Raw genomic sequence first — 288,358 nt, 5'->3', positions numbered from 1 at the left:
CAATAAGTCCTACGGCATGCGGGGCTGGGCACGGTTCACGGATCGAATTCTTGACAACGCCTGATTTAATGTAATCAAGAACCTCATCCCCGAACTATTTTGCTTACAGGAAATATGTGTCAATCTCTTTAACAGAGATAAAAGTAAAAATATTCCTGCATTCCCAATTCAGTAGGACACACAGTGGCTACAATCGTGAATGCGGCGGTGCGGCTTACGTGCACCTTTCAGTTCTTCAGTTGGCCTCGAACACAAACTACGCACGCGCTGTTACTTTACGACAACAAGTGTTATCAGTATGGGATGTTGCCTGCCAAATTCGCGTACACCACAGCGATGCAACCGTGAAACAAAGTAACTAAAGACCTGTTTCGCAGTGTACGTCTGTGTCAACAACACCAGCTGATGTTGCCACATACAAATTATAGCTCCTACGTATCGCGAGGTGTATGCAACATACCTGTGCTCTGTGGTTTTGGAAGGTAATTTTAGGGCCGTGCAGGACCAGGACAGATTCCTCCACTTACTATCCAGTCTACAGTGAGGTTTTTCGTTTCTAGCGACGATAATGCACGACTACAACCACGCCCACCTCGTGAACACCTCATTCAAGAGACAGGATTCAGTTCATTACGGTGACGTGGAAATTCTCCCTGAGAAAAACAGTGTAGGTATCCTGGACAGTTTTAACGTAAAATTATTTGTCTTTAAATGGGCATTACATTACAGATCAATCAGTTCCATACGCACGTGCACTTAATTTTAGTTCCTACAGTCTTTTTCCTTCATAAATGTAACAATACTGGGCTTTAAATCGAAAAATCGTTCCAAGCATGCCCCTTGAGTTAACCAACGTATTTCACAGTAATATATAAAGTAACTATACTCTCCGTTCAGTCCCATCGAAAACAGTTGCAACAGACAGCGGAAGAATGAATGCGACTTCAGAAATTCTTCACTTTCTTTATGTGCTCCATTCCTGCAAATTTAGCATAAAGTGCTTCCTTATGTACAGGACAGTGAGTCCCATCTGTCAATCATTGTAACTTTTTACTCTTTTATTGTCAGATAACTCTTTTTGTTATTTCTGCATAGTGTTGTAGTGCCGTTTCATGGCAAATTTGCACTACATGTCAATTACCCAACTGGAAAATAGATATTGAGAATTCTCATCGCTCTCTTCCGTCATTCACATTGATTTTAATGGTTTATGACGAGAGATCGCTAGACTGCGTGTTTTTGCGCAAACAACCATTGGACCTGTGAACATCTGACATAACAATAAGTTAATAGTGAAGGGTAAACAGCGTTGACACCACGATTTGCCGAACGGAAGAGAGTCGTGCCGGCCGGAGAATGCCACGCTGCAATACTCAATGAAATGTCGCGTTGTACCAAGTACTTCCGAGAAGGACCGAGCAAATCCGAGACAGGCCGAACCTTGTCCCACACACGGTTCGCATTCTAGGCCAGCGTGCCGTTTGGCACGCCATAGCCGGCCCTGCATTCAATATTCCAAAGGCTAATGGCTTGCCGATGTAACCACTCACTTCCGTCATTGGCTGTTGGCTCCAGTTTCATGTAAAGTGTCGCATCCTATCCTTTTCTCGATGACTTCCAAATACTTCATCGTAGACCGGCCTCTTCCTTTCTTTCCCAGTACTTCCTTTAAGGAATATTAATGATAAATAAGTTGTCTGATGACATGTCCAATAAGTTTTGTTTTCATCTTTTTCATTTCGTTTAACAGTCTTCTCTTTTCGTTGACTTCCCTGAAGACTTCCAAGTTGGTTTTTCTTTCGGTCCATCTCTTTCCTGTCACTTTCCACCACATCCATATTTTAGCAACCTTTTTCTTATGTTTTATTTATTTACAGCATGCCCAATTACAGTATTTGTAATACTACATGTACGTATAGTTCCTGCACGTAGCCTACTCCTCGCGGGCCGAGCGGTTCTGGGCGCTACAGTCTTGAGCCGCGCGACCGCTACGGTCCCTGGTTCGAATCCTGCCTCGGGCATGGATGTGTGTGATTTCCTTAGGTTGGTTAGGTTTAAGTAGTTCTAAGTTCTAGGGGACTGATGACCTCAGCAGTTAAGTCCCATAGTGCTCAGAGCCATTTGAACCATTTACGTAAGCACCGGTCGTAAAGACAGCTGTTGCACGAAGCACTTGTTTTCTACTCGCTCCTTGGCCAGCTGCACAGCGTGTTAGGCGGGTGCTCAGGTACGAGCGCGGGCGGCCTCGTCGGGAGCGGGCAGCGCCGGCGCGCCGCGGCAGCCGCTATTTCCGACGGCCTGTTATCGCCGCTAGCTCCCCGCCGCCGCCGCAGTCGCCCGATTATTCTTAACCTGGCGACAGAGGAGTCGCTGCATTAGGGGCTTGAGCGGCGCACCGCTCTCCAACAGGCGCCACTCACGGCTCTGACGTTGTAGCGAGCACGCCGCTACTGCCACGACGGTCTCGTTACGGAAAACCCTTAACGCACGCGATCTCTGGCCGCGGGAGTTTGAAGAGCGCACATACGTTAACCGTACACGCTGCTACTTTACCTACGCAATTACAAATTCTGCAAACTCTGTATAGTGCGTGGCAGACGATAGTTAGTATCTACTTTGCTGGGCATCACATTTGAAATGCCAGTAAGGATAGCAAATAACGATATTTTATTTATTGTACGTGTACGGCATAGCAGAAAGATGGTGTGGTCAAACTTTTAGGCGATTTGGGGGTATCCAGGGTGAGAAATTTATTACGCAGAGCTGACACGTCTGCCAGCAACAGTGACTCCAACTTGTCTGGGCACCACGTCGAACGGAGCTTGGATGACAGATGCGGGTTCGTCATTTCGTGCTGCTTTAACACTGTGCCAGATGTCATCGACGTGGTGGCTGGGCAGTGTACGGCTGTGCGGCTGGCCAGTGCAACAGGCGAACACCCTCTAAGTCGAGGTACATCACGACTGCGCGGCTAGCATGCGGTCTTATCCAGCTGAAAGACAACGTCGCAGGCACCGCTGGCCGTAACGAGTCAGAAGTGTAATGCCTGCTTTACAAATTATCGGCACTGAGAGCCAGAGATGATCGTGTTGTGTATGCAGTGGAGTTCCCACACCATCACACCAGCTGCTGGGTTCGCGTAACGATAAAGAATGTAATCTGGCAACGTTTGTACTTCCTCTGAGCCTCCATACAAGATTACGTCCATAGCGATGCTGTGCGCACAACCAAAAATCGTCTGGAAAGAAGACGATGCCCTGCACCTGAGTCCAGTGTTGTGTCTGGGAGCACGTTACTAATAACCTTTGAATTCAAATGTTAAATACCGGTTCAGATGTGTAGATGCTGTGCTGTATATGTCGAGAGGCAGTAAAAGACAGCTCAGCACATTTTTTCATAACTTAAACCGTCAACGTAATAACCAGTTCACGGTGGAGATTGGCAATGTATCCATCACCGTCCTATATCTAAACATTGGCATCAGTACACAAACACATTGGATCGAAACGCTTCAGACACAGCAATGCCTTCTTGCTCACAACCCCAGTAAAACACAAAAATGCAGGTTTCCAGTCAATGGTGCATCGTTTCATATCTGTCCCCGTGCCCAAGGAAGATTCCAAAGCAGATTTAGACATAATAAAATTTACTACCTCAACCAATGGCTACAAACCTGTACTGACTAACCACATCTTGCTTAGGAAACAAAAACTGAAAATTACACCCCTCTTTAATGTTCGCTCCGCTGCTCCTTCCACTGTCTGCAGAAGTGGTGTATAAACCCATTCCTAGAACAGGTATCACAGAATGTAACAAAAACACTGAACTCCTGCAACTATGGGACTGCTTTATCAGCAACACTATAGCCCAGGATATTTTCAATAGCGAAGGTAAGACCCAGTTATTAGTCAACAGCGGGCCATACAAAATTGCGTATCCCAGCTGTCATACCTTTTATATTGGACAGTCAGGCAAAGACACAGCAACTAAGCAGGCTGAACATGAGCGCAGCCGGAGGTTGCAGAGCTATGACTCCACATTACCTGAGCATGTACAGAGTGAGGCCAGCAGCTACCAGCCACAGCCCCGTGTCCTCCACGTAGCTGACAGACGCCCAAACCTCAGCCTGCTCGAAGCCCTGGAAATCAGCTAACATCTGGCCCACAGTCCAGATTCAATATCAAGTGACCAAATACAGCTCAATATTTCCCTTCTTCCAAACTACACTTAAACCCTCACACTTTCGCAATGCTTCCCATAATGTCTGTTCCTTTCTATTCCTCCACTGTCCTGTATTTATTTATTTAATTGTGACTGCTTATGTATTCCATATATTCTGTTCTTATAATTGTCGTTTATATCTTTTCTCAGTTTGTGTGTAACTTACCATGTGTAAAAACTCTTAAGGCTATTATTTAGTATTCTTGTTAAGTACTGGGATTGTTAACTTAATTCAAATTGTTTTGTGTTAATATGTTCGTGTCTCACGCTACGTGACTAATATCTTTTCCAATGTTGTTTACAAATATTGTAATTTCTTTGACGACGATAATCAGTTAAGGTCTCATGATGGCCTTGTAAGTCGAAAACCAGTTAACTAAATAAATTAGCATCATATAAAGCACACCGTATTGTTGTTGTCTTCAGTCCGAAGACTGGTTTGATGCAGCTCTCCATAATATTCTATCCTGTGCGAGCCTCTTCATCTACCAGTACCTACTACAACCTACATCCTTCTGAATCTGCTTAGTGTATTCATCTCTTGGTCTCCCTCTACGATTTTACCCTTAACACTTCCCCCCAATACTAAATTCATAATCACTCTATCAATATCTCAGAATGTGTCCTAACAACCAATCCCTTCTTCTAGTCAAGTTGCACAACAGATTTCTTTTCTCCCCAGTTCCATATAATTACGTGATCCACCCATCTAATCGTTGGCATTGTTCTATAGCAGCATATCTGAAAAGCTTCTATTCTCTTTTTGTCTAAACTGTTTATCGTCCACGTTTCACTTCCATACGTGGCTACACTACAGACAAGCACCTTCAGAAAAGCCTTCCTAACACTTATTACACATTATTATGTTTTTCGTTTATACGTATCCTGTTCTACCAAAAAGCGATGGAAGAATCAGTTGATGTGCTAACACGATTAGCGAATAAGGTTTCACAAGAAACATGCCATATTTCTTCCAACAATTAAGCGTTTCGATTTCACCTTCGTATCAACATATCGGCCTTGCTCTGATACAAGCATCGCGTCTCAGAATCCCTCCACGTCTTCTTCCAGCGCTTGATTTACGTCCCAAGTTGTGGAACATTCGCAGTAGAGTGTATGCACTGTCAAAAGTTGCAATGCACTTTGCCACAGTTCGCTCAATGAATCTAACAGATTGTGATGAAGTAGGAAATAAATGTTAAAATGGAGAATCTCTGATTGCAATAAATAAATAAATAAATATATTATTATTATTATTATTATTATTATTATTATTATTAACCGACAAGCATCACAAGATAGTCACACACAGTGACTGGTTTCAACTACCCTCTGCGTCGGTCTCCAGTTGAAACACATAGTCCTAACGATGTCTTGATACTAAGGACGTGCGTTGTCAGGCCTCAGTATGATGAGTTCCTTGTGCTGTGCATTGTATCTTCTTCTTCTTCTTTTATGTGGGCAGAGGATGATTCTGTTACGGTAAGATTCGTCATTGAGGATCCAAATAATATGTAATCATTCAATCAGATTTCGTTGCGGACTGTAACTACATGTTTGATACGAGATAAACTATACAAGACATTAATCGGCAGAAATATAGATTACCATTGTTGTCACACAGATTGCCCAAGAGTGAGACCCACCATGATGTTGCCAATTAGGCATCAGATTATTTCATATGGAGATTTTCATTTTGTTACCCATAAAGTGATTTTCGAATGTAAGAACTCTGTCAAACGTTGGCTTTAGCTATTTTAGCGTGTCGCAGTACTATAGTTCTGCAATACCATTCTATGAGTAATTCAACTCCTGTTTTATATGGATGAAAGCACACAGTTGTGGATATTTGATGTGTTCAGTCCTACTTTGTCCTAATTACAACTTCACAGGTTACTAAGGTTGTTGGCCTGGTCCCTACCCATACATTCGAAACTTGTGTTTAATTTAGAAAGGGCTTCATCACGTGCGTATTTTTTTCTTTTTTTCCATCTAAATGTATGATGTAACGTTTCTTCAACCTGCTATAGACGGTCATAGTAATACTAAAGAATTATGTACAGTTGTGATACAATGTGTTTATACAGCACACAAGAGTAATGACAAAATTACACCGTCAGTATCAGGGCAACCTGCACGTCACCCCATTCTGCATTGTTGCCAAATTTATTCAAGATGGCGGATCCAAGATGGCAGCAATAGATGTGGCAATGTCTCAATGGCATCATGGCGGACATTCAAATTTTGGCTGGAAGATAGGTCAATTGGGCTACCTACACTAACCTAAACCCCTCCCTCTGGACCGATGTCCATGTAGTTTGGTTCCTTTAAACTTCAAACAAACCAACCAACCAACACCCCTCCCCCCTCCCCTCGCCCAGAAAATGGCGGGAAGTTCAAAGTTTGGTGGGGAAAAAAGGGCACTTGGGCTACCTCCACTAACCTAATAAAATGGCGGCAAAAAAAGTTCACTTGGGCTACCTCCACTAACCTAAGTCATCCGACCGCCACCTCTTCCTTGGAATTGGCGGGAAAAGGAATCAGTCTGTGCTGGGCTGCTAGATACCATGGACGTAAGTCTTTATTTTGCAGGCAGTCTTTATTTAAACAATTTGAGGCAGTAGGTCCATCCAGTGTGTTCACCATGAGGTCCGGAGTCCAACTGACCTAGTACGCAGTACTGCCGTCAGAGGACGCTATCGTCCCATGGTGGTCTGGGGGGAAAATGGCGGGAAAAGGACTCAGCCTGTTCTGGGCTGCTGGTTAGGAAGGACTGTACTTAATTTATTTTGGGACATTTTATTTAGCGAGGGATTTCATGTAGTGCATTTATTACACTGATCTCTAGTAGCTGTAGATGTAGAAAGTATGCAGCAGACCTCAGTAGTTACTGTGCCTAGAACAGTTGCAAAGTCGAAGAGGAAGAAGAAGGTTCTGCTGTTAGGTAGTTCTCATGGCAGAGGTGTAGGCCAGCAGTTGCAGGAAGTGCTGGGGAGTGAGTACCAGGTCACCAGCATTGTGAAGCCTAATGCAGGGTTGGCTCAAGTGACTGTTAACATAGGGGGGTTATGTAGGGATTTTACTAAAGAGGATCAGGTAGTGATTGTGGGTGGGGCTGGTAATAGTATTGATAGGGATGGGGAGTATAACATAGATGGTGACCTGGAAAAGATAGCCACACAGACTGACAACACGAATGTGCATTTCGTGGAACTGTTTCAGCGTCACGATCGGCCTCATCTTGATACAGCCGTCAGGCGTAATAACATGAGACTTGGGGGTGCGCTGGTGACAGAAAGCATGGGTCACATTTCAGTGGTGTCGGTGGAGTCTATTAGCAGGACGGGTTTCACTAGACACGGCCTGCACCTCAACAGGTATGGGAAGGGGAGGTTGGCAAAGCTTATAGGTGACAGCATAGGTGGGGTTGGTGGGATCACTCATGGGAAAATTTGTGCAGTAATGGGTGTTAGAGCTGCACCTTTTTTTAGATTGAAGTCAGCTGATAGGTATTCCTGCTTAAGGGAAGTCTCTCTAACATGGGAATCACTTTTGACAAAGCTTAGGTATCCGAGTAATGAGGGAATTAGTATATTTCATCAAAATATACAAGGTACTAGAGATAAAGTTAGTCAACTGCTTATAGATGTTGACTCTGAAATTATTGGTATATCTGTACACTTCTTAAATAAGGAGATAATTCAGAGGCTTCCTTTACCAGGATACAGGTTGGCTGGCTGCTTTTCGAGGAGCTCTTTGGGGTGTGGGGGAGTAGCCATGTATGTGAAAAACGGCATCGCATTTGAGTCAATTGATGTTTCAAAGTACTGCACTGAAAAGGTGTTTGAATGTTGTGCAGGTGTGGTTAAATTTAACGGAGCTAAACTTGTAACTGTTGTTATTTATAGATCCCCAGACTCCGATTTCACAACATTTTTGCTAAAGCTAGAGGAGGTTCTTGGTTCACTTTATAGGAAATACAAAAAGTTAGTTTTATGTGGTGACTTCAATAACAATTGTATAAGTGATTGTGCAAGGAAGAGGATGCTGGTAGACCTCTTTAATTCATATAATCTTATGCAAACCGTATTCTTTCCAACGAGAGTGCAAGGGAACAGTAGAACAACCATAGACAACATTTTTCTTCATTCCTCATTACTAGAAGGGCATTCTGTTAGCAAAAAGGTGAATGGCCTTTCATATCATGATGCGCAAATTTTAACTTTAAAAGATTTTTATGCTGCAACACGTGTTAAATATAATCATCAGCTGTTCAGGAAAGCTGATCCAGTTGCTGTGTAATCAGAATAATAGCTGGAGTCCACCCAAGACCATCCTGCAGACATTTATTTAAGGGTCTAGGGATATTCACAGTAGCTTCTCAGTATATATACTCTCTTATGAAATTTGTTATTAACAACCAAACCCAATTCATAAGTAATAGCAGTGTGCATAACTACAATACCAGGAGAAAGGACGATCTTCACTATTCAAGATTAAATCTAACTTTGGCACAGAAAGGGGTGAATTATACTGGCACTAAAGTCTTTGGTCACTTACCAAATAGTATCAAAAGTCTGACAGATAACCAACAAGTATTTAAGAAGAAATTAAAAGAATTTCTGAATGACAACTCCTTCTACTCCATAGAGGAATTTTTAGATATAAATTAAGAAAAAAAATATTAAAAAAAATAAAAAAATAAATAAAAATAAAAGGTAAAGAAAAACAAAAAACACAAAAAATAAAGTTGTTATATTAACTTAAGTATGTTGTTAAATTAACCTAATTATGTCATGTATTGGAAAATTGGACTCGTTCCACATCATTACGAAATATCGTATTCATGATCCATGGAACTAGTATTAATCTAATCTAATCTAATCTAATCTATCAAAACGTTAGAAACAGTCAAAATCTAAATGCAGCAGCCCATTACAAACAGTATTGTAAGGTGCTTAAAAATGTTATTAGGAAGGCAAAAAGTATGTGGTATGCAGATAGAATAGCTAAGTCTCAGGATAAAATTAAAACCATATGGTCAGTCGTAAAGGAAGTTGCTGGTCTGCAGAGACAGGTCGAGGATATAGAATCAGTGCGTAATGGGAATGTCCGTGTTACTGATAAGTCGAATATATGTACAGTATGTAATAATCACTTTCTGAATATAGCAGGTGAACTAAATAAAAACCTAGTCCCAACAGGGAATCATATAGCGCTCTTAGAAAAAAGTGTTCCGTGACTGTTACCTGAAATGCTCCTCCATGATACTGACAAGAGGGAGATTGAGTTAATAATTAAATCACTAAAGACCAAGAACTCTCATGGATATGACGGGGTATCTAGCAGAATACTGAAGTATTGTTCTATGTATGTTAGCCCAGTTCTCAGCCATATCTGTAACTTTTCTTTTAGGAGTGGTCGGTTTCCTGACCGATTAAAGTACTCGGTAGTGAAGCCACTTTATAAAAAGGGAGACATTGATAATGTTGACAATTTTAGACTTATTTCTATGCCATCGGTGTTTGCTAAAGTTATCGAGAAGGTTGTATATACAAGGTTACTGGAGCATTTAAATTCACATAATTTGCTGTCAAATGTTCAGTTTGGTTTTAGAAATGGTTTAACAACTGAAAATGCTATATTCTCTTTTCTCTGTGAGGTTTTGGACGGATTAAATAAAAGGTTGCGAACGCTAGGTGTTTTCTTTGATTTAACGAAGGCTTTTGACTGTGTTGACCACAAAATATTACTACAGAAGTTGGACCATTATGGAGTAAGGGGAGTAGCTTACAGTTGGTTCGCCTCTTACTTTAAGAACAGAAAGCAGAGGGTAATTCTCCGCAATATTGAGAGAGGTAGTGATGTTCAGTCCCAATGGGGCACTGTTAAGTGGGGCGTTCCCCAAGGGTCGGTGCTGGGGCCACTGCTGTTTCTTATTTATATAAATGATATGCCTTCTAGTATTACAGGTGATTCAAAAATATTTCTGTTTGCTGATGACACCAGCTTGATAGTGAAGGATCTTGTGTGTAATATTGAAACAGTAACAAATAATGTAGTTCATGAAATAAGTTCGTGGCTTGTGGAAAATAATTTGATGCTAAATCACAGTAAGACTCAGTTTTTACAGTTTCTAACTCACAATTCAACAAGAACCGATATTTTGATCATACAGAATAGGCATATTATAAGCGAGACGGAACAGTTCAAATTCCTAAGCGTTCGGATAGATAGTAAGCTGTTGTGAAAAGCCCATGTCCAGGATCTTGTTCAGAAGCTAAATGCTGCTTTATTTACCATTAGAACAGTATCTGAAATAAGTGACACTTCAACACCAAAAGTAGTCTACTTCGCATATTTTCATACGCTTATGTCGTATGGTATTATTTTTTGGGGTAATTCTTCTGATTCAAAAAGGGTATTTTTGGCTCAAAAACGGGCTGTTCGAGCTATATGTGGTGTAAGTTCGAGAACCTCTTGTTGACCGCTATTCAAAAATCTGGGAATTCTGACATTGCCCTCACAGTATATATTTTCTTTAATGTCGTTTGTTGTTAGCAATATTAGCCTATTCCCAAGAGTTAGCAGCTTTCACTCAGTTAATACTAGGCAGAAATCAAATCTGCATGTAGAATGCACTTCCTTGACTCTTCTGCAGAAAGGAGTGCAGTATTCTGCTGCATCCATTTTCAATAAGCTACCACAAGAACTCAAAAATCTTAGCAGTAGCCCAAACACTTTTAAGTCTAAACTGAAGAGTTTCCTCATGGCTCACTCCTTCTATTCTGTCGAGGAGCTCCTGGAAGAGCTAAAAAATTAAGCAAATTCCAGTGTTACATTGTTGATTTTCTTCATTTAAACTTACGACTTGTCACCTGAATATGTTTTTTTTTATATTTCATTTTATCTGTTTCTAATATCGCGTTATAATTTCATGTATTGACTCGTTCCATGACCATGGAGACTTAAATAAATAAATAAATAAATAAATAAATAAACACTCGCTCTGAAGTGCTTGGGGTCACACTACATAGTCTGCAGACCTGTAAACTACTCGTAAATCACCGAAATAATGCAGTACACTCATGTGCAGACACCAAAACAACTCGTAAATTGTCAAAATAATGCATGTATAACGCTCTGCAGACACGCTCACTAATTGTAAACTGTCGAAATAATGCAGTATACAGCATACAGACCTGCAAACCACTCGTAAATTACCGAAATAATGCTGTACACAGATATACAGACACGCAAACAACTCGTAAATTGTCAAAATAATTGATGTAAAAGGCTCTGCAAACATGCTCACTGTCAAAATAATGCATTGCACATCCTACAGACCCGTTCACAAGATAATGCAACAAACACGCCCAACACTCGTGAAATTGTCAAAAAATAATGTATATTTAATGCTCTGCCAACGCACTTACAACGCTTAACAGCCGAAAACACTGCACTGCACAAACACTCATTGCACATAAGAAACACTTTCGAACTATCGTTATGAAATTCGACCGCAACGAATCAGCGAATTATTTTCTGCAGAGCTCCAAGGTACGCACACCCAGCGTTGCGCTCACGCCGGTCCCATACACGAGACGCCTATGGGCCGCAGGCATGTGTTTACTGTTGCTGGTGCGATGCCTATCTACTTGTGGTCCAGCGAAGACCTAATTGCCGAGTGACTCACCATCATAGGCACAGATAAAAGGTTGTCAGTGTTATACTGACATCACAGTTCTATGTAAATAAGAGCCAAGCCCCCTTTGGATGCGCTATAGAAATGTTTTGCAATACTTCCCAGAATAGTACAGGATGCATTGATCCTACCAGTCGTAATGGGACAAGGGAGATGTCTCTAGCCACGCAAGTGTTTACTGTGGCTGACGTATACAGTTTCAGAGCTGCAAGTCCAGCCAGAGACGTTTGCATCTTGGCTCACCCGCACAGGCACAGCTAAAAGGTTGTCAGTGTTATACTGCTGTCACATAACTATGTAAATAAGAGCCAAGTTTTCCTCTTGGAAATCATAAAGTGCCACAGAAATAGTTAATGGTTACATTTGTAGAAGATTTCGTGATGTCTCAGCTTGTCTGCATGGAAATTCTTTTCCTAACAGGACCTGTTTACGAAAATAGCCCAAAATAACGCCGAATGCATTCCTCCTAATGGTCCTAACATGGCACCCCATCCATCACGTGTTACCCTTCCTGGAAATCGTTAAGTCCCACTTTCAACAAACATCTCCAAAACTGCAAACGCTCTCACCGCCATGTAGAGGCTGCTATGTCCCAGCATAAAGGATGTCTATTGTTCGCACTATCAACTGTGATGTTTATTATTACAGTACATCGATGGTGGCTTTTCCATCTCATCCATCCTCTGGTATGCTATTGGTTACCACATAATGATTGACTGACATTTGTTTGAGATGGAGAAAGTGTTTAGTGGAGGGGCAACACCTTCTGTGGATGGCTGGCACTGAAACAGTGATCGCGAATGTGACTGCAATATGGCGAATCAGTCTAAACTGAATGCAAAGCCATCAGCTATTCCGTCACTGTGACAGATGAGTTTAAATGTGAAGGTCGTCAATGACCTTCGGACAGCAGTTTGGAAATGCTCCACAACGATGCCAAACTCTTCCAGTTTCCTTATGTTGTAACTGTCTTTAATTTAAAGTCGTACAGTGTGTGTGTGGTGTGTTATGGTAGAAGCAGTAACAACATGATTTACACTGTGCAATGTCTAGTATTCTGTGAGAGGCAGTGGATCAGAACATGTTAATGTCAGTTTAGAACCTGACACAGACCTCGAAGTCGTGGCGGAAAAAACAATATGTCTGGCAGTGCACAAAGTATGTTACAGCTGAAAAAAAAACAATGTTTCGAACAACAACACAGGATCACAGGGAGCGTCTCTTGCAACTTATGGTATAGTTTGTGGGATACGGTCATTTTCATACAGTACAGGCGATGCAACTTTACACTGATCTGTGCAATGGATAAATACCTGTTTATTTAATAGGATCGTCATATGTGCTCGATTCTGGCACGCAGATGATACTTGTTTTCGATATATAGGAGGAGAGAGGTGCGGTAAATATCTTATTGGGTTCTCTTTCAGATGAAGTTATCGCAGCTTTTATAGTTCGTAATTCTTCTGTGTTGGATGGTACAGAATAACAATGATTGCATCCTGGGGTAATAGACGTGAATGGGCTCTAAGGGATGCGTATCTGCTTCAGACTGCAGTACCTGTATGTAGTTTGGGGACACACCACATCGCAGTAGCAAAATCCTCGTCCTTCTCCCAGTTTCCGTACTGTCTTTTATACTACCTCGTGTTGCAGGAGCAGGCTTCGTTTGCTGCTGATCTTACACATCGTACACAATTGGTGGAGCTACAACAACATGTTCCTATCTCTACCGAATGGTCAAAACAAGATCCTGTCCCACTAACTCAGGTCACACTGTTTCTACAAAGGTTGCAGGAGGTGGTGCATACAGTTCTCTCTGACTTCTGCTCAGTTCCAACTTGAACTCGAATGATCACATGCGCAAAGCTGCAGGAATGGCAGCAGTTGCAAGAGGCATAGGGACTGCCTAAAAAAACATGTTGGAATTTTACTGTAACAGACAGATTCGAAAAAGGTGACTCGTTTCGAGATATGAGAGTGTCAGAAATATAATTCACTAGTGGCTGTAATCATTAAAGGACTTCTCCATAGGATACAACGCAGGTATGTGGTTGAGTGGCAAGGCTTGATTCCAAATCATAGACATCATTTCTACTGGAAAGTGGAGTTGCAAATACCGGTTTCGTACCGCGTTCTGTAGCCGAATCACTTTCTAAATTCGGTAAATTTATTACGTGATTGCACCGTCGGCAATATGTAACTGCACTGTTGGTCTAATTTTATACACTCCAACGATCACTGTCTATATTCAGTGCCGTTGTATTTCTCTGGAAAAACCACTTCATTTGGAGGTAACGCCATACCTTGATTTATAAAGCCAGTATAGCTTTTAACGTGGATACTTGTGTGCACCTCTTGTGGTAGTAACATACAGTAGTTGTTGCGATCGTTTTTTTAAACATCTGGCAGTTTGTAAGACGATTACGCCTCTCTTTTTAAGACACAGTGGTACCAATCGCAACCATCACTGATTTTCGGTCGGTATTATTTCGTATCGCCAGCAATCAGTTATTGGTGAAGTATTATAATTAGTAGTAGGGGATGCGTGATAGGTTTGCCTTGAGCATCAGGCTTATAAAGTATGTGTATGTGTTCCGACATGTGCAAAGGAAATGACTATGTCCAGTCGTAAGGAAGGTTTGGATTTGACATGGAGTACTGTGATAGCAAAAGGAAAAGTATGCCAAGTCATAAGAATGGTAAAGATATTTCTATTTCCAGGGCCGCAGCCGTCAGCAGGGTGTATTTCCGATACTTCACTCATTGTCGAATGTCATCCAATTGAGACAGCGATTGTAATATTTAATTGTAAATATGGAGATCAAATACGTATGTGGCCGGTTTCCTAGGACGATTCTGTCTAGGGGTGTGTGGCGCACAGCGGTGATGGCATGTGGCGGGAATGATTCATGTTTCCCGCTAACAGCAGGAGCTGTCCGAATGGAAAGGCCTATTGGGATGCAGGAATGTAGTTGACTCAACCATGTCGTCCTCTACACGGCCGAATAGCGAACTAATTTAGAAGACTCAATGTGGACGATTGTTTGCGCTGGACCATTATTCCCTCCCATGTAAATTGTCAAGTTGACTGCTTCTGCTCATTTCCCGTCTTTATTTGGTTGCGAGAACGTTGATTCGGGTGTGCGCATCTTGTAGATGAAAGACAGGTGGAAGACACATTTACTGGTTCTGTAGAGATGAGCTGGCCAAGGTGGCCGAGCGGTTCTAGGCGCTACAGTCTGGATCCGCGCCACCACTACGGTCGCAGGTTTGAATCCTGCCTCGGGCATGGATGTCTGTGATGTCCTTAGGTTAGTTAGGTTTAAGTAGTTCTAAGTTCTAGGGCACTGATGACCTCAGAAGTTAAGTCCCATAGTGCTCAGAGCCATTTTTTTTGTAGAGATGAGAAACACCGTAGTTGACTTTGTAAATTATAAGGATGATTTGGAATTTATTATATCACTGACATTGGTATTCGCAAGTGGAAATATCAGTTTCCTCTATTTTTTTCGAGGTTTCACGTAAAGGTCTTCACAGATAAATAGTTCAAATGGCTCTGAGCACTATGGGACTTAACTTCTGAAGTCATCAGTTCCCTAGAACTTAGAACTACTTAAACCTAACTACCCTAAGGACATCACACACATCCATGCCCGAGGCAGGATTCGAACCTGCGACCGTAGCGGTCGCGCGGTTCCAGATTGTAGCGCCGAGAACCGCTCGGCCACCCCGTCGGCTCTTCACAGACATGTCAGTTTCTAGTTACCCAGTGGTTTACAGCACGCTCCACCTCTCTAAAGTTTCGAGTTTTTAGAGAAATAGTTTTTGATCTGTATCTTCGAAATTATACTGTGTAAGCGATACTGCTAAGCAAGCGATATTGCTATGTGCTTGATACCGAGAAGTATCGCGAAAGTAGTTTGATATTCTGGTAAAACACGTGAAATTATGTATGTTCTCGTAATCCTAGAGTCCGGAGATGGGTGTAGAAAGCAAGGAAGCAAGCAGGTCGGGCCCAGAAACGGTAATGCCTTTGTGCTAAAGGGAACCGACCCTGACTTTGTACAACAGTTTGGAGATTGACTTTGGTCCACTGAGGGCTCTCCGGTCACGCGCCAGGGGCGGATGACTTGTAACTGTCGGCTGCGGTGGATGAACGCCCGACCTCGCGGGAAATATCTAGTGCTGCGAGGAGTACATCTACAGTGCATGTGCTTATGCTCTCTGTCTTTGTGGTATATGTACGAGTGTCTGGCGGTCGATAACTGTATGCATGATCCAAAATGGGCGATTTTGTATGGCGTAGGGTACGAATTGTATGTTTACTAAATCGACACGGTACGCTGTAATATGTTGCCGGGTTGGAGATCGATTTTCACGCTGTAATATTCAAGCTTCGGTCCTCAGTGGCAGAGCAGTGTAATTGAGCAAGAGGCTTTCCGTATTTGACGATCTGTAGGCCACTTTTGCATGGTTTAACTGTCAGTGCAATATGGCGATCTGTACAAAATAGTTTTGCCGCTGAAAGTCTCAACTGCAGAAAGAAAAAGGCAGACAGTGCATCCACACCAGCAGCATCAGAAATTTGGCGGGTAAATTCAGTAAGAGCCAATCAGAATGCTCCATTCATTCGCAAGACATCCTTTGTGCTGGGACATAGTAGCCTCTACATAGCATTGAGAACGTTTGCGGTTTTGGTGATTTTTGTTGAAAGTGGGACTTACCGATTTCCAGGAAGAGTAGTACATGATGGACGAGGGTGCCACGTTAGGACCATCAGGAGGAATGCACTCGGCATTATTCTGGGCTATTTTCGTAAACAGGTCCTGTTAGAACAAGCTGAGACATCGCGAAAGCTCCTACAAAAGCGACCATTAACTATTTCTGTGGCACTTTACGATTTCCGAGAGGTAGCCTTTTCTCTTATTTACGTAGACATGTGGTGGCAATATAACACTGACAACCTTTTAACTGCACCTGCATGGGTGAGCCGCTATGTAAACATCTCTTACTGAACTCGCAGCTCTGAAAGGTATACGTCGGCCACAGTACACATGTGCACAGCTAATCGCATCTCACATATCCTGTTAGGATCAGTAGGAACAATGCATCCTGTACTATTCTGGGAAGCATTGCAAAACATTTCTATAGCGCGTCCAGAGGGTTCAAATGGCTCTGAGCACTATGGGACTTAACTGCTGTGGTCATCAGTCCCCTAGAACTTAGAACTACTTAAACCTAGCTAACCTGAGGACATCACACACATCCATGCCCGAGGCAGGATTCGAACCTGCGACCGTAGTGGTCGCTAGGTTCCAGACTCTAGCGCCTAGAACCGCTCGGCCACTCTGGCCAGCGCATCCAGAGGGGACTTGGCTCTTATTTACATAGAACTGTGACGTCAGTATAACACTGACAACCTTTTATCTGTACCTTTAATAGTGAGTCATTCAGCAATTAGGTCTTCGCTGGACCGCAGATAGAGGCATCAGGCATCGCGCCAGGAACAGTAAACACGTGCGCGCGGCCCAGAGACGTTTCGTGGATGGGACCGGCGTGAAGGTGCCAATCGGCGTACATACCTCGGAGCTCTGTAGGGAATAATTCGCTGATACATCGCGGTCGAATTTCTTAACGATAGTTCCAAAGTGATTCTTATGTGCAATGAGTGTGTGTGCAGTACATTATTTTCGGCTGTTTAAGCGTTGTGAGCGTGTTGGCAGAGTGTTAAATATACATTATTTTTTGACAATTTCACATGTAGTAGACATGTCTGTTGCATTATTTTGTGAATGGGTCAGTAGGCTATCCAATGCATTATTTTGACAGTGAGCATGTTTGCAGAGCCTTTTACATCCATTATTTTGACAATTTACGAGTTGCTTGCATGTCTGTACATCTGTGAAGTGCATTATTTCGGTAATTTACTAGCAGTTTGCAGGTCTGTATGCTGTCTACTGCATTATTTCGACAGTTTACAATTAGTGAGCGTGTCTGCAGAGCGTTTTACAAGCGTTATTTTGACACTTTATGAGTTGCTTTGGTGTCTGCACATCAATGTATTGCATTATTTCGGTGATTTACGAGTACTTTACAGGTCTGTAGGCTATGTAGTGTGACCCAAAGCATGTCAGAGCGAGTGTTTTGTATCACTGTAATAAATGAACTACATGAAATCCATCGCGAAATAAATTGTTCTGAAATAAATAAAATACAATCCTTCCTATCCAGCAGCCCAGAACAGGCTGAGTCCTTTTCCCGCCATTTTCCCCCCAGACCACCATGAGATGATGGCACAATCTGGTGACAGCACTGTCAATTGGACTCCAGACCTCATGGTGAACACACTGGATGGAGCTACTGCCTCACATCGTTTAAATAAAAACTGCCTTCAAAATAAAGACTTAACATCCATCCTATCCAGCAGCCCAGCACAGACTGACTCCTTTTCCCACCAGTTCTAAGGAAGAGGGTGCAGTCAGATGACTTAGGTTAGTGAAGGTAGCCCAAGTGTCCTTTTTTCCCCATGAAAATTTGAATTTCCCGCCATTTTCTTGGGGTGGGGACAGAGGTTACATTAGTGGAGGTAGCCGAATTGATCTATCTTCCCGCCATATTTGAACTTCCGCCATGATGTCATTGTGACATTGCCACATTTATCGCCGCCATCTTGGACCCGCCATCTTGAATAAATCTGGCAACAATGCAGAATGGTGTGGTGTGCACTTTGCCCCACTACTACCGTCATTTAATTCTACTGCTCGTCACTAACGGCGAGTGTCCATCCCTGCCACCGCTATCACTGCTATATATTTACCTTAATCTTTACCATAATTATTGACAAACAAAGCTATTTTTCGCACAGTAACACATGTGTTAAAAATATATAATGCCGTACTTCTGCCGTTAAGTTCTAACGTATTTTTACTGTGCATTACTTCATATTTAGTTAGACTAATGGCTTGACCTGGGCGTCTATTCAGTTGACTTTTATTCCTGTTGCTCAGCAGCTGTGTCTCATCGGAGGAAACCTGTGAACAGGTTGAATATTTAAATAACATGTATTAAGGCGTCCACTCTATGGCTCCGCCGCCATGTCCAGCTTTTGGCCACGTACCTAAATGGTGCAAATACAGCGGGCAGGGTCCGTACCCAGTGGGAAAATGCACCACGCGCCGTGTTGGAGTCATCCTAGGTCAGTTCTTGACATCACAGGCTATCTGCCCCATCTCGATCCCTAGTAACACTCTGAGAAACTTGTCCCCCAATTTCTTTGATATTATCAAGTCTCTGCTTTTTAATTCACTAAGTACCTGCTATCTGTCTTATTGCGAGGTCAAACGGACGCAGGTCCCCCTGCGAAGCCCAGAGATAGGTGTGATAGCCGTTGAGAGTTGGAAACAGCCTCTTTTCAGCGTGAACGCCTTGGTGAGAGGTAGGGACACAATAAATATTCCTATAAGTTTGTGAAGGATTGTTGGAGAATCTGTCGCTAGGAGACTGCAGAAAAAAGGACTTTTGGATCAGAATCCTAGTTTGGCACCCGATTTTAACTTGTCTTTGATATTTAGGAATGCAACTGTTTTATTCATTTCCTATTGATATAATCACAAGTTGCACTGCGATCCAACCAATAATAAGAAACTCCTACTGGGTTCGAAAATTTGAGTCGAGTACGAATGCGTACCAACCACTTACTGCAAAACGTTGTGCCACTGCATGTGTCCCAAAAAAATGGTTCAAATGGCTGTGAGCACTATGGGACTTAACATCTCAGGTCATCAGTCCCCTAGAACTTAGAACTACCTAAACCTAACTAACCTAAGGACATCACACACATCCATGCCAGAGGCAGGATTCGAACCTGCGACTGTAGCGGTCGCGCGGTTCGAGACTGTAGCGCCTAGAACCGCTCGGCCACTTCGGCCGGCAGTGTGTCCCAAGTGCTCACGTTTTGTTGTGTCATGAAGGGATTCTAATGTCCAAAGTCCTCCTTTTATTTTATACGACATACACTGAAGGAAAAAATCGTAAACCAGGTAGGAGTTGTGCGATATAAACGAAAGCTGCTGGTAGGCGTGTTTCTACATCTGAAAGATCGCGTCTATTCAGATTTCCCGCAAGTCGCATAAGAGCAGCGCTAGTAGCGCCACCACTATGAGGATGCAAATCAGGTTTGCTTCAAATACACGCCGCAACGGTCGTGAGCCTTAGTTACCTTTGACATTGGACGTGGTGAGCTGATGACTTTAAGGCGACAAAGACGCCATTATCCATTATCAGCATCTCACTGAGCTTGAACGAGGTCGTATTCCTTCTGCGATGTTGCGGAAAGAGTTGGCGGTAATGTAGCCACTGTACGTTGTTGCCGGCAGCGGTGGTCACGGAATGTACAACAGCAACAAGAGCGGGCCGCGGACGGCCACGTGGCACAGCCGAGAGGGAAAACAACCGTGTTCGCCATGTGGCTCTGTCGCGTTGTACTGCATCTGCAGCAGCAACGTGAGCGGCAGCGGACACCATAGTGACGCAACGAACTGTTACAGATCGATTACTCCAGGGACAACTCTGTGCCAGAAGCCCTGTAGCATGAATTCCACTCACCCCAAACCACCACCATTTGCGACACCAGTGGTGTCAAGCGAAAAGTCATTGGATGGCAGGTTGGAGGTCTGTTGTGGTTTCCGATAAAAGCCGGCTCTGCCTCAGTGTCAGTGATGGCCGAGTGTTGGTTAGGAGGAGGTCAGTTGAGGACCTGCAGCCAGCCTGTCTGCGTGCTAGACACACTGGACCTGCACCAGGAGTTATGCTCTGGGGTACGATTCCGTATGACAGCAGGAGAACTTTCGTGGCTGTCCCACGCACTCTGACTGCAAAATTGTACATCAATCTCGCGATTCGACCAGTTGTGCTCCCATTGTTGAACAGCATTCCAGTGTGTGTTCTCCAGAGGATAACACTCGCCAACATACTGCTGTTGTAACCCAACATGTTCTAGAGAGTGTCGACATGTTGCCTGCTCGATCAACAAATCTATCTCCAAACGAGCACGTGTGAGACATCATCGGAGGACAACTTCAGCGTCATCCACAACCAACGTTAACGGTCCCTGTTTTGACTGACCAAGTGCAACAGGCATGGAACTCCATCCTACAAACTGACATCCGGCACGTTTGCAAGCTTGCATTGAACATTCTGGCGGTTACACCAGTTATTAATGTACCAGCTATTTCACATTTGCAATCGCTAATCACTTAAATATGTTACCTAGGCAAGTTTATTCCTGAAATTTTATTACTCTACATTAATTATTGTTTGGTGTTGCGATTTTTTTTCTGTCAGTGCACTTACCTGTGTATATGGAATCTGGTGTTGTATCTGTAGCTGCATAAACACTCCGATCTGCAAATATATGTTCCTAAGCGTCTGTTGAGTTGTTTTTTATATTGTATTTTGTCTGTGGTTCATAGCATGTCAAAACCCTGTAGCTGTCAGCAGGCTCGGTCCGTTTTCACACAAGCGACGTATCATTTGGCGCCACCCTCGCTCATTGTCCCTCGTACACTTTCACACGCCTCAGTTTCCGCTACTAATTGTGGTTCGCACTGTATACACTTCTTGTACTAGGGCCCTTCTGGCGCCCCTTCAGCTTGGCTCCCACGCGGCGCCTTGTGTATTACACTATCAAGTTTCTTTGTCAAATATCTTTGTCAAAGATATTTGATGGTGTAATAGGAACTGTCGTCCAATATTTGATCAAATCTAGGGCCTCGCTGTAGATTTGATCAAAGAAATCGCTTGTCTTCTGTTCACTGCAGTGTGACATGTTACCACATGGAGCGCTAGCATCGCTGCAGCGTTCTGCCGTCTGTAGTGTTTTTATAAACATTGCCGGTAAATACATAATTGGTGTGTGCCGACAACTACAAAATTAATAGAGATGTATGAAGCTGATGAGGCGCTTCACAACGTGAGGCACGCTGAGTACAAAAATAGATTACGAAGGTTGGAGACCTGACCTGACCTAACCAAACCTAACCTAACATAACCCTCTCCTGTAGCAAGAAATCGGGGTGTTACAGTGAGCCTGTCTTCTGAAGATGTAGCAGTTCTTAAGTGACTATTGTGCTTTGTGATATGAGGATACACCTCACTGAGCACATACAGAAACGTATGCTCATCCATTCTTCAGTAATTGATGTACGACTTGACGTCTTCCACTGTAAGCTCACGTAACAAGTTTTGTTGAATGCTTTTATCGTGTCGTCGTAAAACCCACGTCTTCCCCCAGATTAGATTAGTTTTTCGTTCCATAGATCCGTGCTGAGGATGTGGATGTGGAACATGTCAGTTTTTTTAAGCTGAAATACCAATACTAATAGTATCAATCAATACAATACATCATTTGTTTCTATTAAAAATTTCGTCAATGGAGTAGAAGGAGTTGGCCATTAGTAAGTCTTTCAGGCTCCTTTTAAACTGATCTTTATTTGTAACTAAATTTTTTATGTTTGCTGGGAAATTATTGAAGATGAGTGTTCCTGAGTAGTGGACCCCTTTTTGAACTAAAGTAAGTGCTTTTAAGTCCTTGTGTAGATCATTTTTGTTCCTGGTATTGTATGTATGAACTGCGTTGTTTGTTGGAAAAAGAGACATATTATTTAGGACAAATTTCATTAAGGAGTAAATATACTGAGAGGAAGTAGTTAGTATACCCAGTTCTTTGAAGAAGTTTCTGCAGGATGTCCATGTATCTACTCCACAAATAATTCGTATTACACGCTTTTGGACTTGGATGTAGACAGGAATCTGAATCCGTAACATTAATTTGAAACGCTTTTGGACTCTGCAAACTTTTGTTTGACTTGAAGTGTTACCCCAAAATATTATACCATATGACATTATGGAATGACAGTAGGCAAAGTATGCAAGCTTTTTCATTTTTATGTTGTCAATGTCTGCTAACACTCTAATTGCAAACACAGATTTGTTAAGGCGTTTCTGCAGTTCTGTGGTGTGCTCCTCCCAACTGAATTTATTATCAAGTTGTAATCTCAGGGATCTGAGACTGTCAACCTCGTATGTACGGTTCCTTTTTTTCCCCCATTTCTTTTCCGCATGTGCACACAATGCAATTGCGGTACGTGCAACTGTTTTTATTTAGTAAGTCTATGGGTGCAACTGCTGCGGTTAATAACAAGTTGTCAGCCATCTTGAACTTTGGCGAAAAATTTGATGACAGTGTAATACCCCTTCTAGCGCTACGTCAAAGATCTTTGTCAAATATATTTGACGGAATATTTGATCACATCTTTGATCAAATCTTTGACAAAGAAATTTGATAGTGTAATACCGGCCTTGGGCCTTAAACCAGCCCTGGCTGTCAGTGTTGTGCCTATGTGTGGCTTAAACCAACGTTCAAACTGTTTATTTATGATTTTTCGGTATACATGCTTTTAGTTTTGTATCAAGCTGTTGGAGGTATCATTCGGTAAATCCAAGCCAAATACAAAAATAAAGAAACACTCGTTTCGCTTGTTATGAAATCAATAATATGTTTTCGACTTACAATAATGCAGTGCTTCTACTCTTTACTTCGTATTTCTATTCTTTTGGATGTCGCGGGTAAGGCGTCCTGGCATTATTGTCCTATATGCGTGAAGTGTGGTGATAAAGGCTCAATTAAATGAAGCTCTTCCTTATCCCATTGCATTTGTATCGCCGTGAGTTTCATAACTGCACCAGTCAGGAGTGACGCTAAACTAAAAAATGTAGATTTTTGCATGTTTAGAAATTTTTTTAAGAATGCATAAAATTTTAGCTATGCTACAGTCCTCTTTACAAAAGTAACTATAGTTTCTTATTAAGTCGTGGAATAATTATTGCCACTGGGTACTGTACGTCACCGACACAGACCGACCCACAGAAACTAATAATAGTATTTATTTTCTAATAGCGTTGCTGGCAAAAAGCTTGATTGATAGCTAATTGTAGTGACAGCATTTTGTGGTTCAAAACTAAATTTTGATTATGCCACAGAGAGTACTTCAGACGCAGCGTTTGTTTACTGTTCAGGTAAATAGTTCGTTCCAATTCACTAATGAAATTGACTCTTCTATCATGGTGGCATTACCTGTGGTCTAGTTTTTTCAATCGGTTGTATCACAACCACATATGCGGTATTTTCGATTGTGTTGGTTTAATCACCATTTGAGGAAGCAAGTGAGGGTAGGTTCCACTAAACAAAACAGCTGGGCACTTTTTCCTGTTTGTCTCTCTGTGCAAATTTGTGAGATGCTACAATTGAAGTTATGCTGAAAAACAGCGTCGAAAGTTAGGTAGTGAGGTGGAAAATGAGGGATGCGTGTGTTAACATGAAATGGAAAGCGTATCGTCGCTTTTAAGCGGCGTTTGGCCGTTTGCACGTGGTGAGTGGCGCACTGCACGGCAGCGGGAACATCGGCTGTGATTTATCACCGTGTTGCGGTAGTCCATGAACGCGCGTGCTTTGTGTGTGTATAATCAGTCTGGCGCGAGCAGTTGTATCTGTCTGTCGGAGTGAATGAGCTGGTAGCGGCGCGCCGCTACAACTGCACACAGTTGTAAACTCGGCCGCCTGCCCCCGCCCGCCCCCGCCCCTCTGACGCCTGTAATTCACTTCTGTCGGGAGTTGGCTCTCGGTGTCGCGCGCTCCTCCTGCCCTGTCGACAGACCTTCCCTTTTTGGATGAATGGCTCGACGTCCGGCGTCGTACAAGTAACGTCTTTTCGTCTTTTTTGCAACTCCGTAACAGGCTGGTTACATCGACCTGTTGAATCGATCAGACTAACCGGCTCCGCGCACTCGTAATATGTACCCTGACCTACGGGACGAGAATTTCGCTTTGTGATCTCTTGATTCCCGTCCTATTGTCTTTCATGTTTCGTTCAGAACTTGTCTAAAAGAATATCAAACCCTTCGAATATTGATAAAGTGCGTAAACATCAGTGGGTCGGCCTTATTCGTAACCTGAAGATTCGCACCACTAGACAAATGACGTCGACACTGTGCTGAATGGAATCAAACGTCGGATCAATAGCGAAAGCTAGCCATTCATTAGCCACGAACTGCGACTAATTTATTGGTTTAAAAATTAATAGGAGAAATATAGTAAAATTTTCTTGATGTCTGTATAGTTTCAGCAGATATTCCCATAAGTAATTTCAGCAACAATAGCCGCCCGGTGTGGCCGTGCGGTTCTAGGCGCTTCAGTCTGGAAGCGCGTGACCGCTACGGTCGCAGGTTCGAATCCTGCCTCGGGCATGGACGTGTGTGATGTCCGTAGGTTAGTTAGGCTTAAGTAGTTCTAAGTTCTAGGGGACTGATGACCACAGATGTTAAGTCCCATAGTGCTCAGAGCCATTTTTGAGCAATAGTATCTGTCGAGGTGTTTAACCAAGTTCGTAATCTATCAGATTTGATGACTATGTACAGGAATTGGTACAGAAACAAAATGTGGTCGCAGCCCTTAATGACTGAATGGTAAGTCAAGGACGACAGGAGTCCCCAAGAGTGTCGCGTAAACAGCTGTAGCAACTATTCCACGAAAGCACTGTATGTAACGTATTCCCCTTTTACACATTCAGATTTAGGTCTAATCCTGTTGCTTTTCCCCTGTCTATCATGACTTATTCTCATTTTAGGCTTATACACTGAAGAGCCAAAGAAACCGCTACACCTGACTAATATTGTGTAGGGTCTCCACGAGCGTGTAGAAGTGGCATGAAGTCGATTAATGTCTGAAGTAGTGCTGGAGGGAATTGACACCATGAATGCTGCAGGGCTGACCATAAATCCCTAAGAGTACGAGAGCGTGGAGATCTCTTATGAACAGCACGTTGCAAGGTATCCCAGATATGCTCTATTATGTTCATGTCTCGGAAATATGTTTGGTGGGCAGTGGAAGTCCTTAAACTCAGAAAAGTGTTCCTTGAGCCACCATGTAGCAATTCTGGACGTGTGGGGTGTCGCATTGTGCTGCTGGAATTGCCCAAGTCCGTCATAATGCACAATGGACATGAATAATGCAGGTGACTAGACAGGATGCTTACGTACGTGTCGCCTGTCAGAGTCGTATCTAACCGTATCAGGGGTCCCATATCACTCCAACTGCACACGCCCACACCATTACAGAGCCTCCACCAGCTTGAACAGTTCCCTGCTGACATCCAGGGTCCGTGGGTTCATGAGGTTGTCTCCATACCCGTTCACGTCCATCCGCTCGATACAATTAGAAACGACACTCGTCCACGTTTCCAGTCAGTCCAATTTCGGTGCTGAAGGGCCCAGGCGAGGCGTAAAGCTTTGTGCCGTGCAGTCATCAAGGGTACATGAGTGGGTTTTCCGCTCGGAAAGCCAATATCGACGATGCTTCGTTGAATGGCTCGCCCAGCATTGAAATCGGCAGCAGTTTGTGGAAGGGTTGCACTTCTGCCACATTGAACGATTCTCTTCAGTCGACGTTGGTCCCGTTCTTGCAGGATCTTTTTGCTACCGCCGCGATGTCGGAGATTTGATGTTTTATCGGATTCTTGTTATTCACGATACACTCGTGAAATGGTCGTACGGGAAAATACCCACTTCATCGCTACCTCGGAGATGCCGTGTCCCGTCGTTGGTGCGCCGACTATAACACCACGCTCAAACTCACTGAAATCTTGATAACCTGCCATTGTAGCAGCAGCAACCGATGTAACAACTGCGCCAGACACTTGTTGTCTTTTATATGCGTTGCCGACCACAGCGCCGTATTCTGCCTGTTTACATATCTCTGTATTTGAATAGGCATGCCTATACCAGTTTCTTTAGTGCTTCAGTGTATCTTGTAATTTTGAAAGGTAAGTATTGGCTGCTCATCCTGTTAATGAATTCGTTCGGTTTTCAGGGATTTTACTTCCTGATTTGTGGATGTCCGATACATTTCTAATGCGATCACTATTAGTTCTGTCTAATCTACTGCATCCCTTTATAGATCTGAGAAATCTCATTTCCGCTGCCTGAATTCCGCTCTCTTACTTAAATTTCACCCATGACTCACTTCTAAACAATAATAAAGTAGGGACAATTAAACCATGATCTTACAAAATATCAGTCATATCTCTTTCCGTGTTTTGTTGTTCAGAGAGAGAGAGAGAGAGAGAGAGAGAGAGAGAGAGAGAGAGAGATAGAGAGAGAGAGACTGTTACTAGTCTCTTCTCTGTATCTGTACCATACTGATATGTAATGTTACGTAATGTCACATCCTACATAGTTAAAATATTTAACTTGTTCTCGCTTTCAAGCCATAGTTTTTCATTTTGCTATTCGTAAGGTTATATTCTTTACTTCGTCTCCATTTAAGGGCTTGGATAAAATATTTTCTCTGTCTATAGGAATATCTTTATATGACTATGGATGCAAAATTAACTGGATGTTCAACCGACCCATTTTCATTTTCTGCTTCTTCAACAAACTAGACATTTGGACAAAATGGTTCAAATGGCTCTGAGCACTATGGGACTTAGCATCTGGGGTCATTAGTGCCCTAGAACTTAGAACTACTTAAACCTAACTCACCTAAGAATATCACACACATCCATGCCCGAGGCAGGATTCGAACCTGCGACCGTTTCAGCAGCGCGGTTCCGGACTGAAGCGCCTAGAACCGCTCGACCACAACGGCCGGCACATTTGGACATCTCATTGAATCTTCTCTAGGAGTTTTCTGTTGTCTACACGTGCCTCAACTGTTTTCAAAGTTGTTGTTGTTCTTGGTCTTCAGTCCTGAGACTGGTTTGATGCAGCTCTCCGTGCTACTCTATCCTGTGCAAGCTTCTTCATCTCCCAGTACCTACTGCAGCCTACATCCTTCTGAATCTGCTTAGTGTATTTATCTCTTGGTCTCCCTCTACGATTTTTACCCTCCACGCTGCCCTCCAGTACTAAATTTTCAACGATGGAAACATGAAAATTATTGAAGAACTGGATGACAGTGACTATGAAAGCGTGCAGACTAATAATTTCTATACATAGTAACAGATAAGTATAAGTTGCACTTTTTTTTATCAAAGTTGATTAGCGTGATCATGGTTTGTATTAACTAATGAATGTGCCATACATAAACCAAGATTGATGCGTTTTTAAGAATTGTTGTTAACTACCGAATTAATTGAAAAGTATTTGCATAAAAGATACAGGAAAATTCAATTGCAAAAGACTATAAATTTTTGTATCTACAACTTAAACGGTATTCAGTGATTTTGATAATATAGATGTGTTAGTTTTGAATGACGACCACCAACAGCTACAATGCATCGATATAATAAGAGCAGCAGACAAAAAATTAGTGAACCCCATAAACGAATATATTGGTCGTTGCTATTCGCTGTAGATAGTTTACAACTGGTACCAAGCAGTCAAGTGATTCTCTATCGCTGACGCAAGTTATGAAAGTGAAGAGGTGAGACCAAGTGTTGCCCTTTCCTTCTACATCAAATTGTCAGCCACCCTAGCACCCCAACTGTCGTGCTAAATCGCCTTACCTTAATCTCATAGTAAATGCTGGGGGTATTTGGAACAGTGGGTGTAACGTGGCAATCAACATACCAAGCATGTCGTACCTCTATGGGATCTTATCTCCAATCAGTGGCTTCAGCGGGATATGATATCGTGAATAATCTTGTGGACTCAAGGCATGAGGTGATCAACCCCTGTTCCAAATCGTAATTACGGCGATCAATGACTACTGTACCGTTTCAAGGAGCAGGTAGTGTTAAAGTCAATGCTGGCGTTTGCTGAGAAATGTTGTATTCAGTGGTCCTATGAAATTACGCAGCGACCCAATTACCTTTTCCATGCTATCCTGCATATAATTTATCCAAAATGTGTGGATCATGCTGATTCACTTAATTTACATCAGTACGTAAACTCTGAGACACAGTTTCTTCAAGGTGATGGCCACATAGCAGATAGAAACTTTCAGTTAAATAAAGGTATTTACACTATGTAATCAGAAGTATCCGGACACCTAGCAGAAAATGACTTACAAGTTCGCAGTGTCCTCCATCGGTAATGCTGGAATTCAATATGGTGTTAGCCCACCCTTAGCCTTGATGACAGCTTACACTCTCGCAGGCATACGTTCAATCAGTGCTGGAAGGTTTTTTGGGGAAGGGCAGCCCATTCTTCACGGAGTGTTGCACTGAGGAGAGGTATCGATGTCGGTCGGTGAGGCCTGGCACGAAGTCGGCGTTCCAAAACATCCCCAAGGTGTTCTGTAGGATTCAGATCAGGACCCTGTGCAGGCCAGTCCATTACAGGGATGTTATCGTCGTGTAACCACTCCGCCACAGGCCGTGCATTACGAGCAGGTGCTCGATCGTGTTGAAAGATGCAGTCGCCATCCCTGAATTGCTCTTCAACAGGGTGAAGCAAGAAGGTGCTTAAAACATCAATGTAGGCCTGTGGTGTGATAGTGCCACGCAAAACAACAAGGGGTGGAAGCCCCCTCCATGGAAAACACGACCACACCATAACACCACCACCTGCGAATTTTACTGTTGGCACTACACTCGCTGGCAGATAACGTTCACCGGGCATTCGCCATACTCACAGCCTGCCATCGGATCGCCACATTGTGTACTGTGATTCGTCACTTCACACAACGTTTTTCCACTGTTCAATCGTCCAATGTTTACGCTCCTTACACCAAGGGATGCGTCGTTTGCCTTTTACCGGCGTGGTGTGCGGCTTATGAGCAGCTGCTCGACCATGAAATCCAAGTTTTCTCTCCTCCCGCCTAACTGTCATAGTACTTGCAGTGGATCCTGAAGCATTTGGAATGCCCGTGTGACGGTCTGGATAGATGTCTGCCTCTTACAAATTGCGACTCTCTTCAACTGTCAGCGGTCTCTGTCAGTCAACAGTCGAGGTCGGCCTGTACGCTTTTGTGCTGTACGTGTCCCTTCACGTTTCCACTTCACTATCACATCGGAAACAGTGGCCATAGGGATGTTTAGGAGTGTCGAAATCTCGCGTACAGACGTATGACACAAGTGACGCACAGTGTCCTGACCACGTTCGAAGTCCGTGAGTTCCGCGGAGCGCCCCATTCTGCTCTTTCGCGATGTCTAATGATTACTGAGGTCGCTGATATGGAGTACCTGTCAGTAGGTGGCGACACAATGCACCTAATATGAAAAACGTATGTTTTTGGGGTGTCCGGATACGTTTGATCACATAGTGTACATTCTTTCGCACCGATGGGTAGATTTTTTTAATGTAAAACATCATAGTGCATAATGAAAAACGTGACAGGCGTTGTTTCGTTATGTAATAAAATGGCATTGTGCTAAGTTGGGTTGGGTTGTTTTGGGGAAGGAGACCAGACAGCGAGGTCATCGGTCTCATCGGATTAGGGAAGGATGGGGAAGGAAGTCGGCCGTGCCCTTAGAAGGGAACCATCCCGGCATTTGCCTGGAGCGATTTAGGGAAATCACGGAAAACCTAAATCAGGATGGCCGGACGCGGGATTGAACCGTCGTCCTCCCGAATGCGAGTTGTGCTAAGTATTGTATGCCACATCTGGGTTACAAAAATAATGGGTGCATACAAAATTTACTTTGGCAGACTGGAAATAGGTAAGCACTGAGTCGGATTTGGGATGAGAACTTATCTCACTGCGGGACTGCTACGGTCGCAGGTTCGAATCCTGCCTCGGGCATGGATGTGTGTGATGTCCTTAGGTTAGTTAGGTTTAAGTAGTTCTAAGTTCTAGGGGACTGATGACCTAAGATGTTAAGTCCCATAGTGCTCAGAGCCATTTGAACTTATCTCACTCGTACAAGTTAATGCCTCTAGATTTCCCTCGGAATGAGGTTTCTGTACATCTTTGCACACGTAATAAAACAATATGAACAGGTATTGTAAACTGTCGGTAAATGTATTTACTTAATCAATACACACATATTGTATTTCATTTGGATTTCTCGCCAAGCAGCTAATGTCTCTTTGATGCCTGATTAAATAATATTGAAAATTTGTTGTCAGACAAAAATTGTCCTTGGCTGTATGTTCTGAACATGAACCTACATTATTGATTGTGTCTATCTTGTAACATAGTTTTTCCTGCTGAAACAGATGAGAGCAGTATATTTTAACAGTTTATAGAAGGGTGTATAACTCTACAATAATAAATCGGAATTACGCATTACTTTGTAAGGTGTGTTCCCTTTCAATGCATCAGTTGATGTTACGAATATGTCCTCTTCTCCTCCTGCTCGTGTTCGTGCGAGCGAAGGGAGCGCTATGTATGTCCTGTCCTTTGTTATTAGAAGTTGGAATTAAGACTAATAAATGCAAAGAATACTAGAGAAGTTAATCATATAACATTCCAGGCAGACACGTCACAACTACGTGTTTAGGTATTACCATTTATAATTTATTGACAAGAAGTCGAGATAATATTCAGTTTAGACGAAACTATTGATTAGCTAAAGTCAAGACATAGCGCAACGAAAGAGGTATGAGGAATCATCAGTTTTATGGTACAGTTTTCCTCGGAAGCTATCGTAGTGTAACCCAGTTCCCGTCAACCTTCTTCATCGATCGTTAAAGACAGTACTGTTACATTACCCAAATTATTTGAGAAAGACTAGTGTGACTTGTAGCGTCAGACCGTGGAATTCTTTAAGCCAGGCTGCTCTCCAGTTGACATCGTTCTGCAGACGACATTAAACTCAGAGTGATTTGACGTACTGCAGGTGTTAATAGAGACGCAAGGTATCATGCCGCGTGATGCAAAGAATTGCGCAAAAATATTCAAAAGCTACGCTTCTCCGTACGACAATTTGTAAGTGATGAACCCGTGTGCTAAAAGAGTTGTTTTCAGTTTCGATGTAAATTCGAGCAGTTTGTTTTTATTTATTTTCGTTTCTGTAGGACACCCTGAACAAATGTACCCTGCTGGATAATGCCCGTCAATAGAGGCGTTTACTTAGTACAGTCGAACTACAGACCTCTGGTCTTCCGCGTGTTAGGCTGCGGTCACAGCAGCCCCGATGTCGGTGGCTTCCGCCGACAACCGATCTTTTGAAATCAGTTCGCCACCAGGTGTGCGCTCACACTGTAGCCGGTCTACGGACGTACGGTCCGAACGGACGTACGTATCTTACGCTTATAGTTACTGCAACGGATCCTCTTTGGGTTCTAGTATGCTCGTATTAGCTGTCTACATATTATTATTTCTGCTTAGTGCCATGTTTGTACCAATAGTGTGGTAGTTCTGCTATAAGAAGTGGTTTGCAAATGTAGTGTATGTGCTTCCACTTTTCAGTGCTTTAGGTGTTCGGAATATCTTATTCTATGCTTGTCTTTCACACGTATACTAAATGACAGTAATTGAAGATTAACTGCCGCGCGGGACTAGCCGAGCGGTCTTAGGCGCTGCAGTCATGGACTGTGCGGCTGGTCCCGGCGGAGGTTCGAGTCCTCCCTCGGGCGTGGGTGTGTGTGTTTGTCCTTAGGATAATTTAGGTTAAGTAGTGTGTAAGCTTAGGGACTGATGACCTTAGCAATTATGTCCCATAAGATTTCACACACATTTGAACTTTTTTTTTTTGAAGATTAACTGACGTACGCCTGCTCGACTTCAAATAAGTACAGCAAAACTGTGTTTGTAATTTTGCTTGCCAAGGTCACTACGAATCGTCTCGAGTAAGTAACTGAAAGTTCCTTCCTTCATCTCAGATCATTCGCATACTTGTTTGGTTATTCCGATAACTGAGGGAACAGTGTCCAGTTCTCGCCACGTTCTTTTGGAGGTAGGTACAGCTCACTCACATGCATTCGGCGTCATTTTAATAGCAATGCTATCGATCACACCCTAGGTTAAAATCTAACCCACTTCATACATAGAATAAATTTTGACCTAACTTCCTTCACCCTGCCAAAAAGTGATGAAGGGGACCGGACGTACTGTGACCGAGATGTTGGCCGACCTCTGGCGACGGCCTGTGGCGACTGTTGTCGGTGCCGCTGTCAACGCAGCCTTAAGTGACAGGTGGCATCCGGAGATCACGCTCAGAGGCGCTGTACCTGTCCGCAGGAATCGCCACACCCTGCAGCAGAAAGCGAGCAGCAAATGCAGTCTCAGTTTTTGCAACGCGGGGTTTTCAAAGAAACCCTCACAGTCTTTGGTTTTAGTTCTTTACAGAAGCCACGATAAATTTAAATCTGGGCGGTCGGAGTGGCAAGTCTGCAATCTCCGCAAGCCACCATACGGAGCATGGCAGAGGGTACCTTGTCCAACTGCTGGTCATTCCCTTACCTGTTCTCTTCAGAGGTGGAGGGAAAAATGACCATCTATATCATTCAGTACGAGCCCTGATTTCCTTATTTTGTCTTTGCGCGAGAAGTACGTTGGTGGTAGTAGAATCCTTCTGCAGTCTGTCGAAAAAAATGTTCAAATGTGTGTGAAATCTTATGGGACATAACTGCTAAGGTCATCAGTCCCTAAGCTTACACACTACTTAACCTAAATTATCCTAAGGACAAACACACACACCCATGCCCGAGGGAGGACTCGAACCTCCGCCGGGATCGCCGTCTGTCGGTTTTCCATACTTTCTAAATGGTGTTTCGCGAAAAGAACGTCTTCTTGTCTCCAGGGAATATAGTTCACTTCAAGGAGCATTTCCATTATCCTCGCGTATTGATCAAACCTATCAGCAACAAGTCTAGCAACGTGCCTCTGAATAGCTTCGATGTCTTTCTTTGATCCGACTTGGTAGGGATCCAAACACTCGAGTAATACTGAACAGTGGATAACACAACTGTTCCACACGCTGTCTCCTTTATAGGCGAGCTACGCTTTCCTAGAATTCTTCAAATAAACCGAAGCGTATCATTCGACTTTCCTACTATCGCCCTTACGTGTTCGTTCCGTTTCATGTCGCTTTGCAATGCTACATCTAGATATGCAATGGATGTGACAGTGTCAAAGACTGCACCATTAATACTGTATTCGAACGTTACGTGATTGGTTTTGCTACTCATCTGCATTAACTTATATTTTTCTATATTTACAGGAAGTTGACACTTATCACATCAAAGAAATTCGTCCGCTCGTTACATAATCGGTTACACCGTGTCATCTCACTTTGTCATGCTCACAGTTTGTAAGCAAAACATAGAGGTGCCGTGACGGATAGTGGTGCTGGTGTGGAGTCCTTCAGATGGATAAGGAGGGGTAGACAATCACGATAAAGTACAGTTTGCTTAATATTGAACACAGGTACAGCATAACCAGTATTCAACCTCAAGCGCTTAAGCACATAAGTTTTCATTATTTATTCATTATGTCGCTTCTTCCAATTCTTTCATTTCTCAGTTTCGTAATGGGAAGGAGTGTACAGAAAGTGACACGCGATGCTCATGAAAGCGAAATTAATTCTTAAATGACGTCATCGACTCTATTTATTATAATGTTCGCGATTGCAAATTCGAACTTAAGTCATTTTTAAGTGGTGCGCTCCAGTGTATGTATTAAAGTCAGACATTCTACTAAAAAGAAGCGCAGATGTTCACATTACATTCACGGAAAATCTGAATTGAGCATTAACAAATATAACCACGTTCCGAAAAAAAGTAGTTGCCAATATTAATAAAAATGAGTAAAATGATGTATGTCAGCATTTTTCGCCTACTCCATCTGCATAAAGGATAAAATACACCATCTCGTTACGAGCGCGTTTGAAACAAACAGGTAAAAAGAAAGGAGTCTTTAACTGTCCGCATTGGTAGGTAAGAGACGGAATGAAATGTCTCGAACTAGATTCGTGATCTGTATACTTATCAGTGACGTACACCGTATCGGTCAAAAAGAGGCAGCAATCAATTTCAGGGTATTTACAGCAATTCCCAATGAATTTATTGCCTACGTAGATCCATCTGAAACAAGATACGGAAATGGCGATGATGACACGCTGATTTCAGTTGTTTGTCGCGTTGCTCCGGCGGTGTCGTTCGGACAACTCCTCCTCGGTATTATTGTTTGCCGCACAAACCGTGGTACGGTGTAGGAGATAAGTTAATTAATTTTTTGACGCCGTATTCGCGGAAAGCAGCCGGCCGGAATTATTCTCGTCGCAGTTGCGACTGCGCTCCCCGGACGGCGCGTTCGATTTTTTGGGCGAATAATCCCTGGCCGGCTGCGGGGTTTTCCGGCAGCTGGTGGGCGGCTGTCCGCCGGGCGGCGTTCTTTACGCGGGGCGGCCTCGCCCCGGCCCCGGCGCCGCCGCCGCCGCCGCCTCCGCCGGCGCTCGCCGTCGTTACCCGTTACCCGGCGGCGGCGGCGGCGGCGGCGGCCGGCGCTCTCGCATTCCTCTCGCCTCCTCCTCCTCCTCCTCCTCCTCATCGCCGTCCTCTGCCTCCGGCCGTTCGCAGCGGCGCCCGGCTCGGCGCGGCGCCCGCTCGCCCGCCCCTCTCTCCTCCCGCGTGTCCCTCGGCCGCGCGCCGCTATCAGCTCGCGGCGCGGCGCGGCGCGGCTGGGCGCGGAGCGGCGGCCGCCGCCAGCCGCGCGCGAGGCAGGCAGGCGTCGGGCAGTCGCGTCCCCAGCCCGCCGGTAAGCTCGCTCCCAACCCACAACTGACCTCCGCCACGCCGCGGCCGCGCGCCGGCCGCAGTATCGCCACTGACTGTGCTTCCGCCACTCTCACCACGTAAACACTCTGATTCGATCGCTCCGTACACTAAGTCTTTCATATTGCCGATGCGACGTGGAAAAAAAAAAAAAATTCTCTCACCGCTGTTTGAAGTTCCTTGTTACAGAATGCAGCATTACTAGCGTATTGCTTGACACAGTCACGACCGTTAAATATCTACGCGTAACGTTTGCAACGCGATACGAAACTAGACGAGCACGTGAGGACTGCAGTCGAGAAGACTAGTGCTCGACGTTGGTTTGTTCAAAATGGCTCTGAGCAGTATGGGACTTAACATCTATGGTCATCAGTCCCCTAGAACTTAGAACTACTTAAACCTAACTAACCTAAGGACATTACACAACACTCAGTCATCACGAGGCAGAGAAAATCCCTGACCCCGACGTTGGTTTATTGGAAGAATGTTGGGAAAGTGATACCAGCTATAAAGCATATCAAGTACAGAACACTAGTGCGACCCATTCTTGAATACTGCTCGAGTGTTTGCGATTCGCATCTGGTCGGATGGAAGGAATACATCGAAGCAATTCAGAGTCGGGCTGCTAGATATGTTAACGGTAGATTCGACCAACACGCAGGTATTACGAAGATGCTTTGGGAACTCAAATGGGAATCCCCCGAGGGAAGACGACGTTTCTTTCGCGAAATACTATTGACAAAATTTAGACCATCCGCATTTGCAGCTGACTGCAGAATGATTGTACTTCAACCAACGTACATTTCGCACAAGGACCACGAAGATAAAATTACAGATACTAGGGCTCGTACGGAGACATAAAGATACCCATTTTTCCCTCACTTCATTTCCGAATGGAACAGGAAAAGAAATCACTAGCAGTGATACAAGGCACCCTCTGCAATGCACCATACGGTCGCTTGAGAAGTGCGTACATAGATCTAGATGTCAGTATAGCAATGCCAATTTCAGATGTTATGAATCCTTTGATCAACATAGCACAGGAATAACTCACACTCACATCCAGAAGTACTACAATGGTGACATAGCGTCGTTACTCGAATCTCCCTTACACTACATATTACTCCCTCGTAATATGCAGTAAACTAGAACAGGCCAGACTAGCGCGGACGCTATCATCAAACCAGTCTGCGGACTGAAGGTCGCAACAACAATACCACTACCACTGATGTCTACGTCACAGATTATTGTCTCCAGCCAAATGTTCCATCTGCTGCCGATCTTACGAATGTAATCGGTATGCAAGCGACAGCACGCGTACCTAATATGTTCCAAAACGTCACCCATAAAAACGGTATTTTCCGAGGCTCATACCGCTGGTTCTATTGGCGCTAGAAGGATAGCGTCAAGTGTGTGGATAGCCCTTAGGCTAGAGACCATTTGTATGCCCAACGAAGCATCATCTTACTGTCACTATTCTGCAGAGCCGGATCAAAGTATGACTACTACACACTTCCTCCCGCTTAGGCAAATGGACCAATTCGGTTGCTTCCTTTCGCATTGGGTGTGGTCTGCGGTGGCCTCGGTGGGACTTAGTGAGGCACCATTATCTCACGGGCGGTTCCTTGGAAAAAAAACCACAAAAAGCATTTTTTACAACATTCTCGCCCGCACCAGCAGACCAAAACCCAGCCGAGGATTGGAAGATGCCTGAAATTTTTACGATATATTCCTAAGATACCGATCTGGAATAAGCGAGAAAGTTTTCTTCATATATTAATCCATTTGCGAGATACAGAGATACTGAATTACCCTACTTGTACACGTAAAATACGCACGTAAAATTCGGTGTGAGGCGAAAACGTTGTTTATAAACTGGCGAAGCACGTAGAAATATCCTTTAAAGAGCCTCTGTTATCATCTCGGATCCCCATGTTGTAGTACTGAAGCACATGAAAAGTGTTTTTGAGTGTAAAATCTGTTCTGAGGTGTAAAAGTAGATTTTTTTTCATTTTCACGTAAGTAAACCATCTAAATTTCACTGACCAATACAGTTTTTTTCATATGAGTTACATGCCTGTAGCAGCAACGAAAGAAAGGGCACCAGCGGAAAAATGCTCCTATCGGAGCAAAAAATTCTAATATGTTCCTGTTTATTTTAAAATACTCTGACTGAAAAGTGGAGTACCATGTGCCCCATTCTACTTTTCTCAGGACCATTAAAAATTTCCCGAAAATTTTGGCATGTGAACATATTTGTTCTTTTTTATGCTGAGAGAGAAGACAGTGGCAGTGGCAAAGAGACGGAAAAGTAATAAATACTGGAAAGTAGCGGGCAGTGCTTCTCGTATTAAAAGAGCGAGAGTGAGAGAAAGACAGGGACACAGGACACGGTAGCAGTGGAACGTAGTCGACAGTGACAGAACAGTGCTAGGAAAAGAGTGAAGGAGACAGTGCTGAGGTGGGGGAGGGGAGGGAATAAAGAGAAAGAACCAGTGATAATGAGAGACAGAGTACATGACAATCACAACGAGGAAGAAAGAGATAGTGACAGAGAGAAGATACAACAGTAGTAAGAAAGAAAGAACGAGATATTACCAGTAAGAGAGAGTAAGAGAAGACAGCAGTAGTAGCTGTGACGCAGCAATGACAGAAAGGCACAAAGCGACCATGACAATGAGTTGGTTTGAATGAGTGAGTGAGAAAGGGCAGCTGGCAGTCGATGGGTATGAGCGACTTAAGCGACGGGCTAGTGGATGTGAGTGAGTTACAGTTTGGAAAACTTTTGGAATTTTGAGATCAGTTGCATATTAAGAAAAGCGAAAATAAGTTTGCGTGCCAAAATTTTTGGGAAAATTTTTAAAGGTGCTGAGGAAGATAGGATGAGGCATTAGTAGTCCACCTTTTAGTAAGAGTCTTTTAAATACACAGGAACATATTCGCATTTTTTGAGCCCCGATAGGAGCATTTTTCCGCTGCTTTTATTGTTGCTCGACATAAAAACTTCATAGCCTCGAGAACGGAGCTGTCTGTTCTCATAATCCCCTTTTACGCGATCGATTTTCTTGTCTTTATTGGCTGCTTGAGACAAGTGAGTCTGCTGCAGCGCCCCTGATGTTTTATTCCTGTACTGAGAATCGCCTGTCACGAGTGATCGCTTCTGTTTACAAGTCTGCCACTCTTATGTATGGGATTGAATCAACGCATTAGTCGGAACATGTAGTACAGCGCTGTACTTGAGCGCGTTTTTGAACAGCGCAGTATTCACGGAGTAGAGTATGGGGATGTACCTGAACGCGCTTTCGGACGGGGTGGTACAGCGCAGTAGAGTGTAGCGTTGTACTCGGACGCGGTCTCGGCCGGAGTGGTACAGCATCATAGCTGGACGGAATAGTGTAGCATTGTTTCAGAGCATGATAGCGGGATGGGGTCATACTCACGAGCGGCAATCTCCCTCCCACGGACACCTTGCGCACAATTCAGCTGGGAGGTTACAATTGGATTGCAAGTACTACCAAATTTAGAGTTTATGATCGAAAAATCACTTGACCAGAAGTACCGCCATCTTGGATCTTTAGAGTATCAAAGAAGGCCTGACGGCCCCAACCGATCAGTCTTCTGTACTAATTGAAAGTGTCGACATGGATTCCTCCAAAGGTCTTAACATGTCTCAGCTATTAGTGAGGAGGACGAGACCAACCAACGAACGCTCGTTTTATGGCAACTCCCGCAGGACTTGGTTAATCGTGTGTCTGACATTGGCAACATAAATTACATCGACAATGGTACGCTCCTTAGCAAGAAAAATGCAAATGTGCCTGCTCCTATAACAGAACCAGTTTGCCATAACATTATGTTAGCTAATATCTGTGATGAAATGCACTGTCAGAATCAGTTAGAGAAGGGACGATCTGTAATGTTAAAAGAAGGAGATGTGAGGCTCATTTAACTATTATCTACGTAATAAAATCTCCAAGTTCGTCACTGCAAGACATGGTGTCAAGGCGAAGCTACCATTTCTCCTACACGGGAGCGACAGTGTGTCAGCAAGAGGAGTACTGAATAAAATCGACAAGGAAGCACTGGAAACCATTTCGAAGAAATATAAAAATCCTGTGGCTATAGCATATAAAGTGGAATTAGCTGACATTAAAACGCATGTTCTAGTAGAAGAGCTGCCTGGAATATTGCAGTAGCCAAGTGTAGACGACTATTACCTTTTGGATATGGACATAACACAAGATCTCACCGCGACTTTTAATAAAATCGTGATGCGCGACTACCTAGTATCAAACCACGCCTTCTATTTGGAAGGAGCCCGCCAGGGAAGTATCAATGTGACTGTGGACAACCATTAGACCATTGGAATAGACTTTTAACGTAGATGATCTCCAGCTGTAGAGTAAAGATATATAACAAATTTATGTGTCAGATCACAAACTCAGGTGTGAACAAAGTTATCGGTAAACACCTTATAGATTTTATAAAGTGCCAGCCATGCGACTATGAGAAACTTTTACGCGCTCCTTGGTTAAACAACATGGTACTACCAGACTAGAGGCTACAATAAATGGATACTGTGTTTGATCCCGTGCAAAACTATTTAAGTGTTTTAAACTGTAACGAATAGTGCTTACAATGTGCTCCACTGACTTTGTGCCAATCTCATCCATGTGATGTGAGCTAACTAATAACTTACAGAACAGTTGTTGTGTGGTGTCAACAGCGTTCTGTAGTTTCTCTACTGGGGTAATAAGAATATCTGAAAATTGACTGGTGTGTAAGTAAGTGTGCCAGACCCTCAAGACCGAGAAAAGCTTATTTATACGTTATGCTCTGTGTGCATGTAGTTGCAATTATCTACCTGTAAATTACATGGAGATTCTTAAGACTGTCTGCAACAAAGACAGTATAGGTATTGCACAGAAGTGCTATTTAAAGCAGGATAAACATATTTCTCTCAAAGCAGGACATTGTTTCAACAGCAGTGTCAGATCTAGATATCGACGAGTTGGGATTGGTACAATGTTATTCCGCAAGTCTTAAGGAAAAGAAACAATACGTCGAACAGACTTAGGCCATTCCACAGTAAAGAAATTACGCCGATAAGTGCAGTTAATGCGGTGTGTGTAAGAAGAAGGAAAACTTGAAATGGAAGAGATTGATGCCAAAAAACGTGAACTGGAATATATGGTGAAGGTGATTGCTATAAGGAAGATACTTACAGCAATTGGAAAAGGAAGAAGCTATTGCAAATGTACAGGCAAGGCTTGCATATTGCTTCAAACGTAGTGTGTGGCGAAATATAAAATATCTGCATTTAGTGTTAACAGCAATGGTAAGTGGGCTTATGTTGGAGTCCTGGCCGAAAAGGATCGTTTGGAGCACGTTAACTACATTAAAGAACACACGTAAAAAGCTATATTCCCACCTGGATCTGCTTAAACAGGATTGTTACATTGTATTTGTGTGTGCTGGACTTGATATTGTGCATTTAGCAACACAACTACCGTTTGCAAGCTTAAAATCGACGGCATAACGACATAAATGACCACTCATTTGCAAAAGTTGTAAACATGAAGTTCTATACAGAAATTCCACAAGAATATGCGGCAGAAGAGCTAGTAACATACGTCCAGTAACATGTGGAGTGTTATAAGCAGGACTCGGTTTTTAGGTAAAAACCTATTTTGTTCCTCATTAAGTAAAGGCAATAAAAGTTGTACATACACGAGTTACGCCAATTTGTAATCGAAAACGCTAGTTTTATGGCACCAAAAAATACCTAATTTCGGGTTAGTACCTGATTGTACCTAAATTTTAAAAATCCAATTCAATAAAAAAATTTATGACTAACATTCTCTCCTGGTCTTCCCAGCTAAGAATAACGCAAATATTTTATCGAAAATTGTAATATTATAGTACCTAAAATACCTAATTTCATGTTAGAAACTGATTGTACCTCATGTTTAAGAATCCTAAAAGTAGCTAATTTCATATTGGAACCTGACTGTATCTGATTTTTAAAAATCCAGTCAAATAAAATTTGTACGACCAAAACTATACTCTTCTAGTCTTCCCGGCTACTTAGAAAGTAGTAATTGAATGATAACTGGTTGTTTGCATGAGTGAACGCTAATCGTGCGTCAGACGTCGACAACGTGCGCCAGGCTGTTCCTGTCAGCCCTGCTCCGCGGAGCTTTGTCGCTCGCTGTGAACTGTCAAATGGGCCGGCAAGGCACGGAGGAGCCTTGTGATCCGCCTCTGGCGCCTTCCTGCCCTGTCGTAACAGCCTGTTTAAAACACTGCACTGTCTTCATTCAGTCGGTCAGCGTGCACCTTGGATGTGGTGAAATATTTCACAGAGACAGTGTATTTATGGAAAGTCGAGCTTGCGGAAAGTAGACAGCTCCAAATCATCTCTGATTCTTAGTGGTCACAAGAATTTCCTGATTTCTCTGCAGACGGAAGAGTTATTTACTGCAAAGTGTGCAACAAAGACGTAAGTAAAATGTTAACCTTTTATCTGCTACACCCACTCAGAGAACAGTGTGCCACTGTTTTTTCCGAGTTAACTTGGACCAGACACATTGCGAATGCAAAAATATTGTCTCAAAACCCTTAATGTACGAGGGCAGTTCAATAAGTAATGCAACACATTTTTTTTCTGAAACAGGGGTTGTTTTATTCAGTATTGAAATACACCAGGTTATTCCCCAATCTTTTAGCTACACAACACTATTTTTCAACGTAATCTCCATTCAATGCTACGGCCTTACGCCACCTTGAAATGAGGGCCTGTATGCCTGCACGGTACCATTCCACTGGTCGATGTCGGAGCCAACGTCGTACTGCATCAATAACTTCTTCATCATCCGCGTAGTGCCTCCCACGGATTGCGTCCTTCATTGGGCCAAACATATGGAAATCCGACGGTGCGAGATCGGGGCTGTAGGGTGCATGAGGAGGAACAGTCCACTGAAGTTTTGTGAGCTCCTCTCGGGTGCGAAGACTTGTGTGAGGTCTTGCGTTGTCATGAAGAAGGAGAAGTTCGTTCAGATTTCTGTGCCTACGGACACGCTGAAGTCGTTTCTTCAATTTCTGAAGAGTAGCACAATACACTTCAGAGTTGATCGTTTGACCATGGGGAAGGACATCGAACAGAATAACCCCTTCAGCGTCCCAGAAGACTGTAACCATGACTTTACCGGCTGAGGGTATGGCTTTAAACTTTTTCTTGGTAGGGGAGTGGGTGTGGCGCCACTCCATTGATTGCCGTTTTGTTTCAGGTTCGAAGTGATGAACCCATGTTTCATCGCCTGTAACAATCTTTGACAAGAAATTGTCACCCTCAGCCACATGACGAGCAAGCAATTCCGCACAGATGGTTCTCCTTTGCTCTTTATGGTGTTCGGTTAGACAACGAGGGACGCAGCGGGAACAAACCTTTGAATATCCCAACTGGTGAACAATTGTGACAGCACTACCAACAGAGATGTCAAGTTGAGCACTGAGTTGTTTGATGGTGATCCGTCGATCATCTCGAACGAGTGTGTTCGCACGCTCCGCCATTGCAGGAGTCACAGCTGTGCACGGCCGGCTCGCACGCGGGAGATCAGACAGTCTTGCTTGACCTTGCGGCGATGATGACACACGCTTTGCCCAACGACTCACCGTGCTTTTGTCCACTGCCAGATCACCGTAGACATTCTGCAAGCGCCTATGAATATCTGAGATGCCCTGGTTTTCCGCCAAAAGAAACTCGATCACTGCCCGTTGTTTGCAACGCACATCCGTTACAGACGCCATTTTAACAGCTCCGTACAGCGCTGCCACCTGTCGGAAGTCAATGAAACTATACGAGACGAAGCGGGAATGTTTGAAAATATTCCACATGAAATTTCCGGTTTTTTCAACCAAAATTGGCCGAGAAAAAAAATGTGTTGCATTACTTATTGAACTGTCCTCGTAGGTTATTTCTGCTAAGTAATCCCGCTTGTCAATTCTTCCACAAAGTATTTCTCATTTCTTTTTGTTTTTAGGTATGTTCTGAAGAACAGAGGTCGCATTTAAGTCAGTATGTTGCAGGAATTAAACACCAGGCAAATTTAAAAAATAAATCAAACTTGAAACAAACGTTTGTAACTAAACCAACTGCAATAAACAAAAACGAATTTCATCTTGACATGAGTCGAGTCAGCAAACATACCATTCAGTGCAGTTGTAAATAGCCAGTTCAAAAGTTTTCTAGAGAAATACTGCCACCGCAGCATTCCATCCGAATCCACACTGGGAATGAACTATTTAGACACTTTATATGAAAATTCGTTGAGCAGGATAAGGGAAGACAGGCGATTCATACATGTGGATCTCTGTCGATGAGGCAACTGACAGACAAGGTCCATATGTGGCTAATTTGATTGTTGGAAAGTTAGATCCTGACACTCGCTCTGTACCTCATCTGATCTGCAGCATGGAGCTAAAAAAGACTAACCCGGAAACAATTGCTCATTTTGTTAATAAAGCCCTCAAATTACTTTATCCCAACAGTCTAGATAAAATAAAGTACTTGTAATCTACACTGAAGCAGCCGCGTACGTGATTGCTGCTGTTAAATCGTTGAAAGTATTTTACCCAAACTTGCTCCTCATCACATATATCTTGCCCATGCTATGAATCGAGTAGCTGAGACGATACATCTCGAATTTCCACATATAATTAAGCTAGTTTCAGCCATCAAAAAGACTTTTATTAAAGCATCTACAAGAATCCAGTTATTTTGAGAGGGACTTCCCAACGTACTATCTCCATCAGAACCAATACTTACTCTCTGGGGAATGTGGATAGAGGCCGTGGAATATTACAGCGAGCATTTGGATAACATTAAGAACATTGTTCTTAGGTTACGGGGGGAGGCAGTGAGCAATTACTTCCACTAAAGATCTTCTAAAGGACCCAAAAATATCCAACGACATTGTATACATGAAATCTCATTATGCATTTTTGGTCCCTATTATTAAAGCTCTAGGGTGTTCAGGGAAACCAGTCTACGCGCGATTGATAGAAGAGGTGACAGCAAAAATCAACTCGGTCCCAGGTTCTATTGGTATGAAAGTTTGTGAGTAACTAAAGACAATGCTACAAAAAAGCCCATGACTCACCACCCTCTGCACAGCGGCTGACAACTTATCAGGTAAATCAACAGAACATGCGTGTGCGATCCCATTACGCTTAATACCGTCATTTAAACATGCTCCGGTGACATCTGGTGACGTGGAACGCTCATTCTCGGCATATAAGATGCTTTTAACAGACAAGAGATGCAGTTTCTCAACGGAAAATCTGGAGAAAGTGTTAGTTATGTACTGTGACTGTAATTATAATTATGGACATGGATAATATTATAATGTGGATTTTTGTCAATCTATTTATCTTCCTAGACAATAAAATATCAGATTTTGGTCACATATTTCCTGATTTTTATAACCTATTTTTGTAAGTGATAGAGCCTATTTTAGGTACCTAATTTAAGGTCTTTAGAACCTAAAAGTCCGAGGTCTAGTTATAACAGTAGTATTATGCAAGAAATAAGAGGCAAGATTATAATCGCCGAATGCTGTCGTCTAGAAGAACTGCTGGAAGGAACAGAACTAATAGTTAAAGCCATACAAAACGAGGTTTATGGGAAAAAATGAGATATGTTTTGGGATTAGAGAGCATTCCCTCTTTGTACCTGTCAAATATTATCTGTGCTATATGGGTATATGTGCTGCACAATACCCTTTGTGCCACATGTATTTATGGATTGAAAGTCACAAAAATGAAAGACGCAGTGTCCAAAGATTTGGGGGTCAGGATGACTACCACTTAGGACACCGAAACAGCAATCATACACCTGGGTGCAATATGCACCACCAGTATGGGGAGTTAATGCTCTGGGTCTCTTTGAAAATGGAACACCAAGACATCTGCTACCCCATCACTGTGGAAGGTTAAATACAGACAGCTGTTTGGAAACGCTCCAATGTGCTGAAAACTCTTTCAGTTTCCATAATTGCAACGTCTTCCGCCTCTGTCTTCTATTTCAACCATCCTGCTAGTTGTGGGAGCAGCATAGTTTACACCATGCAATGTCCAGCTTTCTGTGAGAGTCAATGGATCGAAATGTGTTAATGTCAGTTTAGCACCTGACACAGACCCTGATGTCACAGTAGAAAAACGAAATGTATGGCTCCGTTCACAGCTGTAGTCATACACTGCTTCAACATGTTACAGCATAAAACAATGTATCAAACAGCTTGTGAAAAACAACACAAGAACCGTCTCCTTGTGATTGATAGTTTGTGGGATATGGTGTTCCACCAGTACATGTGTCAAAACGTTACAATTCTTGGGGTTGAAGCTCTTTTTTCCCGTGTTTGCTTTAACAATACGTATGTTTTTGGAAAGGGTCCGCTTTTATCAAAACACAATTTTGTTTTTTAACCCAAACATGTTTCACTGCAATTGCAGCATCTTCAGTGGGCTTTTATTTTATGGCTGTTAAAGATAAAGAATGTTCTTTACTGTTTGTATACATGTACTATTAGTTTTTAAATCGTAATTACAGATATTTGAAAAAACACATACAATTATGAATTCATACCTTTTTTACCACATGGTGTGGTTTTTCTGATGTGTTGTGTTTCTACAGTGACTGTTTTGTTCCACAGTTTGTCATCTGCAACCACTTATATCTTAAAGTAGATAAGTTGTTTAAGCCAAAATTACGATTTGAAAATAGTTATTTCTATGCCTGAAATTAATTAATTCTGTGTGTGTGTGTGTGTGTGTGTGTGTGTGTGTAAGTGTAAGTGTGTATTTACATTATGTTTCACTTACGTTTTCATTTTCCTCATCTTCATCACTGTAAAACGCAATATATTGAGTTGCCACTGTCACTGTGACAGTCGCAAAAGTGATATGAAATTCTTTCAAATCATGTGAAATGACCTGAAATTCTCGAAATTTTCATGTGCTACTCGAAGGATTCAGCATAAAAGTGGATCAAATATCGTCTTTTTTTGCGTGTATATTCGAATATTGCGGCTGATAGCGTTAAATTAATTCGCGATTGACAACGCTTTTCTCATCTGCAGAGCTCAGAAAGTAAATATTCTTTTAATCCCAGAGTTTGCGGATAGTCGCAACTCGTGCAGATACCATGACAGCAAGCAGGCCCGGACGGAAAAGTACTGTTAGCGGACGCCTTTGTGTCGGAGGAAGCTGCCCAACCTTTGTACACCAGTTCAGAGTGGTCGCTGTCTCCGGAGGGCGGTCTGATCACGCATCAGGCCAGCACGTACAGGGGCAGATGGCCGCGCAGGGGATACCTCGCACTGTGACTACATGTGGTGCTTGTTTCGTGTGCTGTGCTTCTGTTTTTGGGATTTGTGTGTCTTCTTAGTGTATGTATGAGTGCCTGGCGGTCGATAGCTATACGCAGGATGCGGAAGTGATAACTTTGTATGGCGCAGGATAGTAATTATGTTTAGTACAGTAAGATAGTGATATGTATTTATTTATTTACACGTCAAGTTTCGTAGGACCAAATTGAGGAGCAAATTTCCAGGGTCATGGAACGTGTCAGTACACGAAATTACAACATAAAAGTAATAACAGATAAAAATAAATGTTTATGAACCCGAAAAAAGGCAGTCCATAAATTTAAATAAAGGCAATCGACAATACAGCAAGATTCAGCTTAATTTTTCAAGGAACTCCTCGACAGAATAGAAGGAAACTCTTCAGTTTCGATTTGAAAGCGCGTGGATTACTGCTAAGGTTTTTGAATTCGAGGGGTAGCTTATTGAAAATGGATATGGCAGCAGTATACTGCACACCTTTCTGCACGAGAGTTAAGGAAGTCCGATCCAAATGCAAGTTTGATTTCTGCGGAGTATTAACTGAGAGAAAGCTGCTTATTCCTGAGAATAAGCTAATATTGTTAACAAGAAATGACAGTAAGGAATATGTATATTGAGAGGACAATGTAGAAATACCCAGGCTCGTGAACAGGGGTCGACAAGAGGTTCGTGAACTTACACCACACCGCCAGTTTCTGAGCCAAAAATATCCTTTTATAATGGGAAGAGTTACCCCTAAATATAATACCATACGACATAAGCGAATGAAAATAAGCTAAGCAGACTAATTTTCGTGTCCAACGATCACTCGCTTCGGATACCGTTCGATAGTAAAAAATGGCATTAAGTCTTTGAACAAGATCCTGAACGTGGGCTTTCCACAACAGCTTACTATCTGTCTGAACACCTAGAACTGTTCAGTTTCACTAATCATATGTCCATTCTTTGAAATTAAAACGTCAGGTTTTGTTGAATTGTGTGTTAGAAACTGTAAAAACTGAGTCTAACTGTGATTTAGCTTTAGTTTATTTTCTACAAGCCATTAACTTAGATCATGAACTGCACTATTTGAAACCGAGCCAATGTTGCACACAACATCCTTTACTACCAAGCTAGTGTCATCAGCAAAGGAACAGGAATGGCTCCAACACTGATCCCCGGGGCACCCCCCCCCACCCCCCCACTTGACCATTCCCCACTCACACCCCACATCACAGCCATCCTCAACATTGTGAATAATGACCTTTTGCTGCTTGTTGCTAAAGTAAGAGGTGAACCAATTGTGAGCTACTCCCCGTATTCCGTAATGGTCCAACTTCTGGAGCAATATTTTGTGATCAACACAATCAAATACCTTAGTTAAATTAAAAAATATGCCAAGCGTTCGAAACCTTTTGTTTAACCCATCCAGTACCTCACAGAGAAAAGAAAAGAGAATGTAGCATTTTCAGTTGTTAAACGACTACTAAATCCGAACTGTACATTTGATAGCAAATCGTGTGATATAAAATGATCAATTATCCTTACATACACAGTCTTTTCAATAATATTTGCAAACACTGATGGCATAGAAATAGGTCTAAATTATCTACACAATCCCTTTCTCCCTTTTTATACTACTTTTTATACTACTGAGTACTTTAATCGTTCAGGAAACTGACCATTCCTAAACGAAAAATTACAAATATGGATAAATACAGAGCTAACATGTGCAGCACAATACTTTAATATTCTGCTAGACGCTCCATCATAACCATGATAGTCAGTCTTCAGTGATTTAATTAGTGACTCAACCTCCCTCTTGTCTGTATCACAAAGGACTGTTTCAGACATCAATCTCGGAAAGGCATTTGCCAAGAAAGTTATATGATTCCGTGTAGAAACTTAATTTTTATTTAATTCACCAGCAATGCTCAGAAAATGATTGTTAAACACTGTACATATATCTGATTTATAAGTAACAGAAATATTTTTACTACAAACTGACTTTATTTCGTCGACCTTGTGCTGCTGACCGGACACTTCCTTCACAACTGACCATATGGTTTTAATTTTATCCTGTGAATTAGCTATTCTATTTGCCTTCCTAATAATCTTTTAAGGACCTTACAATACTGTTAGTAATGGGCTACTGTAGCCTGATTGTGACTGCTACTAACATTTTGATATAATTCCCACTTTGTTCTACAAGATATCATTATCCCACTAGTCAGTCACCAGGGCTGCCTATTACTGTTAGTACCCCATTTAGAACGTTCTAATGGAAAGCAACTCTCTTGCCGTTGGATTAACTTCCCTACATAGTTTGTAATTATATGTGATATTTGTTTGAGTACTAAAGCCTTTTAGTGTTAAGATTTGTGCATCATGGTCTGAAAGACCATTCACCCTTTTACTAACAGAATGCCCATCTAGTAATGAAGAACGAATAAAAATATTGTCTGTGGCTGTGCTACTGTTCCCCTGCACCCTAGTTGGAAAAAACAGTCTGCATCAGATCATATGAATTAAGGAGATCTACCAACATCCTTTTTCTTGCACTATCGTATACAAAATTGACATTGAAGTCACAACATATAACTAATTTCTGGTACTTCCTACAAAGTGAATCAAGCACTCTCTCTAGTCTAAGCAGAAATGCTCTGAAGTCAGAGTTAGGGGACCTATAAACAACAACAATTAGAAGTTTAGTTTCACTAAATTCAACTGCCCCTGCACAACATTCAAATGTACGTTCAGTGCAGTGCCGTGGTAAGTCAATGGACTCAAATGGAATACTGTTTTTTACGTACATGGCCATTCCGTCACTCTGCAAGGAACTCCTTGGAAAACAGCAAGCTAATCTGTATCCTGGTAAAGGAAGCCTCTGAATTGTCAAATTATTTAAGTGGTGCTCTGATATAGCAGTAACTTCAGCGTCAACATCTGTAAGCAGTTCACTAACTTTGTCTCTAATACCTCTTATATGTCATGGTGGTATGACTGTTTGTGGTGATAGAGCCTCGTTGGAGATCGGTTTCACGCCAAGAAATTTAAGCTGTGCTCTACAGTAGCAGAGGAGTATAATTTTCTGTATTTCATGATCCGTCGACCATTTTTGAATGTTTAACTGTTAGTGCAATATGATTGGTGTATACTTTTTTCGATCTGTTCAAAAACAGTTTTCCTCCTAAATTCATATAATTTGACCGCCTGTAGAAAGTGTCGGACAGTGCTCCCATGCCAGTAGTAGCTTTTTGGCGGGTAAATTTAGCACGAACCAATCAAGGTGCTCCATTCACAGGACGTTCCATGACGTCAGATAGTCACAAGACGTCGCTTGTGGGGGGCATAGTAGTCTCTACAGATTGGCTTGAACAATACAAGCCGACCAATGTGGCCGAACGGTTCTAGGCGCTTCAGTGTCGAACCACGCGACCGCTACGGTGGCAGGTTCGAATCCTGCCTGGGCCATGGATGTGTGTGATGTCCTTAGGTTAGTTAGGTTTAACCCTAGGACGCCCAAGCCTGGTTTATGTATTTTAACTAAGGCATCGGTTTATAAATGTTGTTAATTGTTATAAATATTGAATTGAGTGAATAAAAAATCGACATATTACAATACAAAATACAGATGTGTTCATATGCAACAGACTACTCTGAGTCCTCAACTTCAAGGCAAGAGGCACACTTCACAATTTTTTCTGAATGTGTGTTACACACATGTTTGTGACACTGTCCACAATACTGTTTTGGTTTACTTAGGTTGTTGTACCCCTGCTTCTTTGTTTTAGCTTCTCTTACACAAATATGGCACCGACCTTTCCCTGCAGGAGGCTGCCGTGCTTCTGTTGTCACTTCTTTGATTTTCTTTTGTAGAGTAGTCTCCATTAATAGAACAATTTGGTTAGATAACCCTCTGGCATTGGCACTTCTTTCTTCTACCTGCAATTTCACTAGTTCCATACCAGCTTGCAGAAGATACAGTTTTCGTTTGTTGTGTTTCTTTTCATTCCATCTTGGATGTTGCTGGATGGTGGTTGCATTGATAGCACAAATGTCGATGAGAGAGTAAAATAAAGATAGAGGCCATCTCTTTGTTCCCCTCTTGCAGGTGTACATACGCGCCATTTGATCAATGGTATCAGTTCCACCTTTAATGGACTTATAATATGCATTTGTCTCGGTTTTGTTCTTCTCTCCTCCAACAGTGCCTTTATCTTGGTGCATTATTGACAACATCAGTAAGTTTTTACTTGGTTTCGTTTTTGCTGTGTAGGACACCAACGTTACTGGAGGCCTACTTGTTGATGGGTCTGTGAACAAGAACATTGATGAATATAGCTCTCGATTTGACGTGTTCTTCATTATGTCTGGAATATGCTTCCTGTTTGACTGGAGAGTTCCTACTGTAGTAACTTTGTAGTCTTGGTATAACTCTTCCGCCAAAGCCACCGATGTGTTGTATCGGTCTGTAGTAATACTTCATCCAGAATTTTTCACAGGTCCTACCAGACGTTTGACGACAGCTGCTGAACCCCGTCCTTCTTTCGACAAATTCTGAACATTACCTGCATAGGGTCCCATATTCAAGACGTATCCGTCAACTGTATCGGACATCATGCGTATAAGGATGCCATACTTGCCAGATTTATCCTTCATAAATACTTTGAAGGAGCAGCGTCCTCTAAACAAGCTGAGCATCTCATCAATGGTGAGGTGGACCCCTGGTTTATAGCCGGCCGGGGTGGCCGAACGGTTCTAAGTGCTACAGTCTCGAACCGCGCGACCACTACGGTCGCAGGTTCGAATCCTGCCTCGGGCATGGATGTGTGTGATGTCCTTAGGTTAGTTAGGTTTAAGTAGGTCTAAGTCCCATAGTGCTCAGAGCCATTTGAACCATATATTACCATTTCAGGAGACTTCCATTTGGCCTAAACGTATCTTCTGCTGCATTTATTTGTGGACTGAGTTTGATCCTCCCAGATGAATTGAGGAATGGAGTCACAGTATATGTACACGGCTTTTGATTGTGGAGAAGTCTTGGGCAGATTATAATCATGTAATGAATTAGTTACTAGATATTTTTGAACAAGCAGACATGAAGGTGAGTCTACAGAAACCACTCTCTGGGAGACGCTGTTCTGGGTCACATTATCTTGGCAAATTTGACTCACCACGATCCAGGCAAGATACTAGTGGTTAAAGAAAATCCGGTTTCCAAAACCAAAGGGCAGCTTAGGGCTTCTCTGCGCGTAATAATTTTTTTAATGTTTTATTAGTTACAATACATTCTCTACATACTGATTGTGCTGCTTGACTGGGAATAGTGCGGCTTGGAATTGGGGCGTGCAGGCACAGAAAGAGTTCGATGATGTTAAAGATTCCTTGCTGACACAGTGATTTTGACAAACGCAGGTTTGGGTTAGCTGATCCGTTTGATGACAAATAGTTTGGGAATTGAGGTTGGTGCATTCTGTTCCAAAAACCCGAAAGTGGAGACCCATCATCATGAAGCACCAAAACATTCGCAAATCACATTCTCCTTGACATGAAAGAAATAATTTGGTGACCAAATTAGAGGCATTTGTCATTTTGTGGGCAATTTTCTTTGTTTGGAGGAACCACTGAAGTTTATGCAGACCACCATGCCTTGCAGTTCTTGATGTCTGTGAAACTGACTCTTGTCAGGTTCTGTCATTCAGAGGAATCAGGGTACTGTACTCACAAGCATACTGGTAAGTCAATAATCACAAGATATGATTGAACATATTCCAGAAAGCAAAAATATGATACCTGACACATTGTCTTGTACTTTGGACAGTTTGGCTAGCAATTCATCAGAAAATCAAAGGAAGCATGATTGTACCTTATTACATTTAAGGAATACTCCTCCATGAACCATAGATCTTGCTATCAGTGGCGTAGCTTGCGTGACTCAGGTGGTGTAGGTTCAACCACAACAGAGGGATATTTGTTGAGAGGCTAGACAAACGAGTGGTTCCTGAAGAGGGGCAGCAGCCTTTTCAGTAGTTGCAGCAGCAACAATCTGGATGATTGACCGATCTGGCCTTGTAACAGCAACCAGAAGGGCCTTGCTGTGCTGGTACTGCGAACGGATGAAAACAGGGGAAAGCTACAGCCGTAGTTTTTCCCCGAGGGCATGCAGCTGTACTGTATAGTTAAATGATGATGGCATCCTCTTTTGTAAAATGTTCCAGAGGTAAAATAGTTCCCCATTCGCATCTCCTGGTGGAGACTAGTCAGGAGGATGTCTTCATCAGGAGAAACAAAACTGGGACCAGAGTTTGGAATGCTAGATCCCTCAGTCAGGCAGGTAGGCTAGAAAATTTAGAAAGGGAATAGTTGGCTTTAAGAGATGGAATAGCGAAGGCAGCAGAGGACCAAATAGGTAAAAAGACAAGGCCTAGTATAAATCCGTGGATAACAGAAGAGGTACTGAATTTAACTGATGAAAGGAGAAAATTTAAAAATGCAGCAAATGAAGCAGGCAAAAGGGAACACAAAAGTTTAAAAAATGAGATTGACCGGAAGTGCAAAATGGCAAAGCAGAAATGGCTAGAGGATAAATTTAAGGATTTAGAAGCATATTTCACTAAGGTAAAGATAGATACTGCCTACAGGAAATTAAAGAGGAAAAGAGAAGCAGCTGTATGCATAACAAGAGCTCAGATGGAAAACCAGTCTTAAACAAAGAAGGAAAAGGTGGAAGGAGTGTATAGAGCGTCTATACAAGAGAGATGAACTTGAGGGCAATATTGCGGAAAGGAAAGTGAGCTTAGATGAAGATAAGATGAGCGATATGATAGTGTGAGAAGGATTTGACAGAGCTCTGAAAGATCTAAGTCGAATAAAAGCCTAGGAGTAGACGGTATTCTGTCAGAACTACTGATGGCATCGGGAGAACCAGCCACAACAAAGCTATATGAGATAGGCGATGTACCCTCAGACTTCTAGAAGCATGTAGCGATTCCAATTTCAAAGAAAGCAGTTGCTGGCAGGTGTGGAAATTACCGAAGTATCAGTTTTATAAGTCATGGTTGCAAAATACTACCACAAATTCTTTGTAGAATAATAGAGAAACCGGTAGAAGCCGACCTCTGTGAACATCAGTTTGAATACCAGAGTAATGTAGGAACACGGGAGGCAATACTGGCCCTATGCCTTATCTTAGAAGATAGATTAAGGAAAGGCAAACCTGCATTTACAGCATCTGTCGATTTAGAGAAAGCCTTTGAGAATGTTGACTGGAATACTCTCTTTCACATTCTGAAGTTTGTAAGGGCAAAATACTTTAAGGTTTGCCGATGACATTGTAATTCTGTCAGAGGCAGCAAAGAAGTTGGAAGAGTAGTTGAACGGAATGGACAGTGTCTAGAAAGGAGGATATAAGATGAACATCAACAAAAGCGGGAACAAGGATAATGGAATGCAGTTGAATTAAATCATGTGATGCTAAAGGAATTAGGTTAGGAAACGAAACACTTAAAGCAATAGATGAGTTTTATTATTTGAGCAGCAAAATAACTGATGATGGCCGAAGTAGAGGGGATATAAAATAAATGTAGACCGGAATTCCAAGAAAAGCACTTCTGAAGGAAGAGAAATTTGCTACCATCGAATATAGATTTAAGTTGATGGTGTTAGGACAGTAACCAGCCACAAACTTACTTTCAGTTCCTTTATTCAAAGGGTACCGTTACCGATTTCGAATCGTTGTGATTCATCCTCAGACGGTTCACACGCTTTCTTTATGACTTGTGGTGTGTTTTTTTACAGATTAATTGTCCTAAAATATAAATAATTCTTAATTATAAACACGCCACACACAGATAGTTGCCTTACAGATTTTCGTTGCATGTAACTTACGTGAATCGTCGGTTTGGAGTGTTTGTTTTCATAACATTGGTCCAACAGATGTGAATATATTCCCACTGCATTCTTATTGTTGCACACGTAAATTGCTCTCACTGAACACTTTAGATATGTCACTGAGAATATTTCTACCACGCGCCACATGTTTTGATACGTACAAAGAGCTTACAAACATGTATCAAAGATGCTATGATATATCGTAACATTTGACAATGCTGTCCTATGTTTGGAAAGGCTCATATATTCATTTACGCAACTGTAATGCCTTTTACACTAGTACACAGACATCGAATTTTTGAGTTGATATTGCTAAATTAATTATCAAGTTTTTAAATATATATATATATATATAAAAAATCAACATTTGTCTCCAACAGCCACGGTCTCCATCATGTCATCATATGACAAAATTGCGTAGATATAAGTGTTCGGAAGCCTTTTCTAAAGATAATTGTCTGGAGTGTAGCCATGTATGGAAGTGAAACGTGGAGGATAACAGAATATAAGCTTTTGAAATGTGATATTACAGAATAATGCTAAAGATGAGGTGTGTAGGTCACGTTACTAATGAGAAGGTGCTGAATACAATTGGGGAGACAAGAAATTTGTGGCGCAACTTGAGCTATAGTAGGTATCGGTTGATAGGACACATTCTGAGACATCAAGGAATCGCCAGTTTAGTACAGGGGCGTAAAAATCGTAGAGGGAGACTAAGAGATGAATACTGGAGAACGTAGGTTGCAGTAGTTCTTTAGAGATGAAGAAGCTCGCACAGGCTAGAGTAGCAGCATGGAGAGCTGGACAAAACCTGTCGTTGGACTAAAGACCACACCAACAAAAATAACATAAGAAATATAAGATTTGAGAACTATGTAACGTTCTCATTGAAGCGTGTCGCTTGTGAGCATAATAGGAGAAATGGTGTGCCAAAGGAAATGTGGCCTGACAACGATACTGTTTAATCACAGATGATATCTTGTTTAAATGGTGAGATCTGAGCAGTTCCCAGTGGCTATTGGTGATTACTCATGAGTTGATAAATAAAACTGAATTGGAGTATTCACTCAGATATGGTTACTCTGGTGCATGTAAGTGTTCCAACAAATTGAGGGCTATTTCAGTAATATGCTGAAGAGAACCAGAAAGTGAAGTCACCTGTAGTATCCCACACTGCACCTGTCAATCCTATTATTTCAACGACATTATGGGAAACTGATGTGACCAATTTATTTGGACCTATTTCCCAACCGAGATCAGGTTATTCTTATACTTTGTGAACGTCAAGCTTACTTGTCATTTTCACGCCATTACGGTAGGCCACAGGCAAAACGGTGTCTGCTGCTTTCGAGAATCATTTCTTGCATGAAGTCTGGTCAGTTAAATGTGTCATCACTAATAATGGACTGCAGTACTGATCGTGGCACTGATTATGTATGGTGAGGAGACACAGAATTAATCCCATTTTTATTACATGGTATCAAATTTCATCCGTTCTGGTGAAGACAGTAATGTGAGGATTCGGGAAACCTTGCAGGATCTGCTATTTCAAGAAATACAGAACACATTATATGCACCTTCGGGCATTTCAGATCATTATGAATAAACTACCAAAAGAATTAATGATGCTTCCCCGCTGTTGGTGTTAAAGAATCCAGAGCCTCCCAACTGAACAACGGATATTCTTCAGTGGCCAAAGGAGCTCCTGTTCTGTCAGTCACTGATCATAGTGACAGCTACGAAAAATCTGAGACAAGCAGCGGAACAAAGGGGAGAGTATAATAATAAATTGGTAATACAGATTACTTTCCACATAGACCAGAAAGTGCTTGTATGGTTTCCCCAAATATCTAGTAAGAGTAGCTCCCTGTGCGAGAAATTCCTCAGAATTTTTTATGGACCATAATGATCTGGTGCAGTCCTCGCCTCAACGCGACTGAAATAAACATATCAGGCACAAAAATCTCAAAGAATGCTACGATTCTCCCACGTTAAGCGGTGGGTGGAATAAAATGACAATGAGAAAATGGGTTAGAGGAGTAAGTATTCTTACGCAGTGATCATGAATACATAAGTGCGTAGTGAATATAAACAGTCTTAATCTGAATTGCTTGATGATGTGTTAGGTTCATATTTATCTTGTATGTGTGATGGTGATAGCTTAAGTAATGTTGAATAAGAAGCTTTCCTTGACTAGTGATTATGGATTTTACAGCTAGTCATTTATGTGGATATGCTAATGAATTGCTCTAAGTTGCAGAAATGAATCTAGCAAATTGAATGTCAAAATGTTATGTTACACTCATTTAAAGGTAAATTTGTGTGAGGAAGGAACAGAGCTATGAGTAATGTTGAAGTGAAGAATATAAAATTAGAATGTACTGAGAAAGGAATAGTAAGGATACCATATGTTATCTACAGAGAGAATGAAACACGAGAACTACAGCAAAATTATGTATGATGATTCTATTTTATTTGTTTACTAGTCTTTTCCTCGTAGCTTTGCCTTTGTATGCATTTGACACTTGTATTGAACACACTTCCTTCTCTCATCTCTGTGTCCACCTCTTCATCCCTCTCTCTGTCTGTCTCATCATCCCACATTCATCTGTCTATCTCCTCCTTCCCACTCTCTACGCCCCTTCATCTTCTTCTCTGCCTGTCTTTGTCTATTTCCTCCATAACCCCTCTCTGACCATATCTTCCTCCTCCTCCCTCAGACCATATCCTTCCTTCTCTCTCTCTCCTTTTGTCTCTGCCCCTCTCTCTTTCTTTTCCACATGCCCACTACTCCTTCACACCTTCCACCTGCCTCACGCATCTCCCTCTCCTCCTCCACGTCTGTCCGACTCCTCCTCAACCTCACTACATCCATCCCCTCTTCTGTCCATCTCAACCTGTCCCCAGAATTACTCATTGGCACCAGTAGCCCCTGCAGTACATTGTAATAAAGCAGGCTGATGCTACTCCTGCAACATGTCTGTCTGGCAGGACTTGAAAATCATTTGTCCAGAAGGATCTCCCTGACATCTCCTATGCTGAGAAAATTTATATTGAAATCCAATTTTAGTTCCATGTCCTCGATCATCAAGTCTTCTGCTACTGACAATTCACATTGTTGTTGAGGAGATCATTTTTCTGGTGGAGTGCTCCTTGGATCTGCAGAGCATATTTCAACGCCTGATGTAGTTGTAGTTGATGATAATTACTTCTTATTCCATTCCCATATTAACTACCATAGCCGTAATTCGGCCAATTCCAATTGCCTCAGTTCGATCCTTTCGCGGATGACTCCTTTCTCACCCATAAATATTATTCTTGCTCCGATTGCACCTATTCTGATCGTAGTGTTGGTGTTGCGTATGAGATATATCACTTTCCCACATCCTTTCGCGTTTGTTGCACCTGCCTCTACTGCTACTTCTGTTAGACGATGGCTCATAATAATAATAATTAGGGTCTTTGAGGTCTTCTCGTACCACTTTATGCCCCACATCATATTCTGGTTCCTGTAATAACACTTTAAAGGCATCGAAATCTTCCCTGCATCTCCCACCGAGGCTGATGTGCCTACGATGTGCGGGCAGCTTCGTGACATAAATCCTCATTAATTCTGTCGATCTATATGGGCTGTACAAATACTTTTTCTTATGTACCAGCTAAATTTTCCCAAAATTAGGCGTACAAAACACTCCATGCTCGGCTCTTGACTCACGGAACCATTAGGTTCCTGTTCAGCTTTATACTGCTGGACGCAAGTACCCTGATTGCCAGTACGCAGGCAAGAATGCCTAGCAGAACTCCCTATGTGTAGTACACTCCGGTGCAATTGATCGTACTCTAAGGACCGGTTGGATCTCTAAATAACCTTAAATAAATTCTATTTGACAACCACAAGGCCATGTGGGTGGTAATGAATAGTGAAACTGCTCCAGGTACATCTTGGTGTGGATGCTTTTGGAAGGGTTGCGAAAGACGTCGAATTTTTGCACCGACAAGAAGTGCTTGCAGTCGAAACCTTCCATCGTTCGTCATGGCGAAAATCCTCGAACATTTCTATTACTATTCTTTCCTCGTGCGGTTCCATAGTCTTCCGATTCACTGTCGCATTGATCCTCGTTCTGGAGTCGCACTGGTCTACCCTGTAACGCCTGTCCTTAATAGAGTTCCTAGTACTGCCACTGCTTCGAGCTAATATTTCCTCTACTCTTGCCGCACTCTCATGTAATTTCCGTGTGATTCCTTAGTGACACCAGCTACTTTCACACTGACCTCTAAATCTTAACAGAGACTTAAACTCGTCAGATTTAGCCGCCCCAATATGCACAGTACTATCACTTTCTACCTGTACTTGTGAGTTCCTTCAGACTTTCAGCTAGCTGATGCACCTCGCCTATCAGATTTAATTTTTATTCCTCGGTATTTAACCTTAAGATTCTAATCTATCTTTCATTTTCTATATTGACTCGTGTGGACCATAATCTGGTCCCTGTCTTTTGTCTATTGCGTCTATACTGCCTCGAGAACCCACTTGCGCTTCTCGACATCTTCATGTAGTCTGATCTGCCCTGTTTCCACAGTCTAAATTTCGTTCTCTACCCTTGTAAATTTGTCCTTTGTTTTGTCCTTGTAACTGAATACTTAGGGATGAGAATCTTTCGTCTAGACTATTAACATTTCTTCACTGTTATTGGAAAGTTTTTCATTTACCTCGTCGGTTTTTCCCAAAACTAGGCGTACAAAGCAATGTGTGCTCGACTCTTAACTTACGGAAGCATTAGTCTTCTGTTCATCTTTATGCAATTGCGCATGATCAGAGGGAGTATTTGGAGACACAGGATATCATTTAATCGGCGCTACAATCTCGTGATTCATCTTGTAGACTGCCGGGATCCACCGTCGCACACGTAGTAGAGGTATTTACGTCCACAGCACCTTGCTCACTGTGCAGTGGAAGTGCCCCTTGTTCGGTGTTCCGATTATCATACTCGATGGATCCCTCTCACTGTCACCATGACGAACAGAGGAGGCAATGATAAGTACTGATCTATATCTACACAGCTACTCCGCAATTCAAACTTAAACTTGCCTGTGAACGTCTGAAAAATACTAACAATTTTCATGAAATGTACATGTCTCTAACTAAAAAATGTGAACCTCTTAGCAGGATGAAAATTGTAGCATAATAGGAGTGTTTCTTTTACTGAACCTTTTGGTATACATTTAAACACATTAATTCTCACAAGTACTTTGCTACAATTTCTACGAAGTTCAGTAAATTACATTTTTTTATATAGTGGTCCGTACTTCGAATCTATACACTGACAATCTTACTTAGATGCTTCAAACTTTAGGTACACGTTAACAACATCTCTGTCTAAAAGTTAAACTACAATCATGTCATTTCAGCTACAAGTTTTTGTTCTAGAAATATTTACATCCGATAATCAAAATTAAGGTTCTTGTTTATAATTAATTGTGTGTATTGTCCTTCTTTTTAGTAGTACGTCAGTGTCTGTAGTCTACTTTCCTCCAAATAGTACCCTGAAACATCCTAACAAATTTCAAACCTCAAGCTAAAACAGATTTTTCCTCATAAAATAAACATGTAAAAATATTTATTCTCAGGAAATTCAGTTCAGAGTTATATTTGATCAGTGACTCACCTGTGTTGTTGTTAATATACTCAGTTGCATAACCTTCTTGGTTTACGTGTCCCTCGTCTTCTCTCTTCCTTTTCTTGTTTTGTTTAGTTGCCCCAAGAACCCAGTTTTCAGCTTCAGCCACACATCGAATGAATTGCCAACAGTTATTGTCCCATATTAATCACAGAATATATTCTTAGGGACTATAGAACTTCACACATGCTAATTTCCTCAGATTGAAAGAAATTACAGGCATAATAGTTCTCGAGAACGACAAAATAGTAGCAACTCAAACTACAGAAAAATTTGTTATGAAAACAATGTTCGAAAATCAGACACATACAGGGGCAACATAAGAGCATCGCAACTAACGGGGCCGCCAGCTTTGTCGAACAGGAGTCTACTGATAACACTGATGCGTGAAAGCAGCTGAAACATGGGTGTGGACGCACAGCGAGAGATCTTTAAGTTGATTTTTAAACAACTTCCTGATACCCATTTCAGTTCTTTTCACCACCATTTTGTTCAAAAAAACTCTAAACATCGATTAAGATGAAAAACAAAATATCGATTTTATTTTTCAAACGGATTCGCAGGTAAGTCACCTTAAGTACTTGACAGAGGGTTCATAGATTCATAGAACCGCTTTCTCGACTGTATCACTCTCGAACAGCACGTGGGAAAAATGAACACCGAAATCTTTCTGTGCAGTATCCGATTTCTCTTTTTTTTATTATGATGGTTATTCCTCCCTATTTAGGTGGTAATCAACCAAATATGTTCGCATTAGGAGGAGAAACTTGGTAACTGAAATTTCGTGAAAACGTCTCGCCACAATGAAAACGTCTTTTATAAAAAGACTTTACAAATACCGCTGCCACTCACAAAATTCATTCTTCTGCTTCTGCTGACCAGGGTTTTCCCTGTTTGTCCGATCTCTTGGGTGGTCGTCCGAGTAGTCGTTTCGCTTGCTTACAAATTTTAGCTGGTCTTGTGGCGTCCATCCTTTCCACATGCTCCTTCCAGTTTCTTTTCCTTGCCTTCATCTATTTATTTATATCTTGTATTCCCCATTTTCTCTTATCGATACGTTTATTCTTTTGACCCACATGCTTACTCCTTGGAACTGTCGCAGTAAATTCATTAACTGCTTTATTAAATTGTTGAAGTAACATTTGTAAACTACCCTCATTATCTGACAGTGCAGCATCATCAGCATAAAATATCTATTCGTCATTTTATAGCCTGGTTTTCTTCTTACTTCATGTGCGATGTGGTCCATTATTACGTTAAACAGTGGGCTTAACGAGTCTCCTTGTCTAATTCCTTTAGGCCTATCTGTTATAATTTTATCTGTGTATTTTTCGTGTGTTTTAATTCTCGTTTTATTAGTTGCGTATACAAAGTGGTTAGAAACAGTCTGAAAGGATTGTAAGGGTGTTGTGCTGAGAAGTAACTGTTAGGCAAAAAATTGGATACGTTGCACCGTTTCCGAGTTATTTAGCATTGAAGCTAGCCAATTAGGACGTCGCGCACGAAAATTCAAGCAGACTGATGGAGACAATGTCGTCAAACTTGCTCTTCGTTTGGTTTTCTCAGACCGAACAAACGTAGCTTTTACTCACCTAGCTTAAATGTATTACTTCCTAAAAAGGCACATTTTATTTGTTAATGAGAATCTGAACAAGTGGTAACTCACGGACCCACAGGTGCCTGTGTATTACCGCATTTTAGCGCGTGCAAGTGCTTGAATTTGTGCGCGCAACGACCTAATTAGGTAACTTTAATGCTAAATAACTCAGAAGCGGTGCAACATTTCGAATTTTTTCTTAACAATTATTTCTCAGCACAATCTCTCCGGCAACACCGTTACAAGCTTCTCATACTGTTTCTGACCACCATGTATGTCTTCTATGATTTGTTGCCTACTTAAATGCAAAAGCATTTAATTCAAGCACACATATGTATTAAACCTTTTTATATAGTCTCGGTATGTACTGTGGTCGTCTTTGTTCTTTTGGCGCGTTTTTGTACTGCCACTGTAGCCTTATGATGATGTGTAACCTCGAAACATGTTGCTAATTAAATAATTCAAGTACTCACCAAATTTTGTAACAGTCACGGTCGATTAACAATTGAAAACTCCTTTGTTTTAATGATTGCCACCCCAATTCGCATATCATGTCCATGACACTCTCTCCCCTATTTCGCGATAATACGAGGGGCGTTTGAAAAGTCCGTGCAAAGTCCCACTGACGCGTATTGAGGTCATGTTTAGTTAGTAGCATCTTTGGAAACAACGCACATCATGTTTCAGCTATACTGGTCAATTTCGTTGTGTTTGGGATTCGTGTGAATCAAGGAAGTCGAGTGATTGTCAAAAAATGGACGAAAAAGAATTTCGTGTGGTGAATGAACATTATTTTATGAAAGACAAAACGCCTCAGGAGACTAAACAGAAGCTTGATAAACATTACAGTGACTCTGCACCTTCGATTAGAACAGTTTATAAGTGATTTCAAAATTTTCGAAGTGGCCGTATGGGCACAAGTGATGCTGAGCGTTCTGGACGCCCTGTGGAGGTTACGATTCCAGAAATCATTGATAAAATCCATGATATGGTGATGGGTGACAGAAGGGTTAAGGTGCGTGAGATTGCTAGTGCTGTGGGCATCTCGAATGAACAGGTGCATAATATTTTGCATAAACATTTGGACATGAGAAAGCTATCCGCAAGATGGGTTCCGCGATTGCTCACGCTTGACCAAAAACGTAATAGTGTGAAGTGTTGCAAGTGTTCAGGAACAATCCGCAGGACTTTAAGCGTCGTTTCATCACTGTGAATGAAACATGGATACATTACTATACTCCTGAGACCTAACAACAATCTAAACAATGGATTACCAAGGGAGGATCTGCACCAAAAGAGGCGAAAAGGTTATGGCGACTGTCTTTATGGCTTTGCAAGGGATAATCCTCATCGACTATCTGGAAAAGGGTAAAAATATTACAGGTGCATATTATTCATCGTAATTGGACCGTTTGAAAACCGAGCTGCAAGAAAAATGCCGGCGATTGGATCGCAAAAATGTCCTTTTCCATCACGACAGTGGACCAGCACACACCTCAGCAGCTGTGGTCGCAAAAGTAATTGAAATAGGTTTCCAACTCGTTTCACATCCGCCCTGTTCTCCAGACTTGGCTCCCTCGGACAACTATTTGTTCCCCAATTTGAAAAAATGGCTGTCAGGACGAAGATTTTATTCAAACGAGGAGGTGATTGCAGCAACTAATAGCCATTTTGCTGACTTGGACAATTCCTATTATTCGGAGGGGATCAACAAATTATAACAGCTTTGGACAAAGTGTGTAAGTCTAAAAGGAGACTATGTCGAAAAATAAAAAAGGTTTACCCCAAACACGTAAGTAGTTTTTATTTTTGCACGGACTTTTCAAACGCCCCTCGTACAAAACGAGTTTCTCTTCTCTGAACTTTTTCGATGGGCCCCTCTGGCAAGGATCCCACACTGTGCAGCAGTACCCCAGGAAAGAACGGACAAGCGTGGTACAGGGAGTCTTTAGTACATTTGTTGCATCTTCTACGTGTTCCGACAGCAAAATACAGTCTTCGCTTCGTCTTCCCTACAACGTTTTCTATCTTAATGTTCGTGTTTAAGTTTGTTCCTCATTGTAAGCGGTAAGTATTTAGTTCAATCAACACCTTTTTAAGTTCTATGATTTATCGTGCAATAGAAGTTCTATGGGCTTTTTGGAGACCTCGCCCTTTTTATTGTTTAGAGTAAATTGGATAAAAACCGCATTATCTGCAAACAATATAAGAGAGCGGCACAAATTATTTCCTAAATCGTTCATATAGCGTAGGAAATTCAGATATAATTTCTGTTTCACTAGATGACTTACCGCCAATAACTATGTACTGTGATTTTAGCAGAGGAAGTCAGGAATCCAGTCGCACAACTGAGAGAGTACTACATAGGGACGTAACTTGATTATAAGCTGCCTTAGAGAATCTGTGCGCCTGCTGTTAGTCCAATTTTATGATTGTAAAAGAGACATGTGGAACTGAAGCATATGAGTACATTCCACTCTAAAAACTGGTTGTTGTATGTTTCTTCTCAGAAAATTAGAAGCCGTTTAGATTATCTTGCAAATCAGTGTGTTAACATCTAATATATAGAAATAAAAATGTAAATGGTCGTTTGTTCAAAATCGCGTATCTCTGAAAATCCTTATCCAATTGCTTTGAAATTTTGACACAACGTTACAGTCTAATATAGGCGTGTTTTTAGGCGCCTGTTTCTTTAATATGTAGGATTATGCAAAGTAACTATACACACTTAGTAGGTATATTGTATACATCAAAATAAGAGTAAAATGTTAAATGAAGTTTTGTCTTAAATTACTTTATTTCCAAAATATGCAGTAGAGTAGAGCTCACAAGTGCACCACAAACAACACAAAATTAATTCTTCGTGATTTAAAAGTAACTGTACACACCTCTTGGGTGTAATGTATGCATAAAAATAAGCGTAAAATGGTAAGTAATATTTTGTCTGAAATTGCTGTATTTCAGAGTTATACAGTAGAGTGGGGATCACAAGTGCAACACAAACAATAAAAAATTAATTCTTTTCGGAAAGCAACGACACGAAGATAGCCGAAATTCAACACGGCAACGTACTGCACATTAACTCAGAACATGATCAAAATGATGTCAATGTAGACGAAGACAGTGACGTGTTCGACGTCTTACCGCTCTCGGAACGTTGCAGGCTCCGTTCATCTCATTCTGCACAGTTGCACAGCCATTTTCAGGTCGCTACTGCAGTAGTTGCGACACCGTACACGAGCTCCTTGAGACGGCACCAAAGGTAGAAGTCCATGGGCTTAAGATCCGTAGATTTGGCAGGCCAAGCAACTGGTCCTGCACGATCTATCCACTTACCGTGATAAACAACATCGAAATACTCTATCGCCTCCCGATTGCAATGTGCAGGCGCAGCAACGTGCATAAACGTTAACTTGGTTCGTGTAGCGAATGGGACATCATGAAGCAGACCACCCAGTTCATGTTTTAAAACCTGCCAATACACTCTACCAATCAGATCCTGTGGAATAACATGCGGTCCAAATAACTGATTGTCCACTATACCACAACAAATGTTCACTGCAAAACGATCTCGATATCCTCTTACTTTAATCACGCGAGGATTCTCATACATCCACACGTGTTTGTTATGAGCGTTCACGATATCCGCGCGGATAAGGACCCTCTCATCCGTTAACAGCACCCGACAACCAAACAGTGGCGCTCGAGTCAACATTGGCAGAAATTCTGATGTCTAGGGTGGGCTATACGTGTCAGCTCCTGTTGCTTCTGCGGGTGAAATGGGTGGAATTGCTATCTCCAAAGTAAGCGCCGTGCAGTTCATTGAGGAACCCCTACAGTGGCACTTATATGGTGGGTACTTATAGTCGAATCTTCATCTAACCATTTCCAGGATGTTCTCAACACCCACTCCATGCAGTAGAAGCCGACCTAACTGTGGCGCATCACGAATGCCATATTCTCCTAAACGCCTTCCTGTAGCTGTGAAAGTCTGATGGTTTGGTGTCCTTCTGTTTGGAAACATTTCCATATACCGTCATCTTGCTGCTCGTGCACTGCCATCTTATGCGCCGTAAAGAGGTGCACATCAGCGTATTCTCCGTTTGAGCATGTCACCGCACCGCACACAACGACTGCAGTCTATGAACTACCGACAGAATGAATGTACGTAGAACCTCTGGTGCCGCTACACCTCAACAGTGCCATAGGGTACAACGGACCACGCTCAAGTTGAGCAAACGAAGGCATTTCACGCCAGAATCAATAGAATAGTGTAGGGGGTAGTACAAAGCAACATCATTTCATATGCAGGCGAACAGGAGGGGCCAAAAGCCTGTACGATGTAATGCCTACCACAAATGTCATCGCTGATAACCTCGGCGTTGAGAGCCCGTAAGCTCCACATTATCCATCATAACTCGGAAATAAAGCAATTTCAGACAGAACTGTATGTAACATTTTTCTCTTATTTTGATGCATACATTACACCCACGAAATGTGTACAGTTACCTTTGAATATACACTCCTGGAAATTGAAATAAGAACACCGTGAATTCATTGTCCCAGGAAGGGGAAACTTTATTGACACATTCCTGGGGTCAGATACATCACATGATCACACTGACAGAACCACAGGCACATAGACACAGGCAACAGAGCATGCACAACGTCGGCACTAGTACAGTGTATATCCACCTTTCGCAGCAATGCAGGGTGCTATTCTCCCATGGAGACGATCGTAGAGATGCTGGTGTAGTCCTGTGGAACGGCTTGCCATGCCATTTCCACCTGGCGCCTCAGTTGGACCAGCGTTCGTGCTGGACGTGCAGACCGCGTGAGACGACGCTTCATCCAGTCCCAAACATGCTCAATGGGGGACAGATCCGGAGATCTTGCTGGCCAGGGTAGTTGACTTACACCTTCTAGAGCACGTTGGGTGGCACGGGATACATGCGGACGTGCATTGTCCTGTTGGAACAGCAAGTTCCCTTGCCGGTCTAGGAATGGTAGAACGATGGGTTCGATGACGGTTTGGATGTACCGTGCACTATTCAGTGTCCCCTCGACGATCACCAGTGGTGTACGGCCAGTGTAGGAGATCGCTCCCCACACCATGATGCCGGGTGTTGGCCCTGTGTGCCTCGGTCGTATGCAGTCCTGATTGTGGCGCTCACCTGCACGGCGCCAAACACGCATACGACCATCATTGGCACCAAGGCAGAAGCGACTCTCATCGCTGAAGACGACACGTCTCCATTCGTCCCTCCATTCACGCCTGTCGCGACACCACTGGAGGCGGGCTGCACGATGTTGGGGCGTGAGCGGAAGACGGCCTAACGGCGTGCGGGACCGTAGCCCAGCTTCATGGAGACGGTTGCGAATGGTCCTCGCCGATACCCCAGGAGCAAAAGTGTCCCTAATTTGCTGGGAAGTGGCGGTGCGGTTCCCTACGGCACTGCGTAGGATCCTACGGTCTTGGCGTGCATCCGTGCGTCGCTGCGGTCCGGTCCCAGGTCGACGGGCACGTGCACCTTCCGCCGACCACTGGCGACAACATCGATGTACTGTGGAGACCTCACCCCCCACGTGTTGAGCAATTCGGCGGTACGTCCACCCGGCCTCCCGCATGCCCACTATACGCCCTCGCTCAAAATCCGTCAACTGCACATACGGTTCACGTCCACGCTGTCGCGGCATGCTACCAGTGTTAAAGACTGCGATGGAGCTCCGTATGCCACGGCAAACTGGCTGACACTGACGGCGGCGGTGCACAAATGCTGCGCAGCTAGCGCCATTCGACGGCCAACACCGCGGTTCCTGGTGTGTCCGCTGTGCCGTGCGTGTGATCATTGCTTGTACAGCCCTCTCGCAGTGTCCGGAGCAAGTATGGTGGGTCTGACACACCGGTGTCAATGTGTTCTTTTTTCCATTTCCAGGAGTGTATATATATGATCCTCTGAGGACCTTTGTCTCCTCAACCGCAGATTTCCAACCGTCTCGGTCTTCAGCACGCCTATATATGCAACTTTTTGGGTTTTTTTGTAACAACGTTTCCCTGCTATTAAATGTATAACAAATTATATAATGCGCATATTTAACACAGGTATATAAAAACACACGCTTATTCCAGTGCAAAGTTGTGTCAAAATTTCAAAGCATTCGGTCAGAAACTTGCGGAGATTTGCGATTAGGAACATTTACAGTTTCTGTGTAAGTGCAAACGTAGAAGTTGGTTTCTTCAAATTCTCAAATCTCCGAAAATGCTTCAGGGGTTGCTTTGAAATTTTGACTCGACTTTGCATTCGAATACTCGCGTGTTTTTGTGTACCTACTGGAACGCCATCTGGTATATATGTAATACATACGTAATAAAAAGGGGAAACATTATAAAATGTAAATGTTGGTTTGTTCAAAATTGTTAATCTCCGAAAGTTCTTGACCGATTGCTTCGAAATTTCGATACAACGTTGAATATTCGTGTGTTTTGCGAACATATTTCTTTAATATATGATGTATAATATATGTATATGTAACTCTTTGACAGATTTTGTAACAACGTTTCCCTATTATTAAATTCATATAAATTTATGTGTTACATAAATTGAAAAACTTAAGTCAGTGAAAACGCGCGCGTGTAGCAATGCAGTTTCAAAGTAATCGATCAAAAACTTTCAGACATTTGCGATTAGAAACGTCTACATTTTCTGCATAAGAACAACCGTAAGATACATGTTCGTTTCTTCAACATCTCAAATCTCCGAAAGTTCTTCATGGAGTGCTTTGTAATTTTGACACAACGTTACATTCGAATGATCAAATGTTTTCATACACTTACTGAAACACCATGTGGTATATATGTAATAAATATGTAATGAAAGGGGAAACATTATGAAAATATAAAGGTTGGTTTAATCAAAACCGTCGATTTCCGAAACTTCTTGACCGATTACTTTGAAATTTTGACGCAAAGTTGAATCCTAATAAGGTCATATTTTTAGGTCTGTAAACATGTTATTTGCTTTACCTACAACTAAGTTCACGTGATAGTTCATTGTGACATCCCCCTCCCCTCATTATCACTCAGAGATATTTGCAGGAAATGAGAGATTGTGTAGTCAAAATCTACTTGCATTCCGTAAAGTGCATAACTTTACATTTCTGTAGATCAATACCTGTTGCCACTGTATGCTCCAGGCTGATATTTTGTCAGACCTGGAAGGCTTGTCACATTTGCTGGTGATTCGTCTGTCGGTTGGGGACGTCAAGCTCGTCGGCCTTGTTGGTGCTACATGAGGGGAGCAGGCTATGTGTCTGCTCAGGATTTCACCCTCCCCTTTCTCACATTATAATACAATGCAAACATGACTCCACACTAGCCACACATCCATTATACCATTATAGTCACGTACACTTAACAGATAGACGCGAGGACAGGGGACAGTGTGCGCGGAGGGAGAGAAACCTTTCCGAACAGGTGGCTGAACCTACCCCTCCACAACCCACTGTTTGTTCTTTTGCGCAACGTGATTGACAAACAACGTTCATTGCATAACATTTATTCTAATTTCGCTGTAAGAATGGCCGGGAGAATCTAAACTCGGATAATCTATGGAACACCATACCATAAATAACTGAGCATTATTCTAAAATGCTGATGTTCTTAGCAGGACTCCTCTTATACTATTGAATAATGTAGTGTTACGCTTAGATCATCTAGTGAAGAGCTGTTAGCCAAGAGGTAACGTGAAAGCAACTGCGAGTGTTCTTGCCGACGTCAGAAAGCACACTATTGGCAGGTGCGTGACCTCGAACAAGATAGAATGATTGATCTACGGGCTGTCGTACGTAGCGACAAGAGAGTGCTGAACTGTGAATGTGATCAGTGATCACATAATGTCCGCATGTTAGCAGCGCAACAAAATTAAAGTATCGCATTTTGAAAGCCCCGTAATTATCTCCTTTTGCGACGCATAAGTTTGAAATGTGGTTCAAAAATGCCTACCACCTTACCCTGTATTGGTGCAAAAGTTTGATGCCGTTCGACGTAACATTTGGGCTCGATAACACTTCAAACAGCAACGTGTCGACACGTGCGAAAAGGGCCAGAACTCAGAAGTTCACATGCCGTGTAAAGTGGGTTAATGATGTCACATGGACACCAAATTTCATAACAATTCAGCTCAACGCTACCGTCGACATGTCACATGATGGGACCATCGTCACAGCCTCTCTTACCCACATTTCACCACTTATTTTGACGCCTCTGCGATGAAAGTCAGAATCGCGATGTCCAGCGTTGAAATCACGCGGTTTTCTTACGAGTCGTCGGGGAAAACATTTCAGACATACCGCCGCAGAGAGTAGACAAGAAAAGACCTCATGGGTTGGTATAACGGGCGTCAATGAAACCACCTCGAACCGGCCGCGGTGGCCGAGCGGTTCTAGGCGCTTCAGTCCGGAACCGCACGACCACCACGGTCGCAGGTTCGAATCCTGCCTCGGGCATGGATGTGTGTTATGTCCTTAAGTTAGTTAGGTTTAAGTAGTTCTAAGTTCTAGGGGACTGTTGACCTCAGATGTTAAGTCCCATAGTGCTCAGAGCCATTTGAACCATTTGAAACCACCTCTTTCCTTGAGGCGTTGATACCCATACATTGGGAACCATTCGACGAAATTCGATCATCATCCAAAGCAGCAAAGTATGAATAAAACGCCAAGGGTCCCTGTAAAATGTCCAATTCGGTAAAACTCTCGGTGGCACCCGCCCACGTTTATTGAGAATTTTAGAACTGTGTCTTTAAGGAGAAAACCTGCGAAGTAGTCTTAGGCGCCTGCAGGTAGGCAAACACTTGACCCTCCCAGCACTACTTGCCTTTCTGCAGGCACGTAAGACTACTTCGCGTGTTTTCTCTGTAAAGGCACATTTTAAAAATTCTCAATAAATGTGGGCAGGTTCCACAGGGGTACTGCCGAAGAGGGACCCTTTGCTGTTTTATTCACGCATGTAACAATGTCACACCTCTCCATCAGCATGCCACAGGAGGGCCTGAAACAGGAGCACCGTAAAAGCATAATGACCCTATGCTGGTTCGGATCACGTTGAAATTTGGTCGAATAGTTTTGAACGGTCCCTAGTGGTTTTACCCTGTACACCAGAAATTGCGGTCGCACGTCATTCCAAATAGATGAGAGCACACTCAAGGGGTTTTTAGGCCACAATGTCTTTAGAGAAGGGCTGAAGCGTCAAGGTGAAAGGGGGGGGGGGGGTCTGCAGCATCAAAGATTGTCAAGAACGTCTTCCTGTTCCTCATCGCACTGCGAACTGTCTTTTTCAATCGCGAAATGTTTGGAAATCAACGTCCCAAGGAAGCAGTCCTTTCATCGACACCCTTTAGCCACCTCCTGAGGCCTTTTCGCGTCGATTTGAGCGACGGTTTGTCTGAAACGTTTTCCTCGGCCATTCATAAGAAAATCGAGCGATGTCAACGCTGGGCGTCGCGATTCTGACCTCCATTGCAGAGGCGCCAACAGAATGGGTGAAATGTGGGTAACAATGGGTGTCACGACCTTCCCATCGTGTGATGGGCTGATTTGTTGTGAAACTTGGTGTCAATGTGACATCATTTTTCCGCTTTACACGTCACATGAACTTCTTAGCTCCAGTCTTTCTTTCTCCTGTGTCGCCGCCTTACTCTTTGAAGCGTCGTCGAGCCCGAAGGTGACGTCACACGGAGCCAAGCTTTTGCAATACTGCAGAGGAAGGTTGTAGGCACTTCTGAACCAAACTTCAAACTTATGCTTCGCAATGGGAGAAAATTACGGTGTTTGGAAAAAGTGATCGTTTAATTCTGTTGCGCGGTGTACGTAAAAACGTCATTGCATCTAGCGGTCGATTCGAAAATCTAAGGTTAAAGTCGAGTCATCCTCGAGATGGATGAATTACGTAATGCATTAGTACAATAAGAGGGAAAATAACGTTGTCTGGGTTGAAAACCTTCTCAGGTCATTGTTGGAAATGAGTAATGGCAAGGTGATAAAAATGATCTTAACAAATCTCTAAGTTTAAAGCTATGATATTCATTTCACCAAAAACTACTTGAAGGTTTCATCTTCGGCGGTGTAACAAAATAAGAAAGAATGGCTAGGATACTTTTGAACAGAAAATCAAAGAGTAAATAGTATCTGAAGATGAAACCAAGATATAGCTACGAACGGGAGACGTATGAATCGTTGACATCAAAGAAATGAAGGGATAAGAAAGGTTCACACATATGCAAGGAGACGATGGTATGATTGGAAACAAGTAAACGACGTCTATTGTAAAGCTTTTGCGTCGCATTAGATTTTGTAGTTTGACATGATATGTCGTACTAAGCAGGCATTTCTCGTATTAACTATGTCCACTCCAGATATTTGCGTCGACATCAGTTTTAAAAGTAAGAAATATGGTTAGATAGTTTTAGTACGTACCATATTCTTCAACGAGCAGTCAGTCAGTTTACCTCAGATACCTTAAAAACATCTCGTAAATGTCAAACTGCCCTTTCTTGCGCAACATACAGTGCGTTAGACTAGTATGCTTCAATTGCTAAATGATTTCAACTTTCTGTAATGGTGCACGTGCTTGATCAAAATCTGTAACGCAACTGCAACACATTCAAACGTGTATCATAGACGTGGATTTCTGGAAGTCTGTCTCAGAAACGATGCAAAGGTTTAAAAGTCCGCTAACATAACTTCATTCTTCAGCAGTGCTCCACAATTTTGTAGATTATAGAGACCTTATCATCAATTCCTGCGTGTTTGCTCCGTCGAGCAACGAAAGAAGGAAGTGTTTCTGTTGAAAGGCTCCCGAAACACGGGAATAAACAAAATTTGTAAATATGTGGCGTGTTGGGAGGATTGTGTGAAAAGTGTGAGGGCTGGAGGGAGGTAAGAGGCGAAACTGCCAGAAGTTGCTGCTAATACCTCATGGAATCATCGCCGAGCACGTGTTCTCTTCGTCTTCAGTTTTAGAGTCTGGAACTGCAGCGACACTCGAACAGCGTTCGTGTCCTGCGGTGTACTTACGGAGAAACTGAGCGAACAAACAAGCACGGAGGGAGTTAATACACTCGCTAAATTACGCCGCGTTCGTTGAACTCCCTCGCCCCCCTCCACCCCACCCCTCCTCACACTCTAACCCTCATAAACTCATCCGCTCCACACCCTCTCTACTCCACTTATTCCTGTCACACCCTAGTTGTCGGCAACCTGTACAGCGCTGCACACACACACGTACATATACGCATACTTCTTTGTCACCCATTCATATTCAGTTTCAAACAAAAAGAATCACCCATGAAAGCTCTTCAGTAATGTTGTAGGGTCTATCGTAAAAACATCTTTATTGCTCCTGTAACAATGCAAAAATGACAACAAATGTCAGTCACTTTACAGAAGTGCAGTTGTTTGTAATAACGAGGAAAAAATGTCCATGATTTGTGGCTATCAAAATTACTCCGTATGTTGTTTCTCAGTGTCTTTCCTTAATAGAAACAGACACTGTTGCTGCTCGGATTACAAAACACGTGGAAAAAAAGCTTACGAGTTAGGAAGATTATGTTCGAATTTTAGTATAGATTAGCTCCTACTTGTATTGTTAGCTCTGCGAATTAAGCAGTCTGATCTGGGCAGTTCCTCGAGAATTTTATACAAAGAAGCAATTATAGATCCAATCGAGGAAGATATTGCAGTATGGATATTTTTAAGAAAGACAGCCATATGGGCAGTAGGCCACAGCTGGAATGAGCCGTAGATGATCTTCTTTTAGAAAAATGTTCTTGGTACTAAAATGATTACAGTTAGTTTCCACTGAGAGTGTCAGATGTTTTTTGAGTCCAGATCTGCATGAAAAATAACGGTTATTTCTCCATGAATGCAGCTATTGACATGTATTGAAAAGTTCCTGAAGCCGACGGAAAGATGGTATTGAAATGCCCGTTTAGTATGGTGATAATGAACAGCAAATAATATGTGAAGTCAGAGAGAGAGAAGAAAAGACATCGCCCTGATATTTGGAAATTTCGTCTAATTAACATTAAGAAAACTAAAATTGAGAGAAAATTCAGAAACTGAAACTACCACTGGAAGAAATTATCTAAGGACGGCTCGTTTACAATATCGGCTTTCAGAATTATTAACTTTCCGTTTTCGATTTTTAGTCTCGATATTGTCAACGAGGTGGCGGTATGTATCTGTAGTGTCGTATCATTCAAACAACTTGAAAGAAACACGACTGCATTGGTACACGCCGCCAATTTTCGATCCAGTAAAAAATAAATAAAAAAGAACAGTAAGCGCTAAACTACAGAAGACAGGAATGAACAGCATTTCGTGACATTCTATAGCGATTGACATAATAAGAAGTGAGTGTAGTTTTCCTCTTAGCTTGTCTGAAGTCATCAGAGAGACTATTCTCATGAAGTCCGACGAAAATGGGGAGCTGTAACACCAGGAAAATAGCGAAGTGTCTTCCACTTCTTTATATTTAAAAATAAAATGTAATTAGGAAGTTTTTGGACGTCGTTTACTTCTTTCCAATCATACCATCGTCTCCTTGCATATGTGTGAACCTTTCTAATCCCTTCATTTCTTTGACGTCAACGATTCATACATCTCCCGTTCGTTGCTATATATTGGTTTCATCTTCAGATACTATTTACTCTTTGATTTTCTGTTCAAAAGTATCCTAGCCATTCTTTCTTATTTTGTTATACCGCTGAAGATGAAACCTTCAAGTAGTTTTTGGTGAAATGAATATCGTAGATTTAAACTTAGAGATTTGTTAAGATCATTTTTGTCACCTTGCCATTACTCATTTCCAACAATGACCTGAGAAGGTTTTCAACCCAGACAACGTTATTTTCCCTCTTATTGTACTAATGCACTACGTAATTCATCCATATTCCTTTCCTTTACGGGCTACATGTTCTTTTCCGAATTCCTCAATTGACCTATCCAGGTACCGCCATTGAAATCTCATGTCACAAGCTCCACGTTCATTATGCCTACTACAAACTTCTTGCAGCGTGACATCTGTCTAATAATGCCCCATTGATAATGTTGTCTTATTACCTTTTTTGTGTGCAGCCACCTTTCACTCTTCTATGGATTCATAAGTTCAACCCTTTCAGTGACACATTTTAACAACATATATCTGATACTGTGGGTCTTCTTAAACGGGACTTGCTTTTCCAACAGCATGTCTGGTAATAAAGGAGTATTCTAAGGCATAACTGATAACCACAATGCCTAGTCCTCCGTTTTTATTTGAAATTTCTTGGAGAAATTGTATCCCACTTCGTAGGTGAGGTCGGTAATAGGCACAAGCGGGGTAGCTGTTCGAATTCTTATTGTTCGGCAAGAGGAAGGGATGTGGTGGCGTAAAGTTCCTAACCGTCGCACGTTGCGTCACCGTCTTCTATCTAATGCCTAACATCTTCGCACTGTTCCGTGGAATGGAGGAAAGACACTGCTGAAGATCCGTCCGTCGCAAGAAATCATTAATTACGTTAGTGCTTTCGGTGGTTTTGGAGAAATGTAGGCTGCGTTCTGGCACAGGTTTCAACTGTTTTCCCTCTTTCTGTCGCCGTCATTAACATTACAAACACGGCGACAGAGTGAAGTTACTGATTGTAGCCTACCTTAAACTGTTATATGCATTGAAACATATTAACTAATCGGAAAACAGAGGTGATTCTAGTCCTGTTGTTTCGCTCAATGTATTCTACCATGGCTCACCATTCTCTCGAATCAAAGGCCTCCATAAAGTCCACGTTAAGTTATAAACCGGCTTTACTTCCTTACGCTCCCTCGTCGCCTTTTGGTTAGGGGCGCGCTAAAGGCAGGATCGCCCCGTTTGGAAACCACCCTGATCTGCACATCTCCGCTGCACGACTTGTGGCGAGCGGTACTTCTTTGCTGTCGCTATCAGTTGTGCCCCTTTCTTGCTCCAATGGCGAATGGTGCATCGGAAGGACGGTTGTTAGTAAGCCTTTGTACGATTCCTTATTCCTCTGATTTTCCGGCCACGGTCGTTTCTCGAGATTTCTGTGACAGGAAGTAATGTGTTGTTTCGCTCCTCTTGAAACGATCGCTTTCAGAATTTTAACAGCAAATGTGTCCGGATGCACAATCCTCGCCTTCACTGTCCGCCACTGGAGTTTCACGAGCACGTCCAAAACGCTCTCGCGCGTAATAGACGAAACTGCGATGAAACGAGCCGCTCTTCTGTAGATCTTCTCCATTAATCTCCACACTATTGATCAAATTGTGACTAAGGTTTGACCGCGAGCACTTCGGATGTACTAGCGTCGACTGTTGAGCATAGTGAAGCTGGGGAGCCAAGTACTGACGGTAAAAGGAGTACGAAACCTTCACAGTGACACGGAGAGCCACTGAGGAACGCGTCGCGAGTTTTCGAAGCTGACGGTGCTGGCGTATTAATGCGTGCACCGGTGGCGCAGCGGCCCCGCTTTTGGATAGCCCTTCGCGTTCGACAGCTGCGACTGCGGCGGCGGGCGTGGGCGCGGCGAGGCGCAGCGAGCGGTAGCTGGCGGCCGGCGGCGGCGGCGGCGGCGGCGGCGCTATTCGTGTCACCCCTAGCTTCCTGCGAGCGGCTTGGGCAGCGGCTCGTGACGCAGACCGGCTTCATTATCTCGCTCGGCGGCCCGGCCAGGCCAGGCAGGGCCGGGAGAGCTGGCCGCCCCCCGCCCCCGCCCCCGCCGCGGCCGGGCTCCGCCGCCTTCCCCCGCCCCCCGCCCCCGCCCCCCCGCGCGCCGCACCCGGTTAGCCCCCCCCCCTCCCCCCGCCCCACTCGCGGCGCCTGGCGCAACCCCCGCGCGCGGACGCCGCGACTCGCGGGCGCCAGCCGCGACGCCGCGCCGCCGACCGGGCCGCGCCGGCTCGATAGCCGGCCGCCTGGCCTAGCACACGTGCGGCGCTGCCGGCTCGCCCTTTGTTCGCCTGGCCTTCCCTCGGCCCGAGGCGGCCCCTCGGCCTGCTCGCCGACCTTCCCAAATTATCGGCCGCATATTTACAGCGGGCTACCTCTCGTCATTTCGCAAGAAGCCCGCGCCTCGCTAATAATTTTTATCCTCTCCCCGCACTGCGATGCATTAAGTTACTTGCCTTTAGATTCGTTCGATACCGAGGAACATCCTACAATGTTGTCCCAGCAATCCCTTGCATATCTTAACGGTGCTAAAGCGATGTTCGACAGATGCATCGTCGATCTGCAACTTTATTTGCACTCCGTAATCCACAGGACGGTGTTTGGCGGAGGCTACATAAAATTACCAGTTTCTCATCCCCTCCTCGACCACGCATGTAACAATAGAGAGAAAAAAAAATAGAACTGCCGAATCGGCCCCTGGCTATTTTCTCAAATTTTAGCGTCACGGTCATCAAAACGATGCATGTTGGAGGAAGTCACGTTATTTGTACCGTGTTTGGAGATATATTTTCGGATTCTAGCAGTTTGATTTCATGTGATGCGCTTCTCTTCAGTGAAGATTGTTGAACATTTATGTGACGCTGTCGCACCCTCTAAACGAACCGTTAACTCATCCTACTGCTTTTTTACTGAATTTACACCGTCCTCTTCGTTAATCCACTTTCACGGCGGTCCCATGGCGGCGAATAATTTTCGAGAATTGGTCGCGCAACAGTTTTGTATCTCATTTCCATCATCGATAAAGTACAGTTCCTTAAGATTATTCCAATGAATTACAGTCCATTTCCTATGTTCTCTCAACTACTTGCTAGTTTGAATGAACTGGTGTATAATTATTTCATTACTTCGCAAATGGTTTCACTGCTAATGAGAAGGAGCTATGTTTCAAGGGAAAAATCATAAGACTCTTTGATATGAATTTACTTTATGTGAATTAACTTTTTTGTAATATCATTAGTCTGATGACTGGTTTAAATGCCGTCCTACATCTCTTCTGCTAGTCTTTTTATCTCTTGGACACCTACGACATCCGACCTTCTCGATAAGCTATTTACATATTCACATATTCTCACTCTTGCTGTTCCTAAAACAGTTTCCTTCTACTATCCCTTCGTGTTCCGAATTAACTAACCCTAGATGTGTTACCAGATATCTCACGAACTTAATTATTGATATCTTTTCGTACCACCACATGTACTTTTCTATGGCCTCGCGACTGTCCACATTTCACATCGATACTGTACTGTACCCCAGACGCAGACGTTCAGGAAATTTATTTTCGATCCTGTAACATACGGCCAGAAAATCGTTCTATATCGAGAAAAAACATTCTTCGCCTGCACCAATCTACTTGCGCTGTCTTTCTTGCGTAGTCTTTCTTGTTTCCTGGATAGGACGTTTCTTCCATAACCTGTAGTGCTGTTGTTCAAAATGCATTGAGCATGTTGTTCTCTTTTCTGCTTCATTTCGCCGGCTTCGTCTCATCTTTCTTTGTGCTGAAGCCATATTCTGTGGTAGTTGTGTCGTCTGTTCAAAAAATGGTTCAAATGGCTCTGAGCACTATGGCACTCAACTGCTGTGGTCATTAGTCCCCTAGAGCTTAGAACTACTTAAACCTAACTAACCTAAGGACATCACACACATCCATGCCCGAGGCAGGATTCGAACCTGCGACCGTAGCAGTCGCACGGTTCCGGACTGCGCGCCTAGAACCGCGAGACCACCGTGGCCGGCTGTCGTCTGTTGCATTCAACACTTCTTGTAAATCTTCGTTGCTTTCGGACGGAAGGGATGCATCATACGTGAAACTTAATGTTGTTCTGTGGTCTCCTTGCATTGTCAGTCCTATCGTAATTTTTTTCTTTCCTTATCCTCTTTGCTTCTGCAGCGCGAAGTGGAAACAACAGTTAAGATGAACTACAACCCTCCTCACACTCTGTAACGAGCTCCGCCAGGTCAAAAACTAGAGAAGCCGGACTCGCCGTCATATTTAGTCGGTACATATTGCGCTGAAAGCCAGACTACATATTTCAAATAGAAATAGACTCATTTGAGTATTTTTATTGGTTTCTTAATAATTACTTGTAATCAGTTTTTTTCGAGATTAACCTTAAACGTGCTTAAAGCAGCAAAACACTCAGTGAATAGCCTTCTTATTTGGCAATTGTGATAGCAACTAAGTGCTGAGTGTTCTTAATCGCTCAGTCTTCTTTCTAAGACACTTTTATGTCGAAATAAAAATTCTTAGTTAAAGGAACTAACGTTCGTTCGCACTTGCTCCTCTCAAGACGATTGAGTAGGAGCGACGCGCGAGCAGATTGGTATCGGCTTTGCCTCATTCGCTCCGCTTGTAGCATTGTTTTACCGTTGGCTCTTGGGCTCAGAACATACGATATAGAAATGAGAACGGCATAGGCTGGTATATCTTCGTAGTCTTCGTTATATTCATTTCTCGCGATTACGTCGTTAACGTAGAACAGGCCCTAGTTGTGCGTCGTCTACCTCATCGCTTAAAAGCTTAACAAAAGCCGGGGCTTATGCGTACCACCATCTAACCTCGCTTCATTTTCTACAACTCCCACTCGGTTTTTTTACGTGTTGCAGGTTACTCATCTGTCACTGTATTTCAGTGTCAGTCACCTCGCGATTGCGAGTATATTATTCCGAATTATGTCTTCGAAGGCTTTGTTCTGGTCGACAGAGGCGAAAGTATCGTGTTCTTTCTTTATTCTTCCTTCCATTAGTTAAGTGCAAAGACGGTTATATATGTGAGGAACCCTTTCTGAAACAACCTCGCACAGATGTGACATTGGGATGTTGAGTTTTAGCGTTGTGAGGAAGTGGGACGCGGACAGACTGCGGGAGGCGCGGGCTGGCCTGCGTGGTGCGCAGCAGACGGTGCGCTGCGCGGCCGGCAGGCAGCTGACGCAGAGCGGTCACTCGGCGGCGGCTATTGTTCCGGCGGGCGCGGCGTCACCATTTGTCACGTAGGCGCAGATAGCGGCGCAGCCTTGGCGCGGCCCGCGCGCCGCCGCCTCCAGAAGCGCAGCGCGGCGGCGGCGCCCGATAGCCGGCAGAGTGCCGCGCCGTGCCGTGCCGTGCCGCGCCGCGCTGTGCACACTTCCCGATTTCCGCGCCATCTCACACCACTCCAGTAGCTGTCAATATGATGCATTCCACGATTGCTGCGTAGGTCACTTCATTCACTGCGTTTATATGCGATACAGCTTGCGGGAGACCAAATTCGAATTTCGCAAATCGATATTCGCTATCTACGTCACGTGTCAGGCCTAAATCGGATTTGCTAGCCTGTGGTGTGCGTACTGTAAGACCTTCGGTACACATACCATCAGATTATTTGACTTGTCGCTCTAACGAAGTAGGCGAGTGTCAGCAATATGTCTCGTGGTCTTATCGTGGCGTGTTTATCTTCTGCCGTTAGGTCAGACGATAGAAATGCCACTTGCACGCTTAGAGTAGCAGATTGACGGTGACCAACTTTAAACAGAACTTGATGAATTTTCACACACATTTATTAAAATAATAAAAAGCATAGAAATAACTTAACTTGGTTCTGGATGCTATTTACAATTGACAATCTGAAGTTCATTTGGTCTTGGTACGTTAATCTTATTCTCACATATCTCTGATACTTGACAAAGTGTCTATACATTTATTTTCATCGCTATGTACAGGAATATGATAATCTTATTAGGCACAGATTGAAACTTTGCTATAGACTGGTACAGACTACTCGGAGGTCTGTACACTTGCTATAATACCTCGCGCGTTCAGGTATCACTGCGCGAGTGTGATCCGCAGGGAGAAAAGGTTCTACGTTAGCAGCAATCTCATTGGCTACGTTACATATTAATACGCGGATCGGCGGAAGCAAAATTTGGTCCGTCTCTAAGACAGCGCCTTCTCGTAGTGCGGAGACGGACGAGCGCTGCGCCTGCGCTTAGCGGGGCGCGCTCTAGTGGGAAAGTTGTGTACGCGCTGACTACGCGGAACTATGTACACAACATAGCCCAAATACTGCTTTTCAGAGGATCAGTGATTTTCTGCGAACGATGTCTGTGAATCACCTGCTTCATATCGTCAGCACATTGAAGCCTGCTTATATTACCCAAACATGGAAAAACTCTTGCATAAAACGAGAGTAAAACCCTGAATTCACTCTTAGATCTAGCTGTTCTTACTGCAGTAGGCTACCGCTATCATTTATTCCTCCATTATAATCTTGTCGTAGCCAGATGACTTGATTCACTGCAATGCGAGGAGCACAACACGAAAACTGAATTTCGAAAATTGATATTCGCTATCGCGTTTACTTCTTGGGCGTGAATCGAGTTTGCTACGCCAATGTTTTCCCATCATCTGTGGTTTTCTGCGAATGGTGTTCGGTAATGGCATACCTGAATTTACACTCCAGTAGGCCTCCGGTGTAATTCACTCCTCGATTACTGCCTTGTCGCAGCTGTGTAATTCCATTCAACGCGACGCAAGATGCGGAACACGAAAATCGAATTAAGGAAATCTATATTCGCTCCCATGGTTACGTATTAGCTATGAACAGAATTTGATAGCTCACTCAAAACATCGGTTTTACGGGACTCAGTTCGTTTCTGTGAGTAGTGTCTGTAAATCAGCTGTATCGATTTTATCAGCACGCTGAAGTCAGGTTACCACCACCTTTTGTAATTGTGAGTAAAGAGAGCGTGACTTCACTATGAACGTCAGCAAGCTCGTAAGAAGAGAGGAGCAGATATCTAAGGAGAAGTGTTTAAAAATCTTATTTATATGAATTAATGCGTAAGAAACTATTGTAGAGTTCTGTCTAGGACACAGAATTGGAGGATTTTCTGCCACCAATCATTGACTTTTGCCACTAAAAGAGTGAGTTGCCATAGCATTTTACAAACTAACTAGGTAACCAGGCACTGCCAAGCACGCTAGTTGTCCCCATTCAGCAAATATATCTGCATTTATCTACCCCATTCCGCCGAGAAGCTTTAAAAATGGCCTTTCCATCAGTAAAACGAAACGAAATGAACAACTCGCTATGTAGTTCAATACTACATTTGGATTGAATCTCCATGCTTTGTAGTATGTGCTGAGAATTTCTCTCTAGATAATATTGCTTCTCCTTCCTCAAGTGTGCTGGTTTGTACGGCTATGGCAAGGTCGCCGGCATAGCAAAACTTTGCGCTAGCAGTGCTTGGCACGTCACTGGTGTACCGATTGAAAAGTAGGGGTGCTAGGACGGACCCTTGAGGGAGCCCATTTTCCAAGTTAAATGACTTTCTCTGTTTGTGTCTAATGCTAACCTTGAAGTAGCGGTTGGTTAACATATTTCCCACAAGTGTCGTCAGTTTCTTACTTGGTACATGCTTTTTTAACTTCAACAGGAGTCCATCTAGCCACACAGTGTCATATGCTGCTGACAGATCAAGAAGGGCCACTGATGTCTTTAGTTTCTTTAGGAATCCTTGCTTCTGAACCCAGCCTGATGTGTTGGGGTTATGTTGTGTAATATGGCTTTAATATTACTCTCATATATTTGATCTTTTCTGAAAGTGGAACTTTAAAATGATAATTAAAGCGTAGGTTTGAGCCGTTTCTTAGCTATGACATCGTTTAAATACTGTTTTAATGCAGTATTAAAATATAGTTATTCACTTGAATGTATATTTACACGTTTATTTTAAATGTATTATAAAATATTATATTTTTTATTTGGTAAATTGTCAGCTTTATCCAAGTGGACGTAGTACTATACGAAGAAAATAAAGACCTCGAATACAACAAGCTGACAAAGGTACACAACTGTTTTCTTTCAGAGACAGAGTTATACGCCTATGCACGTGTATATTACCGAAAAGAGCTCTGGCTGACACCTGGCTGCAACGGCTTAAATGAAAAACACATGCGTTGTTTTTGAGACAGTGACCAATATTGTCTGGTGCAGTTGTTCCAATCGCCGACTAAATTTTTGATGTGTAGAATACCGTCTGTAGCACTGAAAATGGCCGAGTGAGCAAGTATCACACTATGAATCCAAAGACGACCACTCTTCAGTCGGCTCTAGGATATTTTCTCACTTCTCGCGTCTTCTACCTCTCGCAAAGATTTTATAATGCGGAGAGCACCAAATTGCAGCGTTGTTCGGATACCATATTAAACAATATGTCCTGCTATAACCGATTGGGTAGTTCGACTCAAATGTCGGAGGAAGGCGAGGACAAGCCACCCCGTAATAGGATAATGTCTAGTATAGCACTGACGTGTTCAAACTAACCTTCGGTGAGTACATCCTTATCTTTTTTGTCAATATTTAAACGACGATAAAATACTTCTGTTCTAGGCTTTTGGACGTAGATACGTACTAAACGACGAAATCGGCAATACAAGTGTCCTAGCGATGTGAAAGTCGTTACAAATCTTATGATAACTACACAGTTAAAACTGCCAATTAAGTGCCACCGATTTGTGTAAACGGAAGAATGTGATTGACTTCAACTGCATAAAAACAAGTTGGATTTTTACAACTTTTTCTTGATCTAAACACCGAAATCCATTAATTATTTCACAGCGAAGGGCACGTTGTACTAAAGTCATTGATTTTCTTTGATGTTGTGCTTGCGGAGTGTGCACGAGGAGAAGCAAATTCGGAAACATTCTAGTTCTGTCCCTACAACCACAATAACACTTCTATGAGGGAGAAGGTCGTTTCTCAACATTTCATCAGAAGATGCCAAGAGTGGATTCTCATGGAAAGTACTGGTTCACTTTACACGCTTACAGCTACGTGTGTACTCGTACTCCTCAAACCACCTCGTAGTGTGTGGCAGAGGGTACTTTGTGTACCAGTGTCGCCTCCCCCTCCCACGTGTTCGTGTCTTATACACGTTAGAGGAGGTAATTATTATTTTGGCTGACTCTTCTGGGAACGTACACTCTCGAAATTTTAACAGTGAACCGCATGGATAGGTGTCGGTTTGTGGATCGGTCCAAAATGCCCGTTCAGTGTCTGATGTGAGTGAGACCCGAAAAACGTCTCGCACACGGACGTAACTAAAGGTGCCCCTTCCCACCGGCTGATCGGTTCTAGGGACGGCCGCTGCGGAGATCGCCACGGCTCTTCCGACTGTTTTAGGCCACCGCCGACCAGTCTACGGGCACTGCCACAGAGATAAACACTTAGGCCGACACTGTGCTATCTTTAAATAGGCTCGTTCGAGATACAGTAGCAACCGTTGGAACAACGCGAATGCGTTCTATGCAGGCATTATCTCAGTTTCCGTAGTTTGTGATTGGATGAATGCTGTTCGAGGGATGGCCAATGGACGGTTGCGACTAGTGTCGACTGATCAATGGACATTCTTCTGACTGCATCCAAAGCGTTTAATAACACTTTTCCAAAGAGATCAGCGCCTGCAAGCGCTTAGCCTTTTGTGTTCAGTCTCGTATCGTTCTGTGTTCCAGCTAGCCTTTTAAAGGAAAGGTGCACCTCAACCTTGTGAAAATTTAATACATCCTAGTGTACTTTTATTCGCTTCGTGGATTTTTTTCTGCAGAAATGTGGTGCATATATAAGACTGGCGTGACGAAAGCAAAAGGATCTCACTACCGTCTGTTGACTCGCTATCAAAATGAATAAATTTTCTCTCTTCCATACAAGGATCCGATCACAAGACCCGATGAAAAAAATTGAAATGATCGTATGGCATTCATTGGCCGGGATATCCCCTTTGGGGTTCGGCCGCCGTATTGCAAGTCTTTTTAGCTGACGCCACTTCGGCGACTAGCGTGTCAATGATGATGGACACACAACACGCAGTCCCCTGCCAGGAATCAAACCCGGGCGCCCCTGCGTAGTAGGCGGTAACGCTACCGCTGCGCTACGGAAGCGGACCAAGACCCGATAATTGGGGATCATATATTATATTCGTTGCTATAAATGACATGCACACATTAACTTGGACTGCACTTTAAAGGGGAGGTCTCATACGTACTTTAAAGGGGCGGTCTCATAGGTAGAAATAAGCATGCTATGCTGTTACACATATATTAATGAAATTAAGCTGCATACCACATTCATAACCAGTGGACACATTGCAGCCACTCCCTATCAACTAAACCAACCATAATTTTTCTTCAAATCAGATGATTTCCAACATTTGTCATGTTTGGGCATTTAATACATTGTAGTTTATTAACATTGGTACTAATTATCTGCAATGTATTGTCAATCAGCAACAAAATTTGTGTTACCGAAATCAATGAGCTAAGCTTATCAAATTTGTCTCATATGCATTTAATCAAAATATACAAAAGAAAACGGGATGTTAATGAGGAAAGATAAGTCAGGAATAATTAAGAACTTCTTCAGTTAACATTTTGTATCACTGTTTCTCCTAGAAGTGCCGATCACTTATGTGAACCAAAACGCTTGACTTACGTATTTTTTCATATTTAGTACGATGCGTTTCGAGAATTTCTCGTTGTCATAATCAAATATTTACATTAGTATTTTGTGAATTTTAACCATAGTGGATGCTGTCGAACTCCGTGACTGTTCCTTTATAGGGTGTAGAAAATTGTCTGCTACCAGTCACGATAAAAGGTTATTTATTTTCACACGACCGGTTTCGGGCTTGCGCCAATCTTCGGGTGTTTATACATTCATGTACATGTTTGTACTTTTGGAGGTCAATAAAGAAGAAGTACCATTATTACAGTTATGCTGTGGTGATAGTTTTGCCACTTAGTTACACACTCATAGTCATTTTCACGTCCATATTTCAGTTTTACCAAGTATAGCTTCATATTACACTATTATGATGTGCACTCGTGAAATACACTATGTTTACATACAAACTTAGTATTTTGTGTGTTGTGCTGCCTGTCTTGCACTGTAGTCGTCTTTTTGAGCTTATAAACTGCCGTCTCTCCTCCATTATGCAGAAAACCACACATACGCAAAACATCAGTCATACTGCATATGAAATTTCACACTGTGTATGTATGCGTGTTTGTGTGTGTGTGTGTGTGGCTTTCTGCGTAATGTGCGTAGTGCTAAGGATGAAAAAATACGTACTCAGTACACTGTTTCATTATTTGGATGAGAAACATTTGAGCAGCGCAAAGAGAGCAAAGATGCAACTAGCGTTAATGTGGTCAAATAACGAAATACGCGAAATATGCGTTCCAGTAAACCCAAAGGATTCCGACGGTCGAAACTGTCACGAAGCTGATCATGCGCAGAAGAGACAGTTTCAAAACGGTTTCACTCGGCTGTGGTACCTTTACTCAAACAAACTTATGTCTAAAGGTAGAAAAGACCCTCGATGGGAAACCCAACCGCAGACCACCTCCACACACCGGTAGGCAGGCCTGACTGACCAGTCGCACTGACCACTTTCTTTCAGAGAGGAGTCGTCATGTGGAAATGGCAGCCACGCATTTCAACCAATGGGAGCACAACTTTTAGCACAGAAATCGCAGCTGATTCTAAATCAACAGCGACATTTTTAGGATTCCACTCTGATACACGATCGATAGAGCTGCATCAAACCAGTCTCAGGACTGAAGACCACAACAACAACAACACGATCGATGACATTGCTGAAAAGGCAGGTATATTTGTCTTTTCTTTTGTTTGGTAAGAATGCAAATGCCACGGTATAAACATTTGTTTCACACAAAGTCTTCATGACTAGAGTATATTTAAGGAAACTGCCTGCTACAGCATTTCGAGGTCCAATCCATAAAAATAGTCTTGTTTACTCTTTAGGGCCGCTCTTCCTGTTTTACCACTAAAAAACAATTCTCCTGTTTCCAAAATTTGGTCACTTAAGAGGATTCTGTTACCGTCATTCATAGCACCCTGTACCCCTGCTTGAAGATAAATTTCTTGTCGTGATTCTGGTTCTTTCTGATTTCCTTGTGATTTTTCCCGTCGGTTGCATAACGTCCTCTTTATTGTTTGCTGCTCTACGATTTCAGTAGCAAAATCATACCGCGATTGTGAGTTACACTGAAGAGTTCAGGATAGATTTTAGGAGTCGAAGTCTCTTCCTCTCGTGATCTCTTCTTCGCCTGACTCGTCTTTTGTGCTTCTAAGCGAGCGTCATCCGGTGCTTCACACTGATGCTCGTTTGAACTAACCATCTTACAGTCTCTGGTTTTAACCATTACTCGGACATGTTTTGAGAGCGCCAACTCACAATCCCATCTGCTTTGGTTCTCTTTATAATGCACAACTTTTATTTTATTTTATTTATTTTATTAACAGTACAGACTAACCCACCGCCTTGAAATGTAAGGTGGGTCGGATGCTTCTGAATAATGATCATGTAACCCTAGTAGTGGTCACATGGCCTACCGTGGATGGTCGTTGACACTTCCATATCGAAACTACAAGCACAGAAATGCATATGGCGTACAAACCGAACCCTACGAAAGCTAAAGTCGTACAGACAGTGGCTGCACAGGCAGTCAGCCACGGGTGGACGAGGACCGTGCCTCACAGGGAGCGTCTGGGGATGCAGGTACATCGCGTCCTTCAGCAGGTAGCTTACAGGAACATTGGGTGCACGTTTCACAGATTTTTGTTTGCGTGCAAATTTCACTGGGTGCACTTCGCATATGTTGTTGTTGTTGTTGTTGTTGTGGTCTTCAGTCCTGAGACTGGTTTGAAGCAGCTCTCCATGCTACTCTAACCTGTGCAAGCTTCTTCATCTCCCAGTACCTACTGCAGCCTACATCCTTCTGAATCTGCTTAGTGTATTCATCTCTTGGTCTACCTCTACGATTTTTACCCTCCACGCTGCCCTCCAATACTAAATTGGTGATCCCTCGATGTCTCAGAACATGTTCTACCAACCGATGCCTTCTTCTAGTCAAGTTGTGCCACAAGCTCCTCTTCTCCCCAATTCTATTCAATACTTCCTCATTTGTTATGTGATCTACCCATCTAATCTTCAGCATTCTTCTGTAGCACCACATTTCGAAAGCTTCTATTCTCTTCTTGTCTAAACTATTTATCGTCCACGTTTCACTTCCATACATGGCTACACTCCATACAAATACTTTCAGAAACGACTTCCTGACATTTAAATCTATACTCGATGTTAACAAATTTTTCATCTTTAGAAACGCTTTCCTTGCCACTGCCAGTCTACATTTTATATCCTCTCTACTTCGACCATCGTCAGTAATTTTGCTCCCCAAATAGCACAACTCCTTTACTACTTTAAGTGCCTCATTTCCTAATCTAATTCCCTCAGCATCACCCGACTTCATTCGACTACATTCCATTATCCTCGTTTTGCTTTTGTTGATGTTCATCTTATACCCTCCTTTCAAGACACTGTCCATTCCGTTCAGCTGCTCTTCCAAGTCCTTTGCTGTCTCTGACAGAATTACAATGTCATCGGCGAACGTCAAAGTCTTTATTTCGTCTCCATGGATTTTAATACCTACTCCATCTAAAACATGTAACAACAAATACGGCAAGAAAAGCAGTAATGAGAATCTCTTCTGATGCAATAGGCAACGACAGTATCGGTATAACCATGATTAAGAATGTTGCCGATATCTTAGTACCTGTCTTAACTGACATATTTAATTTTTCCCTCGTGAACGGAATATATCTCACTGCATGGAAAAGAAGCCTAATTCGACCCATCCCTAAGATCGAAAACCCGCAACTGCCTAGTGATTACCGACCAATTAGCATACTGCCTGCTGTTTCAAAAGCACTTGAATAGATTGTTCATGACCAAATCACTGAACACTTGCATGAATTCAGCCTATATGACAAATTTCAATCCGATTTCCGTAAACATCACAGCACAAACACTGCTCTAATTAAAGTAACTGATGACCTGAAATATGCCATCGACAATCGAAAGGCAACAATATTGACGCTACTGGACTTCAGCAAAGCTTTTGACACTGTTAACTTTGACATATTGCTCAGAAAAATGCAACAGCTTAATTTCTCTGATAGTGCAATGAGATGGTTTGAAAGCTACTTAAAAGACAGACAGCAATGTGTTGTCTGCGTAAATGAAAAATCTTCCTGGAAACATGTTTCCTCGGGAGTGCCACAAGGATCAGTCTTAGGATCACTTTTGTTTTCTTTATATGTCAACGATATTTCGTCGGTTCTGTCCTTCTGTAAATATCATTTCTATGCCGACGACCTCCAGCTCTACCTAAGCGCCAGACCTGAAGATGTAAACACTGCAATCGCTCAGATGAATGATGCTCTGTCTTCAGTAGTGACATGGGCGAAAAACCTGGGGCTTAAACTAAATGCAAAAAAGACGCAAGTAATCTTAATAGCCCATCAGAAATTAATAAGTTCAGATTTCCGCGAACGGCTACCTCCTATTCTGCTCGACGGTACTCCAATACCATATCAGAAAACAGTGAAGAACTTGGGTGTAACTTTGGATGAGCATCTAAACTGGGCGGAGAATACAGTCGCAGTGTGCCGAAAGACGTCTGCTTGTCTCTATGCTCTCAATAAGTTTCGGAACATATTTCCACAGGACTTGAAACGCCAGCTCGTGCAAGCACTCGTTCTACCGAACCTCCGCTATTGTGATGTGATTCAACAAGGCATGAGTAGTGAAAACAAAAGACGGCTAGAGCTAACCATGAACGCCTGTGTGCGTTACACCTGCAACGTTCGCCGATATGATCATGTTAGTGCTTCATACTCCGAGCTAGGGTGGCTGCGGACGGACAAATTGCGTGACTACCACACTCTATGTCTACTCCACCGACTCCTCGTCGCGCAAGCACCCCACTACCTTGCTTCAGAGATTAAAAACCTGTCATGTCATCATAATCGAAACACGAGGTCACTCTTATTTGGTATCCTAACTGTGCCCACTCACAAAACAAAAACTTTTGCAAACTCCTTCTCAGTTGCCGCTGTCCGCCTCTGGAACAAACTGCCTCTTACCTTGCGCAAAATTCGATCTCCTGCTGCTTTTAAGAAGAAGTTGAAGCATTTCCTACTATCATCCTCATAAAGTTCTCCACAAAATTAATGTACAAGGACAATCCCCTCATCTGTCAAATAGCAAAGCTAGCGTCTCCTATCTTGCTCCTGAGATGCCTTCCTCTTCATCTATCTCTATTAGCCACGCAATCTACTTTTCCTTTATATTTCCTTAATTATGTTTCATCATGTATCTATTCTTCTCCTCCCTTCACCATGAGTCTCCCTCATACTCCCTGCTGCCAGCACTCCTATCTAAAATCTGTCTCTGCAATAATGTCTAATTATAACAGTACTTGTGACCTAAGAATATAAACTCTATATGTATGTATTTTTCCAGGTGTACCGTTCAAATTGTTTATTTCACTTTTTGTACTAGATGTAGTTTAACATGCCTACTAAAACATATGAATGTAAAATAAGTAGAACGCATGGTTATATGTAAGAGAGGGCCTGATGGCTTTTCGCTCCCTGTATTTTACCCCTGCCACCTTCAGAATTTGAAAGAGAGTATTCCAGTCAACATTGTCAAAAGCTTTCTCTAAGTCTACAAATGCTAGAAACGTAGGTTTGCCTTTCCTTAATCTTTCTTCTAAGATAAGTCGTAAGGTCAGTATTGCCTCACGTGTTCCAACATTTCTACGGAATCCAAACATATCTTCCCCGATGTCGGCTTCTATCAGTTTTTCCATTCGTCTGTAAAGAATTCGCGTTAGTATTTTGCAGCTGTGACTTATTAAACTGATAGTTCGGTAATTTTCACATCTGTCAACACCTGCTTTGGTTCAAATGGCTCTGAGCACTATGCGACTTAACTTCTGAGGTCATCAGTCACCTAGAACTTAGAACTAATTAAACCTAACTAACCTAAGGACATTACACACATCCATGCCCGAGGCCAACACCTGCTTTCTTTGGGATTGGAATTATTATATTCTTCTTGAAGTCTGAGCGTATTTCGCCTGTCTCATACATCTTGCTCACCAGATGGTAGAGTTTTGTCAGGACTGGCTCTCTCAAGGCTGTCAGTAGTTCTAATGGAATGTTGTCTACTCCTGGGGCCTTGTTTCGACTCAGGTCTTTCAGTGCTCTGTCTAACTCTTTACGCAGTATCACATCTCCCATTTCATCTTCATCTAAATCCTCTTCCATTTCCATAATATTGTCCTCAAGTACGTCGCCCTTGTGTAGACCCTCTATATACTCCTTCCACCTTTCTGCTTTCCCTTCTTTGCTTAGAACTGGGTTTCCATCAAAGCTCTTAACATTCATACAAGTGGTTTTTTTTCTCCAAAGGTCTCTTTAATTTTCCTGTAAGCAGTATCTATTTTACCCCTAGTGAGATAAGATCCTTACATTTGTCCTCTAGCCATCCCTGCTTAGCCATTTTGCACTTCCTGTCGATCTCATTTTTGAGACGTTTGTATTCCTTTTTGCTTGCTTCATTTACTGCATTTTTTTATTTTCTCCTTTCATCAATTAAATTCAATATTTCTTCTGTTACCCAAGGGTTTCTACTAGCCCTCGTCTTTTTACCTATTTGATCCTCTGCTGCCTTCACTATTTCATTCCTCAAAGTTACCCATTCTTCTTCTACTGTATTTCTTTCCCCCATTCCTGTCAATTGTTCCCTTATGCTCTCCCTGAAACTCTGTACAACCTCTGGTTCTTTCAGTTTATCCAGGTCCCATCTCCTTAAATTCCCACCTTTTTGCAGTTTCTTCAGTTTTAATCTACAGTTCATAACCAGTAGATTGTGGTCAGAGCCCACATCTGCCCCTGGAAATGTCTTACAATTTAAAACCTGGTTCCTAAATCTCTGTCTTACCATTATATAATCTAACTGATACCTTTTAGTATCTCCAGGGTTCTTCCATGTATACAACCTTCTTTCATGATTCTTGAACCAAGTGTTAGCTATGATTAAGTTATGCTCTGCGCCAAATTCTACCAGACGGCTTCCTCTTTCATTTCTTAGCCCCAATCCATATTCACCTACTATGTTTCCTTCTCTCCCTTTTCCTACTGACGAATTCCAGTCACCCATGGCTATTAAATTTTCGTCTCCCTTCACTGCCTGAATAATTTCTTTTATCTCATCATACATTTCATCAATTTCTTCATCATCTGCAGAGCTAGTTGGCATATAAACTTGTACTACTGTAGTAGGCGTGGGCTTTGTGTCTATCTTGGCCACAATAATACGTTCACTATGCTGTTTGTTGTAGCTTACCCGTACTCCTATTTTTTTATTCATTATTAAACCTACACCTGCATTACCCCTATTTGCTTTTGTATTTATAACCCTGTATTCACCTGACCAAAAGTATTGTTCCTCCTGCCACCGAACTTCACTAATTCCCACTATATCTAACTTTAACCTATCTATTTCCCTTTTTAAATTTTCTAACCTACCTGCCCGATTAAGGGATCTGACATTCCACGCTCCGATCCGTAGAATGCCAGTTTTCTTTCTCCTGATAACGACGTCCTCTTGAGTAGTCCCCCCCCCCCCGGAGATCCGAATGGGGGACTATTTTACCTCCGGAATATTTCACCCAAGAGGACGCCATCATCATTTAATCATACAGTAAAGCTGCATGCCCTCGGGAAAAATTACGGCTGTAGTTTCCCCTTGCTTTCAGCCGCTCGCAGTACCAGAACAGCAAGGCCATTTTGATTAGTGTTACAGGGCCAGATCAGTCAATCATCCAGACCGTTGCCCATGCAACTACTGAAAAGCCTCTCTTCTGGAACCACACGTTTGTCTGAACTCTCAACAGATACCCCTCCGTTGTGGTTGCACCTACGGTACAGCTATCTGTATTGTTGAGGCACGCAAGCCTCCCCACCAACGGCAAGGTCCATGGTTCATGGTTCATATATCTGTGTAAATTTCATGGTTCATATATCTGTGTAAATTTTTTCCCCAAATTCTGTAGGACGCAGAGGCAAGAGGAAATCTTCCTGCATATGGTGACAGTATTTTTCACCCAGCTGTGGTGCTCATCTAAAGTTCGAGCTAAGTTCTGAACCGTTTGTAGGAGTGACTATCAACAGTTGTTGTTTACCGTACATGGCTACTCTCCAGACAAACACGTGTTAAAAGGTGTAGACCAAAATGCAAGACCTTGCTGTCACTCAAATGTTAATACGCATTCCTCTAAATTGTGTAGACGATTAATATGTCATGTCTGTGACGTCTTCACCTCCATTATCATCATAAATGATTGAAAATAATTAAATAGATTTAAATTACCACAAGGAGGACCGGATATTGTGAATTTTTAGGTTACATCTACTGCTTCCTCACGACGAGGGAAGATTCTCCCTCTTCATACCATTCTGAATTTCAGAATCCGACAGACAGATAACTGCTATTCATATTCAAAGACTCAACACCAACAGTCCAAAGTACATCTTTTTTATATTATTAACATGAATATAAATGCCACCTTTTTTGTTCAGCGATCTGAGATCATATTCTTACATTATTAAGTAGAGGGTATCCAACGAGCTATGGAATATAGCTACAAAATTTTGACAAGAACTTTTTTCATATTCCAGTAATGTTAGTTTAACACTGAAAATTAACAGTCAGAACTCTTGAGAAAAAATCCTGTTGAATATCAACAAAAATAAACAACAAAAATGACGTTAGTGATCCTCGAAATGGAGAAACGGTGAATAAAAACTTGTTAAGACTTTCGTAGCCACTTGTTGACAAACTGCCTGTTGGCTTCTGTCTCGGGTTCTTCGGCCGACGTTCATCTAATGATTTTTCTGACGTTTCGGCAGCACGAGTGGCCGGCACTGTCGAAGCTTCACCCTCCATTGGTGGTGATGGCCTGGAATCGAGCTCGCGGTCGCAGATTGTATGTACCTGGATGCCAACGTCCAAGGGCTTTCCCGAAGCCATTTCCGGTGCGGTTCTCCTCTCGCTACCTGCAACGGTCACTCGCTGCAGCTCGAGAATCCAGAACCGCACCTGAAATGTCCACGGAAAAGCCTTTGGACGTTGGCATCCAGGTACATACAATCTGCGACCGCGAGCTCGATTCCAGGCCATCACCACCAATGGAGGGTGAAGCTTCGACAGTGCCGGCCACTCGTGCTGCCGAAACGTCAGAAAAATCATCAATCAAACGTCGGCCGAAAAAGCCGAGACTGAAGCCAACAGGCAGTTTGTCACAGTGAATACACTTCAAAAACGCTGCTTCAACTCTGGTGACGCTTTATTTGCTTACAGAACTTCACAGCTGATCATGTTAATGTCTTTAATGCATAGTTTCACGGTTTCTATTTTAATATAGACTGACATGACTGAAGTTGAACAGTGAGTTTTGTAACCTACTTCCTTGAGTTGATTGTGAAAAGTGTAACTCAGGGTCAGTATACGACTACGTGAAAGTTGGCGATTCCCCCAAAACCACCCTCAACTTGGCCTGTCCTGATCTGTCCAGTTTGTCACATTGTCGTGCACCCACACCACCTGAACTGCAGCATTCATAATTCTGTGACTGCATACGGCGCTGTGTTGCATCTCATGGAATATGAGAAGGTCGTAATTCATAGAGCGGACGTCTTTTCGACCTTGAAATTTCACACTTTTTTCTTTTTCTCCTAATGAATAAAAAGGTATTTGGTTTTCTTCGACTGATGTATTTGGCGCCATAGAATAAGTATAGATGTACACACCTAGATTCTTCAGAGTCTGCTACAATAGCTCTGTCGAGTAAAACTGAATGTAGAATCAGCAATCCACCAGGTGTCTTCTTTGTCCACAGACAAAGACTAAACTATTGTTGTGACTTCGCTGTGCATCAAAGGGAGCCAGCCGTACGGAAATTGTGAAAGGATTACGTGCACGTATACTGGTGACATTTTCCTTGGAATTGGCATCAGAATCGGCGCGCCAGGATGTTTAACCAATACCTTTCCTACAGCTTCATAAGGGGCGAAGAAGCGACATACAAAAGGCTGAGGACTCTATTTCAGCATTGTTCTGTAAACGTTGAAATCCCCCTTGACTGCAGAGCACCGCCGAAACCGCGGCTGGATCAAGCAGTTGATATAATTTTTCTTGAACTGCGTGACAACCATAAAAACTGAAGATGTATAGTGATTGTTGAAGTCACAATACTACCCTTCGGGCTTTCCTATGTTAAATCTGCCGTTTAACGGTCGCAAACAATCACATTTACTAACGTCTCACAGGATGTTTTGTCACACCCGCACTACTAACAAAACAGCAACTGGGCCAATTGATTGTTAGATATTTAAAGTCTCTTCCAGTGATTGCAGTACGACCGGGGCACTACGTGCGAGCGAACTGACGTTTCCTCTAAAGTTTTCAGTTGTGCCAGGAGGAGAGTCTGGTGGGCGATGGAGGGATCTAGTTGCAATTTTAAGCCCGCCCTTGATAGTGAGCCTTGCCCAACCAATCCCACATGCAACTTCATTTGGTATCTCGGTGGACTTAAGTTTCCTGTGTGCTGCGACAAATACACCACTCCCATCACCCATTAGTCTATCCCTTCGATATACACTTAAATTTCCCCCAAAAATCTCACTGCTGTCAACTTCAGGTTTTAACTAGCTTTCTGTATCTGTGATATTTAGTGCTTTTTAAGAGCGCTTCAACCTCTGGCACTTTATTGCTAATGCTACTGCAGTAAACCACTAGGATTTTAATACTCTCCCTGTGCGTGGCATTTCTTTCGATCTTACGCTGACGTTTCCAGGTCTCTTGCAGCTATCATTATTTGGATTATATGGAGAATCGCTAATCTAAAAGATCCTTGTGTGCATATCACACACAGTCAGCTACGTGGGTAGCAGCCTCTGATGTGTAGTGCACACCTGACCCATTCTCGGCGACCTTACAGTTCTCAAGCCAGCGGCGCAGGTCTAGGAAGTCACTGCCTAGCTTGTCACAGAGCCTTTGCAGTCTCTGGTTCAAGGTTTCCACTCGACTCAGACCAAGAAGGCCATGATGTGTGCTGGCGATAATGTTGCAGATTGTGAGCTGCGTCGAAACTCCGTGAGCAGGGCTGATATTCTGAGCCTTCTGTGTTACTCGCCGAAGTGATGCCTGGGCAACAGAGAACTTCTGGCATCGTTGGTCCCAACGTGTACTACAAACTGCCGTTAATCACAGCCTTTTACCTCAGTGGTTGCCTGAATAGCCTATTCAGAATGTTGAATGAGGCCCCGCAGTATACACCATGAGCGCTATTGGTGTTCCTTCCCTTCCCTTGGGCCACTTCCCTAAGGGGTACCATTATTCGCTGTACGTTCAAACTACAGGCGGTTAACAGACCTCCACCAATTTTCATTCGCCTTCTCTTGACATGGGACACAACAGGTTCCCCAACATGTGAAGTTAGTCTCAATGGCTCAGTTTTAGGTTCAGTGGAAGACAGCACCTCGAACTTGCTGGTTAGGTGGATGGGTGCGACAGTCTGAGTTCTCCCTGGTCCCTCTCTGCTCTGTACAAGAAGGCTATACACTCTACTGACATACCACTCGCAGTCAAATGGACAATTGGCGACAGCTCCAGCCATTTGCTGCAGAAGAGACGGTATCCACAGGAGGGGATATTGCTTGAGGTGCCTTTGGTATCTCTGGTACACGGCTCTCAGTACCCCACAAACACACACTTTTGCAGCAGCTTCCACTCATTTGACGGTAGTCAGGGTAGGTCCTGGCTGCTTACGAACAGCAACCCTCTCATCCGTGCCCGAGAACAGCACATACAGTAGGGTGTATTGAGCCTCAACTTCCCAGTTATCGTTTACATCCTGTATAGGCAAAGAGAAGTTTTCTTGCTAGGAACGACGGTATTTTCTGTCCAGTTGGGCTGCTTGTCGAGAATTACACACAATTTCTTCACCTTTTTCTGATATGGTATTGGAACATTGTCGAGAAGAATAGGATGCAATTGTTCACCGAATTCGGCCCTAATTAATTTCTGATGGGATACTAAAATTAGTTGGAACTTTTTAGCATTTCGTTTAAGTTGCAGGTTTTGCATCCATCTGATCTTTGAAAGCAGATCGACATTCGTCTGGACGAGAGCAGTAAAGATAACATCATTCCGTAACTGCAATACCAGATGGATATGTCCAGCATCTTGGCATCTCCTTCCTTATTTCAGCCATATGACTTTGAGACAAATTACCCTGTAACCTGTGTCTTATCCAAATCCACTCTGCATTCAAGAGGACATTAAATTTTTAACTGTTGCCATCACTGTAGCTTTCCTCTCAGCGTTTGTCAGATTTCCTGTAACCATTCAGCTTCTTCTCTACATTGATTCCTTCTGTACCGCTGCCAGACGTTTCCGTTAGATGTCATTACATACATCTGACAAAAACTTAATGGGGAACTTGCTTAACTTAATGTTAATACGGCTAACGTTTCTTAAATTCCGTATATTCGTTACTACATATTGTTATTACTGTCACATATTGCCGCCACGTATGTACAGTACAGATTGCAATGGTGACTCAATAAGATTGTCTAGTTAGATGGAAGAACGGACTTGAAGACCTTAATCTTGTTAGTCGAAAAAGATGCATAAATAAATGAGGCTGTAGGCTGTCGGCGTAGACATAGTTACACGAGGGTAGAATCGATGAGATGTCATTGACGTATATGGAGGACAATAGTGGGCCTAGAACTGAGCCTTATGGCAGTTCTGAGAGAACATGCTTCCAGAACGGCTTTTGATTCCCACAGACAATTTTAGATGTCGCATTTTTTTGTGGAGCATGTCAATGTTAACGCCATCAAAAGATTTGCTAAAGCTGGTGGTGCGACTATTATGACCTCGCGGATGTGTACAGCATATTTCAGGCCATCAGTTATCTTAATTAGTACAGTATGAATGTCCTTGTATTCTCTTCTTGATCGCGTACAGCTGATATTTAAATCGATCTAAATTTGAATTCAAACTACTCACTTTGATGAAAGTTGGCAGTAGCCACGGTGGGCCATTTATTCGAGCGTCCGCATCTGCTCTTATCTGCTGTGATACAACACAACAGTGGGCGCACACACACACACACACACCCTAGCGCGAGAGAGAAAGACAGGGAGCAAATGTTTGTGTTGCGCGTGTTGCCTTGAACTTGAAAAGCCAGATGTACTTGTGAGATAAGTTGGCAACTCCCATTATGGTAATAAAACGGCGAGCGCGGGCGAGTTTACAAGTTGGGCGTCGCAGCGGCCGGCCGGCGCCTGCGCCCCAGCGCCACCCGGCTCCCTCAATCAATTGCAAAGCCCCTGCGCGGCGCGGCGCGGCGCGGCGCGGAACAAAGGTGCGAGGAGCGAGCGAGTCGCTGCCCGGGCACCGCGGCGGCGCCGGCCTAATTAATAGCCGCGTTCATTTCCACGAGCGCGAGCAACGATACGTTACTCTCATGAAAACTACTTCTGCGCTGTAGCCGATTCGTAGTATCCCAGCGTTCTACATTAGGAACCAATCGAAACAATAAGAAACCCACCAGATGTAGTTTACAGGCACATACTGCATCGTAAAGACTCCGAGTCCTCATGTACATCCAGGTATATATATATATCACTCATCAGTGTCCAGTTTCATTCACTACAGAATCTTAAAAAATTATTTTCTTTCGAGCTTGAAAACAAACTCGTAAAATGACTTATCACTCTTCATCTCAATTATAATGCTCCGATTCTCCAAGGTCATTCGTACGAAAACTCGCGACAGCTAGAACTGGCGCTGATTGCTTCTTTGGGATAAATTAATGACGTTTGCTATTTTGACCACATCACTTCTGCCTACGAACGAGCATCATATGGCTACCAATAAGTGTATGTCATACTCCGTGTTTGCTCCATTGTCTTCTCCATCACTGCAGTCCCTCTTATTTCTCTTCAGCCCTATGCTCTACTATCTGAACAGCACAGCGGTACTACTCGTTCCTAACAACGTAAAATGCTTTATATACACACAGCTAGCTATCTTCTCAAATTTATTTTTTGAATGAGGTACCCGTCTTAGGAACGATCTTCCTCAAACAACAGAGAAATTACATTCCTTTTAAACTTCAAATGACAGCTAATGGTCCTCTTCCTTCACAATAGATATTTCTTCCATATACATGTCAGCAGCTCATTCATGTAAACACCCTCTCCCCCAAGTCACATACTCCTCTACTGAAATGCTATTCTCTCTTAACAGCTATTGGCACGGCCATTTCAGAATTTTCTTTCATTGTCACTTCTGTTTTGAGGATACTACACGAGGCTTCAAATATGGATAAACTAATCAATATTATTGTAATTCTTAATGCACTTTATTGTTATTATTATTATTGTTATTCTTATTAATAATACTCAGTTATTAATGTTATTTACTGGTTTTATTTGTGTTCGTAATTACAAATGTTCTCGTAATCATTTTTAAAATCTACGATGGTGGTGTGGTAAGTCTTGAAAAAAAGTTTGTTTCATAAACAGCTCACCTTTCTTCTCGACATTGTCGTCTCTGAGGGGTATACACTTGGTCCAGCGACCCTCTAGTTTTTTCACCTCATAGGAAAAATAGGTTCTGTCAAACTCAGCAAACTACTCGTTGACTGCAACTATAATTTCCTCAGTCGACGAAAATTTCTTCCCAGCAAGCCAAAGTTTCAAGTCAGGGAACAGGAAGAAGTCACTTGGGGTAAGTATGGTGAATAGGGTTGAAGAGAAACCAATTCAAAGTCCAGTTCATACACTTTCGCCATTGTCATCGCTGATGTGGAGATTATGTATTACTTTGGTGAAAGAGCGCTTTTTGCGTGCCAACCTTCGTCTTTTCGCAGTCAACACAAGTTTCAGACGATCCGACAATGAAGCATAATAAGGTCCAATTATGGTTCTTCCCTTTTCCAAGTAATCCATGACGATTAACCCCTGGGAATCGAAAAAAAGTGGCCATTACCTTACCAGCTCGCAAAGTGGTCTTTGTCTTCTTCGGTGCACTTTCAGCAGCCCTTGTCCATTGTTTTGACTACCGTTTTGACTCTGTTATGAAATGATGGAGGCAGGTTTCATCAACGGTTAGAAATCGGCGGAGAAAGTCATGCGGTTTGCGATTAAACATCACCGGATATTGTGTTGAAATGTTGTACTGTATGCTCCTTCGATCGACTGTGACCAATCGCTGCACCCACTTCACACACAGTTTCTTTATAGTCAATTTTTCGTGCAGGATGTTATGCACTCGCTCATTTGAGACGCCTACAATGTCGACAGTCTCACGAATTTTTAATCGCCTGACTTGCACTACCATATCGTAGATTTTGTCAATGGCTTCCTTTGTGGTGACCTCAATTACACGGTCGGAACATGCTTAGTCTTCGGTGTTTGTCCAACCACGTTTACATTTATTAATCCAAAAGTAAATGGTCTTCAATGAAGGTGCAGAGACCGCGTGAACTTCATCCAATTCTGTTCTGATTTGTGCGGCACTCCAACCAATCCTTCAAACGAAAATGTTTAGTAACAGTACGAAACCCGGGTTTCTCCATTTTCAGTCACAGTTAACACACTGATCAATTCAGATGGCAACCAACAATAAAATGTACGCTGTACGTTGTTGATATTCTTTACACACCGCTTGGAACATCAAAGTTACCAACCATGAAGGTGCAACAAAAATGTTCCATTCTTTCATGAAAATTAACTAGGCTTATCAAACCATCCTTGTACATAATTCAACTAAACGTATGCATAGAAACTGAGAATGTTTTTGTAACATTTTTTGATAAACATTGTTCCTGATCCGATGTTAGAGAGAGTCTTAAAACCGTAAACTGGTCTGGCTACATAAACAATAAATAAATAATATAGCATACCTTAGAATGAAGCTCTTCCAATACCTTGAGAGTTCCCGAAGAAGAATAAAGGGGTCTTATTTTTTTCCAAAATGAGGTACTCAATATTATTCAAAATTACAGATTGGTTTGTCATTTCATCGAATCTCTGAATTTCGCGAACAGCTGCCACCTAATGCTCTCAACTGTGCCCCAATACCAAATCAGAGAACGTCGAAGAAGTTGGGTGTAACTTTGCATAAACATTTCAGTTGTCAGAAAATGCTGTGTGTCTCTCTACCATCCAGAAGTACCGCAACATATCTACACAAGTGTGGAACTTTATGCAATCACTCGTTCTGTCGAACCTCCACCTTTGCGACGTAACCCAACACGTCACAAGTCGTGAAATTCTTTATGGTTAGAGATAGCCATGAATACCTTTATGCAGTACAGCTGCGATTTCCGTCTGTTTGAGTATTGCATGGCTTCATGCAGCCAGTTGGTATGGTTGAGGCCAGGAAAATTGTGTGATTACCATACGCTACATCTACTTCGTCAACTCCTCAGTGTGCACACAGCCAGGATAGCCGTGCATATGATGATGAAATATGATCAGAGTGTCGAACATCACAGATATACCGAACACAGGCATTCATAACCACTTTCCCATTACCGTTCCACAAACATGTGTCACAGTTGATAAATGATACTCTAACCTGTGTGTACCACTGTTTTTCTCTATACATAAGCAAGTGCAGCGATAGGACACAGTGCAAAAGTGGACATAATGGAAAACATTAAATGTTTTGCTGCGAACATTTCAGTTATTATTTGTCACTACTTCCGCTTGAAATATGCGAGTAATATATCGAAATGATCAACTCAAATAACAAAAACAGTTCACTAATTCTGTGGCACGAAATTTCATATGTAGCTCTACTACACAAACTCGTTCCCTTACTGTCGATTGATAAACCAATCAATATTACTTCAGCAGCAGCGCGCCTGGTAATTTGTTGAAAACAACCGTGACTCCATAGTGGGCCGCATATCCAACATGTTGTTCTACTCGCTGGAGTAGATAATGAATAGTACAGAAAAGAAGTCAAACGTATTATGTAAAATGAATCTACCTTAAGTGAGTAATGTAATCAACCTGTAGCTGTACATAAAGACTGTAAAAACATGTCACTGGAGCAACGATGTGTACACACAATTCTTTAAATTCAATAAGAAAAGGAGGAATTCAATTGGTTTTACCATGCATTTCTTGTTACTTCGTCCAACTCATGTATTCTGGTTCTTAAACAACATATATTTTAGTATGCTTTTAGTACAGTCAGATATTTCCTGCGGGGATGCAGAGCGTGACAATATTGAGTATGTATCATGGTCTTTTTTTGGTGCAATTCTCACTCTTGACGCTAAGTGTAACTAATACCTCAGAAGCAGACCTGTTTGCAGGCATTAAAAGAGTAATTAAGATTAGGTTCAAGAACTGTATAATACGGGAAACAACAAAACAAATCAAAATGAACAGTTATTTTAATCTCACATTTTAATATATTCTCTCCATCTCTCTCTCTCTCTCTCTCTCTCTCTCTCTCTCTATATCTATCTCACACACATACACACACACACACACACACACACACACACACACACACTTTTCCGAAATAGGAGCGCTCATTGTAGACATAAAGCAAGATTACATGCAATCTGAATAAATGCATGCATGTGCAGATTCCTTTCAGACACTCTTCATAAATAGTTTTCGCAGCTTGTTAAATGCGAAAGACGAAGGATGATCTTGGCAGGCGATGTGTAACTCGTATTTACATCGTTTAAGTTGGTTATTACGTTCTTTGGTAAATTTCGTTTAGCAATAAGATCGAACTTCAACATGCTGACCTGTATTATTAAGAATTGGTCTGCTCCCCTTATAAGGCGGAAAATCAGTTGGAGGATGTAGATAACAGCCTGAACAATGTGCAATGAATACTTTTTGTTTAAGTCGGGAGTCACGCCAGAATCTTATCTCATAAGCAACAAATCAGTGAAACTTAGAAATATGTTAACTTACTGACTTCTATATCCCCAATGTTGACAGTTATTCTTATGGCAAAAGTAACCACACCAAAAAGTTTAAGAAGGTCTACTATATGATATTTACAGCTTAAATTCCAATCTATATGCACATCTAAAGACTTACAATTCTCTTCTCTGTCTATTAATTCTTGTTCGTAGAGTAGGTTAACTGGAGGTCGGATCTTTTTAACTGTAAAAAAGTGGATGAACTGCGTTTGTTAAGTTTAAAACTAGCTCATTTAATCAAAAATGTTCAATAACTTTCACAAAAGATCGTTTACTATTTTCTCTGTTGATGCTTCTTTGCTCAGCTTTACGACAATGCTTGTATCGTCTGCAAACAGGATTAATTCTTCTTCTTGATTCGGATAAAATGATAGATCATTTACATAAAGCAAGAACAGTAATGTACCAATGGTTGAATTCTGTGGGACTGCCATTGTAATTTCTCCCCATCCAGATGATTTGGCGTCCCTTTTTGTGTGGCTCGCACAGCCTGGGGTGACTTTCTTAAATAAGAACCAAATTATCGATTTTCTGAAGTACCCTTCGATGTTGTTTGTTGTTGTGGTCTTCAGTGCTGAGACTGGTTTGATGCAGCTCTCCATGCTACTCTATCCTGTGCAAGTTTCTTCATCTCCCAGTACCTACCGCAACCTACATCCTTCTGAATCTGCTTAGTGTATTCATCTCTTGGTCTCCCTCTACAATTTTTGCCCTCCACGCTGCCCTACAATACTAAATTGGTGATCCCTTGATGTCTCAGAACATGTCCTACCTACCGATCCCTTCTTCTTGTCAAGTTGTGCCACAAATTCCTCTTCTCCCCAATTCTATTCAATACCTCCTCATTAGTTATGTGATCTACCCATCTAATCTTCAGCATTCTTCTGTAGCACCACATTCCGAAAGCTTCTATTCTCTTCTTGTCCAAACTATTTATCGTCCATGTTTCATTTCCATACATGGCTACGCTCCATGCAAATACTTTCAGAAACGATTTCCTGACACTTAAATCTATACTCGATGTTAACAAATTTCTCTTCTTCAGAAACGCTTTCCTTGCCATAGCTAGTCTACATTTTATATCATCTCTACTTCGACCATCATCAGTTATTTTGCTCCCCAAATAGCAAAACTCCTTTACCACTTTAAGTGTCTCATTTCCTTATCTAATACCCTTAGCATCACCCGACTTAATTCTACTACATTCCATTATCCTCGTTTTGTTTTTGTTGATGTTCACCTTATATCCTCCTTTCAAGACACTGTCCATTCCGTTCAACTGCTCTTCCAAGTCCTTTGCTGTCTCTGACAGAATTACAATGTCATCAGCGAACCTCAAAGTTTTTATTTCTTCTCCATGGATTTTAATACCTACTCCGAATTTTTCTTTTTTTTTCCTTTTCTGCTTGCTCAATATACAGATTGAATAACACCGGAGAGAGGCTACAACCCTGTCTCACTCCCTTCCCAACCATTGCTTCCCTTTCATGTCCCTCGACTCTTACAACTGCCATCTGGTTTCTGTACAAATTGTAAATAGCCTTTCGCTCCCTGTATTTTGCCCCTGCCACCTTCTGAATTTGAAAGAGAGTATTCCAGTCAACATTGTCAAAAGCTTTGTCTAAGTCTACAAATGCTAGAAACGTAAATTTGCCTTTCCTTAATCTTTCTTCTAAGATAAGTCGCAGGGTCAGTATTGCCTCACATGGTCCTGTATTTCTACGGAATCCAAACTGATCTTCCCCGATGTCGGCTTCTACCAGTTTTTCTATTCGTCTGTAAAGAATTGGCGTTAGTATTTTGCACCTGTGACTTAAACTGATAGTTCGGTAATTTTCACCTCTGTCAACACCTGCTTTCTTTGGGATTGGAGTTATTATATTCTTCTTGAAGTCTGAGGGTATTTCGCCTGTCTCATACATCTTGCTCACCAGATGGTAGAGTTTTGTCAGGACTGGCTCTCCCAAGGCTGTCATTAATTCTAATGGTATGTTGTCTACTCCCTAGGCTTTGTTTATATTTATGTCTTGCAGTGCTCTGTTAAACTCTGCCGGCCAGTGTGGCAGAGCGGTTCTAGGCGCTACAGACTGGAACCGCGCGACCGCTACGGTCGCCGGTTCGATTCCTGCCTCGGGCATGGATGTGTGTGATGTCCTTAGGTTAGTTAGGTTTAAGTAGTTCTAAGTTCTAGGGGACTGATGACCTCAGTGTCAAGTCCCATAGTGCTCAGAGCCAGTTGAACCAGCTGTCAAACTCTTCACACAGTATCATATCTCCCATTTCATCTTCATGTACATCCTCTTCCATTTCCATAATATTGTCCTCAAGTACATCGCCCTTGTATAGTCCCTCTGTATACTCCTTCCACCTTTCTGCTTTTCCTTCTTTGCTTAGAACTGGGTTTCCATCTGAGTTCTTGATATTCATACAAGTGGTTCTCTTTTCTCCAAAGGTCTCTTTAATTTTCCCGTAGGCAATATCTATCTTACTCCTAGTGAGATAAGCCTCTACATCCTTAGATTTGTCCTCTAGCCATGCCTGCTTAGCCATTTTGCACTTCCTGTCAATCTCATTTTTGAGACGTTTGTATTCCTGACCCTTCGATAAGTCACAGAATATCCTAGTTTGTGATATTTTATTTAAAGATTTTATTTTGTACTCAGTAAATGTATAAATAAGTGACCCAGTAGAATAGCGCTTTTCAAATCGAAACTGTGTATGACTAAGTATCCCGTTACTTCTCAGGTAGGTGACAGCCCTAGGGTGTATTACCTTCTCAAAAATTTTAGAAAACGGTGTTAGGGCTGACACTATGTCGTAGTTATTGATATCCTTGGAGTCATACTTTTTATAGAGAGGCACAACGATGGCATATTTCATTCTTTCTGGGGAAACATTATAGAAGTGAATAAGAACATTACATATGTAATGGGAAAATAAAGAAACAACATGTTAATGGAATGTAACTGATAACTAAACCACCTTTGTTTTGCTGATGGCATTGTATTATTTTCTTCAACAATAAATGGAAGAATTTAATAGAGTACATTTGAAACTCGCCTTGAAATTCGTTTACTATAAAGCTAAAGAAGTGTGTAACCAACATTCCAAAGCATCTGGATAGTTTACAAGAGATTTTTATTATAAGTTTGAGTAATGAGAATGAAATATGGAGTTTATATACGAAAACTATCCAAAAACTGAGGGTCGCTTAGCGAGAAGTGAAGAAAACAAACAAATTGAACAGGGAACAGATGGGAGTTCAAAAGATTCAAATGGCTCTGAGCACTATGGGACTTAACATCTGTGGTCATCAGTCCCCTAGAACTTAGAACTACTTAAACCTAACTAACCTAAGGACATCACAAACATCCATGTCCGAGGCAGGATTCGAACCTGCGACCGTAGCGGTCACGCCGTTCCAGACTGAAGCGCCTAGAACCGCACGGCCTCACCGGTCGGCTCGGATGGGAGTGGGAGAGGTGATGATAACTATTGAAAATGAAATGGATGTGAGCTGAATACCATGCGAGGGAGATGGATGGTTGCTTGACCAAAGAATTTCTTTGCTGAATTCTAAAAGAAGAAGAAAACCGAGACGATGGTGCAATAGAAAATGTATGGATGACATTAATGAGCAGGCTGGGGCAACATGAAAGAGCTGACATATTCCAGAGGTGACCTATAGCCAGCAGCAGATGTCAAGTGGCTGATGATGACGATGATGATGTTGGCTACAAAATACATGGAGAATGAGAAGATCTGTAGTTCACTGGATGCTATGGAATATGATAAACATAAATGTTCGTAACTTTCACGTCGCCTGTATACAGTAAATTGATCTCATGACACACCATTACCTATTTTAGCACATCTATAACAATTAATTAGGTTTTCCAAAAAGCAGAGACACCTGGGATCAAAAGCTGATAAACCAAGTCGTAAAGGTGTCCATGACATATATCAGTCGATATTTAACTTGCACAATGAGACCATCTAGCGACCATTTCCTTGATTTACAGACTACAGTCATAGATCATATTCAGTACAAAACCATCCCACCTGATTCGAAAGGTAATGGGTTTGGAAGTAAGTCAGTTTTAATTCAATTAGAGCAATGTGTAAGTTCGTAAAAGAGCATTTTATTGCTGCATGATATCATTGAGTAACCCCTATGCAAGTTCAGAATGAAGGGCAAAGCGATCAAAAGCTTGGTGGAGGAGCATGACACACACACACACACACACACACACACACACACACACACACAGAGAGAGAGAGAGAGAGAGAGAGAGAGAGAGAGAGAGAAGGCTAAGAGCTACTGGAGGAATAAACGTGACATTTACTTCAGAGATAGTCTTTTCTTTTTGTGGTCATATAGTTAAATATAATATTATAATCATTAAATGGTACATAACTATACATTTTACATGGAACATACCTATATATTTCTTCATGTATTAGCATTACTTAAAACACTTGTTAAGAATTATGTGGATGACTCCTGGAAACAAATGAAGTACTGTCGTTGTTTCACTTTGGTTGTAAAAAAGGCCAAAGAATAGCAGATAAATAAAATACGTTTAAGTACTGATTTCAATGCCACAGCGACAAGAAAATAAAATGTTGCAGTTGTCTTTTTTTGACATTATCTCAGGATATGATAATGTTCACATACCTATGTAGCTAGATATATTTGTAATAATGTCTCAACTAACAGTTCCTATCATACAAAATGTGCTCTGTGGAAGTCAGTGTACGTACAGGTACTGGATAAGTAATTAATTTCTAGCGAATTACAAGTTCGTCCAGGGAAGTACAGAGTGGTTCCTTTCAAAAAGCAAACACACCAGCTTTTCTGAAGCATGCAATTCTTTCTGTTCATGAAATACTAATAAAATCACAGGCTAGGTATGAAGTGTTTGATTCACGGTTGAAGAGGGAACCTCACAAAGCAGGCTCATTAGAACCTCAGAAAAAGCAATTTTGCTAGGTCATATCATGTTAAAATTTTATCATTATGCTTTTAAAAAGAGGACCTATTACGGAATAGAAGCCTTCACATCTACCTTAGAACTACGTGTCTTCCCTCACCGATGCCAATCTTTTGCAAATACCAGAAATACCTCTGCAAACTTGCAGAGCTGTGTTAAGCTTTTGGTTTTCATCTTCGAGAATGGTAGATCTAAATATTCATCTTGAGGTTTAAGCTCTTGTGTTTGCTTACAAATAAATTGGTTTTTGGATGAGATCAACCATGAGCAAACACAATTTTTCTGCTTTTACCTAGTCGTGTTTCTCTGAAGTTATCATCAGTGCTTTGTTTTCGCTACCATACAATGCTGTGCTTCAAACGTTCATTCTCAGAAATTTCTTCCTCAAATTAATTTGATACTAGTAGCCTTCTCTTGTCCAGGAATGCCCTTTTTGCCATCGCTAGTCTGCTTTTAGTGTTCTCCTTGCTCCGTCCGTCATTGGTTATTTTGCTGCCTAGGTAGTAGGATCCCTTAACTTCATCCACTTCGTGACCATCAATCCTGATGTTAAGTTTCTTGCTGTTCTCATTTCTGCTTCTTCTCATTACTTTCGTCTTTCTTCGATTTACTCTCAGTCCATATTCTGTACTCACTAGAATGTTCATTCCATTTAGCAGGTCATGTAATTCTTCTTCACATTCGCTCAGGATAGCAATGTCATCAGCAAACCGTATCATTTCTATCCTTTCACATTGAATTTTAATTCCACTCTTGAACCTTTCTTTTATTTCCAGCATTGCGTCTTCGATGTACAGTTGAACAATAGAGGGCGAAAGACTACATCCCGGTCATTACACCCTTTGTAATTCGAGCACTTCGTTCTTGGTCGTCCAGTCTTATTATTCCCTAGTGGCTCTTGTACATATTGTTTATTACCTGTCTCCCCTTACAGCTTACTCGTAATTTTTTTTCTGAATTTCGAACATCTTCGACCATTTTATATTGTTGAATGCTTTTTCCAAGCCGACAAATCCTACGAACATGCCTTGATTTTTCTTGAGCTTGCTTCCATTATCAGCCGCCTATCTGGTGTCTTTACCTTTCCTAAAGCCAAATTGATCGTCATCTAACACATCCTCAGTTTTCTTTTCCATTCATCTGTATATTATTTTTCTCAGCAAACTGGATGCATGAGATGTTAGGCGAATTGTGCTATAATTCTCGCACTTTTCAATTCTTGCAGTCTTGGCAACTGTTTGGATGATATTTTTGCGAAAGTCAGATGGTATGTCGCCAGACTCATCTCTTCTAAACATCAACGCGAACAGTCGTTTTGTTGCCACTTCCCTCAACGAATTTAGAAATTCTGATGTAATGTTATCTGTCCCTTCTGCCTTATTGGCTCTTCCCTAGCTCTTCTAAGTAACACACTCTCTGCCCTACCTTCCTATTCATAACGAATCCTACCCCCGTTATACCATTTTCTGCTGCTGTTGATATTATCCTATACTCACCTGACCAGAAATCCTTTTCTTCTTTCCATTTCACTTCATTGACCCCTACTATATCTAATATGAGCCTTTGTATTTCCCTTTTCAGATTTTCTAGCTTCCTACCACATTCTAGCTTTTGACATTCCATGCACCGACTCGTAGAACGTTATCCTTTCGTTGGTTATTCAATCTATTTCTCATGGTCACCTCTCCTTGGCAGTCCCCACCCAGAGATCCGAATGGGGTCTATCCGGATTCTTTTGCCAATGGAGAGATCATCATGACACTTTTTCAGTCACTGGCCACATGACCTGTGAATACACGTTATCTGTCTTTAATGCAGTGGTTTCCGTTGCCTTCTGCATCTTCAAGGCGTCGCTCATTGCTGATTGCTGATTCGTCCGCCTTTAGCGGCAATTCCCCCCCCCCCCCCCCCACCAAGGACAAGAGAGTGCCCTGAACCTCTGTCCGCTCCTCCGCCCTCTTTGACAAGACCGTTGGCACAGTGGGTGTGACTTTTTATGCTCGAAGTCTTCGGCCGCCAGTGCCGATTATTAATCAGAATTTAAGCTGTGGCGGACTACGCACGAAACAGAAGAGAATCAAAGCATTTGAGATATGATGCTATAGACGAATGTTGAAAATTAGGTGGACTGATTAGGTGAGGAATGAGGAGGTTCTGCAGAGAATCAGAAAGGAAAGGAATATGTGGAAAACACTGACATGGATGATGGGACATCTGTTAAGACATCAAGGAATGACTTCCATGATACTAGAGGGAGCTGTAGAGGGCAACAATTGTAGAGGAAGACACAGATAGGCAAGCCTTCAGCAGATAATTGAGGGCGTAGGTTGCAAGTGCTACTCTGAGATGAAGAGGAGGATAGCCATTCGTGGCGTGCTGCATCAAACCAGTCAGAAGACTGATGACTCAAAAAAAAGTAAAAAATAAAAAATGCGGAAGATTGGGTGTGTGTGTGTGTGTGTGTGTGTGTGTGTGTGTGTGCGTGTGTGTGTGTGTGTGTGTGTGTGTGTGCTATAAGTTTTACTTTCACTCGTTTTCCCTTTGTCATCACTATAAAAAAAACTGCACTTATTTAAACTTCCAGTGTCACTCTTGCAGACAGTAGACTAGTTTCTTCTGGGTGGGGTTTCTGAATCTCCAAGAGGTTTATCTGACACTGTTGTGTGTATGTGCGTACATGCGTGTGTGCGCGCGCGCGGGTGTGTGAGTGTGTGTGTTTATGGGTTAGTGTTGTCTTTAAGGGCAGGAAACAGAGTTCCATTGCAGAGAGCTGTGTATTCGATATTATTTCTTTTCCTTAAAATAAATATGGCTTTCTGTATTTGGTAGTTTCCTCAATTATTTAGCCCACTGGCCTCGCATTCTGGAGGACGACGGTTCAGTCCCGCGTCCGGCCATCCTGATTTAGGTTTTCGGTGATTTCCATAAATAACTGCAAGCAAATGCCGGGATGGTTCCTTCGAAAGGGCACGGCCGACTTCCTTCTACATCCTTCCCTAATCCGATGAGACCGATGACCTCGCTGTTTGATCTCCTCCCCCAAATCAACCCAACCCTCAATTATCAGTTTTTGTGGAGGGCTTTTGCTGCACTTAAGAATTTTTGGGTTAGTATTGATGACTGTTGGTCCGTGTTTCAAATCCATAAGGCGTTATGTGAATGTAGAATTGTAGCTGTTACTTTTTAGTGCTTTTCTGTGTTCTGTGTGCCTAGTATTGAAATTTCTGCTTCCTGCCAAATATGAATTAAACTGCACTCCAGATACTTTTGGTAGACTTTTTAGTGTAGATGCCTTTGGCTTCTTTTGTTGTAGCCATTTCACTTTCTTGTTTTGTGTATGTGTGAGATATTTTTTAGAATTCTCTATGTCTGGTATCTTCATGTAGGATCATTGGCTGTCTTTCCGATGTTATTGTCTTCTAGATATACTAAGGTTTTATTTTTGTATTCATTCTGTTGTATTACTACCATTGTGTTGCCCTTGTCAGCGTTTGTGACGAGAGTCCCATAATTTTATAGTTTATTCATTGTTTTTATGGCTGTTTTTTCTTTCTCACTTTTTGTGTTTTGTTTTCTTTTATTATGCATTAATTTCTTCTGCAACTAACTCTCTTGTCACACCTGGATTAAAGTTTGGTTTACTGTTCCTTTCTCGTTATTTTATTATGTATTCACTTTTTGTGATAAGATTCACCAATGTCATGTGTATAATATTTGTGCTGACATTGTATTTAGGTCGTTTTTGTGCTGAATCTACTTCTTGGTTTATGAGTTGTATGTCAGTAAGGTTGCCTATTGTTTTCATATTTAACGGTTTTTTTTTTCAAAAATGTGTTTTAGTTTCTGTTGTTTTTCCCATATTATTTTTCATAGTGTTTTTGTATTTTGTTTAACTGTATATATGATTTTTTTTACTCTGTTCATGATGTCATTAAATGTTTCCGGGATTTGGATGTGATTTCATAGTTACAGATAAATTTTTAATACTAAAAATTAAAAACACTGTGTTAATGTTCCACAATAACGTTTGTTTGACAATTCGTCATGAACCAGCTCCTGGCTTCTTAGGCCATGGTCAGATACGTTAATACTAACTAGATAATCCACACAACTTCAATGAGAGTTCAGAACTGTACTAAGACTTGTCCAAATATTTGGCTTGTACATTCATATAGTTTTAGCATTTATTAGTTCTTGGCAAATAGCCGATACCGATTCAGAAAATATCGTTCTTGTGAAACACAACTAGCTCTTTATTCTGATGAAGTAATGAGTAGTATCGACAAGGTAAGTCAAATTGATTTCATGTTTTTACATTTCCAGAAGGCTTTTAGCACAGTACCTCACAACGATTTCTAATTAAATTGCGTGCCTACGGAGTGTCGTCTCAGTTGTGTAACTGGATTTGTGATTTCCCGTCAGAAAAGTCACAGTTCGTAGTAACAGTCGCCGAGTAAAACAAGTAATATCCGGCGTTCCCCAAGGAAGTGTTACAGGCCCTCTGTTGTTCCTGATCTATTATCTGAGCAGCCCCATTAGATTGTTTGCGGGTGATGCTGTCTGTCATTTACCGCTATGTAATGTCATCAGTTGACCAAAACGAATTGCAAAGTGATTTAGACAAGATATCTGTATGGTGCAAACAGTGACGATTGACTGTAAAGCTTGAAAAGTGTGAAGTCATCCACATGAACACAGAAAAGAATATGCTAAATTTCAGTTACACTGTAAATCACATAAATATAAAAGCTGTGAATTGAACTAAATACTTATGGATTACAATTACAAAACAAGTTAAATTAGAATGATCACGTAGACTAAGTTGTGGGCAAAGCAAACCAAAGACTGCGATTTATCTACTCTTGTCCGCCCTCTTCCGGAGTACTGCGGTGTGGGATCCACATCAGATAGGATTGACGGGGGACATTGAAAAAGTTCAAGGAAGGGAAGCTTGTTTCGGACTATCGCGAAATAAGGGTCAGAGTTCCACAGATATGATACAAGAATTGGGGTGGCGGTCATTAAAACAGAGCCGTTTTCCGCTGCAGCAGGACCCTTTCATGAAATTTCTATCACTAACTTCCTCCTCAGGGTGTGAAAATATTTTCTGGCACCCACATAGGAAGAAATGATTATCGTTGTAAAATAAGAGAAATCAGAGATTTGTTTTCATTTTTCCCGTGCGGTGTACGAAAGTGGAATGGTAGAGAAGTAGCTTGAAGGTAGTTCGATGAAACTCTCTGCCAAGCACTTAATTGTGAATTGCTGGATAATCATGTAGATGTACATGAAAGAATAAATATATTAAAACTTAATGCATGATGCGGCGTTATTTACGCATCTCAGTGTTTATGACGTAATATCTCTTGAATTACGTCATACAATGATACATTTGTGTAGGTACATTCAACGAGATAAGTGCATACTGTCTGCGAAATATTTTGCGAGTAGTGTTAGCACCACAGAAATAATAAATTTAAACGTCACGCATAATGCAGTAGTTTTTAAACATCCCATTGTTTATGACGTCATATCTCCTGATAAATGGTTCTTACCCCAACAGCGATTGTTGCCTGGCAGCAAGGAATATATGTACCAAGTTTGGTTTAGATAGAGATGTGGAACACACACACACACACACACACACACACACACACACACACACACACAGATACATACACACATATATACATACATTTTTATAATGTGTATATATTTCACTCTCCAAACAAATGAATTAGTACAGTGCTAAAGTATGTCAATGTAGCAATATCACATGAGACGGGATGAGCAGCAAGTAATCGGTGGGTGGAAAGGGGGACTATTTTTCACTTCATCCTGCAGTGCTAGCGTAGCGGCGTTCATGTTCATACTTGTTACTACACTGAAAAGCCAAAGAAACTGGTACACCTGCCTAATATCGTGTAGCGCCCCCCGCGAGCACGCAGAAGTGCCGCAACGCGACGTGGCATAGACTCGACTAATGTCTGAAGTATTTCTGGAGGGAATTGGCACCATGAATCCTCCAGGGCTGTCCATAATCCATAAGAGTACGAGGAGGTGGAGATCTCTTTTGAACAGCACGTTGCAAGACATCCCAGATATGCTCAATAATGTTCATGTCTGGGGAGTTTGGTGGCCAGCGGAAGTATTTAAACTCAGAATAGTGTTTCTGGAGCCACTCTGTAGCAATTATGGACGTGTGGGGTGTCGCATTGTCCTGCTGGAATTACCCAAATCCGTCGGAATGCACAATGGACTTTAATGGATGCAGATGATCAGACAGGATGCTTACTTACGTGTGTCAGAGTCATATCCAGACGTATCAGGAGTCCCATATCACTCCAACTGCACATGCTCCACACCATTACAGAGCCTCCACCAGCTTGAACAGTCCCCTCCTGACATACAGGACGCATGGATTCATGAGGTTGTCGCCATACCCGTATACGTCCATCCGCTCGATACAATTTGTAACGAGACTCGTCCGATCAGGCAACATGTTTCCTGTCATCAACCGTCCAATGTCGATGTTGACGGGTCCAGGCGAGGTGTAAAGCTTTGTGTTGTGCAGTCATCAAGGGTACACGAGTGGGCCTTCGGCTCCGAAAGCCCATATCGATGATGTTTCGTTGAATTCTTCGCACGCTGACTTTTGTTGACGGCCCAGTGCTGAAATCTACAGCAGTTTGCGGAAGGGTTGCACTTCTGTCACATGGAACGATTCTCTTCAGTCGTCGTTGGTCCCGCTCTTGGAGGATCTTTTTCCGGCCGCAGCGATGTCGGAGATTTGATGTTTTACCGGATTCCTGTTATTCACAATACACTCGTGAAATGGTCGTACGGGAAAATCCCCACTTCATTGCTGTCTCGGAGATGCTGTGCTCGTGCACCGACTATAGCACCACGGTCAAACTCACTTCAATCTTGAAGTCCTGTGATTGTAGCAGCAGTAACACATCCAACAATTGCGCCAGACACTTGTTGTCTTATATTGGCGTGTCCGACCGCAGTGACGTATTCTGCCTGTTTACATATACAGGGCTATTACAAATGATTGAAGTGATTTCATAAATTCATTGTAGTTCCATTCATTGACATATGGTCACGACACACTACAGATACGTAGAAAAACTCATAAAGTTTTGTTCGGCTGAAGCCGCACTTCAGGTTTCTGCCGCCAGAGCGCTCGAGAGCGCAGTGAGACAAAATGGCGACAGAAGCCGAGAAAGCGTATGTCGTGCTTGAAATGCACTCACATCAGTCAGTCATAACAGTGCAACGACACTTCAGGACGAAGTTCAACAAAGATCCACCAACTGCTAACTCCATTCGGCGATGGTATGCGCAGTTTAAAGCTTCTGGATGCCTCTGTAAGGGGAAATCAACGGGTCGGCCTGCAGTAAGGGAAGAAACGGTTGAACGCGTGCGGTCATGTTTCACGCATAGCCCGCAGAAGTCGACGAATAAAGCAAGCAGAGAGCTATTTTCATCTTTCAACAGGATGGTGCTCCACCGCACTTCCATCATGATGTTCGGCATTTCTTAAACAGGAGATTGGAAAACCGATGGATCGGTCGTGGTGGAGATCATGACAAGCAATTCATGTCATGGCCTCCACGCTCTCCCGACTTAAGCCCATGCGATTTCTTTCTGTGGGGTTATGTGAAAGATTCAGTGTTTAAACCTCCTCTACCAAGAAACGTGCCAGAACTGCGAGCTCGCACCAACGATGCTTTCGAACTCATTGATGGGGACATGCTGCGCCGAGTGTGGGAGGAACTTGATTATCGGCTTGATGTCTGCCGAATCACTAAAGGGGCACATATCGAACATTTGTGAATGCCTAAAAAAACTTTTTGAGTTTTTGTATGTGTGTGCAAAGCATTGTGAAAATATCTCAAATAATAAAGTTATTGTAGAGCTGTGAAATCGCTTCAATCATTTGTAATAACCCTGTATCTTCATTTGAATACTCATGCCTATACCAGGTTCTCTGGCGCTTCAGTGTAATTTGTAGTAATTAATCTGACTCCAATGGGGCAGGAATAGTGTCATCGTTAATTATCTTGTTAACGAATGCCACAAATAACCTGTAAGTTTTGCTGTCAAGATGGCAATGTGTTAAGTCGTCAATGACTGTTATATCAAAATATCCCAGAAAATCCAAAGAAATTTTACTCTGTAAAGCCTGTCAGTGGCACCATAGATGTTGTAAAGCAAAACTAGAAATACTGAACCCCGTTTTCAAATGTTCCCAGACTCAGGTAGAAGTTTGTTTTCAGACATTTCATTACTGAGGGAGATACAGAAATACTGCCCCAGTTTATTTAGAGCATTTACAAAGATGAGTGATATAGCTGTTAGTATCAGTATCGTTAAGAAACAACTAAAATTGATAAAATCAAACATGGCTCTGGGGTCCTATGGAATCCTTGTCGGATTCATACAGATTTTGCAGGTGAGGTAGTTTAAACGTAATATACCATAGATAGCTTGAACAAGACACTGTGCCCTCTGACTGGAAAAAAGCAATGGTCATACGTGTGTGCAAGAAAATAATAGATATGATCGACAAAACAACCAGCCAGCTTCGACGATGTCGATCTGTTGCAGAATTCTTGATGTATTCTGAAGTCAACGATAAGGAGGTATCGCGTACAGACTGATCTCTTTCGTGCCAACCAGCATAGACTGCGGGAAAAAACCGCCCTGCGAAATGCAACTTTTGGTTTTGTCACGTGACGTCTTGAAATTCATGGATCAAGGTAGTCAGACAGATGCAGTATGTCAAAAATCATCTGACTCAGTACCACACCTGCGTTATTATCGAATGTACAGTCGTATGTGATGTGAAGCGAAGTAATTTTGATTGGTTTGAGGAGTTCTTGGTAGAGAGGCGCAGCATGTTATCTTGGATGGAAGTCATCGATAGATGTGAAGGTAACTCCGGTACTGTGCCAGGTAAGAATGTTGGGAACCTTGCCGTTTATCTTAGAATAATGGTCAAGTGTCTTGCGCCAATACTAGATAGAACTAATAGGATATATTGGACGCATACAAAGAAGGGCGGCAGGACGGACACAGGTTTTGTTTAACTACGCGAAGTGGCCGAATCTTGAAGACAGACGCAAATTATCGCACAAAAATTTGCTTTCAAAATTTTAGAGCCGCTATTAAGCAAACGATCTGCGGATATTGAGCCCCCGGTGTGTGTCTGCCGTAGTGATCGCAAACAGCACTTGAGCAGTCATCCTTCCCAAGCTCCATATGCGACTGGAACGCGAAGAAATATGCCGTACGTGCAAAGCACGTATGTAGACAGGTGTAAAAGCATCTACAATTTGTGTAAATGATTAACGGCCGTAACTTTATGTACGGAAATGAGCAACTAATGTCACTTTACTGTGTTACTAGAACCTATTAACTGTGATATGGTATAATAATTCTGACAGAGGCAGCAAAGGACTTGGAAAACCAGTCGAAAGCAATGGATAGCGTTTGAAAAGAGCTTATAAGATGAAAATCAAGAAAAATAAAACGAAGGCAACGGAATGTCGTAGAATTAAGTCAGCTGTTTCTGATAGGAGTAGGAAATCAGACACTATAAAAGAAATCGATGAGTTTTGCTATTTGCTCAGCAAAATAACTCATGATGGCCAAAGTAGGGAGGATATAAATTGCGGACAGGCAATAGCAGAAAAGCATTGCTGAGAAAGAGAAATTTCATAATATTAATTGTAAATTTAAGTGCTAGTAGGTCTTTTCTGACTGTGTCGATAACATAGCTTTTATGACAGTAAACGTGTACAATAAATAGTTTAGGCAGGGATAGAATAGAATCTTTTCAGATTTAGTGCTATAGATGAATGCAGAACGTTAGATGAGTAGATCGAATAAGTAATGGCTTGGGTGCGGTAAGCAGATTCAAATAGATGTAGGTTGCATTAGTTAAGATATGTAGGGCTGCACGGAATAGACTAGCACGGAGAGCTGCATTGTACAAGCCAACAACAATACGTAAGGTAGCCAAATAAATGAGCGTAAATAAAATAGTCATTATCGGGAATAAAAACTTTTCTATTATTTCGCTTGCAAAATAATGTTTAGTTGCTTTGCCAAAAATCCCACTGTGCCTGTCAGTTATTTAACAGTGGGATGAAATATGTATTTTAGCACAATTTTTTAAAGAACAGTGATTACATCGGAATGAAAACTGCCAAATCTGACTTTGATTAAGGAAACATGGAAGTAGACAAGCGATAGAGTGAACAGCTCGTCTACATTGTGCTGAAGCTGCTGTAACGACAGCCACGATCTAGTTTTGCGTAAGGAATAGAGTCTTGTGGATAACGATACTTATAAATTTATTTGGCAATCATTTTTAAAACATTATAACTTGGTTTTGATCGAGGCAATAAAAATGAGCGTATAACGCTTGTAAATTGGTTTTCTAAATTAATGTTATGATAGCTTCATTTTCTTATACAAATGATATATCTATATTACTATATAAAAAGTCCTTTTTAGCGTTGTTACCAAGGTCTGGAAAGTTCTTGCCCGAAGAACCTCAAATTTTTACAGTATACTCCAATAAATGTTCGGACGGACATAGGCTACATATTTTTAATATAATTTATGTAATATACAAATATATGTGTACTATACGAAGGAGAAACGTTGTTTGCAAAAGTGTGGAAAAGTCCTTGACTTATTTATTTAAATTTTTACACGGTACTCTAACATATATGCAGACGAACATCGGCTGAATATTTTTTAAATAACTAATTACAGGTTTTCTATTCGAACTGACTTTGAGGAAGAAAATGTTGTTCTCTGAAAATATTCGATTTCGTTTTCTGTCATGCAGTCAGTTTTAACCACAATAACAGGGTATTTCAGCAATTAGGCAGATTACTGCGTCTTCCATATAGATGTTTCTTCTTCTATATAATTTTAAACAAAAATTATTTACACAACTACGTGCTGTTTTATTTTCTGCCTTGCCTTTAACAGAAAACAGGAAAGTTGTAATGATGGCTAATCAGCTTATGATTAGAATACTACTACGCACTGTGAATCGTCCGAAACTTTGTAGTCCTACCCATTTGCAGGTTAAAACTATGCGAGCTACCGTCATTGAAGCTACGATCCTCATAGATCCGGCAGGAGATGAGGTCGTTCATACCCCATATACCATTGGTCCGGACCAATGTACCCATTCATTGAAAATGACCTCAATACCCAACCAAGGATTCGTTGGCAATAACAACAAACAACGCTCAAGATCAGAGAGGGGGGGGGGGGGGGGAAGAGGAGATAAACTGAAAGGGGAGAGGAAATGGGCAGAGAGAGGGGAAAGAAGGACAGAGAGGAGCGGAAGAGGTATAAGGGGGAGGTGGTGATAGGCAGAGAGAGGGGTGGGGGAGAAGGTGATACGCAGAGAGAGGGGAGGAAAGAAAATGGACGAAGAGACGGGACAAGAGAAATTGGAAAGAGAGAGGGGGGCTGAGAAGGAGGTTAGGACGTATATCCAATTCCAGTATGTATTTAACAACTGCGAAGCACTGCCGGGTTCGCTGATTTATATTTAAAAACTAGAGAAAGTGGTGGTAGAAAAACAATTGTTGACCGGCTGGCTAGAAATTGTACTTTCATTTAGCGTATCTGACAAGAGATATCTAAAGTGAAAAGAGTAATCACGTAAGTTTACCATAGAATGCCACTACATACTTTAATAAGTAAGTATGCAACTTGATTTTTCATAACGAGACAATAATTATATTTTAACGGGCAAACATTCAACTTTGTTTTCATTCGTTATTTTGCAACTTTTAATGGTCAGAAAAAAGGAAACATTTGTATTGCTTTCGTGTAAAGAGCAGAAGAAGTGAGATTTTTCCATTGTATGTAAAAGTGTTTGACGCAAAATGTCTGCAAGCACTGTTTAGCAGCGTTAAAGTAAACAAATTGAGTTCCCTATTGCCCATCCTGTCGAACAAATTAGGTTTTATACTAGCCGCAAGTTCATTATTCACACCTGTAGCAGCAGTTGCGCGGTCATGTCACTGCGTTCCGGTTGCAGCTAAGTTGTGTTAGCTCACGAAACGACTTGTAGCGCGTTGTTATTCCGCCCGAACAAGTGAGGCTTTGCGTGGGACAGCCAGTGTAAACACGGGGCACGGGGCTGTGCAAGGTCACTACTACATTATAGCCTTTACGTTACGTTACGTTACGCCAGTGGAAAAACGACCATACGGAAGAAGGGAGGCGTGGAACGGGCGGAGGCGCGGATGGAGAGAGAAAGGGAGAGAGACAGATAGCGAAACGTGACCGGCACCGTAATGGCTTCGCTCGCCTGAATCCTGAATCAATGAAACAATCGAGCGCTGGCAGCTCACAATGGCGAGCCAGCGCCATTCATAAATTCGCGTGTCACTACTCACTCGTCGCGCGCAGGGGATCGCGGCAGGGATTACGGCGGCCGTGTTGGCGGACATGTGGGGTCGCCAGCTGACTGGCAGCCGAGTGCTTGCCCCGGCCACCCCACACCACGCGTGTCACTGCAAGTTTACTGCTGCGTGCGCCGCCGGCCGTCACAAGACAACGCAGAACCTTTTTTCTTGCACCTTTATAGATGATTCTGGCAAATGTCGCGTCCGTGTCTTTGAACCTGCGTAACTTCTTTTCCTAAGCGTGTGACGCTGCTAATGCCACGGTGTTGCCGTCCGACTGCGTAAGAAAAGCCGCACAGTTACAGATAAACGTATTGTCTTCGTATTCGGCAAAAAGTTTAAACGTGAAACTGAGGGAATCGAAATATTTTTTCGACGTAGATGAATTTCGTGCAAAGCAACGAATATGAAAAAGAAAACAGTAATTATTTTATCTCGTCAAATTTTGCTGCAGTACAGCAATTCTATTTCCTTGTAAATATTACTCTTCTAGCGATAAACTGTGTTGTACAGTGAAAGTCTACATATAGTATAGTACTATTTTATCCGTGTGGATGTCGTGAACTCCGCCGCCGTTAATGATTTTGCTGAATACCGCAACTAGCTGGTTGCGTTACTCACCAACAGTATATCATTGGTTTTTGAGAAAATACTTTCATATTGTTCTTTTTGCATTATCTACTTCACTATCGAATGTCCGACAGATTGTTCGATATTGCCCATCTACATTTACATAAATACTCCACAAGCCACTGCACAATACAAGGTGGAGGGTACACCGTACCAAAATTACGAGTTTATTTTTTCAATTCCATTCGTGCACCGAGCGATGCTGTGTACCTCTGTGAGCGCCGTGATATACCTTATCTTTTTCTCGTGCTCCCTACCCCAGATGTATGTTGGCGGCAACGTAATAGTCTCATAGTTCTCTTCGAATACATATTTTCTAAATTTACCTAACAGGGATTCGCATGAACTACGCCGTCTTTCTTCTAAGGATTCTCCGAACACTTATGTTACACTTTCTTGTGGACTTCACCAACTTGTTACCATAGCAGCATGTCTCTGAACTAGTTAGAATGATTTATTTGTCATTCTGATGTGTCAATAACTCAGTGTTAAATTCGTAATCATGTACCTTGAAGCGATCTTTTGAACTCTGAACGATCTCCAAACTGTCTTCGCCTCTCACAGGCTTAATCTACAGGGTGTTTCAAAAATGACCGGTATATTTGAAACGGCAATAAAAACTAAACGAGCAGCGATAGAAATACACCGTTTGTTGCAATATGCTTGGGACAACAGTACATTTTCAGGCGGACAAACTTTCGAAATTACAGTAGTTACAATTTTCAACAACAGATGGCGCTGCGGTCTGGGAAACTCTATAGTACGATATTTTCCACATATCCACCATGCGTAGCAATAATATGGCGTAGTCTCTGAATGAAATTACCCGAAACCTTTGACAACGTGTCTGGCGGAATGGCTTCACAAGCAGATGAGATGTACTGCTTCAGCTGTTCAATTGTTTCTGGATTCTGGCGGTACACCTGGTCTTTCAAGTGTCCCCACAGAAAGAAGTCACAGGGGTTCATGTCTGGCGAATAGGGAGGCCAATCCACGCCGCCTCCTGTATGTTTCGGATAGCCCAAAGCAATCACACGGTCATCGAAATATTCATTCAGGAAATTAAAGACGTCGGCCGTGCGATGTGGCCGGGCACCATCTTGCATAAACCACGAGGTGTTCGCAGTGTCGTCTAAGGCAGTTTGTACCGCCACAAATTCACGAAGAATGTCCAGATAGCGTGATGCAGTAATCGTTTCGGATCTGAAAAATGGGCCAATGATTCCTTTGGAAGAAATGGCGGCCCTGACCAGTACTTTTTGAGGATGCAGGGACGATGGGACTGCAACATGGGGCTTTTCGGTTCCCCATATGCGCCAGTTCTGTTTATTGACGAAGCCGTCCAGGTAAAAATAAGCTTCGTCAGTAAACCAAATGCTGCCCACATGCATATCGCCGTCATCAATCCTGTGCACTATATCGTTAGCGAATGTCTCTCGTGCAGCAATGGTAGCCGCGCTGAGGGGTTGCCGCGTTTGAATTTTGTATGGATAGAGGTGTAAACTCTGGCGCATGAGACGATACGTGGACGTTGGCGTCATTTGGACCGCAGCTGCAACACGGCGAACGGAAACCCGAGGCCGCTGTTGGATCACCTGCTGCACTAGCTGCGCGTTGCCCTCTGTGGTTGCCGTACGCGGTCGCCCTACCTTTCCAGCACGTTCATCCGTCACGTTCCCAGTCCGTTGAAATTTTTCAAACAGATCCTTTATTGTATCGCTTTTCGGTCCTTTGGTTACATTAAACCTCCGTTGAAAACTTCGTCTTGTTGCAACAACACTGTGTACTAGGCGGTGGAATTCCAACACCAGAAAAATCCTCTGTTCTAAGGAATAAACCATGTTGTCTACAGCACACTTGCACGTTGTGAACAGCACACGCTTACAGCAGAAAGACGACGTACAGAATGGCGCACCCACAGACTGCGTTGTCTTCTATATCTTTCACATCACTTGCAGCGCCATCTGTTGTTGAAAATTGTAACTACTGTAATTTCGAAAGTTTGTCCGCCTGAAAATGTACTGTTGTCCCAAGCATATTGCAACAAACGGTGTATTTCTATCGCTGCTCGTTTAGTTTTTATTGCCGTTTCAAATATACCGGTCATTTTTGAAACACCCTGTACATTGGGAGGGAGCCGTTCATTCTCTCAATCCGTTATCTGGCGACTATCGGATGACACCAAGACTATAATGCGTCTACAGTGGAAGCAGAAACCCGATACAACAGAAGATGAACCCCGATCATGGACCGACGAGTTGATGGATCAGACACGTTTGTTTCTAGACGGATATCTCAACTCGTCAGCACATAATGGCTGTGATAATCCATTGATTTTGTGACGAATGAGCCTCACCTATGAGGCCAGCAGAACGAGACCTAAATTGAGGGAGTCTGCCGGGTTGCAACTACTGTATTACTAAAGTGTAAATATCAATTATAGTATTTTTAATGCTGGATTTCATATTACTTCACTTTAATATTAAGTCGCAGTTGCATTAAATTACGTCATTGTAACAGTTTGTATTTAATAGTTAAAAACCAGTAATAAATATTGTTATTGGTTGCGTTCACTCTGCCACAAACCGTGCGGATGTCGTTGAAGTACAAGTATGATTTCAAAGTGTCTCTGACTATTTGAGCCTACTGTCACTATCTGTTGGACGTTCCTGTTGAAATACTTGATTTCAGTGATGATTCGATAGAACAATCTTGTAAACGCGGAGCTGAAAAAGTCACTACCTAAAGTCATCCAGTAAGAAGATAGATTTCACTATTCTCTCTGCTTTGTCAGATTCAATTTCTGTACATTTTTTCCATTAAACTTCTCTTCGCAGTCATAATACCGTAGACCCATTTAAAGCCATTTCTAGGCCTCACTAGCCCGAAGTTCAAACATTGCTCTTCGTGTCAAAATTGTCATTTAGAGTTAAGATTTTATTAAATAAGTTAGACGCATCGTGTCCAAGGATGGCAAATGGCATATCTTCAACAATGCTTCGACAGGTGATGGTTGTGGTAAAGCAACATGAAAGTTTTCGAAGAATGTAGACGAAGTATTGGCGGAAAAAATATCTTCTTCATCCTGTTTTCTAAGATACCACATCTCCTACTGCCTTGAGCGTACATACTCTGAGGTTAGTTAACCAGTCATGTCGCTTCGTATGCCTTCAAGAATTTGATCAAATCGTTCATTACTCATACAGTAATTTCTTAAAGGTTAGCTGGTTTCAGAAAGCCAACCCACAGATCCATCTTCATTAAAATGGCTGCGACCATATCGTTTCTCTAAGAATCTTATTAAGGAGAACGTTCTTCTCCAGCAGAAGCCAACACAAAATATGACCTTCAGAGCCACTGATAGTAGCGTTGCAACACAACTGCAACTGCCTCGCGATCGGACGTTAACTGAGACACTTGCGACGGACGACGGCGAAAGTGTAATCACTCTGCGTCGGCTCGGGAGATGTAGCTATAGCCATAGTCAGCGCTGTACACACATTAATATCGATTGCAATAAATTCATCAGTGATACTGTAGGACATTCTAACAAAGTAGAAACGTGGCCATTGTCTCGCCATTGCACATAAACAGTACAAGTCAGTACCTCTGTTTAATAGCAACGAGCACGAACCTATTTCAGCTCTGATATCGATGCGTAGTTTATCGACTTCGACTCACCCATCGCCAATTTCGAAAACTGACACTGGCGTAACGCAAAGATATAGCAACAGTAGCAGCCATTATTTACTCTGTTTTGTCTAACGAAAAAACAGAAACCGATAAATCTGTGCAACGTCGCGACTGCACAGGACAGTTAAATTTTAACATCGAGAAGTGAAATCCTTACGTCTTAAACGATCTTAGATTCGTGTTAAAAGGTAAAATAGTATGAGATTTCATATTATGTTGACGGAACCGCAGTATTATTTCGTGTTAGTCAGTATTTTCATATTAAATACTTTCCTTTCAAGGTTTTTCGGTGTAGTTACGTTTAATGTCTGTGTGAAATTTTCGCCCAATCTGCACCAAATCAGTGACGTAATATACTTCTGGTGCATGTCTACTGTCCATGTCGTTTACACATGTTATTTCATCGACAGTGTCGATACTCGTGTGTATCGTGATATATTGTGTTTTTTCGAACATTTCAGATTGCCGGTGTAAACTCACACTATATCGTTAGTTGTAAGTAGTCTGTTGTGATCTTTAAGGAACAATAAAATTGGTTCAAATGGCTCTGAGCACTAAAGGACTTAACATCTGAGGTCATCAGTCCCCTAGAACTTAGAACTGCTTAAACCTAACTAACCTAAGGACATCACACATACATGCCCGAGGCAGGATTCGAACCTGCGACCCTAGCGGTCGCGCGGTTCCAGACTGTAGCGCCCAGAACCCCTCGGCTGGAACAATACAGATCATTCAGTTTTACAACAATGGAATGTTTTCGGTACTGTATATGCTCGTGTCTCTTGACGTTAATTCAAGCATTGCCTTTCTATACGTATCAACTATGGGCACCACACGTCGCAACATATAAACGTCAATAGGAGTGTGTGATGGGTCATAATTGGTCGTCATCTTCTTATCTATATACTCCAACATGCAACTAGAGTAGTTCCAGTCGTACCATGAATACAGCATTCTAGCACCGGAACGTTGTGCGTTTTCTACATTATAACTACTTAAAGTCATTGTCAGGTGCTAGACCTACATTCACGCGTTTAGACCCACTAGCAGTCAGATTGTATGTGTTGGATAATAACAGTACTCTTGTGCGACTTAACTCATACTCGGCGAGCTGAGGATGTTCCGGCGATGGCTGGTGCTGTTGCTAATGTGGCGGCGGTACAGAAGAGACGACCGGCAGGTCCAGTAAATCGGGAACACTGCCTGTGGGCTGTTGCTGCTGCTGCAACTGTGGCGCAGGCAATGTATGTTGAACAGTTGAGTATCCTGGTCTAGCAGTCCTGCTACTACAGGATCGTACACATACCGAAAGTGAGCGTGACATCAGAGAAATGTAGTCGATCTACAAAGCAGGCTGTATTCAAAATACTCGTGTGACTCTTCCTGGAGGATTGCTCCAGTGTGTGATTCCCATACCAAATAGCACTAAATGAGTATATTAAACGGATACAAAGAAGGTAGCTCGAATTGGAGATTGTCACGAAGACGATCAAAGAACTGAATTGGCTGACGCTTGAAGACAGACTCAAACTAACCCATGAAAACCTACTTAGAAAGTCTCTAGAACTAACTTTAGTGACGAATCTAGAAATGTGCTACAACCTCCTACGAACCGCTCCCATAGGGATCACGGAGACAAGACTAATTACAGCAATCATTCTTCCCGCGATCCATATGTGAATGGAGCGCGAGAAAGCCCAGTAAATGGTGCAGTGGCACGTACCCTCTGCCATGCACTTCATAGTCGTTTGCAGAATATAGATGTACATGTAGATGTACATCTAGCCTTGTAATATTAGCTAGCCTGGCATTGCTGTGATTGTACTACTAAAGGCTGAAAGCAAGGTGGAAGTACAGCCATTATATTTCCCGAGGACATGCATCTCTACTGTATGATTTAATGGGGATGACATCCGCTTTGCTAAAATATTACAGGGGTATAATAGTCCCCTATTCGAATCTCCAAGAAAAAGGAGGATGTCATCAGAAGAAACAAATCTTGCATTCTGTTGATTGGACAGACGAATGTTAAATCCCTTAATCGAGTAGGTAGGTTACATAACCGGAAAAGATAAATGTGTAGGTCGAAGTTGTATAAATTGGAGAACTAGTGTAGTGCAGAGGCGGAATAAACAGGATATCTGGCGAGGAGAAGTGGCAGGGAGAACAGGATTTCTCGTCAGGAGAGTACATGGTTATCAACACAAAAACAAAAAGGGATATCGCAGGAGTGGGTCCAGTAATGAACGTGGGTTAACTACTATGAACAGCATAGTGAATATACACTGAAGAGCCAAAGAAACTGTTACACCTGCTTAATATCGTGTGGGTAACACGACGTGGTATGGACTCGACTAATATCTGAAGTAGTACTGGAGGGAAATGGCACCATGAATCCTGCGGGGCTGTCCGTAAATCCGTAAGAGTTCGAGGGGTTGGAGATCTCTTCTGAACAGCACGTTGCAAGGCATCCCAGATATGCTCAATAATATTCATGTCTCGGGAGTTTGGTGGCCAATGCAAGTGTTTATACTCAGAAGAGTGCTCCTGGAGCCACTCCGTAGCATTTCTGGACGTGTGGGGTGCCCCATTGTCCTGCTAGAATGCACAATGGGCATGAATGGTTGCAGGTGATCAGACAGGATGCTTAGTATGTGTCACGTGTCAGAGTCGTATGTAGACATATCAGGGGTCCCGTATCACTCCAACTGCACACGGCCCACAGCATTACGGAGCCTCCAGCAGCTTGAACAGTCCCCTGTTGACGTGACGAGTCCATGGATTCATGAGGTTGTCTTCATACCCGTACACGTCCATCCGCTCGATACAATCTGAAACGAGACTCATCCGACCAGGCAGTACGTTTTTCAATCATCAACAGTCCAGTGTCGGTGTTGACGGGCCCAGGCGAGGTGTAAAGCTTTGTCTCGTGCAGTCATCAAGGGTACAAGTGGTCCTTCGGCTCCGAAAGCCCATATCGATGATGTTTCGTTGAATGGTTCGCACGCTGACACTTCTTGATGCCCCAGCATTAAAATCTGCAGCAATTTGCACTTCTGTCATATGGAACGATTCTCTTCAGTCGTCGTTGGTCCCGTTCTTGGTGGATCTTTTTCTGGCCGCGGCAATGTCAGAGATTTGATATTTTACCGGATTCCTGATATTCGCGGCACACTCGTGAAACGGTCGTACGGGTGAAATCCCCACTTCATCGCTACCTCGGAGATGCTGTGTCCCATTGCTCGTGCGCCGACTATAACACCACGTTCAAACTCACTTAAATCTTGATAATCTCTCATTGTAGCAGCAGTAATCAAGCTAACAACTGCGACAGACACGTGTTGTTCTATATAGGCGTTGCCAACCACAGCGCTGTATTCTGCCTGTTTACATATTTCTGTATTTAAAATGGTTCAAATGGCTCTAAGCACTATGGGACTTGACATCTGAGGTCATCAGTCCCTTAGACTTAGAACTACTTAAACCTAACTAACCTAAGGACACCACACACATCGAAGCCCGTATTTGAATACGCTTGCCTATACCAGTTTCTTTGGTGCTTCAGTGTATATCGTAGCCAAGAGAGATACAAAGCTGAGACCCACTATAGCAACACAAGATGAGATAAAAGAAATTATTCGGTTCATTAAGGGAATCGAGCATTTAATTGTGAACTGGAACTGGAATTAGATAGTAGGAAAAAGGAGAGAAGGTAAAAGTGTAGGAGAAAATAGACTGCTGTAAAGGAATTAAAAGGAGAGGAAGCGGACTGGTAGAATTTGTACAAAGCGTTATTTAACCACCGGTAACGCTTGGTTAATGGATAATGAAAGAAGGTTGTGTATGTGGAAGAGACCTGGAGACACCGGAAGTTTCGGAGTGGTTATACAATGGTAAGATAGAGATTTGAAAACCAGATCAAAAAACTGCAAAACATTTTCAGGGCCAAGCGTGACCTCAGACCATAATTCGTTGGATATGAACTGCAGGTTAAAACTGAAGTTACAGCAAAATTATACGAAATCAAGGAGATGAGACCTCAATACGTTGAAGAAACCAGAAGTTGTTGAGAGCTGCAAAGGGAGAATTAGGTAACGTTGGACTGAAACGGGGGAAAGGAATACAATAGAAAACAAATGGATAAATTCGAGAGTTGGAATTGTGAAGGCAGAATCCTCAATAAGTCAGGAGATATTGATTTCAGTTGGCGAAAGGAGAAAATATAAAAATGTAGCAAATGAAACAGGCGAAAGGGTATACAGATGTCTAAAAATGGCTAAGCAGGAATGGCTACAAGACAAATGAAAGGCTATAAAAGCATGTGCAACTAGAGGAAAGATGGATGGTGCTTATGGGAAGCGTAAAGAGACCTTTGGAGAAAAAACTTGCAACTGTATGAATTCCAAAGTGGCAAGGCAGTAAGAACCAAAGAAGGGAAAGCTGAAAAGTGGAGGGAATATATAGAAAGTCTGTATAAGGGCACAAACTTGAGAATAATATTATAGAAACATAAGATGAAATTAGTGCAGACGAGACGGGAGATATGATAATGTGAGGAAAATTTGACGGAGCACTGAAAGACCTAAATCGAGACAAGGCCCCTCGAGTAGGCGACGTTTCCTCAGAATTTTGAGATCCTTGGGAGAGCCAGCCACGACAAATTTATTCCACCTGTAGTGGAAGATGTATGAGCCTGTCACTCTCAGACTTCAAGAATCATACAGTAATTCCAAGTGTAAAGAAATCAGGTACGATGGGTGTGAATATTACCGCACTTTCAGTTTAATAAGCTGTATTTTGGAAATAATAACTCGAATCATTGACAGAAGAATAGTAAGATGGTTTGGAGCAGACCTCAGGGAAGATCACGTTGGGCTCCAGAGACATGCGAGGCGATTCTGACCCTACTACTTACCATAGAAGATGAGTTGAAGAAAGGCAAGCCTACGTTTATAGTGTTTGAAGATTTAGAGTAAGCGCTTGACAATGTTGATCGGGATGCATTTCTAGAAAATCCAAAAGTAGCCAAGATAAAATGCTGGTAACGAAAGTTTGTCTACAACTTGCACAGAAACGGACTGTAGCTATGAGTCGAGAGGCATGAAAGAGAAGCAGTACTTGAGATGGGGATAAGACAGGGTTGTAGTCTATTCCCGATGTTATTCAATATGTACATTGAGCAAGTAGTGAAGAAAACCAAAGAAAAATTTGGAAAAGGAATAAAAATTCATGGAGAAGAAACTAAAACTTTACTGTTTGCCATTGGTGTTGCAATTTTGTCAGAGACTGCGAAGTTCAAATGTTAGCGATTGAACGGAGTGGATAGTGCGTTGAAGAAAACATAAGACGAACATAAACAAAAGTAAAGCAACGGTAACAGATTAAATGTAGACATTGACGGAATTAGATTATGTTACGCTACACTAAAGGTAGTAAACGAGTTTTGTTGTTGTGGTATCAATATAAATAATGATGACCGAAGTAAATTCGTACTGGCAATATCAAGAAAAGTGTAAGTAAAGTTTTCCGGCGGAAGCTTGTGACCGGACAATGGGCCTATGTGCCACGGCATTGTACGAGGGAGAAGGGAGGCGGGCCCCTCGCCGGCGTCGCCTTTTATCCTTAGAGAAGATAACCGGTACTCATTTCGTCAGCAGGCTGAGTAAACCTGGGACCCTTCCGGAGGCTCAGGAAATAGGAAAAGGCCACATCCCCTACCCAGAATTGAACCAGGGACCTCCAGGGCTGGAGTCTGTTGCTCTACCCGCTAGTATGTTTCTGAATTAAATGAATTCATAAATATCTAAAGGCAGTTTAAGTTTTAATGGGGTATAAAAACAGCCGACCGGTTGCACAAATTTTATTGCACTGAACTGATTTCGATACCAATTAAGGGTAACTTCATTAGAATAAGTTATAGTCAACTAAAAAAAAATTTTAATTGACTTGGGAGAATAACAACCATATCAAAACCTTAAGTACACTATAAGTATTAAAAACAGAAAAGTATTACGTATATAGATGTACATTGTATGGAAAGATTAAAAATAAATAAAAATCAAGTCTTCACTACAGTAAGCAGATTCAAATGGATGTCGGTTGCAGTAGTTATGCAGAGATGAAGACGCTTGCGTGGGACAGAAAAGTGTGCATCAAACTCGTCTTCAGACTGAAGACCAGACCAACATCTGCCTTCGCTTCTCATATTGTTTCAACTGTTCATCGTTCATTCACTGTTCGGACTGCTCTAACCATCTAATAGAGTATTCCCCCATTTCTAATCTTTGGCTGCCTCTTTTCGTTTCTGCGCGCTGTAAACTGTTGCTGGTTTCCGTAACAGAATTTCTAGTAAACTTTTACTTCTAGTGTACTTTCATTTCATAGTTTATCGGCCTACTTATTTTTAACAAACTGCGTTTCATACGTGATTCTTCAGTTTATCCTGGCATATTATGTGCGGGTGTACTGCCGGCTGTTGGACATTTCCGATGTTCCTGTTGCACCTTCTCTAAACAAATCACGGTTCGCTCCTCACTTTCCAACATCTAAGCATTGTGAAATGATCTTTCTCAGTTCTGTGCCAACTTCTTCTTTTTGCTCTTCTTTTCGTACTGGTCATCTGCAGACCTCGCTTTTTCAATTGCACCTTTCCTTTTCCTCGCGTCTTGGCTTTAAACTTAGTCCAGTATTCCTGCATTCGATTTCTGTACTGTTTCTTCCTCGCTGCAGCCCATCTTTTGACAGTTTTTAGTTTTACGTTTTTTTTAAACCAAGATTCCCTTGGAGTTTACTATGGATATCTCTTAGTGTTATTCCGGCTTCTTACAGGTCTTTTTCTATCTCGGTGAATCGCACCTATTTGGTTTTCTTGTTGAGAAAGTAGACTTGTAAGACTCATATGAACAACGTGGCCACAGAAAACAATACACACCCTACGAATGGTGTTTGTGATCTTTTCTAGATGTTTTTAGAGTTCGTGGTTGTGTCTTTGTCTGAACTCACAGTTCTCTTTTATCGGGAATAGGGTTTTCTTGAAGTTCTGTAAATTCTTTATAACAGGAGAATGGTTTAATGAGGGTGTCACAGTCCACAAAAGACGAACTACCGACCGTCCAGCCACCCTCGATGACCGTGACCGGCGACATCTGAGACGGATCGTCAGTAGCAACAGAACGAAAACAGTGCAACAAATCACGGCTCAGTTCAACACAGGGCGTGCTAGACACGTCCTCCAGCTGTCAGTCCTTAGGAACATCCGTTCCACGGGGTATGAGAGCCGGCGCCGCACGCGGGTGCCGCTGTTAACCCAACGTCATCGAATACAACGGCTTGGATTTCTCGACAATCGCCAGAAATGAATACTGGTACAATGGTGTAAAGTCAGATGGTCGGACGAAACACGATTTCAGCTGCCCGATGCCGATGAGAGGCACCGTGTGTGGCACATACCATATGATTCGATGGATCCCGCCTGCCAAGAAGGTGTGATCCATGGCTACGGTGTCTCTGTTCTGGTCTTTGGTGCTTTTTCCTGGGATGGAATGGGCCCCTAAGTTGTTCTGGAAGGGACTTTGAGTGGTCCACGGTATGATGAGCTCCTTGTGGATCATATCCACCCATTTTTAGCTTTCCAACACCCTGACGGTTCTGCAGCGTTTCAAGACCGTCGCATCGTTCACACGTCGCCTGGGAATAGTTCGGGTCCAAAGACTGAGATGGCCATCCCAGAGCCCAAATTTTAGTACCATCGAGCTTACCTGGGTTGTCATGGAACGCGGCTTCTGTGTCGTGGATCCCGCACCCACGAACAGACGAGAATTGGCTGCCGCTTTGAAAACGATTTGGCGTTAACTGCTTCCAGAGGAGTACCAGTGACTTGTGGACTCACTTCCACGCCGTGTCACTGCAGTCCACAGGGCCTGAGGAGGCCCCACGCGATATTAGGTGCACGACATTAACTGAGTCAGCTTATACTGGAAGTCGCTGGGAGCTCTCATTCTCAGATACTGGAAGAATATAACACGGGTATCTCCGCGCGATAAGTTACGCTACCTCAAGACCTATACACAGTTTCTTGAGTTATACTTCCAACATAAAATTATAGCTCCTAATGAGTAGATTATGACAGAATATTTTATATTTTAAATTCGTTCAATAATTACGGGAAACAGTGAAAATAAAATTTTTGTTACTCCTGCAAACAGTTAGATAGGCAACCTGCAGCAGGGACCGTGAACTGAACTATGAACCACAATAGCCCGCCGGGCGGTTCAGGCGCTTCAGTCCGGAACCGCGCGACCGCTACTGTCGCAGGTTCGAATCCTGCCTCGGGCATGGATGAGCGTGATGTCCTTAGATTGGTTAGGTTCAAGTAGTTCTAAGTTCTAGGGGACTGATGACCTGAGATGTTAAGTCCCATAGTGCTCAGAGCCATTTGAACAACAATAGCCGTTTAGTAATATCATGCGTGATAATAACAGTTCGAAACATAGTTGGATCTTATACTTCTGTTGCTTTCCTACAAACGAAAGCGCAGCAGCTCGTTCGTTGCGTTTGGTCTCAGACACGTATATCATGGAATTTAATCTGCTTGCACAGCATTACTATGCGCCATAAAAAATGAAAGCAGTAAAGTTTTACGCCTACTATTTTCAGTTTTTCGAAGAAATTTAGATTTTATGTCTTGACGGTACATCACTTCGAGCCTAGAGAATTACTAGACATTTATACAGCAATGCTGCTTTTTATTAACCCGGACGTTTCTTTAGATTACTTATTCTGTCGTCAGTAATAAGTGATACTTATGTTAAGTGCTGCACGTTGGCATTCAGAGTAAAATGTCTGAACAGATTCCATGGATGGGTGTTCGCGTCTGCTTTAGGTCATTTATGTAAATAATTTTGAACAGAGTTGCGTCCATGGTTCTTGCTAAAATTGATTAAGAATTTTTACTTTCCCTGAAATAGAGGCGTGCCTATTAACGAGAAGAGGAATTTGACTGGCCGTATTAGAAGAGAAATTTGTTTGACAGCAGTTATTAATGTGCGGATTATTATTGTGTTCGCAGTAAATCAATTTCATCTTGGTGTAATAATTGTATAGAGAGCAACGATTCCATTATATCTATAATGGCTGAAGAGCATTGTTGTCTAAATTAATCTTCTTCAGTAAAAATTGGATACAATCTGTCAGTTTTACTCTGTAAAGTATAATGAAATTTATTTATTGGATATAATTTTTCTTTCTGTGATATTGATATTTTAGGTAATTAGTTTTGTACATTTTACTATGTCAGAGAAAAGGGAAGAAAAGAAGATTAATATGTCTTAAAGTGCCATCGATGATGAGTCCTTAGAGATCAAACAAAAGCTTCGGTTCGATAGGGGTGGAGAAGGAAACAAACCGTGCCTTTTCACAGGAAATATCCCGATATCCTGATTATGCCTGGCTAAACGTGGTCTTGAAACCCGCTCTTCCAGAAAGTTTCTGCGACAGCCATCCTCACAAGTTGTAGGTCTTATGATGGTTCAAATGGCTCTAAGCACTATGGGGCTAAACATCTGAGGCCATCAGTCCGCTAGACTTAGAACTACTTAAACCTAACTAACCTAAGGACATCACACACATCCATGCCCGAGGCAGGATTCGAACCTCCGACCGTAGCAGCAGCGCGGTTCCGGACTGAAGCGCCTAGAACGGCTCAGCCACAGCGGCCGGCTGTAGGTCTTATGCAATTTACATTGTTGTAACAGGTGTGTATGGACTTGTAGAAATTAAATTTAAAGCGAAGTAGGTAGCTAAGATTTTATCATTGTTACACAGTGTCTTTTGGGGGTAATTCAAATAAATCCAGAGCATTTTGATCAGGACTCCAACACCAGTTCGCCGGAGACCTAAAGGGAGTGTATCATTTTTTGCAGATCATTTCATAAGTAGAAATGAAATATACCAATGGCGTTACCGCAGTGGTAACACCAGTTCCCGTCAGTTCACCGAAATAAGTGCTGTCGCGCTGGGCTAGCAGTTGGATGGGTGACCATCAGGTCTGTCGAGCGCTGTTGGCAATCGGGGCGCACTCAGCCCTTGTGAGGCAAACTGAGGAGCTACTTGATTGGGAAGTGGCGGCTCCGGTCTCGGAAACTGACATACTGCCTGGAGAGCGGTGTGCCGAGCACATGCCCCTCCATATCCGCATCCAGTGACGCCTATGGGCCTAGGATGACACGGCGGCCGGTCGGTACCGTTGGGCCTTCGTGGCCTGTTCGACACGAGTTTAGTTTTAGAACTGAAATATGTGTCTGAGTGCTGGCTGACCCTTAACATTTAGGATCATTGAGCATTCAGTTAATGTTGGGTAGAAATTAAATTTGCCATTACACTAGCGCACTTGTTAACACTACCGAGAAATTAATGTACGTTGTACTGTAAATTATACGTAAGTTTTGTTAACTTGCTTTTCAAAAAATAATTTTGACAGTCCGTATTGACTTATCTTATTCCATTCGAGGCCGATAACAGATTTCTCGGTGGAATATTGAAGGTAAGTTCTGTAGGTAATTAATGATTAGTTTCACAACAAAATGTATACAACTTAATGCTGTTCTTACGGCCACCAACCGCTATGCGAGCGGCAAATGTTACTCTTAGTAGACGACTGTTTTTCAATAAAGACTTTCCTTCTAAAGATAGATAGAGTAAAACAGGAATTCTATGCTCTCCAAAAGTTTCGGGCGGTGCGTTGACGCATAATAATTAACAAATCACTATCTGAATTCGATTCACATAGTCGTTAACGATGTAAGGGTACCACTTTCCCTAATTTTACGATCTTGACTGATTTGTTTTAACCGAGAAGTAAAACCTCCTTCATTCGTCTTTGTAGATAGATGCTCGAAATTTTACAACCATATGACGATTTCTCGCAACGCCTTCCTTAAAAATGTTGATTTTGCGTATCTCACCTTCTGTCTTGTGTCGGCTAAAACGATCAGTGCCAATTTATAAGCCTGTACAATCTTTATCTTTTCCAGTAGAAGTGTTTGGTGAGGATCCCAAAATTGACGGCCATCTCTCCTTAGGGATTTCGTCATACATATTGTCTGTAGCATAATGTTATCTTCTTATTTTAAGTCACGTCCGTGAAAGCTAGTGTTTGCACATAAAATAAATAACGGTATACTTTTTTTTTTTAGAAAGAAAGTAACATTAGATGCCCGTAACAAGCTTGTGCATGTAACATTGTAGTGTAGTCCGCAGTAAACTGTTTAGAAAAATATCTCCTTATATTGTGAGAAGTTTGGTTAATTGTAATATACTGACGAGCTTAGGGCCTCGGATGTGCAGGCTTTGAATAGTGTAGGGACGAACGTTCTCCCAAGGTCGAGCCTCAGGCGCTGCCGTTTACCGCCGCAGGCGGTGAAGTGAGGCGTTCTGCGATAGCAGCTCCGCTAATGGCCGGTGGACGGCCCACGAGACGTCTTTTGTTCGGAACACGCTCGACGATAGCGGACGTGGTGAGGGGGGGCCGGGACCGCACCACATTCCTCACCAGCGCCGCCCGCCACCCGCCAGCCGCACGTCAGCCAACGTCTTGACCCGTCCCGATTCCGCACTCCTGCTGTCCATTTCTAACGGCCGACCCCTGACTTCGAACTCATATTCTCGTTACATCGCATGCCGAACATCGATGTGTTGTACCTTGCCGGAATCGTGGAAATGCTTACTTTTATTTAGTGGATTAACATTACATTTGACGACGATGCGGTGGCAACATTTAGGTAATATTTAATAGAAAGTGTGCATTTACGAACATTTTTTCGTGAGTGTCCACGTTGAGGAGTCATAGAGGTCAGACCGTAATATTACGAGAAAAATTTCGTGTGCACAGTTTAAATAAAGATTCAACATTATTCTATTCGCAGGCGCGTCTTTGTTATTTTCTGATTAGTCGTTTCATCGCTATAATATCAAATGCAAGACACTGCCACTGAGCTTACGTTGTAACTGCTGCGACGAAGACAGCACGGGTGTAAAGCTTGAACTTTTGTGGGCGACCGCTACGGTCGCAGGTTCGAATCCTGCCTCGGGCATGGGTGTGTGTGATGTCCTTAGGTTAGTCAAGGTTTAAGTACTTCTAAGTTCTAGGGTACTGATGACCTCAGAAGTTAAGTCCCTTAGTTCTCAGAGCCATTTGAAACATTTTTTGTCGATCTCAGAATGTTTCACATTTTTACAAATTATGTAGTTTTTATAGCGACTGACCTGTTATATGTTCTGCGTTTGATAAGCTTGCTCATCACAATTAATGTCATTCGTAGCAAATAAAACTGCCGTCCATTTGAACCACACGCAGAGCACATCTTTTACACGTTTCATCTTGTTTCAAATAAGAATACATTTACATATATAGATTGAAAGCTTTCAAGTGTTTTATATCACAGGAAGATCAAACTAAGGCACACCGAAATCCATGCGTTTGGAAGAGATTATTATTTTTTCAGACGAGAATATTACAGTGGATCGTAAATTTTAATTACGATACAATTTCCCAATAGCGAAAGCGAAACAAATTGAATTTGAGATTCTAGCAACAGTACTTAATTAATGGTCGGTTAAGCCAGACATATGAGGCGAAGTATTATTACTACGTGGGCATGAATCATATAAACATATTAAGTCATTATTAAAGGAAGTTGTCAAAAATTAGAAAAATTATTAGGCAACGTATTACAGCTTATTAAAATATGTTTAAAACGCATTGGAAAAAGTTTATAACAGCGAGTATGCGGGCCACATTGCACCAAATCGCTCGCCAGTTCTGTACCGCACAATAACCTCTGCTGAGCAGCCAAACCACGCATCGAATGCCGCCTCGCCATGTTGTCCAGAAGCCACACATATAAGTCTGCCCACTGCACATCACAGGGCCCGGAGGTTAAAATTGGCGCCGAAACGAGGAAAAAGATCACCTGAAAAGCTGGGTGGAGGTAAACGTCGGTATACGCCAGTGGCAGGGCACGAGTACGTCGGAAATCACAGCTGCGTCCTGCTTCATGTGGAACATACGAGGAATAGAATATCGTCGATGTATTGAAGCTTCACTGAGTAGATGAAATAAAACAGAGAATTTTTGTGGCGAGTGTACTGCTGTACCACCAGAACAGCTGTTTCTCAACAGATCCTGTACGGTGCACGGGACACGTGACTGTGGTTCCTATGCGGATTCATCTCCTCAATTAGGCAAATGTTGCGATGGTCCAACTACCCACACACGAACATTTAAAATACGATGACGCGCAGAACAAAGTTTACACGTTTCACAAACAGATGGCGAACATGACTTTCATAGAGCGTGGCGAAGGGCATCCGGCCATAACGTTAAAAAAAAAAAAAATGTCAGAATTAAACAGTGGGACCCGTCCTGGACGGGATAAACGCCAAGAAAAGAAGAAGAAGACTTGCAGGAAATTAGCGATTTCCACCTCAATGAAATATTTTTCCGGACGAATTTCTTACTGATGCATCCTTCTCGGGCCGCATATTTAAACTTCGTTTTCTTTTCAGGAAATTATTAATTGTATACACTAATTTTCCGTTGTAATACTACAGCTGATATAGTGACTAAAGTAAGCAAAATGTTTTGAAGGTAATGACACAAACTACCTTATGACAATCTTATCTGCTAATGAAAAGGGCTCAAATGGCTGTCAGTTGATTCCTACACTAGCGAATTTGTCTAGCACTATTGTCGTAAATGTATTGCCGTACGGTCACATAAATTATCACTACGGTATTGGCCTTTAATTACACCGCGTATCGATATTACTCATCACACAAAGCGCCTCTTTCATGTATGCTAACTGCAATTAGATCATTGTAGCATTTTCCTGTGGACGAACCTGACAGCAGAGCGGGAGGTCTACCAGAAGATATCGTTAGTTGACGTAAGTTTGACGCCCGTGAAGCCGCCAGGATGACTCATGGCCTGTGGAAGATGAGTGCTGTTAATAGCAGGCAGAAAGCACATCTTCTGTCTGACCGTTTTCTCACCGCTTCAGATTATAACTGTCAACTGGCATCAGCAATATTGTTGCAAATTCAGTGCCATCACGAGGTGCAAACCCTAGATGCAGGACTCTAAATACTGTTACATATTAGGACATTGATTATCGCTCCTTGCTTTGATAACTGAAACTGTTGTTTGTAACTTACTCAGCTTTGATTTTAGAAGGGACGTTGATAATACTACTGAATGGCTTAATCGCATTATCTTGTGCATTCTTCGACTGGCAACACGTATGCATTATTTCAGATTTGCGCTTGGGGCATCGAACTGAACCATTTAGTTTTTTTCAGTGATTTCTTGAAGCCTTCAGCTGCCGTTTTCCTTATTTCCTGTACTATTGTACAATTTCAGCCTTAGGCCATTTTCGAGTATCTAACCGGAAGTTTCATACATTGGATACATTAGTGACACTTGTGATTTTGATATAGATACAAGTCTTATCTGTAAATATACTAGGCGCATTATAAGTTACTTTACGCATGTTTTTTTCGGTAACAGATTATGTCATACACGTCGTTGCTCCTATGACATCATATCATGCTCATAAATTAATTCGAGGTGTTCACGCTATTTTAGGAGCACGTTACTTTCTAGCAATTGTTGCAAAGCTTCTACAATAACAGAACAAATATTTACAAATTATTATAAAGAAATTACATGCAGTCATACTTACACAAATGGCGAACAATAATTAAATGCAACTGAGAACAAAAGCATATGCAAGCTAAATAGCAAAAATCTGTAAAATAATTATAATCTTCCTAGTGTTAAGTACGATATATATAAGAGCTTTGCAACAACTGCTCGAAAGTAACATGCTCCTGAAATAGCGTGAACACCTCGAACTAATTTATGAGCATGATATGATGTCATAGGAGCAACGACGAATATGACATAATCTCTTACCAAAAAATCATTCATAAAGTAAGTTATAATGCGCCTAGTATATCTACAGATATGACTTGTTCCTATATCAAAACCACAAGTGTCACTAATGTATCCAATGTATAAAACTTCCGTTTTAGATACTTGAAAATGGCCTAAGGCCGAAATTGTAAAATCATACATGAAATAAAGAAAATGGCAGCTGAAGGCTTAAGGAAATCATTCAAAAAATTCATCGCAGCTGCGGACACTATCAGACTGAACATTTAGTTTTTATTACCTGAACTGTCGGCATCACTTTGACACTCGGTCATGAGTGTCGTGCTCCTCTTGGGCATAGAGATCTGCTCAACCCGCTGGTACGACCGGACCTTTTTTCTATTTTTTCAATGCAGCCATCAATCTAATCCTTGTCTGTGATAATCCTTTGCATGAATTTTTCATTGACAGTGACAGCTTGTTCTGTGAGTTCCCTGGATATATCCACTCCAACTTTCTTTTGCTCGTTTGTCATCAAGCGTCAAACGAAATATGGCGTAACTCCTTGCATTTTCAGTTGAGAATCGCCGGTCATGGATGTGTGTGATGTCCTTAGGTTAGTTAGGTTTAACTAGTTCTAAGTTCTAGGGGACTAATGAACTCAGAAGTTGAGTCCCATAGTGCTCAGAGCCCTTTGAACCATTTTTCAGTTGAGAATCGTATGACAAGAACCCAACTGACATTTAGACATTTTCTTCTCCAGGCTCTCGGGCAAACTGCTGTAACTCGCATCCGGTCATCCGGACTCTTGAATTTCTGAATGTGAGTGCCATCAGTGGACAATGATGGTCTCTCGAGTCGATGGTCATCCTTAGTAGATTTACAACCACTTCTGAATCCAGATATCCATTCTTAACATTGCAGTCCAGCCGGAGCAATATCTCTGCAAAATGTTTCAAAAGTTAGACCTTTTCCTTAAATGGCTTTCTGTTTTCACAAAATTTCATGTTGCACCGTGGATTCCGTAAATCAGATATTGCAAAAATCGCGAATAACACTTTACCACTTTTCACACAATTAGCAGTGGCTCGGAAACTAAATGAGATATAAAGTGCTTGAAACAATGTAATCAGTGTGAACCCGCCACTGATGATAACAATTTCATTACTGAAAATCTCGCACTATCACTAACTGATCACAAGGAAACCAGATTACTCTGTAAAGAAACAACCCGACACATTATTTCCAAAGGAATGCGACATAGTGACGTGAGCCCAGGATGGAATCATTGCTGGTCTCGTCTGAGGAAAAATTACAGAATTATATCGGCGGCAGAGTATTCCTAACGAATAATGGGAGGTGGCGAGAGGGAGGTAGGGGAGGGGGGAGGGGAGTGGAGTATTCCCAACGATAACGATACAACGGCGCTATTCGAAGATCCTAGCATGACATATTATTTGCCATCGAATGTCGGAGCAGCACAGAAGTGAATAAAATTGTACAATATTGATTGTACATTAATACTGACGTAACAAATCTGGGCAATGGTGGCAAAAGTGTTTTATCAGGGTCTCGTACAGAAAAATAAATTTGCTGTGGGATTTTTTCGGTAAATAAAGTTAAACCATAACTTTGTTGTTTCTTTGCTGTAACTTCGACTGTCCTCTTGAAACCTTATTTCACCTTGAGCAATCGAACGGTTTCATTCCTGACATTTTGTTGCAAAGCAGAAGGAAGCATTTTGTCGCTATCTGGCATGTTTTTATTTTATTCCAAACCCCATTTTTTTTATTTTGGTCTGAGAGACTACCCCCGTTTAGTTTTTCGCGTTCTCCGTAAGTCACCCTAAACGAATGCTGGGCTGTGCTGGCGTTCGATTTCCGTCAACACCCTGGTCTGTTGTCTTGTGCTCCTTCATTTACAATCTCGAAGTCGACTGGATGAAACCTTCATCGTTTACTTTAATCTCAGCCGTGACATTGCGCGTGAGGCAACCCAGTCTACAAGTAGCAGTCTGTAAAATGACGATTATAGAAATGAAGAAGGGACATAAAGAAGACGTGGTAGATTACTCTAAAAGACAATTGAATGTGAGGAAGAATTTGTGGAAAGTGTGTTTGCTGTGGCGAGTCAGCGCTGGAAAAACGCAAAGAACATTAATGGCCCATCAAACAATCTATATTAGAAACCAAAGAACAGTCGTCTCCCCCTTGAGCCTCTAGACATCCACACCCGGACGCAGGCCTCTTCCACAGAATTCCTCGCCGATCTTTTCTGGGCGGTCTGGATCCTGTTTTTTCCCTCGTCTTATTGGATGTCGTCTCTCTACCTCCCGAAAGAACGTCCGAGAGCTATCTTCTCCCACGAACGCCACTGCATCAGTGTTTTGATCGATTTGAAGTTGTTCCCGACCACGTCTCCTGCCCAACGCCACTTCAGTTTCGCTTCCCGCGCGAAAATGTCGACTTCCGCTCTTATCCTCAGCTCTTCGTGTCTCAGACTCACTGAAAGCGTTGCTCCTTCCAGCGCCCTTCTGCAGATCCGGAGACGATTTGCGCTGCTTGTTGTGTCATAAAACTTTATTTTTAAATTTTACTGATAGTCGGCTTACAGAGAATTCAGCCAAGTTTCCAGAATTCTATCCAGGAGAGGCCAACCGATCTCTTCTGTCTGGTTGTGTTTTCCAATTTGGATTTCATGTTCCAAATAAATGTATTTGTTTATTAGTTCAAGAACAGGGTTCTCAGTGGAAGCCATAATACTGACAAAGGTCTTTTGAAGGTTAATTTTGGTGCCTGGGAAGCATCTTTCTGTTCTCGGATCATTGTTGACAGTTCGTTTGTATCACTGCTATAGAGGATGATATCATCTGCAAAGCGAAGATGGTCGAGACCTCTTCCATCTACGTTGATAACTGTCCCCAGGTTCCGGAGCGAAGATGAACAACATACGCGAGATTTTGTCTGTATGTCTGCTGTCAGTTCTTACAGGAACCTTTCCAGTGATCCAGTCGTCCTTTATTTTCATATGTAGTGTGTCATTTTCCTAAATGTAGCAGTTTATTTCGCTATATTTATAGTCAATGCGGGCTTTATTCATCGTCCTCAATACTGGTCAGGTTTCGATTGCGTCGAACGCCTTCTGGTAGTCTATAAAAGCCATGTGACGTAGGACATTACTCTCCGTGTATTTATTTCTCTGTCAGTGTGCGTACTGCTTGGATATGGTCAACACTGCTGAATCTCTTTCTGAATCCTGCCTCTTCGACTGGCTGGTGAGTGGAGGTTGTTTTCCACCTTCTATTACGGCTGAAGACAAAAGATTAGCCCTACATATTGCACATGGATCTCAGATATTATATACACTCCGATTGTGACTGACGTTTCAGCAAGTCGAGGGGTAATGGCCAGTCGCCAGCCAATCGCAATTCTTTCTTGAGCCTCACTGAGCTGCCCGTTTAGTGGGTACGTGCGGCGTCTTGTGAAGCGTGGCTGGCAGGACGCCAGCAACACTGCCTCCCCGCCACTGCAATGTCTCAGTCACCAAGTAGTTTTAATCGGAGCGAAACTGCTTTGTATAGCGAGATGTCGATCGTTTTGCACGCGGACACTCGCGCGTTTCTCCGCTAGGCTAGTCGGTGCAGAGGACGGTCTGTCGCGACCGCCGTAACATAGGTGGCAACCTTACAGGGCAGAGGGAGATGGCGTGGCGACTGAGTGACGTCTGCCATTTGAGCGTCTGGCCGGTCTGGCTTGCTGGCTCACTTTCTCCAGAAGCTGCGGCGGGTCCGGGGCCGGCGGGCCTGCAAGGCCAGGCCGGGCTTTTCTTGCTGCAAGCGGGCAGCCGAGCGGAGCGGCCAGACTGCGGTGCTGCTGCTCCTGAGGCTGCGGCTGCAGCTGCCGCGACAGATGTTGGCCGGCCGCGCCGCGGCCGGCCAGCAACTGAAGTCTGACGCACCGTTAACTGGGGCACCCGGCGCCATTCTGCCAACCTTTCGGTTGTTTTGTTTTCTCCAGTTGCATCAGTGCACTCGAGTGGGCCTTCGCTGGAAAATGAGTCATTGTTGTGGGTCAACATTCTTAAATAGATATGCACATTCCATCCCTGAACTAAGGTTCCGAAAAATCTGCGAAATCCCGAAACGAGTCCCATAACCCCACTATTGGACTTAAACATTTTACATCTGCGAATTTAATTAGATTTGGAAATGGGTAGAAGTGAGAGGGTTCCAAATCTGGTGAAAATTCTGAATGTACCAAATCTTCGAATCCTCTGTTTTCCCACAATTCATAAACCCCATCTCACATTCACTAAGATGAACAACTTTAAGCATCTGCTATTGAAACAATACCGTCAAGTGAGTAGTCAGCTGTAATTGTTACCTTTACTTTTAGACTGCGAAAGTACATTTGTGTTATGGTTCTCTTCGGAATTTGCACTTGCGATTATCTTGCGTTGTGGACTACTCGAACAACAATTGTGGGCAACAACCCCTTGCTTGGCTAGTAGCGTGTTAAAGTGTGAAAGTACATGTTGCTCCGTGTTTATGTATCTGTGTGTCTGATGCAATGCCATACCGCACTGTTGCAACAGACAGTTTCCTTCACTGTCACCACGGTACGTCTTCTTCCTTCTTCATATACACAATGAGACAAACGTACACTTTCGCTTACATGCTGTTAGCAGGGCATATGCACCATTTATTCGTCGCAATGAAAGTATTGCACTTTTATTACTTAATGTACTTTACCTTAGGCAGATATCCTACGGATTGTTTCGGTACAGTATTTCGAACTGCACAGTTATCTATTTTGCCACTCGCCTTCCTGCAAGTCCCTCAGTTGCATATTCTCTCTCACTCCTAGCATGACTTTCTCGGGCGGCCGCTTCTTCTGTGTCTCTCCGGATAATATTCCTATTAACGGCACCATACTACTACCGATTTATCAGTCTTTCGAATCTGATCTCCTGGGCACGAAACCGTGTCCTGAACTCTTTCGTTTGAGATATGCTACAGTCGCGCTGCTCTTCGCAGATGGTCCTTTTCCAGGGTTGTTAACTTATTCTCGATTGTTTTTGCAATTTCTCAGCATTCCATGCCGTATGTCGCTGTAACTTCAACCATCGTCTTATATAGGGAAATTCCATTATGATGTTACAAACTTCCAGGGATGATAGAGAAGAGTAAACGTATCAATTTCAGGTAAGGCGCCATAGTCCGGAAACGACCGAGTCGAAGCTTGAAAGCGAAACTTATAACAATACCTCTGACAGTGGAATACTGCTCCTAACATCCAATAAGCAACTTTCAGAAGTGGTAGTACTGTCCAAAACAACGAAAATGTCTTCTAAACATGGACTCTAAAATGCATACGTTACGAGCTGTGAGCACTTGTTCATCTTCGATACTGTGAAACATATCATTCCTACTGCAAGATCTTTGGTTTCCATATTTTTGGAGGAGGTAGTACGGACCTTTTTTTACTACTTCTGAAAGTTGCCTGCCATTCAATCTTAGCAACAACAGTAACGGCACATGTATTCCACTGTCACAGGTATCAGAACGGTCTTCGCACGTGAGTGTGACCATTTGCAGAAAACCACTCAGTCATACATTTAAGAACATTCTTTACAGTTCCTTCTGTTGTTGTATGTATGCTTGAACTGATTGCAATACTAATATCATCTGCAAAAAGAACTAATACTGCTTGTTGTATATTAGACAGAAGATCATTTACATGTATGAGAAACAATTATGGACCTAACATTGAGCCTTGGGGAACCCATACGTGATTTCTCCTCAGTCAAAATCGAAATATACTTCACTGACACTTAATTGATACTGTTTGAACAGCTCTTCCTGCTATCGCTGCTGATTACGTTGATTGGATTATTGAGTACAACTTTCTGCATTCTTTTGGTTATATAGGACACAATCCGTTGGCTGGCTGTATCATCAATCCCACAAAACCTCAGTTTATCTAGGAGAATGTTGTAAGTCATAGAGTCAAATGCCTTACAAATGTCGCAGAAAATACCAGCTGGTGCTGTTTTATTATGTAATACTTGTAACATTTGGTGGTTGAACTTATAAATGGCCTTCTCAGTAGAGCAACCTTTTTGAAACCCAAACTATGGTTTACTGAGGATATTACTGTTGCTCTGGTGGGATAGTAACGTAGAAGACATCATTTTCTCAAAAATTTTGGAAAATGAAGTCAGTAGTGAAACAGGTCGGTAGTAATTGGAATCTCTCCTATCACCTTTTTTATAGAAGGGTTTAACAACGGCATATTTCAATCTTTTGAGTTATTTAAGATAAGATAGTGCTTATTACATGGCAAGAGATCTTTAGCACTCTGTTGGAAACACCACCAAATCCAGAAGAGCTTTTATTTTTAAGAGAATGTATAATTTTCTTAATTTCAGAAGTAGTAGTTGGTGATACATTCATATTAGCGTACTGCTGTTATTTTTCTTCTGATATGTTTGTCCCTACATATTTTCTACCATATTGAAGAAATGATAGTTGCTAATTGTGACTAATCATGTACAGCCCTTCCATTTAATTCAGTATTCATGTTATCCTGTTCTGTGGCTGGTAGTCCTGTCTCTTGTTTCATTAAATTCCATACAGCCTTAGTCTGTTGTCGGAATTTCTGATTTCTTAATAGTATGACACTTGACGTTTATGTTACTGCAATGAGAATGGAGAGTTACAATGGATATTGGATAAGACCAGCTACACTGATTACGGCAGCTTAACAACTTGTGGTTTTAACAAAACAAGAAACAATGTTATGATATTGCTGCACTTGTGCTTCGAGATGTATACGGAGACTGTTTCTACGGACAAAATAATTAGTGAAAAATTTGGAGGTGAGTCGCTGTAGAACTGGGTGTTTAGAGGAGTAACTACACGATCTGCATTTTAACTGGGGCAACGATTTTACATTTATTGAATTTGACTCAGGAGACGCCCGCACCTTGGGACCTCAGCCATGAGCGAGGGAGGAGCAGACTTGCCATGAAATATTAGCAAGCGTTGCGGGCTAATCGTGTTCACCTTTGTGTGCAAGCACCGAGCGCGGTGGGGAGGCACTGTACCCGCATTCCGTAGAGCTGCGGGTCACGTCCCCTTCCAGCCGTCCTGATTCAGATCTGATCTTAAATGGGCTAAGGCAAATATGCCAGGATGGTTCCTCTGAAGGACACTGCCGACTTCCTTCCCCAACAGGAGAGTGTGTGCCGTCCCTACTGACCGTTAAATCCTTTGTGTGCAGCCGAGGAGAGCTAATGGCCTGGCCTTCCCTAATCCCGAATCCGCCTTAAGTGTGTTTACAGGGTGGTTTACAATGGATGCTGAATGTCGTGGCTGGAGCCCGAAAGCTTGCTTTTAAATGTCAGAGAATTTCTGGCGACGTCGGTTTTTCTGCTGAAAAGATCTACCAGATGGCAGCACGTACAACAAAAGTTACATAGCGGCCGAAAGTAGATGATCTGCTCTTGACTCAAATAACGACCGTTTTGCACCTCAAGCCAGCAACTCTCAAGCTGACATTTTATTCCTCTCTACCTTGGACTTTAGCAGTTATTTTGCAGCCAAAATGACAAAATTAATCTACCACGAAAATGTGGAGGTACGTAACATGAAATACAGAGGCAAAGTAACCGTTCTTACGCTTTATGATATCAATAAAAATTGAGCATTCTGTAGCTGCGACTTACTAATCCTTCTGTTTCATTCTCTCTTAAGGAAGCAATGAATAAATGAAAAATTTCATATTAAAATAGGAGATAGTATGATAGACTTACATTCTCTATTGTCAAAACTATTTGAACAAATTATTTAATAAAATAAACCATATTCTTGGTGAACTTAAAAATAGCAGAAATTAGCAAATGAAATTAAACGTAGAGGACAAAAATGTAGTAACCAAAAGAAGCAGATTCATTTTTGCTTTAGAAATTTTAAAATTATAAAGTAGGCTTATGAGGAGACCAAGCACGAAAATACTCATCGACACTCATACACACAAACACAAGGAGGAACTGTTTGGCACCAGTCATTACTACAAGATTAAATAGTTGTTTTGCGCGTTGCTAATATAGTACAGAAAGTTAGTTTATTCAAATTACTGTTTATGTTTAAATACTGCGTGCATTGCAATACGTTGGTATTGGGGAAACGGGTAAGGAAGAATATTGATGTGTATTTATTTGTTTTCGTTGGACTTCGTTTTAGAGAACGAATTTAAGAAAACAGTATAAAATACGAATGTTAGTTAAACTAAACATTGCCAGTACATGTTGCATTAGAGTGGCAACAATCAGTCAGAAGTACTGGAACAGCTTTATTTTCCTAAATTACAGTTTTGAGCCGCATTTCCTGTAAATCTCCTTTGTTTTACGTTTAATGTGGATGCTTAATGTGGGTGGTGTAAACTTTGGTTGTAGTATTCGCTAGATTAACAGAAAAAGTTGTAATATGATATCATATCGTAATTGAGATCTCTCTTATACCTAAAAAGCTGTCAAAAATTAGGTTAAAACTTACTTTATAAGCCACTGTTTCCCATTCGAAACCGCAGTCTACCAGGCATCTAATAACTAAAGTATTTTGGTGGCTGCAGGCACATGGGGCTAATTTTTCTAGGTACAAGTACCTTACATTTGAAGAGTCGTAGATAAGGGGTAAGTCAACATACTCCGCGTTTGTTACCCTGCAAAGTTGCAAAGAGTCTGCCAGTAGCCGTTGTCGCGATGTGTATCAACTAGAGCGAAACAGTGCGGAACTGCTGATCTAATACTAGGTAGGAAGAAGCTGACGTAAAGCCCAACATCACTTGACGCGATACGATACATTCTTGTCATTGTCAGCATCGTGTAATGGAGAAGACAGCAGAGTGCCAAGACAGTTGTGAGAAGTTCTCATTGGTTTCTTGTACTTAAGGACGAGATGAATTTTTGCGCATTTTCTCTAACGGCAAGCCGCTACAAACCATGACGTTGGTGTAGCATGTAAGTCATCTTAAGGAGTAAAACGGTTCTAAATCTTGATGTTATACAATATCCTGTTTGTGATTATATTTTATCTGTGTATTGTAAAAAAATAAATCCAGGAGAAAATAAGAAAAGCAGCATACTTTCCTGGGAACATTCCCTTCGTTTATAACGTATCCTGTACGTAGGAACAGTCAAAACGTATTCTAAACTGTAACAATCGTTTGGAATGTTTCGTGAAAGGATGTTAAGGAAAGCTGAGTAGAACTTGTATGACAGCGAAAGAAACGGTTGTGGAGTAGCCAGTATCCACAAAAACGACAGTAAGGGAGAGTACTGTTGTAGAGCATATCAGTGAAATCTAAAGAAATAAAAAAGTGTTCATGATTGACGCGATTGTTAATTTTTTTGTAATAAGTCTACTAGAAACTTGAATCTCGCGTGTACATGATTCCGCTATACGTTTGTTGGAGTGATAGTTATAAACAACGGCCTCTAACGACGTAGACTTCGTCAGACCAGCAGAAGATAATCTTGATCTTAAACATCATTACTTATCCTAAGTCGCTCAACGATAACACAGAAAGAAGATTTCGTAAAAACGGAGACCACAATAAGTGGCTGTTGAATTAAGTCTCAAAAGAAGCACTCCATCTATCCATCATGAAGACGAACAACAAAACTGTAGTACCAAATGTAATTTACTCTTGATTTACTTTCAGAAGGAAAGAAGAAAGATTAGTGTTAACGTCGCATCGAAATTGCTTTCATTAGAGACGGAGTACAAGCTCGGAATGATTCAAGGATGGGAAGGAGATCGGCCGTGCTCTTTCAAAGAAACTATCCCGGAATTCACCATGATAGATTTAGGGAAATCAGGATAGTTGGACTCGGATGCGAACCCTCGTTGTCCCGCAAGCGCGTCCAGCGTGCTAACCACTGCGCTATCTCGCTCAGTTCCTTTCAGAAATGTAGCAGATCATAGTAACTGACGAAAAATCGTCAAGTGAAAGTAGTATCTGGCGCTTATCAGGGAAGTGTTCCTAATCTACACGCTATCTTATCAAATGTATTTGGACACCTATTAATGGGATGTGACCATTCTACGCCTTTTTGACGTTTTGAACACTGCTGGGGAAACTTTCAGTGAGGTGTCCGGATGTCTATGGAGGAACGGCAGTCTATTATTGTTCAAGACCCGAAACCAGAGAAGCTAGTGATGTTGGACGCTATGGTCTGAAGCGACGTCGATATAGTAACTTATCCCAGAACTGTTCCATTGGGTGCAGCTCGGGACTCCGGGAAGGCCTGTCCATTTCGGGAACATTATTGTCCACAAGCGATTGCCTCACCATGACATGTTCCGCTGTCTGAAATAAACAATCTCTTTCATTGAACTGTTCCTCTACGGTATGCGGTACACAATGCTGTACGATGTATTCATATCCGTCTACATTTAGCGTTGACTTAAGCTCAGTAAGCAGACCATATCCTAACCACGAAAAACACATCCGTACAGTTGCGCTACCTCCTCCATACTTCACCGTTGGCTCTGCTCATTACGGCAGGTAAAGTTCTTCAGCCATTCGCCAAACCCAAACCCGGCCGTCGGGTTGTCACAGGATACAGTATGAGTCAACACTGCAAATCATTTGTTTCCAGGCGACCACCCCCATCGCTCTTCATACCGCCTTAAGAGTCAATTAGCACAGACGACAGTAATGTGTGGCTTATGAGAATCTGTTCAACTGTTGTACCCCATTCTTTTTAAGTCCCTGCGCACAGCCACTGTGCTAGGTGGACTGCTGATAGCACTTTGGAACTCACCAGTGGTTGCTTTCTCTGATTTCCAGGTATTTTTAACAACCGCTCCCAATCCGGTCAGTATATGTGGTCTGCCAGGTCCTGGTTCAGCAGTGGTTGTTACTTCGCATTTTCTCTTCACAATCACATCACCAATAGCGGACTTCGGCAGATTTAGAATGGCTGAAATGACCCCGATGGACTTGTTTCTCAGGTAACCTCCAATTTTTAGTCCACATTCGAAGTCACTGAGCTCATCTGACAGAACCATTCCGATATTACCGCTTCTGTACAGACAATACGGTACTTCCTGCCTCCTTTCATACTGGCGGGTCCGTCTCTCGTCAAATCTAGTGATCGATTCCGCATCGCATACTGGCTTCCGGCTACTTTTGATCAAAAACCATATAAACTACTTAGAAGACAATCTGAGCAACCCCTTTAGATCTTTTGCAGATGGTGTTTACCACTAGTCAGGTCGCGAGGACGACAGCAGGTCGACAACTTTGCTTCCATTGTTTTGCAGTAGATGGCAGTAGCGGCAAGTAGTGGTGCAGGTCATAGGTCGTAAGTGTCATACAATAAGCTTAGTCATTTGTAAACATAACGCCATCAAAATATTTGTCGATTTGTGATTGCACCATAAAGTTATTCTCCAATGGGAGTATACTATCCTTTTAGAACACTTTATTGCCTAGATCGCAAGTTTTGTTGCATAGATAACCAGTTTCAGCCAGTTCAATGGCCATCTTCAGATCCATAATCTCAGAACTTGCAACATATTAAACATTGTATAGAGTATGGGCACTCTCACATAGCGCAAAAAATATCTGAGACAATAACCGTAAGCAATATAACACGCCATCCTGCATGACATGTGAACCAGTTGAAGTTTGCACGTTTCCGTGAGCGGATAACTTCAACCGGTTCTCAAGTCATGCAAGTTGGCGTTTTATATTACGTATGGTTATTCTCTCAGATTCTTTTTTCTTCTTTTTCTTTTTTTATTGAGCTAGGCGAGAGTCCTCAGTACTCTAGACAATGTCTAATATGTTGCAAGTTCTGGGATTATGGATCTCAAGATGGCCATTGAACTGGCTGAAACTGGTTATCTATGCAACAAAACTTGCCATTAGGCAATAAAGTGTTCTAAAAGGATACTACACTCTCAAATACAGAAAATTGCCCCCTGCTTCCACTGACAATATCATGTAATATAATATTATTCTCGATTTAATATCTCAGCTTACGACCCCACATCACCTCGTTAGCGAGAAGCTTTAATTTTCTGCTTCAAAGTGGACAAATCTGCGGCAGAGGCTCAGAAAGATGCCAGGGAAGACTAGTTAGTGAAAGAAAGTCCAGAGAATCGTTTCACGCTTCAAGAACATTGATTTTGTCGTCGACGACCGGCGTTGCGGTAGAGGAAAGGAGGTTTCGGAGCTACTGAAACCGACGGAAACAGTCACAGGAGATCGTTATTGAAAGCAGCTGATGCGTTTGAGCCGAGCATGGAAAGATAAACGGCAACAATACAGTGACAGACATGAAAAATTGATTTTGCAGCGTAACACTGCTCGACCCCATGTCGCGAAAGCTGCCAAAACGTTCTTGAAAACGTTGAATTGGAAAGAATACCTTACCCGCCTTAGTCTCCAGACATTGAGCGCCATGACTACCACCTTTTTCGATCAATGGCTCACGGCCTAGTCGATCAACACATCTGGTCGTATCAACAAGTGCAAAATAGGATAGATTCATGAATCTCCTCAAAATAAGTCCAGTTATACCGCCGCGGGATTCGTATGGTGCCCGAAGACTGGAGAAAGTAAAGGCCAGCGATGGCCAGTACTTTGAATCGTAAATTTGTTGTACATTTTTCACAATAAAGCCTCGAATTTCGAATAGAAATGGCCAAAGCGAAATTCTGGACCTGATCCTTGATACTTCTTTCTCATGTGAGGAGGAGTAATCAAAGAGTTATGTGGCTACCTGTGGAAAGAAAGCAGCGAGATGTCTGCCTGTGTTCCATGGCATTATGATGTGTGTAATGGCAGTAGTGGGACAAAGAGAGCATCACCCCAAAGTAGGTCACCCCAAGTACCATTATCCAATATGGTGGCCGTGCCGTCAGCAGATGACACGACTCACGTCGTTCAAGATGGCGACCGTGACGTCAGCTGATGAAGCGAGTACCGATATCCAAAATGGCTGTAAGATAGGTCAATTGGGCTACCTCTACTAACCTAAGTCACCCGACCGCCACCTCGTCCTACGAACTCGCGGGAAGTTTGAATTTTGGCGGGAAGATAGGTGAATTGGTATACATGTACTAACCTAAGAAAATGGCGGGAAAGAAAGGGCAGTGAGGCTACCTCCACTAACCGCTTCCTAGGAAATGGACATAAGTCTTTATTTAAACAATTATAACCAGTACCACCAACGATGGTCTTCGCCATCCTCTTGGAAAGTGTACACGAATTTTGCTCTAAGAGCTTACAATCAATTCGAATATCATTTTTATAAATTTGTTTAAATTTCTATAAACTCCTTTAAATTTGTTTAAATTTATTGTCTGCCTATGGCATTAAAATGGTTCAAATGGCTCTGAGCACTATGGGACTCAACTGCTGTGGTCATCAGTCCCCTAGAACTTAGAACTACTTAAACCTAACTAACCTAAGGACATCACACACATCCATGCCCGAGGCAGGATTCGAACCTGCGACCGTAGCAGTCGCACGGTTCCTGACTGCGCGCCTAGAACCGCGAGACCACCGCGGCCTGCCCTATGGCATTAGTTTTGTGTTACCACCACAAGAGGTTGAGATATCGATAGCTGTATTACATGCACTCATTCAGCTCTGGGCATAAGTCTCCATTTAATCAATTACAAGCAGTACCACCAACAGTTGTCTTCGCCATCCTCTTGGAAAATGTGCGTGAATTTAGCTCTAAGAGCTTACATTTAATTTGATTGTAATTTTTGTAAATTTCTTTAAATTTGTTTAAGTTGCTTTATATGTCTGTGACTTTGATTAAATATGATTAAATTTTTTAAATTTATTGTCTACCTACAGCATTAGTTTCGTGTTACCATCACGAGAGGCTGAGATATTGATAGCTGTATTACATGCACTCATTCAGCTCTGGGCATAAGTCTTTATTTAAACAATTAGAGCCACTACCAGCATCAAGTGTGGCCATTATCTAAAATTTCGGCTTTTGGTGGGAAATAGGTAAATTGAGCTACCTCTGCTAACCTGAGACAATCGCGGGAAATAAATTGCACTTGGGCTACCTCCACTAACTTAAGTCGACTCTTCCTAGGAACTGGACGTAAGTCTTTGTTTAAACAATTAGAGGTAGTTCTACCATAAAGTGTGTTCGCCATCCTCTTGGAATTTCGAATTTTGCTCAAAGAGCTTACTCCTGCAGCTGATGGGAGTTAGTATCGTGTTGCTCATTCAGTTCCAATATAATTTCTATAAATTTATTTGTTGCCGCCACGAGAGGCTCAGATATCGATAGCTGTATTACATGCACTGGACAGGAGTCTTTATTTAAACAATTATATGCAGTACCACCATCAAGTGTGCTCGCCATCATCTTAGAAAATGTTCAACTATTTTACTCTAAGAGCTTACTCCTGTAGCTGAGGGGGGGAGGGGGGGGTTGTATGGTGTTTCCATTCAGTTCGAATATAATTTGTTTAAATTTGTTATCTAAATCATTAGTTTCGTGATACTGTCACAAGACGCTGAGATACCGATAGCTGAACATATGAAGAGTAAAGTCCTGTTTTGCACGAGAGGCAACTGACCTACTTCGCTGCTACTACAGCGCTTCGCCATATGTCATATTGTCGTCCGGCTGTCTATGTGTCATGGGCGACAGAGCGCGTTGATACGCACGCTGATACAAAACACTCACCCGGTCAGCGGCTAGGAGGGAGGGAAAATTGGTGTGAAAAACGAATCAGCCTGTTCTGGGCTGCTGGAGAGAGGAAGGAGTGTACCTTATTTATTTTTTGGACAATTTATTTAGCTACGGATTTCAACTAATTTATTTATTACGCTAATGCAAAACACTCAACATAACGTGCCTTGAGTAGCAATATACAGCTTACAGACCTCAAATGTACTCCTAAATAATGGATTAAGCTGATGTGCAGAGACGCAAACAACTCGTAAATTACGAGGTCGCGCAGTGGCAAGCACAGTGGAGTCGCATTAGAGAGGATGACTGTTCAATCCCATGTCCGGCAATCCTGATTTCTTTATTCCATGATTTCCCTAAATCGCTCCAGGCAAATGCCGGGATGGTTCCTTTGAAGGGGCAAGGCCCACTTCCTTCCCCGTCTTTCCCTAATCTGATGCGACCGATGACCTCGCTGTCTGGACTCCTCCCTCAAACAACCCAACTCCTAAATTACCGAAATAATCCAGTACACACGATGCACATCACTGAAATAACGCATGCAAACAACGCTTAAACACCCGAAAATAATTCAATGCACAAACACTCAATGCAAGTAAAAAAGAAAAAAAAACTTATCAACCACTGGAACCCTGATTCGACTGGATGGAAAGCCTAAGTGCACCCCCTAACACATTCAAACTTTCCAGATGTGGGAGACTGACCCAAATATCCATACTAATTACGTAATTAATCACAAAGATCGTTCCTAATTACACAGCTATATGCATAGCGCTGCACAAGGACGGCTTAAAATCACAAAAAATAACTATAACATACAATTGGTCTTATCTTGCTTGTAAAAAAAAAGTCCCAGTACCACTCCAAACTCACGCAAATATCGCAATTAATCACAAAGATCGGACCTAATTACACAACTATATGCATAGCGCTGCACAAATACGGTTTAAAATCGCAAAAACTGACAACTCTTGTTATCCTGCTAGGAAAAAATTATACCACTCCGACTATGCGTAGCACTGTAGAAGAACGGCTCAAAATCGCAAAACTGACAACTGGTGTTATCCTGTTGTGAAAAAAATTATACCTCTCGAAACCAGTGACAGAAACAGTCAAACTCTACCCTACACCTACAAGCTCGGGGGAGGGGGGAACGTTCAACTGACCACATACCGGTGTTGGACAGATAGGAGTTAAAAACAGTGTATTACCTGCAGGCATATACCATCTTTAGTTGTTTGATGTCAGAGTTCACTACACATGCCTATTTAAAAATCATCCTAAACGAAGTCAATACACGCTATCACAGCTGATGCGGAAAAAAAACATCTCACTAGTCGGAGAAATCCTCATCCTAAAAGACTGCCTTCTCATCCATCTACAATCACAAACTATGGAATGGAGCTTGTATGCCGACACTCTCCCTGCCAGTTCTGACGCCAAGACGAAAGTTCCGCCGACTGAATGGGGCGCCGCCAACCGAAATGCTTCGATAGCAGTTCTAGATATAACAGGACAGGCCCGCAACAGCTCTCTTTCTTAGACTTTGTTTCACAACACTAGGACATTCCGGCAGCGGTCTTGTATGGGTCTCGTCCGCTCCATTATTTATTTAACATCAGCTACACTCCTACAATAAAGCAAAACATTCTCAACCATAATAAATGCCCTCAGACAGCGCTGGACTGGAGGAAGGTGTGTACTTTATTTATTTTGGAACAATTTATTTAGGGATGGATTTTAAAGATAGTACATTTATCACTATTTATCAGAGTGAAACAGAACAAACTCTCTGACATGCCACACAGCCTACAGACCTGCAATGCACTCATAAATTATACAATACATTTACGCCAAGAGAGCCAAACAACTCGTAAATCCTCAAAATAATAATCCAGCTAAAGACTCTGCAAGCCGGCCAGAGTGGCCGAGCGGTTAAAGGCGCTACCGTCTGGAACCGCACGACCGCTACGGTCGCAGGTTCGTATCCTGCCTCGGGCATGGATGTGTGTGACGTCCTTAGGTTAGTTAGGTTTAAGTAGTTCTAAGTTCTAGGGTACTTATGACCACAGCAGTGGAGTCCCATAATGCTCAGAGCCATTTGAACCATTTTTGACTCTGCAAATATGTTTGCTATTCGTCAACTGTCGAAATCATGCACTAGTCTTTATTTTAACAATTTAAGGCACTACCACTATCCAGTGTGTTTGCCACAAGGTCTAGAGTTCAACGGACCTAGTACACAGTACCACAACCAGGGGGTGGTGTCGTCTGTTTTGTGGCGTAATCCAAGATGGCGGTTATGACGTCAGCTGATGACACAAGTACCGTTATCCAAGATGGCGGGAAACAGTGTGTCCTCCATGAGGTCTGGACCTAGTTAGATTAGAGATTAGATTATTTTTTCGTTCCATAGATCCGTGTTGAGGAGATACTCGTGGATGTGGAACATGTCAGTTTTTTTTTAAGCTGAAATAACGATACTAATAGTTTGAATATATACATCATTTGTTTCTATTAAAAAATTCGTCAATGGAGTGGAAGGAGTTGGCCACTAGTAAGTCTTTCAGGCTCCTTTTAAACTGATCTTTATTTGTAACAAAATTTTTTATGTTTGCTGGCAAATTATTGAAGATGAGTGTTCCTGAGTAGTGGCCCCTTTTTGAACTAAAGTAAGTGCTTTTAAGTCCTTGTGCAGCTCATTTTTGTTCCTGGTATTGTATTTATGAACTGTGCTGTTTGTTGGAAAAAGAGATATATTATTTAGGACAAATTTCATTAAGGAGTAAATATGCTGAGAGGCAGTAGTTAGTATACCCAGTTCTTTGAAGAGGTTTCTACAGGACATAAGTGAATTTACTCCACAAATAATACGTATTACACGCTTTTGGACTCTGAAAACTTTTGTTTGACTTGAAGAGTTACTCCAAAATATTATACCATATGACATTATGGAATGAAAGTAGGCAAAGTATGCAAGCTTTTTCATTTTTTATTTGGCCTATGTCTGCTAAAACTCGAATTGCAAATACAGTTTTGTTAAGGCGTTTCTGCAGTTCTGTGGTGAGCTCCTCCCAATTGAATTTATTATCAAGTTGTAATCCCAGGAATTTAACACTGTCAACCTCTTCTATCTGCTCTTCTTCATACTTTATGCATATGCTGCGTGGAAACCTCTTACAGGTCCTGAATTGCATATAGTGAGTCTTTTCGAAGTTTAATGTCAGTGAGTTGGCTTTAAACCATTTATTAATATCCATGAAAATATCATTAGCAGAGCTTTCTAGAACTACACTCGACATACTATTTATTGCAATACTTGTGTCATCTGCAAACAAAACGAACTCTGCTTCTGGCAGTGTAACTGATGAGAGATCATTAATGTACACAAGAAAAAGCAAGTACTGCCACCAGATAGTGCTGTCGTCCATTCTGTAATGTAACCCAAGATGGTGGGAAAATGGTGGGAAACAGTGTGGTCGCTACGAGGTCTGAACCTAGTACGCAGTACTGTCACCAGAGGGCGCTGTCATCCATTCTGTGACATAACCCAAGATGCTCGTTTGGGTCCCTCAAGCATGAGTAAAGGGCATCCCCTTCATACTTGATACCTGAGAAATTCCTCTGAACATACATGATCACCTAGCGAAATGACACAGCCTGTGGTGGGCTGTTAGAGGGAGGAAGGAGTGTACTTTATTTATTTTGGAAGAATTTATTTAGGGACCAATTTGAGATAGTATATTTATCATACTGATACATAACACGTGCTCTGACATGCTTGGGTCACATCACACAGCCCACAGATCATTAAACTACTCTTAAATAATGCTCTGCAGACATGCAAACAACTCCTAAATTTCCAAAATAATTTCAGTACAGACATGTAAAGTCATCCTAAATAATGCAGTACTCATAAGTGCAGACACAAAATCAACTCTTAAACTGTCCAAATAACACATAGCACAGCCTATAGACCTGCATGCAAAATAATGCAACAGACACGCAAACAACATACGCAGGCACCGCTCGCTGGCCCCTGTCCAGTGGACCGCACAGGAGGCTAGCGGCAGCCCACATGAAGTGATGAGGCTGTCAACTGGCAAGCCACGCACAGATGCTCATTCGGGTCCCTCAAGCATTAGGTGGAGGCATCCCCTTCATACTTGATAACTGAGAAATTCCTCTGGAAATATGTGATCACCTAGGGGCCGTTGATGACGCGACCGGATGGGAGTGAAGACCTATTTGCAGACAGCAGACACTCCAAGGTGGGCCGCACGTGAATGTATTCACCGCTGCTGGTGTGAAACCTCCCTCTACCTGTAAGCTAATTGTCGAGTGATGCTGCAGAAATCCATTCCAGAATAGCACAAGCTGCGTTCTCCCTAGTGATTCTAATGGACCATGCATGACTCGTGGCTGATGCATCGCCGTGCATAGCTTCATTCCATCGCAAGTGCATCTAGCAACATTCTCAATGTTATACTGAAACCACATGACTATCTAAAATAATTACCAAGTCGAACTCTAAGGAATGGCATAGTGTCCCAGAAATACTTAATGTGCACTTTTGTAGGAATTTTCGTGAAGTCTCAGCTTGTATGCACGGAAATTCTTGCCCTAACAGAACCTATTTACGAAAATAGCGCAGAATAACATCAAATGCAGTGTTCCTAATGGTCCTAACATGATACCCCGTCCATCACCTGTTACCCTTCCTGCTTTCAACACACACAAACATTCACACCGCTATGTAGAGACTCCTGTATCCCAGCACAAAGGATGTCTTGTGAATGAATCGAGCATTATGACTGACTCTTATCGAATTTACTCGCCGAATTACTGATGCCGCCAGTATCGAAGCACCATCCGCCTTTTCTTTCTTTCTGCAGACGAGACTTTAAGTGGGAGGAAAAGCTATTTCACACAGACCGCCATATTGCACCGACAATTAAACCCTGAAAAGTGCCCCTACATATCGTCAAATATGGAAAGACTCTTTACTCAATTACACTGCTCTCCCACTGAGGACAGGAGCTTGAATATTAGAGCCCAAAACCGAGCTACAACCCAGCAATATACCACTGCGTACCATGTTGATGCACTAAATATACAATTCCTATCCTGCATCATACAAAATCATCCCTTTCACATCATTCATTCATATACCACAAAGACAGGCGGCACAGTAGATATACTTGCGGCAGTAGACAAGTCCTTGCGAGGTCAGCAGCCATCCACTTCCACCAGGTGACCAGAGCGCCCTCAGTGGGCCGAAGTCACTTTGAGAACTGTTCTACAATTCAGGCTCGCTCCCCCTCGACACAAACGCATTACTGTTTCTGGTCCAGACCTGCTTGCTTGCTCACTTTTCATATTTTTCATGTCGATACCTCATGCTTAAGGGCAGCAGTGCATGGTTTGATGGCTGATGGCTGAGTCACTTCGTTGGGGCTGCTTGTACACTCTACTGGGCAGGGGGTGGCAGAGGGTCCTTGCACACGTTGATTGCATTATTTTGGGAGCAGGTCTGTAGGCTGTGCTATGCATTATTTGGGCAGTTTACGAGTACTGAGCATGTCTACACATCTGTGTACTGTATTATTTAGGAGCAGTCTGTAAGTGTGTAATGAAATTATTTCGGAAAATTGGGAGTTGTTTGTGTATCTTAAGACTGTTATATAGAAGTAGTTTACAAGTCTGTGGGCTATGTGAGACGGCCCACAAGCATGTCTTTTTTTCATTTCGTAATTGAATATCGAAATCGTACATTCATTTATGGAATATAAATTAGAACTTCTCACCATTTTCTGGGGTTGAGTGTTAGTGGAGGTAGCCCAACTGACCAACCTACCCACCAAAATTCAAACTTCCCGCCAAAATCCGCCATCAGGAATGACATCATTGCCGACATGCTGGATACATCTGGCAACAATGCAGAGTGGCTCAGAAACAGCCTTGCCCTAATACTGGTGTATGTCAAGTCATAAGAATGGTAAAGGTATTTCTATTTCCAGAGCTACAGCTGTCAGCAGGGTGTATTTCCGAGGTTGAAGACACGTTTGCCGGTTCTCTAGATATGAGAAAGACGTTATTCGATTTTGTAAATTATAGGGGGTGATTTGGAATATGCTACATCACCGAGATCTGTATTCGCGAGTGGAAATACCGGTTTCCACGTAAATGTCTTCGTAGATGTGACAATTGTCTCAGTCGAACGTAGAAGACTATACCAATTTTGGTCATAAAACTGGACTTTGTTTTCGTGGAAAGAGGGCATTTATTATGGTTGGGAATGTTTTGCTTTATTATAGGAGTGTAGCTGATGTTAAATAAATAATGGAGCGGACGAGACCCATACAAGACCGCTGCCGGAATGTCCTAGTGTTGTGAAACAAAGTCTAAGAAAGAGAGCTGTTGCGGGCCTGTCCTGTTATATCTAGAACTGCTATCGAAGCATTTTGGTTGGCGGCGCCCTATTCAGTCGGCGGAACTTTCGTCTTGGCGTCAGAACTGGCAGGGAGAGTGTCGGCATACAAGCTCCATTCCATAGTTTGTGATTGTAGATGGATGAGAAGGCAGTCTTTTAGGATGAGGATTTCTCCGACTAGTGAGATGTTTTTTTTCCGCATCAGCTGTGATAGCGTGTATTGACTTCGTTTAGGATGATTTTTAAATAGGCATGTGTAGTGAACTCTGACATCAAACAACTAAAGATGGTATATGCCTGCAGGTAATACACTGTTTTTAACTCCTATCTGTCCAACACCGGTATGTGGTCAGTTGAACGTTCCCCCCTCCCCCGAGCTTGTAGGTGTAGGGTAGAGTTTGACTGTTTCTGTCACTGGTTTCGAGAGGTATAATTTTTTTCACAACAGGATAACACCAGTTGTCAGTTTTGCGATTTTGAGCCGTTCTTCTACAGTGCTACGCATAGTCGGAGTGGTATAATTTTTTCCTAGCAGGATAACAAGAGTTGTCAGTTTTTGCGATTTTAAACCGTATTTGTGCAGCGCTATGCATATAGTTGTGTAATTAGGTCCGATCTTTGTGATTAATTGCGATATTTGCGTGAGTTTGGAGTGGTACTGGGACTTTTTTTTTACAAGCAAGATAAGACCAATTGTATGTTATAGTTATTTTTTGTGATTTTAAGCCGTCCTTGTGCAGCGCTATGCATATAGCTGTGTAATTAGGAACGATCTTTGTGATTAATTACGTAATTAGTATGGATATTTGGGTCAGTCTCCCACATCTGGAAAGTTTGAATGTGTTAGGGGGTGCACTTAGGCTTTCCATCCAGTCGAATCAGGGTTCCAGTGGTTGATAAGTTTTTTTTTCTTTTTTACTTGCATTGAGTGTTTGTGCATTGAATTATTTTCGGGTGTTTAAGCGTTGTTTGCATGCGTTATTTCAGTGATGTGCATCGTGTGTACTGGATTATTTCGGTAATTTAGGAGTTGGGTTGTTTGAGGGAGGAGTCCAGACAGCGAGGTCATCGGTCGCATCAGATTAGGGAAAGACGGGGAAGGAAGTGGGCCTTGCCCCTTCAAAGGAACCATCCCGGCATTTGCCTGGAGCGATTTAGGGAAATCATGGAATAAAGAAATCAGGATTGCCGGACATGGGATTGAACAGTCATCCTCTCTAATGCGACTCCACTGTGCTTGCCACTGCGCGACCTCGTAATTTACGAGTTGTTTGCGTCTCTGCACATCAGCTTAATCCATTATTTAGGAGTACATTTGAGGTCTGTAAGCTGTATATTGTTACTCAAGGCACGTTAGGTTGAGTGTTTTGCATTAGCGTAATAAATAAATTAGGTGAAATCCGTAGCTAAATAAATTGTCCAAAAAATAAATAAGGTACACTCCTTCCTCTCTCCAGCAGCCCAGAACAGGCTGATTCGTTTTTCACACCAATTATCCCTCTCTCCAGACCGCCATTAGCTATCGATATATCAGCCCCTTGTGCTGGTAACACGAAACCAATGATGTAGATAATAAATTTAAACAAATTGTATTCTAATTGAACGGAAACACCATACCAACCCCGACTCAGCTGCAGGAGTAAGCTGCAGGAGTAAGCTGTGTCAAGCAGGAGACTTCTAATGTTGCATTGGAATGTTATGGGTATTGTTTTTACTACTCATCCATATTAACCTATGTTTTTCTACATTTAAGGCTAGCTGCCACTTATCATTTCTCTATGTCACCTGCATCCTCCTAAAGCCATTCAACTACCACACTTTACCAAACACCACAGCATCATCATAAACAACCGCAGATTGCTGCTCCCTCTGCCCACCAAATCATTTGTATATATAGAGAATAATAGCGGTTCTATCACACTTCCCTGGAGGACTCCTGACGATACCATTGTCTGATGAACACTCGCCGTCTTTATCAGCATTCTGGGTTCGATAACTTAAGAAGTCGTAGAACCACTGATACATCTTTGAACCTATTTCATATGCTCCCACATTCTTTAACACCCTGCAAGGGTGCACCATGCCAGATGCTTTCCGAAAATCTAGAAATATTGAATCTGCCTGTTACCCTTCATCCACAGTTCGCATTACATCATGTACGAGAAGGGCGAGCTGAGTTTCGCACGAGCGATGCTGTCTAAAACCATGCTGATTCGTGGACGTAAGCTTCTCAGTCTCACGAAAGTTTATTATATTCGAACTGAAAATATGTTCAAGGATTCTGCAGCAAACAGAAGTTAGGGATATTGGTCTGTAATTTTGCGGATCTGTTATTTTACCCTGGAGTCACCTGCACTTTTTTCTAATCGCTTGGCTGGGCAGGAGATTCACAATAAACGTAAGCTGAGGCTCTGATGCCGTAGAGTACTCTTTGAAAAACCGAATGGCACGCGATCGGGACATGGTGACTTGTTTGTTTTCAACCCCTTCAGCCGTTTCTGTATGCCTGGTATGCTTATTACTATGTCATGCAGACGGGATTCTATTCGATTCTCAAATGACGGTATGTTGTGCAATTCTCGTTCATCAACAATATCTTGAATGTGAAATTCAAAAAATCGGCTTTCGTTTTGTTATCTTCAACTGTCACAACAGACTGGTCAACAAGTGATCGGATGGGAACCTTAGGCTCACTCGGCGATTTTACGTGAGACCAGAATTTTCTTGGGTTCTCTGCCAGATCTTTTGCAAAGATATGGCGGTAGTAGCAGTTGTATGCTTCATGTGTAGATCTTTTCATAGATGCACGAATCCTTTGCTTGTTGTCATTTATGCATTCTCTTTTGAGTGTAACAGACTGAGTTCAGGCTGGATCGGCTCTTACTGAGAAGAGCGCACGAGTCCACACACCTCGTTGGTCGAGTCTCTGTGCTCTTGACAGCATCACAACCGGTGCTGCCGTGTGCAGGCGTCAACGGAACACAACGTAAGTTGTGCTGTGTGGCCCCACTCTCCATTGTTGCCAAATTTATTCAAGATGGCGGATCCAAGATGGCGGTGATAGATATGGCAACATCACAATGACATCACGGCGGGAAATTCAAATTTTGGTGGGGAGATAGGTCAATTGGGCTACCTCTACTAACCTAACCCTCTCCCTGCCCCTCCCACAGAAAATGGCAGGAAGTTCAAATTCCAGCAAGACTATGCAACACACCACGGCTACCTCCACTAACCTAAGAAAATGGCGGGAAAATAGGTCACTTGGGCTACCTCCACTAACCTAAGTCATCCGACCACCACCTCTTCCTAGGAATTGGCGGGAAAAGGACTCAGTCTGTGCTGGGTAGGATGCAGTGTTTATTTAAAGAATTTGAGGCAGTAGCTCCATCCAGTGTCTTCACGATGAGGTCTGGAGTTGAACTGACCTTGAACACAGTACTGCCACCAGAGGGCGTTGTTGTCCCTCCTGTGATGTAATCCAAGATGGCGGTCTGGGGGGGGGGGGGTTGAATGGCGGGAAAAGGACTCAGCCTGTGCTGGGGTGCTGGAGAGGGAAGGAGTGGACTTTATTTATTTTGGAACAATTTATTTAGGGACAGATTTCATGTAGTTTATTTATTATACTGATACAAAACACATGCTCTGACGTACTTGGTGTCGCAATAGACAGCCTACAGAACTGCAAACTGCTCGTAAATCTCTGAAATAATGCAGTTCACTGATGTGTAGACATGCTCACTAATTATAAACTGTCGAAATAATGCATGCAATTTATTTAGGGACGGATTTCGCATAGTTTATTTATTACACTGATACAATACACTCACCCTGGCATGCTTGAGGTCGCACTAAATAGTCTACAGACCTGCAAACTACTCGTAAATCACCGAAATAATGCAGTACGCTGATGTGCAGAGACACAAACAGCTCGTAAATTGTCAAAATAATGCATGTTAAAGGCTCCGCAAACACACTTAATAATTGTCAACTGTTGAAATAATGCAACAGACATGAAAAAAACTCGTAAATTGTCAAAAGGTAATGCATGTGTAACACTATGCAAACATGCTCACAGCACTTAAACGGCAGAAAATAATGCAGTGCACAAACACTCACTGCACATAAAAAACGTTTTTCAACTAACGTCAACCGCAACATATCAGCAAACTGCCCACGTACAGAACTCCAAGGTGCACACGCCAGGTGGCATGCTCACGCCTGTCCCATACAACAGACGCCTCTGGGTGGTGCATGCCTGTGTTTACCGTTGCTGGCGTGATACCTCTCTACCTGTGTATATTGACGTCACTTGATGCACTATAGAAATCTGTACCAATGCTTCCGAGAATAGCACCGGCTGCATTGTTCCTAGCGATCCTAATGGCACATGTGAGCTGCGTCTAGCTCTGCATGTGTTTACCAGCCAAGCGTGGCTGCCACATCTCAGTGAAATGCTCACGCAGCTACACATCACTGTAAGTGCATCTAAAAGGTTCTCAATGTTATACTGGTGTCACATGGCTATGTAAATAAGAGCCAAGTCTACCTCTCGGAAATTGTGTAGTGTCCCTGAAATAGTTAACAGTTACTTTTGTACAAGCTTTCATGATGGAAATTTTTATCCTAACAGAACCTGTTTATTACGAAAATAGACCAGAATAACGCCGAATGCATTCCCCCTGATGGTCCTAACGTAGCTTCTGGTCCATCATGTGTTACCCTTCCTGGAAATCGTTAAGTCCTGCTTTCAACAAACATCTCTGAAATGCAAATGTTCTCACCACTATGTAATGGTTCCCACATCCCGACACAAAGGATGTCTTGTGAATGAATGGAGCATTTTAATTGGCTCTTACTGAATTTACTCACCAAATTACTGATGCCACTGGTGTGGAAGCACTGTCCACCCTTTTCTTCTTTCTGCAGAGCAGACTTTAAGCGGCACAGCTATTTTGTACAGATCGCCATATTGCACTGACAATTAAACCCTACAAAGTGGACTACAGACCATCAAATACGGAAAGACTCTTACTCAATTACACTGCACTACCACTGAGGATGGAAGCTTGAATATTAGACCGTGAAACCGATCTCCAACCAGACAATATATCACTGTGTACCGTGTCGATGTAGTAAACATACAATTCGTATCCTGCACCATACAAAATCGCCCCATTTGTATCATCCATATAGCTACCGACCGCCAGACACACATACATATACATCAAAGACAGAGAGCGTAAGTGCATCCACAGTAGGTATACTCCTCGCTGCACTAGATATTTCCCACGAGGTCGAGCGCTCATCCACTCCTGGCGCGTGACCAGAGCACCCTCAGTGGACTGAAGTCACTCTCAGAACTGTTCTACAAATTCGGGTCGGCACAGAGGTGTTACTGTTTCTGGCGCCGTCCTGCTTGCTTCCTTGCTTTTCACAACTATCTCCAGACTCTGGGATTACAAGAACGTATGTAATTTCACATGGTCTGCTAAAATATCAAGCCATTTTGCGAGACACTCCTACATATTCCGCGAAGACTGTTGTACAAAGGCTGGGTCGGTTCCCCTCGGCACAGAAGCGTCGCCGTTTCTGGTGCCGACCTGCTTGCTTCCTTGCTTGCTTTCTACACCAATCTCCAGACTCTGGTATTACAAGAACACATGTATTTTCACATAGTTTGCCGGAATATTATACCATTTACGCGATACTTCTCAATATCAAGCACATAGCAATATCGCTTGCGTGGCAGTAACGCTTGCACTACATAATTCCAAAGATATAGACTGGAAATTATTTCTCTAGAAACCCGAAACTTTAGCGAGGTGGAGTGTGCTGTAAACCACTGAGTATTGAGAAACTTATCCTGTCTACGAAGACCTTTATGTGGAAACTCGAAACAAATAAAGGAAACTGATATTTCCACTCGCAAATACCATTGTCGGTGATGTAACAGATTCCAAATCATCCCTGAAATTTACAAAGTCAACTAAGGTGTTTCTCATGTCTAGAGAACCAGCAAACATGTCTTCCACCTGTCTTTCACCTGCTAGATGCACACATCACAATCGATGTTCTCTCAACTAAATAAAGGCATGAAATGTGCAGAAGCAATCAACCGGATAATTTACATGGAAGTTAATAATGATCCAGTGCAAACACGCGTCGATATTGAATCTTCTCAAATTTTCACGCGATCACGAAAGCTGTCCAACACATACTAAGTATTACTTCGCTATTCGGCCGTCTAGAGGACGACACAGATAAGTCAGCTACATTCCTGCACCCCAACAGGCCTCTCCATTCGGACAGCTCCTACAGTTAGGTGGACTAATGATTCATTCCCACCACAGGTCACCGGCGCTGCAAGCCAAGCAGGCATAGGCAGAATCATCCTAGAAAACTGGCCACATATATATTTTATCACTGTACTTAAAATTAAATATTATGATCGCGGTCTCAATTGGATGACATTTGACAATGAGCGAATTATCAGAAATACACCCTGCTGATGGCTGTGGCTCTGGAAATAGAAATATCTTTATCATTCTTATGACTCGACATGCTCTTCTCTTTGCTGTCACAGTATACCACGTCAAATCCAGACGTTCCTTACGACTGGACATAGTCATTTCCTTTGCACATGTCAGAACACACACACACATACTTTATAAGCCTGATGCTCAAGGTGAACCTATCATGCATCCCCTACTACTAAGTATAATACTTGGCCAATAACTGATGGCCAGCTATACGAAATAATAGTGACCGAAAATCAGCAATGGGTAAACATGTCTCGTAAGTTTTTCTTGCGAGTGGTACCACTGTATCTTAGAAGCAGAGACGTAATCGTCTTACAAACCGCCAGATGTTAAAAAACACGACGATATTACTGTCACAAGCAGTCTTGGTTATACAGGTGCACGTAAGTATCCATGTTAAAAGTTATACCAGCTTTATAAATCGAGGTATGGCATTACCTACGAAGTTGTTTTTCCAGATAAATACCACGCCACTGAATATAGACAGTGATCGCCGGAGTGTATATTATCAGGTCAACAGTGCGGTTGCACATCACCTACAGTGCAACCTCGTAATAAAATTACCGAATTTAGAAAGTGACTTGACTAAGGAAGGTGATAGGAACCGGTATTTGCAACTCCCTCATGCTGCCTCTAGATATTTCTCCACTATTTGTAACGCATTCTGTCTCGATGCCATTGTAGAGGCTCTGCGATATATCCACTGGGTTATAGGCAAAGATTGATTGAGAACAACCACAAACAGTAGACAGTGTGCTGACTGAGGTCATAAGAAATGTACACAGGCTTTTCAGATCTCTAGTGTTACACTATCTGCTAGAAATGCTGTCTGGGATTTGGACTCAAGTCTTTCCATTCAACCACATACCTGCCTTGGATCCTATGGAGAAGCCCGTTAATGATTACAGCCACTAGTGAATCATATTTCTGGAACTCTCATATCTCGAAACGAGTCACCTTTTTCGAACCTATCTGCTACAGTAAAATTTTAGATAGTCCCTATGCCTCTTGCAACTGCTGTCATTTCTGCAGCTTTGCACATGTAATCGTTCCAATTTAAGTTGGAACTGAGCAGAAGTCGGAGAGAGCTATACCTACCACCTTCTGCAGCCTGTGTAGAAACAGAGTGACCTGAGTTAGTGCGACAGGACTGTGCTTTGACCATTCGGTGGAAATAGGAACAAGTTGTCGTAGCTCCACAAACAGTTTACGATGTGTAAGGTCAGCGTCAAACAAAGCCTACTCCTGCAACACGAGGTAGTTTAAAAAGACAGTATGGGAGCTGGGAGAAGGACGAGGATTTTGCTACTGCCTTATGGTGAGTCCCCAAACTACATACAGATACTGCAGTCTGAAGCAGATGCGTGTCCCACAGGGACCATTCACGTCTACCACCCCAACGTGCCATCATCGTTATTCTGTACCATCCAACAGAGAAAACTTACGAACTATAAAAGCTACACTAACTTCATCCGATAGAGAACTCGATAAGATTTTTATCGCACATATCTCCTACCATATATCGAAAACAAATACTGTATGTGTGCCGACGCTGAGGAGATGGGGAGATACTATTAAATATACAGGTATTGATCCACTACACAGACCAGTTTAAAGTTTCATCACCTGTACTGTAAGAGGATCACCTTACCCCACAGACTACACTGCAAGTCGCAAGAGAAGCTTCCTGTGACCCTGTGTCATTGTTTGAAACATTGCTATTTTTTCTATTGTAACACGCTTTGTACACTGCCATACATTTTGTTTTTTCAGCCACGACTTCTAGGTCCACGTCAGGTTCTAGACTGACATTAATACGTTTTGATCCATTGCCTCTCGCAGAAAACTAGAAGTCACATGTTGTAAATCATGTTGTTACTGCTGCTACCATAACACACCACACACACTGGATAATTTTAAATAAAAACAGTTACAACATGAGGAAACTGGAAGAGTTGGCGGCGTTGTGGAGTGTTTCCAAACCACAGTCCGAAGGTGATTGACGTCCTCTCCATTTAAACTCGTCTGTCACAGTGATAGAATAGCTGATGGCTCTGCTTTCCGTTTCGACTGATTCCTCATACTGCAGTCATGTACGCTATCACTGTTTCGGTGCTAGCCATCCCCCAAAAGGTGTTTCCCCTCCACCAAAACTCTCCATCTCAAACAAATGATGTCAGTCAATCATTATGTGGTTACCAACAGCATACCAGTGGACGGATGGGATGGAAAAGACACCGTCGATGTCCTGTAATAATAAACATCACAGTTAATAGTGCGAACAAATTTAGCAACTTTACACTAATTTCAGCACCGACCAACGACGCGACAGCATGTTTTCCAATTTCAGTATCATCGCTAAACCTCCCATTCTCTACTTTGCGAGTATCATTGCGAATGTTGATACATGACTATGCAGTACGTCCATCCACTGTTAATTTTCGAACATATACATCATCAAAGTATACCAGACAGCGCTGTACATATTTCTAGCATCTCCAGCATAGAGCATAATTTACGATCTATCTCTATGCGGATGGGAGTCACAGAACGTTCTTGCAGTCTTAGGATAAAATTAGAGACTGAAAGACCCTCTCGCACCGTCTTTGACCTACCCACCCTACAGCACCACTACCGATTTAATCTGCATCTGACCAGAAGTAGACCGCTACATTCTGCGTCTCGTGAATGAATGGACCTTGCCGAGTCCTCGCCCATCCAAGTACACAAGATTTCTCCAGATGCGCCCTTGTGGAGGAGGTTAGCACCCCTTATCCGTGTATAGTAACAGATTTGATAGTGTTATAATAGTAGGCAATTAAGAAGAACAAGAAACGGGTGGTTTTTAAGCATGATGGAGCTCCAGACAGATGGTGTTCGAAACATTTTACGTAAATCAACTACTCTATCAATTTTAAAGTATTGTTCAAGTGTCTGTGATCAGTACCAAGAGGGTATAGGAAAGAGAGAACATAAACACACACACTCCTAAGGTTACACGGTTCTGCTCTTAAAACAGGCTATAATGGTTCAAATGGCTCTGAGCACTATGGGACTTAACATCTATGGTCATTTGTCCCCTAGAACTTAGAACTACTTAAACCTAACTAACCTAAGGACAGCACACAACACCCAGTCATCACGAGGCAGAGAAAATCCCTGACCCCGCCTGGAATCGAAACCGGGAACCCGGGAGGCTATAATGTTAGATCGCTTCAGTTTCCGACCTATCAGTCATGTGGAATGGAGCGCTATTAATATCCCTCTGTAAGTAATATATTTCCGTCGCATGACAGGTTACTCTACTATGGTAACAAACAGCACAATAAAAAAAAATCACTTCGTTAAAACTGCGGCTCTGTGTGATATATGCACAATATAGCTTTCCAGATATGTATAGCGCCCACTACTCACATCCGATCACAGTTCAGAAATTATACTATGCCAGAAACAGTGCTGTACAAAATGATGGTTAGTAATGGAGAATACCTCTTACAAGGAAACAGATAAACACATAGCAACGGCGCCCAACATGTGAAATTACACGTCATGCAGCCATTAACTCTGTACACAGCACATCTGTCAAGCAGATGAATATATGAGGATTGCAGTGTCTCACAAACACCTATCACTAACTTAGAATCATCTTAGTTACGAAACTGAAGTCTGGATTCTGTACCCAAGATGCGACAGGGGAATGGAGTACATCGCATAAATCTTCGTCCTTGTAGAGGGACGTATCGAAATAGGAGGGTCACGTTTCATCACACATGAGATGGAAGTCCTCTGATGACCAAGAGGTTTGCTGTTATCGATCGCGAGTAGACAGTGCTCTGAGTCACATACAGGATACGTGATTGTATACGAGTCGAACGCAGGCTATGTCACGTGACTTATGCATCCTGACAGAACAGCGTAAAAAATGACCTGTAGCAAAATCTCCCTCTTCAGAAAGCATCATCAGTCTGCCATTAAATCCTACCTCGTTGCAACTCCATCTCAATCGATCACCCCGTGTTCTGTCTCTCTCTGTTATCCTTTGACGCAGATGCATGTAGGTTTAGAGGCTTTTCGTGAAAAGCGTCAAATAGTCAACTCGCGTTATCACTGTTAACTCAATAGACATACAGTAGAACGCTGCCTCGACGGAGAAAAAGTGACTGTTACGCTGGTTCCCTTCGCTTCTATGTCGACGTTTTCTCGAATTCCTCTTGCAGTCGCTCACTTGCTCCCATCTACAAGAACTGTTTTGCGCGAACCACAAGACACGCAAGTGCTTCCTCAATTTCCCCACATTTCAGTCTATTTTCCGTCATTTTGTACGTATTTTCCGTCATTTTTCGCAATTCTGTCGAGTTTTTATGTCACTTCTACCCTTGCGATCATGACATCACCTCTCGTTCCGTGATCTAAAATTGCTTGTAAATGTTGTACAGGTACCAACACCTGCAAATGCACTATTTTTCTGATCGGGAGGCGTAGTATAGCCTCCACCCACATATTCCACATTTGCAGTGCGTTTGCTCTGTTTTCTGTATGTCTGCTTATGTGCATCTACATCTACATCTACATCTATACTCCGCGAGCCACCTTACGGTGTGTGGCGGAGGGTACTTATTGTACCACTGTCTGATCCCCCCTTCCCTGTTCCATTCACGAATTGTGCGTGGGAAGAACGACTGCTTGTAAGTCTCCGTATTTGCTCTAATTTCTCGGATCTTTTCGTTGTGATCATTACGCGAGATATATGTGGGCGGTAGTAATATGTTGCCCATCTCTTCCCGGAATGTGCTCTCTCGTAATTTCGATAATAAACCTCTCCGTATTGCGTAACGCCTTTCTTGAAGTGTCCGCCACTGGAGCTTGTTCAGCATCTCCGTAACGCTCTCGCGCTGACTAAATGTCCCCATGACGAATCGCGCTGCTTTTGTCGCGGATGGCTCCTAAGATCAGGTCCTGCCGCTGGTGAACCCAACTTCGAACATAGAACACATCTTCGGACGTAACGCGTGGTTGGTCCACCTGCGAGCCCTATCCCAGATGTGACGTGTGGGGATCCGCCTCTGAATATCGGTCTGGTTACGTACTGCGCTGCAGATCCACACTCGGTCGCTAACTTTGGTCTACGTCTATGTCAGCGGGATTGCTATTCACAATTAAGTGCCTGGCAGAGGGTTCAATGAACCACCTCCAAGCTGTCCCTACCATTGCACTCCCGATCGGCGCGCGGGAAAAACGAGCACTCGTCTACTGTGAGTGATGCAGTGGTCAGTGATTCGTTGGAACATCAAGTTCGTTTGGCAAATTAATATCAGTATTGCATATTTTGTCAAGAGCAAGTTAAATAAATTTAACTTAACCATTTAAATATGTCTTAAGTATAAGAGTCTGAGACAAATAGCCAATGCTTTCTCCGAAAATTATTTCGAGCAGTTAGTCCACGAACCCACGCGAATTGTAAATGGTTGCGGAAACACACTTGACCTCTTAGCCACTAACAATCCAGAGATAATAGAGAGCATCATGACTGATACAGGGATTAGTGATCACAAGGTCGTTGTAGCTAGGCTCAATACCGTTTGTTCCAAATCCACCAGGAACAAACGCAAAATAATTTTATTTAAAAAAGCGGATGAAGTGTCACTAGAAGCCTTCCTAAGAGACAATTCCTTCCGAACTGACTATGCAAATGTAGACGAGATGTGGCGCAAATTCAAAGATATAGTAGCAACAGCAATTGAGAGATTCATATCTCAGAAACTGGTAAGAGATGGAACTGATCCCCCGTGGTACACAAAGCAGGTCCGAACGCTGTTGCAGAGGCAACGGAAAAAGCATGCGAAGTTCAGAAGAACGCGAAATCCCGCAGATTGGCTAAAATTTACAGACGCGCGAAATTTGGCACGGACTTCAATGCGAGATGCCTTTAATAGGTTCCACAACGAAACATTGTCTCGAAATTTGATAGAAAATCCGAAGAAATTCTGGTCGTATGTAAAGTACACAAGCGGCAAGACGCAGTCAATACCTTCGCAGCGCAGTGCCGATGGTACTGTTACCGACGACTGTGCCGCTAAAGCGGAGTTACTGAACGCAGTTTTCCGAAATTCCTTCGCCAAGGAAGACGAATGGAATATTCCAGAATTTGAAACACGAACAGCTGCTAGCATGAGTTTCTTAGAAGTAGATACCTTAGGGGTTGCGAAGCAACTCAAATCGCTTGATACGGGCAAGTCTTCAGGTCCAGATTGTATACCGATTAGGTTCCTTGCAGCTTACGCTGATACAATAGCTCCCTACTTAGCAATCATATACAACCGCTCGCTCACCGATAGATCTGTACCTACAGATTGGAAAATTGCACAGGTCGCACCAGTGTTTAAGAAGAGTAGTAGGAGTAATCCATCGAACTACAGACCTATATCATTGACGTCGGTTTACAGTAGGGTTTTGGAGCATATACTCTATTCAAACATTATGAATCACCTCGAAGGGAACGATCTATTGATACGTAATCAGCATGGTTTCAGAAAACATCGTTCTTGTGCAACGCAGCTAGCTCCTTATTCGCACGAAGTAATGGCCGCTATCGACAGGGGATCTCAAGTTGATTCCGAGTTTCTAGATTTCCGGAAAGCTTTTGACACCGTTCCTCACAAGCGACTTCTAATCAAGCTGCGGGGCTATGGGGTATCGCCTCAGTTGTGCGACTGGATTCGTGATTTCCTGTCAGGAAGGTCGCAGTTCGTAGTAATAGACGGCAAATCGTCGAGTAAAACTGAAGTGATATCAGGTGTTCCCCAGGGAAGCGTCCTGGGACCTCTGCTGTTGCTGATCTATATGAATGACCTGGGTGACAATCTGAGCAGTTCTCTTAGGTTGTTCCCAGAAGATGCTGTAATTTACCGTCTAGTAAGGTCAACCGAAGACCAGTATCAGTTGCAAAGCGATTTAGAAAAGATTGCTGTATGGTGTGGCAGGTGGCAGTTGACGCTAAATAACGAAAAGTGTGAGATGATCCACATGAGTTCCAAAAGAAATCTGTTGGAATTCGATTACTCGATAAATAGTACAATTCTCAAGGCTGTCAATTCAAGTAGGTACCTGGGTGTTAAAATTACGAACAACTTCAGTTGGGAAGACCACATAGATAATATTGTGGGGAAGGCGAGCCAAAGGTTGCGTTTCATTGGCAGGACACTTAGAATATGCAACAAGTCCACTGAAGAGACAGCTTACACTACACTCGTTCGTCCTCTGTTAGAATATTGCTGCGCGGTGTGGGATCCTTACCAGGTGGGATTGACAGAGGACATCGAAAGGGTGCAAACAAAGGGCAGCTCGTTTTGTATTATCACGTAATAGGGGAGAGAGTGTGGCAGATATGATACTCGAGTTGGGATGGAGGTCATTAAAGCAAAGACGTTTTTCGTCGCGGCGAGATCTATTTACGAAATTTCAGTCACCAACTTTCTCTTCCGAATGCGAAAATATTTTGTTGAGCCCAACCTACATAGGTAGGAATGATCATCAAAATAAAATAAGAGAAATCAGAGCTCGAACAGAAAGGTTTAGGTGTTCGTGTTTCCCGCGCGCTGTTCGGGAGTGGAATGGTAGAGAGATAGTATGATTGTGGTTCGATGAACCCTCTGCCAAGCACTTAAATGTGAATTGCAAAGTAATCATGTAGATGTAGACAGAAATCAGAGTTTTAGCTGTTTGTGTCTTGCGACGTTTGCGTATAGGGAATAGGTGAGACTGCAGTTCAGGACGGCTGGTAGCCACCCCTGTAGTCGGCCGACGTTGACTGCGACGGAGCCGTGACGGCACTGCGCGAGACCACTGGGAGAGGGGTGCTCTCGCTGGAAGGGAGCGGGTCGCGAGCAGTTGTTTGCCAGGCATGTAGCGTATGTACTCGTATATCAGGGAGGCCGGTTGCTAAATTTCCTCTTCTTAATGTCGATAATGTCAATGCCAGACATGTCTGCTAGCGCAGGTTTAATAATGTTTTCATACTTCTCCTATTTCATGGGCTTTATTACATAGTTCTATCATACACAATATTGGGCAATACATGTCTATATCTCTTGGTGAATAGTTGTTGAGTTTTGTAGGTTTTAAGAATTTAAGATTCAGAAAATTGGGCGTTGTCTCAAATTCTCTGTTACATGTCTATATTGAATTTTTTGTTTAACTTATATGTTGAGTACCCAGCATTCACGATTTTTTCTAACTTACTCCATATTTTATCTCTATCCAGCTATCGCTGTAACGTTTAATGAACCACCAGTAGCATCTTCTTCTCCTTCTTCTTCTTTCGCCATCGAGAGTCGTTTGATTGGTTCTGTATCATGTCTATAAATTTCTCTGAGTGAGAGTAGTTTCTCCCAGGTAGTCTTGCATGCTTCGACGATTTTATGTTTTGTCAACACGTTGTTATATACTTCTCGAAATACTATACAGCTTATATACACCACTGTTTGGCTTCTTTTCAGTTGCATCAACTTTTGACTTCAACTTATCGATTAGTCACAAAATGGTATGAGGGTAAGTATTTAATTACCCGACACTTTTGTTGAGTGCTTCAGAAGCTAGTAGTACAAAGTTTAATACTATTATCGAGTGTCTGAATTTTCGCACCACACGCGGATGAATATTCTGCCTTCCTCTCTCAGACTGACTGTGGATGGACGGTCGCACGAACTTGTCCTGATGCAATTACCCTTTTATTTCACCATATATACACGTCATCGTCTATTCAAAGGGTCCTAAAAGTTGCATCGGTGTCGATCATCATTCAGTTCCCTCACATTATCAATAACCAAAAATCAATACTGCGAATGATTCCTGCAATCTTCACACAAAGTTGTAAATTTATCGAATGTCATGTCGCTTCCTACATGTGTCTGGCAAAATGTGTTTTACATCCATATTATCCTGTTTGAATGGAATAATAAGGTTCGTATTATCTCTTATCAGCTGCTTTGAGATCATAGGGTATTTCTGTTTTAGGTAGAAGATGTCAGCTTGAAGCAGAATTATTTCTGTACTTGGTCTTGATTTTCCACTGTGATCGCGAATACGAATACAATATTAGGTTTTACTTCTTCAGATGTCGGGACATTGTCACTTTCTGTGAAAGTCTTATGTGTAATACCTGCAAGTATTTCCTTAAGTAATTGGTATTTGGGATGAAATAATGTTTTGAATATACGTATACCTTCTTGAGACCAACAATTATCGACCTGATGCTGCCTAGTTGTAGTGATCCATTCTTCTTATTCTATTTTTCCAAGTTATTCTCAGGCCAGATAGTTGCCACAAAGCCATTGTGAAATGGATGTTTCGTCAAACTGCTCATCGTAAAGACAATATGACTGCAAGACCAAATACAGGATCTTATACGAAAAGGAACACAGTTGTCATATACACTTAATTTATTTTTACATATAGTCATATATATGTACAGAATCCAATAAGAACTAATTCTATGCCTACGTCATGTGTTGTGAACTCATACATAATTCTGCATATCGACACGCAGCACACACTGAAATATTAAGCCTCATCGTCTTCCGTGGGATTTGGAGTTTCTCACGAGAGTCTAGCAAATTGATCCATAATGCTTTGTGGAAATTATAAACGTATGGTTACCAGCTCAATCTCTCATCGAGTGCACGTTGTATGACATTAACTGCTATATATATTAAATTCTTGAAGAGCTGTTACTACATGTGAGTGAATTCTGTTTTATTAAAAAGTTTGATTATTCATGGGGAGTCACCTGCACTGTAATCACCAGTGCCACTGAAGGTGTTGGGGTATTTCGATGAGACATGCCTGCAATTGTGATTCAGTTATAACACAGCTGACGCCACTCTGTAGGGGAAAATATTACATAAGTGTCACAATAACTCGGGTTTTCAAGAATCACAGCTGGGTTCAATTCATGATCACACAAAATCGCAGTGACGTCACATTTACTTTGACTTGAATTTAGGATGAAATCCGCGCTTAACATGGACCTATACTCCTGTTGACTGGAATACTCTCTTTCAAATTCTAAAGGTGGCAGGGGTAAAATACAGGGAGCGAAAGGCTATTTACAATTTGTACAGAAACCAGATGGCATTTATAAGAGTCGAGGGACATGAAAGGGAAGCAGTGGTTGGGAAGGGAGTAAGACAGGGTTGTAGCCTCTCTCCGATGTTGTTCAATCTGTATATTGAGCAAGCAGTAAAGGAAACAAAAGAAAAATTCGGAGTAGGTATTAAAATTCATGGAGAAGAAATAAAAACTTTGAGGTTCGCCGATGACATTGTAATTCTGTCAGAGACAGCCAAGGACTTGGAAGAGCAGTTGAATGGAATGGACAGTGTCTTAGAAGGAGGATATGAGATGAACATCAACAAAAGCAAAACAAGGATAATGGAATGTAGTCTAATTAAGTCGGGTGATGCTGAGGGAATTAGATTAGGAAATGAGGCACTTAATGTAGTAAAGGAGTTTTGCTATTTGGGGAGCAAAATAACTGATGATGGTCGAAGTAGAGAGGATATAAAATGTAGGCTGGCAATGGCAAAGAAAGCGTTTCTGAAGAAGAGAAATTTGTTAACATCCAGTATTGATTTAAGTGTCAGGAAGTCATTTCTGAAAGTATTCGTATGGAGTGTAGCCATGTATGGAAGTGAAACATGGACGATAAATAGTTTGGACAAGAAGAGAATAGAAGCTTTCGAAATGTGGTGCTACAGAAGAATGCTGAAGATTAGATGGGTAGATCACATAACGAATGAGGAAGTATTGAATAGGATTGGGGAGAAGAGAAGTTTGTGGCACAACTTGACCAGAAGAAGGGATCGGTTGGTAGGACATGTTCTGAGGCATCAAGGGATCACCAATTTAGTATTGGAGGGCAGCGTGGAGGGTAAAAATCGTAGAGGGAGACCAAGAGATGAATACACTAAGCAGATTCAGAAGGATGTAGGTTGCAGTAGGTACTGGGAGATGAAAAAGCTTGCACAGGATAGAGTAGCATGGAGAGCTGCATCAAACCAGTCTCAGGACTGAAGACCACAACAACAACAACAACAACTCCTGTTTCGATGTCATTGTCAGGGGTACTCCACAATATCATCTGGAAACAAAAATAAATCGAGTTAAACCATGCACACATAGTGCAGTACACTACACTACACACAAACACACACACACACACACACACACACACACACACACACACACATTGACAATACTTAAACGATGTCGACTGCTCTTGTCCTGCTTGACGCTTCATGGTAGTGATGTTTCAAGTTCGATCAGACATAGCTAACTGAACTTTGTACTTATCAGTGGCGTACGTATTTTTCCACAATGCTGTATGGGGAATTTAGTAAAAAACGTGTGTGGGAGATGTATCACAGGAAGCCGTGGAAGGGACTAACGGTTTTAATCATTGATGGTATAGAAGCTCTGCTATTTGAAACGTTGGTTTGAATCGATGACCTTAAGTCTACGTGAAACTTATTACGATTACAACAACTACTGCTCTGCCAACTGTGCCACAACAACCACACATCTTTATTCACTTTTTAGTTCGTGATACATGATTGTCGTCTTCAAGTGTCAGAAGTGATCTCCATTTATTATTTGATGCTAAACTTACTCTGTGGAGTAACTTGAAAGCATCTCTTCATGTTTCAGATGAGTGAATTTTGTAGGCTCATTATAGATAGCACTGCAGGTCCCTCCACATCTGAGTGCTTTTCAGCATGAACATCTCACGTCTGTATGCTGGGCAAACATGTTAATAGTATAGCTGTGCAAGTCCAAGTGCATTCTGCATTGTTGCTAGATATACCCCTTCATTGATGATATGCATTGTCGCCAGATTTGTCCCTCACTGACGTAGGCCAGTTGTCCTACACATATAACAACCAGAAATTAAAAACAAATGTAGAGAAACTAAAAAATGGTAGGGAATTCCAAATACCCGAACTGTGCGGCAGGTTCCCCGCCCCCCCCCCCCCCCCAAACCAGTCCTATGATGTCACTGTGGAAGTATGGCAGTTGTCCTAAATATGAACTGGTGGAAATTTGAGAACATCCACGATGGTGTTTTGGTCTGTGGTGTGATATTGAAGAAACTGATGTAACAGGTCTGTGGAATATGAGTGGAGCCCTACTGTCATGTCATAATCCAAAATGGCGATCCAAGATAGTGACCTGGGAATGAAATGTGAGTGCAATCGTACTATCATCTCAGAGTCGAAGATAGCTGGCCTGTGGTATGTGAATGCAGACTCCATAGTTGTCAGATTTGCTGGGTTTTCCCCAACCTTATGACATCGCACTCCAAATTGGCTGACCTGTAGATATCAGCACATCCTGCATGACTGTAAGGTCATTTACTGTAAGCGTAGGATACAAGACGGCCACTGGTTTTTCTCTGACATCACAAACCGGTTCTCCGAAGTTAAAGTCCAGCTGTAATTAGTTCAAAGAATTTTCTCCCATCCATCTGAGATCAAAATTTAAACAACTGTGACCCTAAATTTGAATCTACCTTGTCCTAAGTCTAAATCCACTTGACCTACACTTAAACCAAAGCTGGGAAAGGATAGGAATGTTATGTCTTGTACGGAATATTAGATCGCTTCTTCGATAGGCATATTAAAAACATGAAAACACAGTATTAATGTTCCACAATAGTATTTATTTAATAGTTCGTCCTGAACCGGCTTCAGCTTTATAAGGCATCTCCAGATAACTTCATAATAAACAGATATTCCACAGAACTTCAGTAAGAGTTCATAGCGATACAAAGATTGTTTTTCAAAGATATGTGACATTTTATGACTATATCAATACAAAAACACAAGCCTCCAAAGAGGCTCTGAACAAATAAATCTTATATTACAGTATGTTCAAAGATTAAAGTATGTGAATGTATAAGCCAAATAGGATGAGTAATTGAACAGTGTTTGGTCATTAAGGACCAGATCAGGATTCTTTGACTGGTGCTTATTAATGGCTAGAATTTTTAGTAATATTAGTTTTCTGCCTTTGCTTCCTCTATGGAAAGCACGGCATTTAATATCATTATAAATGACATTCATTGAGAGCAAATGTGGAATCTTTCTTTTTCAGTCACCAGTCCCTTTCATGATCAGCCAGTCTAATAGTTGTAGCCCTAACTGATTGACCAACATATAATTTGCCACACTGGTTGCAGGAAATACTCTAAATTCCTCTCTGTTCTAAGGAAGGAACCTCATCTTTGCTGTAGAACAGCATGTGAGCAACAGTATTCCCAGTGTACAAAGCTGGAGTATATTTTCTGGATTTTACTCTCTTGGCAAATACCTATGAAGTCCTACCTACATGTAGCATGGGGGCCAATTTGTAATCAGTGTCGTGTCATGCTCTGTCTCTTCATTTTATGAACATGTCGTCAATTGGAGTAGGACTACAACCATTGCTGTATGCTATTTCTAAAATTATTTTTAGTTCATTTTCAAAATCTGGTTTGGTTTGTGGTATAGATACTAGGCGCTGCCCTATGAAGTGCAGGTCTTGCTTGTGTTATGGGATGCTGGGAACTGGCAGGTATTACTGTATCTGTAGAAGTTACTTCCCTGTAAAAATACTGCTGCTTAGTAATGTCAGTGGTGGGATCTAAAAAGATTACTGAGTGTTCTCCCGAATTGATTATAAACTTAATTTTACTGTTGTCTGAATTCAAATGCAAATTTTTTTAATTGTCTGGTGATAATTGTCCACAAGAACAGTACACCATCCAGCTACCTAGCCCAGTGTCGTATTTTAGAACTTAAAGGCACTTTATCCAAAAATGTTGAAAATCATCCATAAACATTTCAGGTAATAAGGGGGGGGGGGGGGGGGAGCCCATTGCCAATCCATCTGACTGACTGTGCAGTGTCTGTTGAAACTGCGCCGGCCGGAATGGCTGTGCGGCTCTAGGCGCTACAGTCTGGAACCGAGCGACCGCTACGGTCGCAGATTCGAATCCTGCCTCGGGCATGGATGTGTGTGTGATGTCCTTAGGTTAGTTAGATTTAATTGGTTCTAAGTTCTAGGTGACTGATGACCTCAGAAGTGAAGTCGCATAGTGCTCCGAGCCATTTGAACCATTTGATTTGTTGAAACTGGAGACAGTACTGCTTTAGGCATGTCTCAGTTGACAGTCTTATATCCTCTGTCTCCACTGGATTTTTTCTAGTTTTATATAACACTTCTGTTTAAACATATAGTGCCTCTGCAATAGGAATATTGGAAAATAAGCTGCTAACATTAAATGAGACTAGCACTACATTAGATGGAAAGGGCACATCTTTTAGTTTTTCACTAATGCATGTGAATTAGATACTCCATATTTTTATCTAAATTTTTGTTTTAATAACTTATGGGAAGGTTTTGAAACTGAAGACTCTTCAGGTCTTACAGGAACTTAGGTAACCCATACAATCTGGCTGCTATTGGGTTCATGTTTTTGAGATATTTGGAATCACTATCAGTAAATATGGATTTGAAGGTTTTAATAAGGTTTTCTACTTCTATAGCATATTCCACTGTTGGAACAGTAGGTAACTTAGTGAATTCTACAAGGTTGAGGAATGTTAACACTTTTTCAATATATTCTGTCTTATTAACTAACATCAAACTGTTGCCCTTGTCACCCTTGTTTTTTCTTTAAGGTTCTCAATGCCTTTCGCTCCCTACAATTAGCATTGGAGATATCTCTTTTTATAGTTTTTAGTTCCTGTGCTACCAGAGATTTTGCTGACACATTGCCCAACAAAAGTTTTTCGAGGTCCACTTCGAGTATGTCTTGCTGTTTTTTGCAAATTTTGGATTTTGGAGCATATTTAATTTCCTTATTCTCTTTATTTAAACAAACTTGTTACCCAGGGGAGTAGGTCTTCCACAAGTGCTGCTGCTGCTAGTGGTGGTGGTGGTGGTGGTGGTGGTGGTACTGCCACTGCTACTGCCACAACCCCCACTACCATCATCCCCATCCATACACTCAGCTACTGTCCTCTAGTGACAGCTGCATGCACCGAGACGCTTCACACATACTGCTGATTCACTGTGATCATTGACCGTCACTGATCATTGACCATCATTGATCACTGACAATCGTGATTGCTGCAAGTATGCTTACAGACCTCTACAAAAATTTATGATGTATAAAAGTTGGTGTCAAGTTAAATTATTTCTGTGAAAGCCAAAGAGAACTTTGTACATAAGCACACTTATGGCACTATATTAAAAATGATTGCAGAGTCATAAGATTATGCATCATTTCCGTGTTTATTACACCAAGAATAATGTGCACACCTGTGTTGTCTAGTAAACATTTCTTGTTTACATACGCAACTGTATCAAAATTACCTCATCATTTTAATACATTAGTGAGAAACAAAAGGAAAAACGAACAGTATGTAATAATAAGTATTCTATTATACGAAAACTTTCACAGGGAACTTTCACAATTTATACTTTGCAAAGATGTGAATCTAAGGCATATTCTACATCATCCTGCACACTTTTCACAGCCTCATCTACTGCAAACAGCAGTTTCTTGCAATCTGAATAGATATTTGAAACAAGTCCATTAAACAACCAAGATTTCACTGCTGTATCGGCATTAATGAAATCGAGATGTCCCTGAATATCATTTTGCGGGCAGACTGTGTATATTATGATTAATATATCCTTAATGTAGCAATGGACCAGCTTCTTAAGCTAGAATAGCAATAGTTCTGTGTAGTGCATACATTAGTACCAATCGTGTACTTCAGAAACAGTAAAACACTCACTAACGCTCACTCTGAAGCGATTATACGAGGGTTGGAACTTAAATAGTGACAACTATAAATTCACAACCGATACAAAAGAGTTACATGTTTGCACCTGTTACTGTCCTTCAAAGTAGTGGCCAGCGTTGTGTAGCACCTGTTGCCAGCGATGTGGAAGGCTTAGTATACCGTTAGCAGAGCCTGTCCTGTTGATGGTGCGAATGGAGCGGTCTACTGCATGTCGAATCTCTGGAACAGTTCTGATGCGAATGCCACGAAATGGTTCCTTCATCTTCGGAATCAAATCAAAATCACAGGGACGTAAGTCTGGGGAGTATGGTGGATGGTACAGTACTTCCCAGTCCCATCGACCGAACAGAGCAGCCACAGCTTGCGCTGCATGCACCCGCGCATTGTTGTACAAAATGATGGGAGGGTAGCGCAGAAAGTTTCGCCGCTTCTTTCGCAAAGCTGGTCGCCGGTGATGCTCCAAAAACGAACAGTAATACTGTGCACTGACAGTCTGCGTGGAGGAACGTAATTTGTTAGGATAACACCATCACAGTCGTACACGAGATTCACCATAAGTTTAGACCGCTCCATTCGCACCATCAACAGAACAGGCTCCGCTGACGGTATACTACGCCTTCCACATCTCTGGCAACGGGTTCTACACAACACTGGTGATTACTTTGAAGGACAGTAACAGGTGCAAACATGTAACTCTTTTGTATCGGTTGTGAATAAATAGTTGCCACTATTTAAGTTCCAACCCTCGTATCATTTGCTCATTGCCATCTTTGAAAGTATTGAGATCACCAATGACTTTATATGTGGGAGATAAACACTGTCGCGAACGCAACAACAGTCTTCTTTTATAAATGTAACATTATCGACTCTTATTCTTCCACTGCGTGAGCTTTGTAAACAGAAACTGACATTTTCATATACGGACCAACTACGTATCAATAGTAATTAAAACTTCCGGGCTAAGAGGCCGTGGTCCAATAGTAGAAATACTTCTCCCTGACGTTTCGTTGCCAGCTGCGGGCAACATCATCTGAGGCGAGTCTACGACTGGCTGCTAGGCCGTGGAGGTCCTGTTTATATAGAGCGCGTAGAGGGCGCCACCACTCGTCACGTGTTGTCAACAGTAAAACTATCTCTGGCTGGCGTCATTACTCTCGATCGAAGGTAATCGATTGTCACATCTTTGGTACAGAGTCGATCGCCATATCTTATCTATCTTCAAGCCTTCTTCTTTCCTGTTAAAATTATTGTGGTGTTTAAAAATCTCTACAGCCTCTCTATACATACGTGTATAATAATGCGATGTCTTAGCACGCTCGTCTCACTAAATTTTATTTCATGGTCACCCGTTTCAAAAACATGTTCCTCCACAGCCGATTTGTCCGTGTGTCCCAGTCGACAGTTCCTTTTATGTTCAGTGAGGCGAGTATTGATACTTCTTTTTGTGGTTCCAATGTAAACCTTCCCACAACTACACGGAATCTTATAGACACCAGGAGTAGCTAGAGGGTGTCGTGCATCTTTCGCCGATCTTAAGCATTCACTAATCTTCTTGGTGGGTCTGAAGATTGTTTCAACTCTGAACTTGGCCAGCACTTTCCCGATACGGTCCGTAATATTGTGGATGAATGGAAGAAAAACTTTCCCCACCGATGGTTGTTGTTGTTGCACGTTTTCGGACATTTTTCTTCTGGGATGGAGTGCTCTATCTATCTCCTTGCCAGCGTACCCATTTTTCTGGAAAGCGGTTCGCAAGTGGTTTAGTTCCTCTTGCAAATAAGCTGGCTCACAGATTTTATTAGCCCTGTCCACCAATGTCTTGATAATACCTCTCTTCTGCCTGGGATGATGGTTTGAATCCTTAACTTTGTGTTAAAAAGTAAAATAACGTGTGATAAATAATATTTTTATCAAATATGACGCGATAATTAAAGTGTTAGTGTGTTCGTCGTAGGTTGCAATGGTTATGCAAGCCCACACAGCAACGGCTGTGGCCTTGCGACAGGTAAGGCTACGGCGTTATCTTTTGCAAGTTGTTAGCTGTGCGTGCTCTCGCGCCATACACTGTTGACGTCAAACGTGCTCAGTTTTTTGGCTAATGTTTTCAGTTCTTATATGGAAACGAATATGATCACTCGCCATCTATTCGCATAACCCAATGCATGTTGTTCGATCTGAATCAATAAATAGGTGGACAGTTTCCGGATCTGTGAAATGAACTTTTTGTGGACTATCATCAACCGATGGAATGTCATCAAATGCAGTCTCCTAGTGCTTCACACTAATGTTTTCGGCTGCCAAAGTAAACTTCAGGCGATAATCAAAGCTCGTCAGCTCGGTGCCTATTTATTTCCTCTCTTTAATCTGATTTGCAGTATGCTTCCAGTTATTTTAAAAATGTCATCTGTTTTATTAATTGATAAACCCGCAACAATAACCTGTTTCGCCTTTTCCAAATGTTCTACAGCCCATTGTCTACCCATCTGACGCATAAAAAAGTTGTGTTTATTTATTTATTTATTTCAGTGTGATCAGTACATGCTCTTATTCAACAACTATGTGATGCCTAAGTTGAGATTACATTCGCGTCAGATTCATTTATTCATTTCCACCCTTTAATCTGTACTACAGTGTATTGCGAGGTATTTTAAGAGTTTTAGATGCCTTTTCAATTGATAAACCTACGGAAATTGCTTGTTTTCCCTTTCGCAGTGTATCTTGTACTCATCTGAAACAATGGATAAGATTAGATTCTATAGGATGAGCACTACCACGTGATTTTATTTGAAAATATGTGATTCAGAGTAGGACTTTCTTTCAAGTCCGATTCATTTCCGCTCTTCAATCTGTCTTGCAGGGTGTCAAAAGTTATTTTAAATTTCTCAGTAGATTTTGTATCAATAAACCAGCAGCAGCAGTGACAGCCTGTTTTGCCTGTAGAAAATCTTTTCTTGGCCACGTCCGAAACATAAAGAAAATAGGGGCAATACCTGGTTTTATTCAACAACTGTGTAACGCAAAAAAGTAATGCTTACCCATGTCCGCCCCTGGTAGCTGAGTGGTCAGCGCGACAGGAATGTCACACCTAACGGCCCGGGTTCGATTCCCGGCTGGGTCGGAGATTTTCTCTGCTCAGGGTTGGGTGTTGCGTTGTCCTTATCATCATCATTTCATCCCCATCGACGCGCAAGTCGCCGAAGTGGCGTCAACTCGAAAGACTTGCACCAGGCGAGCGGTCTACCCGACGGGAGGCCCTAGCCACACGATATTTCCATGTGTTGCCTGTAATCAACAGTATGAGACAAATAATCTTTGCCAGCATTGTTTCCCTCTCGACGTCCAAACTACAAATGAAAAAAGTAACTTTCGCATTGCCTGTTAAATACAGACGACCGCTGCATTCATCTCTGTCGTTAATGACGGGGTAGGCCACATCATTTTTCTAAATATACTAGCTGCAAACATAAGGGATGCTGTTAGGGCAATGATAAGGTGAATGTCATTACCCAGAAAGCATTGTTTATCTTGATGCTCTGTATAATCAACAGTATGAAACAATTTGATCTGGATTGTATTCTTATTCGCTCGACATCAAAACAACTGACAAAGATGCCTCACACTGTTATTGTTGTTGTGGTCTTCAGACTGGTTTGATGCAGCTCTCCATGCTACTCTGTCCTGTGCAAACTTCTCTATCTCCGAGTAACTACTGCAAGCTAGATCCTTCTGAATCCAACCTGTTAGTGTATTCATCTCTTGGTCTCCCTCTACGATTCTTACCCTCCACGCTTGCCACCAATACTAAATTGATGGTCCCTTGATGCCTCACAGCATGTCCTACCAACCGACCCCTTCTTCTAGTCAAGTTGTGCCAGAACTTTCTTGTCTCCCCTATTCTATTCAATACCTCCTCATTATTTACATTATCTACACATCTATTCTTCAGCATTCTTCAGTAGCATCACATTTCAAAACTTGTGTTTTTTTCTTGTCTAAACTGTTTATCGTCCATGTTTCAATTCCATACATGGCTACACTGCATACAAATAGTTTCAGAAAAACTCACACTAGCCGGCCGGAGTGGCCGAGTGGTTCTAGGCGCTACAGTCTGGAACCGCGCGACCGCTACGGTCGTAGGCTCGAATCCTGCCTCGGGCATGGACGCGTGTGATGCCCTTAGATTAGTTAGGTTTAAGTAGTACTAAGTTCTAGGGGACTGGTGACCTCAGATGTTAAGTCCCATAGTGCTCAGAGCCATTTGAACCAAACTCACACTATGCCTCATATATATAGTTATGCTCACCACCATGGCCAAAAATATATTTTCAAATACGCTTTTATGATGATTGAGCCTCTGTGTCTCTCGATTTCATGTGGTTTGCAAATAAAAATTGAAGCTTCGTCGTTTTTTAAAAAAGAATACGCCTGTACTGGATCTGACAACGTAAATTTGGAAGAATCGCCTTCAGATTTTTTTTTAGAAGCCTGGCTCTAACTTACAAGATTACCGCACCTGCAAAGTGCTTTTTTGATTACTAAGTGTATTTGTGACTTCATGTCACTTCCTTTCTCCGTCTGTGTAAATAATCGACTCCATATATTTTTTCCCAAGGGGTTGCAACTCTCTCTCTCAACCTATAGTGTTGATCTCTCAGCCAATTTGAGAGCAAATGGTACAGTGATTCTAATAGTTCTCTCTTCCTTGTAGGCAAGTATCCAAGAGTGATCTACAGACATTTCGATCTAGTGTTTATGTAACAAAAAATTTAGGCTGCTTCCTAATTATAAAGTCAGATACCCTGTATGACCAAGTCGTATCCGTATTTTACCGAAATTGTGACTTTTTCACATTTTTTTCCATTTTTCGGTATTTTTCCATATTCCATATGTAAATGTACAAGTGTATATATGCTTTTATTGCTTACATCACCAAGTCTGGCTTCCTATTTTTTTAACATCTAATTCTCATAAACACTATGCAGCAAGGGCACTTTCATCCAAATGTCAACCCTAAGTACTCCTGCTTTGTGTACGGCACTGCCCCTGGCGCCGCCGGCAGCCGCAGCCCCTGGCGCCCTAACGGGTTGGTCATGTCACAGACGATAACACGTACGTATAGTTTAAACAGTGCGAATTTATCTACCATTCTTAGGGAAATGGTATGGCATAGTGTTGGGCAGACATTTGAAGCTCACTTATTCGTGGCAAGGGATTCGACGGCGGTCGCGGCTGCTCGACACATTCTGTACCCTACCGTTATCTCACCTGGTCGTTCGACCTGCATTTACCAAGGGGAAGTTTCTCTTAATCTAAGTGCATATTAGTAGCAGTCTTTGCTGTTCCCACCAACATGTTGCGATGTGTATGTCGTTATTACTGTTGGGTGCAGTTATCTCGGTCAGAACTGCTGCAGCAGCAGGGTCTTTTGTGCTAGCAACCAGGTTGGAAACGATTACACCTATTATAAAGCAATTTTCTCGGTCATTGTTAGGCGGGGCAGTGTGCGGTGCTATATATCACACATTGGAGCTCAGGGCTACCCTGCATGCGACATGCTTTTCAATGGTGAGCTCTCTAGATGCGTATTTTGTAGCGCTGACTACAAACACACTATCTTTGACTGGAAGCATCTGAATTTTGCTGTGATTTCAAACATTCTAGTAATGTGATAGTGACTCAGCTCTATCGTGGTGTAAGATTTCCTGTACATACTGTATCTTAGGTTGGAAATCTGTAGTACTCACCGAATTTGCAATAACATTTATTTCCAGCGATATGTTCGTTTCTAACACTCGTTAGTAATAATAAATAAATTGGGCCCATTGTCATTGTCTTTGGCTGAGAGCATTATGATGCTGATGCGAGATGATGCAACACTGATGTGATGTCGTGTGCATTGTGATGTTGATGTGACGTATAGAACTGTGGTTCGGCACTTGCATAATTGAGTAAAATGCGAAAGATGTAGAATAATCGGTGAAATTGTGAAAGCATGAGAGTACTTACACTGTGTGATCAAAAGTATCCAGACACCCCCAGAAACATACGTTCTTCATATTACGTGCATAGTGCTGCCACCTACTTCCAGGTACTCATATCAGCGACCTCAGTAGTCATTAGACGTCGAGGGAGAGCAGAATGGGGCACTCTGCGGAACTCAACAGACTTCGAACGTAGTCAGGTGATTGGGTGTCACTTGTGTCATATGACTGTACGCAAGATTTCCACACTCCTAAACATCCCTATGGCCACTGTTTCTGATGTGATAGTGAAGTGGAAACGTGCAGGCACACGTAGAGCACAAAAGCGCACAGGTCGACCTCGTCTGTTGACTTACAGAGACCGCTGACAGCTTAAGAGGGTCATAAGTGTAATAGGCAGACATCTGTCCAGACCATCACACAGGAATTCCAAACTGCATCAGAATCCACTGCAAGTACTATGACAGTTAGGTGGGAGGTGAGAAAACTTGGATTTCATTGTCGAGCAGCTGCTCATAAGCCACACATCACGCCTGTAAATGGCAAACGACGCCTACCTCGGTGTAAGGAGCGCAAACATTGGACGATTGAATAATGGAAAAACGTTGTGTGGCGATCCGATGGCAGGGTATGGGTATGGCGAATGCCCGGTGAACGTCATCTGCCAGCGTGTATATATAGTCCCAACAGTAAAATTCGAATTCGGTGGTATTATGGTGTGGTCGTGTTTTTCATGGAGGGGGCTTGCACACCTTGTTGTTTTGCGTGGCACTATCACAGCACAGGCCTACCTACATTGATGTTTTAAACACCTTCTTGCTTCCGACTGTTGAAGAACAATTCGGGGATGGTGACTGCATCTTTCAACACTGTTGAGCACCTGTTCATAATGCACGGCCTGTGGCGGAGTGGTTACACGTCATTAACATCCCTGTAATGGACTGGCCTGCACAGAGTCCTGACCTGAATCCTATAGAACACCTTTGGGATGTTTTGGAACGCTGACTTCGTGCCAGGCCTCACCAGCCAACATCGATACCTCTCGTCAGTGCAGCACTCCGTTAAGAATGGGCTGCCATTTCCCAAGAAACTTTCCAGCACCTGATTGAAAGTATGCCAGCGAGAGTGAAAGTTGTCATCAAGACTAAGGGTGGGTCAACACCATATTGAGTTCCAGCATTACCGATGGATGGCGCCACAATCTTGTTTGTCATTTTCAACCAGGTGTTCAGACACTTTTGATAATATTGTGTGCATAAATGCCTGAGTGTGGTCTCTGCTGTTGCCTAGAACGACGTAATATTAAATCGTTATTAACAAACAGACTTCAGATGATTTAATCTGTTGTTAACAAATAGGCGCAATCTGATCCTCTCCCTATGCTGTCCAACTTCAGACTGAACCCTAGCTATAAAAGATGAAGTTGGGGAGGAAGTGCTTTAAAGCAATGACAGGTTGGGAGCATACTGCATTGTGATTGGCAGAGAGCATCACCATGTCAACATATTTACTCAATTATGCAAGTGCCGAACCACAGTTCTATACGTCACATCAACATCCATCCCGCGATGGAGCTCTCATAATTGGATAAAATACGAAATAAAGCTGGAAATATATATATATATAAAATTGATCAAAATACGGAAAAATAAGAAGATGGGTGAAAAACGTGTAAAATTGAGGAGTATACGAATAATGTGAAAAATTTGAATAAATACATAAAGTTGTGTAAGAATAAGAGTACTTACATATCTGGCCGGGTGAGGTCTCTGTTGGTGCGTAACATGACGAAATGTTAGTTTGTTATTAACAGACCATGAGTGATGTGACTTAATATAATTTGTTGTCAAGAAATAGACACAGGCTGATCCTCTCCCTATGCTGCCCAGCTCCAGAGTGAACCCCTCCCACTCAAGTGCCCCAGTGATAAAAGATGAAGATGGGTGGGGCTGCTTGATCCTCATTGGTCCAGGGGGGGGGGCGGGATGACGAGGTGAAATGGAGGAGGGGATTTCCTCTGGGTGACCGTTATCAGTTCCTGGTCATTTCCGAGGGGAAAGGGAGTGAGAAATGGCCCTGAATCAAAGGAGCGCAAGTGTGTAACGTGACACTGGATGTGTAATCTGACACTGGATGTGACAAGGTCGTTATCTATCCTTGTAGGAACCTTGCTGTGCTACTACTGCTAACTGTCTTATTAAAATCATAGACTACAGGGGACAACGTAGTGCACTAGGGCCAGAGACAATCAATTATTGAACACGATAAGACAGCATAGTGATTCTTATATTTTAATTAGTGAGCGTGTCTGAGATTAATACATATGACAAATGCTGCAGAGGGCGTCTGTATCACAGCAATGACATAGGTTTGACGTTACATTTCCTTATAGCACAGTTTGTCGTTAATCATTAACGACCCACGGCTTGGATAAAGCTTGATCTTATCCCATGCTTTCATCGGCCACAAGTTGTTAATTATGTCCTTGACTCGTATTATTGTCTTCAGCTTTGTGTTCACCTTATAAGTTTCCCCTTTAGGAGCATTTACTCTGAGATAAGTTTTCTCTATCTGTTCTTCTTATGAGTGCCGTGTTTGTTACCATTTCGGTGCCGTAGCTGGAGCCAATGCGTCATCACAGTAAACGACCACAGGAAAAATGCAACGTATTTTCTGATTGAGAGTGAGAAATGAAGATGCGAAATATCTGTTCACTCATTAGACAGCCATTTTTGACCCAATTTTGATTTTTAGACAGTTCAAAAGTAGGGATGTTTGTTAATGTAAACAACAGTAGGCCCAAACAAATGAATTATGGATATTAAACAGTGTGTCTGAATGCAGCTAAAAATGTGACATCGATTGCAAGACATGAAAACAATTGTCAAACGGAGACAAAAATATTTCATAGATGAGTCACAGGTTATATGTGTGATCCTACATTCCCAAAATGAGTGTCAGTTTCGTATATTTGTAACTTACCTGTCTCTATGTAGCCTAGTTGTGGTTGATTTACATACGTACGAAAACCAACGAAGTTGAAAAGAAAACATTCACAGAGCTAACAGGTTTTATCAACGCCATTACAGCTTGCACCATCTTCTCGTCAAGCATTTTAGCTCCGATACAAAGATTAATAAAAATGTGAGTTACGCTGAACGTTCAAGTTCCAGTCAAACTATGAAGTTGCTATCGCTTATCTTGGTATAAATTTAAACAAATACTTGAACGTGAAGCACATGAAATGCTTATGTGCATTTCCAGAAAATGTTGCTTTGTCGAAAAGTAAAAAAATAACTTGAGTTGAAAAAAATAGCCGAGAGGGGAAGGTTCTTTCATTTCAGTCGATCGGTGGAAATCGTTTGTCGTGTTGTAAGGTGGCAGGGTAATTTTTACCATCTAACATGTTAATTTGCTCGTTAGGTCGATTCTAATCGTCAAGCAGATTCATTTTATATGTCACAAGCCATACTTTGAACGCAATTAGGTAATTTGGATAGTACGAAGTCTAATAAGAACATACGTGGCTTGCATGTACACGGTACTAACAATTCCGGTCTTCTTAATATGCAGACAAATACGTAATATTTTGGTAGTAAAGTGGAACTGAAGTGAAAGAAGTTGGCCAGTTAACAGCGCAGAATCGCTACATGGAAATACGCTTAGCGAGCCATAACAGAGCGACCCTTGCAGCAGGGAGGCCAATTAGTGGACAATGGACGCGGCCCTTCGATTTGCGTGAGACGAAAGCACAAAATGCAGCGTTTGGGGCCTTCCGTAAATATAAAATCTCGTGATTCTACCGTGGGCAGTGCGTGTGCTTCACATGCTGAGCACCTGGCGTCGTGGGGGCTTTTAACGCAAACAGGGAATCTCGAACGCTGGTTGTTGAGGAAGATGTCAGCATATGCAGGAGTCTCTTAAGGAGATTGGCCGAGTAAGTGACGACGGACAGTAGCAAGCACGCCCATTGGCCGATCCCAGTCGTGGAAAGAAGCGAAGGTGCAGTACAGTGGGGGAAGTTAGCAACAATGTAGACAGTTACGTAGGGATAACCAAGGCCACTATCTCTCAGGAGGTGTCGTGTGTTGCACGGAGCTCTTTGTGGTGACGCCGGGAGAGATATTTTTCTGTGAACACTTTGTTGATTCACGAAGCTTTGTGTCAACCGAATTTTGTTGGATTTCTTGTATATCTTCGTAGTGGAGGACACGAAAAGACCCATTATAGTTAACATTCTTGCGAGAATATTTGAGGGCAACATTATGCACGTCGTGCAGCGTTGGTGAGCGTACAAAGCCATTTGTCTTAACTAGGGAGTTTTTCCCGAGGACATGCAGCTTTACTGTATGATTAAATGATGATGGCGTCCTCTTGGGTAAAATATTCCGGAGGTAAAATAGTCCCCCATTCGGATCTCCGGGCGGGGACTACTCAGGAGGACGTCGTTATCAGGAGAAAGAAAACTGGCGTTCTACGGATCGCAGCGTGGAATGTCAGATCCCTTAATCGGGCAGGTAGGTTAGAAAATTTAAAAAGGGAAATGGATAGGTTAAAGTTAGATATAGTGGGAATTAGTGAAGTTCGGTGGCAGGAGGAACAAGACTTTTGGTCAGGTGATTACAGGGTTATAAATACAAAATCAAATAGGGGTAATGCAGGAGTAGGTTTAATAATGAATAAAAAAATAGGAGTGCGGGTTAGCTACTACAAACAGCATAGCGAACGCATTATTGTGGCCAAGATAGACATAAAGCCCATGCCTACTACAGTAGTACAAGTTTATATGCCAACTAGCTCTGCAGATGATGAAGAAATAGATGAAATGTATGACGAGATAAAAGAAATTATTCAGGTAGTGAAGGGAGACGAAAATTTAATAGTCATGGGTGACTGGGATTCGTCAGTAGGAAAAGGGAGAGAAGGAAACATAGTAGGTGAATATGGATTGGGGGGAAGGAATGAAAGAGGAACCCGCCTTGTAGAATTTTGCACAGAGCATAACTTAATGATAGGTAACACTTGGTTCAAGAATCATAAAAAAAGGTTGTATACCTGGAAGAATCCTGGAGATACTAAAAGGTATCAGATAGATTATATAATGGTAAGACAGAGATTTAGGAACCAGGTTTTAAATTGTAAGACATTTCTTGGGGCAGATGTGGATTCTGACCACAATCTATTGTTTATGAACTGCAGATTGAAACTGAAGAAACTGCAAAAAGGTGGGAATTTAAGGAAATGGGACCTGGATAAACTGAAAGAACCAGAGGTTGTACAGAGTTTCAGGGATAGCATAAGGGAACAATTGACAGGAATGGGGGAAAGAAATACAGTAGAAGAAGAATGGGTAGCTCTGAGGGATGAAGTAGTGAAGGCAGCAGAGGATCAAGTAGGTAAAAAAACGAGGGCTAATAGAAATCCTTGGGTAACAGAAGAAATATTGAATTTAATTGATGAAAGGAGAAAATATAAAAATGCAGTAAATGAAGCAGGCAAAAAGGAATACAAACGTCTCAAAAATGAGATCGACAGGAAGTGCAAAATGGCTAAGCAGGGATGGCTAGAGGACAAATGTAAGGATGTAGAGGCTTGTCTCACCAGGGGTAAGATAGATACTGCCTACAGGAAAATTAAAGAGACCTTTGGAGAAAAGAGACCCACTTGTATGAATATCAAGAGCTCAGATGGCAACCCAGTTCTAAGCAAAGAAGGGAAGGCAGAAAGGTGGAAGGAGTATATAGAGGGTTTATACAAGGGCGATGTACTTGAGGACAATATTATGGAAATGGAAGAGGATGTAGATGAAGACGAAATGGGAGATACGATACTGCGTGAAGAGTTTGACAGAGCACTGAAAGACCTGAGTCGAAACAAGGCCCCGGGAATAGACAACATTCCATTAGAACTACTGATGGCCTCGGGAGAGCCAGTCATGACAAAACTCTACCATCTGGTGAGCACGATGTATGAGACAGGCGAAATACCCTCAGACTTCAAGAAGAATATAATAATTCCAATCCCAAAGAAAGCAGGTGTTGACAGATGTGAAAATTACCGAACTATCAGTTTAATAAGTCACAGCTGCAAAATACTAACGCGAATTCTTTACAGACGAATAGAAAAACTGGTAGAAGCCGACCTCGGGGAAGATCAGTTTGGATTCCGTCGAAATGTTGGATCACGTGAGGCAATACTGACCTTACGACTTATCTTAGAAGAAAGATTAAGAAAAGGCAAACCTACGTTTCTAGAATTTGTAGACTTAGAGAAAGCTTTTGACAATGTTAACTGGAATACTCTCTTTCAAATTCTGAAGGTGGCAGGGGTAAAATACAGGGAGCGAAAGGCTATTTACAATTTGTACAGAAACCAGATGGCGGTTATAAGAGTCGAGGGGCATGAAAGGAAAGCAGTGGTTGAGAAAGGAGTGAGACAGGGTTGTAGCCTCTCCCCGATGTTATTCAATCTGTATATTGAGCAAGCAGTAAAGGAAACAAAAGAAAAATTCGGAGTAGGTATTAAAGTTCATGGAGAAGAAGTAAAAACTTTGAGGTTCGCCGATGACATTGTAATTCTGTCAGAGACAGCAAAGGACTTGGAAGAGCAGTTGAACGGAATGGACAGTGTCGTGAAAGGAGGATATAAGATGAGCATCAACAAAAGCAAAACGAGGATAATGGAATGTAGTCAAATTAAGTCGGGTGATGCTGAGGGAATTAGATTAGGAAATGAGACACTTAAAGTAGTAAAGGAGATTTGCTATTTAGGGAGTAAAATAACTGATGATGGCCGAAGTAGAGAGGATATAAAATGTAGACTGGCAATGGCAAGGAAAGCGTTTCTCAAGAAGAGAAATTTGTTAACATCGAGTATAGATTTAAGTGTCAGGAAGTCACTTCTGAAAGTATTTGTATGGAGTGTAGCCATGTATGGAAGTGAAACATGGACGATAACTAGTTTGGACAAGAAGAGAATAGAAGCTTTCGAAATGTGGTGCTACAGAAGAATGCTGAAGATAAGGTGGGTAGATCACGTAACTAATGAGGAGGTATTGAATAGGATTGGGGAGAAGAGAAGTTTGTGGCACAACTTGACTAGAAGAAGGGATCGGTTGGTAGGACATGTTTTGAGGCATCAAGGGATCACAAATTTAGCATTGGAGGGCACCGTGGAGGGTAAAAATCGTAGAGGGAGACCAAGAGATGAATACACTAAGCAGATTCAGAAGGATGTAGGTTGCAGTAGGTAGTGGGAGATGAAGAACCTTGCACAGGATAGAGTAGCATGGAGAGCTGCATCAAACCAGTCTCAGGACTGAAGACCACAACAACAACAACAACAGGGAAGCATACAGTTTTCCGCTTCCCGGGAACGTAGGGGAGTTTTAGACTGTTAAATTCAGTCAGAGGCTTGCATAATTTTGTCAGATCAACAGGTACGAGAGGAAACGCATACAACAACCGACCGCCGCCGAGATTATCGCTGCATTCTGCAAAAGGTAAAATGGAGCGTTTCATCAAAACTCGGTGTATGCAAAAAATTTCAAAATTGAGCTAAGCATGGTAATGACATAATGTTAGCGTTTTACATCAACCCTTGAACCAAGTTTTAGCAAAAGTCGACTACTGCTGTGTGTAGGAGCAAATCACAATGTTTTAGCAAAACACGAGATATGCATTCTTAGTCACAGCAGTAGTTGACAAATGCATTATAATTACTCTCTTGTGTCCGCTCTGTTTCTGCAGCAAGCAGTTAACAATAATGGGGTATACTGATTGCTTTAAGAGTTGTTACTCACTCATTTCTGTAACAATGGTTACTGGTGGGAATATGCTGGAACCAGACTTCATTGTTGTCGCAACACCTGCAGTTTACTTTTAGACAAATATTGACCTGACGCTCATGCGTACGTCTACAAAGAAGTTTTGCTAGTGGAAGCAGAATGGGTGGTGATTCTTGTGATTCTGGAAACCGCATACAGATCAAAGAATGTTCCGATGGGAAAAAATCTCGATTCAAGAAGAGCTTACATCGATCTGAAACGCAAAGCAAGAAGTGTATAAAGGAACTCATCATTATATACAGTCATGGACTTGAGGTTTCGCCTTCAGAAGCTAAACGAATGAAAAAATGCAAAGCTACTGATCTCTGCTACGAAGAAATTTTCCACATTCATAATCCCGTGATATTATTAAATAAAATGGATCAAATTAAGTTTCTGTTCAAATTTCTTAATATTTCTACATCTCAGCGCATGATGATGGACACCCAGAATACATAAAGGAAGGAAACAGTGCCAGTTAAACGTACCTTTAGAAAAAGGAATGATGAAATGGTCCCTCTTTGTGCTGCCACTTTCCAAGGAGTATCTGGCACGTCAAACGATAGTTTATCCTACTCAGCAAGCAGGTTCCATGAAGGACGAAGGTTGCCAAAGGAAAGGAGAGGAGGCGATACAACAGAAAGGGTTCATAAGGAAGTAATTATTGCCATTAAAAACGACATAAAAAATATAAATGCACAGAGAGCCACCATGTGTCAATAAGTGATACATACTCTCGAGATACAGTACAAGTTGACATCCTGAGGCGAAAGCAATCATGCCATCCAACAGTACCAACGTCTACGCTTTTACCAAAACAAAATATGTTACGCAAAGATAAGAAGAAAGATGTGCCTGTCTTGCTGAAGTGTTTCGAAATTCCAGATGCTGCAAAGGAGTTTTACAAAGATGTCGTAGACGAATAATGTCTAGATGTAAGAGGGAAAACTTGACAACAAAAATGTGATTGTTACTCGCAATACTTTTTTATTCATTACTTCCATCATGTAGTATTGATAATAGTGATATAGGCTACACAGTTATGTTATAATAGTAAGATACGCAAAAATACGCATTTTACAACAATTCAGGCACTTAATAAACATAGAGCACATAAAAGAATAGTTGTGGGAAAAATATACGGAATTAAAGAAGGAAGCATACCTGATGCCAGCAATAATTGTAAGCATTTATAAGCTGTTATAAAAATTAAATTTTAATATAATACGTTACAACGCTGTATTAATGTCATCGAGGTCTAGTAGTCATGTAAAAATTCAAATGCTCCACCATTTCTATCTAGGTGAAAACAGAAAAACTCATTTTATGAAAATCTGTATCTGTTCCATTTACCGAGTTTTGAAAAAACGCTCCTCATAATGACGCACTACTCAGGCGTTAAATGTTGAGGTGACGAGCGTGCTTTCACTTCAGGTCTGCATTATTCACATTCCCTCACGTCCATGTTAGCCCTGTAGTCCACGTGTGATTTTGAGGTTTAAATTTGAGAAAGCAGTCCGGCAGATAGGAATTATTCCCCAGCTGCAGTAGTTTAGTTTACAATGTCACAGTACACAGTTTTGGTTTTGATAGCAATGTCAGTTGAAATATTTTTAGTATAGTTTCGGTATTAAGTTGCTAGTGAATGTAGTCAATATTTTCCGTCTGTTTATTTTTCTGTGACATCTTCGTAGTTTGTATAGGATTTCCCTAAGATTACCATTTTCTCGCACCTTGAACCTAAATGGTTCAAATGACTCTGAGCACTATGGGACTCAACTTCTGAGGTCATCAGTCCCCTAGAACTTAGAACTACTTAAACCTAACTAACCTAAGGACATCACACATATCCATGCCCAATGCAGGATTCGAACCTGCGACCGTAGCGGTCGCGCGGTTCCAGACTGTAGTGCCTAGAACCTCTCGGCCATTCTTTGAACCAAAATTTGTATAGTAAACCGTGTAATAAATTATTTTGTATAGGGTGTGGGTTCCTGTAGTCATGTCCTAGTTCATGAACCACGGGCAACATATGAGTGGCCAAGTAAGTGGTCTCGACAGTCGGGATACCAGTTACTTTGGAATAAGGCTGGGCATCTCGGACATATTCTGAGTCGTGGTCACCTTTGTGCTCATACGGCAAAGACTACCAAATCCACCGGTTAGTCCCTCAGCCGTTAGGGGTAAAACCCAATGGGACTCGGGGCAAGTAAGGCTAGCAACCTGCTTCCCTGGTACTTTAAATATGATGCTGGCAACAATCAGAGCAAAATGCCTCGGACCTTTGAAGGTGACGGAGTCCCACCTCTAACTGACAAACCAGGGACTCCTATGATACGACTTGGCAAACAAATGGTAATGAGATGGGGAGCTATTAATATCAATGGGGGCTACTCTGGGAAGAAGGTAGAGCTGGCAGAAGCTGCAAGTAAGATGGGGCTGGACGTTTTAGCTGTTAGTGACATTCGGGTAAGGGGTGAGAAAGCAGAGGAAGTGGGAGAATATAAGGTCTACCTGTCAGGAGTCAAAGCAGGAATAGCACAATGGGGTGTAGGGCTTTACATCAGGAAAGAAATGGAACCCAGCGTAGTTGCTATAAGGTATGTAAACGAACGACTGATGTGGATAGATTTGACAGTGTCTAGCAAGAAAATTAGGATTGTGTCAGTATATTCGCATTGTGAAGGGACAGATCAAGATAAGATGGATAGTTTTTATGAGGCACTCAGTGATGTAGTTGTTAGAGTTATGAAACGTCCCCTTTTGAAAAATTATATACGTGACTGGGCTTAAACTGTCACACAATATTTTTAGCGCAACGCAGTCTGACTTTCAATAATCCCTACAAAAGAATGGCCCTGACTAACATTAACCTATACCTTTCACAAATCACTTACCTCACAAAAATCTTGGTTACTCGAACTACTGCAATACAGCGAGCGCCACTACTGCCAGCTAAATAAAAGATTCTAACTACTGAAGGCACTAACTACTGATAGGCATAGTTAGCAAATGAAAGATTTTGATAGAGAACAAATGATGTATTTACCTTAATAGTCATAATATATATAGCAGTTCATGACATCCAGTCTTACAAATTTCAGAACTCCGCCATCTCTCTCCCCACATCCACCACTGCTGGCGGCTCACCTCCAACTGCGCAACGCTACGCGCTGTTAACATCCAGCTGCCCAACACTACAATGGCAGACAACAATGCAAACTAGCGACAGACTGCACACAGCACAGCCAGTGATTTTCATACAGAGCGCTACGTGGCGTTACCAATAAGAAAACATAAACAGTCTACTTACATAGCACCTAAACAGCCTACTTACAGAGTAAAGGACAAGAACAGTGTTCTGCTCATGGGTGATTTTAACGCCAGGATTGGAAATCGAACAGAAGGGTATGAAAAGGTTATGGGTAAATTTGGAGAGGATATGGAGGCCAACAGGAACGGGAAACAACTCTTGGATTTCTGTGCGAGTATGGGCTTAGTAATCACAGACTCTTTTTTTAAACATAAGAACACTCACCGGTATACTTGGGAAAGCAGGGGAACCAGATCTGTCCTTGACTACATAATAACAGATCAGGAATTCAGGAAGGCTGTGAGGGACACACGTGTATTAAGGGGATTCTTTGATGACACTGATCATTATTTAATCTGCAGTGAAATTGGGATTGTGAGGCGGAAAGTGCAGGAGGATAAGAGTGGAGAAACTTCAGGATAAGGAAATCAGGCACAAGTACATAACAGCGATCTCAGAAAGGTACCAGTTAGTTGAATGTAGTCAATTACAGTCATTGGAAAAGGAATGGACAAGGTACAGGGACACAGTACTAGAAGTGGCTAAAGAATGTCGTGGAACAGTAGTGTGTAAAAGTAGGATAAAGCAAACAGCTTGGTGGAATGACACAGTCAAGGCAGCCTGTAAAAGGAAAAAGAAGGCATATCAAAAGTGGCTACATACTAGAACTCAGATAGACAGAGAAAGTTATGTTGAAGAAAGAAACAAAGCCATACAGATAATTGCAGCATACAAGAAGAAATCTTGGGATGTCTTTGGAAACAGGTTGGAGACTATGGGTCAAGCTGCTGGAAAACCATTCTGGAGTGTAATTAGCAGTCTTCGAACGGGAGGTAAGAAGGAAATGACAAGTATTTTGGACAGGTCAGGAAAACTGCTGGTGAATACTGTGGATGCCTTGGGCAGATGGAGGGAATATTTTGAAGAGTTGCTCAATGTAGGTGAAAATACGATCAGTAATATTTCAGATATCGAGGTAGAATGGGATAGAAATGATGATGGAAATAGGATCACATTTGAGGAAGTGGAGAAAATGGTCAATAGATTGCAGTGCAATAAAGCAGCTGGGGTGGATGAAATTAAGCCGGAACTCATCAAATACAGTGGAATGTCAGGTCTTAAATGGCTACACAGGATAATTGAAATGGCATGGGAGTCGGGACAGGTTCCATCAGACTGGACAAAAGCAGTAATCACACCAATCTTTAAACATGGAAACAGAAAAGATTGTACAGGGTGTTTCAAAAATGACCGGTATATTTGAAACGGCAATAAAAAATAAACGAGCAGCGATAGAAATACACCGTTTGTTGCAATATGCTTGGGACAACAGTACATTTTCAGGCAGACAAACTTTCGAAATTACGGTAGTTACAATTTTCAACAACAGATGGCGCTGCGGTCTGGGAAACTCTATAGTACGATATTTTCCACATATCCACCATGCGTAGCAATAATATGGCGTAGTCTCTGAATGAAATTACCCGAAACCTTTGACAACGTGTCTGGCGGAATGGCTTCACATGCAGATGAGATGTACTGCTTCAGCTGTTCAATTGTTTCTGGATTCTGGCGGTACACCTGGTCTTTCAAGTGTCCCCACAGAAAGAAGTCACAGGGGTTCATGTCTGGCGAATAGGGAGGCCAATCCACGCCGCCTCCTGTATGTTTCGGATAGCCCAAAGCAATCACACGATCATCGAAATATTCATTCAGGAAATTAAAGACGTCGGCCGTGCGATGTGGCCGGGCACCATCTTGCATAAACCACGAGGTGTTTGCAGTGTCGTCGAAGGCAGTTTGTACCGCCACAAATTCACGAAGAATGTCCAGATAGCGTGATGCAGTAATCGTTTCGGATCTGAAAAATGGGCCAATGATTCCTTTGGAAGAAATGGTGGCCCAGACCAGTACTTTTTGAGGATGCAGGGACGATGGGACTGCAACATGGGGCTTTTCGGTTCCCCATATGCGCCAGTTCTGTTTATTGACGAAGCCGTCCAGGTAAAAATAAGCTCCGTCAGTAAACCAAATGCTGCCCACATGCATATCGCCGTCATCAATCCTATGCACTATATCGTTAGCGAATGTCTCTCGTGCAGCAATGGTAGCGGCGCTGAGGGGTTGCCGCGTTTGAATTTTGTATGGATAGAGGTGTAAACTCTGGCACATGAGACGATACGTGGACGTTGGCGTCATTTGGACCGCAGCTGCAACACGGCGAACGGAAACCCGAGGCCGCTGTCGGATCACCTGCTGCCCTAGCTGCGCGTTGCCCTCTGTGGTTGCCGTACGCGGTCGCCCTACCTTTCCAGCACGTTCATCCGTCACGTTCCCAGTCCGTTGAAATTTTTCAAACATATCCTTTATTGTATCGCTTTTCGGTCCTTTGGTTACATTAAACCTCCGTTAAAAACTTCGTCTTGTTGCAACAACACTGTGTTCTAGGCGGTGGAATTCCAACACCAGAAAAATCCTCTGTTCTAAGGAATAAACCATGTTGTCTACAGCACACTTGCACGTTGTGAACAGCACACGCTTACAGCAGAAAGACGACGTACAGAATGGCGCACCCCGCAGACTGCGTTGTCTTCTATATCTTTCACATCACTTGCAGCGCCATCTGTTGTTGAAAATTGTAACTACTGTAATTTCGAAAGTTTGTCCGCCTGAAAATGTACTGTTGTCCCAAGCATATTGCAACAAACGGTGTATTTCTATCGCTGCTCGTTTAGTTTTTATTGCCGTTTCAAATATACCGGTCATTTTTGAAACACCCTGTAACAACTACAGAGGTATCTTTTTAATCAGCGTTGTGGGTAAAATCTTCTCAGGCATTGTTGAAAGGAAAGTGCGAGTATTAGTTGAGGAGCAATTGGATGAAAATCAGTGTGGGTTTAGGCCTCTTAGAGGTTGTCAGGACCAGATATTTAGCTTGCGGCAAATAATGGTGAAGTGTTATGAGTGGAACAGGGAATTGTATCTATGCTTTATAGATCTAGGAAAGGCATATCACCGGGTTCCTAGGAGGAAGTTATTGTCTGTTCTACGAGATTATGGAATAGGAGGCAAACTTTTGCAAGCAATTATAGGTATTTACATGGATAGTCAGGCAGCAGTTAGAGTTGACGGTAAATTGAGTTTCAGGGGTAAGACAAGGCTGCAACCTGTCTCCACTGTTGTTCATATTATTTATGGATCATATGTTGAAAACAATAGACTGGCTGGGTGAGATTAAGATATGTGAACACAAAATAAGCAGTCTTGCATATGCAGGTGACTTAGTTGTGATGGCAGATTCGATTGAAAGTTTGCAAAGTAATATTTCAGAGCTAGATCAGAAATGTAAGGACTATGGTATGAAGATTAGCATCTCCAAAACGAAAGTAATGACAGTGGGAAAGAAATATAAACGGATTGAGTGCCAAATAGGAGGAACAAAGTTAGAACAGGTGGACGGTTTCAAGTACTTAGGATGCATATTCTCACAGGGTGGCAACATAGTGAAAGAACTGGAAGCGAGGTGTAGCAAAGCTAATGCAGTGAGCGCTCAGCTACGATCTACTCTCTTCTGCAAGAAGGAAGTCAGTACCAAGACTAAGTTATCTGTGCACCGTTCAATCTTTCGACCAACTTTGTTGTATGGGAGCGAAAGCTGGGTGGATTCAGGTTACCTTATCAACAAGGTTGAGGTTACGGATATGAAAGTAGCTAGGATGACTGCAGGTACTAGTAGATGGGAACAATGGCAGGAGGGTGTCCACAATGAGGAAATCAAAGAAAAACTGGGAATGAACTCTATAGATGTAGCAGTCAGGGCGAACAGGCTTAGATGGTGGGGTCATGTTACACGCATGGGAGAAGCAAGGTTACCCAAGAGACTCATGGATTCAGCAGTAGAGGGTAGGAGGAGTCGGGGCAGACCGAGGAGAAGGTACCTGGATTCGGTTAAGAATGATTTTGAAGTAATAGGTTTAACATCAGAAGAGGCATCAATGTTAGCACTGAATAGGGGATCATGGAGGAATTTTATAAGGGGGGCTATGCTCCAGACTGAACGCTGAAAGGCATAATCAGTCTTAAATGATGATGATGATGAGGAGGAGGAGGAGGAGGGCATAGACCGTACTTTGTCTTAAAGTACATCTACATCTACATCTACATTGATACTCCGCAAGCCACCCAACGGTGTGTGGCGGAGGGCACTCTACGTGCCACTGTCATTACCTCCCTTTCCTGTTCCAGTCGCGTATGGTTCGCGGGAAGAACGACTGTCTGAAAGCCTCCGTGCGCGCTCCAATCTCTCTAATTTCACATTCGTGATCTCCTCGGGAGGTATAAGTAGGGGGAAGCAATATATTCGATACCTCATCCAGAAACGCACCCTCTCGAAACCCGAAACCTGGCGAGCAAGCTACACCGCGATGCAGAGCGCCTCTCTAGCAGAGTCTGCCACTTGAGTTTATTAAACATCTCCGTAACGCTATCACGGTTACCAAATAACCCTGTGACCAAACGCGCCGCTCTTCTTTGGATCTTCTCTATCTCCTCCGTCAGACCGATCTGGTACGGATCCCACACTGAGGAGCAATACTCAAGTATAGGTCGAACGAGTGTTTTGTAAGCCACCTCCTTTGTTGATGGACTACATTTTCTAAGCACTCTCCCAATGAATCTCAACCTGGTACCCGCCTTACCAACAATTAATTTTATATGATCATTCCACTTCAAATCGTTCCGCACGCATACTCCCAGATATTTTACAGAAGTAACTGCTACCAGTGTTTGTTCCGCTATCATATAATCATACAATAAAGGATCCTTCTTTTATTGTATGAGTTCCCCTTTCTCCCCTCTACTATTCTCTGACATCTTTTAGGTACAACGACGGCAGCTGTTCGTTTGATGTCTAACAGTCGGTGTGGCTGTCATCTCCACACCTGGCAGGGTGTGGATTCACCGGCTTAAGATTTAATTTTGCTGTTCAGAGCATTTCTTATGCGCTAAGTGGTGGGGTAGATCACACGATACGAGAACCGGCTCGTTAAGAGCATGTTCTTCTAGATTATATTGTACACTCTGAGCAGGTGACTGTAATACTCACGAAGATCATCCAAAAACCTTTCTGTGATATTTGGCACACATAAACCATCAGCCATGTCTGTCTGCTTCTGATCCTTGTTACGGATCACATCGCTTAAGGCTTCTGTCTGTACGTTTCATGGGCAGGAACGTAAGTTGATGATGACATGTTTGCTATCATCACCAGATGTTATCTGTGTCAATAAATTGTAATTAGCCCTTGGAAATAATATAGGTTTCAATTCAATGAATGGCATAGTTGCAGAGCAGATAGGGAGATATTTTCACTTGAAACTTGATTGCAAAACTACTGCTAATCTAACGAGAATATAAGCACCAAAATCAGTACGGCGTGGATTGCTCGTAGTCTCAAGAGTCATTTGTGGCACAAAGAGCCTCGCCAAAATTTTAAGTAGCTGTTCAGTCATACAGTGTCCGTCTGTGAAGCAGTGAGTGTTGGACAGTGCCGAGAAAGCTCCCAGCAGTCTCTCCACGTCATTGAAATGTGGTTATTGGAGATTAACCCACTGCAGTAGAAACAACGCTGCTAGGCAGCAGTTGGCGTTACATCCGATCTGCCAGAATGCACATACGGATATTAACACGTATGGGAGAAGCACACAAACTGATTCCCTGTTCCAGATCGAAGTGGATCGACTGAGACAAACTTGACAACCAAAGGGAGCTACGTAGGCTCGCTAAAAGAACACGCGTATACTTGTCGATCTATGGTTCGAAGATGCGCCTGATCGGATGAAATGGCGCCAGATGACCCAGTAAGGGATTTCTGTGTAGGGGGAACAAGGCCAAGAGCTAAATCCGCTCTCGGTCGGTCGCACTGTGCTTCACGCTGCACAGGGGGAACGGTTGGCCACATAGACGGGGTGGACGTGGGCGCTCGTAACAGGAGCCGGCGTGGAACGCGACACCACCTTCGGATTGCAGGCTATGGGGAGGCGGCCCGCGGTGCACGCGCGCCCCCGCCGCCCACGCACAGTCTCTTAAACAGCTGCAGCTCTTCCCTTTGGGTGAATCTCATCCTCTGAGAAGTTTACGATGAGCGATGTTTTAATAACTGTTATTGTGGACTTAAAAAATTGACGCTGTTGCCCCAGTGTCCCAGAATACAATTAGACGGCAGATATTAAAAACACCCTGACTTACTCAGTTATGAAAGCTCGTTAAAAATGGGCGTAGAGGAAGTAAAGAAAGCATTGGTGCAACGCACGAATATTTTTCAGACGCTTACGTTCGACTAACTATGTGCAAACCACTGTGAAGTGCAATGGTAGACGTTACGTATCATGGTAGCAGACGTTTGGATTTCTTCCCATTGCAGTTGCCAATGGAGCGCGGGGAGAATGACTGCTTAGGAGCCTGTGTGGGTGCCATGGCTAGTCTGACCTAGTCTTCACAGATGCGGAGAGACTGAAGGTTCTTTATTTAATACAGCTTGCGGAAAATTTATAAGTAAGCTTTCGTGGTATAATTGGCGGCTGTCTTCAAGAGTCTGCCAGTTGATGTCAAAAATGGTTCAAATGGCTCTAAGCACTCTGGGACTTAACTGCTTAGGTCATTAGTCCCCTAGAACTTAGAACTACTTAAACCTAACTAATCTAAGGACATCACACACATCCATGCCCGAGGCAGGATTCGAACCTGCGACCGTAGTGGTCGCGCAGTGCCAGACTGTAGCGCCTCGAACCGCTCGGCCACTCCGGCCGGCCCCAGTTGATGTCTTTCAACATTTCCGGGACGCTCTCACGTGAATCAAGCAAAGCTGTGACTATTCGTGCGGCCCTGCTTTGCATAGTTTAATATCCAGTGACAGCGTATCTTGCTTGAGACAGATACTTGAGCAGTATTCTAAGGTGGCACAGAAAACAGATTTGCAAGCAGTTTCTTTTGTAGACTGACTGCATTTTCTTAGCGTACTGTCAATGGAACGGTGAATGACACTCGCCTAGTCTAGGACTGCGCCTATGTTATCGTTTCATTTTATATCCCTACAAACTGTTGCAGCCAGGTACTTGTATGAGGTTGACGAATTCTAAGTGGAACATTTATAAACTTGTTACGAGCTCGAGCAAACTGAGGTGTCGCGGCCATTTCGATTTGAACAGGAAATTCTCGAGTAGTCTATAAAAACAAGGATACCTCTGATTCATTAAAAAAGCGAAAGCCCATGTGTAAAACTGCTTGAGACTTATGATTACAAATGATTTTTGTATTAAACATTTAACGTTAAGCATGTACGCGAGAAAAATCCTAGAAAATCTTTGAAATTATGTTTAAAGTTCTTTGGAAGTTGCTAAGTATTTTCATTTTCAAATACTGGATGAGGATAGTCTGTAGTTTGCATTCTGTTTCAAGATAAAACTAGTTTTTCACATATCGCAATGTTTATGACGTTGTACCTCCTGAACTAACTGTCGTAAAGTGGTATAATTTTGTAGGAAAATTTAGTGGTATAAGTGCGTACTGTCTGCAAAATGTTTTGAGAATAGTGCTAGTACAGAAATAATAAACTGAAACGTCATTGGTGACAATGACATCTACATGAATAGCGAAAATGTAGTCCAGATCGCCCCTGAAAGAAATAGCGATGCTAGTAGTAGTAGTAGCGGTGGTGGTAGCTATGTTCGTCTACATATCACTTCTAACAGGTACTGGACATGTCTTGATACGACAATTTGATAACATCAAAAACAATTTAATTCCCATATACGGGTATTTACATACTTGCACGCCTAGTCGACAAGGATGGAACAGGTAGTCGGCCATGGGCTCATAGTAGGAACAACCCCGACATTTGCCACGGAAAACCTGAATTAGGATGGCCGGATGAACATTGGAGACTCAGCACTCCCCAATACAAGGCCAATCTGTTTAAGAAGGTCCTACCTCATTAGGTTAATCCCAAGGGTACAATATCAGTTTACAAAGATATTTAATCATTTAAAAGGCTAGTGTTACATTTTTCATTCGTTTCTCACTCCCAGTCACTACACACGATATAGAAACATCGTTTCATAGTGTAACACTACAGATACTATCGGCTGATGTCAGAACCATAGTGACATTGCCTGAATTTCATTTTGTGTACCGCAGCTTCCTATTTCCTAGCCTGAAAACCTGATTCAGCATCCTTTGGTAACCAGTGATATGTTGGGCTCAGAAAGAGTGTAAGGTGTTAGTATTGCACATTGCGTAGCTTTGGCAGTAATCTTGCCCAGAAAAGAAACAAATAAGAAAAAATGTAGTGTGGAAGACATGTGCAATAATATGTGTTTTATTACCATTTATATTATTTTTATATACGTTACGTTCTTTACCAAACCCCTACTCTGTGTTATATAAGTAATCTTTCAACTTGTAGAACATATCCTTTAACAGGTATTTTTAACTGTCTTCTTAATTAAGTCTGTTTTACTTATCTCCTTATATCCTGGGTAATTTATTGCACAACCTTATTCCTTCATACAACATCCTGTTTTGAATTTTATGTCCATCCTCATGGACAGAGCTGTTTGTGCAGCAACTATCAGTATTATTTTTGATGTGTACAGCTGACTTGTAGACGTATTCACATGTTGTTGTTGTTGTTGTTGTTGTTATTGTTGTGGTCTTCAGTCCTCAGACTGGTTTGATGCAGCTCTCCATGCTACCGTATCCTGTGCAAGCTTCTTCATCTCCCAGTATTCCAGTCAACAATGTCAAAAACTTTCTCTAAGTCTACAAATGCTAGAAACGTAGGTTTGCCTTTCCTTAATCTATCTTCTAAGATAAGTCGTAGGGTCAGTATTGCCTCACGTGTTCCCACATTTCTACAGAATCCAAACTGATCTTCCCCGAGGTCGGCTTCTACCAGTTTTTCCATTCGTCTGTAAAGAATTCGTGTTAGTATTTTGCAGTGTATTCTTCTTGAAGTCTGTGGGTATTTCGCCCGTCTTATACATCTAGCTCACCAGATGGTAGAGTTTTGTCAGGATTGGCTCTCCGAAGGCTGTCAGTATTTCCAATGGAATGTTGTCTACTCCCGGGGCCTTGTTTCGACTCAGGTCTCTCAGTGCTCTGTCAAGCTCTTCACGCAGTATCGTATCTCCCATTTCATCTACATCTACATCCTCTTCCATTTCCGTAGTATTGTCCTCAAGTACATCGTCCTTGTATAGACCCTCTGGTATAGTGAAAATCCTTAGTGTTTTGAACAGATGTTTAAAAGGAGCTCGACTGATAATTTCTGTAATTCGTAAACTGTGTCCATAGTTTGTGCATTTGTTCCCAAGAAAAAAATTTCGTAGCTAAGAAGTAAGTGTACATCAGAATACCATACAACTATAAGACAGTGGCTATTCCTCTAAGGGCGTAAGACGCTGAAGACATTTTGCTTGCAATCCTTGAAGAAAAAGATCCTAACACCAAGAAATAATTAATATAGAGTAATGGACTTTTGGAAATACATTTATCTGTATAACATATTTAAGTTAGTAACACTGCAAGATCACACGTTAATTTAAGCGTGAGATAAGTTGCAAATCTGAAATTCTGGTTCATTAATAATTGGTGTAAACGCCAGAATGTTGAATGCAAGCTTGTAAACATAGATGTATCGTGTCGTACGGGTGCCGGATGTCAGTCTGAGGGACGGAGTTCCATACCTGTTTCATTTGGTCGGTCGACACAGGGACGGTTAATGCTGGTAATGGATGACGCTGGAGTTGTGCGATGATTTCCCATATGTGCTCGACTGGAGACAGATCTCATGATGGAGCAGACCAAGGCAACATGTCGACTCTCTGTAGAGCATTTTGGATTACAACAGCGGTATCTGGGCGAACGTTATCCTGTTTCCAGAATGAGATTTTCACTCTGCAGCGGAGTGTGCGCTGATATGAAACTTCCTGGCAGATTAAAACTGTGTGCCCGACCGAGACTCGAACTCGGGACCTTTGCCTTTCGCGGGCAAGTGCTCTACCATCTGAGCTACCGAAGCACGACTCACGTCCGGTACTCACAGCTTTACTTCTGTCAGTATCTCGTCTCCTACCTTCCAAACTTCACAGAAGCTCTCCTGCGAACCTTGCAGAACTAGCACTCCTGAAAGAAAGGATATAGCGGAGACATGGCTTAGCCACAGCCTGGGGATTGTTTCCAGAATGAGATTTTCACTCTGCAGCGGAGTGTGCGCTGATATGAAACTTCCTGGCAGTTTAAAACTGTGTGCCCGACCGAGACTCGAACTCGGGACCTTTGCCTTTCGCGGGCAAGTGCTCTACCATCTGAGCTACCGAAGCACGACTCACGTCCGGTACTCACAGCTTTACTTCTGTCAGTATCTCGTCTCTTACCTTCCAAACTTTACAGAAGCTCTCCTGCGAACCTTGCAGAACTAGCACTCCTGAAAGAAAGGATATAGCGGAGACATGGCTTAGCCACAGCCTGGGGATTGTTTCCAGAATGAGATTTTCACTCTGCAGCGGAGTGTGCGCTGATATGAAACTTCCTGGCAGATTAAAACTGTGTGCCCGACCGAGACTCGAACTCGGGACCTTTGCCTTTCGCGGGCAAGTGCTCTACCATCTGAGCTACCGAAGCACGACTCACGTCCGGTACTCACAGCTTTACTTCTGCCAGTATCTCGTCTCCTACCTTCGCAGGAGAGCGACTGACGCGAAATTTGAACAGACGTCATCTTCCAACATTCGTTTATTTGGTACAGACGTCATCTTTCAGAACTAACACCACCCCTGCCAACTTTCGTTTATCTTGTACAACTTCTTCTTGGTGATGGAATTTTTTTCCATCAGTGTCTTTTTGTGTGTGCACTCCGTTTCAACAGAAAATCGATATTCATTCCTAGAAATTCTTCCAATATCTGTGGAGATGCCATCTACATTTAATTTAACAGTGTCATTTTCCCTTTCAAACTGAAATTCATGGATTTTTTTTTTTTTTTTTTTTTTTTTTCCAGTGTCACTTTAGTGCTTATTGACCAATTGTAGGCTCCTTGAGGGTTTCATTCGCCTTCTCTGCAAGGAGTTTTCTTGTTTTCTCAGTGACTATAATATTGCTATCATTAGCAAAGTGAGTATTTGGCCACAACTAAACACTATTCGTAATGTCATTGATATATATCATGAACAGTATTGGACCTACGAAGTACTCCTATATTAATGTATTTTGGTCCCGATGAAAGTTTTACTGAAAGTTGAAACTTATTTGAGGTATGTGTTATCTTTGTACACTATATGCTTGGTATGATGGGAACTAGTCATTAGCTACGCATCTTATTCCTATTGCTTCCAGCCTCTTTAATAAAATCTTATGGTCAACAGTATCAAAAGCTTAGACAGATCTAAGAATATGCCTTTGATATACTCATCCTAGTCAAGAGCATCAAGTGACACTTTTGTGAATTCTACTGTCTGATTCTGCACTTTTACCACTTCAGAAACCAAACTGTTATTCACTTACAAAGTTTTATTTATTCAGTTAATTCATTAATTTGTCTTTCATAGTTGATTCTGTTATTTTTGAGAATGATGACGTCGGGGAAAGGGATGGCAGCTTTGTCTTCTGCATTACCTTTCATTAGCAGAGGTACAACTCTTGTTTACCAAGCAAGGTGGCGCAATGGTTAGCAAAATGGACTCGCATTCGGGAGGACGACGGCTCAAACACGCTTCCTGCCATCATGATTAACGTTTTCTGTGATTTCCCTAAATCGCTTCAGGCAAATGCCGGGATGGTCCCTTTGAAAGGGTACGGCCGAGTTCCCTCCCTATCCACCCCTAATACGATGGACCCGATGACCTCGCTGTTTGTTCTCTTCCCCCAAATCAACCAACAATTCTTGCCTGTTTTAAATACTCTGAAAATTTCAGTGATGTGAATGTTTCATTTATTATTTTAGTTACGGAGGTTATGTAGTCAATATGCTTTCCTTCAGGGCAAACATTAGTACTTCGCCTAAGCCAACTGACTTCTTCATTTTTAGGTATTCTACAGTTTTACTGGCTTCATACTCTGTGGTTGGCAGTAACATCGTTGGACTTGGCGCATAATTATTTAGAGGTGTATTTTTTTGGAAGTTTTTGTTGTAGTTTCTCCGCAAGACTTGAAGAATGCTGATTGACATAGTTTGCCAGGTGGTGTAGACCATTCCTTACTTTATCCCCTTCCCTTATCGGTGTGTTATTATGCCTTTATTTGTCTCTTCTTGTTTCCTTTTGTTTGACATCGCACCCTGCGTTCCTCTTGCTCTCTGCAGTGTATATTATTTTGTCATTATGACTTTTTTGCCTCAATGAGCACGTTCCTATAAATCTTTTTGTACTTGTTATAGAAATTTGAGAACTCTGGCGTATTATGTCATGCAGCATCGCAAGATACACACCTGAAAGCGGTATTAATGCGAAATACTATTAGGTTGACCGATGTGAAATGTCAGGATGGTCTTCATGTAGTCGCCTAGTGGATTTGCTCAAATTTTGTGTCACAGGGATACAAATACAAAATTTACAATTTACGCTGTATGATACGTGCTATCCTCAGTCGACCACTATCACACCGTCCGTCCAAAAACTTCTGAGTTAAATTTTATCTCTGACATGCAAGCAACGTCAGTGCGGGTGCAGTAACTATGGTGGCAGCTTGTACTAACAACTGTAAACAACAGCTACGCATTCGATCTTTCACTTGTGAACAGGCACTGTTTCGAGGGACGTTCAATAAGTAATGCAACACTTTTTTTCTGAAACCAGGCTGATTTTATACAGGATTCCAATACGCCACATTATTTCCCACTCTTTTGGCTACAAAACCCTATTTTTCAACATAATCTCCATTCATTGCGACAGCCTTATTGGTAGGGCCTACCAATGGTACCGCTCTACTGGTTGACGTCGGTGTTACGTCTTCCTTCATCAATAACCTCCCTATCATCCACGTACTCCGTCCCTTGGAGTACACCCTTCATTGGTCCAAACGAATGGAAGTCGGAAGATGCGAGATCCGGGCTGTAGTGTTTATGAGGAAGGACAGTCCCATCAACTTTTGTGGGCTCCTCCCGGGGACGCAGAATTGTGTGAGGTCTTGCGTCGTCACGGAGAAGTTCTTTTGCATTTTTGTGCCAATGGGGATTTGAAGTCGTTTCTTCAGGTTCCTGATGGTGGCACAAAACACTTCGTAGTTGATCGTTACACCCTGAGGGAAGACATCAGAGTCCCAGACGACCGTCGCTTTGACATTACTGGCTAAGGTTGCGGCTTTGAACTTTTCCTTCGGAGCAGAGTTGGTGTGGCGCCACCCCATGGGTTGCCGTTTTGTTTCCGGTTCGAAGTGATGAACCCATGTTTCGATTTTCGACAAAAAGTTGTCGCGATCATCCTCGTAAGGTTCTAGCAGTTCCGCAGAGGTAGCCCTTCGTTGCTCCTTTCGATGTTCTGTTAGGTGGCGAGCAATCCAGCGGGCACCCCATCTGGTGGACGAGTGTGTCAGCGCTACCAACAGAGACGTCCGGTGGTGCAGAGAAATGCTTTGACTGTCATCCGTCGATCACCTCGAATGAAAGTGTCCGCACTTACCAACACTGCAGTAGTCAGAGCTGTATGCGGACGGCGTGCACGCGGGACATCGGGCAGGTTTTCCGCGACCTTGTTGCGATGATGACAGACGCCTCGCCCAACGATTCAGGGTGCTGTTGTTTACAGCCAGGTCTTCGGTCTCCGTAGGTATTCTATAAGCGCCTGTGAGTGTCAGCGATATTCTGGTTTTCCATCAAAAGAAACTAAATAACAGCTCTGTGCTTGGTTGGTTCAAATGGCTCTGAGCACTATGGGACTCAACTGCTTAGGTCATTAGTCCCCTAGAACTTAGAACTAGTTAAACCTAACTAACCTAGGGACATCACACACATACCTGCCCGAGGCAGGATTCGAACCTGCGACCGTAGCGATCTCGCGGTTCCGGACTGCAGCTCCCAGAACCGCACGGCCACTTCGGCCGGCTCTGTGCTTGGAACACTCCCCTGTTACAGAGGCCATTTTGAATGTTACGTCTAGCGCCGCCACGTATCGAAGCTTCATTAAACTACAGATGCTGATGCGGGAATATTCCTCGATGTCCCACAAAAAAAATCGGCATTTTTTTCAACCGACATTGCCGAGCAAAAAAAAAAAAAAAATGCGTTGTATTTCTTATTGAGCGCCTCTTGTAAGTAGTAATTTGCGGCTGTGGTATGTCAATTTTCTTGTACCAAAAATCACAATGAAGCAAAATCTCTAAATCAAGTGTTCAAGACATTCTCCCGAATGTTTTGAAAAAAGAGAAAGGCGTGTTAAATAAAAGCTTATCCCGCAGTCCTTGGCTCCTTAACAAAAACGACAGGTGGACGCCTGCCGCGACTTAATTTAAATGCAAAGTACGGACAATCCTTTTCTGAATAAAATCATCAAGTTTGACGAAGCTCGGTGTTAACAATATGAACGTACCACAAATGTCAAAATGCAGAAATTCACATGAAAGGTCAATGCTTTGACAGGATAACCAACATTCAAGCCAATGTGACGCGCGAGTTGGACAACATCCAAAAGAAGGAGTTATTTGAGAGTTTTACATGGTTGTATGAACGTTCAATAAGTTCTAGTACTGGGGCTAGACTATGTAGAATGCCTGAAGCATTGAAGGCTTCATTTTAATTTTTCCCTAATTTTTGTTAATCCTGTCACGAAACTTTTTCGTGGAAGCGCCGTTGAGCATCTTCTCTAAACACGTCGAGGTCTACTTATATCACTGTAGCAACTTCCTCTTAACACAAGGAGTTTCTTCGCGAAAATAAACTGTTCTTAACGTAGGTTGTATGCTGCAATTTTCTCTTTCATTGTCGATAGCAATACTGCCAGCTTCGTCCTGAGTCACATACAACTCAACATAAGACTAATCACTCTTATATGTGGCAAAGTATTATCGACCATATCTTGTTCTAGGAATCTCTTCCATTTCTTTCTGGCGAGTGCGTTGGTTGTCCATTCCAAGTTGATATTCATCATCCTAGTTGTTTCGTCCTGTATGTTGTCTCGCCACCTAATTGTTCCCCTTCCAGTTATTGTTCTGGACAGTGCTCTTGTAGCTAGTTTGTTCTCCGGAATTGTTCAAATGCTTCAAATGGCTCTGAGCACTATGGGACTTAACATCTATGGTCATCAGTCCCCTAGAACTTAGAACTACTTAAACCTAACTAACCTAAGGACATCACACACATCCATGCCCGAGGCAGGATTCGAACCTGCGACCGTAGCAGTCGCGCGGATCCGGACTGAGCGCCTAGAACCGCTAGACCACCGCGGCCGGCCCGGAATTGTTGTCACGTGACCATACCAGCTGAAAGTTCTCGTTTTGTATCACTTCGACGACGTTTCCGTTTATGTGCAAGTCCTATAATAGCTAATTTTTTTCTTATTCAACTCCCCACATTATTTTCACCGGTACTAACCCATTTATACGCATATACGGTTTTTTCCTTAATTCTGTAAGCGCAAAGATTCCTGTGTTCTGTGAGCCCAATCCGTCTACGAGATCTAATCCAAGAGGAGTTACATGGTGCAAACTGAAGATGGGTATACTGCGGTCTCTGTTTCCCCTTGGACATCAAGGTTATCGCGGCTTCTGAAGCAACTGCATACCATTTCTGCGATGAAAGCCGAACCCGTCACCGCCGGGCCAGATCACACGTGACGCAGTGCCGATGCTTCCGTATGCGGGGACTGCGGTATTAATTACACACCGGGATTCCCGAAGACGAGCGCGGCTGCGCGCTGTTGACAGTGCGCGAGGGCCGCCCTTGTGATGCTAATGGCGCGGCCCTCGTGTCGCGGCTTTTTGTCGAGTGGCAGCCGGGCCGGGCGGGCTGGGCAGGCGCAGCGGCCGGGGCCGGGGCAGTGTTTAGGGAAAGGGAGGAAGGCCGCAGTGGACCGCCGCGGCCCCGTGTCGTGTCGCCGGGGAACTGCGCATTGTCCGCCGGAACGGATGGCCCGATTAAGTTGGTTTTCAATTCTCGCCTCGCAGTCGGGGGCCCTCCGTAGCCAGCTGTGACACCGCCACCGACCCGTGACAGATAAATACCCAGGCACGTAATGTGACACTGTGTTACAGCAGCTCTTCACTCGATACGTCCCTTCTACTCTTTTGTTACAACTCCTTTATGTTATCGTTGTGGGGCCTTCGTACAATTGTGGCCATATGGTACTAACATAGTGATACAGGTTGTTCTCAGGTTGCAAGTCGGCAAGGGCGAGTCACCTCGAATGCATAGTGAAGCACTGTGATGTTAAGCCCACCTTCAATTTGTTAACAGTAGTACTTAATGACGTCTGTATCTACAATTCATATTGAAGAGCAGTACAGAGAGTTTTTTTTTACTCCTATACTAGCGTTGTTTCTCATCATCCCGTTCACGGATGAAACGTCGAGACGGAGGCTACCTGCACAGCTCCCGCGAACTGCCATCAGTATAATTTATCTTTGAGGTAGTGTAAATACCCGAAAGATATAGCAATATTCCGCGGTAATAAGTATAGTCTTGAAAATGACAAGTTCACCAGACAGTCAGCCGCCGGCCGGAGTGACCGAGCGGTTCTAGGCGCTACAGTCTGGAACCGCGCGACCGCTACGGCGCAGGTTCGAATCCTGCCTCGGGTATGGATGTGTGTGATGTCCTTAGGTCACTTAGGTTTAAGTAGTTCTGAGTTCTGCGGGACTGATGACCTCAGAAGTTAGCCGGGCGGAGTGGCCGTGCGGTTCTAGGCGCTACAGTCTGGAACCGCGTGACTGCTACGGTCGCAGGTTCGAATCCTGCCTCGGGCATGGATGTGTGTGATGTCCTTAGGTTAGTTAGGTTTAAGTAGTTCTTAGTTCTAGGCGACTGATGACCTAAGAAGTTAAGTCGCATAGTGCTCAGAGCCATTTGAGACAGTCAGCCCATAGAATGTTAAGAAAGTCTCAGCGGTCATTTTGCAACTACAAAATGTTTTAAAGGATATTACACGCAACGTATTTAAAAGGTACTCAGCGCATTAGGTCCACTAACATTTTCTATGAATTTAATTCAGATGTAAATAAAGCACGTGTAAAAGAATGGTTTTGTTTCAGTGGTGACTTTTGTTGTCCGTGGCAACGACGCCAGTTGAAGACCAGGACGACCTCTGCTAGTGTCTTCCCATAAGTATCTATAGTAGAGAATTTTTATTTTGTGTGTAACCATCAGTGCAGTCTCGTAACGTGCCCAAGTTGTTGCTCTGTTAAGATCGATTCACGCTTGACGCAACTGATCGCCAAACATTGCACAGCACCTTTCAGATGACGACAGTGGGGCGGGGCGTCACTGTCAAGGTTGCTAGGGTAGAGAGTTTTAGCACTGCCGTCGGTGAGGGGAAAGACACGTCGTCTGCTAACCTTTTCTCACCTTACACACTCTTATGAAAGTAATGGATTTTGAGCTTTTGCGTCTCTTTAGGCTACATTTTGTTGCTTGCTTCGTTTTCGCGGCTCATTGCAAAGGTTACAAGAGGACTAGAATATTTTTCCTATGCATATTCTTCCGCAAAAGAGGTCCGATTATGTGAAATCGAAGTGTAATTTACGCTTTACAATACCTGTAAAAGAACAGGTGCGTAAGTATCAATATAAATTAAAAATAACATGTTTTTAAGAGCTAAAAAGCTAGCCGTATCGGAGGAGCAAAACAATATCAATACACTGCAGGCCACCTGACGGTGTGGGGCGCAGGATAATTCTGGTACCACTAACTCATCTCCCCTTTCCTGTGCCACTCGCGAATACCGCATCGGAAGAATGGTTGTCTTTAAGCGTGCATTTCTCACGTCGTGCTCATTTCGCGATATGTATGGGGGAGGAAGTAATATGTTGTCTGTCTGTTCCAACTAAAGTGTTCTCTCGATATTTCAATAGTAAACCTCTCCGTGATACTCAACGCCTCTCTTGTAGCGCCTGCGACTGGAGTCTGTGGAACATCTCCGTAACGCTCTCGCACCGACTAAACGATCCCGTAACGAAGCACAGCGCTCGTCGTTGGGTCTCCTTTGTCTCCCGCATCAGTCCTGCCTGGTAGGAGACCCCAAGTTGATAAACATTACTCAAGAACCTGTAGAATAAGCGCCTTCCTTCGTGGATGACTTACATTTCACAGAAAAATACGTTTGCTTTTGATATCATTTGGTTAAGAGACATAGAGAACACACAAGTGATAAGGTAAAAAGGTTCTCTTTTCAATACTATTCGATATGTTTGTTTGTATACATTTTCTCTAACAGATAAATGTCGAATTTCTGAAATGCTCGGACGCAAATTTTTCAATTGTTTCACTTCTCAGCAGTTTGTCAGACAAACGTTGTCAACAAAACCAGTTAAGAATTACGGTTTGAACAGTAACAAACTGTATCGTTGCCGTTTCCTTAAGACTGATTGTATTTTTCCGATTTCCTGTATCTTGTGTCACAGGTGGAACTTCATAACCTCACTTGCAGACTTCAAGTGACGTGTTGACGGTCCGTTTAATGGGGATAGACCACAATTTGACAGTGGCGTCGCCTTGCGCTCCTTTGACGTCTAGTGTGACTCCCACAACGAAACAGTATTTGTGAATAGAGAGTAAACCTATTTCGTAAGTGTTCTTTTGCGTCATTTAACTGTAGCTGCATCGTGCAACTCCCACTGCGTAGCAACGAACGAGACGGACAAAATTGTGGGGCCTCGAATTAGGAGGGTCTGTGCAGTAAGAAGGACAGTGCGTAGCCGTCGAAGATTAATTGTGTATTTTTCGAATTTCTTTGTAGTTTTTCCAATTAGGGTCAGAACGAGTTATTCGATCCGAAGAAAAGACGCATATCCGTGTTCTAGGGATCGACGGGAGTTTAATTATTGTTGTCGGAATCGAAACCGGCGAGCGGTGTGAGCAGGAGCGAGCATTTTGTGGCGGGCGTTATTGGCGCTGCGAGCGCGCTGTTTCTGGAGACGGTTAGAGAGGGGCGGGCGAACGAGCGCGGCCCAGCAGGAAGGCGGCGGCGCCGCGCGACCCTCGGGCCCGCCGGGGTCCGGCGCTGATTAGTGTGGCGCGCGCTCACACACACACACACACACACACACACTTGCAACATGGCGGCGGCGGCGGCGGCGTGGCGTGACGGGGGGCGGGCGGACCGGGGCCGGCGGGCTGCCAGGGTATTGCCTGGCCGCGGGGGACTGCGCCGAGGCCGGGCGGCGGCGGGGGCTGCGGGGGGCGGCGGCGGGGGCCGGACCGCGGGCGAGCGCAACTTCCGTGGAGAAGAGGAGGCCGCGAGGAACGGCGGCGCCGCCGGCGAGGGAGGAACGCGCCGCGCCAACATGGCCGCCCAGCGCAGCTGCAAAACACGCCGGCGCTGCTGCTAACCGAGCAGAAAACGCGCCGCGCCGCGCTCAGCACTGCGCCCGACGCACAAATGCACCACTCTTTGACTGGCGCATGAGCGGGAGGTTCAAAGCCGAAACGAGGTCGTTACAGTTGCGGAAAGCACACGATTGTGTCCAAAGCAAGAACGGAAATGTTGAAACCACAAGTTCTAAAGATCTAAACGACTCCTACGACCTCACCAATCTGAACATCTCCCTACTGGCGACGAAGAAAAGTGGACTACACGGTGTGGTCTTAACCGCCTACGGTCTGGAGTCGGAGGCTGCAGATGTAACCTCGAAAGATGGAGAATTCCACCTGTCACTGTCTGCTGGGACGGGTAGAAGTTCAAATCGTGGACCAGTTATTTTGCTGCTTGCTCCGTCCCGGTCCTGCACTGAAGAGCTTCTTCACGCAGCTCCATATCCTCTCGAGGCTGCTCACTTTCGGCCGTTTCCACGCACTTCACTCGGGCATGTCTGCGTTACGTGAAGAATACAGCAGCTAGCCATTATTTGCATAGTTTTATTCATAAGAAGACGCGTTTCATATTTTGTCCCTTCTTCAGCTGACGTAATATATTTATAAATGGGTGAAAGCCCGGAACGCGTCTAGTCAGAAGTAGAGTTCTATAAAAAGTGACTGCTTGCTGTATTTCTCCAAGGAAATAAATCCACTAACACGGAGCTCAGCCGTAATAAACATGGATAATTAATGTTTACTTGTTTTATGTTTCTGTTAATTTATTTTTGTGTTCCGTTGGATCGACGTTTCGGACACGAATAAAAAAGCAACAAGCTGAGATGGAAGAAGACGTCGATGATGTGCAAGCTTTCTCTTAAAACGAATTAGAAATCTCACACAAAATTGCATTCGGTAGTCGCCGCCAGGCTATATACAGAATTTTCCAGTTGATTACTTCCGCTCGTAAGGATAATTTACCGCAGATCCTTGTCACAGAGATCTGTTCCTAGGGATTGAAACACAATAAAAGTCTCACATATCAGCAAAAACGGGCAAGGGAACTCAAACACGTACCGTAGTACTCATCTGTGTCGGTAGCAGACTGTACAACACATTTAACTAGAAATGAAATTTGCAAGGCAGAACAGAAAGCTGTTTTCCATAGCGTCTCTATCAAAAATCTTCCTCGTGCCCTTCACACTGACACCAAGGCCTGTTGTGGAACACAATTCAGATGTGTAGGGTCCGAACCGAATTGAACGAACAGGGGACATCAGATGAACTCAGTTGCCAGCTCGTATGATCATGCGTTTGCTTTCCACGTGGAAGACTGTATGGCGCATCTATCAGGTTCAATTGTAAGGACGTTAATTAAATGTAAAGAAGAGATCGGTACAACTGTTCACATGTCTACTGAATTTATGGAGCATATTATTCATATTACAAATCATTTAATGTCGCAGACGCTCAAAGACACTAATGCTGGTGTAAGGGTATTTCCACATTTGTGCAAGAAGTCTCTGCTGTACCTAAGTACAATTCCAACATATATGATAGAATACGAGTATACCAGCTGCTAGTTTTCCGCGTTCCGTCTGAAAACTGGACAGAAACAGCAGTTAACATAGATTAGCTTGGAGTAGTCTTCTTGCGTCTGCTTACTTCTTACCTAACTACAAATTAGCGTTCAGACGCAGTTGTGGATCACTGTTGATCTGTATGGGAACTGATCTCTACTCAGTGAGTGCACTATAACGCAATCTATATTTTAGCACGTTATCTTTCGATGAGTTTAGCAATAACGCCATTTCTCACTCGAGACAGGAAAAATACACAACGCGAACTGAAAATCAATAATGATGCGTCTTTTCGGTCCTTGGGCGTACTATGAGTCGTAGGACTTATTTCAGTCACCAAACTCTGTGATGATTCATTTTCTGTCAGTGAAGTGACAATTCTTTTTGACATAGTTCATCAGTAATGAGATACTTTTAACTGCTACGCTACTGTCAACAAACAAATGGTAAGTTGACGCGTACTACACCGGAATAATTCTTTGAGAACATCGCGGAATTCGCTGTGACCTTTCGGAGGACATCGGGAATTGATACAGAAAACAGGAAAGGGAAGAATAAAAGTTCTTGCCAAATCTGCAACTGCTAAACAATCAACAACGCGGAACGCAAACCAATCCATTATGTGAACATCAGTTTTTTTCTAGTTCTTGTAAATACAATGATGGAAAAACCGCATCTCTGAGAAAGAGTTGTGCGACATAAACTAAAGTTGGTAGACGAGTTTTTATATCTGAAAGATGATGTCTATTCAAATTTCACGTCAGTCGCTTAAGAGTTGCGCTAATAACGTTACTACAAGGGTGCAAATCTTGTTTGCTTTAAATAGATTATGTAACTATGTGAGCATTAGTTACCTTTGAGACTGGTCTTGGCGACTTGATGTTAATGAAGAATGCCCTTAAGGTGACAAAAACGTCGTTATCAGCTTCACAGTTAGTTTTAAGGAGTTGGTGTAGTAGGGCTACGACATGCTGGGTGTTCCTTCCGCGATATTGCGGTAACACTTGGCAGGAAGGTAGCCACTGTACATGAGTGGTGGCAGCAGTGCTCATGAGAATCTACGGCTGCATGAAGACTGGGCTCCCTACGGCCACGTGGCACTACCGAGAGGGAAGACCATCGCGTGCGGCGCATGCCTCTGGCGCATCGCACTGCATCTGAGCACCAGTTGGCACCACAGTGACACAGCTAACTGTTACCTCAGGAACAGCTCCCATCCAGACGCCTTAGCGTGGATTCCACTAACCCAAACCACCACCATTTGCAACTTCAGTTGTGTCAAGCGAGAGCTCATTGCAGGGCAAGGCAGAGGTGTGTCGTGTTTTCTAATGAAAGCTGGTTCTGCCTCAGTGACAGTGATGGCCGTGTGTTGGTTAGACGGAGGCTAGTTGAGGGTCTGTAACCAACCTGTGCGTGCTAGACATACTGGACCTACACCTGGGGTGCGATTTCGCATGACAGCACGAGCACTCTCGTGGCTATCCCACCCAACCCGGCTGCAAATTTGAATGTCAGCCTCGTGACTCGACCTGTTGTGCTGCCATTCATGAACATCAACAGGATAACGTTCGCCGAGATACCGCTGTTGTAATCCAACATGCGCTACAGAGAGTCGGTATGCTGCCTTGGCGTGCTGGATCACTAGATCTGTCCCCAGTCGCACATGTGTGGGAAATCATCGGACGGCAACTCCAGCGTCATCCATTACCAGCATTAACCGTCCCTGTGTCGACCGATCAAGTGCAACAGGTTTGGAACTCCGTCCCTCAGACTGACATCCGGCACCCGTACGACACAACACGTGTATGTTTGCAAACTTGCATTCAACATTCTGGCAGTTACACCAATTATTAATGAACCAGAATGACCAGAATGTCTGATTTGCAATTCATCTCGCTCTTAAATTAACCTGCGATCTTGCAGGTTTTTTTTATTATTCTCGTGTCAGAAACATACCGGTACATGTACATTCATTTAACGCAGTTATGATTAAATCACTTTAGACCAAAACTTGTCCACTTCCAGTGCATTTTCTGTTGCTTATTGAAGATCATCTTCTGTACAGGAGACTGGGCACAATCAACGCCGAAACTTGTGCCGAACTGTCTGTTCTTCTCCACAGTCACGCCGAATATCATTTGGATCAGTGTATCCCCATCTTGTCAAGTTAACGGATCTCGGTCTATTCAGGGACTTCCAAGTTGTCCATTCCCCGCCCTGGCCTGGAGGTAAAGCTTCAGCAACTCTTTTCCAACCAGGGGAAGGCAGGTCGTAGCCTTCCATAGATGTAACCTAGCTTTTTCTGTAGTGATTCTAAGTTCCTCTGATGTCGTAATGAAACTCCTCCTTGACTTCAGTCGTTGCGGATGCGGTTCGTCCCCATACAGAGGATGGGTAATTTCCTGTTCCACTGCCTTTCTTTCCTTGTTCTCCGCTATCTCTCTTCGAACAGGTGGTGGTGCTATTCCTGCGAGGTAGTAAAGCCATTCGACTGGAGTGGATTTCAAGCAACCTGCAGGTTGCATTGAGAGCTTGATCCACCTGTTTGGCATGAGTTGAATTATACCAGACAGGACAGGCATACTCTGCCGCAGAATAGCATAGTACCATTGCAGGTGTTCGGATTGTTTCAAGTTGACTACCCCACTGTGATCCGGCCAGTTTCCGTAGGAGATTGTTCCTGGTGGAAACTTTCGACTTGCATTTCATGCAGTGCTTTTTGAAAGTGAGAGGTCTGTCAAGTGTCATTCCTAGGCATTTTGGAGTCTTGTAGTGTTCCAGTTCGATCCCCGTCCATACTATTTTCAACTTGCGAGTGGCTTCCTTGTTTCTTAAATGGAAAACACACACTTGGGTATTTGAAGGGTTTGGTTTAAGCTGGTTTGTGTTGTAGTATCTGGATAGATCTTCAAGGGCATTCATGAGTTTGGTGTCCACTGATTCAAAATCTCTGCTCTGGCGGGCTAGAGCGAGGTCGTCAGCATATAAGAAGCTCCTGGTGTTTGGGGCTATAGGTTGGTCGTTCCTGTATATATTAAACAGAAATGGAGGCAAAATACTTCCTTGCGAGAGGCCATTCTTCTGTAGTCTCCATCGACTACGCTGTCCTTGAAAGTCGACGAAGAACCTGGGATTCTGCAGAAGGGAGATGATGAGTCTGGTTAGACCTAAATCTTTGGTCAGATTGTAGACCTTGACTAGTAGTAGCTGGTGATTAACCGTACCATAAACCGGTGATAAGTTGACAATGCCACTCCTATCACCTTCCGAGCTTCAAAACTATCTTCTATAAACTGTGTGAAGTTTAGCAATTGTCCAGTACAGCTTTTACCTGGACGAAATCCCCAGCATTCTGTAACGAAATCAAAGTAGTGCAACTGGTCTAAAATTCTTTGGATCATTTCCTTCTTTGCCATGTATCAGCAAAGCAATCAATCGACTCTTCCGCCATATCTTTGGAATTTGGTTTCTGCTTACAGAGTTATCGAAAAGTTGGAGGATCCATTTCTTTGTATTTAAGCTGGTTCGTATATCATCCAAGCCAGCTGATTTGCGATTTTTACTTTGTTTGATAGCCTTCTGTAGCTATCTCACGCTGAATGATGATGTAAGGTCATTAGTCTCCTCTTGCTCTTCTTTTTACAATTTCGGTATTTGTGACTTGTGTGTTGGCTTCCCGTTCATCAGTAACTGATGTGCTACTTGATCGGCAGGTACCTCGTGCCGGTCGTTCCTGTGAAGACGATGCTAATATTCTGCTGATAGTTCCGCTCTGCCAAAACTACGGTTCCGTGGTTTTGGTACAGTATAAATGACGTAGGTAGTAAATGGTATGATTACTGGTAGTATTGGTATCGTTAGTAGGGAAAGAAAGATAAATGAGTGTGTGAAAGAGAAACTTGGAACCCACGACTTCTCTTAATTTTTGTTTGTTTGTTTCTTTTGCACGTAATTAAAAACGTACATAGTCCATTGTGTATTTTACAACCTTACAAAATACACATTATATTTCATAACTAATAAAAATCAGTTGATCGTGTAACTTCTGCGCTTTCATGTAACCAAAGCGATTACACTCGATGCAAGTACGGTTTATATGCACGAACATAAAGTCTATAATTATTGTTGTTGGTTTGTCCTCAATAAAAAGTTCTTCATCATAATCAAAGGCAAAAATTTCCTGTTATTTATTAATGATATGTGCGGAAGTTGTTTATGAATAACAGAAACAAATTGTTCAGATGGCTCTGAGCACTATGCGACGTAACTTCCGAGGTCATCAGTTCCCTAGAACTTAGAAATACGTAAACCTAACTAACCTAAGGACATCACACACATTCATGCCCGAGGCAGGATTCGAACCTGCGACCGTAACGGTCGCGCGGTTCCAGATTGTAGCGCCTAGAACCGCTCGGCCACGCCGGCCGGCTAACAGAAACATTTTTATGTAAGTTCGACGAAGTACTGAAGCGATGTTTGATATGTTTTTGTTTTACGTCTTCTTTTAATTTTACCCTTTTTTGAGACAATTGCATTTTCTAGAGCTATATGATAAATTTGTATGTTTTTTTTTTATTTTTACTACAACATCCCTCTGTTTCACGTTCCAAATCAATAACTTTCGAATAAAACCTGAACTAAAACTTTGACAAATTTTGCTATAAATACTGTTTATTTTTAAGCACCAGACATGAAGATAACTATGTAGAACAAAAATGTTACATAGGTTATGCGATCTTTTATATATCCTCACTCAGTTTCTAAACTGTTCACCGCTTCCGGTTTCTACAGGAATCTAGTAAGATAAATCGCATTTGAAAAACGACTATCAAAATGAGGTAACGTCCGATAAGTATGCACCACATTTATCGTACATCTGGTAAGACAAAGATCGCATATGCAGGAAAACTATTGAAGTGAGGTAACGCCCGATAGGTATGCAGCACATCTAACGTACGGGTGACGCTGTTACGGTCGTAACTGACCAAGCCTACTAGGGAAACTACCGTAGTCCGCGCTTACATACGACAGTCTACGGTAGTTTTACAACTGTACCTGGTTACATTATACTTCCTGTTTTTTATCACTTTATGGAGAAACCGAGTTATCTGACCAGGAGTGTGCGAAGGTACGGGATCACTGGCGACGTGGAAGGTGACGCACACGGGCCTGGCTTGTGGAGCAGGTGTCGGGCGGACAGCATACGGCGCAGGCGGGCACGGTGCGCTAGCTCGCCAGCCACCAGCTGCCTCGTAGCAGCGCGCCGTCGCGTGTGAACCCGCTCCTGCACGCCGTCTTCTTCTTCCTCCTCCTCCTCCTCCTCCTCCTCCTCCACCGCTTCCTGCAACTAGCGAGCCAGGCGGAATTACCGAGGGGAGGATCTTGTTATAAGCGGGCCGGCCGGGGACAGGGCCGCGTTAATAATTTACCCGCGGGTCACTGAAAGGCCGACCCCACCGAGCGCTAACATTTTTCCGGACAAGTCGACGACGTCCAGGGTAGGTGACAACCGGTCCGCCCCCAGGCGACATCGTGCTGTTCCAAATTGCTCGAAAAACTTGAGATTGTGCCGTCATAAAGGGAATTCACTAAAAATGGACTGTCTCTACAATTCACTTTCTATCATCATGGTAAAAAATTTCAGTCTTGCTAAACAGTGACAGCTGAGAAGGCTACATGGTTATATGATATGGATGCTGATGTTTCACATGCCTTTTTACGACACAGGACAGAAATTATAGAAGTGTTACAAGTTTATAATATATGATGCGAGTGTATCCAAAGTAGGTATGTGAGACGATTTAGTTAACGTTATCACGTCTACGTGCATTGGTCTTTTTAGTTGCAGAGTGAAGCTACTGAAAAGACCGCTGGCTGATACTTTTATTTTTAAGTTTTCCAGTGATTGAATTTTGCAAATAGTAGCTACTGTGACTGTCATGAAATTTAACATTTCATCTTTCTGTGAAATGCGTGTCCTTCATATTTGACACGTGAAAAGAATAACGACACGAATACTCGTAATGGACAAACAAGAATTTCCGATCTCGGAGTTGTAGATGCAGACTAATGCTGTGACATTAAAAATCAAGCAGTAACACTCACTACACTGTTTTTTTGTCGTTAATTAGACACTCGTTAGATATGAACTACGCATTAAGTTTTGATTTGACCTTTGAGAAGTCTCCCTAGCAATCTGCTGAAATTATGTGGAGGAACTATGGAAAATTAAGTCGAAACTACAGGAACAGAATTTAAAGTAAGGAGTCTCCACCCTTCCCAGGTCACATCGTATAAAGAGCGATTAAAAAAAATGTCCCTGAGGGCGTTCTCGCAGCGTATACGCAACGTGGCGCTAATACGTTGCGGGTATATAAGCACCGACATGTAGGCGAGGGCATTCCTGTATGGCGTTCTTGTCTGTCTGACGTGCAGTGGAGGTGCTAAATGCGGAAACGTGAACTATGGTGACGTTATTACCAAATGCATTCAAAGAGGACCAACGTGCTGTTATTCTTTGGTTGGCTGCCGAAGGACAAACACCGGTAGACATCCATCGGAGAACGAAGAATGGGTGTGCGGCAGCATGTCTGTCGAAAACACCCGTTGTGGTGGTGCGCGAAGTTTGACACAAGACGCCGGTCGAGCTGGGAGGCTAGCTTCATCCGTGGCAGACACTCCAACTCCCGCCCTATAGTCCTGACCTCTCGCCACGCGATTATCATGCCATCGGTCGCTTAAAAAAGGCCTCGAAGGGTCGACGACTCCTCTCGGACGAGGACGTGCAGCAGGTAGTTACGGATTTCTTCACGCAGCGGGATACGATGTTTCACGAAAAGAATATCTTCAAACTGGTGCGAAGGTGGGACGATTGCCTCAGTGGTTCAAAATGGTTCAAATGGCTCTGAGCACTATGCACGACTGTTCGACATTCAGCTGCTGCACTTAACACTGAACGCGTGTCAAAACCGAGAAAAGCTGTGTAAAGCGAAGTGGCTCTGCCGCTGACCAAGTGTTTGCAGCAGTGTACACGTTTTGGCGTGTTGTTGTACAGGTGAAGTCAGATCGGTGTTGGAAGTGGAATACGTGACGACGTTACATTTAGTCACCGAGCCACCGTGTACGTAGTAGGCTGCAGTGAGCCCGGGAAGGTCGGCGGCTCGGAGTGACGGTTGCGCAGCACGCGACAGCGGACCGTCCGACGACTGCACAGATAGCCGACCCCCGGCGCGATGCGCGCGCTGATACGGCAGGCCGGCCGCGCGCACAGTGTGAGCAATTACTTACCGCGCCAACGCGCGCCGCCGCGCCGCTCATTAGCCGTGGCCGGCTGCGAACGCAGGCCGCGTGGGGAATTCCTCTCCTGCAGCCTTGGGCCGCGGCACCGGGCGCAGCCTCGCGGAGCGCGCTGGCGCGCCGCCTCGCAGACGCTGTGGATTCTGTGTGAGCGTGTTTGCGGGCTGAGAGGAGGGCGGCAACGAGTTCAAACAAACACCAAACGAGGTACGACGGACTTTGGAAACAATATGGCGGCAGAGCTTCGAAAAATATTTTCGGTTCCCGATGGCGGTTCACAGTCTACTGCACCTTTCTAATTTGTACTAAAGAAAAGTACGATATTCGTGGTGAATTTACATAGGCTAACATTAGATTAGGATATTATATGGAGCTAAATCGTAAGAGATAAACTTATTCGGATACTTGGGTTCAAAAAGAAGAAAACGAGAAACAACTCTCGCTTACTCCATTGTTCGAAGGAGGCTTTGTGTCATTTGGGTTATACTGTACTTCAATATATCCCCTAACCAATACACGGGATGGAAAGATATCTTCAGTGGAAACGGCGAGCATGATTCTGCCTATAAAAAGACTCGAAAAAAGAAGGAACATTAGAAACACTTAAAATAAAATCCATCTACTGTCTTTCCAACAGCGTTTTTACTGTGCGAATGTAGATTTCGAAGTCACAACATCATCGTTACGGTTTCAGTTGCCACCTAAGTGCCTCCCTTGCAATGTCAACAGCGGAGAAAAGCGTATCTGCGACGTTTCCTCGTGTCTTTCACACTAAGGTAGCAAAAGTCATGGGGTAGCTATACGCACGTGTACAGAGGGCGGTAGCATCGCGTGCAAAAGGTACGAAAGAGCAGTCATTTGTACTCAGCGACTCATGTGACATGATTATGGCCGCTCGACGGGAATTACGGCTCTGAACGCGGAATGTTAGTTGGAGCTAGATGCATGGGACATTCCATTTCGGGTATCGTCGGGGAATTCAGTATTCCGAGATGCACAGTGTCAAGAGTGTGCCGAGAATACCAAATTTCAGGCATTATCTCACACCTCGGACAACCCGGTGGTTGGACGGCCTTTACTTAGCGGCCGAGAGCAGCAGCTTTGCGTTGAGTTGTCTGTCCTAATAGACAAGCAGCACTGCGTGAAAAAACCGCAGAAATCAATCTGGGAATTACAACGAACCTATCCGTTAGGACAGCGCGGCGAAATTTGGCGTCAAAGAGCTATGGCGGCAGACGAGGGACGCGAGTGCCTTTGCTATCAGCACGACACTGCCTGCACTGCCTCTCCTGTGCTCGTGACTGTATCGGTTGGATCCTAGACGACTGGAAAACCGCGGCTTGGTCATATGAGTTCCGATTTGAGTTGTAAGGTCTGACGGTAGGATTCGAGCGTGGCACAGACATCAGGAAGCCATGGACTCAGGTTGCCATCTAGGCACAGTGCGAGCTGGTGGTGTTGGCTCCATAATGGTGTGGGGTGTGTTTACATGGAATGGACTAGGTCTTCTGGTCCAATTGAACCGATCATTGACTGAAAATGGTGATGTTCGGCTACTTGGAGGCCATTTACAGCCATTCCCAGACATGTACCGGGCCACAATTATTGGCGACTGGTTTGAAGAACGTTCTCGATAGTTCGAGCGAATGATTTGGCCACCAGTATCACCCGATTTCAATCCCATCGAAAATTTAAGGGACATAATCGACAGGTCAGTTCGTACACAAAATCCTGCCTCGGTAATTTTGGACGGCTCTAGAGGCAGCACGGCACAGTTTTTCTACAAGGGACTTCCAGCCACTTGTTGAGTCCACGCCACGTCGAGTTGCTGCAAAAGGAGGTCCGACACCATATTAGGAACTTTCTCAAGGCTTTTGTCACCAGAGTGTGTATGTGCCTTCACAATGAAGTAACTCAAATGTTGTTTGTACCGTTATATCTACCTATTCAATTTCCCCTCACAATGACATAACGATAGAAGCTCTAATGATCATGATGTGACTTCGGAATGTAAACTGACACAACGAAAGAGGTTCTGGAAAAGCCGTAAACGGGTTTTATCATTAAGTTTTCCATTTATTTCACTGTCAGCCAGAGGCTGAAGGGGACCTCTGTGAACACCAACCCATAGTTTCGGTTTTGCCGAGAATATCCCGTGGGACTGTCATTCAGATGGAAGCGTAGGGTTTAATGGCCGGCGACGACGAATTTATGAGAGACGGAGCAGAAGCTATACTGGATAAAGTCGATCACACGATTTCAAACGAACTACCCCTTCCATTTGCCTCGAGCAGTGTAGAGAAATCACGGAAAATCTTCTTCTGGACGGCAGAACATGGACTCGAACTGTCTTTCTGCCAAATGCGAGGCCACTGTGTTACCACTGTGCCACTTCTCGAATCAGTATACATGTTTAGCAGTAAGGAAGCAACTTCGGGTTCACTTTACATGTTCTGATGGCAGTAGTTTAAGAAAAACAGCAAAATTTTACAGTGGTCCACGGCGTTACAGTCATTTCACATTCCAGTTCACATAACTGAAAAGGAGAAATAAGGATAACGCAGTTTTGCTTGGTGGTCGAATGCTATATTATATAGATTCGAGGAGCGCGAGTCAGATTCACTAGCTTCCTCCTGTCGGTTGCTGGAGAAGCACACTCGGTTGCCGACGGTCTTTGGCAGCACGTCAGCGTTACTCTTTCATTAGAATTTCATTTTCCGATATTATGGATCGGAAGACGGAAGGCAGCGGCCGCTAGGAGCGGCGCGCCGGCGGCAGCTGGCGCGTAGGCGTGGCGCGCGGCCGCGCTGCGCGTCCTTTGTTCGGCGGCCGGCTGCGCCACGCGGCCCTGCGCGGCGCCGCGGCGGGTATTTTCCGCGGGGGACTCGCGAGGGGGATGACGGGGGGGGGGGGGGGTGGAAGGGGGGGGGGGCGGGCGCCGGCCGGCCGGCCAGCCGCGCCGCGCCGCGCCGCGCCGGAAGTTGCCGCTAGCAACGCCGGGCCGGCGAGCGCCAGTTTTTGTGGCCGCCGCCGCAGCTCTGCGCCGCGCCGCGCCCGGGCCGCGCTACAAAGGCTGGCGCCAGCCCACGCGCGCTCGCGCCCTCCCGCTGGCGCGAGCGACAGAGACAGGAAAAAAGTCGAAGTCGAATTTGGTTATCGACCCGCGCGGGGGCGCAGCTTTCCGGCGGGGCCACCGCCGCTTGCGCGGCCTCAGGGTACCCCTCGCTGTCTTTACGCGTCGGAACGCGGGCAAATGCCGTCTATTATTTCTCATCTGCTTCCGTCGCAGTGTCACGAGGCAACTGCTCAAAAACAAAATCACCGCTCAGAATTCTTCCTATATCTTAGCAAACACGTTACTTGTAGCACGTCCTTCTTCTTCCGCTCCCTAATTTGTTTCGTACGATAGTCAGTTACTCGCAGACTTTACAGATGAAACCGTAAATAAATAATTAGTCCGGCGGTCCTGGTAATATTACCCACGGTTCCCCTCCTGTTAATTCATTTACTGTGCTTCGTAGTTGTCATAATCAAAGACGACTTCCAGGGATGTTGCGCGAATGAAGGTACACTAAAACAAAGAAACAAGGCTGTCAGATGTTAGTCATATTGGCGGCTCCGAGTGTTACCCCTTAAACTCCAAACTGACAGTTTTACGGGAGATCCAAAAAATTTTAAATCCAAATTTGTTTCAACGTTATTGCAACTTCACAGATAAACACTTGAAAATGAAGCGGTTTAAACATCATGTTCCAGTGTTCTCCACTTGTCTTCAAAAATGGGCTTTGAGGACTTGACGGTGTTTGTCACTGTAGCTCCTGTAACTTCTGTTCGGCGGTCGGCAGAAACTCGTCAGATGCCCATTCGTGAACGTCGCAGGATGATAGCTGCCTGGTTCTAGGTCGCTTATCGTCTAGCATATGCTTTGCTTCTTCCTGGTAAGTGTACTTCAAGTACACTTCGTACGGTCGTCCTTGTGACACAGCAATTTCCCATACTTTACACCATTTCAACATATTTTTATTGATGTCGTACACCGACTGTTGTTTCTGCTCCACTTTCTTGAAGTCATATATTAAGTTCTGACGCACTTCGTCAGCTGTATATGGCTTGTCATCGACCTTACTCATTCTAATTAAGGTGACCCACTGATGCGTAACGTACACACAGTAGTTCTTCTTTCGAACAGAGCGTGCTCTGAGTCACCTTCAATCTGGGAGTACTCCATTTCTAGAAAGCTATGTATGATTGATATACCAAATTTAACAGATGCAGTGACAAACATAGGGAACAGGTATCAGTTCCTATTCGGTCCTCCCAAGCTATCCAAGTAGAATATGCATATTTTACCACCTTCACCAGCTTGTATCTGTAAGAAATGGTAAACACAGCTGGCTGTTTCGTTTGCGCCACGATGGTCAGTGGCCCCATTCCAGACGTAGCACGTGGTATACTGTCAAACTGAAGGTGGAGTATTCCCGTTTGTAGTAATAATGAAGGCTCTCCTCAGGCTGAGACGGAACCAATACTGCCTGCAGATCGAAACATGCACTCATAATGGGCTTGTCCGAGACTGAAGAGAGGGACTGCCACGAACTACATACTAGATATCTTGACTGTTGGGGGCTCAGTATAGGAGTGGGGGTGCGTTTGAAGGTCGCTTTTATATGTTATTCTCGAATAACCCGAGAGCTAACGGCTGTAGGGAAAACGTATCTCAGTACAAAATTTAACTTAATAAAATTCCCTATAAAAAGGTCCTATTCATTTTTTTTCCTGTAGAATTGATACACTCCTGGAAATTGAAATAAGAACACCGTGAATTCATTGTCCCAGGAAGGGGAAACTTTATTGACACATTCCTGGGGTCAGATACATCACATGATCACACTGACAGAACCACAGGCACATAGACACAGGCAACAGAGCATGCACAATGTCGGCACTAGTACAGTGTATATCCACCTTTCGCAGCAATGCAGGCTGCTATTCTCCCATGGAGACGATCGTAGAGATGCTGGATGTAGTCCTGTGGAACGGCTTGCCATGCCATTTCCACCTGGCGCCTCAGTTGGACCAGCGTTCGTGCTGGACGTGCAGACCGCGTGAGACGACGCTTCATCCAGTCCCAAACATGCTCAATGGGGGACAGATCCGGAGATCTTGCTGGCCAGGGTAGTTGACTTACACCTTCTAGAGCACGTTGGGTGGCACGGGATACATGCGGACGTGCATTGTCCTGTTGGAACAGCAAGTTCCCTTGCCGGTCTAGGAATGGTAGAACGATGGGTTCGATGACGGTTTGGATGTACCGTGCACTATTCAGTGTCCCCTCGACGATCACCAGTGGTGTACGGCCAGTGTAGGAGATCGCTCCCCACACCATGATGCCGGGTGTTGGCCCTGTGTACCTCGGTCGTATGCAGTCCTGATTGTGGCGCTCACCTGCACGGCGCCAAACACGCATACGACCATCATTGGCACCAAGGCAGAAGCGACTCTCATCGCTAAAGACGACACGTCTCCATTCGTCCCTCCATTCACGCCTGTCGCGACACCACTGGAGGCGGGCTGCACGATGATGGGGCGTGAGCGGAAGACGGCCTAACGGTGTGCGGGACCGTAGCCCAGCTTCATGGAGACGGTTGCGAATGGTCCTCGCCGTTACCCCAGGAGCAACAGTGTCCCTAATTTGCTGGGAAGTGGCGGTGCGGTCCCCTACGGCACTGCGTAGGATCCTACGGTCTTGGCGTGCATCCGTGCGTCGCTGCGGTCCGGTCCCAGGTCGACGGGCACGTGCACCTTCCGCCGACCACTGGCGACAACATCGATGTACTGTGGAGACCTCACGCCCCACGTGTTGAGCAATTCGGCGGTACGTCCACCCGGCCTCCCGCATGCCCACTATTCACGTCCACGCTGTCGCGGCATGCTACCAGTGTTAAAGACTGCGATGGAGCTCCGTATGCCACGGCAAACTGGCTGACACTGACGGCGGTGGTGCACAAATGCTGCGCAGCTAGCGCCATTCGACGGCCAACACCGCGGTTCCTGGTGTGTCCGCTGTGCCGTGCGTGTGATCATTGCTTGTACAGCCCTCTCGCAGTGTCCGGAGCAAGTATGGTGGGTCTGACACACCGGTGTCAATGTGTTCTTTTTTCCATTTCCAGGAGTGTAGTTTGCGCGTAGCGAACGATAGAATATGAAAAATTTGCGCATGGTTCATGAAGGCGAGATATAACATTGCAGGCTGCATGAAGCGACATCCGTGGGGGACAGCTGAAGCACCCTGTATTTGCTGGGCTTGAGCCATTCGTGGGAAATTCTGTGCATCTTTGCAGTGCTCATTCCGGCTTGAGGTACTTGCTGCTTATTTCCTTGTGTAATGTGATTCTGCACAAGGAAAGCTGTTTATGTGCTCTCGCACTGACTCCATTTTTTCAAATTGTATTGAATTCGCCCTTTTGCACTGTTTTCCTATCGTATGGGACTACAAAATTCCATCTGCTCCCAGTTTTTCCGTGTCAATCCTCACCCACATGTCTGTAATAGAGAGGGTATGCAGAAACATTTTCTGACACACCTTAATGTTATTCCCATCAACTGTTAGAGAGTATAAGTCTTGAAAATTTTTCTTCTTAATTCAGTCACAATTCAGATCTGTGTTTCGCTGACATTTTTCACATGTCGATATTAGAAATTCTCGCCGACTGCTGTGTTCTGCCCTCTGCCAAAACTGTTAAAAATATCCTACCTATGTTCCTGGGTTACTTTATTATGATATTTCAGTCAGCATGAGTTGAGATCACATCCAGGCTTCATTAATCTAGCTTCAGTTTCAGCATTCTTTGGGTCCTCTGTTGAGGGGTTCCTTCGCTGTATTTACTACCCATTCTAATGGTTTTCTACTCCTTTTACGCGTCTTCCTTTCATTTCTTGAGCATCGCCGTGCTGTGAGTCTAATGTGGGGCGTACTGCATTATGTTCCACTGTGGAGGTTGATGGTGAAGCAGGGTTGCCCATCACTTTATCTCCTGGAATAAAGATGCATGGTGTTAAAATTAAATGCCTAAACTATACTTTTTTCCCGAAATGCGTGCACTACAAAAACATTTTAGATCCTTTTTTTAATACAGGGAATATTCTTTCATTCACCTAATCTAGAGTAATAAATTCAATTTAATAGTCTTAGCGCATAAGAAAACACAAACATGCTTTGCTTTCAAATATGTAGTCATTAACGATTATTTAGGGTAGTACTGTCCACACCAGTAACCATAGTAAAAATAATAATAACAACAATAATAATGTAGTTACAACTACTTTAATAATTAAATTACACTAGCCAACAACATTTTATTTTTTTCCGCAACTGGAATGAAAACCGCTAATCTTTATATTTTCGGGTGTGCCGATAGGGAAAATGTCAATGACAATGGAAGATTAGCTCTCGTTTTGAAGTTATGATAACTTTTTACATTATTGCCTATATAAGCTTATGCATGTATCGCTTGTCATTATCCCTCGGTGGAAGGTCACTAAAGGCATCCCACTTTGCCTGGTGCTTGTAGTTTTCTGCTGCTGATTCCCTGCTTATTGTCCATCAACAATTGGCTAACATTGGTGCACTCCACTTTCCCTTGTATGTCTTTTCCATATCCGAAACTCGCTGGTGGAAGCGTTCTCCGTGCTCGTCGGTTACAGCACCACAGTTCTCAGGAAAGAAGTGCAAGTGGGAATCTAGGAAATGTAACTTTAAGTACACGTTGCACCTCAGTCTGTTCTAGCAGTGCAGAAGATCCTTATAGTTTTCTGTCCTCTTAATTCCTGGAAAGTTTGTTGACACTTAAACAAAGGTATCCCAAACCAACTTTCAATCATCTATCTGTATGGTTTTGAAATGCTCATCTTGTACCCACAAAAATTATCTCGTTTATTTTCGCCTCAGTAAAACGTGGAAATTTCTCGCGCAAATAGAGAAATTCTTCGCCAGTTTTGTCCGTGACTGTAACGAAGTTTCTCATTAGGCCCAATTTTATATGAAAGGACGCTTAGACCAATCGTTCTTTTTATAATGAAGTGCTTTGGCGCGCGGCAATCCCAGACGCACCATGTTGTAGCACAAGAAATATGCCTATGACTTTCATATCCCAGAAAATCTGCTATTTAACCTTGTCATAGTTTAACTGCAGTAACAATTATTTCATGTTATCATATGTTTCTTTCATGTAAGGTGCGTACCCAGTCACAATCGATGGTAACACGTTGCAATTATGGAGTAGCACCCAATCGAGGCTTATTTTGGAGGAGTCGATGAACAACCTCTACTGATCACTTTTGTAGCCAATGCCCATTGGTCTCTGTACATCACTACAAAATACGAAGTTCTTTTCACTTTCTAAAAATGGAAGTAATGGTAAATGGCGGTTTACCATCTTATCAAGACAATTTCACTGTTGTAGTCTTGACACCAATAGTTCAGCTTTATCTGTCGGCAACTGCAGATCTTTCAACAGGTCATTAAGTTCACACTGTGTTATTTTGTGAATCTCTGTACACTATCGTTACACACAAAATCGGGATTTTTCGAAGAGCCGGGTTTAGAAGGTGATGGTGCAGCACTGGTTTCACTACCGCCCTCGTTACCATCACAGTCAGGTGGGACATGAACAGACAGTCCGTCCCCGTGAGGCACTGCTCACATAGCCGACAGTATGCTGGGATATGCCAAGGAAGACATTTTCTTCTTGGAAATACCATGTGTTATGAAGTTGTCATACAAAAGTAACAATCATTCACATGGTATGATGGTTCTCGCCAGATCGTGGGTACAGCTAAACCCGTGGAAGATCTCGTACGATTCAACCAGGAATGAAGACAGAGATAAAAGATTTGCAACATGCATGAGGAGCACGGGGCTTGTCCTGGTCTCCGATTTCATAGCCAAAATACAGTCTACACCCCTTCCTAATATAAGACTTTATTGGCCATTTTGCGATTTTAGTGAAGCCTGTCCGCAAACGTAGCAGAACTTGTCAGCACTGTTACGCATTTGCGAGGCATACTGCATCACAGGAATTAAATGCCCACACACACTAAGTCCACTTCTGTAACACATTCTTGCAGCACACGAACAGAACACTGGTTGTGAGGGATTGAAGCTACGCTTAAATGAAACGTGCTCCACTCGTCCCTTTCTCTTCCTCATCCTCTCCCCCTTGTAGCTACGAGCTCGGACTCAAAATAGCGACAAAATACACATGGCTATTGTGCCTGAAACTTCATCACTCTGTCCACCATCAGCGGTATTTCGAAGCCTATGTGGGAAAGGATTGACAGTGAATGCCAATAAAATATGATTATAATTAAATTCACCCCCTCCTTTAACTTGGAAACGAGAGCTAATTTGAGTTATTCATTGCCGTTTTCGTTATCAGCGTGGTCGATATAGTTAAGAAACGTTAATTTCATCCCAGCTACTTTTTCACAGTTGGCTAGTGTTGTGATGTTGCAAAATTCATTTCTACCCTTGTGTTTCTTATATATCCATCTGAACCGCGTTCTCTTTTCATCCTTCTCATCACTACCGCTTGATAAACCTTCAGCTGTCGTGACAACGAAATCAGGATCATCGACAGACTCATCACTATTATCCGAACATGAAGAATCAATAATTTTTTTGTCCTCTTTCCCGTTGTCACCTCTTCAGATGTACAAAATCAAAGATTATCTCTGATCGCAGTCGTTTAATGGGCGTTACTCTAGGCAAAACCACTGGTTATACTCGTACTGGTGGCCACGTCTACAATGAGCATAGCTATTATTGGCTACAAGCAACTTTAGATGATAATGTTATTAACTTAATTACGTGGGTGATAAACATCGCGCACTTTTAAACAGTAAACTTTCCTTGTACAAACATCGTACCTGCAGTTACGATTTTAATTGTACTACCATTCTCCCACGAAAAAATAACAACATAACTCGCGATTCTTTTCATCAGAAATGAGTTTCTTAGATGACTTGCTAGATCCTGAAGATTAGTAATGCTGCGCTAGGGATATGAGACTCAGAAAGCTGATAATGCCGGTTAAGTTGCGGCGCTAGAGATATGTTTTTAAGCAGGCGAAGGAGTAAAGCAAAAATTCTAGCGAAAATCGTAACTCGATTCGGCCATTATTGTACTTATAATGTTAATACTTGGAACTGCCGATATAGAATGTATTAACAGATATCATCAAACTGCCACAACTACGTGAGTTTCCACAGACGAAATTTGTCGTCGTAAAATTAGCAGGAAAGCCCCTACTTCGACCAAAGAAATCTGTAGCACGCATCTGAGACTGAACTTGAATGAAATATTTTTTGTGTAATAGGTACTTCAACTATGAAAAATCATCTGAAAACGAAACATTTAGATAAATTCCAAGCAATTAATAAAAGTACATCCACTGCCCTGCCGACGCCGTCTTGAACCCTCCGGTATAAATTTGTTGTCAATATCCAAAGATTATGTCAGAGTCATTTGAAAGGAAATTGCCTTGAGATGTAAATGACGCAACAGCCAAAAAATATCATTATTTAATAGCAAAAATGATTCGTTACACAACGATCCGTTGTCCTTAATACAAAGCACCGGATGTTCCTGATAGCTACGACAGAATTTATCAAAACAATCCAAAGAAACATTTTGTTTGTCAACTTGTGTTAATGGACCTGTTTGCATAACGATTTAAACTTCCATAGTTTCACAGACCATTGGTTGTCTCTTGATTTCCGGCTGGAATACAAAAGGTCTTCCTATGAAGCTTCTTTTACGTTCTCACACTGGAGAAAATATAGCAAGGGACCTTAATACAGTCGCAGATCGGTGGGATATATCAAAGCAAATATATTTTCTCATTCATGACAGTGACGCTAACGTGATAAAAGGTGTTCGAGAGGTTGCGTATGATTTTAGTACGTGTTTCATTCATTCACTTCGGACGGTTCTAACTGAGTCATTATGGGTCCAGTCTGAAGTAGTTGGAATAACTGCTACTGGTAGACGTCTCATAGCGCACTTTACTCCTTCGAACTTAGCTGAAGAAAATCGATTGGCTATTCAAAAGGATCTAAATTTACCGCAGAATCAGTTGCTGCAAGATTTTCGCAGGAGATAGAATTCCACCTTTTGCATGATAGAGTGTCTATTGCAACAGAAAGGGGCTATGTTCCTGTAGGTGACTGATAATGATACACTTAATAATTTGAAGTCTTATCAGTGGTATTTCAAGGAGCAGCGTGTTACGCCTTTGAAACCCTTCCAAGAAACAACAAAAATAAGTTCTGGCCTTCCCTACAAATTACCGGATTGCATCGTTTCCAGACCCAACATTCAACGCAGACTATTTGATGATTGTTGAAGCTGAAAGAGCTCGACACCATATCGTGTAGGAATCCTACTGAAAAAACTTCCACCAATAGCACTTCATCTTCAGTACCTGGTAATAGAAATGGAGGAGACGAGACTGAATCAACTGATACTCGCGAAGCTCGCGAGGAGTTTAGGGATTGATTAACGAGATCGAAATTGAAAATAATAGTAGTCGATGCAACGGTCGAGAATAAAACGTGTCTGCGAGCGAGACTGACTTTTATTTGAAGGTATTTCGAAACGATGGCAATCGCGACCCTTACGTTTGGTGTTCGGCAAATGCGTACACTACCCAATATGAGAAAGGTTACCAGAATTCATCTTTTAGTGCGTTGCAGTTGTGTATATGGCGAGAGGCTTTTCTCTTAAGCCGGCTTTGTTCACGAATACAAGCGAAACAGCGTATAATACCCGTTAACTTCTTTGTGTTCATTCACCGCAATTTGCCGGTAGTTGAGTGGGAGCACTATTAGTGTTTTTTTGTTAAAATTAATAATAAACAGTGTTTTCATCTGAAGGTATTGTGGTTTTACATGTGTTTAGAGTATCTTACAAGTGAGTTCGATTTTGTAAAACTTTTACAAGTTATTGAAAATTCAGAATCCGTCAAGTACTGACTTAAATAGCCATCTATACCTGGTATGGACACATACCTTAGAAAAGATAAGGGAGGGGGGAGGGGGATTATGTTGCACATCCAGTGACAGGTTACACACCTGGGCTCCTTGCTTTCCTCATTCCCTCCCGCAGGGGAACCACCGGAAGCTGATCAAGGTCACCCTCACGAAGTCAATTGTGCTACATTGAAGGTCATGTGACATAAAAATTGCGGTAGCACCCTCCGCTCCCCTGTGGGCCAATGAGGACCATGCACCACTCCACACCTTCATCTTCCATAACGGAGACGCTTGTGCAGGAGGACTACTTTGGAGCTGGACAGGATGGTGAGAGGAAGTGTCGGTTTGTTAACTTGTTAACAACAAACAACTTCACGTAACGTCAGTTGATTTCTATTACTCAATGACAATATTACATGACACCACCAGAGGCTACACCCAGACAGATATGTAAGTACTCCCACTTTTACGTATTTTTCCATATTTTTCTTAATTTACCCAGTTTTACCTATTTTCCACAACTTTTTTTTTCTAACTGGCTGCACTCTGGAGCATAGGGAGGGACTGTCTCTGTTTATAACAAATTATGTCACTCTAGATCTATATGTTAATAACAGCATTATATGGCACGATGGCTTACCTAGGCACATATGTAAGAACTGTCGATAATTTACACAATTTTACACATTGTACCCAATTACGCGAGTTATGTGTCAACATAGCGGTGCATCGTGTCACGACGTCGCGTCATGACGACGCGTCGGAGTGTCGCATTGAGTCGAGTCGACCTCATGATGATGTCAACTTTGGTCCCGGTTTATGCATCATTGCTAAGCCACCACTCCGTTATTAGTATATGACGTCATAGTGTTAGAAACGAACACGGTGGTAGAAATAGCGACGTCATACAGAATGCTGTAAGCCAAAGATATTGTACAAGAAATACCACAGCATGTTACTAGATTATGTGACGTCTTAGTAAAATTATGAAGCTTGCAACTACAGATACTATATCGGTAGCACACCTCAAGAGAGAGTCGTCCAGTATCTGCGACAACACAGCGACAGTCATGCCGCCTGCTAGAGGGTGTATCATCCCCCTCAGACTCCGACGTTTGGGTTTGTAGCTCCGAACGACGATGATCGCAGACATAGTACCCAGCAATTGCACATATCTAGATTACGAGGAACTCCCCATCCGTATTCGCCGAGAACGCCGACACGGTATGGAAATCCTGTGCAGTCGTAGCCACCAGGTAGCGAACGTAAGATACCCATACGTCTAACACCACGCCACGCCACGCCATCTCCACAGACGCGGTAGAGAAATTTGCACGACGTATGTGTGATCACCTATGACCTAGTAGCTGTCACAGTTGGTGCTCTGTCATCCATGGAGGGGGCGACCATCCATATCAATAACCTGTCGTAACTTGTCGACGCTTTTGCAGATAAACACTGCTAGCAGTTTAAGCGCCAAGTATTCCCCGTCCCCGCTCCTCTATAATTTCTCTATGGAACACCTAGACAGACCAGTAGTAACTCGTACACATATACATGCTTGCCTGAGGAAATATGTGGGCTCCTTTGCGGATAACCGCTGCTAACAATTTATGAGCCAAGCACATCTCACCCCACCACCCTTTCTTTCTGGGCCAACCAGTAACATATTCCGCTCCTCCTCCTTCCAACCGTCATACATTTGAAACTAGCGCAGCTGACTCCATTTTCAGCTAGGCGGCCTTCCAATTGGAATGAAGACTCGTAACAAAATAAACCCTGCAGGCGTATGCGACATCACTATAAGCCGCGTATACTATCCACGGGAAAATCTGAGTACGATATGTAAATTCGACTGATCCATAGAATTCCAAAGACAAACGCTCGCACAGTCAGCATACTGATGTATTTGCTACGAAAATTTGTCTGTCCATTAACAATGAGTATTCCTCAATGAGAGCTGGACTGCTGCAACAGATGTATCCCAGGACCACATCGACGGTATGCTAGGTATGCCGGACATGTAAGTCTAGCCATATTACGTTGCTGTAAGACTCGTAAACAGATGTGGAAATAATCTTACACGCCATCAACACACACACTAGACAGATAAACGATTAGACGCATAATGATAGATGGAAAACACTGCAATCAGCACCGTATTTATGTGTGTGTTCACCCAGGACAACGACTCCTACAGAATACATTGGAATCCTACAGACACATTTGGGAGTAATGATCAATGACCTCCCCGTATATGTGCCCGTCAGTCGCGAGGAAGTGTGATCTCATTGGCTCCAAGTAACCGAGGGAAAAACCATAAGTGAACTGTTGGATGGGGGAAATCATTAACTTGTGTCTAGTGTAATCGTTTGCAACTTGTGCAAACGCCTTTGCCTGGTAACTAACGCCACCTCTTAAAATGAATGCTTCAGCAACCGCTGGTAAGAAACGGGATCTGTGGGTCGCCCACGTGCTCCTTGTATCAGAGGAAGCCGGCGATTGTTAATGATGACACTGAGTGCCACCTAGCGAAGATCCATAACATCCAAAGGAATACAGACTCACTATAATAAATTTATGTTACACCCGTAGAGCTGCAGCATACTGTCTTATGGCCAAAGAAAGTATAATTTAGTACTAAAAACACTCGTTACAGTAATATTAGCAGATGTTGGACGTTAGGATACTACCCTAAATCCGCCTCTCATATATCGTTAAAGATCCGACAACACATTGTCGTCGATGAAAAATCACAAATCAGGAGCCTACTACTTCTGGGAGGTCCGTTAGCAGAGTCTACCTGCACAGTGAGATTTTCTTAATTTCATCGTACTAGGAGAAAAACTTTTAGAGATAAATATACAGTAACTTGTGTTTTCCATCTTGATGGATTCAGCCCAAAAATATTCCCGGATATATCGCTGGCACATCCGCCTATTGGATGATACATCGGATCAAATCAGAGCGGATGCACACAGAGCGTAACCCACGAAATCTTTTTGTGTAGATGGATGCAGCCAGCTGACATACCGGCTATATGCACAGATGGATACGACAACGACATAGCGCATGCCGAATCCACGCCTAAATAATATCCCTGGCCGTTCTATGTTGTGGATCCAGCTTTACCAGTATTCCGCACCTAACACTGGGGGTCCACCATTCGAACACATCTTTGACTCCCTCCGTCGGCGGAGGAGGGGGAAGTGGGAAGCCTAACCGTGAAATAGCGTAACTACGCGTTTGCAGCAGAATAACGTCAACACACTTCCTCCAACAGCAATCCATGAGTTTTGGCGTTACAGTTGCCATTTGAAGGAATAAGTAAATACCACTGGCTGGGTTGGTACACTGTGTCAGAGTTGAACTGCATAAAAAAATAACAAGTCAGATCTGGTTATGTAAGCAATAAGAGCATATTTATACTTGTACGTTACATATGGAAAAAATGGATAAATGTTGACAAAATGGGGGAAATGTCAAAACTTCTGTAGAAAATCTTGACACTATATGCTCACGTAATATATATTCATTTATACTTAAGAATGCAGCTCAGATGTGACATAAGCACTACATCAAAGTGTCTGGGAGAGAAATCTTGGATATTTCCCTAGAAAGCTATGAGTATGAGTAATGTATTAGAATCACTGCGCAATATGCCTCCTGACTGACTGGATCTGTGCTGAAGGTTGAGATAGCAGTCTCATCATAGACAATTTGGAAAAAAATATATGGATTTTCTGGTTGCTTATACAGAGGAAGTGACAGAGATTGCATTACATGAAATTATGTACTTAGAAAAAACACAATCATTATACAGATTGGCTAATCGACCAAGAGGAACTGTGATGAGCAGGTACTATAGTTTTAATAGATTATTCAGTAATGGTAGGATGTAATACTTCGACACTCTATTCTCAAAAAAACAGTCAGGATCCATAATGGTCTCTAAGAAATGTGCTGCATGCCTATAGTTTTAACGTGGAAATCGATTACAAAAAACAGCTATTCTGGCAGGTGAACTCTAGGTCATTCGATCATGACGTATCTTCCTAATGCTTTTTAGAACACAGACACTTATTCCTTATGGTACGAGTGCCATCTGCCACACAAGACATAGAGAGAGAGGAACGGCTCTGCCTATAAATGGTCTATTTTCCCTTATATTACGTTGGCTGTGAGTGTTGGTTCTCAATAGTGCTTTCGAGTGTGGTGACCGATCTTACCAGTAACAAGTCCAGTTTTACGACACTCATTTTTTGGAGAAGCCCTCGGCTTAGTAAGGAGTGTGTTACACAGACAAAACAGACATTGCAACGAAATTGAACAGTAACCTTATAAAACACATTGATTGATCATGGTTATTCTTTTCTTCTGCATAGGAAACGGTGTGTGAGTCCGTCGTCTGATATATTATTCGCAATGTAACACTACGAACGTAGTCTGAACTTTTTTTAAAAGCACAACGCAAGTTACTGCATATTTGTCTCGGAACGTTTTTCTCCTAGTACAGTCTAAACTAAACTCCGTCCGAACAGGTCTTCGAAGGCCCAACGGTACCGACCGGCCGCCGTGTCATCCTCAGTCCACAGGCGTCACTGAATGCAGATATGGGGGGGGGGGGAGGCATGTGGTCACCACACCGTTCTCCCGGCCGTATGTCAGTTTACGAGACCGGAGCAGCTACTTCTCAGTCGAGTAGCTCCTCAGTTTGTCTCACAAGGGCTGAGTGCACCCCGCTTGCCAGCAGCGCTCGGCAGACCGGATGGTCACCCATCCAAGTGCTAGCCCAGCCCGACAGGGCTTAACTTCGGTGGTTTGACGGGAACTGGTGTTACCACTGCGGCAAGGCTGTTGGCTCCTAGTACAATCAATAAAATCCCACTGTGCAGATATACTTTCTACCGGGCCTCTTAGAAGTAGTGGGCTCCTGAATTGTGATTTGTCGTCGACGACAATGTGTTGTCGGAGCTATAACGATGTATGGAGAGGCGGATTTGTGGTTGTATCTTAACGTCCAACGTCTGCTGATATTTTTGTAACGAGTACATGTATGGAGTGTTTTTTGTACTAAATAATGCTTTTTTTGTTAATAAGTCGGTATGCTGCAGCTCACAGGCGTGCGACATAGCCCTTAGAGGCTCAGCATTCGTTTGCTGAGTACGGGCTTGGCGATCCCGGGGTTCCTCAGCCGGGGACTGGTAAGCGCTGCTAGTCGTCTGTCACCGTAAGCTCTGGGCATGCTTCAGCGACCACAATGCGACGCGGCGGTGGAATGTTGTGTTTCTCAGGGAACGCGGATATTGGCTTGGTTGCCCGGATCGCGAGGATGGAATAAACCTCTTTAAAAAACGCCTCAATCTCAAGGTGTGCTGCGTGCTGATGAGATGCATGGCTGTTGAGGTGGAACAGTTGTTAGCGGGCATAAGGCTTACTCAGGCATGTGGGGTCTGTCTGAGTGAACCCTTATTTCCATAGCTGCTCGTGGCACCGAAATGGATCCTCCGAAATTTTCTTTTCCTTCTTCCAGAGGAAAGGGTCAGCCGCTGGTAGGTACCAACACCCAATCAAATAAGCGGGTTCGTGTAGCCATTCCTCCTGACTCATGAGTGAAATCTAAGAGTTTCGGGTCTAGTAACAGGACACATGCTGGCAATCGGAATGTGTTTTCAATCGTCAAAAGGAAAGAGGGCAGCTTCGAGAAAGTTTCGTCTTTCTATATTCAAAAAGGGTTAGAAGTTATTGTTGGCAATTTAAAATCTGTTAAGCAGTTGCGTACTGGGACACTGTTGGTGGAAACCGCTCGTTCCCAACAAGTTAAGAACCTACAGAACGCGCTATGCGTTGGGGAATATGCCATCGAAACTGATCTGCACATCACCTTGAATTACGGCAAAGGTGTTGTGACGTGCAGGGATCTGGGGGACATTTCCAAGGAGAAACTGAAAGATGATTGGGCTCCAGAAGGAATTGTTGACGTGCAGAATATCATGGATGGGAATCTTGTAAGTCCGACTCCGTTATCCTGACGTTCAATAGCACGAAACTTCCTGAGCATGTTAAGGCAAGTTTCCTTCGCCTAAGTTTGCTACACTATGTACCAACCCAATGCGGTCTTTCAAATGCCAGTGCTTTGGCATACTACTCTTGGGTGTCACAGAGAAGCTACTTATGGCAGATGCGGTAAGTCTGCGCATGAAGGTATCCGTCATTTGTCTCCTCTGAGGTGTATGAATTGCTCCGGAGCTCACCCAGTGTGGAGTCGGAATTGCAGCGTGTATCTGGAAAAACGGAAGATACAAGAGCTTAAAACTATGAAGCGTATCCAGCTTGAGAAAAATCCGTGGTTACTGACACTGTGTAGCTTCCTGTCCCTTCAAAGGTTTCATCTGGTACGCCGTCCGATGCTGCCACAGCCGCAGTTGTGGCTGCAAATTCTACACAGGGGAAAAAAATCAAAGGCAAAACGTCCACCACAGATGGAATCGGGCACTAAGCAGACCGACGATGCCGATGTCTACCTCTCTGATGTCTCTCTCGACCATTCTTTAGAGACGAAGGAACTTTATGTCAGACTGGGGCAATCATCTCGCCCCAAGAGTGAGCCTCAACCCATTGTGATCTCCTCTCCACAGAAGAAAGCCAGGATGAAAATGTTACCCCCGTGATAGATGGCTCCCATCCTCCAGTGGAATGTCAATGGGTTCAGGACACATGTGGAAGAACTGAAGCTTCTGGCACAGGAACTCCACCTGTGTATCTGTTTTCAGGAAATATATTTTAAAGCACCTGATGCCCCTGTCCTACAGGATTATACACTCTATCGCAAGGGCCAAGGGAGTGAATGACGTGTTTGTCAATAATACGCACCACTCCTCTGCTCTCCCCCTGGTTTCCGACTTCAAAGCAGTTGCAGTTGAAATTCATGCATCTCATAGAATTACAGTTTGCTCGCTGTATTTATCTCTGCTAGATGTAATAGACTCTGAGGCTCTCACAGATCGTATGAAAAAACTTCCATGACCATTTCTCCTCCTAAAATACTTCAATGCCCATCATGTCCTATGGGCCGGCTTTTGGAAAGCTGCCTGCATGTCAAGAGCTGTGCATGCTAAACCGTGGTAATTCCACTCATTTCTGTGCTGGTACTGGGTCATTCTCGGCCCTCGACCTATCTCTCTGCTCTCCAGCCCTTGCCGACTTTGTTCACTGCGAGGTCATTGACGACCTTCACTCCAGTGATCACTTCCCACTCCACATTCACCTAGTGGATAGAGCATTACCTGAAGACAAGCCACCAACATGGATGGTCAGCAGGGTTGACTGGATGCTGTTCAGCCATCTGGCTGTGTTTGGACATCGTGTCAGTGTCCAGGAATGGGTGGACCACATGACATGAATGATCCATCATGCCGCTGACTTATCCATCCCAAAGTCCTTAGGTCATCTTAGGATGCTACCTGTACCTTGGTGGACAGATGAGTTCTGTTCTGCCATCTCAGACAAGTGTGCAGCTCTTCGATGCCCTGCAGCAGGCAACCTCATAGCCTTTCAAGTTACGAGAGCCAAGGGTCTATGCTTAATTAAGGAGAGCGATAAAAGGTCATGGCAAGTATTCCTGAACTCTATCAACCGTTCCACTTGTTCTATGAATGTATGGGAAGCCATCAGGAGGATTTCTGATAAACGCACTCGTTTACCAATAGCAGCAGTGCTGAAAAAGAGATGTCTCCAAACAACACCCAGTGACATTGCTCAGACTCTGGCAGAGAACGTTGCACAAACTACTGTCAGTGCTAGCCAGGACCCGCCATTTATCGCTACCAGCCGACTGTAGAGAGGGGAAAATTGGACTTCAGATGCAACAATTCTGAGACTTACAACTACTCCTTCTCCATGTGGGAGCTGGAATCAGTCCCGTCTGAGACTCGTGATGCTGCACCTGGTCACGACCAAGTCCGCTACAGCATGCTTCGACGTTTGCCAGCAGCATCAAAGGACATCCCCCCCGAATGTTTTAATCTTATATAGCAGACAGGTAACTTCCCAGCTCGTGGAGAGAGGCACTTTTGATACCTCTCCTGAAACCAGGAAAGGACCATACATGTCCAAGTAGTTATTGGAATATCGCCTTAAATAGTTGCGTAGGAATGACCATGGAGTGAATGGTTAACCATAATCTGTTGTGGTCGTTAGAGACCAGGAAACTCCTTAGCCACTCTCAATGTGGATTTCGGAGATTTCCGTCCACAGATCCTAGACAGCTGTTCAGCAGGCTTTCCTACGTAAACATCACTGTATCAGCATGTTCTTCGGTATCAGTAAGCCATACGATACTACTTAGAGACACTGTCTTCTCACACAACTGCATCAATGGGGCTTTTGTGGCCAGATCCCCATCTTCATACGGTCTTTCCTATCTCAGTGGATTTTTAGGACTCAAGTTGGTGACCCGCTATCAGATCGTTTTGAGCAGGAGAATGATGCCCCTCAGGGCAGTGTTTTAAGTGTTACCCTCATTGAAATAGCCATAAACAGTATCACGTCTACAGTAAGGAGTCCTTACAGTGCTCCTTATTTGTGGACGATTTTGCTGTTTTGTGTTCTTTCTCCAGCGTTGCAACAGCGAGCTGTCAGCTGCAACTTACAGTGCGGAGGTTTAGGAGTGGGCTGCAAAGATGGGTCTTCAGTTTTCTGCAGATAAGTGTGTGTGAGTTCCTTTTAATCGTTCTTGTCATATTTTTAATTTACCCATCTTGCATTTTAGAGACTCAGTGGGGTTTCTGGGCTTCATTTTTGACTCCAACTTGTCGTCATTGCCACACCTGAACCAGAATCCTGAAAATCTTAAAGCTCCAAAGCCGCAGGTCTTGAGGTGTGGACAGGGTACATCTGCTCCAGTTTTATAGGGCTTCCGTGCATTCGTGGCTGGACTATGGGTGCAGGGTATATGGATCGGCGAGGCCTTCTGTTTTGAGGATCACTGACACTGTCCACCATGGGAGGATTCGGCTGGCCAGTCCCATACCCAGTCTCTGTGCCGAGGTCAGGTAACCGCCTCTCACCATCCGACGGCACTCCTTATGGTGCTGCAGGCATGTAAGTTCCTCGCAAGTCGTACTTCATCGCATACCATACTGTTGATCGTCCGCCTCTGGAATGGCTTTACTCCAACCGTCCACGAGCCACAATGCCGTTTGGCATCTGTGTGCAGTGTGTGCTGGAGGCATTCGGTATAGAGCACTTACGACCTCAATTCCAGGGTATCAACCATCTGTGGCACTGGTTACTGCAGGTGCCCAGCATCATTTTAGATTTAGTGCAGTACAAGAGAGATTGCACTAGAGCTTTTGTTTTTAATGCGATATTTTTTGACCTTTTTATATGAGCACCACAACTATATAGCTGTCTTTGTTGGGTCTTGCCCATTCTTCTTGAATACGGTCCCTAAGGGATGCTGCGTTATCGAAATCCTATACAACAATTCAAGTAAATAACATTAGTAGTTTTATTTCTATAAAGCAGATTGACAATACTTAACTTTAGACTTAGAACAAGTGTCGCAAACGATGGGCGACAGGCAATATATTTCAGAGTCCTTGGCTGTATGCAGTGTTCCTGCAAGTTTGACACACTTCACTAATAACTGATCTACGAGTGGCAGTCTACAACTGTGCCTATACTGTCCACTAATGTCAGCCACTGAGCAGTAATGTCCGGCCGAAGCTGACAGGAGCGGCACTTGTATTCACTTCTTGCAGCTGTCGCTCCTGTCGTGGCGCGGTCCTAATCAGCGCACCATTGGCCGACATCGTTTCACCGCCTTCTCTGGTCTCGCGACCTTCTTCTTCGTTCCGGCGCTCGTGGTTACGCCACAACAGTCTTTACGGATGGGTGAAAGCAGAGGGACTCCGTTCGTTCCTCTGTCTTTTTCCCTGATCGTGACCTCAAGGCCCGACTGCCTCAAGAATTTACTGTCTTTGACGCAGAATTATATGTGATCTTGCGGGCACTGGAGCGGATGAGACGCTCCTCCAGTGCTAAATTTCCTGTGTGTTCCGATTCTGTGAGCGTTCTTCACGCTCTCCAACGTTTGTACCAAGCAGATAAAGTAATCCAGAATATCCAGGATGCCCTTCTCCAGCTACAACGACTGGGAAGGAGGTGTCATTATCCTGGGTACGAGGGCATAAGGATATTGCGGGGAACGAAACGGCCGCTCTAGCAGCCAAGGAGGTGTGTCGTGATCCTCAGTTATTTCAGCGTGCCATCCATCTGCATGCTGTTACCTCGCTGTGGAGGTACAAAGTCATGCGTTGATGGGAAGACGAGTGGCTGGAAGCGACCGACAATAAGCCTACAACTCGAACGTGACGTACCTCCTACCAGCCACGTCGACTGGACAAGGTCCCTCTTACTCGTTTTCGCATAGGCCACAGTCCTATGTCGCATGGCCTCTTAGTCTGGCGAGAGGCACCTCCAGTGTGTGGTCCTTGTTGCGTGCAGCTCACTCTGCGCCCCATTTTATTGGGCTGTGTTTTATTTTCTGACAAGCGGGCCGCAGCTGATATGCCGACGGATCTGTCACCTATTTTAAGTAGCGATCAAGGGAACGTGGCTCAAGTTTTAAAGTTTTGTGAATTGTCTAAAATTTTTTTCCCAAGATTATAGGGACATGGTTTTAACGTGTAAACATGGTGACTGGCTCACCCAAGTTTTTGCAGTTAGTCAGCCACTCACATTTCCCTGCGTTTTTCTTTTAGCTCATATCTGTTTTCTTTCTCTGTCTTTTAATTCCATGTATTGCTCGTTCTAAGTTGTTTTAGCGCATGTGAGAAAGAATCACTGTGTGGGCATTTCGAGTGCCTGAGAGTACAACAATTTTAAAGTTTATCTCCACATTGTTTTTTTTTTAATGAGTGTCACCTCGCTGTGGAGGTACAAAGTCATGCTGATGGCGTCGTTATTGAGCGCTCTTAAGAAAAAAAAAACATACACACACACACACAGACGCAGACACACGTGAAAGATAAATTAATTTTATTACGTTTTTATTACTCTAGTTGTCATGGGTCTTCGCTAGGTGGTACTCAGTGTAATCATTAACAATCGCCGGCTTCCTCTGATACAAGCAGAGCGTGGCGATCCACAGATCCCGTTTCTTTACAGCGGTTACTGAAGCATTCATTTTAAGAGGTGGCGTTAGTTATCAGGCAAAGGCGTTTGCACAAGTTGCAAACGATTACACTAGACACAAGTTAATGATTTCCCCCATCCAACAGTTCGCTTATGGTTTTTCCCTTGGTTACTTGGAGCCAATGAGATCACACTTCCTCGCGACTGACGGGCACATATACGGGGAGGTCATTGATCATTACTCCCAAATGTGTCTGTAGGATTCCAATGTATTCTGTAGGAGTCGTTGTCCTGGGTGAACACACACATAAATACGGTGCTGATTGCAGTGCTTTCCATCTATCATTGTGCGTCTAATCGTTTATCTGTCTCGTTTGTGTGTGTTGATGGCGTGTAAGATTATTTCCACATCTGTTTACGAGTCTTACTGCAACGTAATATGGCTAGACTTACATGTCCGGTTTACCTAGCATACCGTCGATGTGGTCCTGGGATACATCTGTTGCAGCAGTCCAGCTCTCATTGAGGAATACTCATTGTTAATGGACAGACAAATTTTCGTAGCAAATACATCAGTATGCTGACCGTGCGAGCGTTTGTCTTTGGAATTCTATGGATCAGTCGAATTTACATATCGTACTCAGATTTTCCCGTGGATAGTATACGCGGCTTATAGTGATGTCGCACACGCCTGCAGGGTTTATTTTGTTACGAGTCTTCATTCCAATTGGAAGGCCGCCTAGCTGAAAATGGAGTCAGCTGCGCTAGTTTCAAATGTATGACGGTTGGAAGGAGGAGGAGCGGAATATGTTACTGGTTGGCCCAGAAAGAAAGGGTGGTGGGGTGAGATGTGCTTGGCTCATAAATTGTTAGCAGCGGTTATCCGCAAAGGAGCCCACATATTTCCTCAGGCAAGCATGTATATGTGTACGAGTTACTACTGGTCTGTCTAGGTGTTCCATAGAGAAATTATAGAGGAGCGGGGACGGGGAATACTTGGCGCTTAAACTGCTAGCAGTGTTTATCTGCAAAAGCGTCGACAAGTTACGACAGGTTATTGATATGGATGGTCGCCCCCTCCATGGATGACAGAGCACCAACTGTGACAGCTACTAGGTCATAGGTGATCACACATACGTCGTGCAAATTTCTCTACCGCGTCTGTGGAGATGGCGTGGCGTGGCGTGGTGTTAGACGTATGGGTATCTTACGTTCGCTACCTGGTGGCTACGACTGCACAGGATTTCCATACCGTGTCGGCGTTCTCGGCGAATACGGATGGGGAGTTCCTCGTAATCTAGATATGTGCAATTGCTGGGTACTATGTCTGCGATCATCGTCGTTCGGAGCTACAAACCCAAACGTCGGAGTCTGAGGGGGATGATACACCCTCTAGCAGGCGGCATGACTGTCGCTGTGTTGTCGCAGATACTGGACGACTCTCTCTTGAGGTGTGCTACCGATATAGTATCTGTAGTTGCAAGCTTCATAATTTTACTAAGACGTCACATAATCTAGTAACATGCTGTGGTATTTCTTGTACAATATCTTTGGCTTACAGCATTCTATATGACGTCGCTATTTCTACAACCGTGTTCGTTTCTAACACTATGACGTCATATACTAATAACGGAGTGGTGGCTTAGCAATGATGCATAAACCGGGACCAAAGTTGACATCATCATGAGGTCGACTCGACTCAATGCGACACTCCGACGCGTCGTCATGACGCGACGTCGTGACACGATGCACCGCTATGTTGATACATAACTCGCGTAATTGGGTACAATGTGTAAAATTGTGTAAATTATCGACAGTTCTTACATATGTGCCTAGGTAAGCCATCGTGCCATATAATGCTGTTATTAACATATAGATCTAGAGTGACATAATTTGTTATAAACAGAGACAGTCCCTCCCTATGCTCCAGAGTGCAGCCAGTTAGAAAAAAAAAGTTGTGGAAAATAGGTAAAACTGGGTAAATTAAGAAAAATATGGAAAAATACGTAAAAGTGGGAGTACTTACATATCTGTCTGGGTGTAGCCTCTGGTGGTGTCATGTAATATTGTCATTGAGTAATAGAAATCAACTGACGTTACGTGAAGTTGTTTGTTGTTAACAAGTTAACAAACCGACACTTCCTCTCACCATGCTGTCCAGCTCCAAAGTAACCCTGCCACACAAGCGTCTCAGTTATAGAAGATGCAGGTGTGGAAGCGTGCATGGTCCTCATTGGCCCACTGGGGAGTGGAGGGGGTTACATGACCTTCAATGTAGCACAATTGCCTGGGCGATTCCCCTGTGTGACTTTGATCAGTTCCCGATGGTTTCCCTGGGGAGAGGGCGTGGGGGAAGCAAGGACTCCAAGTGTGTACCCCAACACCAGATGTATAACGTGATACCCGCCTAATCTTGTCTAAGGTGTGTGCCCATACGAGCAGTAGATAGCTTCTGACCCACGATCCGGTATCTGGCTAGATAGCAAAATTGTGTCAGATAGTTGTCGGATATCCGTTTCATTTCTAATCATGACTGTACTAAAGCCACATATACTTTATCTCTGAGTGCATAGTGTGTGTTTACTACATCCAATTGTGTTTAGCGTATGTGCTTTGTTAATCGACGCTGGCTAACGCATATTGAGAAAAAGGTCGTAGACTATCTCCCTGTAACATATCACATATGGTCTGGTTGTCATGTTCTAATCCCCAAGGAATTCTTTGAAATCACTCTCAGAGCAAACAAACCATCTTTGCCATTAGTTTTCCATTCTAAAGCAATACCATCGTTTGATTCCAACAAATTAAACGTTAACGTTTGCCTATCGATATTAGTCCACGCTGATATCCTACCATTTATGATTCGTGTAGTATTTTTATTCAATAATGCGTTACTACTTATCCCTTGGCAGAAAATACTACACAACTTATTTCTTCTGTTTATTTCTTATTACCTTGACACTTATTTTTGCATTAAATTAACAATAACCGTTTTTCATTTCTATTAAAATTCGCCTGTTATATCTGATTCGGTCTACAAAATTATAAGAGTCAATGTATCATCGTATTGACTGTTGAGATACCACTGAAACGGATGCTGTTACTTCATAGAAGGATGGAAATAAAGCATTTATGAGAAGATTTAAAACAACCCCACATATTCTCGTTTTGGAAGTACAGCGTCACAGGTGCTGGTTTGTTGATTTGGGGGAGGGGACTAAACAGCGAAGTCATCCCATCGGATTAGGGAAGGGAGTCGGCCGTGTCCTTTCAAAGGAACCATACCGGTATTCGCCGGAATTAAGGAAATCAGGGTAAACCTAAATCAGGACGGTGGGTTTGTACCGTCGTCCTCTCGATTGCGAGTCCAGTGTGCTAACCACCGCGCCACCTCGCTCGGTGTTACAGCTGCCACCAGGCTGTTAATCATTACCTAAAATCTGCGTAATGACCGGCAAGCAAACACTGAGCCATATATTTCATTTGGGCTAACATACTACCCACCGTGACCGCTGAGATCGCTTATGCACGCCTGTCTGTTCGACGGTGCTCGACTCGGAGTTTATTATGGATCATGATGACGGTAGAAATTTTCACCTCTAGCATTTGCCGGGAAACCTTGTGGCAAGTCTACGATCAGTGAACGTCGTGCAAATTGCCTGGATTAAATTCCAAACGTCTGGAGTGAGGTTATAATATACCTGAACTATGAATTTGCCTACACAGCAAAAAGAAAAACAAAGTATGTAGACGTGCTGTCTCCTATATAGCTTTTAGTTCAAATGTGTGTGAAATCTTATGGGACTTAAATGCTAAGGTCATCAGTCCCTAAGCTTCCATACTACTGAACCTAAATTATCATAAGGACAAACACACACACCCATGCCCGAGGGAGGACTCGAACCTCCGCCGGGACCAGCAGCACAGTCCATGACTGCAGCGCCTAAGACCGCTCGGCTGATCCCGCGCGGCTAGCTTTTAGTGAATTCTAACATTGCATTGGGGAAATGTTTTAATATTCCTTGTACCATTCAGTTTGCGTCGTTAAGAATTACGAGTAATTGCTATCATTCGCTAAACACTAAAGTGCATGCCGGCCGCGGTGGTCTCGTGGTTCTAGGCGCGCAGTCCGGAACCGCGCGACTGCTACGGTCGCAGGTTCGAATCCTGCCTCGGGCATGGATGTGTGTGATGTCGTTAGGTTAGTTAGGTTTAAGTAGTTCTAAGTTCTAGGGGACTGATGACCACAGCTGTTAAGTCCCATAGTGCTCAGAGCCATTTGAACCATTTTTGAACTAAAGTGCATGATTATGCAACACAGTTTCTCTTTTGATTCTCGAATTAAAATCATAATTTTACAACATAGCCATTCTGGGTATTGTAGGCAACATTATTGAACTTTACAACTTGTGTACTAATAGCTGGCCGCTTGTGTTTCCATTAGATTTCAGCATGTTGCACGATCCCGCTTGGAAAGCACATTAGACGCCTTGCATTTGACGGCGACGTTTGGTAGAGTAGTTGGATGCACGTTCACGTCCGGACACGTTCTGAGCTGGGTGGAACGTTGGCAGGCCTCTTCACTTACCATCCGTCATCTATATTAATCCGGCGCACAATGAGCTTAGTTAGGCAGCGCGGAGGAGCGTAGGGGGGGTCGTAACTGCATTCTTATTCCCGGCGGCGCCATCAGATCGCTCTGCCGCTTGCAGTTACCGGCCACTGTGCAGAACGCGGCTACACGTCTAGTTGCAAGGAAACGGCGTTGTGCTTTGTTGTAGAGGAGTAGACATTTCTTGCGTTTGAGCTAGCGCTGCACCAAAGAAGAAACATATGCACAATTAGAGGTCTGATTCTGTTGAGGTCCTCCGCAGCTTAACGGAGGGAAGAGGGTGAGGGTGGAGGGTGGAAGTGTAGGAAGAAAAGCTTTCCGCTTTCGCTCCATCGTAAAGACATTGGTCCTTTTGTGAAGTCTCTTAGCAACTACACTTGCTCTACACACGTCTCTCAGAGTAATACGACTACAGTTTGTCTTCATCGGCGTTATGTACCTCTTAGTTGTTGTGGGACTATTTGGTTTCCTATATTGTACATATTCAACCATTATGACAGAATCAGTGGTAAACAGTGAGGAATAGCAAGGAATGCACTGTGCAATATCATTAAGGCGTTCCCTGACACGAAATGCTCGTGATGGAAATGCTTCTTTTTGCTTGTAATAGTTGTAATCTCACGTAACACTTCCTCAGGTACAAAACACTGCCACATTCAAAAAATTCCATGTAACTAGTGTCATAGCAACACATTGCAATACTCGAGAAAGTGATAATGTTCATAAATCGCAGAAAATTGGTCAGTTTAAAATAGACCTGTTTCTGATGGTTAATGAGATACTCTGATTATACGAAAAGAAATGCAACAGCCGTAACGTTCGATAAAATATGAAGCAAAAAAAAGTGAATTCTGTAGTTCTAAACAACTGATTAATCGGAGAAGGGGGCAAATAGCGAACGGAGATAATCATTTGATAAGGGAACAAAACACATACACTGACGGAAAAATTTAGTACACTGTTTTAGAGGTTTCCAATTCACTCAAGATTTCTCGTTGCAACAGTGTATATGGAGCCCATGAAATGATTACATTTACATATCAATAGCACAAGGGATTCTGGGGTACCAGGTATCGACCCATGGTGAAACACTCATATTAGTTCGTGGTGCAGCCTCTACGTGCAGCAGTGCAGGCGCTGACCCTGGAATCCAATCGATCGTACGGCGAATACTGTCCTGGAATACGTTCTGCCATGCCTGCTCGACCTGTTCACGTAGTTCTGTAAGAGTTGTTGTCTGGCAAGTCGCCCGAGTTACTTTTCGTGCCACCATATCCCACACGTGCTCGACTGGAGACGAGTTAGAAGATTGTGCTGGCCAGGGAAGTTGTTACACTTCTTACAGAGCACGTTGAGTTTCACGGGGACTCTGTTTGCGAGCATTATCCAGCTGGAGCAACACATCACCTTTCTGTTGAAAGAGTGGCAAAAGAACAGGTCTACCAACATCCTGCGCGTACCGAGCGCTGGTCAGCGTCCCCTCCAGAAACACCAAAGTTGAACGAGAGTTGTAGCTTATCGCACCCCACATCATAAGGCCTGGTGTATGACAGTGCGTCTCGGACGAATGCACTCTACGAGACAGCGCTCACCAGGTATACGTCATGAGCGCAAACGACCATCACTCGCGTGCAGGCAGAAACTACTTTCATCGCTGAAGACCACGGTGCGCCATTCTAAGCCATCCTCTAACAGCCCTAGTCAAGCAGTGCACGTCAGTGCTGTGGCGTGAGTAAAAGACGGGCTTAGAGGTGTGAGTGCCCGCAGTTCCACTGCTAATAAGCGGTTAGCAACTGTTCGTGTTGACATGTCTGGGCTCAAAAGCCTCTTATGTGGGCCGTGGTAACTGTACGGTCTATCACTGCTGTCATTGACAATACGACGATCATGGAGGACGCCTGAACTGCGTGGACGTCCAGAACCTCGTCTACGGGTGTGAGGATGTTCACGTGACCACTGATATTAGCATGGTTGCGTAACTGACGCATCACGTCTCCCTCGACTGGCAATTCTCGAATTTGCACCAAACTGAGCCTCCTGGCTGTGAGAATTCCCTATTAAAGGGTAGATGCAGATGGCGCTATGGCGCTACGCTGTGTGTTAGCGGACGACGTTGAAACCATTATCAGTGTATCTACTATCCCCAGGTGGCATATGCTACCATCAGATCAAAATCGACGTCATCTTTCCAGGTGTACTATTTTTTCCGGCATTGTATGTTATTTTATCCTTGATACATTGTATGTTATTTTATTCTTGATAGATGCCTCGTTATGTCCGCAACTGTTACTGACAAGTGTAAGATAATCAGTAGTAACCAAATCTTTGGTAAACAATGTTGCTTATATCCTATAGAAATATGAATAATATCGTAAGAGCAGTTTTTATTTTATTTTACTGGCATTTGGTGCACGTAACTTACAACAACTACCTCAGTAACTTGAGCGGTGTGTACAACTAATAAGTCACTTGTGTCTGTATTCCATTTCGCCTGCTACATTTGCTACACTGTTATACGTATTTTCCCCTTTCGTCGGTTGCATTCAGTATCTCCTGAGTTATCCAAGGATTTGTGCCGAGCTATATCTTTTTATCTCTTGTGTTCCTCTGCTGCCTTCTTTATTTGATCTCTCAAAGCTACTCTTTGATTTTCCATTATATTCTTTTCTCCTGTTTCAGTCCAGTATCGACTAATGCTTCCTTTAAAACTCTCAGTAACCTCTTTTTCCTTTGACTTATCTGAATCTCATCTCCGTAATTTTCTATCTTTTTGGAGTTCCAGGGTTCACAGTTCTCTTCCATGTACTTGTATATGTAACATTCTTTCAAGAATCTTAAACCAAGTGTTGGCGTTGATTAAATTACGTTCTGCGCAAAATCTTACCAGGCGGCTTCCCTTTTCATTCCTTTCCCCAGTCCATATTCTTCCAGTATTTTTTCTTCTCTTCCTTTTCCCACTACCTAATTCCAGTCACCTATCAGAATTTAACTTCAATGTCCTCTAACTCCTTACATCTCCCTTATCTCATCATGGACTGTTTCAGTGTCTTCATCACCTGCGCAGCTTGTTGGCATGCCGCATGAGTACAACGCACATAACCTTCGTAGAACCATGTGAAACTGTCAAAAAAGCCGATCTTGGGATGTTGTTCAACTCGTGCACCTCGTTGGCTTTGATGTCGGTTATGTTGTCAAAGCGTTGGCTCTCGCGTGTTTCTTCTCATTGCCGCTTTGTGGAAGGTTCCTATTGTAAGTCTGGCCACCAGTGGTGATTTTTTTCCAGAAAAGAATTGTCCACTTATACGCCTGAAATAAAATCAGTCTCGAAACTCTTTCGATGGACGGTGTACAAACTTGTACTACTGTAGTGCGTGTTGGCTTTGTCTCTCTTGGCTATGAAAACGCGTTCTCTGTGCTGTTCGTAGTAGCAAATGGAACAGTTGCGTCAGATTAACCTCGAAAACTTTTGTAGGGTATTAGTTCCTGCTGAGAGAAGGATAATCACTTGCATAATGCCCATTGTATCTCTGGTGTTCTGACTTCAGTCAGTTGGGCCACGATTTGCAAAAGATCGTTTCGAAGGACAAGTCTCAATAACTTTATTGGCACTTCTCTGTTTCTGCGTAACCTTCGCAGCGTCACACCAGACGAATGACACGTGTATGCATCTTTGCTTTGTTGCAATCGAAGCTCTATAATTTTCTAATGTTGCTAACTTCATGTGCTACAGCTGCAAAGTTGCACTGGCGTTTCAGTGTATACGAAGATTTATGAGGAAGTCCTGGACACTTGCAAGATGCCAGCCCCAGCAATCGACGTCGCTCGAAAATTTGGGCCACCAGTGGTGATTTTTTTCCAGAAAAGAATTGTCCGCTTAGTCTCGAAACTCTTTCGATGGACGGTGCACTACTGTGGTGGGTGTTGGCTTTGTGTCTGTCTTTGCTATGAAAATGCGTTCGTTGTGCTGTTCGTAGTACCTTACCGACATTCCTGATTTCAAATGCGTTATTAGATTTTCCCGTACCTTATCGCTATCTGATTTTGTGTTGATAACCCTTTAGTGACCTGTCCAAAAGTCCTTTCCTTCCTCCCACCGCACGTCACTAATTCGCTCTATGTACAACTTCAACCCATCCACTTGCCTTTTCCAATTCTCTAACCTACCTATTTGATTAAGGGATGTAACCCGACCCTAGAACGCCAGTTTTGTTTCTCCTGGTGATGACATCCTCCTGAGTAACACCCACACGAACATCCGACTGGAGGGCTATTTTACCTCTGGAATATATACCCAAGGAGGCGCTGTCAACTGTGACTTTTCCCCCCGAAGGCATGTAGCTCTGCTTCATGGCGTAATGGTGTTGGCCTGTAATAAATGTTTGATTTATTTGTACAGTAACTGCATTATAAAATGTTTCCAGATATGTTACTGTGTGACAGTTTTTTATTTTCTTATTGGTGGGCAAGAAACAACTTTTTGGAACGCAAGGATCATAAGGTCAAAGTACTATGACAGTTAGGCGGGAGGTGAGAAAACTTGGATCTCATAGTCGAGCGGCTGCTCAAAAGCCACACATCACGCCGATAAATGCCAAACGACGCCTCGCTTGGTGTAAAGAGTGTAAACATTGGATGATTGAACAGTGGAAAAATGTTGTGTCGAGTGACGAATCACGGTACACAATGCGGCGATCGGATTGTAGGTTGTGGGTACGGCCATTGTCGGTGAACGTTATCTGCCAGCGTGTGTAGTGCCAACAGTAAAATTCGGAAGCGGTGGTGTTATGGTGTGGTCGTGTTTTTCATAGAGGGGGCTTGCACGCCTTGTTGTTTTGCATGGGACTATCACAGCACAGGCCTAAACTGATGTTTTAAGTACCTTCTTACTTCCTACTGTTGAAGAGCAATTCGAAGATGACGACAGCATCTTTCAGCACGATCGAGCACCTGTTCATAATGCACGGCCTGTGGCGGAGTGGTTACACGACAGTAACATCCCTGTAATGGACTGGTCTGCACAGAGCCCTGACTGAATCCTATAGAATACCTTTGGGATATCTTGGAACGACGACATCGTGCCAGGCCTCACCGACCGACATCAATACCTCTTCTCAGTGCAGCACTCCCTGAAGAACGGGCTGCTATTCCGCAAGAAATCTTCCAGAGCCTGATTGAACGTATGCCTGCGAAAGTGGAGGCTGTCATCAAGGCTAAGGGTGGGCTAGCACCATACTGAATTCCAGCGCTACCGATGGAGGGCACCACCAACTTGTAAGTCATTTTCAGCCAGGTGTCCGGATACTTCTGATCACACAATGTAGTTTCCCTAGTTAACTGAGAACTGTGTCAAGCTGCACTACTTCCCACATGGGGTAAATCTTTAGCCCATGCCAGCTCCAGACTCAAATACTTAATTAACAGTAACCTGAAACAGAATATTATTAATATGCAGAAATGATAAATGTTAGTGTCGAAGGAGTTTAGTTACGATAATAACAAACAGCTTCCAGCTTGACAGGAATTACAGAAAAGTCAAACCGTTTAACCTGACTTTCAAAACTAGTTAGCAAATAATACCTCTCAAAAGCAACGCTGACGGAACTCTGCACAGCCCAAGCGGTTTCCAGTGAACTCGCTATAGCTCAGTACTATTCCTCGCAGAATGTCACCAGTATCAGTACTTTTAACACGGTGCGTAGGAAGAGCGCGGCTAGTTCTACATCGTCTACATTCACGCTCCTCCCTCTTATGATCCGCTGGACTAGTGGCCGCTACATCACACAAAGACAACCAGCAGCTCCAGTGTCAACTATCCGACAGTGGCCGTTAGGAGCTGGTGCATTCCTTTGACAAAATGAAGTATATTTTTTCGCTGTGGTCTTCGCTGTGCTCGTAACTCCAACGCCATATTGTGTATCGTGTACAGTTTTGGTGGAAGCGTTAATATGAGTTACAGTATCCACTGCGAAAATTATGTGTTCTTAACGGAAATAGCACGAAGCAAAATGAACAGTAGTGAAGTAATGAAGAAGAACAAACGTAAACCAGCTCAACTACCTTCTTTGCTAGTACATTATGAGACCACCATAGTATAGCAACTATTTTGAGAAAATGTGTAGTGAGAAGTGACAAAATACACAGAGCATGCAGATTTGGGAAGTTACACACAATTTCTGCATACACTTAAACCTCTTACTAACTTTCATTCTATTATGTCATATGGGATCATACTGTATTTTGGGGCAACTTGTCACACCGAGCAAAAGTTTTTAGATTGCAAAAGCGTATAATAAGACTCATCTGGGGGTAAATTCATGAACATTATGTAGAAACCTGTTCAAGGAACTGGGTATTCTAACCACTGTTTCTCAGAATATTTATTCCTTAGTGCAATTTGTTGCGTATAATACTTCTGTATTCCCAATCAGTAGCTCGGTACAATCAATAGTAGGAATAAGAACAATTCAAATAAAGACCTAAAATCCAAAAAGGGGTCCAATATTCAGGATCACACATTTTCAATAAATTGCGACCAACCATCAAAAACTTGGTTTCAGATAAGCACAGTTTACAAACTGCCTATTGGCTTCTGTCTCGGGTTCTTCGGCCGACGTTCATCTAATGATTTTTCTGACGTTTCGCCAGCACGAGTGGCTGGCATTGTCAAAGCTTCACCCTCCATTGCCGGTGGTGAACTGGAGCCGAGCTCGCGGGCGCAGACTATATGTACCTGGCGCGCCAACGTCCGAGGGCTTCTCCGTGGTCATTTCCGGTGCGGTTCTCCTCTTGCTACCTGCGACGGTCGTTCGCTGCAGTACGGGAAGCCAGGATCCGTTGACCTTAAGGCTTTCCTCTTTCTTGTTCAAACTGTTCGCGTGTTTTTGTATTTCTACAGCTTCTCTGAACAAGCGCGTGTGATAATGCTTCTCTACAGCCAGAACTTCCGTGTCGGCGAATTTTATTACGTGGTCGGTCTCATTCAGTGCGTGCTCTGCCACGGCCGATTTCTCCACCTGCCCCAACCTGCAATGTCGCTTATGCTCTTTGATCCTGGTGTTGATGGATCGTCCAGTCATTCCGACATAAACTTTTCCGCATGTGCATGGTATACGGTATATTCCCGACATTGCAAGGGGGTCTCTTTTCTCCTTCGCCGATCTAAGGCACTCTTTGATCTTACTTGTCGGTTTGAAAATCGTCTTTACGCCATGTTTGCGCAATATACGGCCGATTCTGTCCGTCACTCTGGGAATGTATGGCAGAAAGGCCGTACCCGACATTTCTTTTTCTGGTTCCTTACTTCGCCGAGTGTTTGGCTCTGTTACACTTCTAATATAATTTGTGGAGTACCCATTGCTCCTCAGGACAGTTTCCAGGTGTTGCATTTCTCGTTTGAGGTGTTACGGCTCACATATTCGTCCTGCTCTCGTTACGAGCGTACTAATCATGCCTCTTTTCTGGCTGGGGTGGTGGTTTGATAGTTTGTGCAGGTATCGGTCCGCGTGTGTCGGTTTTCGATACACGCTGTGTCCCAGGGTTTCGCCGTCCCTTGTGACCAGCACATCTAGAAATGGCAGTTTCTTGTCCTTTTCTACTTCCATGGTAAATGTTATGTTGGCATGGAGGCTGTTCAAGTCTCTTAGGAAGTCACCGAGCTGTTCTTCACCATGGCTCCACACCACGAAAGTATCATCGACGTACCTTTACCACACCTTAGGTTTACAAGTCGCCGAGCCCAGTGCGTGTGCTTCGAATTGTTCCATGAAGAAGTTGGCCACCACTGGACTGAGAGGACTACCCATGGCGACGCCTTCCAGCTGTTCGTAGAAATCGCCATTCCACGTGAAATAGCTCGTGGTGAGACATGCATGGAAGAGCTTTCTGATGTCCTGCGGGAAAATGGAACCGATGTGCTCCAGAGCGTCACTGAGTGGCACTTTCGTAAATAACGAAACAACATCAAAGCTGACCAAGATGTCGTTTGGTGCAAGTTTCAGTTTCTTCAGCTTCTCAATGAAATGTCCTGAGTCCTTAATGTATGTGTCGGTCTTCCCCACGTGTGGCTGGAGCAGAGAGGCCAAGTGTTTTGCCAGTTTATATGTCGGTGATCCAGGAGCGCTGTCAACAAGTGGCCACGAAAGCTTTAACAATTTTGTAAGCACAGTTTAAACAGAGTTTGAAAGTGTTTTTGTAGGCACCTACTTTTACTCCTTAGAGAGGTTGTTAGACCAGCTTAAGGGAAAAAGTCTGTTAGATTTCAGTTTTGACGGCACTTGGTCACAACAGTCAAGATTTGGTACTTTGTGTATGATAAATTTATTAAAGCTGCCTAGCTAAGTTTCATTCTGACACTGTATTAATTCTGTAAACATTAGCAGCTCCACTTTACTGTAACGTTCTCATACATTTTGACAGTCTCCTGGCAAATGATCAGGGAGGTGAATATTATATTCAAATGTTTTATGTTTTTTATGTTACACTTTCCGATATGTTCCACACCCATGAGAATCATCTCATTTTTGGGCCCATGGAACGGAAACTGAATCTAATCAAATCTAATCCAATCAACCAGCAATTCTTTGTCACCATTCTGTAACTCACCCATCCTTCCTCCTTGACACTCTCTGATAAACAATTTGCCTCACCAGCGATATCACGAGTCCAGGAGACCGAAGTACTGACAACCTATGTATGCAGTGTCAGCCCTGGCACGTGACAGTACACAGTTACGGTCTTGTGAAAGTACAGCTTCTGAAAGTCGCGCGCACTGGTCGTTTGTCACTCACTCTGCCCCTCTGCAGCGGCCTAATGCTCGACTGTGAAGTACTGCGAGTAGAGTGAAAGATCAGCCTTCCTATTCACGGGATGTTTTTAAGGGAGGGGAAAAAGGAGGAGGAGCTGGACACATCCGCACAACGTGTTTTGAGATCTTGTTCGAGAACACGAGTTATTCTATGCGATAAATAGTAATATGAGTCCGTGAGATGTCAACCTCATGCACATATGTGTTCAATATTATTTTAACAATGTTCTCTTATTGATACTATTCTGCAGCTATATGTACGCCTCCAAATCAAAATGAATAAACCTAAGCATCTGGAGAATTATTATGAGGCGAAGTCAATGATTTTCGTTTTACAATATGATCATGCCAATGACTTTGCAGAATAGCGCATCTCCTGCTAATGTACTTCACTTTAAGAGTGCCAACTCTAAAATCCAAAGAAAATAATGCACACAGCGATGCTCATAAATAAAGAGCGCCTCGCTACTACTTTGATGACACTCATTCGTTCCATCCATTTACACTGCATTTGTGAACTGCAACATAAAAATCTTCAAAACAAGAAGATCTATGGCACCAGCTACATGTTAAAAACCGTTTACTTTGACACAATGAACAAAGCATGTTACCAATTTCAAAACGGTATTTTACGAATCTTTTACTCACTCCACTTTATAGTACTTCGCTCTTCGACATTAAGCGACTGCAGTGGAGCGGAGTGAGTGAAATCCGGTGCGCGCGCACGTTTAAAAGCTATAGTTTCAGGAGGTCATAACTGCGTACAGCTATGAGCACCTGTTCATCGTCGGTACCTTGGCACACAACTCTTCTAATGAACAAGTGCTCATAACTTTTAAGGTATGCATTTTAGAGCACGCGTTTACTGGACATTTTTTTCATGTTTTGTCCGTACTACCACTTCCCAAAATATGGAAAGCAAAGAGCTTGCCGTAGAAGAAATTTGTTTCACAATATTGAAAATCAAGAATATCTCATAGCGTTTACGATATGCGTTTTAGAGCCGATGTTTACTTGACACTTGTGCTTCTGTTACCGTGTACTTTCATCTGTGTGAGTTTGCGCCATCCTTTTTGATACACCCTCACCCTGTTTTACAACGAATGATTCATAGCCTCAAATGAAAATTACCAATGTGACCTGTCAGTCAGTACTTAAACGAATGTCAGGAAGCCAGTAATGCAAACGTAGGTGGCAAAATTGTTTCTTATATTTGCCTGTCAAGCAAGGGGGCTGGAGGGAAGGGTTAGGGTGGAGGAATAGGGAGTATAGGGGGCAGACTCACCCTCCCCTCCGCACCCTTCTGTGGCCTTGGCACGTTGTTCCTAGTATGGCCTTGGAGATAAGGAAGTGCTGGTGCTAACCTCAGTGAAATACAACAAGCACACTTGCCTGAGCACTTTACTTGAGAACTCAGCTGTAATACGACCGCACAAGTATAGTGAAGGTTGTCTCGTGTGAATACTGCGCTGCTACTATCATATATGAAGGCAAGAAGAAGCTGGGACATTTCAGCATTACAATTTACTGAACTTGTGTTCGAACTACTCTGAGCTATGTGAGGTGGGTTATTGGGATTCTTGATTTGTCGTACTGTACCTCTTGTATTTCTGACGACTTGTGGGGTACCTTCAGTTGCATAATTTGAGTTTACAGTCTGTAGCAATGTGCTTGTATAGTAATGTGTTGGTTTTTCATTATACTGTGTAGGTATAGCTGTGTTGACTTGAAGTTTTCCTCATGCTTGTTCAAGGTTTTTAGCTGTTTCTCCTTAACGACACTATTTGCAAACTATTTCACTGCACCTTGTATTATTACTGCGTTGTTGGCAGTCATTTCTTACGCCATTTTGACTACTACCGTAGGCTACGAAACTTGTCTGTATTTGGTTGGGATTTATTGGTGCTGGTGTTTGTAGTGCGTATGTGTCTAAGTGGAAAGAGTGAAAATAAGAACCTGTGTGTGTGTGTGTGTGTGTGTGTGTTTGTGTGTGTGTTTCGTGTGCGCGTGTGCGCTCGCGGCTGTCTGGATACAGTATTGTTTAGTCTCTGATGGTTTTTTTAGCCCTGTATAAAATTCGGTTCTTGAATGTGGTAGCTCACTGGCATATACACTGGAGCACCAAAGAAACTGTTATACGCATTCGTATTCAAATATAGAGGTATGTAAACAGGCAGAATATGGTACTGCGGTCGGCAACGCCTACATAAGACAACAAGAGTCTGGCGCAGTTGTTAGATCGGTTGCTGCTGCCACAATGACAGGTTATCAAGATTTAAGTGAGTTTGAACGTGGTATTATAGTCGGCGCACGAGCGATGGGACACAGCATCTCCGAGGTAGCGATGAAGTGGGGATTTTCCCGCACGACCATTTCACTCGCGTACCGTGAATATCAGGATCCGGTAAAACATCGGATCACCGACGTCACTGCGGTCGGAAAACGATCCTGACTGAACTGGGCTAACGACGAATGAAGAGAATCGTTCAGCGTGACAGAAGTACATTTCCGCAAACTGATGTAGATTTCAATGCTGGACCATCAACAAGTGTCAGCGTGCGTCATTAGAGGCGCCATGTCACGAAGTGCGCGGCCTCTCCCGCCGGAGGCTCCAGTCCTCCCTCGGGCATGTGTGTGTGTGTGTGTGTGTGTGTGTGTGTGTGTGTATTGTGCTTAGTATAAGTTAGTTTAAGTGCTGTGTAACTCTATGGACCGATAACCTCAGCAGTTTGGTCCCTTAGGAATTCACACACACACACACATTCAACGAAACATCATCGATACGGGTTTTCGGGGCCGAAGGTCCACTCGTGTGCCCTTATGACTGCACAACACAAAGCTTTACGCCTCGCCTGGGTCCGTCAACTCCGACATTGGATACTTCATGACTGGATACTGTTGCCTGGTCAGACGAGAGCGTGGACATGTACGGGTATGGACAGAACCTCATGAATGCGTGGACCCTGCATGTCAGCAGGGGATTGTCTAAGCTGGTGGAGGCTCTGTAATGGTGTGGGGTGTGTGCAGTTGGAGTGATATGGAGGTACGACACTGACAGGTGACACATACGTAAGCATCCTGTCTGATCACCTGCATCCATTCATGTCCATTGTGCACTCCGACGGACTTGGCCAATTCCAGCAAGACAATGCGACACCCCTCACGTCCAGAATCGCCACAGAGTGGCTCGAGGAACACTCTTCTAAGTTTAAACGCTTCTGCTGGCCACCAAACTCCCCAGACATGAACATTATTGAGCATATCTGGGATGCCTTGCAACGTGATGTTCAGAAGAGATCTACACCCCCTCGTACTCTTGCGGATTTATGGACAGCCCTGCAGGATTCATGGTGTCAGTTCCCTCCAACACTACTTCAGACATTAGTCGAGTCCATGCACGTGGTATTGCGGCACTTGTGCGTGCTCGCGGGGGGCCTACACGATGTTAGGTAGACGTACCAATTTGTTTGGCTCTTCAGTGTATGATCGGACAGCGGATTCCTAGTTCGTTGGTGAAAACAGGATGCATAAGTATCGAATACTTTAATGGATGTCATTATCTTCGTTCACACGAGAGTACTGCCATCACCTACCTACAAGGAGCCTTTTGACATGCGTGATGCATAGTTTTCAACGAAGTCGTTTGCACTGGCATGTACCAGAGTCTATTGCGACTCATTAGTCTATATCGCCTATTTCTACGCGTCCATTCGCTGTGTTCCTGTGTCCATTTTAATTTCGTAGCTTGGTGCAGTGAACAGGGGTACACTTATGAGACGGTTGTTTAAAACTTCGTAGGAAAGGACTGAGCGAGGGGACACCGTGATAAGACAGATGATACGCACTTGGGAAGACAGAGGTTCGAATCTCCGCCAGCACGTTGACACTTGGGATTTCGTGTTTTCCCTAAAACACTTAAGGGTAGTTCTGGGATGGTTCCTGTGGAAAGAACACGACCGCCAACCTCTTCCAGTATGCACTTGTGCCGCTTCTATAGTATCCTACTTGTCGACAGGACATCAGACCCTAATCTTCTTTCCTGTAGAGGGAAAGAAGTTTTGAAGAGTGCGGCCCCTCATTGCTGGCTGTTGTCCAGAACTGAATTGGCGAACGATTTGCTGTGTCGTGGCCAGTGTATTCAGTCCCTAATGCAGCTGATACCTCAGCAGGACTTGTCGCCCTTGACAGAGTAGCATATGAGCAGTTCGATGATTCCACGACCTCTACGATCGTCGGCCAGTGCTGTCGGGCACTAGCGGTATCTGCACAATCAAATGACAAGATACGGTGCGTGTTCGTCATCTGCTCTCCACTGCGAGGCGACGGTCAGCATAAGGTCAGGTGACACGCGTACCTGTGTCATCCTGTGTGTAGCCAGAAGTGCTGCCAGCAGAAACCGATATCTTTAATTATTTACTTTGTAGTTGAGTGGAAACAAGTTGAATCGTTATCAAATCCGCAGACAGGCCGTTAAATAAATCTTAATATTTGCGGACGATGATTGTGAAAGAGGCAAATCGGCGTGTTATGTTATTAAAGTACGTAGGGCTACACTTCATTCGTATCGAATAATCGATGGTGTTTATGTCTATTCCCACGAGAACAGTGGCTATTAATCTCTCGTTAGGAAAGCGTTTACATTTAATCTGAGCCTTAACCGCATTAGGAACTAATGGGCGAATTGTTTAGTGGGAGACGGCGGTGAGTAACAGATAGCGGCATTGTAGCGTTCCTCTCGCTCGCTCGTGCGTGTGCTCCGGCGAGTAATTCGTTTTGATGTGAGTTCCTGCGCAATAACGTCCGTGTCGTGAGGCCGAGTGTGGCGCCAGAATGGTTATACACCTGTTGCCTGCACTCGTGCCTCCCTGCCGACAGAAGGGAGGGGCGGGGGGGGGGGGGGCGGCCCCCACTCGGGCGCGTTATCCCGCTGTGACGTGTGAACACTCCTCTCGATAAACGGCGGGGTAGAGTTACCAGCCGAGGGGGCCCGGGATGAGTGCGTTGTTATCTTGATGGAACGCGTGCGCACGATGTGGCGCTAAACGGGAACTCCGCCGCAGCCGAAACAAAACAATCCCTTTAGATAAATTCAACCCTCCGCGACCGAGAATTGACAAGCGACATCGAAATAACAGTATACTCCAAGTTTTCAGACGGAGACAGAGATCCACTTAAATGATTCTGTGGCTGATTGGTACAAAAACCTAGTGCACGCCAGTGTGCTGTTAAGCTGTGAAGCGCCACTGATTTGTTCTGGAATTTTCCACATTAGTCTTGTTGCTGGCTACAGTTACTTTGTGGCGGATGAAAATATTTTACTTTCTATTATTTGAGGTCAGCCATCTTACGCCAGATGTGTGCATTCTGTAGATCCACGCGTTATACATTCATACTGAAAAAAGATAAAAAAAATAATAGGTATACATAAAAAAGGAAAATCAGGGTTTAACATACCGTCGGCGACGAGGTCAAAAGAACGGACCACAAGATGGGATGGGGGAAGGTTGGATAGCAAATCTTCCATGCCCATTCAATGGGACCATCCCACCACTAGCTTTACGCCATTTAGTGAAACCAGGGGAGCTTTAGCAGCCCTCCTTCTGAGTACGATTCCAGTGTCTTACCAGTGTGCCGCATCGTTCGGGCGAGACGTCGAATAACCAACTTTATAGAAACCTATAACGAACGAGCGCATTTCAGTCTGGTTCCTCGATTTCTGTCATTACCAAACTGACTGCTCCCTGATGCCTCAGAATGTCTCCTATCAAACGATCGCTCGTTGCCGGCCGGTGTGGCCGAGCGGTTCTAGGCGCTACAGTCTGGATCCGCGCGACCGCTGCGGTCGCAGGTTCGAATCCTACCTCGGGCATGGATGTGTGTGTTGTCCTGAGGTTAGTTAGGTTTAAGTAGTTCTAAGTTCTAGGGGACTGATGATCTCGGCAGTTAAGGCCCATAGTGCTCAGAGCCATTTTTGATCGCTCATTGTACTCAATTCTCCCTCCTCTCCCCAGTTCTGTACAGTACCTACTTTTTAGGTGTGCGGCCTACCCATGTAATCATCACCATTCTTCTAAGCCACGACATTTTAAAACCTTTCATTCTCTTCTTGCCTGAACTACTTATCTTACTCGTTTCACTTACGTACAAGGCTACACTCCAGTCAAATACCTGCAGAAATGAGTTCATAACACCTAGATTTGTATGAGATGCTTTTCTCGCTGTTACCAGTCTACAGTTTCTATCGTCTTTACTTAGACTATTGTCAGTAATACTTCTGCCCAGATACCAAAACTGATCTATTTCGGCCGGCCGGAGTGGCCGAGCGGTTCTGGGCGCTTCAGTCTGAAACCGCGCGGCTGCTACGGTCGCAGGTTCGAATCCTGCCTCGGGTATGGATGTGTGTGATGTCCTTAGGTTAGTTAGGTTTAAGTACGAGGGCAGTTCAATAAGTAATGCAACACATTTTTTTTCCCGGCCAATTTTGGTTGAAAAAACCGGAAATTTCTTGTGGAATATTTTCAAACATTCCCGCTTCGTCTCGTATAGTTTCATTGACTTCCGACAGGTGGCAGCGCTGTACGGAGCTGTTAAAATGGCGTCTGTAACGGATGTGCGTTGCAAACAACGGGCAGTGATCGAGTTTCTTTTGGCGGAAAACCAGGGCATCTCAGATATTCATAGGCGCTTGCAGAATGTCTACGGTGATCTGGCAGTGGACAAAAGCACGGTGAGTCGTTGGGCAAAGCGTGTGTCATCATCGCCGCAAGGTCAAGCAAGACTGTCTGATCTCCCGCGTGCGGGCCGGCCGTGTACAGCTGTGACTCCTGCAATGGCGGAGCGTGCGAACACACTCGTTCGAGATGATCGACGGATCACCATCAAACAACTCGGTGCTCAACTTGACATCTCTGTTGGTAGTGCTGTCACAATTGTTCACCAGTTGGGACATTCAAAGGTTTGTTCCCGCTGGGTCCCTCGTTGTCTAACCGAACACCATAAAGAGCAAAGGAGAACCACCTGTGCGGAATTGCTTGCTCGTCATGTGGCTGAGAGTGACAATTTCTTGTCAAAGATTGTTACAGGCGATGAAACATGGGTTCATCACTTCGAACCTGAAACAAAACGGCAATCAATGGAGTGGCGCCACACCCACTCCCCTACCAAGAAAAAGTTTAAAGCCATACCCTCAGCCGGTAAAGTCATGGTTACAGTCTTCTGGGACGCTGAAGGGGTTATTCTGTTCGATGTCCTTCCCCATGGTCAAACGATCAACTCTGAAGTGTATTGTGCTACTCTTCAGAAATTGAAGAAACGACTTCAGCGTGTTCGTAGGCACAAAAATCTGAACGAACTTCTCCTTCTTCATGACAACGCAAAACCTCACACAAGTCTTCGCACCCGAGAGGAGCTCACAAAACTTTAGTGGACTGTTCTTCCTCATGCACCCTACAGCCCCGATCTCGCACCGTCGGATTTCCATATGTTTGGCCCAATGAAGGACGCAATCCGTGGGAGGCACTACGCGGATGATGAAGAAGTTATTGATGCAGTACGACGTTGGCTCCGACATCGACCAGTGGAATGGTACCGTGCAGGCATACAGGCCCTCATTTCAAGGTGGCGTAAGGCCGTAGCATTGAATGGAGATTACGTTGAAATATAGTGTTGAGTAGCTAAAAGATTGGGGAATATCCTGGTGTATTTCAATGCTGAATAAAACAACCCCTGTTTCAAAAAAAAAAAAAAGTGTTGCATTACTTATTGAACTGCCCTCATAGTTCTAAGTTCTATGCGACTGATGACCTCAAACGTTAAGTCCCATAGTGCTCAGAGCCATTTGAACCATTTGATCTATTTCTTTTAGTGTCTTTTTCCTCCTAATGTAATTCCCTGAGCATCGATCCTTCTTCTACCATTGTTCAAGTTTATTTTATAATATCTTTTCACGGCATTGTCCAGTAACATTCAACTCCTTTTCCACATCCTTTGCCGTCTCTTATAAAATACTTCATTCATCGGAAAAACTCGAAATTATTGCTTATTCTCCCTGAACTTTAATACTCTTTCCAAATTTCTCCTTGGTTCTTTACTGCTTCACCATTGTACAGATTGAATAATATCGGGGATAGGCTACAACCTCGTCTCACTCATTTGTCAACGACTGCCTCCCTTTCATGCCCCCTCGACTTTTATAACTGCAGTATGAATTCCGTACAATTTGTATTAAAACCGGCCGACTGCTACGGTCGCAGGTTCGAATCCTGCCTCGGGCATGGATGTGTGTGATGTCCTTAGGTTAGTTAGGTTTAAGTAGTTCTAAGTTCTAGGGGACTGATGACCACAGATGTTAAGTCCCATAGTGCTCAGAGCCATTTTTTTGTATTAAACCGCCGGCCAGTGTGGCCGAACGGTTCTAGGCGCTACAGTCTGAAACCGCGCAACCGCTACGGTCGCAGGTTCGAATCCTGCCTCGGGCATGGATGTATGTGATGTCCTTAGGTTTGTTAGGTTTAAGTAGTTCTAAGTTCTAGGGGACTGATGACCTCAGAAGTTAAGTCCCATAGTGCTCAGAGCCATTTGAACCATTTTATATTAAACCTTTCGCTTCCTGTGTTTTGTCCTTGCTGTCTTCAGAATTCCAAACAGAGTATTCCAGTCAATACTCAAAAGATTTATTTGAATCTGTAAAATTATTATGTGTAGAATTATGCTGTAAACGTTTCCCTTTCTTCAACCTATCTTCTATGATAAGACGTAGGGTAAGTTTTGTCTCGCTTTAGAACCCAGACTGACCTTCCCCGAGGTCGGATGCTACATATTTTTCCTTTATTCTGTAAATAATTCATGTCAACATTTTGCAACCATGGCTTATTGATCTGACAGTTCGGCAGTATTCACACCTGTCAACTCTTGCCTTCTGTGAAACTGGTATTATTACATTCGTCTTAAAGGCTGACGGTATTTTCTATGTCTCCCATACCTTACACGCCAGATGGAATAGCTTTGTCATGGCTGATTCTCCCGAGGATCTCAATAATTTTGGGAGAATGCCTCCTTCAGAGGCCTTGTTTTCACTTGAGTTTTTCAGATTCTTCTCACAATATCATATCCCCCAACATCTTCTCTTGCTTCCTTTTCTCTGTTTATAATATTGGCCAAAATTTACTTCCTTTTTGTAGACCCTGTATTTATTTATTTCACCTTTGAGCCTCTTTTTCCTTGTTTAGTACTGGCTTGAAATCCGAGCTCTTGATATTCCTAAAGCTGCTTATCTTTTCTCCAAAGGCCTCTTTAATTTTCGTATAACCAGCGTCTATCCTTCCCCTAGCCACCCATGTTTCTACAGTCTCCCATTTGTTCTCTAGTCATTCCTGCTTAGCCATTTTCGGTTTTCTATTACTCTAATCTTTTAAAGGTCTATGTTCTGTACATTTGCTGGATGCTGCATTTTTATGTTTCTTCCTTTAGCCAATTGTTTTGTCTTTACCATTTCACCTGTCACAATCGGCCGCGCGGGGTAGCCGAGCGGTCAGGGCCGCCTTGTCACGGTCCGCGCGGGTTCTCCCGTCGGAGGTTCGAGTCCTCCCTCGGGCATGGGTGTGTGTGTTGTCCTTTGCGTAAATTAGTTTAAGTTAGACTAAGTAGTGCGTAAGGTTAGGGACCGATGACCTCAGCAGTTTGGTCCCGTAAGATCTTAAAAAAAAGAAAACCTGTCAAAATCACCCATTGGTTTTTTGTATTGTATTCTTTTCCCCTGTTTCAGTCTAATAATGCGTAATGCTCCCTCTGATACTGTCAACAATCTTTGGTTCTTTCAGTTTATCGAAGTATCGTCTTCTTAAATTCCTGTTATTTTGCAGTTTCTTTAGTTATAGTGTGCAGTTCATGACCAATATATTATGACCAGAGCCCTCATCTGCATGACCAATAAATTATGACCAGAGCCCTCATCTGCCCTTTGCAACATATTACAGTTTGAAACCTTTATCTTCCCGTTATAAATAATCAGTCTGAAATCTTTCAGTTCCCCAGGTCTCTTCGACGTACACAACAGTCTTTTATGATTCTTAAACAAAGTGATAGTGATGGTTAATTAATGCTCTATGTGCAATTCTAAACGCAGCTTCCGATTTCAATCCTTCCCCAAGCCCACATTCTTCTACTTTTTTGTTCTTCTCCCTCTTTTCCTAGTATCAAATTCCAGTCGTCTATCACAATATTAAATTTTGATTTTCCTGAGCCGCGCGGGATTAGCCAAGCGGTCTAGGGCGCTGCAGTCCCTCGGGCATGGGTGTGTGTGTTTATCCTTAGGATAATACAGGTTAAGTAGTGTGTAAGCTTAGGGACTGATGACCTTAGCGGTTAAGTCCCGTAAGATTTCACACACAATTGAACATTCTGATTTTCCTGAACTATCTGAATAACCTTTCTCTCATCATACATTCTTTCAGTCTCTTCATCACCTACTAATCTAACTGGAATATGAACATGTACTAGTATTATGGGTGTTCTGCTCCTTCTGGGCCACTCTGCGTTGTTGCAACCTTTCCGATGACATCATCGATAACCTCATCAATGGTGTCATCATTTGCTGTCGCCATATTTCTCTCCTCTCCCCTACCTCCATCCAAATGACATAGGACATATGCCCTATGTATAAAATGACAGGAGATTAAAAAAACTGATGGAAATTTAAAAAAAATCAAGTGTTCTCCCCACTCCTATGATGCCATTTGAAATATAATTTAAGTAATCGATTTTCGATTGTGGGAATAAAGTCAATCGCAACACCTTGCAACAGACTCTTTGATTCTAATCTCTCTTGATATTACATAAAATCTTTATTTGTTATAAACAAGACATGTTTCTAACATCATCTCAACATTGTGCTGGTTGTTTGCTGATTCCACTGATGCCAAACAAAACTTCTGCAACTGTGTTTCAGACGTGTGAAAGAAATCCGTATTTCGAATGTTGAATCCAGATAACTCCATTATCTCATACTTTGCCACCATAAATCGAGGAACTATGTGAATTGAAGCTCAATATCTTATAATAGGTTTCATGGGGGACCAACTATTTTTGGCTAATTATGAAATTGTATGATGTAGCAAGGAATCTGCTATGCAATTCCAAAATCCAATGTTTTCAAATATATAACTCATTCAACTGATGTTATGGAACGAAAGATAATATTTTACGCCTACAATACAAAATATTTAACAACTTCAACTGAATATTTTGTTATACACATCATTTTAGTGTCTTTCTAAATTTCGTAAAAATCACACAAATCCTAAGACCAGTATTGAAGTCAGCACAAGAAATGCTTTAAGAAGAGACACTTTACGCGTCATTTCACTTTCTTTCTAAATTTCATAAAAATTACATTTATTTTATTTTGTTAAGAGAGTAGGGCGAGACATGGAAGGAATAACTACTTCAATTACTATTGCTACCACATTTGTACATGTCTGAAACCGACTTAATATTAAAGTGACAATCTCTTTTGTGTTAAAAATACACTCCTGGAAATGGAAAAAAGAACACATTGACACCGGTGTGTCAGACCCACCATACTTGCTCCGGACACTGCGAGAGGGCTGTACAAGCAATGATCACACGCACGGCACAGCGGACACACCAGGAACCGCGGTGTTGGCCGTCGAATGGCGCTAGCTGCGCAGCATTTGTGCACCGCCGCCGTCAGTGTCAGCCAGTTTGCCTTGGCATACGGAGCTCCATCGCAGTCTTTAACACTGGTAGCATGCCGCGACAGCGTGGACGTGAACCGTATGTGCAGTTGACGGACTTTGAGCGAGGGCGTATAGTGGGCATGCGGGAGGCCGGGTGGACGTACCGCCGAATTGCTCAACACGTGGAGCGTGAGGTCTCCACAGTACATCGATGTTGTCGCCAGTGGTCGGCGGAAGGTGCACGTGCCCGTCGACCTGGGACCGGACCGCAGCGACGCACGAATGCACGCCAAGACCGTAGGATCCTACGCAGTGCCGTAGGGGACCGCACCGCCACTTCCCAGCAAATTAGGGACACTGTTGCTCCTGGGGTATCGGCGAGGACCATTCGCAACCGTCTCCATGAAGCTGGGCTACGGTCCCGCACACCGTTAGGCCGTCTTCCGCTCACGCCCCAACATCGTGCAGCCCGCCTCCCGTGGTGTCGCGACAGGCGTGAATGGAGGGACGAATGGAGACGTGTCGTCTTCAGCGATGAGAGTCGCTTCTGCCTTGGTGCCAATGATGGTCGTATGCGTGTTTGGCGCCGTGCAGGTGAGCGCCACAATCAGGACTGCATACGACCGAGGCACACAGGGCCAACATCCGGCATCATGGTGTGGGGAGCGATCTCCTACACTGGCCGTACACCACTGGTGATCGTCGAGGGGACACTGAATAGTGCACGGTACATCCAAACCGTCATCGAACCCATCGTTCTACCATTCCTAGACCGGCAAGGGAACTTGCTGTTCCAACAGGACAATGCACGTCCGCATGTATCCCGTGCCACCCAACGTGCTCTAGAAGGTGTAAGTCAACTACCCTGGCCAGCAAGATCTCCGGATCTGTCCCCCATTGAGCATATTTGGGACTGGATGAAGCGTCGTCTCACGCGGTCTGCACGTCAAGCACGAACGCTGGTCCAACTGAGGCGCCAGGTGGAAATGGCATGGCAAGCCGTTCCACAGGACTACATCCAGCATCTCTACGATCGTCTCCATGGGAGAATAGCAGCCTGCATTGCTGCGAAAGGTGGATATACACTGTACTAGTGCCGACATTGTACATGCTCTGTTGCCTGTGTCTATGTGCCTGTGGTTCTGTCAGTGTGATCATGTGATGTATCTGACCCCAGGAATGTGTCAATAAAGTTTCCCCTTCCTGGGACAATGAATTCACGGTGTTCTTATTTCAATTTCCAGGAGTGTATTATAAATTAAAGCAGTGCTTGCCACCTGGCAGCTTACTTCAGTTACGAAGTATAAGCACATATTTGTACTTTGTTTCCGTGTCGTGACATCCCTTCTACTGGAGGGAGAGGCAGGTCTTTAAATAGATTTTTGAGAGATGCCAATGGCAGTTCGCGGTGAGCTGTCCGTGGGGTAGGTCGTGTGACCTACATTTCGCGTAGTTTTTGTGACTGTCTGCCACAATTAAGATATCATCAATGAAACAACATGACTGATGTTTTGTTATTGTGGATATCGTGAATTGTGATTGTAGTGAACTGTGTTATCTAATAAACCACATACTGTGAATGTTTCTACTTACTTATTGATATGTGGAGCGAAGCACCTTTAGCAAAAATGAACCTATGGACCAATCTCCCGGAATGGACGGCGGCCATTTGAATACACCGATGTTGCCTATGAAAATTCTTTTATGGATTTATGGCTAAATTATCTTATAAGGACTCACATTTGGATAGGTTGTAGACATCCAGGTAACATCACACACTGTGGAAGTAGGATGCTTGTCCTTACTGTGAAGTAGTATGATATTAAAAAATCCAAGATGTACAATTATGCTATTTGTTGAAAATCCAAGATGGACGAACCTCAGATACTGGGTCAGCCAGTATGATGTCACAATCGAAGATGGCGATCTGAGAATACTACGCCAGCCTGTATAGCATCAGAATACAGTACGGCGCCCCTGGGACGCTAGGCCAGCTTGCATGGTTGTCTGATCATTTGTGCACAGTTTAAATACAGTGCAGAATCCCAAGTTTAAAAGGGCGGGAAGTTCAAAAAATCGTTGGTTTCTCTATGACGTGCAGTTCACTGTCTTGTCCTAAATTTTAGTCCACTTGCGCTCTTCTTAAACAGCTGATACCACTGTTGGGATAGGATAAAAACAATTGCATCTTTATTATTGAAGCAAACACGACACCATGTAGAACGGCTGGATCTCTCGTCAAGCCAAGTGCAACAGGCTGACCAGCACCACTGCCGCTACTGGAGGGTTACACCATAACAGTGCCGAAACCTTCCTTCTACATGTGCAACTACGTGTATAATTCTCGAGCCAGCATATGATGCATTGGTGAAGATACCTTGTACCACTATAGTCGTTTCCTTTCCTGTTCCATTCGCAAACAGAGCGAGGGAAAAGGACTGTCTACATCCCTCCATCCGAGCTTTAACTTCTCATATCGTATCTTTGCGGTCCTTACATGAAATATACATTGGCGACAGCAGAATCGTTCTGCAGACAGCTTCAAATGCCGGTTCTCAAAATTTTCTCAATAGTGTTTTGCGAAAAGAACATGATCTCCCTCCAAGGCTTCCCATTTGAATACACGCAGCATTTCCGCATTACTTGCATGCTGATCGAACCTACCAGTAACAAATCTAGCAACAGACCTCTGAATTGCTTTGATGTCGGGTGGGGATCCGAAAAATTTGAACAGTATTCATGAATGGATTGCACTAGTGTTCCATTTGTGGTCTACTTTACAGATGAACCACATTTTCTAAAGTTCTCCCAACAGACCAAAGTAGACCGTTTCCCTTTCTTACTTCTGTCCTTACATGCACATTTCATTTCGTTTTACTTTGCAGTATTTTGCCTAGATATTTACTCGACTTGAGTGTGTCATGAGGCAAACTACTAATGTTGTACACGTACGTTATAGGACAGTTTTTTTCTCGTCTGCATTAACTTACATTCTTCTACATGTAGAGTAAGCTGCTGTTCATCACACCAGCTAGAAATTTTGTCATCCTGTGTTCTCCTGCAGTCATTCAAAAGTGACACCTTCCCATACCCCACAGCATCATCAGCAAACATCCATCCATTGCTGCTCGTCATGTGCGTTATATCATTTACGTTAACAGAGAATAAAAATGGTTCTATTGCACATCCATGTGGCACTCTTGGCGATACGCTTGCCTCTGAAGAACGCCGTCGAGGACAACATAGTGTGTTCTGTTCCTTAAGAAGTCTTCGAGCCACTCACATATGATATGAAAAAAAGAGGAAGCTGGTTTGCGTGAGGGATACTTTCTAAATCCGTTCTGGTCTGTGGATAGAACTTTCTCTTCTCAAGGAAATTTAACATAGCTGAACCCAAAATACGTTCAAGAATCCTGCAGCAAAACGATGTTACTGTTATTGGTATGTATTTTTGTGGGTCCGTTATTTTGTTTTGTTATATATAGAAATCACATGTGCTCTTTTCCAGATGCAAACTGAGTAAGGAGCCAATGCTCTAGAGTACTCTCTATCAAACAGAATTAGGGTTTCGTCTGGATCTGCTGAGTTATTTGTGTTCAACTCTGTCAGTGGCTTCTCTACATTACTATCTCCTCCATACCGTAGTGTGTGTGACGATGAAACGATGTATGTTTGTATGACCCTCCTGTGTGAATGATTTCTTAAACGCGAGAGACAAAATTCCTTTTGCTATCTTTTTGTTGCTAGCAGCGGAAAAGTGATCGCGTACATGAGTTCAACATGAGGAATGAGTGGAAATGGAACGCAGAGCCATCATCTATTCCGTCACTGTGGCATATGAGTTTAAATGTAGAGGTCATCAATCACTTTCGGACGGTAGTTTGGAAACTCTCCACAACTCCGCCAAACTCTCCTAGTTTCCTTATGTTGTAAGTGTGTTTTATTTATAAATGATTAATTCTTATGCTAACCCCCGTAAGAATATTATTTACACCCTGCGACGTCTAGTTTTCGATGAGAGGTCGTGGATCAGAGCGCATTAATGTGATTTTAGAATCTGACACAGACCTCGAAGTCGCGGCGGAAAACGAAATCTTTGGCAGTGTACAAAAGCGTCTTAGAAAACAGTTTGAATCAGGACCAGAGGGAGCGTCTCATACGATAATTCGCTTAGAGTATAGGTGATGAAACTTTAAAGTGGTCTGTGCGGTGTCTGTATATTTAATAGAATCGTGTCATAGACACAGCAGGGGTAGCAGTAGCAGTTTCAGGTGAGAGCCGGTGAGGAAGGGGCTATACCGCTAGGAATGCTTCGACGGCAGCACGCTACGCTATTCTGGGGACGTATTGTGAAATCTTTTATTTGCGCTGGAGGCTGACCGCAGCTAAGTGTCATTGCGCCCGCATCAGTGCCTTGGTGGTGACTTCTAATTTGTATGAACTTTTCTAGTTTGTAATTTTTATCTCTTGGGCTGATAGATTTGAATGGACGTAGATTTGTAGTACTTGTATCTAGTTTGGGGGCGTACCACATTGCGCGCATTTCCACCGAATTGTCAAAACACGGTCCTGTGGCAGTAAAGCAGCTCGATCTGTTTCTACAGAGGATGCAAAAGGTGTTGGATGTGTCTTTCTCCGACTTCTGCTCAGTTCGGACTTAAATTGGAACGAGCACTAGTGGAAAGCTGTAGAAATGGGTGCGACTGCAAGATGTGTAGGGTGCGATTAAAAGGAGGTTGTAATTTTACTGTAGCAGGCAGGTTCGAGGAAGGTGACTCGTTTATAGATATGAGAGTGCATGAAATATGATTGACTTGTGGGTGTGAGCCTATGCAAGTATGTGTTTGAATGGACGTAATTTCTAACATATAGGGTAACGACAGAGATCTGAAAAGTTAGTGTATATTTTCCTTCTTACGACCTCAATCAGCACATCATCTATTACTACTGTCTATCATCGCCTATAACTCGGTGGATATATCGCGGAACCTCTGATATGGTCTCGAGACAGAATGCGTTGCAAAAACCTATCAATTATCTACTGGGGTGCGGTGTGATGGAGTCGCAAATAACGCGTACATACCACGTTCCTTAGCCGAATCACTTTCAAAGTTCAGTGTTTTAACCCTAGGCTGCATCGTTGGCTGATAATACGTATTCCTACGATCGCCGTCACGGTATTTGTCCGGAAAACACCACCTCATTCAGAGGTAATGTCGTACCTCGATTCGTAAAGCGGTTATAGGTTTTAACATGGATACATGGGTGCACCTGTAGAACCAAGAGCGCTTCTGAGATTAACGTGCAGTAGTTGTTGTCATCGGGATTTTTTCTTTAACATCTGCTCGATTACGTCTATGACACGGTGGTATGACTCGCAGGAGGAACGTAAGAGACGTGCACACGAATCGTTGATTTTCGGTCAGTATTATTTGGTATCGCATGCATCCAGTTATTGACGAGGTAATATTATAATTAGTACTAGCGCTGGGTGCGTGATGTGTTCGCAATTGAGCATCAGGTCTATAAAGTACATGTGTTTGTGTAAAGGAAATGTCTATGTGCTCTTGTAGGGAAAGTAAGGATTTGACTTGGAGTACTGTGATAGCGAAGGGAAGAATATGTCCAGATGTAAGGACGGTACAGGTATTTCCAGAGCCACAGCGGTCAACAGAGTGTATTTCCGATACTTCGGTCATTGGTACACTCTTACATACAAACACAAAGCAACACACAAGATAGCAAATGTACTAAAGAAACAGGGATTACTAATAGTTTACAGAACAAGAAACACACTCTAATCACATTTACAAACAACAGAAAAACCAGATAAATACCAAGGAACGGGTATATACCAGCTAGAGTACCAAGAATGTAAATTAATATACCTGGGGATGACAAGCAGGAACTTTAAAACTAGATATAAAGAACATATAAGAAGTTGGAAATATGAAAATAGCCATTATACATTCGCTGAACACCTGATAAAACATGAACATGAACCATCCGACATGGAATGTGACATGACAGATATCAGAGTGAATAATCACAATAAAAAGCTCATGACATTGCAAGAAAGCTTTCACATACAAAGAGCCACTGCAGTGGAAAAGAAGGTACTCAACGACCAAATCCATATAAGCAATTACTCTCTGACCATGCTAGCCACCAAAACAATAACAAACCGAAATGTAACGAGTGCAGCAAGGTGGAGGATCCCTGCTGTTTTGGGGTGGCATTATGTGGGGCCGACGTTCACCGCTGGGGTTCAAGAAAGCCGCCGTAACGGCTGTACGATACGTGAATGCCATACTCCGACCGACAGCGCAACCATATCGGCAGTATATTGGCGAGGCATTCGTCTTCATGGACGACAATTCGCGCCCCCATCGTGCACACCTTGTGAATGACTTCCTTCAGGATAACAACGTCGCTCGACTAGAATGGCCAGCATGTTCTCCAGACATGAACCCTATCGAATACGCCTGGGATAGATTGAAAAGGGCTATTTATGAACGACATGACCATCAACCACTCTGAGGGATCTACGCCGAATCGCCGTTGAGGAGTGGGACAGTCTGGACCAACAGTGCCTCGATGAACTTGTGGATAGTATGCCACGGCGAATACAGGCATGCATCAATGCAAGAGGACATGCTACTGGGTAGTACATCAATCTGGACCTCCACCTCTGAAGGTCTCGCTGTACGGTGGTACAACATGCAATGTGTGGTTTTCGTGAGCAATAAAAAGCGCTGAAATGATGTTTATGTTGATCTCTGTTCCAGTTTTCTGTACAGGTTCCGGAACTCTCGGAACCGAAGTGATGCAAAACAGTTTTAGATGTGTGTATTTTACATCACTATAGTGTCAAATCAAGATATTTGATGGATGTTTGGAATCTCATGTGATTCATCGCCGATGGTATTAGCCGTTAGTGGCAGTCCTCACCTATTTAATGGCTTTATGTTGGTTTGGAATTATTTAGTCATGTGAAGGGCATTGAATTTCTATAATTGTTCCTCAGTTTACAAAAATTCTGAATGGATACAAGTAGCTCTTCTCTCCAAACATCATAGCCTGTGAAAAATTATAACTGTTAAAATCCATTAACTTCGTTGATCTTAACATTGTTTCAAAATTTGTGGGAAACCTAAAACAATAGACACTGTAATTCTTTATTGCTCACAACACCCAGTAACACACAAATACGCTGCTTTCCATTCTGTGGTACATCATCTTCCATTCTGACCAATGTCGAAACTGGATTCCCATACAGAATTAGACACTATTTAGTGTACTCCATGTGGCAAATGGATATAGCCCTGACCTAATTGATAACATTCTACACAATAAATAAGGAAGAAAGATGAAGCTTCCTGGCACAATAAAACTGTGTACCGGACCGAGACTCGAACTCGGGACCTTTGCCTTTCGCGGGCAAGTGCTGTGAGGATGGGGCGTGAGTCGTGCTTGGGTACCTCAGTTGGTAGAGCACTTTCCCGCGAAAGGCAAAGGTCCCGAGTGCGAGTCTCGGTCCGGCACACGGTTTTAATCTGCCAGGAAGTTTCATATCAGCGCACACTCCGCTGCAGAGTGAAAACCTCATTCAGGAAGAAAGATGTTGACATACCTTTATGCTCTGTCTTTAATAACAGCGTCAACTCAGATCAGCTGATGTACTATCAAAACTTGAATTTATGTAAGAGGTACCTAACCTCACATTGTTATTCAGCAGCAAGACTAAAACATATTTACTAATAGCGATGTTTTTAAGATAACTTGCATTGACTGAACCAAATCGTGTATTGGTCAAACAGGAGAGCTAGAATAGTTCTCCTGACTGAGCATGAACTTAGTTGAAGGGTAAAGTCGGACTTCACTTTTGTTGAACACATACTGAAGGAAGGCCACAGGCACAAAGTCCACGCAGAAGAGCTACATACAGTCTACAAAGGAAGAACACTCAAGCTATAAGAAGCTCTTTAGACAAATAAGCATTTACTTTAAATCCTCGCCTTTTTCAGCTGAGCACATTCCCACTATTAAGGTTCACATAATTCAACCAAACAGCTACACACTCCCAGACCTTAATCCCAATGATCACTTTCATCTCCACAAAGTGGTGCCAGAATGTAACTATCATTATACTGTACGTTATGTTTCCTTATAATCTTTAGCATTATATTTATACAACCTTTATATTTTAATATTGTGTGTTTTCGTTATGTGTTGTGTTTAATACCACACATCTTTTAAACTTTAATTTAACACTGTAATGTAATATGTTTGGTGCATAACACAAGAGATGGGCGCTCGACTTGACATTTCTCACCTAATGTCTTGATTCAAAATTCTGCGTGCGTTATAATGTATTTGTTTCTGATGCTTTCTCTCTTACACATTAAGATCTCTTGTGGATGTTAGTCAATTGTTTCCTTATGCTGGCTGGCCCAGTAAGCCAAAAACCGATCTGAAATAAACAAATACAATGCCTGAAAAAAAAAATGAAGCACCCAGAAGAGGAAAAGGAAACGAAATGCAACTTCACAGGTGATGGGTTGAGAGCATACGTAATGTTATTTCAGTTATTACAAAATCGAGTCAAATTTACAAAGAACTTGGAAGTATTAGCCCAGTTATCAGTATGACAATGCTCCAGTGCTGGCCTGAATGCATGCACTAATTCGGTTGGGAAGGGTGTCATGAAGTCATTGTATCCTCTCCTGAGGCAACAACGGAGGCACAAGTATTGTAACTCGTCCTTAATATCTTGGATAAAGAGTTGACGTCCATTTGACGTCCGAGGTGGTAATATACATTTTCGGTTGGGGACAAAGCTGGGAATCTCAGCGGCCATGGAAGTACCTCAACGTCACGCAGACCGTTCATAGAGGTGTATGCCAGGAGTGGACGTGCATTGTCGCGCTGAAAAATGACACCATGATACTGTCGCCTAAGTCCTGATAATACTGCCTCACATGAGTACATGGCATTTTCGTGTCCGTCAAAATGATCACACAAGACGTTGTTCAACCCTCTTATATACCCTACCAGGCTGGGTAACAACACTAAAGACGGACAGCCCTAACTCACTTTGGTGGCTGTTCTACCTGTCACAGAGAACTGCAACTCTAGTGATTTGGATACCCATCGATAGTTTGTATGTGTACAAAGTTACACATCATGTCCTACGGGTGTTTCAAGATTTTTGTGAGACACTGTATCAGCAGAATAAAAACGCACTTTGTTTGTTTTTCAACCTCAAATATGAAAATTGTTCTATCAAGAAGAGACCGAAAAATCCATAGACATGGTTAACTATAAATGTTTTCCTTTTAAGTATTTTCCAGTGCATTTTTCACTGTGCAGCGGAGCGTGAACTGATAGGAAACTTTCTGGCAGATTTAAACTGTGTACCAGACCAAGACTCGAACTCAAGACCTTTGCCTGTCGTGGGCAAGTAGTGTACCATCCGACATACCCAAGCACGACTCATGACCTATCTTCACAGCTTTACTTCTGCAAATGCCTCGTCTCCTAAAGCTGTGAGGACAGGTTGTGAGTCGTGCTTTGGTAGCTCAATTGGTATGTCCTGAGCTCGACTCTTGGTCCGGCACACCGACTTAATCCGTCAGGACGATTTTAGATATATATCGGAGCTGTTTAGTTATATATCGGACGAGAACTTATTCTTGTCTGTGTGTCCTAGCATCGTAAACCACTTACTTCGATAATTATACGATTTTTAGTGTACAGGTCTTTCCTTGCTGACCTACATCCGAAGACTTATGCGACTGCATACAAGTTCCGTACCATGATAATAAGTTGCAGGTCACGTCACGTTGTAAAATGATGCACCAATATTTCGGACACTATTACAAGCGACCTTCATTAAGTTATGTCGTACACTAGGGCAACGCAACTTCTCGATACTGCCTCAATTAATGAACTTCTTGATTTACTAATATGGCCCATAAAACTCTGTCTGAAATTATAATCAGAACAGAACCTCACCTTCCTTTCTCTCGATTCACGACATCCAGTCAGATGACGAATTTTGTTTATACATCTACGTACATACTCCGTATGGTGCGTGGCGGAGGGGACCTTGTACCATTGTAAGTCCTTTCTTTTCCTGTTCCATTCCCAAATAGAGTGAGGGAAAAACGACTGACTTAATGCCTCCGTATGAGTCCTACCCCCCCTCCCCCCCGCCATGAACCATGGACCTTGCCGTTGGTGGGGAGGCTTGTGTGCCTCAGCGATACAGGTGGCCGTACCGTAGGTGCAACCACAACGGAGGGGTATCTGTTGAGGGGTCAGACAAACGTGTGGTTCTTGAAGAGGGGCAGCAGCCTTTTCAGTAGTTGCAGGGGCAACAGTCAGGATGATTGACTGATCTGGCCTTGTAACATTAACCAAAACGGCCTTGCTGTGCTGGTACTGCGAACAGCTGAAAACAAGGGGAAACTACAGCCGTAATTTTTCCCGAGGGCATGCAGCTTTACTGTATGGTTAAATGATGATGGCGTCCTCTTGGGTAAAATATTCCGGGGGTAAAATAGTCACACATTCGTATCTCCGGGCGGGGACTACTCAGAAGGACGTCGTTATCAGGAGAAAGAAAACTGGCGTTCTACGGATCGGAGCGTGGAATGTCAGATCCCTTAATCGGGCAGGTAGGTTAGAAAATTTAAAAAGGGAAATGAATAGGTTAAAGTTAGATATAGTGGGAATTAGTGAAGTTCGGTGCCAGGAGGAACAAGACTTTTGGTCAGGTGAATACAGGGTTATAAATACAAAATCAAATAGGGGTAATGCAGGAGTAGGTTTAATAATGAATAAAAAAATAGGAGTGCGGGTAAGCTACTACAAACAGCATAGTGAACGCATTATTGTGGCCAAGATAGGCACGAAGCCCACGCCTACTACAGTGGTACAAGCTTATATGCCAAGTAACTCTGCAGATGATGAAGAAATTGATCAAATGAATGATGAGATAAAAGAAATTATTCAGGTAGTGAAGGGAGACGAAAATTTACTAGTCATGGGTGACTGGAATTCGATAGCAGGAAAAGGAACACTTGGTTCAAGAATCGTAAAAGAAGGTTATATACATGGAAGAAGCCTGGAGATATTAGAAGGTATCAGATAGATTATATAATGGTAAGACTGAGATTTAGGAACCAGGTTTTAAATTGTAAGACATTTCCAGGAGCAGATGTGGACTCTACAGTC

The sequence above is a fragment of the Schistocerca serialis genome, chromosome 5, assembly GCF_023864345.2.
Source record: "Schistocerca serialis cubense isolate TAMUIC-IGC-003099 chromosome 5, iqSchSeri2.2, whole genome shotgun sequence".
Lineage (NCBI taxonomy): Eukaryota > Metazoa > Arthropoda > Insecta > Orthoptera > Acrididae > Schistocerca > Schistocerca serialis.
Note: the sequence above shows the minus strand (reverse complement) of the source record.